At 45.3% G+C, this 288,358-nt stretch overlaps 1 protein-coding gene and 1 long non-coding RNA gene across 3 annotated transcripts; one reads left to right on the top strand and one right to left on the bottom strand.

The window, feature by feature from the left end:
* Positions 1-39,411: 39,411 nt before the first annotated feature.
* Positions 39,412-43,837, top strand: LOC128134994 (olfactory receptor 14C36-like). Its single transcript, XM_052773406.1, has 2 exons — positions 39,412-40,554; positions 41,784-43,837. Exons 1-2 carry the CDS (start codon positions 40,302-40,304, stop codon positions 42,767-42,769), a joined length of 1,239 nt encoding a protein of 412 aa, XP_052629366.1. The 5' UTR covers positions 39,412-40,301; the 3' UTR covers positions 42,770-43,837.
* Positions 43,838-78,202: 34,365 nt separating this feature from the next.
* Positions 78,203-197,942, bottom strand: LOC128134816 (uncharacterized). Of its 2 annotated transcripts, none has more exons than XR_008232836.1 (3): positions 197,816-197,942; positions 197,113-197,243; positions 78,203-78,274 (listed from the first exon to the last, which is right to left on the bottom strand). It is a non-coding gene; the product is annotated as an uncharacterized LOC128134816 (long non-coding RNA). The 2 variants fall into 2 exon arrangements; XR_008232835.1 differs by lacking the exon at positions 78,203-78,274 and adding an exon at positions 196,413-196,549.
* Between the last annotated feature and the right edge of the window lie 90,416 nt (positions 197,943-288,358).

Below are 288,358 nucleotides of genomic sequence, written 5' to 3'. Positions count from 1 at the left end.
GGGCTTGAGAAGAGGTAAAGTTGGAATCTGCAGCTCTCCTTAGATGACCTTCAGGAGCTGTGGGCTGTGGGTGGGGACTGGCTCTCTGTCTCTGGTCCAGTGACTGGTGTCATTGCTCATAGGAAGAGCTTTCACAGGCGAATCTGCCATTTCCCTTCTTCTGGGGGTTACGGGAGCTGTTTTGGAGGTGAGGGAGATGTAAATTCCTGGTGTTGAGCCAACCTGGATGGAGCAGAGGTGGACTGTGATTTGTCTGACCTCAACTGTGTATCTGTAATGCAGTTGTAATCGTCTCTGCCTGCACAACTGGCGTGAGGTGCTGTTTTATTTTGAAGGAGATAGAGTGAATAAAATCAGTGAATCTAATGGGGGACCTTTCTGACCAAATATATAAGTATTTATTTAGGATAAGATGAACAGTCCCTTGAACTCACTGGTTATACTGACTTAACTCTGTGTTGCCTAAAAATGGGACCAAGTTTGGCTCGGCCATGGGCGTCTACCTTAGAGACATCCACGTTTAGTCAGATGAATCACACCCCAGTCTCCTGTGTTCCTCATCAGGTCTCTGGCAACTCTGCTGTTAGCCCTTATTGAAGCCAAGTCCAGTCTTTCATTGATGGATTGATTGATTTTAACAGAAAGGAAAGTCAGTCTTAGACATTTGGTTGCGGAAGAAAGTTTGTGTTTGAAGATCGTGCTTGGATCTTCGAGTAGGTCTAATTAGATGCCTTTTCCTCTTTGCTTCATCCCTGATAAGGTTAGGCACTCTCTGTTTGTCCTGTTTCTGAGGACCACTGCCCAAGGTGCCTAGCATTGCACAGGGAGATGCTGCGTCTCATTTTGCACTGTGAGTTTTGTTAGTCATCAGGAATGAAGTATTTTTAGGAGATAAGCTAACTACATTGCACTCAAGTGAAAAAAGTGCTCTATAACTCCTGAGAAATAATACTGGATTATAATCAAAATATAAGTATTTTGAGCAAAAGATGCTTAAAAAGTTAGGTAAAAATTATGAGCACGGTGCAATTATTTTAGTTTGGATTTTTATATATTTTCGATTTAAAGTTTGAATGTAAACAAATCTGGTTGAATTGATGTGGAGAAGATGTTCAAATTGCCAAGTATTTCTTTCAGACAAGACTAAGCAAAGTAGCAGCTAGAGAGAGTGTTTTGGCTTTAAAGTGTTTTGTATTTGTGCACCCAAATCTCCAAGTTGCTGGGCTGCTGGACAGGGTGAGACCTGTGCCAGCCAATTAATCTTTTACCTCCAAATGCCTTTTGATAGAGATGCAGGTCTCCTGGGGATTGTGGGGACGTGCTCCTGCATGTGGGAAAGATGGCTGAGTTCCTGGTGTAAGAAGGGCACTGGGTATGGCAGATGGCAACAGCTGTGATCTTCAGTGTGAAAAATTTATTCTTGTATATTCAAGCAGGTTTTTTTCTCTCCTGTGCTAATCCAGTGTGGAGTATGAGCCAATAAAGAGAAACCGACGCTGTACACGCTGGACACACTTAAGTATTTGTTTTAAAATATGTGTGAGGTCAAGCTAGCACATGCTTTGCAATTTGTGTATTTACTGCAGCAAATTTTCTGCTCTTCCTGGCTGTCTTCCGTGGTTTTCAGCCTGCTTCACCTCCGCAGAAAGAGATACCGTGCGTATGCAAGAGGCCGTTATGCGTCTTCCCTTAGGAGATGTTCTTTTGTGCTCTGCTCTTGAATTACGATCTGAATTATTTATGCCAATGTTTCCAATAGCTTTTGGATTCCCTGGTTAAAGTATTCTGCACCTACCCCAGCTACATGTTACAATGCACAACTCCCACCAGCCATCAGTTTTTATTTCATGTCGTTTTTCATGAAGTAACACACATTGCAGCCAGCATCCTGTGTTGCTGTTGCATGGTTTTCTTTACAGTAGTTTTCCAGCTGTATTCCTCCTCCCCATGATAAAGCGTGTTGCCAAGTATTTCTTGTTAGCTTAGAACACACATGGTAAGGATGGTTGCTGGATGTCTCATCCTTTTTAAGGCTGTGAAGACATGCTCTGACAAGGCCTTTTCCCAGTCCCAGGTATTCAGGGATGCAAGCTGTGCCTATCCCCATCAGCTCTGTGAAGGATTTAAGAGAGATTGTGGGCCTGAAGGTTGAACGATGCTTCTGTGTCAGAAGCTGAATTTCAGCAAGCAAAAGCAACTTCCCCGACTCTTGAAGTTGTGTGTCCTTTTAATGCTGCAAAATGTCAATAATGATCCTTGCGTACATCTTTCTCAATTAAACGTACAGTGGATGTCTTCTCCTTCAGCTAGCCTGGAGCTTAAAACCTAGCTTAAAAATACTGGACAGGGTAATTTTTGGTGGACATGGCCTGAGCCTGCTTGGAAGGCAATTGGTCTGGTTACACAAGTCTTTATGTAAGGCCCAAAGAGAGCCTAAGGTTTTGAGTGCCCTAGAATGCTCTTTTCAAGTAGGTTAACAGGCACATAGACACCCTGTAATGGCGTCAGGACTCCCCAGGACATCTTCAGGGCAGCTATATTTTATGTAAGCCACTGTTTTCATGCAACCTCAGCTAGCGTTGTGCTGCTCTTTGCAGGATCGGGTGAGCGGTGTTGTCTTTGGCTGTGTGGGCTTAAATGTGTTTCTAACGCGCGTGTCAAATAATTGCCTGTTAAACAGACTGCCAGTGTGGCTGAAGCCAGTGCTTCCGAAGAAGGTGAAATAAGAGCTTTGAAGATAGGGTCCTGCTGTGAATAGGATCCAGTCAAGTAAGTGTTGATTATGTCCAGTCTGATCTTTGCAGATTGTGGAAAAATTGCAGAGATGTTTAACAAGAGAGACACATGCCTACCTTTTTGGTTTTTTCCCCCAAACCTTTTAGTTACCTGAAGAAACCCTTGGGTCCACCTCCACCATCATCTACTTGCTTTCGTTGTGGAAAACGTGGCCACTACATAAAGAACCGCCCGACAAATGGGGTACGATTGTGGGGGACTTGTGGTGTTACTTAGTTTTTAACTGTTTTACCTTGGCAGTTACGTAACAAATACATGAATACTCATATTAAGACTTGTTTCTGTTGGGGTGAAATGCAGAGGTTATATGGCACTGTTGCAAAGCCCTTCAAAATTCCAGGGGAAGCTGGAATTACAAATGTGCAATTTTCTTTTTTCTAGGTCGTAGACATTCAATATATCCATAGGTGTTTCTCGGTGAACTTTCATGCATGTTTTTATATCTTTCAGTATTAGTGGAAATGTTTCTGTTTTGCACTCTTTTTAATGACAGTTCACAGTTTTTATGGTTTTGTACAAAAGCAAGACATTTCTCTTTGCCCCATCTCTTGAATATTTGCGTGTTTTAATTACACTAAGTCCCTGGTTGAGGATTGATGCCATTTAACCTTAGTCACTGAAGGTATATGCGTGAGGTCCGAGTTCAACCTTCACGTGTATAGACAGTGAATGCAGGTATCTGCAGTGAGTGATTCAGAGCACCGAATTAGTGTCTCTGAACTGCGCTGTGGAGGAGGAGCAGCGGGTTTGTGTCTCTTCTCTGAGTGGATGGTGAGCTAAGGGATATGTCACCCTTAAGGAACCTGAAGTTAAGCCAAAGGATGTTGCTTGAGTTGAAAAATCCTGCTCAAGCCTTTGGAACATCCTGGCTCTATTTGTTTAGGAAAAGAAGTATTTCAGTTGAGCATCCCTTACGCTAGGTAAAAGGAGAGGGTTAAAGGCTTTTGCTGCTTAAAATAATCACTGGAAAGTCTTTTTAAGTGTGGGTCTTGAGGTACGTCTGCTTTTCTTTTCTGAAGAGGACAAAAATTCTGAGTCTGTTGCCAGAATGAAAGAGCACAGGAATTCCAAGGAGTTTCGTGCTAGAGGTACCCGATACAAAGGGTGCTATGCTGACAAACACTGGAAACTGTGCAATACCAACTATGAAAGCATAAGTATGGAATTAAGTGGACTGACCAAAAAGCGAAGGAGAGAAACCACGCCTAAATATCTGAGTGGGAATGCAACTGAGTTGGCCAGCATGTGTCACTACAGGGGAGGAAGCACTGTCATTGTATCTTAACCTTAAAATCTGTGATACTTTGTAATATTAAAGAGGGTGGTCCTACTGTTTGTGTCCCTGGAATTTGGTTCAGGTTGTGGTATGCCAAGAATCTGTGTTTCTGCAAAACATTTCAGTAGCATTTACAGTGGATTTGTTCTCTTTGCAAGCTCATTTTGCTTCTGTTTTATGTTTCAAAAGCTTCTTGCCAAGTTTAACAGATGGCTGTTGGACTGAGATTTCCTCCCCCTCTGACTTTGAGGAAACCCCATGTGTGAAACAGACTGAAGTTTTCCTGTTGCTATACACTAAGAAAATACTGCCGTGTGCTGACAGGAGTGGCTGTTTTAAAATGCCCTTGGTAGCAGTTCTGGTTTTCCATCATGGATGTCCTTCTGCAGAAGCTGTAACATAGACTTCTTGCTTTTATAAAATGTAATTGCTCGGAGACTAACGTTATCCTGAGCCTGCAATTTACATTTATCCTCTGGCAAAGGAGAGGTGGGATTCATTTCACCTGCTTTCTAGCTGTGAAAAGATTCTTTTTCTAGTCTGAGCTTATTTCTTAGTTGATGCAATGAATGGGAGAGTTCTGCAGAAGGAAGGTTGTTCCTCCCTCCCTCTTCTAGTGTTGTGGCTATCGAAAAGTAGTTTCAACTAAGCGCCTATGCTTTAGGAGGCTAATGTGGAGTGAGAAGAATTCCATCTCTTCTCTTGCTTTGATAAAATCCAAAGCTTGGAAAAGTTTTCCTCTACCCATCTTTAACTCGTTTCTTTTTTCTTCCCCACCCCTCCTCCAGGGAAGCTTATGCTAGAGGAAGGATGGAGAAGCCTCCCTTTTTACCAGAGGAGCCGTCCTCTTCCTCCTCCTCCTCTTCCTCCACCTCAGATGGTCCTGTTCCAGACGAGTTCTCGTGTCTCATCTGTAAGAATATAATGACTGATGCAGCTGTTATTCCCTGCTGTGGCAACAGTTATTGTGAGAAATGTAAGTGTTACTCCCATGTTTGTTAATTCTAAACCTCCCATCTGATTTTCTGAAAGCAGAAAGAGGAGAGAACGAAATTGCTTTGTTACCAGTTCTATTTTACACTTAAGTATACCCTGAACAGAAAAGGGCTCTTCTGGTGTGAAGGGAGAAAAAAGCCAGGAAGCTTTTTCCCCTTTTTATGTACCTAGTTAAGTCTTCTTCACAAGCAGAAGGACGAGTATGAGGAGAGTGGCTAATTGTGCAGGTGATTACAATATTAGATACTGAATGCGTTTAGTTTGTCCACAGCCCTTTGTCTCATACAAAATTATATAGCCAACTCTGGTGAACTTACAGTGGTCTGCAACAAATGGATAGTTAGGCATTTAATCCCCATTCTTCTCCACGGGAGAGTTGGTTAAAACCTTCAGAACTCAAACCTCCTAATGGTTTTTTGAACCTCTTAATGTTTTTTTTGAAACATGTTTTGTTCATTAACCTTGAGGTTGGGGACTTCCCGCTGTACTAGATAGTGGGGAAAAGACTAGTTGCAACATCAAGACACAGCCTAGGCTCCATCTTCAGATGTTCCAATGGTGAAATACAAAACGGTATGGTTATTTGCTGCATACTAGGAATTTTTTACACTATTGAACATTTATAGCTTCATGCTCTTAGTTCAAGACCATATTCAGCCATTAATCATATACATGTGTTTATGATTGGTGAGAACCCCCAAAACTTCCTTAGTTTGGCTAAATACTCTTTTGCTTATTCTAATTCTACACAGGTATTAGAACAGCATTAGTGGAATCTGAGGAACATATATGCCCAACGTGTCAGGAGACAGATATTTCGCCTGATGCTTTAATTCCCAACGAGTGCCTACGCCAGGTAACATGACGACTTTTACATAAAGTGCTTGTAAGAAAAGGCTATTTGTAAAAAGGGGAAAGGGAAGAAAATATTAATTTACATCTCCTTAAGCAAGACGTAATTGAATAAGGCTAAATTGACTTTTCCAATACACTATTTGTTGCTGTCTCAGAAGCTTACGACTCTTTAGAGACAATCTGGCAAATTCAGGTCCCGCTCTCACTTAACACGATTGCCTCGCTTTCACATTTGGCGTTAACGCTGAAGGACTTGAAATACAGGTCCTCTGAGCTACCAGTCATTAGTATCAGTGTTGAATGTGACGTGTTCATACATCTGGATGTTGGTTTCTTTTAGGATTGATGACATTTAGAGGAATACACGAGTAATTTTCCTCTGTGAAGGCTTTTGTTTGTATATCTGCTGAAGTTTCATCTTACCTTCTTGTAAATGCTTTTCTGCCTGTAGGCTGTGAACAACTTCAAAAATGGAACTGGCTACACAAAAAGGCTCCATCAGCAGATTTGGCAGCAGCAACAGCAGCAGCCGCCACCGCCTCCGCCACCACTCATGACTGTTACACCTGCCGCTGCTCTGGTGAGTGCCTCTGAACCATGTACATCTTCCTCTCTGTCAATCAGCAATTTGTTGCAAGAGAAGGTAAGCTTTTTTTCAACATATGCAGTGATTCTTATATTGTAGTAGAGCTTCTTTTCCAACTGTCTGTGTTTATTCACAAGGGCTGTCGGGTTCCTGTGCGAAGACAAGCAGCATTAGCAAGTCGTCTGGGCCGCCAAGGACAATCAATACGCACCACTGGTAAGGAAGTGTAACTTTAGAATTCCTTTCAAAAAATTATCTTCAGATAAACTGAATGGGATTTTTTGCTTTTTCCTCTCTCCACTCCAAAAGGTCATCCAGGGAGAGGCAGTACAGTTGGCTCAGCAGGTGGCAGACCAGGCTGGGAACTGTAAGTATTCTGCAGAAATTCAATGTATTACTACTTGTAAGCTGTTAAAGGAGGCCGTAGCACTTAACTTCTGCAACGGCTGATTCATAATGAAGTGAGTATGCACAGATAGTTGTGGAGGATACAAGTGGTCGTTAATTTTTCAATGGCCTGATTTGAATTGGCTTTAACAAAGGGGATCTGTGCTTGCAGTGAAATTATTTAAAATAAACCTCCAGTACCTGATTGAGAAGAGGACTCTGACAAAGGAACTCTTTTTGAGGAAACCAGAATTACCTATCAAAATTCAATACAATTAAAGGATCAGGTGGAAAGCCACCCTTTTGGTTACTGGCTGCACAGGGCTGTAGAAATTGATTTCCCAATAGGAGTCAGCCTCCAACATTCTTTTTTTTCTAACAACTTAGTTGATGCCGATTGAGCAAATTCTTGGAAAAGTCAACACTGTTGTGTTATGACCATTTTGAATGTCTTCAATTTAGTCAGCCCAAATAGCCAAGCTGCTTTCTCTCAGTTGGTGAGAGAGGAGTCTGTTTTATCTATGATTGCAGGGTCAGGTCAGCCCTTCCTTTTGGTATGTATGTGTTATAGATAGGTTGTAAGGGTGCCCTGTGTTTATAAAATCTTAAAGATAAATCAAAACAAACCCCAGGATCCATCCCACAGATTGTCTGAAATCTGCAATTGAGTAAGCAGGAGAATAACAATTTGGGGACAAGAGCAGGCCAAAGACATCATGGTGAGGCAACAACGTAGGAAGTGTACGTGGAAGAAGATGATAGAAGTCTGGGAGAAGATGAGTCACTATCTGTGCAGTACTTTGCAGATCAGAAGTGTGAAGTGTTGGCACGTGCGAGATGGGAGTCTCTTTTAAGCCTGGGCAGCCTCCATCCACAGTCGCAAAGCTGAGTACGAGGAGAGCAGACTGAGGGAAGTGTTGGGGGTGAGGATGTGGAAGGCAGGTAGGAGGGTCAAGAAATGAGTGTAGTCTCCAATGAACAGAGAGCAGGGAGAAAAAGGCTTCGGTTGAGAACAAGAAGTGCTTGCCACCATGCTCCCGCTTCATTAGCTTTCCTCTTTAAAATGAGGGGAGAGAGAGTAACAGAGTGACGCATGTGGGGGGGTTTTCCTTTGAAGCTCAAATCGAGGCCGCCCGAACAGTGAACGTACCCAAAGGACTCGGGCCCCAACACTACCAGCATCAACACCAGTCTTTGTGCCTGTGCCTCCACCTTCCGTGTATCCTCCAGCACCCCATGCGCTTCCTCTTCCACCGGGGGGACCACCAAGACCGTTTCCTCCTCAGTTTCCACCTGGTCAGCCTCCGTCTGCTGGGTACACTGTCCCCCCTCCAGGATATCCCCCATCTCCTGCAAACCTGTCATCAGCTTGGGTACCAACAGCAGTACCAACGGCTCATTCAAATACCAACCCAACGAGACAAGCACCTCCTTTATAGAGTCATAGAATCATTTCGGTTGGAAAAATTTGTCAGAGCCCCTGGTTTTAACGTAGTTGTGCATAAGGTTCTCTGTGCCTGTCTCGGCATTGTGTTGTCACCGTAAGCTTGTAACGGGCTGCGGCTGGGTGCTGCTCTGGGGCTACTGACCCAGCTTCAAGGCAGAAAAAAAAGTGGCTTTCTCTGAATGCTGTCGTCAGGAACAAGGTGCTTTAGCTTGCCAGCAGGTGTCTGCAGGCTTTTTTCCGCATGAGTTTGTGCGGTAGGAATGGAAGGTGTAGGTGGTTTTACTTCCGTGAAGGTCATGGGGCTTGGGGGTTTTCTTGGTTGGTTGGATTTGGTTGGTTTGTTCTTTGTTTTTTTTCGTTTTGTTTTGGTTTGTGCTATCAATTTTGGGGGTTCAGGAGCTGATTTCCAGTCATTCCTCCTCCCAAGTGGTGAGGGTGGAAAAGGCTGGAGTGATACATTTCTACCCGGCTGGAGGCAAGCCGACCTCATGAGTGGGAGAGACGCATTCACAGTGAAGGCTCATACAGCGCCCTGATGGCTGAAGGCAACTCCCTGAACTGTAATAGTGTAAACTTATCCGTTGTCTTCCGGAGGATGCAGGAGAAATGTCTTGCAGCTTTGTGAAGCTATAAAGGAGTGACAAAACTTGGAACAAATCAGTTGAACTTCTTGTATAAAATTGGGATCTCTCGCAAGAGAAGTATGTTGGAGATGTTCCCTATGGTGGACAAATCCTAGCAAGAGTTGGCAAAATATTAAACTGCCACAGACTTCTCATTTAAAGAGAAGGCTGGTGGATGAATAGGTAGTATGCCACGTATGCTCCTTTGTCTCATAAGATCTCTTCTTTGTATATGCCTGGCAGTCTGGTACAGTTGAGAGAGAGAGAAGGAAGTTTTTTTTGTTGTTTTTTTTTTTGAATTCCAAAAGGGGAACGAATGCTATTGGGCATAAGTCACTCTCTCAGTAAAACTTTCCAAGTGCCATTTTCCTCAACTTTTAAGGTGTGAGATCAAATTTTCAGTAATACATGCAAGCAACTGAAAAATATCTACTACTGACTAAAAGAATTTGCTCTTCATAATATCGGATATATCTTATTGATATTGTCCTTTATGTCAGTCTCTAATTATAGCCTCTGTAGGAAGAATGGAGCAATGAAAGGCAGCTAGATGGTGGCCTTCTGTACATGGAAAGATCTTGGATGCTAGCAAAGTCTAAAACCCATTCTTGTGTTGTGCAAACTTTCTGAAGTGCAAGTTGTACACTGCAAGTAATACGTAAAGCATGTAGGAAGTTGCTGCTGTAGGTGTTTTAATTTAGATGTAATGCACAGCAATTAAACATAGGCTTTCCTTCTGTATGTGTTATGAAAATGGTATCGTAAGAAGGAAGATACTCATTAGGAACGTTTTTACTTATGAAGTGGAAGTAGGCAATGCCTATAAACAAGGCAAGGCAAATTAGGTCAAGGCCTCGTTACACTTGTAAGTCAACAGCCGTTCTGACTGAGGAGATTAGTTAATAGGACTACCATCCTAATACCACCCCCTGCCCCCTCCAGCTTTTTGGAAAACGCATAGAAAAAAGTTTGAAAAATGAGCTCATAGAGAAGGGGGTGGGGGAGCCCACTAGGTGACTAAAAGCTATGTCTGTAGTTGGACAAAGCTACTCTGCGCGAGAGAAATCCATCTTCCCTCAGTGGCAGAGTAAAGGCAACAATTAGAAATGAGGAGTTGTAATAAGCTATCTTTTTAAAATCAAGTGTTGAAGCTGTCCTTTGAGCATTTCCTCATCCCATTCCAGCCAAAGTGGGTCCGATACCTTAAATAGTTCTAAGCGTCTCTTGACTAACCCAGCTAATATTTGCAGTTGTCCATTTGTGAAGTAGGAAAATGTCCGGTTTGAATAATGCCATCATTAATCCCTGTAGCCTTAGGGTCTGGATATGGACTCTTTGACAAGCATGATGAGTTGTAGAGACCTTTTCACTGTGTCTCCCCCTTTTGCTACTAGTGTTTCTGTAGAGACCCTTGATCCTTTAAGTACAGTTCTTACCTCCTTTCTCTCTCCTGGTTTCAGCTGGTAATGCAAAGTAGGGTGGTTTTTCTCCATTTTTCCCTTTCTAAAGCAAGGGTCCTATGGTGTCAAAAATAAAAATGCTCATGCTGCTTTAAATTTAATGTTGTCCTGCCATGTCAGTCAGTCCTGTGCTGCTTCTGATTGCAAGGAAGTCTAAAGAGGCAGGGCAAGCGGAGGGTTGGGGGTGAAAATGGTGCCTTGCTGTGCTTGGAGTTCCAGGGGCAGTAAGCTTGTGGGCTTCCAAACCCAGGTGCCTGGTGTCCTGCTCAGCCTAACTGGGCAGTGAGCTAGCTAAAGCAGATTTGAGCACCTTCTACAAACAGAGCTTAACTTGTGCTGCTCTGCGTGCTGACGTACATCTCTTGGATTTAGATTAAAACAGATGTATGTAGAGCTAAGCCTCTGCGCTATAAAAATGGACCACTGTGTTAAGAGCACAAGGCTCTGCTAGCAACAGTAGCTGCAGATGTGTTGATGTTTTCATTCATCCTCTTCCATAGACAAAACCAAGGTAATGCTGAATTTACTGCAACAACTCTGTTTAACAGTCCGCTTTGTCCTTCCTCTGCAGTCAAGTATAATGTCCTTTTAGAATCAGTAGAAGCACAGCAACTACATTGAACTAAAAGAAGCCCGTGTTCAATTGTCTTGTTTAATGGGATCAGGAAGCTGATGGGAGTAACCTTAAATCAAAAGTGCTGTGAAACTGAAATGTGTCCAAAACTTGTGCTGTATGTAGTGTCACCCTTAGTGGATTTCAAAGCTTTTCATTTCCTGGCGATCAGTTCTAACTGTCTAGCGCAATGCAAAGAAGCTGTCTTAAGATGGTAGCAACTTGGATCTTTTCTTATATCCACAAGTGTTTTTTAAAAAAGTAGTTGTGGCTTCTAAGTTAGGTCAAGTTATCTCAAAACCATAAGCAGGGTCTGTTTTCCCTCATTTATGCTAATGCTGGGCAAAAGAGCAGAAGCTGATTTGGAAACCTGTAAGTGGAAAGGTGTTTTGCAGTAAGGTGGTGGTGGTTGTTTTGTTGTTTTTTGTTTTTTTCTTTTGTGGAGTCTTCAGTATTTTATTTTCTCCCCCAGTACTCCTAGGCTGCAGAACCAGCCTCCAAGGCACTATGGAATTACTTCTGCAATTAGCTTGGCTCCTCCTAAGGATATAGATTCCATTCATACTCAGAAGCTGCTTGAAGCGATGAAAGCATGTGGGGTATTTGAAGACGAGGAAGAACTGAATCACAGGTATAACAAGACTGTAAAACTTGTTAATGTCCTGGGGTTTTTTTAGGGCAAACTTAACGTGAGTTTTCTTTACAGGCTGGTGGTTCTTGGTAGACTGAATAACTTGGTCAAAGAATGGATTTCAGAACTTGGTGAGAGCAAGGTAAGGTTTTTTGATAGGTTCTTATCAAAACAGCTGAAGCCTTTTTGTTTCTTCTAAAGGCTTTACTGCTAGGATTTACGCTAAAGTTCAACATTTCACTTCCTTCTTAAGTATCAAGGAGTTCTGTAGTAAGTGCCATTGAAATAATGTATAAAAGATACTTCAGATGAAGACCTTCAAGCCCTTGGGGCACTGAATAAATTTGTGAAGTGGCTCTATCAGTTGACTTGTAGCAGTTAACAAAGCTGAAACAACATATTGTGGGGGGGAGATAGATGGTAACTGGGCAGTAAACTTGCCCCAGACAGCCTGCAGCCCTCAATCTAGTTTGAAGTTATTACTCTAGAGTTGCCTTTGGTATGGCTCTTAGATGGTGTTCGTTTATGTGGGTCTGCTGCAGGGAAGACTGGTAGAAGGTCTTAATTTGTTTAAATTGATGAAACAACTGCTACATTACTCATCTTTGTTGTCGTTGTTTGTGAGTTGCAAGCCCTCCCTTCAGAAAAACAGTATCAGTCTATTAGACTAAGAACTCAGTATGGGAGGGAGAAGACATTGTTTATGGAGGCTGTTGTAGTCTTTCTAAATAACTTATATGCTAGTTAAACTTGCACGTAGGTCAACGTGTATGTTCTATTGTCCAGAAAACTCTTTGTCTTCTACCCGCAGAATTTTCCCCCTTCAGCAGTAGCAAATGTTGGTGGCAAAATATTTACGTTTGGTTCTTACAGGCTTGGAGTACACACTAAAGGTAAACTTTTGTTGTGTGGTCATAGTTGTAATGTTTGAAAGTGTCTTCCAACAGTAACAGAAGAAATGGCATCTCTTTGCAGGTGCTGACATAGATGTGGCTTGTGTTGCTCCTAGACACGTCGAAAGATCGGATTTCTTTCAGTCGTTCTTTGAAAAACTAAAACGTCAGGAGGAAATAAAAAAGCTAAGAGTAAGCAAGCTCTCTCCTTGATAGATTGTGCAACTCCTCCAATAAGAATAGTCATGTTAAAGACTCCTGTTGGTAGTGATTGTCTTACAAACCAAACTTAAAAAGGGACTTGTTTCTGAGCCCCTTGTAAAATCCTGTCTACGCAGCATGAAAGTGTTGAAGTGAAGCTTTTAGTTCCCTTCCCCAATGACTGTACACCCCATAAGAATCTCTGTGGTTCACTTCTCCCCTACCCATGGTTTGGGAATGAGTGGGCTATAGTATCAAAAAGCAAGGTTGTCCCGAGGAGCCTTGCTTTCACCTGAGCTGTAGTAAGGGGCTTGGCAAGAAGGTAACTGTATGCAGGTAGAGGAAGGGGCAGCCTGAGAGCTAAGGAAGTTGAATGTGATGTGGAAAGGCTTCTGTCAGTACCTTTGCCGTGGTGTTCCTCTGGGTGTACTTTAGGACCTCTAATTCCTTCTTCTCTGGTCCTGTTCTTCTGTGGCTACTCAGCCTGAGACTTTGTAGAAGAGATGCAGAGTCAGCTTTACATGAAGTCAATAGGAGCTGTGCTGTGAACATACAAAACTGCCTTGTAAAATGACCCTGCGGTGCATACGTTGTGTACCTTGCGTATAGAACCAAACTCCTGAGAAGTGTTTCTCTCAGCCTGGTCTTCCTTGTGCAGACATTTTGAAAGACTTCATCTGCATAGCTAATGAGGCTTTGTTTAGATGACCGAAGACAGACTCAGTGGGCTGTGGCACAGTTCTAACGAGTGGTCTACAAAATTGAAAACTGTCGCATAAGGTAGCTGATAGCATCTCAGGCATGGTAGAAAATAAAAATACAGGAGGCTAGTGCACGCTGTCAAAGGCGGACAGAATTTTCTCGATTTCTCTGGATGTTAACCAGTAGTAAGATAGCGACAGAAATCTCTTGCTTTTCTTCCTCACCACCAAGGTAAGTACCTTACAACCTCTGATACTGATGGCTCATTGTGCACTGTTTGTTCATTACAGTCCGTGATCAGCCTCTGAATCTCTTGGCTAAATAACTTGTTAAAGCTAGTATTTTACCGTCTTAGTGCTATAGTGCGTGCAGCTTATGAAGAATTCCTTTGGTTTGGAAGCAACTCAAGTCTTTATACTGAGTAGTTAGCAGTGTAACTTCTGCATTTGATCGTAGTTTAGGAGAAACATTAAAGTAGCAAACCATGTTTTCTTACACAGTTATCCTCTCCTTTCCAGGCAGTTGAAGATGCATATGTACCAGTTGTCAAGTTTGAGTTTGATGGCATCAAGGTAAGCATTTCTTTTTTTTCTTGCTTTGGAATAGGATAACTTTTCCAGGGAGCTGTGACTGTGCAATTTTGGACCACAACCTATCCCAGGAGAAGATATTGCAGTAGAACGGGAGCTTATAGGAAAATAAGGCCCTAGGGAGCCTAGCAGGCATGGGAGCATCAGGGACATCTTTTTCTAGACCTGTGCTGTAGACCAGGCTAGCCTGCTTGAATAGCATTTATCCCTAGGATCGTGCAGAGTGGGAGCAGAGGCGGTGTCCTTGCTAAGTCTTCTTAGCTCTGCCAAGCTAGGTATCTACAGAGGGATGTGTACAGTGTAGTTCACTGCACGAATCATGTGAGCAGACTAAATGTTTTGCTGCAAATCCAAAATGAAGTGGTCATGGGACAAACAATCTGGGAAATGGAAAGTAAAAGTACTCATTTGATTCCCGCCTAGGTTTGTCAGCTGCAGGAATCCTGCTATCTTGAATACATCTTATACAATGAATCAAGACCTGCATGCTGTAGTACCTAAGCAAGTTACTGCTTGGTATCACTATCACAAAGAGATTTATTCAGTGACCTTTTTGTGGCCTTTATGTGGTACAGACTTTCACAGGATAATCTTCTTGCCTCAGACTGTACTAAAAACCAGATACTTCAGGGTCAAAAGGGCTTCCTGCATAAAGAAAATGCTCTCTCCTTTGCTGAAGTATAGTTGAGGTGACTGAACTTAAGTCTTAATTCTGTGAATAATTTTAAGTTCCCTTTTCATTGAAATTCTAAGTCTAGAGTAATCTTTTTCAACTTAAAATGCCCTCTTCCTTTCCCTAGCTTAAAAAGAAAGGGGTGATGCAGTGAAGGTTTTGTAAATAAAATTCAGAACTTCGAGAAATTGCATTGAGTCTTCTGGCAAATAAATGTCTTGGGAGATGTATCTATAGTCACCTAATTCTAAATACAAATGTTAACCACTCTTTTTAGACTTGACTAACTGTCCCCCACCAGTGTGCTGTTTGCAAACTGCGCGGCATTCTAACGGTTGGCACTTTTTTCCTCTTGAGATTGATCTCGTGTTTGCAAGACTGTCTGTGCCAACTGTTGCTGATGATCTTGATCTCAGAGACAACTCGTGTCTCAGAAGCCTGGATATAAGATGTATACGGAGCTTAAATGGTAAGCATATTTGCACATCTTTAACAAGAAAATGTTACTAAAATTGGTATGGAATGCAGGTTACACACCCCAAGTTTCTGTACAGGATGCAGAAACTGATCCCCTGTATCCTTGAGATCTGAGGAGGTGGCGAGTGGGCTTAAATTTAGCTGTTTCAAGTTGTGTGTTTAGATAGACCTGTGTTTCATGTTTCTTTGATTGGGGGGGGGTGTGTTGTTCCAGTTTGCCACAGAAACTGCTTCAGCTGAATAGGTAGAGCACTTGATAGAGAAGAATGTGTGGTAGTGCATTTAAAAAAAAAAAAAACAAAAACCACAAAAAAGGCTATTTAAAATACCTGAAGCCAAAGTTGCTCACTGTTTAACACTGACTGGTTTAACTGTTCCTGGCTGTCAAAAGAAACTTAGCTTTCGGAATCCTGTAGAAGGGCCTTATTGAAAATTGTTGGCTGGAGTCTAAAGTATGAAAAAGCTGTGGAGGGCACCAGTTACCTGAGGTGATGCTGAATGTTATGTGTAACCTCTAATTTTTAAGGTAATACAAAGCAAGTAATGCAAACTTGTTTCCATAGACTTGCAGGAGAAACTGTAAGCTGTTGATCCAGTATAGCACAGAACTGACTTGTACCTGTTACTAGGAAGTTCTGTACTTCAGCTGTTTTTTCTTACAGGCTGCAGAGTTACTGATGAAATACTGCACCTAGTGCCAAATAAAGAGAACTTCCGGCTCACGCTCCGTGCAATTAAACTGTGGGCAAAGCGTGAGTAATGTGATTGTTTGTGATCTTTAAACTTTTCAGAGGCACCTCATGCTGAAAAAACAATAGCATTAGAAGTCCTTCATCTTTGGATGGCTGTTTAAATAACAGGTTTTAGTTCAAGACCTGTTTTTTAGTTTAGATTCAAGGACTGTCCGTGGGGTAGAGATTCTGTTTTTTTTTTAATGGGGATAGAGTGGGGAGATGAGGGGAGTGCCTACAAGACAAGGTGCTACATTGCTTACCAGGAACCTGACTAGAAAGGATAAAAATGCCCAGTGAAGTAGAAAAACTTGATAGGTAAGGAATAAGAAAATACTGTTTGCGCATGTGACTAGAGCAAGTGCTAGAAGAATGGCAGAACCTTCTTCTTAAGGGAAGTTGGAGCGAAGCAGTAGCTGTAGCAGTGCAGGCAAATTTCAGAGTAGCAGTATTTTGGGAAGTGGTGTGGTAACGATTCTTTTTCTCATCGCTGTAAGGACCGACAGTTTTGGCCTCGTTGCACTGCAAAAATAACTGACTTGGAGGCTGAAGTGTGCTAGGTATTCTATAGAATGTGAAGGTGGTGCTGTAAATTAGAAGGACTATACTTGGGTATGGAAAGACTACAGGCTAACGACAATGTATGCATTGTAGGACGTGGCATTTACTCCAGCGTGCTGGGATTTCTTGGTGGGGTTTCCTGCGCTGTGCTAGTAGCGAGAACGTGTCAACTCTATCCAAACGCTTTGGCTTCTACTCTGGTGAACAAGTTCTTCTTGGTTTTTTCAGGATGGTAAGAGCTATTTATGACTCTCTTGATTTGCGTAAAGCAGTAACACTTTCTGAGGTGGTTCTTTATATAAGATTTAGACCAACAGCATTCAGTCCTACCCTGAATTACATGGCAGAGTTTTAAATGGGCAGTCAGTTCCTGGCTTTTCTTGTATAGGGAGTGGCCAAAACCTGTATTGCTGAAACAACAGGAAGAGAGCAATCTCAACTTACCAGTATGGGACCCTAGGGTATGTAGACATGGAATTTGGAAGCCTTTAAACTTTCTTCTAAGCTAAGCTGCTGGTGCTGAGCACAATTGTTTTAACGTCATAGGTGAACCCATCAGACCGATCCCACGTCATGCCTATCATCACCCCAGCCTATCCGCAGCAGAACTCTACATACAACGTATCTACATCAACGCGAGCGGTAATGGTAGAGGAGTTGAAACACGGTAAAGTTCTCTCCATGCTTATTAACTGCTTAAAAGGTATAATTCTTGCAATATGAAACCACATGACGTGACTTGGTTATATTCCGTGCGGTGTTGTGCCCTTTTAGGCAGAAGAGTTCTCTGAGAAGTATACCTGTTGCAGGCAACAAGGGACCAGTTTTACAATGAACTGTTGTAGTAGACGTGTATTGTGTCAAGGGAATTCCTGCTTTTTGATCTGTCAATTACTGTTCAAAACCGTTATCTTGTAAAGTTTCTCTCACGCTCTGCTAGTCTTAAAAACAAAATGGTAGTAAGGTTTTCAACCTTAATTGTAGGTCTTGCAGTTACAAATGAGATTCTCCAAGGAAAATCAGACTGGTCAAAGCTCTTTGAACCACTGAACTTCTTCCAGAAATACAAGTATGTATGAAATCTGTTCCCTGAACTTGAAATGATTTCCGTACTGGTTAGCATAGTGAGTTTTACCTTGCAGTCTAAATGCAAGATGGCATTGATATGTTTGTTTTTTAGAAGCTGGAGGTAGTCATAGGAATTTTGGTAAGGATAAGCATAGGGAAGATGGAAAAACTGTTTGTGTTTTGCCACTGACACTGTTTTTATTAAAAAAAATCAGCTCTGATACTTAGAATGCAGCAGAACGCAATTCTGAAGGATGTAATCAGTTTTTCTTCAGTTAATGCTGTGCTGCCTGCAGGATATAATGTGTCTTGTCTGGAAGTAATTTTCTATAGGTTTAAGGCAGTTTTGGTTTCATTTGAAGGAATATCAAGTCCTGAGCTAGGATATTAATTTTTCTTTTCTTCTAGACATTATATTGTGCTGACTGCTAGTGCCTCTACTGAAGAGCATCACTTAGAGTGGTAAGTCTTGCTTTGAGTGTGGGTTCAATACATCACTGACGCTCAATTCAGTGTTGCGCTTCATTTGGTTAATACAGTTCACAAAAGCAAAGTATTCAACTGTGCAACTAGGCATGGAATACAGTACGGAGTTAAGTAGACAGTTCCTCAGCAAAACTAAAAGCTTTCTTGTGAAGGGAAGTTAACATAAGTCATCTTGCTGTTTAAGAAGTTAACCTAAAGACCCAAGTCATGATGAGAAGGAACGACGAGGGTTAGTGTGCGTATGCTCTGTGTCATGTGGAGAAGCAGATGCCAGGAGTCTAAGGAGACTACTTAGCCAAGGCTACTTCAGTTAGGAAGATGTTCCTTGTTGCAGAGACTGAAGTAAGTAGGGATTACTTGATGTCATCAGATGTGTAGTGGACACTGGAGAGCTTGATCTTTTACTGACTTATAGAGCAGTGGTCTCCAAACTTTTGTGCACTCCTGTGAGCAAAAAAAAAAAAAATAATTTCTGAACACATAGTTGCAGTCTATATCTACTTCTTTACAAGTTACGTACACATTACTGAAGTTCTAGTCTTTTCTTCCCGGACCCAGTGGATTGTCTTGTGCACCCCCTGGGGTACATCCCCGCCGACACTTTGAAGACGACTGTTGTAGAGCCTTAGAAGACTTGGTTTCATAGCTTTTTTACTGGATGTAATATTTAATTTAGGACTAGATTGCACTCAATGCTAAGTTGCTCTGGTTATGTAGTCAGGCTGTTCCAGAGCCTACTGTTCTCCAGTGAAGTGAAACAAGGCTGTTTAATTGGGGTGAAACCTGACCATCTGCACAGAGCACCTGAATGCTGATAAATAGTGTTTACTAAGTTTTAATCTAGTAGTGTGCTCAGGCATCTTGTGTTTAGTGCTGGAAATGATCATCTCTTGTTGCTATAAGAACAAGTTTAGTTCACCAACTCTTGAATGGATTTGGGAATAGATTGCACATCTCTGTTGTTCATCAACATAAGATACTTGTGAAGAACGTACAGAGTTCTGACTGCCTTCAAAGCTAGCAGTGTTTTAGGTAGAAGGGTAAAATGCCAGTACTTCATTTAAAAGAAGAGCCTTTGTGGTCATGATAGATTTCTTGGGTAAGTTTCTGATGAGACTGTTGACTAAATCATTTGTTTATTAAAGGAACTATATTTTTCAGTTTGGCTGGAAAAGGGTAAACTCTTTTCACAGATCAATCTGCAGGAAGACTAGCATCTTTACTCAGGTGTAATGGAAGAGTTGTGCTTGAGCCTTTTCTAAACTGTTGTTCTCCTTGACCTTTGGGGTAAAAAGGAGTTTTGGTGCACTTCAAAATGCAGCCAGAGGTGCTGGGAATCTGCTGCTTGTTGATATTTTCATCATAGGTTATATGTTGAAGTGTTGTGTCTGACCTGTTAAGACTACAAGTTAATCTTACTGCCTCTGTCTTTGGAACCTTTAAAGCTCCAGTGTTACTGGAAACATCTCCAACTCCAGTGTGTGTGATATAACTATCTAGTATCTGCTCAGCCGAATGAATCTTACTACTTACTGACTGGTTAGCATTTTTGTGTTAGCATTGTATTATAAAAGGGCATATAACTACTGTGCTGGATCCAGTCAAAAATGAGTAAATGTCTCTTGTTCTTATCAGGATTGGCCTTGTGGAATCTAAAATTCGTGTGCTGGTTGGCAACTTGGAGAGGAATGAATTTATATCTATTGCACATGTAACGCCACAGTGTTTCCCTGGCAGCCGAGACCTTTGTAAACAGTGAGTTTCATTACTTTTCTGAAGTAGAGTTTGGCTGATGTATTGTACCTTGTTTATGTTCCTTCACCTCAGCTTACCCGTGAGAGATGTTCAGTTACGTACCTACTGTTTTGTAGGTACGAGGTCTGACGGGCAAGGTTCTGAGCATGTAGGATCTTTTTAAAGAAGGGAGAACTTGAGGGAGGGGTTCTCGGAGAACTTGAGTATGGGCTGACTCCAATCTTTAGCTGCTGCGTACAACTAAACTGTTTTGCTTAATCCCTTCTTGAGAGTAGATACTAGCATCCAAATAACTGGCATCTGTGCATAAATGATAGATTTGTGAATCTGTCTTTTTAGGAGTGGCTATGTGTCAATGTGGTTTCTTGGAATCGCGTTTAGGAAAGTGGAAAAAGCAGAAAGGGTTAACGTTGATTTAACGTACGTTATACAGTCATTCAACGATACAGGTAAGCCTCTATTTTGCTCTAGTCTCGTAGGGTTTCATTTCTTTATTCTAGCGCAAGCTGCTTTGCAAAGTGAATTGTGCTTCCTTCTGGTATTGGCTATTAGCTATTTCTGTAGAGCGTGACATGTAGAAGATTAGCCTTAAAAACATACTATTTTGACACTTTGGCAATGTAAGTCCACCTTGAAACAAAAGTGTGTACTACAGTCCTATATACCATATCGCATATGTGAAATAACAGTTCTGCAGATCATAGTAAACACGCGCAAAGGAACTGTGATTCCTGAAGTGGACAGTCAGATGTGAAGCCAAGAGAGAGATGTCCATTTACTGGGTGTAGCTACACTTGTCAAAAGCAGTTGTCAGTTGCCGAACTTTGAAAGTGGGAATGAACTGTATCAGGCTCTAAAATAAGTTGTGAATGCCTGTTGACAGTATTGTTTCCAAAATAAGAGTTTGTGTATGATACCATCCCAGAACTTTGAAAGGCAGTGAGTGGTCACATTGTAGTGACATGCAGTCTTGCACGTCAAGCTCTGTGTTCATCTTCCGTTATTCCTTTTGATAGATGCAGAAATAAAGTAATGTCGCAAGCGTTGTTAGATAATGCTAGAATAAAGGGGTTTGGGGGTGAGCAGTCATTTGAAAGTAGAGGTCGTTTCCACAGTCTGTTTACTTCTTCCCAAGCTGACTGCTCTTGTGCCTTTCAGAAGTGCATGTGTGCTGAGAGGCTCATGCCTTGCTATCATAATGACAAACTACGGAAATCAGGTTACTCTTCTGAAGTGACAAGTGTGTTTGGCCAAAAAATTCTAAACAGTGGACTCCTTTAAACTCTTCATCAGTGCAAACAAACATTTCTCCATGGTACCAGCGTGAGCTGCGTGTTGTGTTGCTCGGACATGAGTAAATGCAGTAAAAGCGGACCTTCTTTTTAGCTCATGCTTTGGGATATGAGAAAAGCACAGAAAAAAGGCATCAAAACTCTTGTCTGAGTTTCAAGCCAGGTGGGGTGACTTCCTCAGACTTGCACTGTGACCTGAACTGACGCTTGTCTTGTACGTTACATCCAGTAGCACTGTGTTTGAATGTTGTGGCAAATGTAAATCATGTCAACAAGGTTTGTGTACTGCTGAGAGGCTAGAACTGATGTTAAATCCTGTATTTCTGTGCACAAACTTGATTAGCATAGCTGTGTGCTCTCAGTTTAGTGAAGCACAGCCTATAGTATGTTTCAGATATAGGGTTTGAACCCAGAGAGCTTGACCAGAAAAGGTATTTCTTGAGAGGTGTGGTATCCTTTGGCAAATGTGGGAGTGAGCAGTAGTTATGTGCAAGAAAGCTTTTATCATGTGCCTTGACTTTGAGAGAATGTTTTTAGAGGGCAAAGTTGATGGGCTCAAGAGTGTAAGGCTCACAGTTTGGAAGGCTTTTGATAAATGAACTTTATCTCACTTTTGCATAAAAACATTACTGAATTTACTTTGAAGCAACTGTTCCTACTGGTGTGAATGTTCATATTTGTGCTTTTATTTCACTTCTAGGTCTCCTGCAGAAAGACTTGTTGTAAGCCTTTTTGTTTTGGTTGCATGTCCTTACTTTGATTCCCACTCTGTATGTTAGTAAGCTGACTTTCCAGCTATGCTCACGACAGGCTTGTGTAAACTTGTCTAAATGTGACTTAATTCTGTAATAACTGCTGTGCTACTGTAGGGGTTTTTAGTTGCAGGAAAGGTTGTTTGTAGGCAGTTAAGAAGAACTGGTTTAAATTGTAGTGGTTCTGATCAGTCAGATGTCCTTCAAATCCAGTCTGTCTTGGACAGGTAGAGTTTTAACACCTAAATTACTGAAAAGTTATGTGATGTTACAGAACTATTAGGCAAAAACCCACAATCGCCACTGTAAATATCAAATAAAATGAGTCTGAATCTTGAGTGAGGTGTCTGTTCTCTCATCAGCTGAGCACAATTGGGTTGACTGAGAAAGTCATCTAGATCTATCTTCAACCAGCAAACTAAGGGTTAAGGAGTATGATCTCTTCCAGGTTAAAATCAGCTCAGAGGTGAGGTGCATGACTAGCAAACCACAGCTGTAACTGAGCACATAAATGCATGTTTGAACTTAAAATAGCTGTTACGTATCTGGTGTGTACTGGATGTGAAATGGGCATCTTGGGTCACATTCATCTTGAGACCACTTCTTGTTCTTTGTTTGGGCTGGGCAGAGTTCAAGGCTTGCTGTTTCTAAAGAAGCCATATGTAACTTTGACAAATACCCAATGCAAACATTCCCACTAAGCTACAACACTAAATTTCCTGTTAGTTTACAGCCAGGCTAACAACCTCAATGTGCTAAAGGAAGGTATGAAGATTGAGGCAGCTCATGTGAAGAGAAAGCACCTCCACTATTTTTTGCCTGCAGAAACCTTACAGAAAAGAAAGAAGGTATAATAAAAATTGGGCTCTCTGGCAATATTTTTTTTTTTTTTTGCTTTAATAATTACTTGAAGACTTCATTATTTTGTTGTTGTTGTTTCAGCAAAGCATGCCAGGTACTAGTCAAAATGCTGGTGGGCTTCAGCGCAAAAGGACTTCTTCAGATGGAAGCTGTTTGGACAGTTCCAGAGACAGGGACTCCAGAACACCAGATAATTCCCCTTCGTTACGTAAGATTTCTAAAGTGGACACCTCTACAGCCGAGAGAGAAAGGTTAGCACCATAACCTTAAAGCTGCGAAGAAGCTGCTTTTTAACTGACTGGCAATGTGAATGAGGTCTGGGATTTCTTGTTTGAATCTGTGTTGTTCATAAGCATGTGGAGGGCTCTAATGGCTTCAGGAACAAAGCTGTCATCTCCTTTGGGCTCGTGGGGGGAGGCAGGTTAAAGAAATCCTTGAAAAAATGAATCTAATGTACATGAAGACATGTAGGAAGAAAGGAGAAGTTGATACCGGAGGAATTATTTGGTCTTGAATGTAGATCCCCTTGGGTTAGTGTGTAACTTGAAGCCGGAATGTTTTCTATGTAGGTCATTTTGTTCTTTCTAACAAAAAGTATGGTTAATGCCAAGCAGTGCTATGTTCTAACGAAGTGCTGATCTTGATCACAGCAACCCTAGAGCTGCTGCTGCTTTGGTGCAGCAGTATGAGAACTCGGGCAGTAAAAGTGTGTGTCACTTCCTGGGAGGTCTGCTTGTTCATAAGCTACTTCAGCCCAGGAGGAATATGTAATCTTGAGAGTAATAGCCCAAGAGTACCAAATGTGTAATGCCTGCTGTGATCAGACCGTTTGGTACTGTAGGAGTAGCATTAAAAATGAAATAAAATGGGATGCCTGTATGGGTAGGGCAGATACTGCTTTTCGTGAATGTACAGAGTGCTGGATATACTAAGCTGGAAGACAGTACAAGTACATAGAGACTGACTAAAGAAAAGGCTTAAGTTTTAAATTTGCGGTCTGAAGTTCAGCAAAATGAAGATCTCCTGCTAGATTGCCTGTGAGTTTTTTGCTTGGTAGAGCTGTGACAATGAGCTAAGAAGACAGACATTTGTCTTGCGTGGGCTTTCTGGAAAGGAAATGTATAGTATTTTACAAACTAGCATTTTATAACTCTAGCGTCTGAGTCTTACAGAAATGCTGTGTACCAGAAATCTAACGGTGCTAACAAGAGCGAGAAGCTACCTCGTGTAGCTGTGCCATCAGTGTCTAAGGGACTCTCCATTCCTGTTACTGATTCAAGTATGTATTGAAGTAGCGGGTGGAATGCAGTCTTTAATTTCATGGCTGAACTCTAGAAGCGCGGTGTCTCTTACAGAAACGGAGGCTACAGTTGCAATAAGAACATTGGGACCTCCAGTTGGCAGCACCATTCCAGGACGTAACACAGTTTCTCAACCAGGAGCACGTTTTGTCCAAGGACAGCATGAATTAAGTGGGACTCGAATTACAGATCCTAAGAACACTGCACCTAAACGACCTTATTCACTGACCACTGAAGGGCCTCATTCACCTACATCAGAAGAACGCCCCAAAACACTAGCAGACGGAGAAAAGGTAAGGAAGGGGGGCTAGGCCAGGGAGGGTCTGAAGTAGAAGTAATTCTTGATGTACAGTGAATGACATAACTGAGAAGAAATGCATATATACATCCCCAATGGATTCAGGAATCTAAATTTAAGCATAATGCTAGTTTTACTAGGAGGTAGGTGTGAGAAATTGTCTTGAACGTACTGTATAGCTATGAAACAAATTTTTTTTCCCAAGATCTGGCACTAGTGACTGTTTCTGGTCTGGTGGCAGGCTCTCTAAATACTACTGTACTTGTATATTACTGCACTGACCGATTGCTCAATGAACTGGCTTATTTGGAAGCAGTTCTTAATTCAGAAAAAACCCCAAATCTCAAAAGGAAGAGGATATGAATCTTATAGATGTAGAAGTATGAGCTAATCTTGTTCTGGCAGATGATTTTTGAATGCCTCTTGATAGTTTTGCTGCTTTCGAAATCGGCAGCCTACTCAACAGGTTGTCCACTGCTGAAATGACCATGTGGAGTTGTTTGTTAAATCTTGTTTTTGTGGAAGCTTTCGATTAATGCTTGATTTGTTTTCTTGCTATACATAACTCTCCTTAAAGAGCTGTTTGTGTGGCTTGACCTCTGATTTGAGGCAGAGGCAAAGAACAACTAGAAAAAACTCAATTTTGACACTTGTAAAGAATCAGCTTGCAGAAGTGTTACCTACTATGGAATACTTCAGGTACAGATTTCAAGGTTTGGGTAGTACGACTTTTTGCGAGGCTTGAGATTCCTGTGTGGTAAGGGTAGTCTTGTCTAAATGTTGTTTTAAGAATGGCCACTAATACATTTAATGTGTTGACTGGAAGCTGTACTCAAATATGAAGGTAACTTTAGAATAGCAATTATTTTGAGTCTGTGTATTCTGTTCTTCTAGGTAACTGGCCAGGGTTCAGCATTCAAAGGCGGTGGCAATCCAGAAGATGTCAGCAGCAGATCTACAGACAATGTAATTAGGAAGGGGTTGTACTGAGTGGTCTAACTGAAAAGCTGAATGGACTCTTCTAGTGCCTAGACTACCTCACATCAATACTCTACGCGTTTATTGATGTAAACAAAAATATGCTTTTTAGTTTAACTTTTTTCAGTCTTCATTTCCCAAATATATTCTTGTAAGAGTTATCCCTATTAGTCTTTTAAAAAGTCTTGACTGTCACTAGCTGAAACAGCTTTGGAAAAGGCCACAAAACCCAAGCTGCCCTGTGACTTGGATTCAGAATGTATGTAAACAGGTTAACTAGTTACTGCAACCACGTTGTGGTTTCAAGTGTGTATGAACGTGCTTGTATTCATTTGTGGTTTCCTGGTGGACGTGCATATATTGTTCTTCTCTTACACTAATTTCCCGTTTGGCACATACACTCCTGTGCATCTGTCACAATGGTGCTCAGCTTCCTCAGCTAGCAGCTGTCCCCTGCCTAACACGGCCACGCACTACACAAGTATTGGCTCCCATGGAGGCCCATAAATAATTTAAGTATTGAAGAAAATGCAGGAGAGGATGCTACCAAGGTATGGAGATGATAGACGTGCCCCATGCCGTTGTATCTGATTTTTGTCTTGAGACTGCTCCAGCATGAGACTTGAGGGGGTTTTTTTTGTCGCTGGGTAGGAAAGCTAAACTCAGAACACACAGCCGAAGATGTACTTAAACATTGCAATAGCCAAGGCTGTTGTGACACTGCTACCCACCTGCAAGGTAGAGTCTTGAAAGGAATTGGCATGCAGAGAGTGTTTTCAGATAAACCCTGAAAGCTGTTCTACGTGGTTACATGAAAACTTGTAGTAGTCTGAAGGTCTGGTTCTGTAAACCGGTAACACTGCTTACCTGGTTAAGTGCATGAGGGTTTTTTGAGGGGTGGGGAGAGATTCTGATCCTATGAAACAAATGTTGTGCTATCTATTGTAATTTCTTTATAACTTGGTGTTTTTGTAAATGAAGTTGTATGTTTTTCCAGAGTATTTTTGTATGGACTGTAAATTACTGTCTTCCAAAGAGAAATTTAAAATCTTCAGTCTCTTTTTTTTTTTTTTTTTTTTTTTTAAATGCACGTGGGATGTGCTTAAAAACCCCAAACAACTAAACCAAATGTAAGGTTGGGGGGGGGGGGGCTATGGGGGCAGTGCCACAAAAAATATGTTCTACAAAATGATGATGTCATGGTAGAGTAAATTTGAGGAGACTAGGAACACTGCTTTCCTGCTTCTAGTATTTCCAGGTTTTGACTTAACACCCTCTGAATAGTGCAGCTTGCAAACTGCATTGACAGCTGAAGTCCCAGTTTTCTGGGCGGACAACAGATACCCCTGACTTCTTTTAAAATTAGTTGCTTGGCTTAAACCACAATTCTGAGCTCTGATCATCTTAAGCATCCACCTCAAACCCTAGTGACAAGACCGAAGGGGCATGTAGCTATCTTGCACGGACTTCATTCTCCAGCATTCCCCCTACCGCTAGTATTCCAGACTTGTGGAGAAAGCATGACCATGTCAATAATCTTACCTTTTTTCCTTATTACCTCTGGTTTCCAGCTTGCTTCAAGTGCAATTCATCTCTTAGAAAATGTGCCTTAGTGGGTTTGAGAGGTCTTATCCCTCCTTCTCCCCTCGAAAAAACCCCCAAACTTAAGAGTGCAAGGCTTAGGTTTACTCACAGGTTAAAGTTAAGAAAGAGAACCCATGTTAGTTAAGTGGCTTTTAGCAGAGCTACACCTTGAGTTTATAAAATGGTTACTTTGGTTTTGTGACCTGTGTTAAAACCATGGTCTTTCAATACTGTCAAGTGTGTGTACTAGTTACAGTAGGTATACAACTTCAGCACTTGTCTAAATAAAACTCCATCATGAATTTGAAGGAATTAAAGCTGAAGGAGGTGATAAGATAAACAGCAAAGCAACTATGAAAAGTGCTTTGTAATGGTCTACAAGCCTGTAATATTACCATGCTTTTAAACAAATTCTTCCACTTGAGTATTCCAAGACTCTTGAAGGTTGTTGTGCCCTTAACCTCTAGTCAGCACATGCATTTCTGCAACTGGTCTCAAACTAACCTAGCTAATTGATATCAAAGTATATGCCTTTACATGGATTTTTTTTTTAACTCTTGCTTTGCAGAATTATCTTCTAATTGTTCTTTTTTTTGTTGTTGTTTTTTTTCCCCCCTCACTCTTAGGGTGTTAAGAAGAAGTTTAGGAAGAAGTCAGGTTACTAGTTTGCTGGACTTGATCCAGCATAGGTCAGATGACACGCTTTATTTTAATCTACCCTGACTCAACGCTTGGCCCAGTGCAGAGTGATGTTGCTGTTCTGGAGTTTCCCTGGCTATTGCAGAGGTTGGATGCTGGCCCAGGACTATGCAGATTAGATTACTGCTGTTTTAAATAAAGTTCAGACTGCACCAATTCAACTGAAATGTTTTCCTTTGTTTATGGAGCAAGTCTTCTGTCAAAGTGATTGAAAGGCAAGTTCCTCATGCGTAAAGACTCCTCTCCCTACAATACACAGAAGGAAACAACCCAAGCTAGAGACAATATTGCCAAGCGTGGCTCCTGTCCTTTTGGGTGAATCCTTCCGGCAGGCTTTTATATGCTCTGGGAAACGTCTGCGGTTCTAACTTTGCAGCTGCTGTTGACTCTAGCAGTCCTGTCTGAATGTGGTCCAGCGTAGGTCACCAAGAGTCAGTGCTAGAAGAAGCACTTCTTAGCTGTTACCAATTGCATCATCACATCACTTCCTGGCATAGTGTCTTATCACTGATCATCTGGGGACAGCGATTTTTATTCATTTGCCAGATGGAGCTGGTGGTAGGGCAAGTTCTTTCTGGAATACCTGAAGGAGAGAAAAGCTGTGCGTGGCCTTCTTTCTCATTTGTATTTTTACTGAAAAGTAAAGCAATCGTGCTAGCTTTGCAAGATGCTCACGGTTATCCCCAAACCCCAAGTAAGTAAATGCCTAAACTAAACCAAAACCCAGTAACAAACACATTGTTTTCTCTTGCTTCTACCACAATACATCCCCCTAAGACCCTAAACCCAATACTGAATGTATTTAATTGTGATCATGCTGAACACAAGATGACCAGAGCCAGAAAATATCTTGGACTTGAAGGTGAGGGAGGCTCCTTGATACCAGACTTCCTGCAAACTTTGCTGTTTTCTGTCTGCTTTCTTAGCTGGTTGCTGTGTGTGTGGCTTGGAGGTCCGGCTGGAGGGGGTGAGGGGTGCATGATCAATCTCCTTAAAGAGGAGCAGCTCTGCACTGAAATTGTGTATGGCTAGTAACTTTGAGCAAGACGTTCCATTGCAGGAATTAACGTCTCCTGTGGTTTGACTTGTTAGGTCTAAGCAAAGAAGTGGTTCATGTGAAGTTGCCTCTGCTTCTGCTGTTGCAATGGATGTCCCTGTAGAAACTAGAGAGAGCAAGTAATAGAGGGGTTGGGGGGACCAGCCGCAGCCCCCTGCTTCCTGGCCAGCTCTGCTGTTGCTCTGCCTTTGCTCGAGTCCTGCGGGGCCAGGTTGGACTAAGCAGAGTCCAGTGGGGTGTTTTCCGAGAAGGAGGCCAGGGGTGGGCTCTTGAGCACTGCCTGCTGCCTCCTAGCATGCTGGTCAGCATGGACTCCCTCCCCTTCCCTGTGCCTGAGGGTTTCTTCAGCCACCATCTACCCCTGGGGTGCCCAGCTCCGAGCGTGGCCCGAGGGCTCGGGGCTCCAGGCTGCTGCACCTTGTGTAGTTTGGGGGGGGGGGGCTCTTGGCAAAGCGGCAGCCTGGGGGCTGATGCTTACCTTGTGGCAGAAGATGCAGCCTGTTGAGCTCTCGGCTGTCTGACCTTCAGGAAAGGGCTCGAAATCAAGAAAATCAGACTGGGACTGCTCGTCCCTGGGCAGTTCCTCTTTGCTGGGAAGACCCTGTCTGAATCGCCTGCTCTCTTCACCCAACCTTGTTTCTTACTCACACCTCATCTCTCCTCGTTTCGGCTGACCTCAGACTCTTGCCCGTCTTCCTTTCTCACCCCAATCCGTCTTTGCTTCCTCTGCATTTGAACCGGTTGGTACTTTATTCTGTGCTGGTGGAGTGAAAATGCCAGGAATCCTGAAACCAGAGGAGAGCTAACCTACCCTGTTTTGGTTTTAGTGTGTGGCAGCCTGGCAATCAGCCGCCTGCTGCGGGGACCATCCAGCTCACTCTCTGCAGTACGTGCAATGGAGAGAAAGCTGAAAAATTTGGCTACTAAGCAAGTCTGGCAAGCATGTGTAAGTTCACCCTTTTCCAAGGTTCCACACATGCCCAGATACGTGCGTGTTTCCAAAGGAAGAGCAGAAAGTCCAAGAGTGACACCAGCATAGCCTCTGTGCTAAATTTAACGTCCCTGTTTCTGAAATGTGGAGAAGTTAAGACTTTCTAAATAAAAGTTTTAAAAATTCTTTGAATCTAATTAAAGCAGCCTGTGTTCCTCATGATCATTCTTAGCAAGGACTGAGTCATTTCTGTTCTGTTTTTCCTGAAGAATCAGCTGGCAGCCCGCTATATGTAATCTTACACCAAAGAAAAGTTTCTGGCAAACTTGGAGTAACTGAACACGTGGCCTTAAAATAGGACGTGTTGACTAGCCATAACCAACCAAGTGCGTTGAGGGTAATATGACAAAAATAAAACATCGTACCTGCTTGCTACAGCATTAACTAAAGCTAGAAAATGCTGTAATTTATTTTGTCCCTGCAGTTTTAGTTCTGCTCCATTTTTCCTGTGCGCTCACTTGGCAAGAAGAGAACGTTATCATCAGTGCTGTAGCCAAGTGCATGCACACAAAGAAGAAAAGGTGAGGTTTTGTGAATCACTTGACATAGCAGTGCTTGGCTGTCTGCCTTCAGCACTGCTTTGGTGTCTTTGTTGCGATTTTTGTCGGGCTGTCTTTCCTCTCTTACTTCTTTGATATTGAATTTACATCTTATTATGCACAGCCCTTGCTACTACTTGAGCAGAAGGGTGTAAACCTGTCATTGTGAGCAATGCAACAGCGATTTCTGATTACCAAGCTAAAGAAGTAACAGCTGGTTTAAGTTACATATTTTCTGCTCTCCCAAATGAGGCAGGCATTAGACTGTCAGGAAACTGAAAGTTGGTCCTGCTTCTGGATAGTATATATGAAAGCAGAAGTCTTAAGTATTTCTGGCAAGACTTGTAACAGGTCATTACATTCACTTCTGGTTTGGTCTAGATGGTATAGCATAGGTTAATTTTCCCCACTCATTTTGAGTGTTTTTGCAGGTCTTTACCACGACTGTACCTTTTCTGCTATGTAGGATAACAGTCTGTAAAGCAACCCAGTGTAGGTTTTTTTGAATACATTTATAATTGACCAAAAAAACCCCCAAAAACAAACAAAACCAAAGCAAGTGGAAGCTTTGCCTGTAAGAGAGGTGTGTGATTGGGTTTTTGACTCTTTACTGTGTTGCTATGAATGTATTATTGCATGTCCCCAAATTTAATAAACGTATTCCTGTAATCAAAGCTTGTTCAATGCACTGAACAAGCACAATGAGGGTGTTTCCAGGGCCTAAGAATGAGCTATTGCTTAATGAGTTGCTTAAAGCCCCTCAACTAAAAGTGGATGAAACACTCAGTTGAGGGAAGTTGTCATACCCCTTCTCTCCAGCTTTATGAGTGCGAATCTTTCTCGATTTTTGGAATAAAGCTGTTGATCAGTCTCTGCTGCTTGAGCATATTGTGAGCAAAGATGGAGACCCTCTTGTAAAGGGAGCCACAGAGAATTCTGGCTCCCTTCTGTCTTACTGAGCCCGAACAGGAATTTATGAAGATCCCAAACTTCTGTTCATAAAACACTGCTGTGCACACTGCATTAGAAAGCTCTGGGTTGGAAGACAGCCAGTATCTTCATCCCTAGCTGGAGATTCCTGCTTCATCAGGTGTGGGGAGTCAACTGTCTGTATATAGCTAAGGAGCCAAACACTCTGTTAAAGGGAGCAAAAATAACACTACATTTATTGACCCCTGGTTTTTGTTCTTTCAAATTAATTACAGGGATGTTTATGAGGCCGGGTTGTTGACCACACAAATATAGGTTGTTCATAATAATACATATAGTCTGGGAGAAACTGTAATTGCCATGCTAAATATAATTTATTCTGTGGTTCTATTCAACTATATATTTAATTTTATTTTTTCTTTCTTCTTCGAGGGGCACTAGTAAACATTTGTTGGTTTGCGTTTTTTTTTCTTTCCCCCAGCATCTTCCACTGTGGTTTATTTGCTCTGTGATCCTCATTCTTTTAGTCTCCTTTCTAGCACACCAGCGCTGAGAACACAACTTTGCTCCAGCCCTCAAGAACCTTTTCGGCTGCTTCGACCTCAGCCCCCTGCACCACCTCTTTGGTTGTCAGCATGGCAAGCAGCATGAGCACTGCAAACAGCCTTGGCCTGAGCGTTACCAGTGTGTCTCTAGCAGCTGCTATCACAGGGGCAGCTCCCTTGGTGTCTTCAGGTTTGCAATATTAACTGACAGAGGACTTCTTTTTTTTGTAAAAATAGAGGAAATTGATCAATAGAAATGAATGGTGTTGTAGATGTTTTTTGTTAGTAAGAGTTGTTTCTGTACTTCAGTTTTTTTCATTAAAAGTTAGTAGGGTATTAGTTAAAAAATTGTCTGTAGGGTTGTGTGTATATATCTACACATGCACAGACAGATGTATATATTATAAGTGTGTGTGTATCTATGCACACCCCTACAGGCGTTTTTTCCCTTTAATATCCTACTGTCACGGTTTAACCCCAGCCAGCAACTAAGCACCACGCAGCTGCTCACTCCCTTTCCCCACCACCCAGTGGGATGGGGGAGAAAATCGGGAAAAGAAGTAAAACTGGTGGGTTGAGATAAGATAAGAATGGTTTAATAGAACAGAAAAGAAGGAACTAATAATCATAACACTAATAAAATGACAACAGTAATAATAAAAGGATTGGAATATCCAAATGATGCACAATGCAATTGCTCACCACCTGCTGATTGACTCCCAGTTAGTCCCCGAGTGGCGATTCCCCCCAGCCGCACTCCCCCAGTTTCTATACTAGACATGACGTCACCTGGTATGGAATACCCCGTTGGCCACATTGGGTCGGCTGCCCTGGCTGTGTCCTGGGCCAACTTCTTGTGCCCCTCCAGCCTTCTCGCTGGCTGGGCATCAGAAACTGAAAAAATCCTTGACTTCAGACTAAACATTACTTAGCAACAACTGAAAACATCAGTGTTATCAACATTCTTCTCACACCTAGCTCAAAACCATAGCACTGTACCAGCTACTAGGAAGACAATTAACTCTATTCCAGCTGAAACCATGACAGAGAAGTTCATGGAGAACTGTCTCCCGTGGGAGGGACCCCATGGAAGAGTGTGAGAAGTCCTGCCCCTGAGGAGGAAGGTGCAGCAGAGACAACGTGTGATGAACTGACACCAACGCCCATTCCCCGTCCCCCTGCGCTGCTGTAGGGGGGCAGGTGGAGAATTTGGGAGGGAAGCTGTGCCTGGGAAGAAGGGAGGGGTGGGGGAAGGTGATTCAGGATTTGTTCTTATTTCTCATTATCCTGTTCTGATTTGATTCGTAAGAAATCAAATTTCCCCAAGTCGAGTCTATTTTGCCCGTGATGGTAATTAGTTGAGTGATCTCTCCCTGTCCTTATCTTGACCCACGAGCCTTTCGTTACATTTTCTCTCCCCTGTCCAGCTGAGTTGTGGAGTGATAGAGCGGCTTCGGTGGGCACCTGCCAGGGTCAACCCACCACAGTGGGTCTAGGTGATGCAGGGTCTACTTGAAGATGCTCCTGTAATCACTACTGGGTGGGATTTAGTGCGGTTTTGGCTATCCAAAAGAGAGCATTTCATTCACTTTTGCTTCTCTCTGTGAATTGAGGGAGTTGGTGGCTTCAGCGTGTGACTTTTTTTGTGTATAAAGAGTGAATGTGGACAAGGAGAGTCCAAGCAAGGAGGTGTCTGGGTAGGTCTTGGCATCTGTGCTTGACCCAGTATTGTGTCATCCACTGTGGGAAGTGGACTTCAGTGGAGGTAACATGGACTTATACACCTGAGGCATGTATTTTGTTTTTTATTGAACTATTGCCATTTGGGTTTGCTTGCTGGCAATTAAGCATCCTCCTGTGTCTGGGTGCAGCTCCTTCTCCAAGAAAAGCAGGTGGGAATTGGTGCCAAAGGGTTAAGACATGCAGCTATGGACGTGAGTGGAGAAAGCTCTGATTTCATAGAATCGTTGAATGGTTTGGGTTGGAAGGGACCTTTCAAGGTCATCCAGTCCAACCCCCCTGCAATGAGCAGGGACATCTTCAACTTCATCAGGTTGCTCAGAGCCCCATCCAACCTGACCTTGAATGTTTCCAAGGATGGGGCATCGACCACCTCTCTGGGCAACCCGTTCTCATGTTTCATCACCCTCATCATGAAAAATTTCTTATATATCCACTCTAAATCTACCCTCTTTTAGTTTAAAACCATTCCCCCTCGTCCTATCGCAAGAGGCCCTCCTAAAAATTCTGTCCCCACACAAGGCTGCTGTAAATCCCAGGTGGCTGATGAGAGAAATGGTGGGGGGTGGGGACAGGACAAAACTTGCCCATAGAGTGGCCTCTGTAAAGGGTCTTGACTTCCCTCTATGTTCATACTCAATTAGGAGATGCTCAGGATCAATATCAATCACAGATTGCTGATATCACTGAATCTGGAAGCAGAAAAATAAGGAAAAGTGGAAAAAGAAGAAATCCTTTCCTACTGTTACTTATTAGAGAAACCTTTTTGCTTTGACTACACTCCTGAAATCTCTCTGATGAACCACGTAAGAATTGGGGACTTAAGGAAAATGATGCAGAGAGAGGTGGCTCGTGAGGGAGTTTTGCATGTTAATGAGCCCTCTGGTGCCGAGTTCCCGAACTGCAGCCCTGGACAGAAGATGGAACAAGGCTGCGGAAACCCAAAAGTCAGCAGCAAACCTCCAAGTTTCTGAGGGTGTTTGCGAGCCCCATTGAGGACCACCACTGGAGAGACCGTGGAGGGGATGAGCAGACGAGGTGACCATCCCTGTGGGCGGGTGAAGGAGAGCTCAGAAGCACTGGCTACAGGTAGAAAAATGAAGGTGGCGGTGGCTGTGAAAGCCCTTGCTTGGTGTGTTTTATCAAGCAGGACAGCCAAGCCCTGACCCCCATCCCCTAGGAATAGGGTCCTTTCATCACGGGTGTCTCAGGGCTCTTCCTGAGGGCAGTGAGATGTGAGGGTTTGCGATGCCGAGTGCGGGTCAGTGGTAGGACACCTCCCAGGCTCTACCAAGGGTGAGGAGGCAGCAAAAGGCCGGGGCTTTAAGGAACTGGTGTCTCCTCATGGGCCTCAGTGGAAGAGACAGCTGCCGTTGCTCAGAGGACATGGACCTCAGTTCTGCTGGGGGTCCCAGCCCCACCAAAGCCCTTGGCCATCCCGACCACAGGCTGCCCTACACTGTCCTATGCCTGTGCCTGTTTTCCCTGCAGATTTTAACCACCACCCCTCCTTCCGACCACACTCTGACCCCATGATGTCCCAGGCTTTACCGATGACTCTCTGTGCTCACAGAAGGAGGAAAAGAGACCAAGATCAGCTCATGGGGCATGACTGAGCACAGCCACCCTCAGCAGCGGGCATTCACCACCTACCGAGGCGTGCACACAACATGGAAATGTCTCTTTCGTCCCTGATTTGCACAAGAAGGGTCTTCCTTCCTGCCATCTTCCCAGGACAAACCTCTTAGTTCTCCTCCTCAACCCATAGACAACCACTCCTTTCCATTTCTGGGCTCAGGTATGGTTTAAGGATTTGCTAAAGCCATCCACCTTCCCTCTGTTTCTCACTGAAATCCCTTGACACTCTCTCCCAACCCTACACACGGCCAACCACTGCTGCTCAGGGCAGCTCTTAGAATCATAGAATCATTTAGGTTGGAAAAGACCTTCAAGATCATCGAGTCCAACCATCATCCATGCCCACTAAACCATGTTCTGGACTACCTTGTCTCTGATCTTTTTGAATACCTCCAGGGATGGTGACTCAACCACTTCCCTGGGCAGCCTATTCCAATGGCTGACAACCCTCTCAGTAAAGAAATTTTTCCTAATATCCAACCTAAATCTCCATTCCCCTAACTTGAGGCCAATTCCTCTTGTCCTATCTCCAGCCACCTGACAGAAGAGACCAACACCCACCTCACTACAACCCCCTTTCAGGTAGTTGTAGAGAGCGATAAGGTCTCCCCTCAGCCTCCTTTTCTCCAGACTTAACAACCCCAGTTTCCTCAGCTGCTCTTCCTAAGACTTGTGCTCCAGGCCCCTCACCAACTTGGTTGCCCTTCTCAGGACACACTCCAGCAATTCAACGTCTTTCCTGTAGTGAGGGGCCCAAAACTGAACACAGGACTCGAGGTGCAGCCTCACCAGTGCCGAATACAGGGGAACAATCACCTCCCTGCTCCTGCTGGGCACACTGTTCCTGATACAGGCCAGGATGCCGTTGGCCTTCTTGGCCACCTGGGCACACTGCTGGCTCATATTCAGCCGGCTGTCAACCAGCACCCCCAGGTCTTTCTCTGCCGGGCAGCTTTCCAGCCACTCTTCCCCAAGCCTGTAGCGCTGCTTGGGATTGCTGTGACCGAAGTGCAGGACCTGGCACTTGGCCTTGTTGAACTTCATTCAACTGGGCTCAGCCCATCGATCCAGCCTGTCCACATCTCTCTGGAGAGCCTTCCTACCCTTGAGCAGATCGACCCTGCCTCCCAACTTGGTGTCATCTGCAAAGTTGCTGAGGGTGCACTCAATCCCCTTGTCCAGATCATTGATGAAGATATTAAACAGAACTGGCCCCAAAACTGAGCCCTGGGGAACACCGCTTGAGACCCGCCGCCAACTGGATTTCACCCCATTCACCACAACCCTCTGGGCTCGTCCATCCAGCCAGTTTTTCACCCAGCGAAGAGTACACTCGTCCAAGCCATGAGCCGCCAGCTTCTCAAGGAGTATGCCATGAGAGACAGTGTCAAAGGCCTTGCTGAAGTCGAGGTAGACAACATCCACAGCCTTTCCCTCATGCACTAGGTGGGTCACCTGGTCATAGAAGGAGATCAGGTTGCTCAAGCAGGACCTGCCTTTTGTAAACCCATGCTGACTGGGCCTGATCCCCAGCTTGTCCTGGACTTGCCATGTGAGTGCTCTCAAGACAAACCGTTCCATAATCTTCCCCGGTACCGAGGTCAGGCTGACAGGCCTGTAGTTCCCCGGATCCTCCCTCCAACCCTTCTTGTCAATCGGCATCACACTGGAAGCCTCCAGTCCTCTAGGACCTCCCCTGTTGACCAGGATTGCTGATGGATGATGGAGAGTGGCTTGGCAAGCACCTCCGCCAGTTCCCTCAGTACTCATGGATGGAACTTCAGGTGGGCTTTGGCTTTCCAAGCCCATTCTCAGAAAGTTATCAGTGATGTTCTCCAGAAACCGCCTGGATTGCATGTGTCCTGCTGTGTTGTCCTTCCAGCAGACATCTGGGTGGTTCGAGTCCTCATGAGGACCAGGGCCTGTGAACACCAGGTTTCTGCCTGTTGCCTGAAGAAGGGCTCACCTGGTGCTTCCTGACCAGGTGCTCTGCAGCAGGCACCCTCTACAACATCAACAGTGCTGTCTGCCTGCTGATCCTGACCCAGAAGCTCCTCGCTGGCTCATCACCCATCCCAAGGCAGAGCTCCATGCATTCCTGCTGACCTGCCGGATAAAGGACCACCGCCCCTCCTTGCCTTCCCAGCCGGTCCTTCCCAAAGAGCTTTCATCCTGCCTGCGTCGGCTTGAGTCTTTCTCCCCTTGGCCACAGCAGCTGTCTGTGCCACTGAGGTCTACGAGGAGAGAGGTTGTTCTCATGGCACTGGGGCCTTATTGTCTCCTCGCAGCCCCTGGGAAGTCTGGGCACTGTCATAGCGTTGTCCTTCACTTGCCATTGCACATCCCACATCAAACTGCCTCCAGGAAGAGCCCTGAGCTCTGTGAGGGACAGCACCTCCCTTCCCAGAGGCGGTGGGTTTCAACTCATGACAAAATCTACATTCGGGGCTTGATTCCTTTGGCCACGTTGAGAGGCTGTTGCTGTCTGAGATGTCCTGGGGTAGCCTGGAAACAAGACACGGGAACTTCAGGAGCCCTTCTGGAGCATTAGCTAGTCACCACCAGAAAAGTACCCCTGCATACCTCATTTGAGGCAACTTCTTTCTCTCCGTTAGCTAGAGGGAAGACTAGACAACTCAATCAGTCATAGACATCTGCACTGAGCCTGATGTTGAGTGAGACCAGTCTCATCTATTGCTTCACCTAAATCAGCATCACACGTCACGTACCCTGGAGGGGATGAAAAGGAATGTGATTCGATGACGTAGGCACTCCTTTAGGAAGACGCTGTAACAGATAGGTAAGATTTGGTCATCCAGACCCAAGGTATTTCAATGACACTGGTCACTCTGCTGCCCTGTATCGGGGGAGAAAACTCGACAGCAGAAACCTCAGCGTGTGACTCTATGTGCAAAGAGTGAGGAGGGGCATGGACAGTCCTGGGCAGGGAGGGTTTTGAGGGGGACACTGGGATTTTGGCAAGACAGAAGATGATCTTTTTTAAGGGATAGGCCTTTCTGCTTCATAAAACAAAGGGTTTTCTCAGCATCAGAGCCACCTGCACAGTGCCTTTGCCTACCTGTAATCACAGCTTCCCATTATCTGCTCTAACGAGTCCCTGGGGAGGCTTCATCAGGAATGGCTCTCAGTGGGACCCATTAATGCTTTGGGTTTTTCTTCTGACTTTGACTTCTTGAGAGATTACTTCTATCTCCTCTCAGGATCTCAAGTTCATGGACTCAGAGGACCAAATACACTACACGGCTCATTAAAATTAACAAAGCCCTCAGGAGTCATGTCTCTTCCGTCATCTTCCTCAAGTCTTTGAGACTTGTACTGCTAATTAAAGAGGTTTCAGGAGTGGAGTGAAAGGGAAAGATTTCAATGACCACTTTGAAGGTGTGATAGCAGCCTTCCCCAGCTGGTCCTCGTCCAGGGTCTCCCAAGGAGGTCTCGACCAGTAAGAAAAGCAGTCCCTTGAGGTCCGACACTGTAGGGACAACCGTGCTCCTCACCTCCCCAGCCTTGCCATTTCTCTCATTGGCCACCTGGGTCTTACCTCACTTTTCCTGACATCAGACTTCTCCACTGAAGTCTGCAACTGGAGGTGACAGCTCCTTTGTGCCAACTTCCCCCTGCTTTCCTTAGAGAACTGGCTGCACACAGTTCTGATAATTATAACAAACTCCAAAAAAACCCAAAGTAAAACAGGATAAATGATAAAACACACTTCTCAACTGTATGGTAAGTCCAAGCTGCCTCCAATGAGGTTCATCTTCCTTAGGGGATAACCATACAAGACTTATTTTAGATAGACAGACAGGACACGATATATATAAACATAATTAAAGAGACAATTGGGCAGGCTACTGAAAGACACGAAAGTTTTTTCCCTCTCCAAAGCTCAGAGCAGCAACTGGATGGGTGAGAGGCATATGAATGGTCACAGAGTAAGGGGAAGGGAAACCTCGAGAACAATGGAAAGGGCATATGTCCAGTTAGTCTGCTGGAAAGGTGACTTCAGACATGGTCAATTTAGTCAGGACGGGTGGAAATACCAGACAGATCACTGAGAATAAATGTACAGTATAATACACAGAGTACTGCCAAGGCAAGTACAGGGGAAGGTCAATGTATCTTCTCCCATGATTGGTGCACATCCTGAAAATTCACATTTTTGGCATGATAGAAATCCCACTGACACTTTATGGAAAGTATTGAACATTTCAGCTGATGAAACGGTGCTCCTTTTTTAAAAATTAAAAAGGTTTCCTAGGTTTTCAGGCAGAGTTCCTCTGTCTGACCATAAGCCCCAGTGCCGCCTCTCGAGCTTTACCTGAGGTACGTGCCTGGGACTGCCAGCTGTCAGAGAGGACCTGCAGGAGACCAGAGCCCTTCAGGCGCTGCAGATGGAGCCTGAGCAGAGGGTCCCAGGGCGTCTAAACTGCCAGCAGGCATCTGTGTCCCTGTAGCTGCATCCCACCCCAGTCCATGAAATCCCCCCAAAGACGAGACTATTAGTACAAACCAAAACACAACCAGGAGGACAAGAACATCTGTGACATCCCTGCCCTGAACGGGAATTGCTTTCCTGCAGGTGCTGTGTGGTCCCTGCCAGCCCTGGCATCTCATGTAGCTCTGTGGGCCTGGATGTGACCATTCCATAGAGTACCTGCCCCAGATTCTGTAAGGCAACGTGGGGCTGAACATGAGACAGCTGCCAGTGTAATCAGTGGAGATGTAGGAAATACAGCTGATGGAGAAGAGAGAGACTGAGCTCTCCCTGTGGCCCAGGGGACAGTTGTTCAGCTGAATCACTCTGTGAGCTGCCCTGAACACAATGAGTTCAGCTGCCCTTAATTTGGGTATCAGCTGTCATTTCAGATGGCCAAAGGAACTTCCCAGCAGCCTCCAAGAGGATGCCCCCAGATGTTGGCCTGTCTCTATGAACTGCTCCATTGGCATTTGCAGCTAGGACCACCTCTGGCACCTCAGATGTCACCAGGTATTTGCATCTCCCTCCCAGCCTCCCTCTGCATTGATTAGCATGGGAGCAGAGACAAGGAGCTCACATGCCGGTGCCTATTTTGTGCACACCTGAAGCGAGGCAAGAGGAGAGGAATCCCAGCTCCTGTGGGTTTGTGGCAGTCGTCACAGGAGGGAGCGGAGTCCCCTTCCAGCACCAGGACTGCACAGCCTGAAGGAGATGCCTCGATTGACTCAGCTGTACCTGTTCCCTCAGAGGGGTAAAGGGGATCCCTCCCTGTCCCTGTCCAGGTGTCCTGTCTCATGGTGGAACAAAGGAAGGTGATTCTCATGGCCAACTCTTTTTCTGATAGAAGAAAGGACAGTGCTGGCAATAAGTGTCTCTCCCCAGCTGAGGGAGAGAACAGCAGTGATTTGTTCCATCTCTTTCCCAGCAGCTTCCCCTGGAGCCCCAGGGACCCCCGGAGGGAGCCCAGAGGGGGCAGAGAAAGTGCTGCCTTGGGCTGGTCCTCTGCTGCTGAGCTGTGCCGGGCTCCTGGGACGGAGGGAGCTCATGGTAAGTGGGCAGTGGTGCAGAGAGACAGCTCTGCCCAGGAGCGGCTCCTCGGCAAAGCGCAGCAGGGCTGAGGGCACTGCCTGCAAGGTGCCAAGAGGAGAGGAGTAAGGCAGAGAGAGGTTCAAGAGTCCGGGGTGGGAGGATGCTAAGAGCTCACTGACGGCAAAGTCTTCACAGCCCTCTACCTGGTAAGTCTCTGAGCTGCAGCACAATGATAATGAGTATCCTGGAGGGATCTCCGAAGGCTGGTTCATCTCACTGCCTGTAGGATCTGTCAGGAGGACTCTGCAGTTTCCCTAGCAGAAAGGAGAAGGATGTGCTGCAGAGCAGGGCTTCCCTGCTGCACTCTCAGTAGGACAGGGCATGGCAGCTGCCTCCTCCTGGGGATGACTGCAGGGGTGAGAAGCCAGGAGTGCAGTGAGGGGTGCCCAGGGCTGTCCTTCCGAGCAGGGTCCCTGCGCTCCTGGGGGCTGTGTGCCGGGACAGGGACTCTGCTGCCTGCCAGGGTCAGCACTCAGCCTGCCCGGGTCAGCACTCAGCCTGCCCGGGGAGCTCCTCACGGCGCTGCAAAGAGAATCTGTGGGTGGAAGCAGCAACCCCAGGCAGGGCAGGGTCCTCCTGCTGTCAGGAGGGTGCTGCGTGGGTCAGGACTGCTCAGAGCTCCAGGTCGCTCCCAGGATACCTCTGGAGTCGATTTTTCAAGAGGAAGGTCAAGACAGGGGCTAGCCGAAAAGGAAGGCACTTTCCAGTCTCTGCTGTTTCCTGCCCTGGCGGGGGTGGGGACACAGTGGGTTGGTAATCGAGTTTGTACAATGCTGGAGACTCCGAGAGCATTACCCTGAAAGAGATCAGACGGTTTGCGAGGCACCTCCCAAATTCCCTTCCCACCTTTCTGCCTACAGACAGCACCAAAATCGCCTTTGTGGTTTCTTCAGGGATGATTTGACCTGCTTGTCAGGACCTGCTAATAGGTAACTTCCCCTGGCCAGTGGCCATCTGATCAGTCCCGGTTTCTATTCCCCTATTACCCATTACTTTCTCTTCCTAATCCGACAGCAGAGTTAGCTGTTCCCAGTGGCACCCTCAGTGGTCACCAACCAGAGCTCAAGGGACCTGCCAAAGGTCTTCCTGAAAAGGAGAGAGGTAGTTTGAGGGGTTTCTAAAAAAATGCAGTAGGTGTTGCTCACAGAAGGTGACTAAATTCTCACTTTCTTTACCTCCCTGAACAGATCCCCATGCCCAGAGGGACCAAATGTCCAACAGCAGCTCCATCACCCAGTTCCTCCTCCTGGCATTCGCAGACACACGGGAGCTGCAGCTCTTGCACTTTGGGCTCTTCCTGGGCATCTACCTGGCTGCCCTCCTGGGCAACGGCCTCATCATCACCGCCATAGCCTGCGACCACCACCTCCACACCCCCATGTACTTCTTCCTTCTCAACCTCTCCCTCCTCGACCTTGGCTGCATTTCCAGCATTCTCCCCAAAGTCATGGCCAACTCTCTCTGGGACACCAGGGCCATCTCCTACTTGGGATGTGCTGCCCAGGCCTTTCTGCTTGTCTTTTTCATTTCAGCAGAGTGTTTTCTTCTCACCGTCATGGCCTATGACCGCTACATTGCCATCTGCAAACCCCTGCACTACGGGACCCTCCTGGGCAGCAGAGCTTGTGTCCACATGGCAGCAGCTGCCTGGGGCAGTGGTTGTTTCTATGCTTTGCTGCACACTGCCAATACATTCTCAATCCCTCTCTGCCAAGGCCATGCTGTAGACCAGGTCTTCTGTGAAATCCCCCAGATCCTCAAGCTCGCCTGCTCAGATGCCTACCTCAGGGAATTTCAACTTCTCGTGTTTAGTGCTTTTGTCTTTTGGGGGTGTTTTGTTTTCATCGTGCTGTCCTATGTGCAGATCTTCAGGGCGGTGCTGAGGATCCCCTCTGAGCAGGGACGGCACAAAGCCTTTTCCACCTGCCTCCCTCACCTGGCCGTGGTCTCCCTGTTTCTCAGCACTGCCACATTTGCCTACCTGAAGCCCCCTTCCATCTCATCCTCATCCCTGGATCTGGTGATAGCAGTTCTGTACTCAGTCGTGCCTCCAGCAGTGAACCCCCTCATCTACAGCATGAGGAACCAGGACCTCAAGGATGCAGTGTGGAAATGGATGACGGAATTTTTCCAGAAGCTGTTGTGTCCATCTTCTTCAGCATATGACTCGTAATGTAACTTATTACAGGCCCAGCCTTTCTTTATTAGTTTTAGTTGTTGTCGTTATTGGGTGAGGTTTTTTCTTCTCTCGCTTTTCATTCTTGTGATAATGTTGTCCACAAAGACATGTGGACACCCCACTTTTACTTCATCATCTACCTCCCTCGTGTGACCCAGCGACTGTGTGAACAAGGAGCTATACTCCTTCTTTAATTAAACAAAATGAAGGTACTTGCAGTGACTCTCTAGTTAGAGAAGAGGTTATAGCAGCATTCTCCAAGTGATAATGATCCAGAGTGTCTCCTCAGGAGGTCTGAACAGGTAGAAGAAGCAGTGCCTTGAGGTCTGACTGTGTATGGACAACCTTGCTCCTCACCTCCCCAATGCCACCATTTTTCTCATCAGCCCTCTGGGACTTACCTCACTTTTCCTTGCATCAGAACTCTCCACTGAAGTCTGCAGCTGGGTGTTACAGATCCTTCGCACCATCTTCCACCTGCTCTCCTTAGAGAACTCGCTGCCCACAGGCACAGAAGGATTCTTCCTCTTTGCAAGCAAAGAACAGTAAAGCATGGTCAAGTTTCATAAACAATAAAACACATTCCGCAAGCATATGCTAAGTACAGCCGGCTCCTAAGGAGGTTGCCTTTCTACAAGGGATAATCTTATGAGAAATATTTTAGGCAGGTAGATACAGAAAGACAGATATAAACATAATTAAAGAGTTGGCTAAGGAGACAATTAGACTGTTGAAGGACAGGTAAGCTTTTAGTGTCTGAAGCTCAAAACAGCAGCATAGGTGAGAGGTATCTAAATGACCAAAGATTAAAGGGAGGGGAAAATTGGAGAAGAGTGGAAAGAGCCTTTGCCCAGACCATCTGCTGAAAAGATGATGTTAGAAATGGTCATTCTGTCCTGGACAGGGGAAAATATATGAAAAAGATTAGAGACATTAAGCATGTGGTATAACAGGCAGAATGGTGGTAGTGAAGTTACAGGGGAAAATGGGTTTTTCTTTGGAATATCCCTTTTGAAAGGTCGTTGGATTGGCAGAGGTCACTTGTGAGAGAGGAAAAGCAAATGTCGCACCCATCTTTGAAAAAGGCCAAAAGTGCAACCCAGGGAACCCCAGACTGTACAATCTGACATTGGTGAAGAGTGTGCAATCAATCAGAGTCCTCTTGAGCGACATTTCTGGGCACCTAAAGGGGAAGAACTGTCAACATGGACTTACCAAGGGTAAATGATGGCTCGCCAAGCTGATAGCCTGCAGTTGTGCCTGAGGAGATAAAAAGTGGATGTCATGTTCCTCAGCTTCAGCAAACCTCTTAGCATGGTCTCCCTCATATTCTTCTACCCAACTTAGGACATTACGGTCTGGAAGGGTAGACAAAGGGATAGGTAAAACACCAGTTGGACGATCAGGCTGAGATGGGATGTACTGGAACGTTGTGGGGCAGCAGAGGGGATGCTCCTGGGCCCTGTGCAGTTTAACACCTTTAGCTGCGACCTGGAGGAGGCAACTCTCACCATGTTTGTCGATGGCACTGGATTGGGAAATCCATTCCTGTGCCTTGGGACGCCATTCAGGGGCAACCTGACAGGCAGAAGGACTGTCCTGTCAGGAACTTAATGAAATAGTAGAAGGACAAAGGCCAGGTCCTGTGCCTAGGATAGACTAACACCTTGCAGTGGCAGGGACTGGGGACTGCCTGGCTGGGGAGCAGCTCTGTGGAAATGGCCCTGCTGGTTCTGGGGGACAGAAGGCAAAACGTGATCCAGCACTGCGACCTGGTGGCAAAGGAAGCCAGCAGTGTCCTCGACTGTGTAGAAGAGGAGCCTCACCAAAAGAGTGAGGGAAATGATGGTCTCCCCCTGCTCATCACTCCCTACACCACCTGTACGCTACTGCGTCCATTTCTGGGCCCCCCCGTTCAAGTGGACTGAGTCTGGCTGGGATGGGGTTAACTTCCTTCGTAGCAGCCCTGTAGGGTACTATGTTTTGCATGTCTGCCTAAACCAGTATTGACAACACACCAGTGTTTTGGCTATTGCTCAGCAGTGTTTGCACAGTGTCTAGGCCTTCTCTACTTCTCACTCTGCTCCCTCCCAGTGAGTAGGCTAGGGGTGGGCAAGAAGTTCTCGGGGGGACACAGCCAGGACAGCTGACCCCGACTGACCAAAGGCATGTTCCCTAACATATGATGTCATGCTCAGCAACAAAACCAGGGGCAGGGGCAAAAGGAGGTGGATTTTTTTGTCATTCAAGGTGCCTGTTGCAGGGAGAGCGGCTGGGTGTCAGTCTGCTTGTGGGAGGTGTTGAGTGATTGTCTTTGCAGTGCTTGTTAGTTTTAAGGTGGCTTTCTACCTCTTTCCTTCACCTATTGAACTGTTTTTATCTCCGCCCACAAGCTGCACAATACCTCCATGTGCATGGGAAGGGACCTGACTGGCTAAGGAGTGCCCTGAGGAGAAGGGCCTGGGAACCATGACAATGCCATATGAGCCAGCGGGCTTCACATTTCAAAAGGAAAGTGGAGAAACTGCCAAAATGGAGCTGGGAGCCTAAAGCATGAGCTGTGAGGAGAGTCTGAGGAAACCGGGCCTCTCTAGCCTGCTAAAGGAGACATGGGGCAACCTAATAAGAGCCTAAACCTACCCGGAAAGATCACAGAGCCAAGCTGTCTTCCGCAGAGGACTATGATTATTATGGCAGAGGCAACAGCCACAAACTGCCTCTTAGGAGGTTTAGGCTGAGCCTTAGGAAAAATAAAATGTACTAAAATAAAATAAAATAAAAGTCGCGGAGGCGACTTCACATGACCCACTCCTTTGCTTAGACCTAACATGTAAAACCACAGGAGACGTTAATTCCTGCAATGGAACGTCTTGCTCAAAGTTACTAGCCATACACAATTTCAGTGCAGAGCTGCTCCTCTTTAAGGAGATTGATCATGCATCCCTCACCCCCTCCAGCCGGACCTCCAAGCCACACACACAGCAACCAGCTAAGAAAGCAGACAGAAAACAGCAAAGTTTGCAGGACGTCTGGTATCAAGGAGCCTCCCTCACCTTCAAGTCCAAGATATTTTCTGGCTCTGGTCATCTTGTGTTCAGCATGATCACAATTAAATACATTCAGTATTGGGTTTAGCGTCTTAGGGGGATGTATTGTGGTAGAAGCAAGAGAAAACAATGTGTTTGTTACTGGGTTTTGGTTTAGTTTAGGCATTTACTTACTTGGGGTTTGGGGATAACCGTGAGCATCTTGCAAAGCTAGCACGATTGCTTTACTTTTCAGTAAAAATACAAATGAGAAAGAAGGCCACGCACAGCTTTTCTCTCCTTCAGGTATTCCAGAAAGAACTTGCCCTACCACCAGCTCCATCTGGCAAATGAATAAAAATCTCTGTCCCCAGATGATCAGTGGTAAGACACTATGCCAGGAAGTGATGTGATGATGCAATTGGTAACAGCTAAGAAGTGCTTCTTCTAGCACTGACTCTTGGTGACCTACGCTGGACCACATTCAGACAGGACTGCTAGAGTCAACAGCAGCTGCAAAGTTAGAACCGCAGACGTTTCCCAGAGCATATAAAAGCCTGCCGGAAGGATTCACCCAAAAGGACAGGAGCCACGCTTGGCAATATTGTCTCTAGCTTGGGTTGTTTCCTTCTGTGTATTGTAGGGAGAGGAGTCTTTACGCATGAGGAACTTGCCTTTCAATCACTTTGACAGAAGACTTGCTCCATAAACAAAGGAAAACATTTCAGTTGAATTGGTGCAGTCTGAACTTTATTTAAAACAGCGGTAATCTAATCTGCATAGTCCTGGGGCAGCATCCAACCTCTGCAATAGCCAGGGAAACTCCAGAACAGCAACATCACTCTGCACTGGGCCAAGCGTTGAGTCAGGGTAGATTAAAATAAAGCGTGTAATCTGACTTGTGCTGGATCAAGTCCAGGAAACTAGTAACCTGACTTCTTCCTAAACTTCTTCTTAACACCCTAAGAGTGAGGGGGGAAAAAAAACAACAACAAAAAAAAGAACAATTAGAAGATAATTCTGCAAAGCAAGAGTTAAAAAAAAAATCCATGTAAAGGCATATACTTTGATATCAATTAGCTAGGTTAGTTTGAGACCAGTTGCAGAAATGCATGTGCTGACTAGAGGTTAAGGGCACAACAGCCTTCAAGAGTCTTGGAATACTCAAGTGGAAGAATTTGTTTAAAAGCATGGTAATATTACAGGCTTGTAGACCATTACAAAGCACTTTTCATAGTTGCTTTGCTGTTTATCTTATCACCTCCTTCAGCTTTAATTCCTTCAAATTCATGATGGAGTTTTATTTAGACAAGTGCTGAAGTTGTATACCTACTGTAACTAGTACACAGACTTGACAGTATTGAAAGACCATGGTTTTAACACAGGTCACAAAACCAAAGTAACCATTTTATAAACTCAAGGTGTAGCTCTGCTAAAAGCCACTTAACTAACATGGGTTCTCTTTCTTAACTTTAACCTGTGAGTAAACCTAAGCCTTGCACTCTTAAGTTTGGGGGTTTTTTCGAGGGGAGAAGGAGGGATAAGACCTCTCAAACCCACTAAGGCACATTTTCTAAGAGATGAATTGCACTTGAAGCAAGCTGGAAACCAGAGGTAATAAGGAAAAAAGGTAAGATTATTGACATGGTCATGCTTTCTCCACAAGTCTGGAATACTAGCGGTAGGGGGAATGCTGGAGAATGAAGTCCGTGCAAGATAGCTACATGCCCCTTCGGTCTTGTCACTAGGGTTTGAGGTGGATGCTTAAGATGATCAGAGCTCAGAATTGTGGTTTAAGCCAAGCAACTAATTTTAAAAGAAGTCAGGGGTATCTGTTGTCCGCCCAGAAAACTGGGACTTCAGCTGTCAATGCAGTTTGCAAGCTGCACTATTCAGAGGGTGTTAAGTCAAAACCTGGAAATACTAGAAGCAGGAAAGCAGTGTTCCTAGTCTCCTCAAATTTACTCTACCATGACATCATCATTTTGTAGAACATATTTTTTGTGGCACTGCCCCCATCGCCCCCCCGCCCCCCAACCTTACATTTGGTTTAGTTGTTTGGGGTTTTTAAGCACATCCCACGTGCATTTTAAAAAAAAAAAAAAAAAAAAAAAGAGACTGAAGATTTTAAATTTCTCTTTGGAAGACAGTAATTTACAGTCCATACAAAAATACTCTGGAAAAACATACAACTTCATTTACAAAAACACCAAGTTATAAAGAAATTACAATAGATAGCACAACATTTGTTTCATAGGATCAGAATCTCTCCCCACCCCTCAAAAAACCCTCATGCACTTAACCAGGTAAGCAGTGTTACCGGTTTACAGAACCAGACCTTCAGACTACTACAAGTTTTCATGTAACCACGTAGAACAGCTTTCAGGGTTTATCTGAAAACACTCTCTGCATGCCAATTCCTTTCAAGACTCTACCTTGCAGGTGGGTAGCAGTGTCACAACAGCCTTGGCTATTGCAATGTTTAAGTACATCTTCGGCTGTGTGTTCTGAGTTTAGCTTTCCTACCCAGCGACAAAAAAAACCCCCTCAAGTCTCATGCTGGAGCAGTCTCAAGACAAAAATCAGATACAACGGCATGGGGCACGTCTATCATCTCCATACCTTGGTAGCATCCTCTCCTGCATTTTCTTCAATACTTAAATTATTTATGGGCCTCCATGGGAGCCAATACTTGTGTAGTGCGTGGCCGTGTTAGGCAGGGGACAGCTGCTAGCTGAGGAAGCTGAGCACCATTGTGACAGATGCACAGGAGTGTATGTGCCAAACGGGAAATTAGTGTAAGAGAAGAACAATATATGCACGTCCACCAGGAAACCACAAATGAATACAAGCACGTTCATACACACTTGAAACCACAACGTGGTTGCAGTAACTAGTTAACCTGTTTACATACATTCTGAATCCAAGTCACAGGGCAGCTTGGGTTTTGTGGCCTTTTCCAAAGCTGTTTCAGCTAGTGACAGTCAAGACTTTTTAAAAGACTAATAGGGATAACTCTTACAAGAATATATTTGGGAAATGAAGACTGAAAAAAGTTAAACTAAAAAGCATATTTTTGTTTACATCAATAAACGCGTAGAGTATTGATGTGAGGTAGTCTAGGCACTAGAAGAGTCCATTCAGCTTTTCAGTTAGACCACTCAGTACAACCCCTTCCTAATTACATTGTCTGTAGATCTGCTGCTGACATCTTCTGGATTGCCACCGCCTTTGAATGCTGAACCCTGGCCAGTTACCTAGAAGAACAGAATACACAGACTCAAAATAATTGCTATTCTAAAGTTACCTTCATATTTGAGTACAGCTTCCAGTCAACACATTAAATGTATTAGTGGCCATTCTTAAAACAACATTTAGACAAGACTACCCTTACCACACAGGAATCTCAAGCCTCGCAAAAAGTCGTACTACCCAAACCTTGAAATCTGTACCTGAAGTATTCCATAGTAGGTAACACTTCTGCAAGCTGATTCTTTACAAGTGTCAAAATTGAGTTTTTTCTAGTTGTTCTTTGCCTCTGCCTCAAATCAGAGGTCAAGCCACACAAACAGCTCTTTAAGGAGAGTTATGTATAGCAAGAAAACAAATCAAGCATTAATCGAAAGCTTCCACAAAAACAAGATTTAACAAACAACTCCACATGGTCATTTCAGCAGTGGACAACCTGTTGAGTAGGCTGCCGATTTCGAAAGCAGCAAAACTATCAAGAGGCATTCAAAAATCATCTGCCAGAACAAGATTAGCTCATACTTCTACATCTATAAGATTCATATCCTCTTCCTTTTGAGATTTGGGGTTTTTTCTGAATTAAGAACTGCTTCCAGATAAGCCAGTTCATTGAGCAATCGGTCAGTGCAGTAATATACAAGTACAGTAGTATTTAGAGAGCCTGCCACCAGACCAGAAACAGTCACTAGTGCCAGATCTTGGGAAAAAAAATTTGTTTCATAGCTATACAGTACGTTCAAGACAATTTCTCACACCTACCTCCTAGTAAAACTAGCATTATGCTTAAATTTAGATTCCTGAATCCATTGGGGATGTATATATGCATTTCTTCTCAGTTATGTCATTCACTGTACATCAAGAATTACTTCTACTTCAGACCCTCCCTGGCCTAGCCCCCCTTCCTTACCTTTTCTCCGTCTGCTAGTGTTTTGGGGCGTTCTTCTGATGTAGGTGAATGAGGCCCTTCAGTGGTCAGTGAATAAGGTCGTTTAGGTGCAGTGTTCTTAGGATCTGTAATTCGAGTCCCACTTAATTCATGCTGTCCTTGGACAAAACGTGCTCCTGGTTGAGAAACTGTGTTACGTCCTGGAATGGTGCTGCCAACTGGAGGTCCCAATGTTCTTATTGCAACTGTAGCCTCCGTTTCTGTAAGAGACACCGCGCTTCTAGAGTTCAGCCATGAAATTAAAGACTGCATTCCACCCGCTACTTCAATACATACTTGAATCAGTAACAGGAATGGAGAGTCCCTTAGACACTGATGGCACAGCTACACGAGGTAGCTTCTCGCTCTTGTTAGCACCGTTAGATTTCTGGTACACAGCATTTCTGTAAGACTCAGACGCTAGAGTTATAAAATGCTAGTTTGTAAAATACTATACATTTCCTTTCCAGAAAGCCCACGCAAGACAAATGTCTGTCTTCTTAGCTCATTGTCACAGCTCTACCAAGCAAAAAACTCACAGGCAATCTAGCAGGAGATCTTCATTTTGCTGAACTTCAGACCGCAAATTTAAAACTTAAGCCTTTTCTTTAGTCAGTCTCTATGTACTTGTACTGTCTTCCAGTTTAGTATATCCAGCACTCTGTACATTCACGAAAAGCAGTATCTGCCCTACCCATACAGGCATCCCATTTTATTTCATTTTTAATGCTACTCCTACAGTACCAAACGGTCTGATCACAGCAGGCATTACACATTTGGTACTCTTGGGCTATTACTCTCAAGATTACATATTCCTCCTGGGCTGAAGTAGCTTATGAACAAGCAGACCTCCCAGGAAGTGACACACACTTTTACTGCCCGAGTTCTCATACTGCTGCACCAAGGCAGCAGCAGCTCTAGGGTTGCTGTGATCAAGATCAGCACTTCGTTAGAACATAGCACTGCTTGGCATTAACCATACTTTTTGTTAGAAAGAACAAAATGACCTACATAGAAAACACTCCGGCTTCAAGTTACACACTAACCCAAGGGGATCTACATTCAAGACCAAATAATTCCTCCGGTATCAACTTCTCCTTTCTTCCTACATGTCTTCATGTACATTAGATTCATTTTTTCAAGGATTTCTTTAACCTGCCTCCCCCCACGAGCCCAAAGGAGATGACAGCTTTGTTCCTGAAGCCATTAGAGCCCTCCACATGCTTATGAACAACACAGATTCAAACAAGAAATCCCAGACCTCATTCACGTTGCGAGTCAGTTAAAAAGCAGCTTCTTCGCAGCTTTAAGGTTATGGTGCTAACCTTTCTCTCTCGGCTGTAGAGGTGTCCACTTTAGAAATCTTACGTAACGAAGGGGAATTATCTGGTGTTCTGGACTCCGTGTCTCTGGAACTGTCCAAACAGCTTCCATCTGAAGAAGTCCTTTTGCGCTGAAGCCCACCAGCATTTTGACTAGTACCTGGCATGCTTTGCTGAAACAACAACAACAAAATAATGAAGTCTTCAAGTAATTATTAAAGCAAAAAAAAAAAAAAATATTGCCAGAGAGCCCAATTTTTATTATACCTTCTTTCTTTTCTGTAAGGTTTCTGCAGGCAAAAAATAGTGGAGGTGCTTTCTCTTCACATGAGCTGCCTCAATCTTCATACCTTCCTTTAGCACATTGAGGTTGTTAGCCTGGCTGTAAACTAACAGGAAATTTAGTGTTGTAGCTTAGTGGGAATGTTTGCATTGGGTATTTGTCAAAGTTACATATGGCTTCTTTAGAAACAGCAAGCCTTGAACTCTGCCCAGCCCAAACAAAGAACAAGAAGTGGTCTCAAGATGAATGTGACCCAAGATGCCCATTTCACATCCAGTACACACCAGATACGTAACAGCTATTTTAAGTTCAAACATGCATTTCTGTGCTCAGTTACAGCTGTGGTTTGCTAGTCATGCACCTCACCTCTGAGCTGATTTTAACCTGGAAGAGATCATACTCCTTAACCCTTAGTTTGCTGGTTGAAGATAGATCTAGATGACTTTCTCAGTCAACCCAATTGTGCTCAGCTGATGAGAGAACAGACACCTCACTCAAGATTCAGACTCATTTTATTTGATATTTACAGTGGCGATTGTGGGGTTTTGCCTAAAAGTTCTGTAACATCATACAACTTTTCAGTAATTTAGGTGTTAAAACTCTACCTGTCCAAGACAGACTGGATTTGAAGAACATCTGACTGATCAGAACCACTACAATTTAAACCAGTTCTTCTTAACTGCCTACAAACAACCTTTCCTGCAACTAAAAACCCCTACAGTAGCACAGCGGTTTTTACAGAATTAAGTCACATTTAGACAAGTTTACACAAGCCTGTCATGAGCATAGCTGGAAAGTCAGCTTACTAACATACAGAGTGGGAATCAAAGTAAGGACATGCAACCAAAACAAAAAGGCTTACAACAAGTCTTTCTGCAGGAGACCTAGAAGTGAAATAAAAGCACAAATATGAACATTCACACCAGTAGGAACAGTTGCTTCAAAGTAAATTCAGTAATGTTTTTATGCAAAAGTGAGATAAAGTTCATTTATCAAAAGCCTTCCAAACTGTGAGCCTTACACTCTTGAGCCCATCAACTTTGCCCTCTAAAAACATTCTCTCAAAGTCACGGCACATGATAAAAGCTTTCTTGCACATAACTACTGCTCACTCCCACATTTGCCAAAGGATACCACACCTCTCAAGAAATACCTTTTCTGGTCAATCTCTCTGGGTTCAAACCCTATATCTGAAACATACTATAGGCTGTGCTTCACTAAACTGAGAGCACACAGCTATGCTAATCAAGTTTGTGCACAGAAATACAGGATTTAACATCAGTTCTAGCCTCTCAGCAGTACACAAACCTTGTTGACATGATTTACATTTGCCACAACATTCAAACACAGTGCTACTGGATGTAACGTACAAGACAAGCGTCAGTTCAGGTCACAGTGCAAGTCTGAGGAAGTCACCCCACCTGGCTTGAAACTCAGACAAGAGTTTTGATGCCTTTTTTCTGTGCTTTTCTCATATCCCAAAGCATGAGCTAAAAAGAAGGTCCGCTTTTACTGCATTTACTCATGTCCGAGCAACACAACACGCAGCTCACGCTGGTACCATGGAGAAATGTTTGTTTGCACTGATGAAGAGTTTAAAGGAGTCCACTGTTTAGAATTTTTTGGCCAAACACACTTGTCACTTCAGAAGAGTAACCTGATTTCCGTAGTTTGTCATTATGATAGCAAGGCATGAGCCTCTCAGCACACATGCACTTCTGAAAGGCACAAGAGCAGTCAGCTTGGGAAGAAGTAAACAGACTGTGGAAAAGACCTCTACTTTCAAATGACTGCTCACCCCCAAACCCCTTTATTCTAGCATTATCTAACAACGCTTGCGACATTACTTTATTTCTGCATCTATCAAAAGGAATAACGGAAGATGAACACAGAGCTTGACGTGCAAGACTGCATGTCACTACAATGTGACCACTCACTGCCTTTCAAAGTTCTGGGATGGTATCATACACAAACTCTTATTTTGGAAACAATACTGTCAACAGGCATTCACAACTTATTTTAGAGCCTGATACAGTTCATTCCCACTTTCAAAGTTCGGCAACTGACAACTGCTTTTGACAAGTGTAGCTACACCCAGTAAATGGACATCTCTCTCCTGGCTTCACATCTGACTGTCCACTTCAGGAATCACAGTTCCTTTGCGCGTGTTTACTATGATCTGCAGAACTGTTATTTCACATATGCGATATGGTATATAGGACTGTAGTACACACTTTTGTTTCAAGGTGGACTTACATTGCCAAAGTGTCAAAATAGTATGTTTTTAAGGCTAATCTTCTACATGTCACGCTCTACAGAAATAGCTAATAGCCAATACCAGAAGGAAGCACAATTCACTTTGCAAAGCAGCTTGCGCTAGAATAAAGAAAATGAAACCCTACGAGACTAGAGCAAAATAGAGGCTTACCTGTATCGTTGAATGACTGTATAATGTACGTTAAATCAACGTTAACCCTTTCTGCTTTTTCCACTTTCCTAAACGTGATTCCAAGAAACCACATTGACACATAGCCACTCCTAAAAAGACAGATTCACAAATCTATCATTTATGCACAGATGCCAGTTATTTGGATGCTAGTATCTACTCTCAAGAAGGGATTAAGCAAAACAGTTTAGTTGTACGCAGCAGCTAAAGATTGGAGTCAGCCCATACTCAAGTTCTCCGAGAACCCCTCCCTCAAGTTCTCCCTTCTTTAAAAAGATCCTACATGCTCAGAACCTTGCCCGTCAGACCTCGTACCTACAAAACAGTAGGTACGTAACTGAACATCTCTCACGGGTAAGCTGAGGTGAAGGAACATAAACAAGGTACAATACATCAGCCAAACTCTACTTCAGAAAAGTAATGAAACTCACTGTTTACAAAGGTCTCGGCTGCCAGGGAAACACTGTGGCGTTACATGTGCAATAGATATAAATTCATTCCTCTCCAAGTTGCCAACCAGCACACGAATTTTAGATTCCACAAGGCCAATCCTGATAAGAACAAGAGACATTTACTCATTTTTGACTGGATCCAGCACAGTAGTTATATGCCCTTTTATAATACAATGCTAACACAAAAATGCTAACCAGTCAGTAAGTAGTAAGATTCATTCGGCTGAGCAGATACTAGATAGTTATATCACACACACTGGAGTTGGAGATGTTTCCAGTAACACTGGAGCTTTAAAGGTTCCAAAGACAGAGGCAGTAAGATTAACTTGTAGTCTTAACAGGTCAGACACAACACTTCAACATATAACCTATGATGAAAATATCAACAAGAAGCAGATTCCCAGCACCTCTGGCTGCATTTTGAAGTGCACCAAAACTCCTTTTTACCCCAAAGGTCAAGGAGAACAACAGTTTAGAAAAGGCTCAAGCACAACTCTTCCATTACACCTGAGTAAAGATGCTAGTCTTCCTGCAGATTGATCTGTGAAAAGAGTTTACCCTTTTCCAGCCAAACTGAAAAATATAGTTCCTTTAATAAACAAATGATTTAGTCAACAGTCTCATCAGAAACTTACCCAAGAAATCTATCATGACCACAAAGGCTCTTCTTTTAAATGAAGTACTGGCATTTTACCCTTCTACCTAAAACACTGCTAGCTTTGAAGGCAGTCAGAACTCTGTACGTTCTTCACAAGTATCTTATGTTGATGAACAACAGAGATGTGCAATCTATTCCCAAATCCATTCAAGAGTTGGTGAACTAAACTTGTTCTTATAGCAACAAGAGATGATCATTTCCAGCACTAAACACAAGATGCCTGAGCACACTACTAGATTAAAACTTAGTAAACACTATTTATCAGCATTCAGGTGCTCTGTGCAGATGGTCAGGTTTCACCCCAATTAAACAGCCTTGTTTCACTTCACTGGAGAACAGTAGGCTCTGGAACAGCCTGACTACATAACCAGAGCAACTTAGCATTGAGTGCAATCTAGTCCTAAATTAAATATTACATCCAGTAAAAAAGCTATGAAACCAAGTCTTCTAAGGCTCTACAACAGTCGTCTTCAAAGTGTCGGCGGGGATGTACCCCAGGGGGTGCACAAGACAATCCACTGGGTCCGGGAAGAAAAGACTAGAACTTCAGTAATGTGTACGTAACTTGTAAAGAAGTAGATATAGACTGCAACTATGTGTTCAGAAATTATTTTTTTTTTTTTTGCTCACAGGAGTGCACAAAAGTTTGGAGACCACTGCTCTATAAGTCAGTAAAAGATCAAGCTCTCCAGTGTCCACTACACATCTGATGACATCAAGTAATCCCTACTTACTTCAGTCTCTGCAACAAGGAACATCTTCCTAACTGAAGTAGCCTTGGCTAAGTAGTCTCCTTAGACTCCTGGCATCTGCTTCTCCACATGACACAGAGCATACGCACACTAACCCTCGTCGTTCCTTCTCATCATGACTTGGGTCTTTAGGTTAACTTCTTAAACAGCAAGATGACTTATGTTAACTTCCCTTCACAAGAAAGCTTTTAGTTTTGCTGAGGAACTGTCTACTTAACTCCGTACTGTATTCCATGCCTAGTTGCACAGTTGAATACTTTGCTTTTGTGAACTGTATTAACCAAATGAAGCGCAACACTGAATTGAGCGTCAGTGATGTATTGAACCCACACTCAAAGCAAGACTTACCACTCTAAGTGATGCTCTTCAGTAGAGGCACTAGCAGTCAGCACAATATAATGTCTAGAAGAAAAGAAAAATTAATATCCTAGCTCAGGACTTGATATTCCTTCAAATGAAACCAAAACTGCCTTAAACGTATAGAAAATTACTTCCAGACAAGACACATTATATCCTGCAGGCAGCACAGCATTAACTGAAGAAAAACTGATTACATCCTTCAGAATTGCGTTCTGCTGCATTCTAAGTATCAGAGCTGATTTTTTTTAATAAAAACAGTGTCAGTGGCAAAACACAAACAGTTTTTCCATCTTCCCTATGCTTATCCTTACCAAAATTCCTATGACTACCTCCAGCTTCTAAAAAACAAACATACCAATGCCATCTTGCATTTAGACTGCAAGGTAAAACTCACTATGCTAACCAGTACGGAAATCATTTCAAGTTCAGGTAACAGATTTCATACATACTTGTATTTCTGGAAGAAGTTCAGTGGTTCAAAGAGCTTTGACCAGTCTGATTTTCCTTGGAGAATCTCATTTGTAACTGCAAGACCTACAATTAAGGTTGAAAACCTTACTACCATTTTGTTTTTAAGACTAGCAGAGCGTGAGAGAAACTTTACAAGATAAAGGTTTTGAACAGTAATTGACAGATCAAAAAGCAGGAATTCCCTTGACACAATACACGTCTACTACAACAGTTCATTGTAAAACTGGTCCCTTGTTGCCTGCAACAGGTATACTTCCCAGAGAACTCTTCTGCTTAAAAGGGCACAACACCGCACGGAATATAACCAAGTCACGTCATGTGGTTTCATATTGCAAGAATTATACCTTTTAAGCAGTTAATAAGCATGGAAAGAACTTTACCGTGTTTCAACTCCTCTACCATTACCGCTCGCGTTGATGTAGATACGTTGTATGTAGAGTTCTGCTGCGGATAGGCTGGGGTGATGATAGGCATTACGTGGGATCGGTCTGATGGGTTCACCTATGACGTTCAAACAATTGTGCTCAGCACTAGCAGCTTAGCTTAGAAGAAAGTTTAAAGGCTTCCAAATTCCATGTCTACATACCCTAGGGTCCCATACTGGTAAGTTGAGATTGCTCTCTTCCTGTTGTTTCAGCAATACAGGTTTTGGCCACTCCCTATACAAGAAAAGCCAGGAACTGACTGCCCATTTAAAACTCTGCCATGTAATTCAGGGTAGGACTGAATGCTGTTGGTCTAAATCTTATATAAAGAACCACCTCAGAAAGTGTTACTGCTTTACGCAAATCAAGAGAGTCATAAATAGCTCTTACCATCCTGAAAAAACCAAGAAGAACTTGTTCACCAGAGTAGAAGCCAAAGCGTTTGGATAGAGTTGACACGTTCTCGCTACTAGCACAGCGCAGGAAACCCCACCAAGAAACCCCAGCACGCTGGAGTAAATGCCACGTCCTACAATGCATACATTGTCGTTAGCCTGTAGTCTTTCCATACCCAAGTATAGTCCTTCTAATTTACAGCACCACCTTCACATTCTATAGAATACCTAGCACACTTCAGCCTCCAAGTCAGTTATTTTTGCAGTGCAACGAGGCCAAAACTGTTGGTCCTTACAGCGATGAGAAAAAGAATCGTTACCGCACCACTTCCCAAAATACTGCTACTCTGAAATTTGCCTGCACTGCTACAGCTACTGCTTCGCTCCAACTTCGCTTAAGAAGAAGGTTCTGCCATTCTTCTAGCACTTGCTCTAGTCACATGCGCAAACGGTATTTTCTTATTCCTTACCTATCAAGCTTTTCTACTTCACTGGGCATTTTTATCCTTTCTAGTCAGGTTCCTGGTAAGCAACGCAGCACCTTGTCTTGTAGGCACTCCCCTCATCTCCCCACTCTACCCCCATTAAAAAAAACACAGAATCTCTACCCCACGGACAGTCCTTGAATCTAAACTAAAAAACAGGTCTTGAACTAAAACCTGTTATTTAAACAGCCATCCAAAGATGAAGGACTTCTAATGCTATTGTTTTTTCAGCATGAGGTGCCTCTGAAAAGTTTAAAGATCACAAACAATCACATTACTCACGCTTTGCCCACAGTTTAATTGCACGGAGCGTGAGCCGGAAGTTCTCTTTATTTGGCACTAGGTGCAGTATTTCATCAGTAACTCTGCAGCCTGTAAGAAAAAACAGCTGAAGTACAGAACTTCCTAGTAACAGGTACAAGTCAGTTCTGTGCTATACTGGATCAACAGCTTACAGTTTCTCCTGCAAGTCTATGGAAACAAGTTTGCATTACTTGCTTTGTATTACCTTAAAAATTAGAGGTTACACATAACATTCAGCATCACCTCAGGTAACTGGTGCCCTCCACAGCTTTTTCATACTTTAGACTCCAGCCAACAATTTTCAATAAGGCCCTTCTACAGGATTCCGAAAGCTAAGTTTCTTTTGACAGCCAGGAACAGTTAAACCAGTCAGTGTTAAACAGTGAGCAACTTTGGCTTCAGGTATTTTAAATAGCCTTTTTTGTGGTTTTTGTTTTTTTTTTTTTTAAATGCACTACCACACATTCTTCTCTATCAAGTGCTCTACCTATTCAGCTGAAGCAGTTTCTGTGGCAAACTGGAACAACACACCCCCCCCCAATCAAAGAAACATGAAACACAGGTCTATCTAAACACACAACTTGAAACAGCTAAATTTAAGCCCACTCGCCACCTCCTCAGATCTCAAGGATACAGGGGATCAGTTTCTGCATCCTGTACAGAAACTTGGGGTGTGTAACCTGCATTCCATACCAATTTTAGTAACATTTTCTTGTTAAAGATGTGCAAATATGCTTACCATTTAAGCTCCGTATACATCTTATATCCAGGCTTCTGAGACACGAGTTGTCTCTGAGATCAAGATCATCAGCAACAGTTGGCACAGACAGTCTTGCAAACACGAGATCAATCTCAAGAGGAAAAAAGTGCCAACCGTTAGAATGCCGCGCAGTTTGCAAACAGCACACTGGTGGGGGACAGTTAGTCAAGTCTAAAAAGAGTGGTTAACATTTGTATTTAGAATTAGGTGACTATAGATACATCTCCCAAGACATTTATTTGCCAGAAGACTCAATGCAATTTCTCGAAGTTCTGAATTTTATTTACAAAACCTTCACTGCATCACCCCTTTCTTTTTAAGCTAGGGAAAGGAAGAGGGCATTTTAAGTTGAAAAAGATTACTCTAGACTTAGAATTTCAATGAAAAGGGAACTTAAAATTATTCACAGAATTAAGACTTAAGTTCAGTCACCTCAACTATACTTCAGCAAAGGAGAGAGCATTTTCTTTATGCAGGAAGCCCTTTTGACCCTGAAGTATCTGGTTTTTAGTACAGTCTGAGGCAAGAAGATTATCCTGTGAAAGTCTGTACCACATAAAGGCCACAAAAAGGTCACTGAATAAATCTCTTTGTGATAGTGATACCAAGCAGTAACTTGCTTAGGTACTACAGCATGCAGGTCTTGATTCATTGTATAAGATGTATTCAAGATAGCAGGATTCCTGCAGCTGACAAACCTAGGCGGGAATCAAATGAGTACTTTTACTTTCCATTTCCCAGATTGTTTGTCCCATGACCACTTCATTTTGGATTTGCAGCAAAACATTTAGTCTGCTCACATGATTCGTGCAGTGAACTACACTGTACACATCCCTCTGTAGATACCTAGCTTGGCAGAGCTAAGAAGACTTAGCAAGGACACCGCCTCTGCTCCCACTCTGCACGATCCTAGGGATAAATGCTATTCAAGCAGGCTAGCCTGGTCTACAGCACAGGTCTAGAAAAAGATGTCCCTGATGCTCCCATGCCTGCTAGGCTCCCTAGGGCCTTATTTTCCTATAAGCTCCCGTTCTACTGCAATATCTTCTCCTGGGATAGGTTGTGGTCCAAAATTGCACAGTCACAGCTCCCTGGAAAAGTTATCCTATTCCAAAGCAACAAAAAATTTACTCACGTAAAGAAAAAAAAAAAAAAAAAAAAAAAAGAAATGCTTACCTTGATGCCATCAAACTCAAACTTGACAACTGGTACATATGCATCTTCAACTGCCTGGAAAGGAGAGGATAACTGTGTAAGAAAACATGGTTTGCTACTTTGATCGTAGTTTAGGAGAAACATTAAATGCAGAAGTTACACTGCTAACTACTCAGTATAAAGACTTGAGTTGCTTCCAAAACAAAAGAATTGTTCATAAGCTGCACGCAGTATAGCACTAAGACAGTATAATACTAGCTTTAACAAGTTATTTAGCCAAGAGATTCAGAGGCTGATCACGGACTGTAATGAACAAACAGTGCACAATGAGCCATCAGTATCAGAGGTTGTAAGGTACCTACCTTGGTGGTGAGGAAGAAAAGCAAGAGATTTCTGTAGCTATCTTACTACTGGTTAACATCCAGAGAAATCGAGAAAATTCTGTCCACGTTTGACAGCGCGCACTAGCCTCCTGTATTTTTATTTTCTACCATGCCTGAGATGCTATCAGCTACCTTATGCGACAGTTTTCAATTTTGTAGACCACTCGTTAGAACTGTGCCACAGCCCACTGAGTCTGTCTTCGGTCATCTAAACAAAGCCTCATTAGCTATGCATATGAAGTCTTTCAAAATGTCTGCACAAGGAAGACCAGGCTGAGAGAAACACTTCTCAGGAGTTTGGTTCTATACACAAGGTACACAACATATGCACCGCAGGGTCATTTTACAAGGCAGTTTTGTATGTTCACAGCACAGCTCCTATTGACTTCATGTAAAGCTGACTCTGCATCTCTTCTACAAAGTCTCAGGCTGAGTAGCCACAGAAGAACAGGACCAGAGAAGAAGGAATTAGAGGTCCTAAAGTACACCCAGAGGAACACCACGGCAAAGGTACTGACAGAAGCCTTTCCACATCACATTCAACTTCCTTAGCTCTCAGGCTGCCCCTTCCTCTACCTGCATGCAGTTACCTTCTTGCCAAGCCCCTTACTACAGCTCAGATGAAAGCAAGGCTCCTCGGGACAACCTTGCTTTTTGATACTATAGCCCACTCATTCCCAAACCATGGGTAGGGGAGAAGTGAACCACAGAGATTCTTATGGGGTGTACAGTCATTGGGGAAGGGAACTAAAAGCTTCACTTCAACACTTTCATGCTGCGTAGACAGGATTTTACAAGGGGCTCAGAAACAAGTCCCTTTTTAAGTTTGGTTTGTAAGACAATCACTACCAACAGGAGTCTTTAACATCAATATTCTTATTGGAGGAGTTGCACAATCTATCAAGGAGAGAGCTTGCTTACTCTTAGCTTTTTTATTTCCTCCTGACGTTTTAGTTTTTCAAAGAACGACTGAAAGAAATCCGATCTTTCGACGTGTCTAGGAGCAACACAAGCCACATCTATGTCAGCACCTGCAAAGAGATGCCATTTCTTCTGTTACTGTTGGAAGACACTTTCAAACATTACAACTATGACCACACAACAAAAGTTTACCTTTAGTGTGTACTCCAAGCCTGTAAGAACCAAACGTAAATATTTTGCCACCAACATTTGCTACTGCTGAAGGGGGAAAATTCTGCGGGTAGAAGACAAAGAGTTTTCTGGACAATAGAACATACACGTTGACCTACGTGCAAGTTTAACTAGCATATAAGTTATTTAGAAAGACTACAACAGCCTCCATAAACAATGTCTTCTCCCTCCCATACTGAGTTCTTAGTCTAATAGACTGATACTGTTTTTCTGAAGGGAGGGCTTGCAACTCACAAACAACAACGATGACAACAAAGATGAGTAATGTAGCAGTTGTTTCATCAATTTAAACAAATTAAGACCTTCTACCAGTCTTCCCTGCAGCAGACCCACATAAACGAACACCATCTAAGAGCCATACCAAAGGCAACTCTAGAGTAATAACTTCAAACTAGATTGAGGGCTGCAGGCTGTCTGGGGCAAGTTTACTGCCCAGTTACCATCTGTCTCCCCCCCACAATATGTTGTTTCAGCTTTGTTAACTGCTACAAGTCAACTGATAGAGCCACTTCACAAATTTATTCAGTGCCCCAAGGGCTTGAAGGTCTTCATCTGAAGTATCTTTTATACATTATTTCAATGGCACTTACTACAGAACTCCTTGATACTTAAGAAGGAAGTGAAATGTTGAACTTTAGCATAAATCCTAGCAGTAAAGCCTTTAGAAGAAACAAAAAGGCTTCAGCTGTTTTGATAAGAACCTATCAAAAAACCTTACCTTGCTCTCACCAAGTTCTGAAATCCATTCTTTGACCAAGTTATTCAGTCTACCAAGAACGACCAGCCTGTAAAGAAAACTCACGTTAAGTTTGCCCTAAAAAAACCCCAGGACATTAACAAGTTTTAGTCTTGTTATACCTGTGATTCAGTTCTTCCTCGTCTTCAAATACCCCACATGCTTTCATCGCTTCAAGCAGCTTCTGAGTATGAATGGAATCTATATCCTTAGGAGGAGCCAAGCTAATTGCAGAAGTAATTCCATAGTGCCTTGGAGGCTGGTTCTGCAGCCTAGGAGTACTGGGGGAGAAGATAAAACACTGAAGACCACAAAAGAAAAAAACAAAAAACAACAAAACAACAACCACCACCTTACTGCAAAACACCCTTCCACTTACAGGTTTCCAAATCAGCTTCTGCTCTTTTGCCAGCATTAGCATAAATGAGGGAAAACAGACCCTGCTTATGGTTTTGAGATAACTTGACCTAACTTAGAAGCCACAACTACTTTTTTAAAAAACACTTGTGGATATAAGAAAAGATCCAAGTTGCTACCATCTTAAGACAGCTTCTTTGCATTGCGCTAGACAGTTAGAACTGATCACCAGGAAATGAAAAGCTTTGAAATCCAATAAGGGTGACACTACATACAGCACAAGTTTTGGACACATTTCAGTTTCACAGCACTTTTGATTTAAGGTTATTCCCATCAGCTTCCTGATCCCATTAAACAAGACAATTTAACACGGGCTTCTTTTAGTTCAATGTAGTTGCTGTGCTTCTACTGATTCTAAAAGGACATTATACTTGACTGCAGAGGAAGGACAAAGCGGACTGTTAAACAGAGTTGTTGCAGTAAATTCAGCATTACCTTGGTTTTGCCTATGGAAGAGGATGAATGAAAACATCAACACATCTGCAGCTACTGTTGCTAGCAGAGCCTTGTGCTCTTAACACAGTGGTCCATTTTTATAGCGCAGAGGCTTAGCTCTACATACATCTGTTTTAATCTAAATCCAAGAGATGTACGTCAGCACGCAGAGCAGCACAAGTTAAGCTCTGTTTGTAGAAGGTGCTCAAATCTGCTTTAGCTAGCTCACTGCCCAGTTAGGCTGAGCAGGACACCAGGCACCTGGGTTTGGAAGCCCACAAGCTTACTGCCCCTGGAACTCCAAGCACAGCAAGGCACCATTTTCACCCCCAACCCTCCGCTTGCCCTGCCTCTTCAGACTTCCTTGCAATCAGAAGCAGCACAGGACTGACTGACATGGCAGGACAACATTAAATTTAAAGCAGCATGAGCATTTTTATTTTTGACACCATAGGACCCTTGCTTTAGAAAGGGAAAAATGGAGAGAAAAACCACCCTACTTTGCATTACCAGCTGAAACCAGGAGAGAGAAAGGAGGTAAGAACTGTACTTAAAGGATCAAGGGTCTCTACAGAAACACTAGTAGCAAAAGAGGGAGACACAGTGAAAAGGTCTCTACAACTCATCATGCTTGTCAAAGAGTCCATATCCAGACCCTAAGGCTACAGGGATTAATGATGGCATTATTCAAACCGGACATTTTCCTACTTCTCAAATGGACAACTGCAAATATTAGCTGGGTTAGTCAAGAAACGCTTAGAACTATTTAAGGTATCGGACCCACTTTGGCTGGAATGGGATGAGGAAATGCTCAAAGGACAGCTTCAACACTTGATTTTAAAAAGATAGCTTATTACAACTCCTCATTTCTAATTGTTGCCTTTACTCTGCCACTGAGGGAAGATGGATTTCTCTCGCGCAGAGTAGCTTTGTCCAACTACAGACATGGCTTTTAGTCACCTAGTGGCCTCCCCCACCCCCCTTCTCTATGAGCTCATTTTTCAAACTTTTTTCTATGCGTTTTCCAAAAAGCTGGAGGGGGCAGGGGGTGGTATTAGGATGGTAGTCCTATTAACTAGTCTCCTCAGTCAGAACGGCTGTTGACTTACAAGTGTAACTAGGCCTTGACCTAATTTGCCTTGCCTTGTTTATAGGCATTGCCTACTTCCACTTCATTAGTAAAAACATTCCTAATGAGTATCTTCCTTCTTACGATACCATTTTCATAACACATACAGGAGGAAAGCCTATGTTTAATTGCTGTGCATTACATCTAAATTAAAACACCTACAGCAGCAACTTCCTACATGCTTTACGTATTACTTGCAGTGTACAACTTGCACTTCAGAAAGTTTGCACAACACAAGAATGGGTTTTAGACTTTGCTAGCATCCAAGATCTTTCCATGTACAAAAGGCCACCATCTAGCTGCCTTTCATTGCTCCATTCTTCCTACAGAGGCTATAATTAGAGACTGACATAAAGGACAATATCAATGAGATATATCTGATATTATGAAGAGCAAATTCTTTTAGTCAGTAGGAGATATTTTTCAGTTGCTTGCATGTATTACTGAAAATTTAATCTCACACCTTAAAAGTTGAGGAAAATGGCACTTGGAAAGTTTTACTGAGAGAGTGACTTATGCCTAATAGAATTCGTTCCCCTTTTAGAATTCAAAAAAAAAAAAAAAAAAAAAAAAATCTTCCTTCTCTTTCTCTCAACTGTACCAGACTGCCAGGCATATACAAAGAAGAGATCTTATGAGACAAAGGAGCATACGTGGCATACTACCTATTCATCCACCAGCCTTCTCTTTAAATGAGAAGTCTGTGGCAGTTTAATATTTTGCCAACTCTTGCTAGGATTTGTCCACCATAGGGAACACCTCCAACGTACTTCTCTTGCGAGAGATCCCAATTTTATACAAGAAGTTCAACTGATTTGTTCCAAGTTTTGTCACTCCTTTATAGCTTCACAAAGCTGCAAGACATTTCTCCTGCATCCTCCGGAAGACAACGGATAAGTTTACACTATTACAGTTCAGGGAGTTGCCTTCAGCCATCAGGGCGGTGTATGAGCCTTCACTGTGAATGCGTCTCTCCCACTCATGAGGTCGGCTTGCCTCCAGCCGGGTAGAAATGTATCACTCCAGCCTTTTCCACCCTCACCACTTGGGAGGAGGAATGACTGGAAATCAGCTCCTGAACCCCCAAAATTGATAGCACAAACCAAACCAAACCAAAACAAAAAAACCAGAATAACAAACCAACCAAATCCAACCAAGAAAACCCCCAAGCCCCATGACCTTCACGGAAGTAAAACCACCTACACCTTCCATTCCTACCGCACAAACTCATGCGGAAAAAAGCCTGCAGACACCTGCTGGCAAGCTAAAGCACCTTGTTCCTGACGACAGCATTCAGAGAAAGCCACTTTTTTTTCTGCCTTGAAGCTGGGTCAGTAGCCCCAGAGCAGCACCCAGCCGCAGCCCGTTACAAGCTTACGGTGACAACACAATGCCGAGACAGGCACAGAGAACCTTACGCACAACTACGTTAAAACCAGGGGCTCTGACAAATTTTTCCAACCTAAATGATTCTATGACTCTATAAAGGAGGTGCTTGTCTCGTTGGGTTGGTATTTGAATGAGCCGTTGGTACTGCTGTTGGTACCCAAGCTGATGACAGGTTTGCAGGAGATGGGGGATATCCTGGAGGGGGGACAGTGTACCCAGCAGACGGAGGCTGACCAGGTGGAAACTGAGGAGGAAACGGTCTTGGTGGTCCCCCCGGTGGAAGAGGAAGCGCATGGGGTGCTGGAGGATACACGGAAGGTGGAGGCACAGGCACAAAGACTGGTGTTGATGCTGGTAGTGTTGGGGCCCGAGTCCTTTGGGTACGTTCACTGTTCGGGCGGCCTCGATTTGAGCTTCAAAGGAAACCCCCCCACATGCGTCACTGTTTGTTACTCTCTCTCCCCTCATTTTAAAGAGGAAAGCCAATGAAGCGGGAGCATGATGGCAAGCACTTCTTGTTCTCAACCGAAGCCTTTTTCTCCCTGCTCTCTGTTCATTGGAGATTACACTCATTTCTTGACCCTCCTACCTGCCTTCCACATCCTCACCCCCAACACTTCCCTCAGTCTGCTCTCCTCGTACTCAGCTTTGCGACTGTGGATGGAGGCTGCCCAGGCTTAAAAGAGACTCCCATCTCGCACGTGCCAACACTTCACACTTCTGATCTGCAAAGTACTGCACAGATAGTAACTCATCTTCCCCCAGACTTCTATCATCTTCTTCCACGTACACTTCCTACGTTGTTGCCTCACCATGATGTCTTTGGCCTGCTCTTGTCCCCAAATTGTTATTCTCCTGCTTACTCAATTGCAGATTTCAGACAATCTGTGGGATGGATCCTGGGGTTTGTTTTGATTTATCTTTAAGATTTTATAAACACAGGGCACCCTTACAACCTATCTATAACACATAAATACCAAAAGGAAGGACTGACCTGACCCTGCAATCATAGATAAAACAGACTCCTCTCTCACCAACTGAGAGAAAGCAGCTTGGCTATTTGGGCTGACTAAACTGAAGACATTCAAAATGGTCATAACAGAACAGTGTTGACTTTTCCAAGAATTTGCTCCATCAGCATCAACTAAGTTGTTAGAAAAAAAAGAATATTGATTTCTCCTATTGGGAAATCAATTTCTACAGGCCTGTTCAGCCAGTAACCAAAAGGGTGGCTTTCCACCTGATCCTTTAATTGTATTTAATTTTGATAGGTAATTCTGGTTTCCTCAAAAAGAGTTCCTTTGTCAGAGTCTTCTTCTCAATCAGGTACTGGAGGTTTATTTTAAATAATTTCACTGCAAGCACAGATGCCCTTTGTTAAAGCCAATTCAAATCAGGCCATTGAAAAATTAACGACCACTTGTATCCTCCACAACTATCTGTGCATGCTTACTTCATTATGAATGAGCCGTTGCAGAAGTTAAGTGCTACGGCCTCCTTTAACAGCTTACAAGTAGTAATACATTGAATTTCTGCAGAATACTTACAGTTCCCAGCCTGGTCTGCCACCTGCTGAGCCAACTGTACTGCCTCTCCCTGGATGACCTTTTGGAGTGGAGAGAGGAAAAAGCAAAAAATCCCATTCAGTTTATCTGAAGATAATTTTTTGAAAGGAATTCTAAAGTTACACTTCCTTACCAGTGGTGCGTATTGATTGTCCTTGGCGGCCCAGACGACTTGCTAATGCTGCTTGTCTTCGCACAGGAACCCGACAGCCCTTGTGAATAAACGCAGACAGTTGGAAAAGAAGCTCTGCTACAATATAAGAATCACTGCATATGTTGAAAAAAAGCTTACCTTCTCTTCCAACAAACTGCTGATTGACAGAGAGGAAGATGTAGATGGTTCAGAGGCACTCACCAGAGCAGTGGCAGGTGTAACAGTCATGAGTGGTGGCGGAGGCGGTGGCGGCTGCTGCTGTTGCTGCCAAATCTGCTGATGGAGCCTTTTTGTGTAGCCAGTTCCATTTTTGAAGTTGTTCACAGCCTACAGGCAGAAAAGCATTTACAAGAAGGTAAGATGAAACTTCAGCAGATATACAAAAGCCTTCACAGAGGAAAATTACTCGTGTATTCCTCTAAATGTCATCAATCCTAAAAGAAACCAACATCCAGATGTATGAACACGTCACATTCAACACTGATACTAATGACTGGTAGCTCAGAGGACCTGTATTTCAAGTCCTTCAGCGTTAACGCCAAATGTGAAAGCGAGGCAATCGTGTTAAGTAAGAGCGGGACCTGAATTTGCCAGATTGTCTCTAAAGAGTCGTAAGCTTCTGAGACAGCAACAAATAGTGTATTGGAAAAGTCAATTTAGCCTTATTCAATTACGCCTTGCTTAAGGAGATGTAAATTAATATTTTCTTCCCTTTCCCCTTTTTACAAATAGCCTTTTCTTACAAGCACTTTATGTAAAAATCGTCATGTTACCTGGCGTAGGCACTCGTTGGGAATTAAAGCATCAGGCGAAATATCTGTCTCCTGACATGTTGGGCATATGTGTTCCTCAGATTCCACTAATGCTGTTCTAATACCTGTGTAGAATTAGAATAAGCAAAAGAGTATTTAGCCAAACTAAGGAAGTTTTGGGGGTTCTCACCAATCATAAACACATGTATATGATTAATGGCTGAATATGGTCTTGAACTGAGAGCATGAAGCTATAAATGTTCAATAGTGTAAAAAATTTCTAGTATGCAGCAAATAACCATACCGTTTTGTATTTCACCATTGGAACATCTGAAGATGGAGCGCAGGCTGTGTCTTGATGTTGCAACTAGTCTTTTCCCCACTATCTAGTACAGCGAGAAGTCCCCAACCTCAAGGTTAATGAACGAAACATGTTTCAAAAAAACCATTAAGAGGTTCAAAAAACCATTAGGAGGTTTGAGTTCTGAAGGTTTTAACCAACTCTCCCGTGGAGAAGAATGGGGATTAAATGCCTAACTATCCATTTGTTGCAGACCACTGTAAGTTCACCAGAGTTGGCTATATAATTTTGTATGAGACAAAGGGCTGTGGACAAACTAAACGCATTCAGTATCTAATACTGTAATCACCTGCACAATTAGCCACTCTCCTCATACTCGTCCTTCTGCTTGTAAAGAAGACTTAATTAGGTACATAAAAAGGGGAAAAAGCTTCCTGGCTTTTTTCTCCCTTCACACCAGAAGAGCCCTTTTCTGTTCAGGGTATACTTAAGTATAAAATAGAACTGGTAACAAAGCAATTTCGTTCTCTCCTCTTTCTGCTTTCAGAAAATCAGATGGGAGGTTTAGAATTAACAAACATGGGAGTAACACTTACATTTCTCACAATAACTGTTGCCACAGCAGGGAGTAACAGCTGCATCAGTCATTATATTCTTACAGATGAGACACGAGAACTCGTCTGGAACAGGACCATCTGAGGTGGAGGAAGAGGAGGAGGAGGAAGAGGACGGCTCCTCTGGTAAAAAGGGAGGCTTCTCCATCCTTCCTCTAGCATAAGCTTCCCTGGAGGAGGGGTGGGGAAGGAAAAAGAAACGAGTTAAAGATGGGTAGAGGAAAACTTTTCCAAGCTTTGGATTTTATCAAAGCAAGAGAAGAGATGGAATTCTTCTCACTCCACATTAGCCTCCTAAAGCATAGGCGCTTACTTTAAACTACTTTTCGATAGCCACAACGCTAGAAGAGGGAGGGAGGAACAACCTTCCTTCTGCAGAACTCTCCCATTCATTGCATCAACTAAGAAGTAAGCTCAGACTAGAAAAAGAATCTTTTCACAGCTAGAAAGCAGGTGAAATGAATCCCACCTCTCCTTTGCCAGAGGATAAAAGTAAATTGCAGGCTCAGGATAACGTTAGTCTCCGAGCAATTACATTTTATAAAAGCAAGAAGTCTATGTTACAGCTTCTACAGAAGGACATCCATGACAGAAAACCAGAAGCGCTACCAAGGGCATTTTAAAACAGCCACTCCTGTCAGCACATGGCAGTATTTTCTTAGTGTATAGCAACAGGAAAACTTCAGTCTGTTTCACACATGGGGTTTCCTCAAAGTCAGAGGGGGAGGAAATCTCAGTCCAACAGCCATCTGTTAAACTTGGCAAGAAGCTTTTGAAACATAAAACAGAAGCAAAATGAGCTTGCAAAGAGAACAAATCCACCGTAAACGCTACTGAAATGTTTTGCAGAAACACAGATTCTTGGCATACCACAACCTGAACCAAATTCCAGGGACACAAACAGTAGGACCACCCTCTTTTAATATTACAAAGTATCACAGATTTTAAGGTTAAGATACAATGACAGTGCTTCCTCCCCTGTAATGACAGATGCTGGCCAACTTGTGGGAGATTTCATGGAAAATGGGGGACATTTCTTTGAGCCTGATTATTTAGAGTTAGCATAAGTAGGACGCAGGTAGCATGAGTGGGCTGGAGTACGTGACAGCTGCAGTATGAACGGAGTTTGAACCACCAGAAAAACAACGCACATGAGGAACTTGGACAGTGGAGCAATTAATAAACAAGATAACAGAACTGCAGAGGCAAGAAGGAGTTGCAAGAGCTTTAATGCAATTAAGTAAGCTGTCATTTCGGCTTAGAGCATTTAGCTGCAGGATGGGGACTTAGGAGTTGGTTTGTATCTTTGTTAAAAATCGGGGTTTCTTTTATTCTTGTGTATTTTATTAGGTATAATGTTGTTTTTATTGTGTTTAATTAATTGTGTTCATAGATCTTGTAGGTCACCTTGGCCAACACAACAGGTCAAGATTCTCGGTGCATTGCAACCGCATCACAAAACCCATGAACCAGTAGACAGGACGGCTATGACTCGTGCAGCGCGCCTGGCCAGCGAGCCCATGCGTCATAGGCTCCCCATGTTGCAACCGAGGCGGATTTTGGCACCCGCTGGCCACGTGTGCTGAAATCCGTTCCTCTGCAGATGTATAAACACCGGGATTTTCCGAAGAGCATCGGGCTGGTGTACGGCAAGGCCATTGTTGCCTCCATGGGGACGCCCATGTAAATCTGGCACCTACCGATTGCTGGGATGAGTTTGCGGTGCAAGACGGCATGCAATGTTGCAGAATCGAGCTGCTATTGATTTTCTATTGCTAGCACATGGTCGTGGTTGTGAAGATTTAGATGGAATGTGTTGTATGAATTTATCTGATCACTCTGAATCGATCCATAAAGCTATACAAATAATGAAGGACCAAGTTCAAAAACTGCAGGTTAGTGATGGTTTGGGATGGTTAGACAGGCTGTTTACCCACTGGGGAATTATGGGATGGATAAGAGATCTGTTAAAAATGTTGGGAATTGTTTTGTTAGTAGTGGTAGTCTTGTTATTAATTATCCCTTGTATACTCAGTTGTTTAGGAAGGATGGTACAGAATGCAATGGCTAAAGTCTGGATTGTTCAAAAACAAAAAGAGGGATTTGTGGGATACTTGGAAAGTAATGGGCACATAGTGAACAATCCAGACTCGATAGAATTGATCAATTTGTGAGCCAAGGATGTTTTGTAGGCAGCAGGCTTCAAGGACGCTTTGCTTGTGGACACATATTTAGCTAACGGTAGTAAGAGCATTCCAGACACCTTTGGAAGGCCTTGAACAGAATAAACAAGACGACAAAAAAAGAAAGATACCAATTAGAAGAACACAGGTGCGCATTCCACGATAAAGGGAACTTGGCACAAAGAACCTCAATTCCACAGCTTATCTTGACCAATTAGACTGAGACAAGTTTCGCATGTTTTAGTTAATATAACCAATTATGCCTTATGTTTATGCGCGTGTACAGTGTTGATATAACCAATCATTAGGTGTAACTAGGCGCGTGGACAGCTCACGCTAACCAATCTCTAATTTGCTTATGCGTGAACAGTAACTAGAATGAACATATAAACCGAGCTATCTTGGCAATAAAGTGGCATCTGCTTGATCATATTGATGGTGTGCAGTGTCCGTGACGTCCGCGTCAACAGCCAACTCAGTTGCATTGCCACTCAGATATTTAGGCGTGGTTTCTCTCCTTCGCTTTTTGGTCAGTCCACTTAATTCCATACTTGTGCTTTCATAGCTGGTGTTGCAGAGTTTCCAGTGTTTCTCAGCATAGCACCCTTTGTATCGGGTACCTCTAGCACGAAACTCCTTGAAATTCCATTGCTCTTTTTCATTCTGGGAACAGACTCAAAATTTGTGTCCTCTTCAGAAAAGAAATGCAGATGTACCTCAAGACCCACACTTAAAATGACTTTCCAGTGATTATTTTAAGCAGCAAAAGCCTTTAACCCTCTCCTCTTACCTAGCGTAAGGGATGCTCAACTGAAATACTTCTTTTCCTAAACAAATAGAGCCACGATGTTCCAAAGGCTTGAGCAGGGTTTTTCAACTCAAGCGACATCCTTTGGCTTAACTTCAGGTTCCTTAAGCTCACCATATCCCTTAGCTCACCATCCACTCAGAGAAGAGACACAAACCCGCTGCTCCTCCTCCACAGCGCAGTTCAGAGACACTAATTCGGTGCTCTGAATCACTCACTGCAGATACCTGCATTCACTGTCTATACACGTGAAGGTTGAACTCGGACCTCACGCATATACCTTCAGTGACTAAGGTTAAATGGCATCAATCCTCAACCAGGGACTTCGTGTAATTAAAACACGCAAATATTCAAGAGATGGGGCAAAGAGAAATGTCTTGCTTTTGTACAAAATTATAAAAACTGTGAACTGTCATTAAAAAGAGTGCAAAACAGAAACATTTCCACTAATACTGAAAGATATAAAAACATGCATGAAAGTTCACCGAGAAACACCTATGGATATATTGAATGTCTATGACCTAGAAAAAAGAAAATTGCACATTTGTAATTCCAGCTTCCCCTGGAATTTTGAAGGGCTTTGCAACATTGCCATATAACCTCTGCATTTCACCCCAACAGAAACAAGTCTTAATATGAGTATTCATGTATTTGTTACGTAACTGCCAAGGTAAAATAGTTAAAAACTAAGTAACATCACAAGTCCCCCACAATCGTACCCCATTTGTCGGGCGGTTCTTTATGTAGTGGCCACGTTTTCCGCAACGAAAGCAAGTAGATGATGGTGGAGGTGGACCCAAGGGTTTCTTCAGGTAACTAAAAGGTTTGGGGGAAAAAACCAAAAAGGTAGGCATGTGTCTCTCTTGTTAAAACAAACATCTCTGCAATTTTTCCACAATCTGCAAAGATCAGACTGGACATAATCAACACTTACTTGACTGGATCGTATTCACAGCAGGAACCTATCTTCAAAGCTCTTATTTCACCTTCTTCGGAAGCACTGGCTTCAGCCACACTGGCAGTCTGTTTAACAGGCAATTATTTGACACGCGCGTTAGAAACACATTTAAGCCCACACAGCCAAAGACAACACCGCTCACCCGATCCTGCAAAGAGCAGCACAACGCTAGCTGAGGTTGCATGAAAACAGTGGCTTACATAAAATATAGCTGCCCTGAAGATGTCCTGGGGAGTCCTGACGCCATTACAGGGTGTCTATGTGCCTGTTAACCTACTTGAAAAGAGCATTCTAGGGCACTCAAAACCTTAGGCTCTCTTTGGGCCTTACATAAAGACTTGTGTAACCAGACCAATTTCCTTCCAAGCAGGCTCAGGCCATGTCCACCAAAAATTACCCTGTCCAGTATTTTTAAGCTGGGTTTTAAGCTCCAGGCTAGCTGAAGGAGAAGACAGCCACTGCACATTCAATTGAGAAAGATGTACGCAAGGGTCATTATTTACATTTTGCAGCATTAAAAGGACACACAACTTCAAGAGTCGGGGAAGTTGCTTTTGCTTGCTGAAATTCAGCTTCTGACACAGAAGCATCGTTCAACCTTCAGGCCCACAATCTCTCTTAAATCCTTCACAGAGCTGATGGGGATAGGCACAGCTTGCATCCCTGAATACCTGGGACTGGGAAAAGGCCTTGTCAGAGCATGTCTTCACAGCCTTAAAAAGGATGAGACATCCAGCAACCATCCTTACCATGTGTGTTCTAAGATAACAAGAAATACTTGGCAACACTCTTTATCATGGGGAGGAGGAATACAGCTGGAAAACTACTGTAAAGAAAACCATGCAACAGCAACACAGGATGCTGGCTGCAATGTGTGTTACTTCGTGAAAAATGACATGAAATAAAAACTGATGGCTGGTGGGAGTTGTGCATTGTAACATGTAGCTGGGGTAGGTGCAGAATACTTTAACCAGGGAATCCAAAAGCTATTGGAAACGTTGGCATAAATAATTCAGATCGTAATTCAAGAGCAGAGCACAAAAGAACATCTCCTAAGGGAAGACGCATAACGGCCTCTTGCATACGCACGGTATCTCTTTCTGCGGAGGTGAAGCAGGCTGAAAACCACGGAAGACAGCCAGGAAGAGCAGAAAATTTGCTGCAGTAAATACACAAATTGCAAAGCATGTGCTAGCTTGACCTCACACATATTTTAAAACAAATACTTAAGTGTGTCCAGCGTGTACAGCGTCGGTTTCTCTTTATTGGCTCATACTCCACACTGGATTAGCACAGGAGAGAAAAAAACCTGCTTGAATATACAAGAATAAATTTTTCACACTGAAGATCACAGCTGTTGCCATCTTCCATACCTGCCTCAACTCTGACCTCTAAACCCCAGTGCCCTTCTTACACCAGAAACTCAGCCATCTTTCCCACATGCAGGAGCACGTCCCCACAATCCCCAGGAGACCTGCATCTCTATCAAAAGGCATTTGGAGCTAAAAGATGAATTGGCTGGCACAGGTCTCACCCTGTCCAGCAGCCCAGCAACTTGGAGATTTGGGTTCACAAATACAAAACACTTTAAAGCCAAAACACTCTCTCTAGCTGCTACTTTGCTTAGTCTTGTTTGAAAGAAATACTTGGCAATTTGAACATCTTCTCCACATCAATTCAACCAGATTTGTTTACATTCAAACTTTAAATCGAAAATATGTAAAAATCCAAACTAAAAAAATTGCACCGTGCTCATAATTTTTACCTAACTTTTTAAGCATCTTTTGCTCAAAATATAAGTATTTTGATTATAATCCAGTATTATTTCTCGGGAGTTATAGAGCACTTTTTTCACTTGAGTGCAATGTAGTTAGCTTATCTCCTAAAAGTACTTCATTCCTGATGACTAACAAAACTCACAGTGCAAAATGAAATGCAGCATCTCCCTGTGCAATGCTAGGCGCCTTGGGCAGTGGTCCTCAGAAACAGGACAAACAGAGAGTGCCTAAGCTTATCAGGGATGAAGCAAAGAGGAAAAGGCATCTAATTAGACCTACTCGAAGATCCAAGCACGATCTTCAAACACAAACTTTCTTCCGCAACCAAATATCTAAGACTGACTTTCCTTTCTGTTAAAATCAATCAATCCATCAATGAGAGACTGGACTTGGCTTCAATAAGGGCTAACAGCAGAGTTGCCAGAGACCTGATGAGGAACACAGGAGACTGGGGTGTGATTCATCTGACTAAATGTGGATGTCTCTAACGTAGACACCCATGGCCGAGCCAAACTTGGTCCCGTTTTTAGGCAACAGAGAGTTAAGTCAGTATAACCAGTGAGTTCAAGGGACTGCTCATCTTATCCTAAATAAATACTTATATATTTGGTCAGAAAGGCCCCCCATTAGATTCACTGATTTTATTCAATCTATCTCCTTCAAAATAAAACAGGACCTCATGCCAGTTGTGCAGGCAGAGACGATTACAACTGCATTACAGATACACAGTTGAGGTCAGACAAATCACAGTCCACCTCTGCTCCATCCAGGTTGGCTCAACACCGGGAATTTACATCTCACTCACCTCCAAAACAGCTCCCGTAACCCCCAGAAGAAGGGAAATGGCAGATTCGCCTGTGAAAGCTCTTCCTATGAGCAATGACACTAGTCACTGGACCAGAGACAGAGAGCCAGTCCCCACCCACAGCCCACAGCTCCTGAAGGTCATCCAAGGAGAGCTGCAGATTCCAACTTTACCTCTTCTCAAGCCCAAATGCCGAGGGATTTACGCCAGAGAGAGGAGCTCCGACGGGATCTACTGGCTGCGCTGGGTCCGTTGACCCAACTGGGAGGGACCATTCAAAAACTGCCACAGGGACCCCAACATTCCGAAGCATGCGGGGGGGGCTGGGCTATGCAAATGACGGAGCCCCCAACAGCTGCTTCCACCCACTGCCACCCACCAGACCTCACAGCACCGACTGCTACAACACACCAAACCTTCGCGGGGTGATGCCCCTCCACGCTCAACTCGAGGACGCAAGCTTTGAGGGTGGCATGGGCTTGAACCCGGACATGGCATCCTCGCTGCTGGAGGGCGAGACGGGCATGTTCACCTCCCTCTGAAAGAGGGAAAAATAACATCAGAAACTCTCAACCGGACACAACAAGAGCTTGAACTCATTGAAACCCAACACAGAACATGTCTCTATGAACTTCTCATCCTACTTTTTAACAACCAAAACACTTTAGTAGTACGCTTAAGTAGTACGCTTTAGACAACCATGATTAATTGCAAGAATTCACACGAGATCATCTGAATGCCACTGTGAAGGCTGTTTAATGTTTAAGCAAGCTGGCAAGACATTTTGTCAGCCAGGAGTCCATCAGCACCAATTTTTGTAACACAGAACGGCCATTTTTAATCCTAAAACCATTTACTCTCAGCAGGGAAGGGAATTCACTGTATACTAGCACTCAGCTGTTCACACACACTTCCCCACTTCTTTTAAAAAAAAACCCAACAAGTTGCACTAAGCAGGATTTCAGATGGAAGGCAAATGTAGGTAATCCTTCCAGAAATAGAGGCAGCTCAAAGCAATTGTCCTCCTGTCCCACAGGGAGCATCCCAAGAGAAGACTGAGCTCCCCAACAGGTCTTGCATGACTGCAATCCCTCCCCAGCAAGCCCAAAGAGAAATATGATGCTCTTGAAAAATCCCAGCCCTCAACACTTGAATGGTTTCCGAGCAAAAATCTGGACGAGAACAGGAGCCCCATTTGAGGCTCAGCAAAGCACAGCCTGGGAAAACCAAAGCCAGCAGATGAACTCGGAGCTTTTACAGAAGGCCTCTGCACAGCAGAAGCATCCTCACTTCCAACACCCTGGATTTTTCCCCTCCATCTACAGCACTGCTTCCAGTCTCCCCGTGCTCTCCTCTCGCCCAGGCACCTTTCCCACCCATTCCATGTCTTCCCAATGCCTCTGTCTTTCTCTGTGTTTGTGGGGCACATGTTACCTCGGAAACATCGTCCCAGATGAGTCACCTGCATCTCCTTCTCTTCTTCCTCTGCTGTCACGTGACTGCTCCAGCTGCCTGAGGCACTTTTGGACCTCCAAAGCCCTTTCAGCCTGCCTCCCTTCTGCTGTTAAATCCTGTTCCTGCAAGAGAAGGGACAACCACTTGCTCTCCCCTCTGTGGCATCTTACCTGCATCTTCCTGAGCTGGTGGGACAGCTGGTGGCAACTGTCGCCATCAGCCCCGGCTGCACTGCAAGTCTTCTCCTGGCACAGGCGCAGCTCTGGGTGTGCTTGGTGCGTACGATGCTTCCTGAAGGAGAACAGCAACAATCAAAGTGACTCCTGGGCACTGTCCTGCTGGGAGAGACCATTTGAAGGCAAGTTTGCTGCAGGTCCTGAGGCCGGCTGGTCCAGGGCTGCTCCCTGTCCCCGGCCACAGGTCCCACGTCTGGCTCCTTCCAACAGGATTTTGGAAAGCCCGTTCCCAGCTGTGAGCTGCCCAAGGGCAAGGGGCACAAACAGCCCCCTCCCCCGAGGGCCCCAGCCCCCAACTGGCCCCTGTCCCCAAACTACTAAAACTCCCAAACAGGCTCTCCCTGCAACTACCTGCCCTTTTAAGAAAACAAACTGTATGCTCCCAGAGTCAGTAGCCTGACTAAGACTCTCAGAGGGTGATTTGGGATTCAATTCCAGAACAAAACAATATCCATTACAGAATCTCAGCCACCACCTCCAGCATCATCACCACTGACCCACAAAAGCTGCCTTGTAAAAAATCTCACAGCTGATTAAAATTACCCTCTCCTCCCCAAATCTTTGTCCCTCTCATACCCTCAGACTACTGCAGTAATAATCACATCATGATTCTGTAATTACCACCAATCTAAAACCCCTCCAACACATTATCCCCTGATGTGACTGACAGTACTGTTCAAAAGGGAGAACCATCACTAACCACGCACCCACCTGTTAGTCCTTCTGCCTCTGTGACTGAGCACATCTACATGGCTATCTCTGCCTGACAGGAGATGACCGGCCTGAAAAAAAGAAAAAAAAAAAAACCTTACATTTTCTTGGCTCTAGAGTAAGCAAGGAATTTATGATAGTGATACAAACAAGTTTAAGAGAAAGCAGGATAGCGGAAGAAGCAGAAAATATGATATGTCTCACCCACCTCTAATTTCAGAGGAAGTTCCAGGGGTGGGTTTTTGTCTTTGTCTGTGGGGTTTTCTCACCACTGCACAGCCCAAGTGAAAAAACACACACCCGTGTTTTATGTAGAACTGTAAACTACAAGAGTAACACTAGCCAGTCTATGTAATTGCACTTCTTTCCAGGACACATCGGTCACTCTTTTTACATTTCAGTGGAGAGCTTTGCATTAAAAGTCCCTAAATTCTCATACGAAAATAGCAAAACATCACCTGTAAATCTTTGAAAGGAACAATACATTGAAGGAAAACTGTTCATATAAACTGTAAATGACACTTTTTTTCCCTAGCTGACCAGGCCCGTCAACTTTTGGCAGGAACACGAGCACCCACACCCATCCGTAATCCAAAGATCTCCCTGAAAGGAGTCTGAAACTGCTTCTTCAACATTTACGCTGATGAAACTTATACCTTACGGTCGAGGCCGAGAACATAACTTACAGTACAGCACGGAACCAACAGAATGAACATTGAACAAAGGCAAACAAAACAAAGCCATAAAAAATGGGGATGCTTTGGTGCTCCAAAAGCCCCTCCTTGTGCAAAATTAGAAGCAAGAGAGAGCCTAACCCTAACAAGTATTTTACTATTCTCTATAGAAATAGCCACAAGAAAATACAGCAGTTTTCCTAACAAAGCTGCCAGCTAAATTAGATGCCCTCATTTAAGGGCAACCACTTCTGGCAGCTCTTGGAGGGGTGGGACCAGAATAAATCCGGGCAGGTTCATGGATTAATTTTACTTCTCCATTCTTCAAAACTGTTCCCCATCTGCAGGAATGACCATGACACCACTTCAGGCAGCAAGGCAAGAAATACTTCAGTCCAACATACAGTTTTAAACCACTCCCTCGCCCACTCTCCCCAGCTCTTCTAAGAAGCCCAAATTCACCATCTGACCTAGGGCAGAGACACACACAAGAGCCACCAGCACAACCAAGTCAGACGCGCTTGGAATTCGGGCATCCTCTTTTCATGGCACTTGCTATCCGTCCAACAGCAGCAACCCTCCAACCAAAATTTCTAACCATGTACACAGCTTTTCAACAAACAAATGTGGCGAGAGGATGTTTCTAACGTGAATGGAGGAACTCCTGTTATTTGACATAGTCACCTTTTTATTCAACAGAAAACACTAGGGTATTAAAGGAGAATCAACCATGTCCTAGCTGTGAAACAGGAAAAAAACCCCAAACACCTGATATCCCATCCAATTAGTTTCTTACTTCAACAAATACAGTACAAAGGAGAGTATGAAAATAGAACTCAACCCGTACAGCCTCAGGACGTTGCTCAACTAACAGGCACTGAGACAATCAGACACATAGTGCAAATGAGTTAAGCTGTGCTGAGTGCACTTCCAGGAACACCAATCTGATATTTCAAAGCATCTTAAGGAGAAGACGCTGAGAATTCCGTCCCTTAGAAAAAGAAAAAACACACACTTGCCCTGTGCAGTTACTTCTCCTTTTTAACTTTAGCAAATACATGTATAAAGGAAACTACAGTATTTCAAAATTAGCCAGGAAGTAAACTGTTAGGGAATGGCACTAAACAAACAGCAGGCACTGTGGACAAAGCAGGAAAATCAAACGGGGGGAATCAATTGGGCTAATTTAGCTGGCATGATTGAAGCAAGAGCCCCCTGACACACAAAGGTCTTTATATACCACAAAAACTTGAGGGCAGCAGCTGCTCTATCATGAAGAGGCAGCCCAGAGCTCATCCTATGCAACCAGAAACATCCTGTTCTCTTCTGAATCTCTCTCCTCATTCTAGGTCGGGTCAGAAAAGGGGACCCTGAGGTCTGACAGCCCCCAGATGCAATCACCCTCACGTCTGCCCTTTCCCCAAAATGGAGCCCCTTCCAGTTTATCACAACTCCTACCGTACCTGCTTCACTGGCAAAGGCACCTGCTGGCCAAATCACTGGACTGAGGCAAGCTGGGCAACGTTGCCGCGTGCCGCGATGGCTGAAGGCAGAAGCGAAGCCGTGGTGGATACCACGCTAGGCAGAGAGCCAGCGGAAGGCAGTGAGCAAAAAGGCTCTGCCTTCGGTGCTGGAACTGAGGAAGTAGCTGCAGCAAGTTAAAAAGTGGCATTCAAAGACAAATCCCAGCACACCTGACACTCCAGCCTGCATTCAGGAACACAGTAGCATTCTCCCCTTGGTTTACAAGAACCACACCGTTAAGGACCGGTAGTATAGGTTCTTCAGCATTTGGAACAAGAATTCCACATGCAACATGTGCCAACAGAAATGCCTTGGCATAGACAGCAGCAGCTCCCGAGGGCCCATTTGCACCAAGGGTTAAGCAACCCAGGACAGCAACAATTAAATTACTTACTGGGTAGGCAGGCAGAAGTCCTCCAGGTCCCACCAGATACTGGTTAGACAACAAGGGCAGCACACCTCAGGGCATGTTTGGAGGAGCTTGGCCTGGACAATCAAAACACAGACACATTAACAAGCCATTAGAAAAGAAAAGCCTTCAGCATCCACACAAGATAGCTCACACCACTTCAAACTGCCTCCTAAGGGGCTGAAGTACCTCAGATTAAGAGTCTGGGAAGAAGTTTAGGGGACCACGCACCCTGCAAGCCCTCACACTTGGCCCTGCTGTAAACTTCCATTACACATACTGCATCCACACCAGAAAAGGAAAACAGCACACAAATCTGCAAACTGGGGGGGGTGGGGGTGGTGGTTTTTTTGTTTTGTTTTGTTTTTATGATAAGAGTGAGCTTTTATACGTTTGAAGCAAATAAATACACACTGAAAATTAAGAGTCTCACTCATGGCTTTAAAATTACAACGCAACCATTCGCTCACAGCACAGACTCCCAGCATGATACCACAGAGCAGACAACATGCTTTCTTCCATTCCCAGAGGAAAATGCAAGAACAGACTATATTAACAGTGGTACGAAGACTGGATTTGCTTTGAGATGAAGCCAAACAGAGTAAGACGCGGTACAAAAAAGAAGTAGAAGCAAAATGCACACTTTTCAAAGTTCAGTAATAGTTGGCTAATGTACAATTTAGTTGATCATAAAAGCACTCATGTTGGCTACCATTACATTTCACACTTGCTTTCGCGTTCGGTTTCTTGGTTGCTCAAGGAACACTGTCATAGAACACTTCTGTAAGCTAGGGTCAAGGAAGCTGCAGTGAAAAAAACAAGAACTCAGCTAAAAAGTAACTTCACCACAAAAACAGACCTTTAAGAGAAAAGCAACAACCTGACCCAGAGAAAAAAAACTGAAGGAGATGGGATGCCTTAGCTGAACCAAGCTGAGATGAGAAAGGCTGAAGCCAAGTATTACGCAAAGAACAATGCACACTGTGGTCAATTGTTTTACATCTTTCTAAGCTGCTGGTACTTCTTCAGCAGCTGTACACAGACAGCAGCTCTCACCTATAAAAGCTTACCTCCTACACTAGCACAGATACGTCTGGGTTTGATCTGCAATTACACTTAAGGAAGGACAACTTCCTTTATGGATTCTGCTCATCAAGTAGCCCTCCTTCTCTATGCAACCGTTCACCTCAGCTAACCCAGAACTGGCAGAAAGTTCAGAGCACTTCCCACCCTCCAAAATGAGGGGAGTGGGGAGTTCCCTCAAGTTCTACCTTTTAGCACATTTCATCTGACACAAAAGCTTTTAAGGGTTTTACAAACACTGCTGCTCTTTCTTCAAGCCTTTGAAGGAGATGAAGAAGAGTGAACAGCCTTAACTGCTAGGCAATCTTTGAAATATAACGCCTACAAACAGAAAAGCACCTTTGATGCTTTTCTGCATCAAGCAGCAGCTTCTGCACCTTCTGCAGAAGCAGGTGCTCTGCTTTCCAAAGGTGAAAATACCCATCTAGGGACACAGCTCACAGCTCCTATTAAATAAAAGAGTAAGAGACTTAGTTTCTGTAGTAGAGGTGTCCTTACAAACTCACACTCTCTACTAGGCAGGCTGCATACTCTGCATTGAACTCACCCATAATCCTCTACGAGCTTATCAAGATCAATTTTCATTTTATACTGACCTTGAGAGAACGCAATACAGCACAAAGGTGCCAGCTACTCAAAGAACTAATCTAAGAGTAAATAACCAAAAATAACTTGCACAAGGATCAACTTTTACATTAAATTCAAAATCCAATTCCAGGATTAGCTTTTTGGTTTTTCAAAAAACAAAACCAAAAAATCTTACTGAACTAACAATTCAGATAGTCGATTTTTACATGAGACTGTTACCATTCTCTGTCACCTGCACTCTGACACCTCCTTGTACAGAATACTACACCCTGTCAGCACAGAAAGACAGTCAACTACTAAATGAATGCAACACCATATTAGTACTGCTGCCTTTATCTAAGTAAGGAATACTTTAGAAAGTTACACTGATTATCCAACTAGTTACTAAAAAGTCAATGACTCACCGTTTCTATTACAGCCTTCTGCATAAACTGCCATCGTATATTGGCAGATACATATACACACACACTCACATTTACATACACCCACAACCGTACTGATAGCTTGACAAAACAAACTGAGCTTTCATTAATTAGTCTTGCAACAGGATTTCAGGAAACCAATATTGCTCGGCTGTATTCCAAAGTTATTCACTGATAACCAACACCCCTCTTGAAATTAGTCTTCTTGGGTGGAATCCTGCCCTGTAACTCTTTGTGTTTGGAGAGCCTCTCGTGGCAACACCTACTGGAAAGACAGTAATATTCTGTCTCACACTAGAAAAATCAAACCTAGACCAGGGCCCTACAAACAAAACAAAGGGAAGCACCGCACTAAGACCAAGAAGGGTTTCAATAGCCAAGGGAGTTCCAAGTGGTTTCAAAACAACCCCTATTTTAAACATATATACATATACGTATGTATAGATACACATATACGCACACAAGCACGGACTAGGTAGTAGGGTATTTTTTAAAGAACAGAAATTGTAGGGGTGCGTATACACATACACACACATACGGACAGGAAAGGAAAACATGCTTGTAGGGGTGTGGGTATTCACACCCACGTCTATGTGTGGGTGTATGTGTATGTATATACACAGTCCTCTACAGACAATTTTTTTCTTTAACTAGTATCCCACTACCTTTTCATGAAAAAACCTGAAGTACAGAGACAGCTCTTACCAACAAGAAACACCTCCAACACCGCTCATTTGTATCTATCAATGTACTCTAGTCTTAGAAAAACAACAGCTGCTTCAAGAATTCCATAGCAATGACTCCCAGACACACGAAGTCCAAAACCAGAAGGCGGCTCACCCCACACACGCTTCGTTTCTCAGTCTCTCCCTCAGCAACTGCTGCCGCCTGCCCCCGTCTCCTCTGTCCACACGCCCCAGGATGGGAAGCCGCAAGTGCTCTTCAGGTACCCAAGCCTAAAGAGGTTTAGGATCTCTACTGCATTTGGGGAAACACAAGCCTGAGAAAGATTTGCTCCGTACCTAATCACCACTGAAACACTGAATCAAAAGGAAGACACACCAGCTCTGCCAAGCAAAGAAACTGAGGAAGTTTCTCCGCGCACAGAAGCACAGCTGGAGACACAACTCCTGCGGGCACGCGGTCAGGAGGATTGAACCTCATCCATTTGGGTCCCTTCGAGAATACCAAGCACCCAGACTCTTCTGGAGGATGCAGCATTTTACAGAGGGGACCCTCGGAAAGAATCGCAGAGGAGCACACTTATTCCCTGGGAAAGCGCTCTGACACTTACCTGCTTCCCAGATAGCGTAGGACAATTAAAATACAGCAACTCATTAGTAAGCAGGGGCTAATTTCTGGCCCATCATGATTCTAACAACAGCCAACAAATCCCTCCACTAGTTTTGTTCAGACTGTATTTATGGCAGTTCTTTGCTCTACATTTTGGGGAAAAGCAGATCACACAGCTTGCATCTTCGATGTGGAAGGCCGGCTTTCAAAAGAATACTACAAGACCAAAAGAGCACAGCATAGTACAGCTTATATGTAAAGTAAATATTACATCACAAGCCACATTGCACGCTTCTGTCAGAGAAAATGGGCTTTATGTAGGCGCATGGGAAGTGGGACTTTTGCTCAAAAAAAAAAAAAAAAAAAGAAAATCCTGATTTAAAAAATTCATATACTAAAACAGTCACACGACGTCCTTTTTGATTCGTCTCTAAATTCACATGTAGATTTTATTCCTCCGCTGCCATCTGAAATCATACTGCTTGAGGCGCTCTTCATGGAAAACCAAGAAAGCTCAACTCAGAAGGCAAAGACCCTTCTTAATGGAACTGAGCATCTGTGACTGACGCGCGGAACAAACTTTACAACTCGGAGAGTGAGTTATAAAGCAGGCATGTTTATTTCAGTGCTGGGTACATGGGGGGTCGCTCCACCTATCGTGCACACTGTAAAGCTCGTTAGTGAAGTTTAAATACGTGTGTGATATAAATATTCATCATATTTCCCAGAAACCTTATACATATTCATTACATTTCCAGGAAATAATTAACATATGCAAATGCCCTTCGCAGTCGCAGTTGTTGCCTTGGGTGGTCGTCGGGTGTTCTTCGGGGGTCTTATCATCCTCTTCCTCGCTTAACCGTTCTTTACCTTTTTCAATATCTTGATATTAAACTTCTGTTTTTCCTTTGTTCTTCTTGGATCTTTCATGCCAAATAATCTTTGACCTCCAAAAGTGCTGGTCTCATGCCAACAAACCACCCCTTATCTTCTTACTTGCATTCTTAGTTTCTCTCGTCCTTGAGTCCATATCTCTGTTCTCCTGTGTTCTCACAAATCTATCTACACAGCCTTTAATTACTTCGAGTTGCAGGATGTCTTATCTCGTTAAAGAAAACCATATATTCTGCTTATACCTACTTATTGCTTACGAACTACAAAATATAATTGACATCTGGAATATATATCAACTACCATATATCATGACTACAATACACCTTCTCCCTCTTTTAAACATCACAGCATAGTAAACACAGTTTTTAAATTCCAAGCAGAGAGATTCCAACTTTGAAGGCTACAACACGTTCTCCTTTTAGCACAAAATAACCCATTTCTTTCACTTACCCTCGTGTTTCTCCCTTTTCATGCTGCAGCACAGACAGCCAGTACCCACAGCTGCACAAAGACTCCCACCGCTCACACCAGTGTGCAAAGCACTGAGGAGCCTTGGCTCACTCTTGGCAGTACAGGAGCAATCCATCTCAAGTGCACTACACATTTGGCATTGCGGGGTATCACAGAGCGAGACTTAGTTATTACTTTTCCTCCTAATAACAACAACAAAAGAAAAAAGAAACCCTCCTCGCTTCCACAGCTCTTCTTTCCAGGCTAGAGAATTACGGCAGCAACTACCTAGTCTAGCAGTTTACTCACGTGCTTAGAGTCTGACCGCCAACACAATCTAACAAGAAGAACTATGAAGACAAGCAGAGCTGTATTTAAAAAAAGTGGGGTTTCTCTTTCCTCTCCTGCGGGTGTATGGCCCAGAGCAGGCTCAACTTCTGATCCTGAAAACTGCTCCTCGGTGCTTGTATGCTCACTCTGGGAAACAAAGACAGCTATTCCAATTCTTTTGCAGGTACAATCTTTGTTTACTTTCTACTTTGAATGAAAAGAAAACAGACACTTAGCATTAAATGCAGCATGATGCTCCTTACCTTGCACTCCTCTTTCTCTAATAGATCTGTATCTTAGAACATTCTGAGTGTATTCTTTCACAAACCAGGCACTGAACATGAACCCCTACCAGTATCCCCTCACTTTCAGTAACTTTGCATACATCATCCCAGTGGTCCTCCCAAAATGTACCAGGCTGCATGGCTGCATAAAATGAACCGGCACCATTTAAAACCGTCTTTGGCCTGGAGCACACGGCACACATCTCGGTTGTTTGCTGTATTCTTGCTATGAGGCAGCAAAATTAACAAAGCCAGGCTACACAGAGGGGGGGTAGTGGGAAAAGGTCTGGATCCTGCACAGTTTGGGGGGGAGGGGGAAGGATGGGAACCTATTTGATTCTCAAAATGCAACAGCGATGTTTTCCAAATACCTTGCTGACCAGACCAAAACAAGATTGTTGAACATTAACAGCAATAAAAAGAGCACATTTCAGCATTTTAAATGTGTTGCTGTGCAAGGTGGAGAATGGACAGATCAGAGGAACATGCCACACGTTCCACCTGCAGATGGTTGCCTAACAACTGACAGGGGAGCACGGCACTGGCTGCTGTGGGAGTCCTTGCATCGGCAAGGACACAGGCCTGATCCTAACCAGGAGACTACTGTATTTTGAGGAGTCAGTGGTCCACAGAACAGTTAACGGGAGAAGGCACGGGCCTGGCACTGTGCAATGCTGCAAATAGAGCTTGGTCTTCAAGCCTGTGTTGTGCCGCATATACCCCTTGTTCACAGGATCACCTCAGCCAGCTCATCGTAACAAAGGAGCCTGCAGACAGCTCCTGCTACTGGCAATTACATGTCCTTGTCTCTATCACAAAGTGAAGCAAGAGGTTCTCAAGTGAACATCCTTTTCTTTGACAGCAGAAATGATGAATGGTATTATTTTGCTCTCAGAAAATCCTGGGAGAGCTCAAAAGATCAAGTTGTCTGTGGAACCTCTCCACAGGAGGGAACTGCACCACGTGCCGTGCCCTGCTCCAAGGTCCCTCTGACCACACCGCTTGCGGTTCCCAGCATCTGAAGGACATAAGATTATCTAAACCATCCTCTTCTTCCTTCGGGTGTTAGCTTCAATAAATGGAATTCTAATCAACACGTTACGCAGTCCGAGGACCTTTCTTGCAGGGATCACAAAGAAAACTACGTCCAGTGCACTACCGTTTCAAACCCCAAAGAAGGGTTCCCAGTGTACTGTTTAGGGCTTAGAGTTTATTAGCTAAGGATTTAGACCTTTCCATTTAACAGGAAGTCATCAAGCCTCAGCCCCAAAGTGCTAAACTGTAAACCCTGGAACCCAAATGGTCACTGGGGATTTGAAGTTTATGGATGAGGTTAGATTTGAAATCCCAGGCCCGGATCAGTAAATGAGGAAACTGCAAACCCTGACTGGGAAATAACGAGCCCCACAAAATCAAGTAATAAACCATACCTCCTGACTGGAGAAACCCTCAAGAACAAACTCCAAACTATAAACTGTAACTGAAAAATCCTGAACCTTCAGTTTGCAACACAGCTGAAAGCACACTGAGTAGAATCCATCTATGGATCCACAGCTATATCACTAACGCACTACTGAGGCACGGTCAACACCCACCGCAAGGTCCTGCGCTCCCTTTCCCACCAGATCTGTCTGCATTCCTCATCCTTAACTGCACACGGGTCTTATTCTCACCCTGAGCCCACCCTGGGGCCTACCCAGTGCTCCGCTCCCTGACCTTGACCCACCTCCAGCACACACCCCTGCATACATCTTGGTGGTCCGATTTTGGCCAGCGCTCGAGCTTACCGACTTCCTGGCACCCTCTCTCCCTCAAAGTCATTCATCCCTACGCTGGTCCCCTGCCCTGCTAAGCAAGGTCTGACTTTTTGCTTCTGCTCAGAAGAAATGACTGACCAGTGCTACGTGGCCAACTCATCTGTGAGGAACACACACATGCAAGGCACATCCCAAGACACCCTGCTGTACAAAAAGGACTGCTGAAATGTTGCACCTCACTAAGAGCCTCACTGAAACTTTTCTAATGCGACAATGGTTTTATAGAGATACTATGCATAACACCTTCAACAAAAGGTTTACTGCCTCACCTTTCTCTCCACTCCTATAGCAGCATTAGGGGGCTCAGTAGAGGTTATTTTTGTACACACACTGGAAGTTGCTCCTGGCCCTCACTGTCCCTTTGCAGCCTACTCACAGGCTCAGCAGCACTGGGGATGGGCGCTTGCTTGGTGAACTGAACATCTCGTTATTCTCATTCTCTGCACAGCCTATTTCCAAAATTGGAAACATCCAGCTAGTTCTCCCACAAGGAAGGTTCCAGACAAGAGAAGGCAAGAGGGGCTTAGGAGGAAGAGGTACCACAAGACAAAGGTCACCTTTGTCTCGGCAAGAGGAGGAGGCAACACGAGGAGGAGGAGGAGGCAACACGAGGAGGAGGAGGAGGAGGCAACACGAGGAGGAGGAGGAGGAGGCAACACGAGGAGGAGGAGGAGGAGGCAACACGAGGAGGAGGAGGAGGAGGCAACACGAGGAGGAGGAGGAGGAGGCAACACGAGGAGGAGGAGGAGGAGGCAACACGAGGAGGAGGAGGAGGAGGCAACACGAGGAGGAGGAGGAGGAGGCAACACGAGGAGGAGGAGGAGGAGGCAACACGAGGAGGAGGAGGAGGAGGCAACACGAGGAGGAGGAGGAGGAGGCAACACGAGGAGGAGGAGGAGGAGGCAACACGAGGAGGAGGAGGAGGAGGCAACACGAGGAGGAGGAGGAGGAGGCAACACGAGGAGGAGGAGGAGGAGGCAACACGAGGAGGAGGAGGAGGAGGCAACACGAGGAGGAGGAGGAGGAGGCAACACGAGGAGGAGGAGGAGGAGGCAACACGAGGACACAGCAGGACACAGGAGGTAAAGCAGGAGGAGGCAAAAGGAGGTAGCAGGAAAAGGAGGAGGAGGAGGCAACAAGAGGCAACAGAAAGCGAAAAAGGAGGAGACCACAGGATGCCACATGAGGTAACAGGAGGCAAGCGGAGGACGAGGCAATAGACCGCCACAGGAGAAGGAAAAAAAGGAGGCAAGAGCAGGACGTAGCAGGACACACGAGACAAAAGAAGGAGGATGCAACGGGAGGCAAGAAAAAGAGAGAAAGGAGGAGACAATAGGATGCAACAGGTGGCAACACTAACAAAGAGAGAAGGAGGCAACAAGATGCTCTAGGTGGCAACAGGAGAAGGAGGAAGCAACAGCGGGAGGAGAAATAGCGGAGGCAAGAGGAGGACACAGCAGCACGCAGGAGGTATAGGAGGAGGAGGAGGCAACAAGAATCAACAGGAGAAGGAGGAGGAGGCAACAGGATGCCACAGGAAGCAACAGGAGGCAATAGGAGTAAGAAAAAGATGAGGCACCAGGGAACATGGGAGGACACCAGAGGTAAACTAGGAGGAGGCAAAAAGGAGGAGGCAACAGTATGCCATAAGATGCATGCAGAGGAAGCAGGATAAAACAGGTAATGGAGGAGGACGAGGAGGATGTAGGAATCGGTGGAGGCAACAGGAGAAATAGGAAGCAACGTGATGAGGGAGGAGGCCAAAAGGAGGCAAAAGGAAAAGGTGTCTTTGTCCTTCCCGGGCCTCCTCTTGCCTTTCCTTGCCTCCTCCTCCACTTGCTTCAGGCTTCTGCTCTTGCCTCCTGCTGCCTCCTCTTTCCTCCTCCTTTAGCCTCCTTTTGCCTCATGTCCTGGTTTCAGCCCAGCCGGGAGCAAAGCACCACGCAGCCGCGCACTCACTCCTCCCTCCCCGTGGCCACGCTGGGATGAGGAGAAAATACAAAGAAAGGCTCGTGGGTCGAGACAAGGACTTATGCCCACTTATGGTCACGGGCAAAAGACAGGCTCAACTTGGGGAAGAAACAAGATCAATTTGCTTTACTACCGATCCAATCGAAACAAGGCTAAGGACAAGCAAAACCACCCCTCAGAACACCTTCCCCCCAGCCCCCCCTCCTTCCCGCCTCAACTCCACTCCCGGCTCTCTCGACCTCCTCCCCCCGGCGGCGCAGGGCAACAGGCGAGGGGGGTTGGGGTCAGCTCACCACACCTTGTCTCTGCCGCTCCGTCCTCCTCGGGGGGGGAGGACTCCTCACTCGTCCCCTGCTCCACCGTGGGGTCCCTCCCACGGGAGACAGTCCTTCACCAACTGCTCCCGCGGGAGTCCTTTCTGCGGGCTGCAGTTCCTCACGAACTTCCCTGGCGCGGGGCCTTTCCGCGGGCCGCTCTTCAGTCACACACTGCTCCAGCGCGGGCTTTCCCCCGGAGTCACGGCCATTTGGGGGGGCCTCCGCTCCCCCGCTCACCTCCATGGGCTGCAGGGGGACAGCCTGCCGCCTCACCACCTCCTCAGGCGCCCCTCCTCCCCCTCCTTCTTCTTCTTCTTCCTCACCCACCTCGGTATCTGCAGAGCTCTTCCTCGCCCATTCCCATCCCCCTCCTCACTGCAGCTTCCCCGCCTTCAGCATGTTCTGCCAGAGGCGCTACCGCCGTCGCTGATTGGCTCGGCCTTCGAAGGGGCGGGTCCAACTTGGAGCCCGGCAACCTTCGAGCAGCTTCTCTCAGGAGCCACCCCTGCGGCCCGAGAAAAACCGCCCCACACAAACCCGGCACAATTACCCGTAGGCTTTTTTTAGGGCCCGCAGTTTCACCTGGGGGGTTTAAGCCCTCAGTTTTAGGGCAGAAAGCCTCGTTTTCCCTTCCCAAAGTCTCAGTTTGGGCTTCCAAAGCCTCATTTGGATGGTCCACAGGCTCCGTTGCAGTTGGCAGTGTCTCCTTTTTGGAGCCCAAAGCCACCTTGTCAAGCTCCAAAGCCTCATTTTTAGGATCCGGCCAGTTGCTTTGAGGGTCCACGCTGCATCCTGAGTTTGCAAACCCTCATTTTCATGCTCCAAACCCCTCTTTCAGGGCCCAAAGCCTCATTTTCAGCATCTGAATCTGTGATTCTAGGGTTGAAAGCCTCCTTTTGGGGGTCCAAGCCCTCGCTTTTTGGGCCCGGGGACTCACTTTGAGGGTTTTAATCGCTCTTTTAGGGTAACATGCCTCACTTTTAGGTTTCAAACCTTCATTTTTAGGACTGAAAGCCACTTTTTAGAGTCCACAGCTTGGTTTATAGGGCCCAAGTACACATTTTTCTGTCCCGAAGCCTCGTTTTGACTGTCCAAAGACTCCTTTTAGCGTCCCAACCCTGATTTTTGTGAACAAATCCTCATTTTGATGGTCCAAAGCTTTATTTATAAACTCCAGAGCCTCATTTCAGGGTCCACAACCTTGTTTCTAAACTCAACTTTTGAGGCTCCGAACCTCATTTTTAGGGCCCAATGCCTCATGTTCAGGGTCCAAAGAATCGTTTCCACAATCCAGCCCTTCATTTTTAGGGTCCTGAAGCCTCATTGCAAGGGCCCAAATACCCGTTTTTAAGGTCCAAACCTTCCTTTTACAGCACAAACCCCACCGTTAGAGCCCCAAGCCTCATTCTTTACCTTCCAAAGCCTCCTTTTCAGGGACCATAGGCTCATTTTTAGGATCCACTCTGCAACTAGGGGAGCCCAAGGCCTCATTTTGAGGGTCCAAATTCTCAGTTGGAGGGCCCAAAGCCTCATTTGAGAGGCCAAGCTCCTTGTTTAGGGTGCAAGGCATCACTTGTTTAACATACAACCCCTCATTTGGAGCCTCCAAAGACCCATTTCTAGGATGCAAAGCCTTCGTTTTTGGTATTGAAGCATCCCTTGAGGGCACAAAACCTAATGCAGGGTTCAAAGCCTCAGTTTCATTTCCAAAGCCCCATTTTTAGGACCCAAACCCTCCATTGGAGGGTCCAAAGTCTCCTTCTCAGGGTCCAAAGGCCTCTTTTACAGCTGAGGACCTCCCCTGGAATGACCCAAGCCCTCTCCTTGGGACCAAAGCCTCATTTCTTGGGGCCCTATCGAGACCAACAGGTTCCCCTCCTTTGCAGAGCCCAAAGGGGCACGTGTAGCATCTCCCCCATCATTTTTAGTGCCCAAAGCCTCATTTGGAGGGCCAAAGTCCTCATTGTTCTGGTCCAAACCTTTTGGCCTTTTATGACCCATAGCCTTTTCTGAGGGCCCACAGTTTCATTTGGAGGGTTTAACCCTCAGCTTTAAGGCAGAAAGCCACTCTTTTAGGGTCCAAAGTTACATTTATAGGGCAGAAAGCCTCGCTTTCCCTTCCCAAAGTCTTAGTTTGGGCTTCCAGAGCCCCATTGGAGGCTCCAAACCCTCATTCTGAGGGTCCATAGGCTCCGTTGCAGTTGGCAAAGTCTCCTTTTTAGAGCCCAAAGCCACTGTTTTAGTTGCCGAACTCGCATTTTCAATCTCCAAAGCCTCATTTTTAGGATCCGGCCAGTCGTTTTGAGGGCCCGAGCCGCATCCTCAGTTTCCAAACCCTCATTTTTATGCTCCGAACCCCTCTTTTAGGGCCCAAAGCCTCATTTTTAGAGTCCAGAGCTTTGATTCTAGCATTGAAAGCCTCCTTTTTATGGTCCAAAGCCTCATTTTGAAGGCCACTCCCTTGTTGGGACACAGAAAGGACCACCAACGGCCCTGGGTGGGAACTGCCGCACTTTCTCCGCTGCGACAATCTAGGGAAAACGACGCATCGCCAGGGACTCGCCCTGGGGAGAAAACGGACCAACACAGATACTGTGGATCAAACGGTTTCTCCGTTTATTAACTGCGCAACACTCGGTTATATATGTTTCTAATATCTACTCACACATAAGCCATTTGTTGATTGGTTAACATGTGCCGTTCACGCGCTTAAACAGTAGTCTAATTGGATAAAGTCTTCTGATCACGCGAATAGTTCCTCCACCTGCATGCTGTCTTGCACCCTGTCTTCGGTCACGTTGCCCTCCTGTTATCAGTCATGTACGCCCGACCCTGTTCTACTTTTTGTGCTTACTTCAACAAACTTATAACAAAGAACAGTAGTGTCTTGTTCTAGCAAACAGAGAATAACAGTTGTGCCTTACGCAGTTTCCCTCGTTCTCCCACAAGTTCTCCCACAATTTCTCCCACAGGAACCCAAAGGCCCATCAGGAGGTCGTGAGGGGACGAGAGAATAAACACACAGAACAAGGCGCAGCCTTCAACAGCGCCCACCTATGGGACTCACGTAAGGCATGAGTACAGCTTTACAGAGCTGGACCAGCCCCTCCAATAGCCCAGCCACAAAGCTTTCTAAACAAGGCAAAAACGTTGACTACTTTCTTGTCCCTACTTAAGATTCCCTGTAGAACTGGGTCTTGGCCTCACCGAGGCTGTAGGAGGGAGGAAGACGAGGGAAAACTTTGCAGGGAAAACGCCCAGACACAGTATGGCCTGGCGTCAATAAATGTAGGCACAAGCAAGCCCTCAGGAGCAAACTCTTTATTGTCTGCCTGGGGGAGCTGCCCGGGGGCTCTGTGGCCCTGGAGCCGCACAACCTCCTCAGGACACCCTCCACAAGGCTCCCAGCTACCGCCCTCTTTAATGACTCGGGCTGCACGGGCTCCTCCAGGACAAGCTTTAAACGCACTGGTCTGCGCCGTGCTCCTGCCTGGGTAGGGGGCTTGGAACCCGCTGGAAGCATGGGCTCTCTTGGAAACTGGGGGCCCGTGGAGGGAAGGGTGTCTGCGGTGCTCCCTGGCCGGAGTATACACAGAGTTTCCCATGCAGGCACTGAAGACCTTGCTGTGGCTCCGGAGGTGGAATCCCTGGACTCCTGAAGGCCTTCTGTTGGCCGGCGAGCACCTTGCTCAGCGCCTCGGCGGAGAGATGGGAGGAGAGTACGTGAGCTCTCCTCTTTGAGTTGTCCCGCTTCCTCTGAAGGCCTGACTATTGCAGGGAGGCTGAGAGGTGGCAAGACTTCCCTTGGTTGAAGCTTCTCTGATTTTTGCTTGGGCTTCCTTTCTTCCTCTAACTTCTTCCTCACCGTTTCCAGAATTTCAAGGACAATGGTTTTGGCATACCCGATCAATTCAGCATGCAGCTGCTGAACTCTGGAGATGGCCTTTTGGATGCTCTCCTTGGCAATCTCACGACTCACTCGTGAGACAGCAGCAGCGTTTTGCAGCGGTTGCAACACGGGCACCTTTGCTCTCTTGCCTGCTTCTGGGATCTGCCGTTCCGATGCTCTGGCTGGTCCTTGTCCTTCTGTCACGCCTTGAATCTTCAGGATCTCAGAAAACTGACAGCGGAAGTCCTGTTCAAACTGAGAAGCTACAAAGGATGACAAGGTGGAGCTAACACTTTCAACAGCCTCTTTGGTCCTTTTGTCAATAGAAGACTGTGAAGATGCTCCGTCGAAAGCTGCTAGTTCCGCCTCCCTCCATCTCTCTTCTCCGGATTTGCCTGCTCGGCTGGTTCTTCCCGCAACAAGCTCTGACACCTTCTCCCTGCCTGCTGGCCCAGGCTCGGCTGCATCAGACGTGCTGGGTACCAAGTGCTCCCCAAAGCTCTCCAACACGCACGCCACAATCTCTTGAGCCACCAGTCTGATCTTGTCCTGGCGATCCGCAGAAGTGTCCAAAGGCTCTGGCCTTCTGGCACTGGCAAACAACCTTCCGCTGACCTCATGGGGAGCCCTCCTTAAGACGCGGACGGACTGATCCAGCGCCTTCACCTGCTCCAGCACCTCCTGGACCACGGTCTCAGCCACCTCTTTAAGCTCCTGGTCTTCTGCCAGCGTAGCCCGCAGCTGTTAGGCGCTTCTTCTCCGGCACACGTTGGAGGCTAAAGGGAGGAGCAGTTAATGAGTGAATGGGTTCCTTCACCTCCCTTTGCTTTCCTCTTCCTCCTCACAGGACCCCTGCCCAGACGAGTCCCTAGCAGTCAGGCTTGAAAAACTCTGGTTTCTCTGTAGGCCACCTGGCACATGGAGGTTTCTGGTCTCCTGCGGCCAGGAGCCAAGTGTTATGGGCACCTCTCAGAATCAAGCAGGTGCCATTTTGCTTAGAGCAAAGGGCACTGTAGCCCCCCCGGACCTCAGCACGGTGAACCAATAGCGGAGGGAAAGCTGTCAAAGGTACTGGACCAGGCTCTTCTGCCACGGGTCCCAGCTGCTCTTGGGGCACTGCTGCCCTCTATCAGGGTGCCCTGTTTGCCCCTTTTCAGGGCCAAATGCCAGGAACGGCTGTTCTGAGAGCAGAAAAGAAAACGATCCTTCTTCTTGAGGCACCTGGCTGTTGTCTGCCAGCCCAAGGAAATGTCCTTGGGACAGGAGGCAGCCTGAAGGTCCACCGCGGGCTGCCGGCCTAGTGAAAAGTGGGGAAGAAATTGCGAGTCAAGCACAGAGCCAGGCAGCAGCCGGAAATTGTCATTTGCTCTTTTGCAGCTTGACAGCCTGACTGCCACGGCAGAAGGAGCTTAACCCTTCACCCCGGCATAGATACCACCCCACACTATCCAGAAATGCTTCCCAAGAGGCTGTTGCAAGGGATGGAGCCGGGCAACGTTTAACGGGACCCCCACTAATGAGAACTGGGCAACAGCAGGCTCTCTGCTAAGCTAATCTCTTCTGTCAGGTGGCTGGAGATAGGATGAGAGGAAATGGCCTCAAGTAGGGGGAAGGGAGATTTAGGTTGGATATTAGGAAAACTTTCTTTACTGAGAGGGTTGTCAGCCATTGGAATAGGCTGCCCAGGGAAGTGGTTGAGTCACCATCCCTGGAGGTATTCAAAAAGATCGGAGACAAGGTAGTCCAGAACATGGTTTAGTGGGCATGGATGATGGTTGGACTCGATGATCTTGAAGGTCTTTTCCAACCGAAATGATTCTATGATTCTAAGAGCTGCCCTGAGCAGCAGTGGTTGGCCGTGTGTAGGGTTGGGAGAGAGTGTCAAGGGATTTCAGTGAGAAACAGAGGGAAGGTGGATGGCTTTAGCAAATCCTTAAACCATACCTGAGCCCAGAAATGGAAAGGAGTGGTTGTCTATGGGTTGAGGAGGAGGAGGAGGTTTGTCCTGGGAACATGGCAGGAAGGAAGACCCTTCTTGTGCAAATCAGGGACGAAAGAGACATTTCCATGTTGTGTGCACGCCTCGGTAGGTGGTGAATGCCCGCTGCTGAGGGTGGCTGTGCTCAGTCATGCCCCATGAGCTGATCTTGCTCTCTTTTCCTCCTTCTGTGAGCACAGAGAGTCATCAGTAAAGCCTGGGAATTCATGGGGTCAGAGTGTGGTCGGAAGGAGGGGTGGTGGTTAAAATCTTCAGGGAAAACAAGCACAGGCATAGGACAGTGTACAGCAGCCTGTGGTCGGGATGGCCAAGGGCTTTGGTGGGGCTGGGACCCCCAGCAGAACTGAGGTCCATGTCCTCTGAGCAACGGCAGCTGTCTCTTCCACTGAGGCCCAGGAGGAGACACCAGTTCCTTAAAGCCCCGGCCTTTTGCTGCCTCCTCACCCTTGGTAGAGCCTGGGAGGTGTCCTACCACTGACCCGCACTCGGCATCGCAAACCCTCACATCTCACTGCCCTCAGGAAGAGCCCTGAGACACCCGTGATGAAAGGACCCTATTCCTAGGGGATGGGGGTCAGGGCTTGGCTGTCCTGCTTGATGAAACACACCAAGAGCTTTCACAGCCACTGCCACCTTCATTTTTCTACCTGTAGCCAGTGCTTCTGAGCTCTCCTTCACCCGCCCACAGGGATGGTCACCTCGTCTGCTCATCCCCTCCACGGTCTCTCCAGTGGTGGTCCTCAATGGGGCTCGCAAACACCCTCAGAAACTTGGAGGTTTGCTGCTGACTTTTGGGTTTCCGCAGCCTTGTTCCATCTTCTGTCAAGGGCTGCAGTTCGGGAACTCGGCACCAGAGGGCTCATTAACATGCAAAACTCCCTCACGAGCCACCTCTCTCTGCATCATTTTCCTTAATTCCCCAATTCTTACGTGGTTCATCAGAGAGATTTCAGGAGTGTAGTCAAAGCAAAAAGGTTTCTCTAATAAGTAACAGTAGGAAAGGATTTCTTCTTTTTCCACTTTTCCTTATTTTTCTGCTTCCAGATTCAGTGATATCAGCAATCTGTGAGTGATATTGATCCTGAGCATCTCCTAATTGAGTATGAACATAGAGGGAAGTCAAGACCCTTTACAGAGGCCACTCTATGGGCAAGGTTTGGCCTGTCCCCACCCCCCACCATTTCTCTCATCAGCCACCTGGGATTTACAGCAGCCTTGTGTGGGGACAGAATTTTTAGGAGGGCCTCTTGCGATAGGACGAGGGGGAATGGTTTTAAACTAAAAGAGGGTAGATTTAGAGTGGATATATAAGAAATTTTTCATGACGAGGGTGATGAAACACCAGAACGGGTTGCCCAGAGAGGTGGTCGATGCCCCATCCTTGGAAACATTCAAGGTCAGGTTGGACGGGGCTCTGAGCAACCTGATGAAGTTGAAGATGTCCCTGCTCATTGCAAGGGGGGTTGGACTCGATAACCTTGAAAGGTCCCTTCCAACCCAAACCATTCAACGATTCTATGAAATCAGAGCTTTCTCCACTCACATCCGTAGCTGCATGTCTTAACCCCTTGGCACCCATTCCCACCTGCTTTTCTTGGAGAAGGAGCTGCACCCAGACACAGGAGGATGCTTCTTAATTGCCAGCAAGCAAAACCAAATGGCAATAGTTCAATAGAAAACAAAATACATGCCTCAGGTGTATATTAAGTCCATGTTACCTCCACTGAAGTCCACTTCCCACAGTGGATGACACAATACTGGGTCAAGCACAGATGCCAAGACCCACCCAGACACCTCCTTGCTTGGACTCTCCTTGTCCACATTCACTCTTTATACACAAAAAAAGTCACACGCTGAAGCCACGAACTCCCTCAATTCACAGAGAGAAGCAAAAGTGAATCAAATGCGCTCTTTTGGATAGCCAAAACTGCACTAAATCCCACCCAATAGTGATTACAGGAGCATCTTCAAGTAGACTCTGCATCACCTAGACCCACTGTGGTGGGTTGACCGTGGCAGGTGCCCACCAAAGCCGCTCTATCACTCCACAACTCAGCTGGACAGGGGAGAGAAAATGTAACGAAAGGCTCGTGGGTCAAGATAAGGACAGGGAGAGATCACTCAACTAATTACCATCACGGGCAAAACAGAGTTGACTTGGGGAAATTTGATTTCTTACGAATCAAATCAGAACAGGATAATGAGAAATAAGAACAAATCCTGAATCACCTTTCCCCCACCCCTCCCTTCTTCCCGGGCACAGCTTCCCTCCCAAATTCTCTACCTGCCCCCCTACAGCAGCGCAGGGGGACGGGGAATGGGCGTTGGTGTCAGTTCATCACACGTTGTCTCTGCTGCTCCTTCCTCCTCAGGGGCAGGACTTCTCACACTCTTCCGTGGGGTCCCTCCCACGGGAGACAGTTCTCCATGAACTTCTCTGTCATGGTTTCAGCTGGAATAGAGTTAATTGTCTTCCTAGTAGCTGGTACAGTGCTATGGTTTGGAGCTAGGTGTGAGAAGAATGTTGATAACACTGATGTTTTCAGTTGTTGCTAAGTAATGTTTAGTCTCAAGTCAAGGATTTTTCAGTTTCTGATGCCCAGCCAGCGAGAAGGCTGGAGGGGCACAAGAAGTTGGCACAGGACACAGCCAGGGCAGCTGATCCAAAGTGGCTAACGGGGTATTCCATACCAGGTGACGTCATGTCTAGTATAGAAACTGGGGGAGTGCGGCTGGGGGGAATCGCCACTCAGGGACTAACTGGGAGTCAATCAGCAGGTGGTGAGCAATTGCATTGTGCATCATTTGGATATTCCAATCTTTTTATTATTACTGTTGTCATTTTATTAGTGTTATGATTATTAGTTCCTTCTTTTCTGTTCTATTAAACCATTCTTATCTTATCTCAACCCACCAGTTTCACTTCTTTTCCCGATTTTCTCCCCCATCCCACTGGGTGGTGGGGAAAGGGAGTGAGCAGCTGCGTGGTGCTTAGTTGCTGGCTGGGGTTAAACCACGACAGTAGGATATTAAAGGGAAAAAACGCCTGTAGGGGTGTGCGCATATACACACACAGTTAGAATATATACACCTGTCTGTGCATGTGTAGATATATACACACAACCCTACAGACAATTTTTTAACTAATACCCTACTACCTTTTAATGAAAAAAACTGAAGTACAGAAACAACTCTTACTAACAAGAAACATCTACAACACCATTCATTTCTATTGATCAATTTCCTCTATTTTTACAAAAAAAAGAAGTCCTCTGTCAGTTAATATTGCAAACCTGAAGACACCAAGGGAGCTGCCCCTGTGGTAGCAGCTGCTAGAGACACACTGGTAACGCTCAGGCCAAGGCTGTTTGCAGCGCTCATGCTGCTTGCCATGCTGACAACCAAAGAGGTGGTGCAGGGGGCTGAGGTCGAAGCAGCCGAAAAGGTTCTTGAGGGCTGGAGCAAAGTTGTGTTCTCAGCGCTGGTGTGCTAGAAAGGAGACTAAAAGAATGAGGATCACAGAGCAAATAAACCACAGTGGAAGATGCTGGGGGAAAGAAAAAAAAAACCAAACCAACAAATATTTGCTAGTGCCCCTCGAAGAAGAAAGGAAAAATAAAATTAAATACATAGTTGAATACAACCACAGAATAAATTATATTTAGCATGGCAATTACAGTTTCTCCCAGACTATATGTATCATTATGAACAACCTATATTTGTGTGGTCAACAACCCGGCCTCATAAACATCCGTGTAATTAATTTGAAAGAACAAAAACCAGGGTTAAATAAATGTAGTGTTATTTTTGCTCCCTTTAACAGAGTGTTTGGCTCCTTAGCTATATACAGACAGTTGACTCCCCACACCTGATGAAGCAGGAATCTCCAGCTAGGGATGAAGACACTGGCTGTCTTCCAACCCAGAGCTTTCTAATGCAGTGTGCACAGCAGTGTTTTATGAACAGAAGTTTGGGATCTTCATAAATTCCTGTTCGGGCTCAGTAAGACGGAGGGGAGACAGAATTCTCTGTGGCTCCCTTTACAAGAGGGTCTCCATCTTTGCTCACAATACGCTCAAGCAGCAGAGACTGATCAACAGCTTTATTCCAGAAATCGAGAAAGATTCGCACTCCTAAAGCTGGAGAGAAGGGGTATGACAACTTCCCTCAACTGAGTGTTTCATCCACTTTTAGTTGAGGGGCTTTAAGCAACTCATTAAGCAATAGCTCATTCTTAGGCCCTGGAAGCACCCTCATTGTGCTTGTTCAGTGCATTGAACAAGCTTTGATTACAGGAATACGTTTATTAAATTTGGGAACACGCAATAATACATTCATAGCAACACAGTAGAGTTAAGAGTCAAAAACCCAATCACACACCTTTCTTACAGGCAAAGCTTCCACTTCGTTTGGGTTTTTTTGGTTTTGTTTTGTTTTGGTTTTTTTGGTAAGTTATAAATGTATTGAACAAAACCTACACTGGGTTGCTTTACAGACTGTTATCCTACATAGCAGAAAAGGTACAGTCGTGGTAAAGACCTGCAAAAACACTCAAAATGAGTGGGGAAAATTAACCTATGCTATACCATCTAGACAAAACCAGAAGTGAATGTAATGACCCGTTACAAGTCTTGCCAGAAATACTTAAGACTTCTGCTTTCATATATACTATCCAGAAGCAGGACCAACTTTCAGTTTCCTGACAGTCTAATGCCTGCCTCATTTGGGAGAGCAGAAAATATGTAACTTAAACCAGCTGTTACTTCTTTAGCTTGGTAATCAGAAATCGCTGTTGCATTGCTCACAACAACAGGTTTACGCCCTTCTGCTCAAGTAGTAGCAAAGGCTGTACATAATAAGATGTAAATTCAATATCAAAGAAGTAAGAGAGGAAAGACAGCCCGACAAAAATCGCAACAAAGACACCAAAGCAGTGCTGAAGGCAGACAGCCAAGCACTGCTATGTCAAGTGATTCACAAAACCTCACCTTTTCTTCTTTGTGTGCATGCACTTGGCTACAGCGTTGATGATAACGTTCTCTTCTTGCCAATTGAGCGCACTGGAAAAATGGAGCAGAACTAAAACTGCAGGGACAAAATAAATTACAGCATTTTCTAGCTTTAGTTAATGCTGTAGCAAGCAGGTACGATGTTTTATTTTCGTCATATTACCCTCAACGCACTTGGTTGGTTATGGCTAGTCAACACGTCCTATTTTAAGGCCACATGTTCAGTCACTCCAAGTTTGCCAGAAACTTTTCTTTCGTGTAAGATTACACATAGCAGGCCTCCAGGTGATTTTCAGGAAAAACAGAACAGAAATGACTCAGTCCTTGCTAAGAATGATCATGAGGAACACAGGCTGCTTTAATTAGATTCAAAGAATTTTTAAAACTTTTATTTAGAAAGTCTTAACTTCTCCACATTTCAGAAACAGGGACGTTAAATTTAGCACAGAGGCTATGCTGGTGTCACTCTTGGACTTTCTGCTCTTCCTTTGGAAACACGCACGTATCTGGGCATGTGTGGAACCTTGGAAAAGGGTGAACTTACACATGCTTGCCAGACTTGCTTAGTAGCCAAATTTTTCAGCTTTCTCTCCATTGCACATACTGCAGAGAGTGAGCTGGATGGTCCCCGCAGCAGGCGGCTGATTGCCAGGCTGCAACACACTAAAACCAAAACAGGGTAGGTTAGCTCTCCTCTGGTTTCAGGATTCCTGGCATTTTCACTCCACCAGCACAGAATAAAGTACCACCCGGTTCAAATGCAGAGGAAGCAAAGACGGATTGCGGTGAGAAAGGAAGACAAACAAGAGTCTGAGGTCAGCCGAAACGAGGAGAGATGAGGTGTGAGTAAGAAACAAGGTTGGGTGAAGAGAGCAGGTGATTCAGACAGGGTCTTCCCAGCAAAGAGGAACTGCCCAGGGACGAGCAGTCCCAGCCTGATTTTCTTGATTTCGAGCCCTTTCCTGAAGGTCAGACAGCCGAGAGCTCAACAGGCTGCATCTTCTGCCACAAGGTAAGCATCAGCCCCCAGGATGCCGTTTTGCCAAGAGCCCCCCCCCCAGAAACTACACAAGGTCCAGCAGCCTGGAGCCCCGAGCCCTCGGGCCACGCTCGGAGCTGGGCACCCCAGGGGTAGATGGTGGCTGAAGAAACCCTCAGGCACAGGGAAGGGGAGGGAGTCCATGCTGACCAGCATGCTAGGAGGCAGCAGGCAGTGCTCAACAGCCCACCCCTCGCCTCCTTCTCGGAAAACACCCCACTGGACTCTGCTTAGTCCAACCTGGCCCCGCAGGACTCGAGCAAAGGCAGAGCAACAGCAGAGCTGGCCAAGAAGCAGGGGGCTGCGGCTGGTCCCCCCAACCCCTCTATTACTTGGTCTCTCTAGTTTCTACAGGGACATCCATTGCAACAGCAGAAGCGGAGGCGACTTCACATGAACCACTTCTTTGCTTAGACCTAACAAGTCAAACCACAGGAGACGCTAATTCCTGCAATGGAACGTCTTGCTCAAAGTTACTAGCCATACACAATTTCAGTGCAGAGCTGCTCCTCTTTAAGGAGATTGATCATGCATCCCTCACCCCCTCCAGCCGGACCTCCAAGCCACACACCCAGCAACCAGCTAAGAAAGCAGACAGAAAACAGCAAAGTTTGCAGGAAGTCTGGTACCAAGGAGCCTCCCTCACCTTCAAGTCCAAGATATTTTCTGGCTCTGGTCATCTTGTGTTCAGCATGATCACAATTAAATACATTCAGTATTGGGTTTAGGGTCTTAGGGGGATGTATTGTGGTAGAAGCAAGAGAAAACAATGTGTTTGTTACTGGGTTTTGGTTTACTTTAGGCATTTACTTACTTGGGGTTTGTGGATAACCATGAGCATCTTGCAAAGCTAGCACGATTGCTTTACTTTTCAGTAAAAATACAAATGAGAAAGAAGGCCACGCACAGCTTTTCTCTCCTTCAGGTATTCCAGAAAGAACTTGCCCTACCCACCAGCTCCATCTGGCAAATGAATAAAAATCTCTGTCCCCAGATGATCAGTGATAAGACACTATGCCAGGAAGTGATGTGATGATGCAATTGGTAACAGCTAAGAAGTGCTTCTTCTAGCACTGACTCTTGGTGACCTACGCTGGACCACATTCAGACAGGACTGCTAGAGTCAACAGCAGCTGCAAAGTTAGAACCGCATACGTTTCCCAGAGCATATAAAAGCCTGCTGGAAGGATTCACCCAAAAGGACAGGAACCACGCTTGGCAATATTGTCTCTAGCTTGGGTTGTTTCCTTCTGTGTATTGTAGGGAGGAGTCTATGCATGAGGAACTTGCCTTTCAATCACTTTGACAGAAGACTTGCTCCATAAACAAAGGAAAACATTTCAGTTGAATTGGTGCAGTCTGAACTTTATTTAAAACAGCGGTAATCTAATCTGCATAGTCCTGGGGCAGCATCCAACCTCTGCAATAGCCAGGGAAACTCCAGAACAGCAACATCACTCTGCACTGGGCCAAGCGTTGAGTCAGGGTAGATTAAAATAAAGCGTGTCATCTGACCTATGCTGGATCAAGTCCAGCAAACTAGTAACCTGACTTCTTCCTAAACTTCTTCTTAACACCCTAAGAGTGAGGGGGGAAAAAAAACAACAACAAAAAAAAGCACAATTAGAAGATAATTCTGCAAAGCAAGAGTTAAAAAAAAAAATCCGTGTAAAGGCATATACTTTGATATCAATTAGCTAGGTTAGTTTGAGACCAGTTGCAGAAATGCATGTGCTGACTAGAGGTTAAGGGCACAACAGCCTTCAAGAGTCTTGGAATACTCAAGTGGAAGAATTTGTTTAAAAGCATGGTAATATTACAGGCTTGTAGACCATTACAAAGCACTTTTCATAGTTGCTTTGCTGTTTATCTTATCACCTACTTCAGCTTTAATTCCTTCAAATTCATGATGGAGTTTTATTTACACAAGTGCTGAAGTTGTATACCTACTGTAACTAGTACACACACTTGACAGTATTGAAAGACCATGGTTTTAACACAGGTCACAAAACCAAGGTAACCATTTTATAAACTCAAGGGGTAGCTCTGCTAAAAGCCACTTAACTAACATGGGTTCTCTTTCTTAACTTTAACCTGTGAGTAAACCTAAGCCTTGCCCTCTTAAGTTTGGGGTTTTTTCCGAGGGGAGAAGGAGGAATAAGACCTCTCAAACCCACTAAGGCACATTTTCTAAGAGATGAATTGCACTTGAAGCAAGCTGGAAACCAGAGGTAATAAGGAAAAAAGGTAAGATTATTGACATGGTCATGCTTTCTCCACAAGTTTGGAATACTAGCGGTAAGGGGAATGCTGGAGAATGAAGTCCGTGCAAGATAGCTACATGCCCCTTTGGTCTTGTCACTAGGGTTTGAGGTGGATGCTTAAGATGATCAGAGCTCAGAATTGTGGTTTAAGCCAAGCAACTAATTTTAAAAGAAGTCAGGGGTATCTGTTGTCCGCCCAGCAAACTGGGACTTCAGCTGTCAACGCAGTTTGCAAGCTGCACTATTCAGAGGGTGTTAATTCAAAACCTGGAAATACTAGAAGCAGGAAAGCAGCGTTCCTAGTCTCCTCAAATTTACTCTACCATGACATCATCATTTTGTAGAACATATTTTTTGTGGCACTGCCCCCATCGCCCCCCCCCTCCACAACCTTATACTTGGTTTAGTTGTTTGGGGTTTTTAAGCACATCCCAGGTGCATTTTAAAAGAAAAAAAAAAAAAAAAAAGAGACTGAAGATTTTAAATTTCTCTTTGGAAGACAGTAATTTACAGTCCATACAAAAATACTCTGGAAAAACATACAACTTCATTTACAAAAACACCAAGTTATAAAGAAATTACAATAGAGAGATAGCACAACATTTGTTTCATAGGATCAGAATCTCTCCCCACCCCTCAAAAAACCCTCATGCACTTAACCGGGTAAGCAGTGTTACCGGTTTACAGAACCAGACCTTCAGACTACTACAAGTTTTCATGTAACCACGTAGAACAGCTTTCAGGGTTTATCTGAAAACACTCTCTGCATGCCAATTCCTTTCAAGACTCTACCTTGCAGGTGGGTAGCAGTGTCACAACAGCCTTGGCTATTGCAATGTTTAAGTACATCTTCGGCTGTGTGTTCCGAGTTTAGCTTTCCTACCCAGCAACAACAAAAAAACCCTCAAGTCTCATGCTGGAGCAGTCTCAAGACAAAAATCAGATACAACGGCATGGGGCACGCCTATCATCTCCATACCTTGGTAGCATCCTCTGCTGCATTTTCTTCAATACTTAAATTATTTATGGGCCTCCATGGGAGCCAATACTTGTGTAGTGCGTGGCCGTGTTAGGCAGGGGACAGCTGCTAGCTGAGGAAGCTGAGCACCATTGTGACAGATGCACAGGAGTGTATGTGCCAAACGGGAAATTAGTGTAAGAGAAGAACAATATATGCACGTCCACCAGGAAACCACAAATGAATACAAGCACGTTCATACACACTTGAAACCACAACGTGGTTGCAGTAACTAGTTAACCTGTTTACATACATTCTGAATCCAAGTCACAGGGCAGCTTGGGTTTTGTGGCCTTTTCCAAAGCTGTTTCAGCTAGTGACAGTCAAGACTTTTAAAAAGACTAATAGGGATAACTCTTACAAGAATATATTTGGGAAATGAAGACTGAAAAAAGTTAAACTAAAAAGCATATTTTTGTTTACATCAATAAACGCGTAGAGTATTGATGTGAGGTAGTCTAGGCACTAGAAGAGTCCATTCAGCTTTTCAGTCAGACCACTGAGTAAAACCCCTTCCTAATTACATTGTCTGTAGATCTGCTGCTGACATCTTCTGGATTGCCACCGCCTTTGAATGCTGAACCCTGGCCAGTTAACTAGAAGAACAGAATACACAGACTCAAAATAATTGCTATTCTAAAGTTACCTTCATATTTGAGTACAGCTTCCAGTCAACACATTAAATGTATTAGTGGCCATTCTTAAAACAACATTTAGACAAGACTACCCTTACCACACAGGAATCTCAAGCCTCGCAAAAAGTCGTACTACCCAAACCTTGAAATCTGTACCTGAAGTATTCCATAGTAGGTAACACTTCTGCAAGCTGATTCTTTACAAGTGTCAAAATTGAGTTTTTTCTAGTTGTTCTTTGCCTCTGCCTCAAATCAGAGGTCAAGCCACACAAACAGCTCTTTAAGGAGAGTTATGTATAGCAAGAAAACAAATCAAGCATTAATCGAAAACTTCCACAAAACCAAGATTTTACAAGCAACTCCACACGGTTATTTCAGCAGTGGACAACCTGTTGAGTAGGCTGCCGATTTCGAAAGCAGCAAAACTATCAAGAGGCATTCAAAAATCATCTGCCAGAACAAGATTAGCTCATACTTCTACATCTATAAGATTCATATCCTCTTCCTTTCGAGATTTGGGTTTTTTTCTGAATTAAGAACTGCTTCCAAATAAGCCAGTTCATTGAGCAATCGGTCAGTGCAGTAATATACAAGTACAGTAGTATTTAGAGAGCCTGCCACCAGACCAGAAACAGTCACTAGTGCCAGATCTTGGGAAAAAAAATTTGTTTCATAGCTATACAGTACGTTCAAGAAAATTTCTCACACCTACATCCTAGTAAAACGAGCATTATGCTTAAATTTAGATTCCTGAATCCATTGGGGATGTATATATGCATTTCTTCTCAGTTATGTCATTCACTGTACATCAAGAATTAATTCTACTTCAGACCCTCCCTGGCCTAGCCCCCCTTCCTTACCTTTTCTCCGTCTGCTAGTGTTTTGGGGCGTTCTTCTGATGTAGGTGAATGAGGTCCTTCAGTGGTCAGTGAATAAGGTCGTTTAGGTGCAGCGTTCTTAGGATCTGTAATTCGAGTCCCACTTAATTCATGCTGTCCTTGGACAAAACGTGCTCCTGGTTGAGAAACTGTGTTACGTCCTGGAATGGTGCTGCCAACTGGAGGTCCCAATGTTCTTATTGCAACTGTAGCCTCCGTTTCTGTAAGAGACACCGCGCTTCTAGAGTTCAGCCATGAAATTAAAGACTGCATTCCACCCACTACTTCAATACATACTTGAATCAGTAACAGGAATGGAGAGTCCCTTAGACACTGATGGCACAGCTACACGAGGTAGCTTCTCGCTCTTGTTAGCACTGTTAGATTTCTGGTACACAGCATTTCTGTAAGAGTCAGGTGCTAGAGTTATAAAATGCTAGTTTGTAAAATACTATACATTTCCTTTCCAGAAAGCCCACGCAAGACGAATGTCTATCTTCTTAGCTCATTGTCACAGCGCTACTAAACAACAAACTCACAGGCAATCTAGCAGGAGATCTTCATTTTGCTGAACTTCAGACCGCAAATTTAAACTTAAGCCTTTTCTTTAGTCAGTCTCTATGTACTTGTACTGTCTTCCAGCTTAGTATGTCCAGCACTCTCTACTGCTTTTCATGAATGTATCTGCTCTACCCATACGGGCATCCCATTTTATTTCATTTTTAATGCTACTCCTGCAGTACCAAACGGTCTGAACACAGCAGGCGTTACACATTTGGTACTCTTGGGCTATTACTCTCAAGATTACATATTCCTCCTGGGCTGAAGTAGCTTATGAACAAGCAGACCTCCCAGGAAGTGACACACACTTTTACTGCCCGAGTTCTCATACTGCTGCACCAAGGCAGCAGCAGCTCTAGTGTTGCTGTGATCAAGATCAGCACTTCATTAGAACATAACACTGCTTGGCATTAACCATACTTTTTGTTAGAAAGAACAAAATGACCTACATAGAAAACACTCCGGCTTCAAGTTACACGCTAACCCAAGGGGATCTACATTCAAGACCAAATAATTCCTCCGGTATCAACTTCTCCTTTCTTCCTACATGTCTTCATGTACATTAGATTCATTTTTTCAAGGATTTCTTTAACCTGCCTCCCCCCATGTGCCCAAAGGAGATGACAGCTTTGTTCCTGAAGCCATTAGAGCCCTCCACATGCTTATGAACAACACAGATTCAAACAAGAAATCCCAGACCTCATTCACATTGCGAGTCAGTTAAAAAGCAGCTTCTTCGCAGCTTTAAGGTTATGTTGCTAACCTTTCTCTCTCGGCTGTAGAGGTGTCCACTTTAGAAATCTTATGTAACGAAGAGGAATTATCTGGTGTTCTGGACTCCGTGTCTCTGGAACTGTCCAAACAGCTTCCATCTGAGGAAGTCCTTTTGCGCTGAAGCCCACCAGCATTTTGACTAGTACCTGGCATGCTTTGCTGAAACAACAACAAAATAATGAAGTCTTCAAGTAATTATTAAAGCAAAAAAAAAAAACCCCAAATATTGCCAGAAGAGCCCAATTTTTATTATACCTTCTTTCTTTTCTGTAAGGTTTCTGCAGGCAAAAAATAGTGGAGGTGCTTTCTCTTCACATGAGCTGCCTCAATCTTCATACCTTCCTTTAGCACATTGAGGTTGTTAGCCTGGCTGTAAACTAACAGGAAATTTAGTGTTGTAGCTTAGTGGGAATGTTTGCATTGGGTATTTGTCAAAGTTACATATGGTTTCTTTAGAAACAGCAAGCCTTGAACTCTGCCCAGCCCAAACAAAGAACAAGAAGTGGTCTCAAGATGAATGTGACCCAAGATGCCCATTTCACATCCAGTACACACCAGATACGTAACAGCTATTTTAAGTTCAAACATGCATTTATGTGCTCAGTTACAGCTGTGGTTTGCTAGTCATGCACCTCACCTCTGAGCTGATTTTAACCTGAAAGAGATCATACTCCTTAACCCTTAGTTTTCTGGTTGAAGATAGCTCTAGATGACTTTCTCAGTCAACCCAATTGTGCTCAGCTGATGAGAGAACAGACACCTCACTCAAGATTCAGACTCATTTTTTTTATTTGATATTTACAGTGGTGATTGTGGGGTTTTGCCTAACAGTTCTGTAACATCATATAACTTTTCAGTAATTTAGGTGTTAAAACTCTATCTGTCCAAGACAGACTGGATTTGAGGGACATCTGACTTATCAGAACCACTACAATTTAAACCAGTTTTTCTTAACTGCCTGCAAACAACCTTTCCTGCAACTAAAAACCCCTACAGTAGCACAGCAGTTTTTACAGAATTAAGTCACATTTAGACAAGTTTACACAAGCCTGTCGTGAGCATAGCTGGAAAGTCAGCTTACTAACATACAGAGTGGGAATCAAAGTAAGGACATGCAACCAAAACAAAAAGGCTTACAACAAGTCTTTCTGCAGGAGACCTAGAAGTGAAATAAAAGCACAAATATGAACATTCACACCAGTAGGAACAGTTGCTTCAAAGTAAATTCAATAATGTTTTTATGCAAAAGTCAGAAAAAGTTCATTTATCAAAAGCCTTCCAAACTGTGAGCCTTACACTCTTGGAGCCCATCAACTTTGCCCTCTAAAAACATTCTCTCAAAGTCAAGGCACATGATAAAAGCTTTCTTGCACATAACTACTGCTCACTCCCACATTTGCCAAAGGATACCACACCTCTCAAGAAATACCTTTTCTGGTCAAGCTCTCTGGGTTCAAACCCTATATCTGAAACATACTATAGGCTGTGCTTCACTAAACTGAGAGCACACAGCTATGCTAATCAAGTTTGTGCACAGAAATACAGGATTTAACATCAGTTCTAGCCTCTCAGCAGTACACAAACCTTGTTGACAGGATTTACATTTGCCACAACATTCAAACACAGTGCTACTGGATGTAACATACAAGACAAGCATCAGTTCAGGTAACAGTGCAAGGCTGAGGAAGTCACCCCACCTGGCTTGAAACTCAGACAGAGTTTTGATGCCTTTTTTCTGTGCTTTTCTCATATCCCAAAGCATGAGCTAAAAAGAAGGTCCGCTTTTACTGCATTTACTCATGTTGTCCGAGCAACACAACACACAGCTCACGCTGGTACCATGGAGAAATGTTTGTTTGCACTGATGAAGAGTTTAAAGGAGTGCACTGTTTAGAACTTTTTGGCCAAACACACTTGTCACTTCAGAAGAGTAACCTGATTTCCTTAGTCCGTCATTATGATAGCAAGGCATGAGCCTCACAGCACACATGCACTTCTGAAAGGCACAAGAGCAGTCAGCTTGGGAAGAAGTAAACAGACTGCGGAAAAGACCTCTACTTTCAAATGACTGCTCACCCCCAAACCCCTTTATTCTAGCATTATCTAACAACGCTTGCGATATTACTTTATTTCTGCATCTATCAAAAGGAATAACGGAAGATGAACATGAACATGGAGCTTGACGTGCAAGACTGCATGTCACTACAATGTGACCACTCACTGCCTTTCAAAGTTCTGGGATGGTATCATACACAAACTCTTATTTTGGAAACAATACTGTCAACAGGCATTCACAACTTATTTTAGAGCCTGATACAGTTCATTCCCACTTTCAAAGTTCAGCAACTGACAACTGCTTTTGACAAGTGTAGCTACACCCAGTAAATGGACATCTCTCTCCTGGCTTCACATCTGACTGTCCACTTAAGGAATCACAGTTCCTTTGTGACTGTTTACTATGATCTGCAGAACTGTTATTTCACATATGTGATATGGTATATAGGACTGTAGTACACACTTTTGTTTCAAGGTGGACTTATATTGCCACAGTGTCAAAATAGTATGTTTTTAAGGCTAATCTTCTACGTGTCACGCTCTACAGAAATAGCTAATAGCCAATACCAGAAGGAAGCACAATTCACTTTGCGAAGCAGCTTGCGCTAGAATAAAAAAATGAAACCCTACGAGACTAGAGCAAAATAGAGGCTTACCTGTATCGTTGAATGACTGTATAACGTATGTTAAATCAACGTTAACCCTTTCTGCATTTTCCACTTTCCTAAACGCGATTCCAAGAAACCACATTGACACATAGCCACTCCTAAAAAGACAGATTCACAAATCTATCATTTATGCACAGATGCCAGTTATTTGGATGCTAGTATCTACTCTCAAGAAGGGATTAAGCAAAACAGTTTAGTTGTACGCAGCAGCTAAACATTGGAGTCAGCCCATACTCAAGTTCTCCGAGAACTCCTCCCTCAAGTTCTCCCTTCTTTAAAAAGATCCTACATGCTCAGAACCTTGCCCGTCAGACCTCGTACCTACAAAACAGTAGGTACGTAACTGAACATCTCTCACGGGTAAGCTGAGGTGAAGGAATATAAACAAGGTACAATACATCGGCCAAACTCGACTTCAGAAAAGTAATGAAACTCACTGTTTACAAAGGTCTCGGCTGCCAGGGAAACACTGTGGCGTTACATGTGCAATGGATATAAATTCATTCCTCTCCAAGTTGCCAACCAGCACACGAATTTTAGATTCCACAAGGCCAATCCTGATAAGAACAAGAGACATTTACTCATTTTTGACTGGATCCAGCACAGTAGTTATATGCCTTTTTATAATACAATGCTAACACAAAAATGCTAACCAGTCAGTAAGTAGTAAGATTCATTCAGCTGAGCAGATACTAGATATTTATATCACACACACTGGAGTTGGAGATGTTTCCAGGGACACTGGAGCTTTAAAGGTTCCAAAGACAGAGGCAGTTAAGTTTAACTTGTAGTCTTAACAGGTCAGACACAACACTTCAACATATAACCTATGATGAAAATATCAACAAGAAGCAGATTCCTAGCACCTCTGGCTGCATTTTGAAGTGCACCAAAACCCCTTTTTACCCCAAAGATCAAGGAGAAACAGTTTCGAAAAGGCTCAAGCACAACTCTTCCATTACACCTGAGTAAAGATGCTAGTCTTCCTGCAGATTGATCTGTGAAAAGAGTTTACCCTTTTCCAGCCAAACTGAAAAATATAGTTCCTTTAATAAACAAATGATCTAGTCAACACAGCCTCATCAGACACTTACCCAAGAAATGTATCATGACCACAAAGGCTCTTCTTTTAAATGAAGTACTGGCATTTTACCCTTCTACCTAAAACACTGCTAGCTTTGAAGGCAGTCAGAACTCTGTACGTTCTTCACAACTATCTTATGTTGAGGAACAACAGAGATGTGCCATCTATTCCCAAATCCATTCAAGAGCTGGCGAACTAAACTTGTTCTTATAGCAAACGGAAGCAAGTTTGTCTTCTGCTTTTCATTTTCCCAGATGCAAAACTAAGCCCCATTTGCTGCCATTTCTGTCACTGCAAAAACGACAGCTTTTACTGCAGCCACAACTTTCCTCATCTTTATTGTGAGACACAATAAGCTTTCTTCACTTAAAACATTTCACATTAAAAACTATTTGGCTCTAAGCCCTCTGCCCATAACTCCTTGTTGTATACCTAACTGCGACTGCCATCAAGCTGTAGCTGACACGATTTTTAAGTGAACAAATTTAAAAGTTCAGGTAAGAGGTATCACCTACTAGAGCTATTTTTAAACAGGAAATAAGATGTCTTTCAGAGGTCGCACAAGAATTAAATCATTTGCCTTAAAGCGCAAGCCAAACTTTGAAGTATAACCAAGGTGCCCGCAGAACAGGGGTCTGGTACACACAGCTATTTTGCTTGCTTACTTGAGCAAGGCAGGCAAAGCACTCATTTCTTCAGAATAAGAACACCACACACATTACAGTACCTTAATTCCTCACCGTTTCCCCTTATTTCAAGACTCACAGTTAGTCAGCCCAGTCACACAGGTTCAACAAGTTATTATTGGCACGTCTCCCTTGAGGCAGCGACAAATATCATGTCAGAAGCAGTCATTTTCTCTAACCACAATTGAAGTGGTTCTCACATTACATTTCACTAAGTAGATCAGCACTCCTGCAATTTACCTATCTACTACCAAGCGTGCTGAGATGATCATTTCCAGCACTAAACACAAGATGCCTGAGCACACTACTAGATTAAAACTTAGCAAACACTATTTATCAGCATTCAGGTGCTCTGTGCAGATGGTCAGGTTTCACCCCGATTAAACAGCCTTGTTTCACTTCACTGGAGAACAGTAGGCTCTGGAACAGGCTGACTACATAACCAGAGCAACTTAGCATTGAGTGCAATCTAGTCCTAAATTAAATATTACATCCAGTAAAAAAGCTATGAAACCAAGTCTTCTAAGGCTCTACAACAGTCGTCTTCAAAGTGTCGGCGGGGATGTACCCCAGGGGGTGCACAAGACAATCCACTGGGTCCGGGAAGAAAAGACTAGAACTTCAGTAATGTGTACGTAACTTGTAAAGAAGTAGATATAGACTGCAACTATGTGTTCAAAAATTATTTTTTTTTTTTTTGCTCACAGGAGTGCACAAAAGTTTGGAGACCACTGCTCTATAAGTCACTAAAAGATCAAGCTCTCCAGTGTCCACTACACATCTGATGACATCAAGTAATCCCTACTTACTTCAGTCTCTGCAACAAGGAACATCTTCCTAACGGAAGTAGCCTTGGCTAAGTAGTCTCCTTAGACTCCTGGCATCTGCTTCTCCACATGACACAGAGCATACGCACACTAACCCTCGTCGTTCCTTCTCATCATGACTTGGGTCTTTAGGTTAACTTCTTAAACAGCAAGATGACTTATGTTAACTTCCCTTCACAAGAAAGCTTTTAGTTTTGCTGAGGAACTGTCTACTTAACTCCGTACTGTATTCCATGCCTAGTTGCACAGTTGAATACTTTGCTTTTGTGAACTGTATTAACCAAATGAAGCGCAACACTGAATTGAGCGTCAGTGATGTATTGAACCCACACTCAAAGCAAGACTTACCACTCTAAGTGATGCTCTTCAGTAGAGGCACTAGCAGTCAGCACAATATAATGTCTAGAAGAAAAGAAAAATTAATATCCTAGCTCAGGACTTGATATTCCTTCAAATGAAACCAAAACTGCCTTAAACGTATAGAAAATTACTTCCAGACAAGACACATTATATCCTGCAGGCAGCACAGCATTAACTGAAGAAAAACTGATTACATCCTTTGGAATTGCGTTCTGCTGCATTCTAAGTATCAGAGCTGATTTTTTTTAATAAAAACAGTGTCAGTGGCAAAACACAAACAGTTTTTCGATCTTCCCTATGCTTATCCTTACCAAAATTCCTATGACTACCTCCAGCTTCTGAAAAACAAACATATCAATGCCATCTTGCATTTAGACTGCAAGCTAAAACTCACTATGCTAACCAGTACGGAAATCATTTCAAGTTCAGGGAACAGATTTCATACATACTTGTATTTCTGAAAGAAGTTCAGTGGTTCAAAGAGCTTTGACCAGTCTGATTTTCCTTGGAGAATCTCATTTGTAACTGCAAGACCTACAATTAAGGTTGAAAACCTTACTACCATTTTGTTTTTAAGACTAGCAGAGGGTGAGAGAAACTTTACAAGATAAAGGTTTTGAACAGTAATTGACAGATCAAAAAGCAGGAATTCCCTTGACACAATACACATCTACTACAACAGTTCATTGTAAAACTGGTCCCTTGTTGCCTGCAACAGGTATACTTCTCAGAGAACTCTTCTGCCTAAAAGGGCACAACACCGCACGGAATATAACCAAGTCACGTCATGTGGTTTCATATTGCAAGAATTACACCTTTTAAGCAGTTAATAAGCATGGAAAGAACTTTACCGTGTCTGAACTCCTCTACCATTACCGCTCGCGTTGATGTAGATACGTTGTATGTAGAGTTCTGCTGCGGATAGGCTGGGGTGATGATAGGCATTACGTGGTATCGGTCTGATGGGTTCACCTATGACGTTAAAACAATTGTGCTCAGCACCAGCAGCTTAGCTTAGAAGAAAGTTTAAAGGCTTCCAAATTCCATGTCTACATACCCTAGGGTCCCATACTGGTAAGTTAAGATTGCTCTCTTCCTGTTGTTTCAGCAATACAGGTTTTGGCCACTCCCTATACAAGAAAAGCCAGGAACTGACTGCCCATTTAAAACTCTGCCATGTAATTCAGGGTAGGACTGAATGCTGTTGGTCTAAATCTTATATAAAGAACCACCTCAGAAAGTGTTACTGCTTTACGCAAATCAAGAGAGTCATAAATAGCTCTTACCATCCTGAAAAAACCAAGAAGAACTTGTTCACCAGAGTAGAAGCCAAAGCGTTTGGATAGAGTTGACACGTTCTCGCTACTAGCACAGCGCAGGAAACCCCACCAAGAAACCCCAGCACGCTGGAGTAAATGCCACGTCCTACAATGCATACACTGTCGTTAGCCTGTAGTCTTTCCATACCCAAGGATAGTCCTTCAAATTTACAGCACCACCTTCACATTCTATAGAATACCTAGCACACTCCAGCCTCCAAGTCAGTTATTTTTGCAGTGCAACGAGGCCAAAACTGTTGGTCCTTACAGCGATGAGAAAAAGAATCGTTACCACACCACTTCCCAAAATACTGCTACTCTGAAATTTGCCTGCACTGCTACAGCTACTGCTTCGCTCCAACTTCCCTTAAGAAGAAGGTTCTGCCATTCTTCTAGCACTTGCTCTAGTCACATGCGCAAATGGTATTTTCTTATTCCTTACCTATCAAGCTTTTCTACTTCACTGGGCATTTTTATCCTTTCTAGTCAGGTTCCTGGTAAGCAATGCAGCACCTTGTCTTGTAGGCACTCCCCTCATCTCCCCACTCTACCCCCATTAAAAAAAACACAGAATCTCTACCCCATGGACAGTCCTTGAATCTAAACTAAAAAACAGGTCTTGAACTAAAACCTGTTATTTAAACAGCCATCCAATGCTGAAGGACTTCTAATGCTATTGTTTTTTCAGCATGAGGTGCCTCTGAAAAGTTTAAAGATCACAAACAATCACATTACTCACGTTTTGCCCACAGTTTAATCGCACGGAGCGTGAGCCGGAAGTTCTCTTTATTTGGCACTAGGTGCAGTATTTCATCAGTAACTCTGCAGCCTGTAAGAAAAAACAGCTGAAGTACAGAACTTCCTAGTAACAGGTACAAGTCAGTTCTGTGCTATACTGGATCAACAGCTTACAGTTTCTCCTGCAAGTCTATGAAAACAAGTTTGCATTACTTGCTTTGTATTACCTTAAAAATTAGAGCTTACACATAACATTCAGCATCACCTCAGGTAACTGGTGCCCTCCACAGCTTTTTCATACTTTAGACTCCAGCCAACAATTTTCAATAAGGCCCTTCTACAGGATTCCGAAAGCTAGGTTTCTTTCGACAGCCAGGAACAATTAAACCAGGCAGTGTTAAACAGTGAGCAACTTTGGCTTCAGGTATTTTAAATAGCCTTTGTTTGTTTGTTTGTTTTTTTAAATGAACTACCACACATTCTTCTCTATCAAGTGCTCTACCTATTCAGCTGAAGCAGTTTCTGTGGCAAACTGGAACAACACACACCCCCCAATCAAAGAAACATGAAACACAGGTCTATCTAAACACACAACTTGAAACAGCTAAATTTAAGCCCACTCGCCACCTCCTCAGATCTCAAGGATACAGGGGATCAGTTTCTGCATCCTGTACAGAAACTTGGGGTGTGTAACCTGCATTCCATACCAATTTTAGTAACATTTTCTTGTTAAAGATGTGCAAATATGCTTACCATTTAAGCTCCGTATACATCTTATATCCAGGCTTCTGAGACACGAGTTGTCTCTGAGATCAAGATCATCAGCAACAGTTGGCACAGACAGTCTTGCAAACACGAGATCAATCTCAAGAGGAAAAAAGTGCCAACCGTTAGAATGCCGCGCAGTTTGCAAACAGCACACTGGTGGGGGACAGTTAGTCAAGTCTAAAAAGAGTGGTTAACATTTGTATTTAGAATTAGGTGACTATAGATACATCTCCCAAGACATTTATTTGCCAGAAGACTCAATGCAATTTCTCGAAGTTCTGAATTTTATTTACAAAACCTTCACTGCATCACCCCTTTCTTTTTAAGCTAGGGAAAGGAAGAGGGCATTTTAAGTTGAAAAAGATTACTCTAGACTTAGAATTTCAATGAAAAGGGAACTTAAAATTATTCACAGAATTAAGACTTAAGTTCAGTCACCTCAACTATACTTCAGCAAAGGAGAGAGCATTTTCTTTACGCAGGAAGCCCTTTTGACCCTGAAGTATCTGCTTTTTAGTACAGTCTGAGGCAAGAAGATTATCCTGTGAAAGTCTGTACCACATAAAGGCCACAAAAAGGTCACTGAATAAATCTCTTTGTGATAGTGATACCAAGCAGTAACTTGCTTAGGTACTACAGCATGCAGGTCTTGATTCATTGTATAAGATGTATTCAAGATAGCAGGATTCCTGCAGCTGACAAACCTAGGCGGGAATCAAATGAGTACTTTTACTTTCCATTTCCCAGATTGTTTGTCCCATGACCACTTCATTTTGGATTTGCAGCAAAACATTTAGTCTGCTCACATGATTCGTGCAGTGAACTACACTGTACACATCCCTCTGTAGATACCTAGCTTGGCAGAGCTAAGAAGACTTAGCAAGGACACCGCCTCTGCTCCCACTCTGCACGATCCTAGGGATAAATGCTATTCAAGCAGGCTACCCTGGTCTACAGCACAGGTCTAGAAAAAGATGTCCCTGATGCTCCCATGCCTGCTAGGCTCCCTAGGGCCTTATTTTCCTATAAGCTCCCGTTCTACTGCAATATCTTCTCCTGGGATAGGTTGTGGTCCAAAATTGCACAGTCACAGCTCCCTGGAAAAGTTATCCTATTCCAAAGCAACAAAAAATTTACTCACGTAAAGAAAAAAAAAAAAAAAAAAAAAAGAAATGCTTACCTTGATGCCATCAAACTCAAACTTGACAACTGGTACATATGCATCTTCAACTGCCTGGAAAGGAGAGGATAACTGTGTAAGAAAACATGGTTTGCTACTTTGATCGTAGTTTAGGAGAAACATTAAATGCAGAAGTTACACTGCTAACTACTCAGTATAAAGACTTGAGTTGCTTCCAAAACAAAAGAATTGTTCATAAGCTGCACGCAGTATAGCACTAAGACAGTATAATACTAGCTTTAACAAGTTATTTAGCCAAGAGATTCAGAGGCTGATCACGGACTGTAATGAACAAACAGTGCACAGTGAGCCATCAGTATCAGAGGTTGTAAGGTACCTACCTTGGTGGTGAGGAAGAAAAGCAAGAGATTTCTGTAGCTATCTTACTACTGGTTAACATCCAGAGAAATCGAGAAAATTCTGTCCACGTTTGACAGCGCGCACTAGCCTCCTGTATTTTTATTTTCTACCATGCCTGAGATGCTATCAGCTACCTTATGCGACAGTTTTCAATTTTGTAGACCACTCGTTAGAACTGTGCCACAGCCCACTGAGTCTGTCTTCGGTCATCTAAACAAAGCCTCATTAGCTATGCAGATGAAGTCTTTCAAAATGTCTGCACAAGGAAGACCAGGCTGAGAGAAACACTTCTCAGGAGTTTGGTTCTATACACAAGGTACACAACATATGCACCGCAGGGTCATTTTACAAGGCAGTTTTGTATGTTCACAGCACAGCTCCTATTGACTTCATGTAAAGCTGACTCTGCATCTCTTCTACAAAGTCTCAGCTGAGTAGCCACAGAAGAACAGGACCAGAGAAGAATGAATTAGAGGTCCTAAAGTACACCCAGAGGAACACCACGGCAAAGGTACTGACAGAAGCCTTTCCACATCACATTCAACTTCCTTAGCTCTCAGGCTGCCCCTTCCTCTACCTGCATGCAGTTACCTTCTTGCCAAGCCCCTTACTACAGCTCAGATGAAAGCAAGGCTCCTCGGGACAACCTTGCTTTTTGATACTATAGCCCACTCATTCCCAAACCATGGGCAGGGGAGAAGTGAACCACAGAGATTCTTATGGGGTGTACAGTCATTGGGGAAGGGAACCAAAAGCTTCACTTCAACACTTTCATGCTGCGTAGACAGTATTTTACAAGGGGCTCAGAAACATGTCCCTTTTTAAGTTTAGTTTGTAAGACAATCACTACCAATAGGAGTCTTTAACATCAATATTCTTATTGGAGGAGTTGCACAATCTATCAAGGAGAGAGCTTGCTTACTCTTAGCTTTTTTATTTCCTCCTGACGTTTTAGTTTTTCAAAGAACGACTGAAAGAAATCCGATCTTTCGACGTGTCTAGGAGCAACACAAGCCACATCTATGTCAGCACCTGCAAAGAGATGCCATTTCTTCTGTTACTGTTGGAAGACACTTTCAAACATTACAACTATGACCACACAACAAAAGTTTACCTTTAGTGTGTACTCCAAGCCTGTAAGAACCAAACGTAAATATTTTGCCACCAACATTTGCTACTGCTGAAGGGGGAAAATTCTGCAGGTAGAAGAGAAAGAGTTTTCTGGACAATAGAACATACACGTTGACCTACGTGCAAGTTTAACTAGCATATAAGTTACTTACAAAGACTACAACAGCCTCCATAAACAATGTCTTCTCCCTCCCATACTGAGTTCTTAGTCTAATAATAGACTGATACTGTTTTTCTGAAGGGAGGGATTGCAACTCACAAACAACAACGATGACAACAAAGATGAGTAATGTAGCAGTTGTTTCATCAATTTAAACAAATTAAGACCTTCTACCAGTCTTCCCTGCAGCAGACCCACATAAACGAACACCATCTAAGAGCCATACCAAAGGCAACTCTAGAGTAATAACTTCAAACTAGATTGAGGGCTGCAGGCTGTCTGGGGCAAGTTTACTGCCCAGTTACCATCTGTCTCCCCCCCACAATATGTTGTTTCAGCTTTGTTAACTGCTACAAGTCAACTGATAGAGCCACTTCACAAATTTATTCAGTGCCCCAAGGGCTTGAAGGTCTTCATCTGAAGTATCTTTTATACATTATTTCAATGGCACTTACTACAGAACTCCTTGATACTTAAGAAGGAAGTGAAATGTTGAACTTTAGCAGAAATCCTAGCAGTAAAGCCTTTAGAAGAAACAAAAAGGCTTCAGCTGTTTTGATAAGAACCTATCAAAAAACCTTACCTTGCTCTCACCAAGTTCTGAAATCCATTCTTTGACCAAGTTATTCAGTCTACCAAGAACCACCAGCCTGTAAAGAAAACTCACGTTAAGTTTGCCCTAAAAAAACCCCAGGACATTAACAAGTTTTAGTCTTGTTATACCTGTGATTCAGTTCTTCCTCGTCTTCAAATACCCCACATGCTTTCATCGCTTCAAGCAGCTTCTGAGTATGAATGGAATCTATATCCTTAGGAGGAGCCAAGCTAATTGCAGAAGTAATTCCATAGTGCCTTGGAGGCTGGTTCTGCAGCCTAGGAGTACTGGGGGAGAAAATAAAATACTGAAGACTCCACAAAAGAAAAAAACAAAAAACAACAAAACAACAACCACCACCTTACTGCAAAACACCCTTCCACTTACAGGTTTCCAAATCAGCTTCTGCTCTTTTGCCAGCATTAGCATAAATGAGGGAAAACAGACCCTGCTTATGGTTTTGAGATAACTTGACCTAACTTAGAAGCCACAACTACTTTTTTAAAAAACACTTGTGGATATAAGAAAAGATCCAAGTTGCTACCATCTTAAGACAGCTTCTTTGCATTGCGCTAGACAGTTAGAACTGATCACCAGGAAATGAAAAGCTTTGAAATCCAATAAGGGTGACACTACATACAGCACAAGTTTTGGACACATTTCAGTTTCACAGCACTTTTGATTTAAGGTTATTCCCATCAGCTTCCTGATCCCATTAAACAAGACAATTTAACACGGGCTTCTTTTAGTTCAATGTAGTTGCTGTGCTTCTACTGATTCTAAAAGGACATTATAGTTGATTGCAGAGGAAGGACAAAGTGGTCTGTTAAACAGAGTTGTTGCAGTAAATTCAGCATTACCTTGGTTTTGCCTATGGAAGAGGATGAATGAAAACATCAACACATCTGCAGCTACTGTTGCTAGCAGAGCCTTGTGCTCTTAACACAGTGGTCCATTTTTATAGCGCAGAGGCTTAGCTCTACATACATCTGTTTTAATCTAAATCCAAGAGATGTACGTCAGCACGCAGAGCAGCACAAGTTAAGCTCTGACTGACATAAAGGACAATATCAATAAGATATATCCGATATTATGAAAAGCAAATTCTTTTAGTCAGTAGTAGATATTTTTCAGTTGCTTGCATGTATTACTGAAAATTTGATCTCACACCTTAAAAGTTGAGGAAAATGGCACTTGGAAAGTTTTACTGAGAGAGTGACTTATGCCCAATAGAATTCGTTCCCCTTTTAGAATTCAAAAAAAAAAAAAAAAAATCTTCCTTCTCTCTCTCTCAACTGTACCAGACTGCCAGGCATATTCAAAGAAGAGATCTTATGAGACAAAGGAGCATACGTGGCATACTACCTATTCATCCACCAGCCTTCTCTTTAAATGAGAAGTCTGTGGCAGTTTAATATTTTGCCACCTCTTGCTAGGATTTGTCCACCATAGGGAACACCTCCAACGTACTTCTCTTGCGAGAGATGCCAATTTTATACAAGAAGTTCAGCTGATTTGTTCCAAGTTTTGTCACTCCTTTATAGCTTCACAAAGCTGCAAGACATTTCTCCTGCATGCTCCGGAAGACAACCGATAAGTTTACACTATTACAGTTCAGGGAGTTGCCTTCAGCCATCAGGGCGGTGTATGAGCCTTCACTGTGAATGCGTCTCTCCCACTCATGAGGTCGGCTTGCCTCCAGCCGGGTAGAAATGTATCACTCCAGCCTTTTCCACCCTCACCACTTGGGAGGAGGAATGACTGGAAATCAGCTCCTGAACCCCCAAAATTGATAGCACAAACCAAACCAAAACAAAAAACCCCAAACAACAAACCAACCAAATCCAACCAACCAAGAAAACCCCCAAACCCCATGACCTTCACGGAAGTAAAACCACCTACACCTTCCATTCCTACCGCACACACTCATGCTAAAAAGCGCCTGCAGACACCTGCTGGCAAGCTAAAGCACCTTGTTCCTGACAACAGCATTCAGAGAAAGCCACTTTGTTTTCTGCCTTGAAGCTGGGTCAGTAGCCCCAGAGCAGCACCCAGCCGCAGCCCGTTACAAGCTTACGGTGACAACACAATGCCGAGACAGGCACAGAGAACCTTATGCACAACTACGTTAAAACCAGGGGCTCTGACAAATTTTTCCAACCGAAATGATTCTATGACTCTATAAAGGAGGTGCTTGTCTCGTTGGGTTGGTATTTGAATGAGCCGTTGGTACTGCTGTTGGTACCCAAGCTGATGACAGGTTTGCAGGAGATGGGGGATATCCTGGAGGGGGGACAGTGTACCAGCAGACGGAGGCTGACCAGGTGGAAACTGAGGAGGAAACGGTCTTGGTGGTCCCCCCGGTGGAAGAGGAAGCGCATGGGGTGCTGGAGGATACACGGAAGGTGGAGGCACAGGCACAAAGACTGGTGTTGATGCTGGTAGTGTTGGGGCCCGAGTCCTTTGGGTACGTTCACTGTTCGGGCGGCCTCGATTTGAGCTTCAAAGGAAACCCCCCCCACATGCGTCACTGTTTGTTACTCTCTCTCCCCCGTTTTAAAGAGGAAAGCCAATGAAGCGGGAGCATGGTGGCAAGCACTTCTTGTTCTCAACCGAAGCCTTTTTCTCCCTGCTCTCTGTTCATTTGAGACTACACTCATTTCTTGACCCTCCTACCTGCCTTCCACATCCTCACCCCCAACACTTCCCTCAGTCTGCTCTCCTCGTACTCAGCTTTGCGACTGTGGATGGAGGCTGCCCAGGCTTAAAAGAGACTCCCATCTCGCACGTGCCAACACTTCACACTTCTGATCTGCAAAGTACTGCACAGATAGTAACTTATCTTCTCCCAAACTTCTATCATCTTCTTCCACGTACGCTTCCTACGTTGTTGCCTCACCATGATGTCTTTGGCCTGCTCTTGTCCCCGAATTGTTATTCTCCTGCTTACTCAGTTGCAGATATCAGACTATCCGTGAGATGGATCCTGGGGTTTGTTTTGATTTATCTTTAAGATTTTATAAACACAGGGCACCCTTACAACCTATCTATAACACATAAATACCAAAAGGAAGGACTGACCTGACCCTGCAATCATAGATAAAACAGACTCCTCTCTCACCAACTGAGAGAAAGCAGCTTGGCTATTTGGGCTGACTAAATTGAAGACATTCAAAATGGTCATAACAGAACAGTGTTGACTTTTCCAAGAATTTGCTCCATCAGCATCAACTAAGTTGTTAGAAAAAAAAGAATGTTGGAGGCTGACTCCTATTGGGAAATCAATTTCTACAGCCCTGTGCAGCCAGTAACCAAAAGGGTGGCTTTCCACCTGATCCTTTAATTGTATTTAATTTTGATAGGTAATTCTGGTTTCCTCAAAAAGAGTTCCTTTGTCAGAGTCCTCTTCTCAATCAGGTACTGGAGGTTTATTTTAAATAATTTCACTGCAAGCACAGATCCCCTTTGTTAAAGCCAATTCAAATCAGGCCATTGAAAAATTAACGACCACTTGTATCCTCCACAACTATCTGTGCATACTGACTTCATTATGAATCAGCCGTTGCAGAAGTTAAGTGCTACGGCCTCGTTTAACAGCTTACAAGTAGTAATACGTTGAATTTCTGCAGAATACTTACAGTTCCCAGCCTGGTCTGCCACCTGCTGAGCCAACTGTACTGCCTCTCCCTGGATGACCTTTTGGAGTGGAGAGAGGAAAAAGCAAAAAATCCCATTCAGTTTATCTGAAGATAAGTTTTTGAAAGGAATTCTAAAGTTACACTTCCTTACCAGTGGTGGGTATTGATTGTCCTTGGCGGCCCAGACGACTTGCTAATGCTGCTTGTCTTCGCACAGGAACCCGACAGCCCTTGTGAATAAACGCAGACAGTTGGAAAAGAAGCTCTGCTACAGTATAAGAGTCACTGCATATGTTGAAAAAAAGCTTACCTTCTCTTCCAACAAACTGCTGATTGACAGAGAGGAAGATGTACATGGTTCAGAGGCACTCACCAGAGCAGCGGCAGGTGTAACAGTCATGAGTGGTGGTGGAGGCAGTGGCGGCTGCTGCTGTTGCTGCCAAACCTGCTGATGGAGCCTTTTTGTGTAGCCAGTTCCATTTTTGAAGTTGTTCACAGCCTACAGGCAGAAAAGCATTTACAAGAAGGTAAGATGAAACTTCAGCAGATATACAAAAGCCTTCACAGAGGAAAATTACTCGTGTATTCCTCTAAATGTCATCAATCCTAAAAGAAACCAACATACAGATGTATGAACACGTCACATTCAACACTGATACTAATGACTGGTAGCTCAGAGGACCTGTATTTCAAGTCCTTCAGCGTTAACGCCAAATGTGAAAGCGAGGCAATCGTGTTAAGTAAGAGCGGGACCTGAATTTGCCAGATTGTCTCTAAAGAGTCGTAAGCTTCTGAGACAGCAACAAATAGTGTATTGGAAAAGTCAATTTAGCCTTATTCAATTACGCCTTGCTTAAGGAAATGCCAATTAATATTTTCTTCCCTTTCCGCTTTTTACAAATAGCCTTTTCTTACAAGCACTTTATGTTAAAGTCGTCATGTTACCTGGCGTAGGCACTCGTTGGGAATTAAAGCATCAGGCGAAATATCTGTCTCCTGACACGTTGGGCATATATGTTCCTCAGATTCCACTAATGCTGTTCTAATACCTGTGTAGAATTAGAATAAGCAAAATACTATTTAGCCAAACTAAGGAAGTTTTGGGGGTTCTCACCAATCATAAACACATGTATATGATTAATGGCTGAATATGGTCTTGAACTGAGAGCATGAAGCTATAAATGTTCAATAGTGTAAAAAATTTCTAGTATGCAGCAAATAACCATACCGTTTTGTATTTCACCATTGGAACATCTGAAGATGGAGCCTAGGCTGTGTCTTGATGTTGCAACTAGTCTTTTTCCCACTATCTAGTACAGCGAGAAGTCCCCAACCTCAAGGTTAATGAACGAAACGTGTTTCAAAAAAACCATTAAGAGGTTCAAAAAAACATTAGGAGGTTTGAGTTCTGAAGGTTTTAACCAACTCTCCCATGGAGAAGAATGTGGATTAAATGCCTAACTATCCGTTTGTTGCAGACCACTGTAAGTCACCAGAGTTGGCTATATAATTTTGTATGAGACAAAGGGCTGTGGACAAACTAAACGCATTCAGTATCTAATATTGTAATCACCTGCACAATTAGCCACTCTCCTCATACTCGTCCTTCCGCTTGTGAAGAAGACTTAACTAGGTACATAAAAAGGGGAAAAAGCTTCCTGGCTTTTTTCTCCCTTCACACCAGAAGAGCCCTTTTCTGTTCAGGGTATACTTAAGTATAAAATAGAACTGGTAACAAAGTAATTTCGTTCTCTCCTCTTTCTGCTTTCAGAAAATCAGATGGGAGGTTTAGAATTAACAAACATGGGAGTAACACTTACATTTCTCACAATAACTGTTGCCACAGCAGGGAATAACAGCTGCATCAGTCATTATATTCTTACAGATGAGACACGAGAACTCGTCTGGAACAGGACCATCTGAGGTGGAGGAAGAGGAGGAGGAGGAAGAGGACGGCTCCTCTGGTAAAAAGGGAGGCTTCTCCATCCTTCCTCTAGCATAAGCTTCCCTGGAGGAGGGGTGGGGAAGGAAAAAGAAACGAGTTAAAGATGGGTAGAGGAAAACTTTTCCAAGCTTTGGATTTTATCAAAGCAAGAGAAGAGATGGAATTCTTCTCACTCCACATTAGCCTCCTAAAGCATAGGCGCTTACTTTAAACTACTTTTCGATAGCCACAACACTAGAAGAGGGAGGGAGGAACAACCTTCCTTCTGCAGAACTCTCCCATTCATTGCATCAACTAAGAAATAAGCTCAGACTAGAAAAAGAATCTTTTCACAGCTAGAAAGCAGGTGAAATGAATCCCACCTCTCCTTTGCCAGAGGATAAATGTAAATTGCAGGCTCAGGATAACGTTAGTCTCCGAGCAATTACATTTTATAAAAGCAAGAAGTCTATGTTACAGCTTCTACAAAAGGACATCCATGATGGAAAACCAGAAGTGCTACCAAGGGCATTTTAAAACAGCCACTCCTGTCAGCACACGGCAGTATTTTCTTAGTGTACAGCAACAGGAAAACTTCAGTCTGTTTCACACATGGGGTTTCCTCAAAGTCAGAGGGGGAGGAAATCTCAGTCCAACAGCCATCTGTTAAACTTGGCAAGAAGCTTTTGAAACATAAAACAGAAGCAAAATGAGCTTGCAAAGAGAACAAATCCACTGTAAACGCTACTGAAATGTTTTGCAGAAACATACATTCTTGGCATACCACAACCTGAACCAAATTCCAGGGACACAAACAGTAGGACCACCCTCTTTTAATATTACAAAGTATCACAGATTTTAAGGTTAAGATACAATGACAGTGCTTCCTCCCCTCTAATGACACATGCTGGCCAACTCAGTTGCATTGCCACTCAGATATTTAGGCGTGGTTTCTCTCCTTCGCTTTTTGGTCAGTCCACTTAATTCCATACTTATGCTTTCATAGTTGGTATTGCAGAGTTTCCAGTGTTTGTCAGCATAGCACCCTTTGCATCGGGTACCTCTAGCACGACACTCCTTGGAATTCCTGTGCTCTTTTTCATTCTGGCAACAGACTCAAAATTTGTGTCCTCTTCAGAAAAGAAAAGCAGACGTACCTCAAGACCCACACTTAAAATGACTTTCCAGTGATTATTTTAAGCAGCAAAAGCCTTTAACCCTCTCCTTTTACCTAGCGTAAGGGATGCTCAACTGAAATACTTCTTTTCCTAAACAAATAGAGCCAGGATGTTCCAAAGGCTTGAGCAGGGTTTTTCAACTCAAGCGACATCCTTTGGCTTAACTTCAGGTTCCTTAAGGGTGACATATCCCTTAGCTCACCATCCACTCAGAGAAGAGACACAAACCCGCTGCTCCTCCTCCACAGCGCAGTTCAGAGACACTAATTCAGTGCTCTGAATCACTCACTGCAGATACCTACATTCACTGCCTATACACGTGAAGGTTGAACTCGGACCTCATGCATATACCTTCAGTGACTAAGGTTAAATGGCATCAATCCTCAACCAGGGACTTAGTGTAATTAAAACACGCAAATATTCAAGAGATGGGGCAAAGAGAAATGTCTTGCTTTTGTACAAAATTATAAAAACTGTGAACTGTCATTAAAAAGAGTGGAAAACAGAAACATTTCCACTAATACTGAAAGATATAAAAACATGCATGAAAGTTCACCGAGAAACACCTATGGATATATTGAATGTCTACCACCTAGAAAAAAGGAAATTGCACATTTGTAATTCCAGCTTCCCCTGGAATTTTGAAGGGCTTTGCAACATTGCCATATAACCTCTGCATTTCACCCCAACAGAAACAAGTCTTAATATGAGTATTCATGTATTTGTTACGTAACTGCCAAGGTAAAATAGTTAAAAACTAAGTAACATCACAAGTCCCCCACAATCGTACCCCATTTGTCGGGCGGTTCTTTATGTAGTGGCCACGTTTTCCGCAACGAAAGCAAGTAGATGACGGTGGAGGTGGACCCAAGGGTTTCTTCAGGTAACTAAAAGGTTTGGGGGAAAAAAACAAAAAGGTAGGCATGTCTCTCTTGTTAAAACAAACATCTCTGCAATTTTTCCACAATCTGCAAAGATCAGACTGGACATAATCAACACTTACTTGACTGGATCCTATTCACAGCAGGACCCTATCTTCAAAGCTCTTATTTCACCTTCTTCAGAAGCACTGGCTTCAGCCACACTGGCAGTCTGTTTAACAGGCAATTATTTGACACGCGCGTTAGAAACACATTTAAGCCCACACAGCCAAAGACAACACCGCTCACCCGATCCTGCAAAGAGCAGCACAACGCTAGCTGAGGTTGCATGAAAACAGTGGCTTACATAAAACATAGCTGCCCTGAAGATGTCCTGGGGAGTCCTGACGCCATTACAGGGTGTCTATGTGCCTGTTAACCTACTTGGAAAGAGCATTCTAGGGCACTCAAAACCTTGGGCTCTCTTTGGGTCTTACATAAAGACTTGTGTAACCAGACCAATTTCCTTCCAAGCAGGCTCAGGCCATGTCCACCAAAAATTACCCTATCCAGTATTTTTAAGCTGGGTTTTAAGCTCCAAACTAGCTGAAGGAGAAGACAGCCACTGTACATTGAATTGAGAAAGATGTACGCAAGGATCATTAGTTACATTTTGCAGCATTAAAAGGACACACAACTTCAAGAGTCGGGGAAGTTGCTTTTGCTTGCTGAAATTCAGCTTCTGACACAGAAGCATCGTTCAACCTTCAGGCCCACAATCTCTCTTAAATCCTTCACAGAGCTGATGGGGATAGGCACAGCTTGCATCCCTGAATACCTGGGACTGGGAAAAGGCCTTGTCAGAGCATGTCTTCACAGCCTTAAAAAGGATGAGACATCCAGCAACCATCCTTACCATGTGTGTTCTAAGATAACAAGAAATACTTGGCAACACTCTTTATCATGGGGAGGAGGAATACAGCTGGAAAACTACTGTAAAGAAAACCATGCAACAGCAACACAGGATTCTGGCTGCAATGTGTGTTACTTCATGAAAAATGACATGAAATAAAAACTGATGGCTGGTGGGAGTTGTGCATTGTAACAGGTAGCTGGGGTAGGTGCAGAATACTTGAACCAGGGAATCCAAAAGCTATTGGAAACGTTGGCATAAATAATTCAGATCGTAATTCAAGAGCAGAACACAAAAAAACATCTCCTAAGGGAAGACGCATAACGGCCTCTTGCATACGCACGGTATCTCTTTCTGCGGAGGTGAAGCAGGCTGAAAACCACAGAAGACAGCCAGGAAGAGCAGAAAATTTGCTGCAGTAAATACACAAATTGCAAAGCATGTGCTACCTTGACCTCACACATATTTTAAAACAAATACTTAAGTGTGTCCAGCGTGTACAGCGTCGGTTTCTCTTTATTGGCTCATACTCCACACTGGATTAGCACAGGAGAGAAAAAAACCTGCTTGAATATACAAGAATAAATTTTTCACACTGAAGATCACAGCTGTTGCCATCTGCCATACCTGCCTCAACTCTGACCTCTAAACCCCAGTGCCCTTCTTACACCAGGAACTCAGCCATCTTTTCCAGATGCAGGAGCACGTCCCCACAATCCCCAGGAAACCTGCTTCTCTATCAAAAGCCATTTGGAGCTAAAAGATGAATTGGCTGGCACAGGTCTCACCCTGTCCAGCAGCCCAGCAACTTGGAGATTTGGGTTCACAAATACAAAACACTTTAAAGCCAAAACACTCTCTCTAGCTGCTACTTTGCTTAGTCTTGTTTGAAAGAAATACTTGGCAATTTGAACATCTTTTCCACATCAATTCAACCAGATTCGTTTACATTCAAACTTTAAATCGAAAATATGTAAAAATCCAAACTAAAAAAATTGCACCGTGCTCATAATTTTTACCTAACTTTTTAAGCATCTTTTGCTCAAAGTACTTATATTTTGATTACAATCCAGTATTATTTCTCGGGAGTTACAGAGCACTTTTTTCACTTGAGTGCAATGTAGTTAGCTTATCTCCTAAAAGTACTTCATTCCTGATGACTAACAAAACTCACAGTGCAAAATGAGACGCAGCATCTCCCTCTGCAATGCTAGGCGCCTTGGGTAGTGGTCCTCAGAAACAGGACAAACAGAGAGCGCCTAAGCTTATCAGGGATGAAGCAAAGAGGAAAAGGCATCTAATTAGACCTACTCGAAGATCCAAGCACGATCTTCAAACACAAACTTTCTTCTGCAACCAAATGTCTAAGACTGACTTTCCTTTCTGTTAAAATCAATCAATCAATCAATGAGAGACTGGACTTGGCTTCAATAAGGGCTAACAGCAGAGTTGCCAGAGACCTGATGAGGAACACAGGAGACTGGGGTGTGATTCATCCGACTAAACGTGGATGTCTCTAAGGTAGACACCCATGGCCGAGCCAAACTTGGTCCCGTTTTTAGGCAACACAGAGTTAAGTCAGTATAACCAGTGAGTTCAAGGGACTGTTCATCTTATCCTAAATAAATACTTATATATTTGGTCAGAAAGACCCCCCATTACATTCACTGATTTTATTCACTATATCTCCTTTAAAATAAAACAGGACCTCACGCCAGTTGTGCAGGCAGAGACGATTACAACTGCATTACAGATACACAGTTGAGGTCAGACAAATCACAGTCCACCTCTGCTCCATCCAGGTTGGCTCAAGACCGGGAATTTACATCTCCCTCACCTCCAAAACAGCTCCTGTAACCCCCAGAAGAAGGGAAATGGCAGATTCGCCTGTGAAAGCTCTTCCTATGAGCAATGACACCAGTCACTGGACCAGAGACAGAGAGCCAGTCCCCACCCACAGCCCACAGCTCCTGAACGTCATCTAAGGAGAGCTGCAGATTCCAACTTTACCTCTTCTCAAGCCCAAATGCCGAGGGATTTACGCCACACAGAGGAGCTCCGACGGGATCTACTGGCTGCGCTGGGTCCGTTGACCCAACTGGGAGGGACCATTCAAAAACTGCCACAGGGACCCCAACATTCCGAAGCATGCGGGGGGGGCTGGGCTATGCAAATGACGGAGCCCCCAACAGCTGCTTCCACCCACTGCCACCCACCAGACCTCACAGCACCGACTGCTACAACACACCAAACCTTCGCGGGGTGATGCCCCTCCACGCTCAACTCGACGACGCAAGCTTTGAGGGTGGCATGGGCTTGAACCCGGACATGGCATCCTCGCTGCTGGAGGGCGAGACGGGCATGTTCACCTCCCTCTGAAAGAGGGAAAAATAACCTCAGAAACTCTCAACCGGACACAACAAGAGCTTGAACTCATTGAAACCCAACACAGAACACGTCTCTATGAACTTCTCATCCTACTTTTTAACAACCAAAACACTTTAGTAGTATGCTTAAGTAGTATGCTTTAGACAACCATGATTAATTGCAAGAATTCACACGAGATCATCTGAACGCCACTGTGAAGGCTGTTTAATGTTTAAGCAAGCTGGGAAGAGATTTTGTCAGCCAGGAGTCCATCACCACCAATTTTTGTAACACAAAACGGCTATTTTTAATCCTAAAACCATTTACTCTCAGCAGGGAAGGGAATTCACTGTATACTAGCACTCAGCTGTTCACACACACCTCCCCCCATTTTTTTTAAAAAAACCCAACAAGTTGCACTAAGCAGGATTTCAGATGGAAGGCAAATGTAGGTAATCCTTCCAGAAATAGAGGCAGCTCAAAGCAATTGTCCTCCTGTCCCACAGGGAGCATCCCAAGAGAAGACTGAGCTCCCCAACAGGTCTTGCATGACTGCAATCCCTCCCCAGCAAGCCCAAAGAGAAATATGATGCTCTTGAAAAATCCCAGCCCTCAGCACTTGAATGGTTTCAGAGCAAAAATCTGGACGAGAACAGGAGCCCCATTTGAGGCTCAGCAAAGCACAGCCTGGGAAAACCAAAGCCAGCAGATGAACTCGGAGCTTTTACAGAAGGCCTCTGCACAGCAGAAGCATCCTCACTTCCAACACGCTGGATTTTTCCCCTCCATCTCCAGCACTGCCTCCCATCTCCCCGTGCTCTCCTCTCGCCCAGGCACCTTTCCCACCCATTCCATGACTTCCCAATGCCTCTGTCTTTCTCTGTGTTTGTGGGGCACATGTTACCTCGGAAACATCGTCCCAGATGGGTCACCTGCATCTCCTTCTCTTCTTCCTCTGCTGTCACGTGACTGCTCCAGCTGCCTGAGGCACTTTTGGACCTCCAAAGCCCTTTCAGCCTGCCTCCCTTCTGCTGTTAAATCCTGTTCCTGCAAGAGAAGGGACAACCACTTGCTCTCCCCTCTGTGGCATCTTACCTGCATCTTCCTGAGCTGGTGGGACAGCTGGTGGCAACTGTCGCCATCAGCCCCGGCTGCACTGCAAGTCTTCTCCTGGCACGGGCGCAGCTCTGGGTGTGCTTGGTGCGTACCATGCTTCCTGAAGGAGAACAGCAACAATCAAAGTGACTCCTGGGCACTGTCCTGCTGGGAGAGCCGATTTGAAGGCAAGTTTGCTGCAGGTCCTGAGGCCGGCTGGTCCAGGGCTGCTCCCTGGCCCCCACCTCGGCCACAGGTCCCACGTCTGGCTCCTTCCAACAGGATTTTGGAAAGCCCGTTCCCAGCTGTGAGCGCCAGCCCAAGGGCACAGGGCACAAACAGCCCCCTCCCCCGAGGGCCCCAGCCCCCAACTGGCCTCTGTCCCCAAACTACTAAAACTTCCACACAGGCTCTCCCTGCAACTACCTGCCCTTTTGAGAAAACAAACTGTATGCTCCCAGAGTCAGTAGCCTGACTGAGACTCTCAGAGGGTGATTTGGGATTCAATTCCAGAACAAAACAATATCCATTACAGAATCTCAGCCACCACCTCCAGCATCATCATCACTGACCCACAAAAGCTGCCTTGTAAAAAAATCTCACAGCTGATTAAAATTACCCTCTTCTCCTCAAACCTTTGTTCTTCTCATACCCTCAGACTACTGCAGTAATAATCACATCATGATTCTGTAATTACCACCAATCTGAATCCCCTCCAACACATTATTCCCTGAAGTGACTGACAGTACTGTTCAAAAGGGAAAACCATCACTAACCATGCACCCACCTGTTAGTCCTTCTGCCTCTGTGACTGAGCACATCTTCATGGCTGTGTCTGCCTGACAGGAGATGACCGGCCTGTAAAAAAGAAAAAAAAAAAAACCTTACATTTTCTTGGCTCTAGAGTAAGCAAGGAATTTATGATAGTGATACAAACAAGTTTAAGAGAAAGCAGGATAGCGGAAGAAGCAGAAAATATGATACGTCTCACCCACCTCTAATTTCAGAGGAAGTTCCAGGGGTGGGGTTTTGTCTTTGTCTGTGGGGTTTTCTCACCACTGCACAGCCCAAGTGAAAAAACACACACCTGTGTTTTATGTAGAACTGTAAACTACAAGAGTAACACTAGCCAGTCTATGTAATTGCACTTCTTTCCAGGACACATCGGTCACTCTTTTTACATTTCAGTGGAGAGCTTTGCGTTAAAAGTCCCTAAATTCTCATACGAAAATAGCAAAACATCACCTGTAAATCTTTAAAAGGAACAATACATTGAAGGAAAACTGTTCATATAAACTGTAAATGACACTTTTTTTCCCTAGCTGACCAGGCCTGTCAACTTTTGGCAGGAACACGAGCACCCACACCCATCCGTAATCCAAAGATCTCCCTGAAAGGAGACCGAAACTGCTTCTGCAACATTTACACTGATGAAAGTTATAACTTATGGTTGAGTCCGAGAACATAAATTACAGTACAGCACGGAACCAACAGAATGAACATTGAACAAAGGCAAACAAAACAAAGCCGTAAGAAATGGGGATGCTTTGGTGCTCAAAAAGCCCCTCCTTGTGCAAAATTAGAAGCAAGAGAGAGCCTAACCCTAACAAGAATTTTACTATTCTCTATAGAAATAGCCACAAGAAAATACAGCAGTTTTCATAACAAAGCTGCCAGCTAAATTAGATGCCCTCATTTAAGGGCAACCACTTCTGGCAGCTCTTGGAGGGGTGGGACCAGAATAAATCCGGGCAGGTTCATGGATTAATTTTACTTCTCCATTCTTCAAAACTGTTCCCCATCTGCAGGAATGACCATGACACCACTTCAGGCAGCAAGGCAAGAAATACTTCAGTCCAACACACAGTTTTAAACCACTCCCTCGCCCACTCTCCCCAGCTCTTCTAAGAAGCCCAAATTCACCATCTGACCTAGGGCAGAGACACACACAAGAGCCACCAGCACAACCAAGTCAGACGCGCTTGGAATTCGGGCATCCTCTTTTCATGGCACTTGCTATCTGCCCAACAGCAGCAACCCTCCAACCAAAATTCCTAACCATGTACACAGCTTTTCAACAAACAAATGTGGGGAGAGGATGTTTCTAACGTGAATGGAGGAACTCCTGTTATTTGACATAGTCACCTTTTTATTCAACAGAAAACACTAGGGTATTGTGATGGGTTAACCCTGGCTGGATGCCAGGTGCCCACCAGAGCTGTTCCATCACTCCCCCTCCTTCTCAGCTGGACAGGGGAGAGAAAATATAACAAAGAGCTTGTGGGTCGAGATAAGGACAAGCGAGATCACTCACCAATTACCGTCACGGGCAAAACAGACTCAGTTTGGGGAAAAATTAACTTGATTTATTACAAATCAACCGGAGTAGGGTAATGAGAAATAAAACCAAATCTCAGAACACCTTCCCTCCACCCCTCCCTTCTTCCCGGGCACAACTTCACTCCCGGATTCTCTACCACCCCCCCAGCGGCACAGGGGGACGGGGATGGGGTTTACGGTCAGTTCATCACACGTTATTTTCTGCCGCTTCATCCTCCTCAGGGGGAGGACTCATCACACTCTTCCCCTGCTCCAGCCTGGGGTCCCACCCACGGGAGACAGTCCTCCACGAACTTCTCCAACGTGGGTCCTTCCCACGGGCTGCAGTTCTTCACGAACTGCTCCAGCATGGGTCCTTTCCACGGTGTGCAGTCCTTCAGGCACAGACTGCTCCAGCGTGGGCCCCCCACGGGGTCACAAGTCCTGCCAAAAAACCTGCTCCGTGGGCTCCTCTCTCCACAGATCCGCAGGTCCTGCCAGGAGCCTGCTCCAGCGCGGGGTTCCCACGGGGTCACAGCCTCCTTCGGGAACCCACCTGCTCCGGCGTGGGGTCCTCCCTGGGCTGCAGGTGGATATCTGCTCCACCGTGGACCTCCATGGACTGCAGGGGGACAGCCTGCCTCACCATGGTCTTCACCACGGGCTGCAGGGGAATCTCTGCTCCGGTGCCTGGAGCATCTCCTCCCCCTCCTTCTTCACTGACCTTGGTGTCCAAAGGGTTGTTTCTCTTACATGTTCTCACTCCTCTCTCCGGCTGCCGAAATACCGCCGTCCCAACTTTTTTCCTTCTTAAAAATGTTATCACAGAGGCGTTACCACTATCGCTGATTGGCTCGGCCTTGGCCGGCGGCGGGTCTGTCTTAGAGCCGGCTGGTATGGGCTCTCTCGAACACAGGGGAAGCTTCCAGCAGCTTCTTACAGAAGCCACCCCTGTAACCCCACCCGCTACCAAAACCTTGTCACACAAAACCAATACAGGTATTAAAGGAGAATCAACCATGTCCTAGCTGTGAAACAGGAAAAAAACCCCAAACACCTGATATCCCATCCAATTAGTTTCTTACTTCAACAAATGCAGTACAAAGGAGAGTATGAAAATAGAACTCAACCCGTACAGCCTCAGGATGTTGCTCAACTAACAGGCACTGAGACAATCAGACACATAGTGCAAATGAGTTAAGCTGTGCTGAGTGCACTTCCAGGAACACCAATCTGATATTTCAAAGCATCTTAAGGAGAAGACGCTGAGAATTCGGTCCCTTAGAAAAAGAAAAAACACACACTTGCCCTGTGCAGTTACTTCTCCTTTTTAACTTTAGCAAATACATGTATAAAGGAAACTACAGTATTTCAAAATTAGCCAGGAAGTAAACTGTTAGGGAATGGCACTAAACAAACAGCAGGCACTGTGGACAAAGCAGGAAAAACAAACGGGGGGAATCAATTGGGCTAATTTAGCTGGCATGATTGAAGCAAGAGCCCCCTGACACACAAAGGTCTTTATATACCACAAAAACTTGAGGGCAGCAGCTGCTCTATCATGAAGAGGCAGCCCAGAGCTCATCCTATGCAACCAGAAACATCCTGTTCTCTTCTGAATCTCTCTCCTCATTCTAGGTCGGGTCAGAAAAGGGGACCCTGAGGTCTGACAGCCCCCAGGCGAAATCACCCTCACGTCTGCCCTTTCCCCAAAATGGAACCCCTTCCAGTTTATCACAACTCCTACCGTACCTGCTTCACTGGCAAAGGCACCTGCTGGCCAAATCATTGGACTGAGGCAAGCTGGGCAACGTTGCCGCATGCCGCGATGGCTGAAGGCAGAAGCGAAGCCGTGGTGCATACCACGCTAGGCAGAGAGCCAGCGGAAGGCAGTGAGCAAAAAGGCTCTGCCTTCGGTGCTGGAACTGAGGAAGTAGCTGCAGCAAGTTAAAAAGTGGCATTCAAAGACAAATCCCAGCACACCTGACACTCCAGCCTGCATTCAGGAACACAGTAGCATTCTCCCCTTGGTTTACAAGAACCACACCGTTAAGGACCAGTAGCATAGGTTCTTCAGCATTTGGAACAAGAATTCCACATGCAACATGTGCCAACAGAAATGCCTTGGCATAGACAGCAGCAGCTCCCGAGGGACCATTTGCACCAAGGGTTAAGCAACCCAGGACAGCAACAATTAAATTACTTACTGGGTAGGCAGGCAGAAGTCTTCCAGGTCCCACCAGATACTGGTTAGACAACAAGGGCGGCACACCTCGGGGCATGTTTGGAGGAGCTTGGCCTGGACAATCAAAACACAGACACATTAACAAGCCATTAGAAAAAAAAAAAGCCTTCAGCATCCACACAAGATAGCTCACACCACTTCAAACTGCCTCCTAAGGGGCTGAAGTACCTCAGATTAAGAGTCTGGGAAGAAGTTTAGGCGACCACACACCCTGCAAGCCCTCACACTTGGCCCTTCTGTAAAGTTCCATTACACATACTGCATCCACACCAGAAAAGGAAAACAGCACACAAATCTGCAAACTGGGGGGGGGTGTGGTGGTGGGGGGGGGGGTAGGGTGGGGTGGTTTTTTTGTTTCATGTTGTTTTTATGATAAGAGTGAGCTTTTATATGTTTGAAGCAAATAAATACACACTGAAAATTAAGAGTCTCACTCATGGCTTTAAAATTACAACGCAACCATTCGCTCACAGCACAGACTCCCAGCATGATACCACAGAGCAGACAACATGCTTTCTTCCATTCCCAGAGGAAAATGCAAGAACAGACTATATTAACAGTGGTACGAAGACTGGATTTGCTTTGAGATGAAGCCAAACAGAGTAAGACGCGGTACAGAAAAGAAGTAGAAGCAAAATGCACACTTTTCAAAGTTCAGAAATATTTGGATAATGTACAATTTAGTTGATCATAAAAGCACTCATGTTGGCTACCATTACATTTCAGACTTGCTTTCGCGTTCGGTTTCTTGGTTGCTCAAGGAACACTGTCATAGAACACTTCTGTAAGCTAGGGTCAAGGAAGCTGCAGTGAAAAAAACAAGAACTCAGCTAAAAAGTAACTTCACCACAAAAACAGACCTTTAAGAGAAAAGCAACAACCTGACCCAGAGAAAAAAAACTGAAGGAGATGGGATGCCTTAGCTGAACCAAGCTGAGATGAGAAAGGCTGAAGCCAAGTATTACGCAAAGAACAATGCACACTGTGGTCAATTGTTTTACATCTTTCTAAGCTGCTGGTACTTCTTCAGCAGCTGTACACAGACAGCAGCTCTCACCTATAAAAGCTTACCTCCTACACTAGCACAGATACGTCTGGGTTTGATCTGCAATTACACTTAAGGAAGGACAACTTCCTTTATGGATTCTGCTCATCAAGTAGCCCTCCTTCTCTATGCAACCGTTCACCTCAGCTAACCCAGAACTGGCAGAAAGTTCAGAGCACTTCCCACCCTCCAAAATGAGGGGAGTGGGGAGTTCCCTCAAGTTCTACCTTTTAGCACATTTCATCTGACACAAAAGCTTTTAAGTGTTTTACAAACACTGCTGCTCTTTCTTCAAGCCTTTGAAGGAGATGAAGAAGAGTGAACAGCCTTAACTGCTAGGCAATCTTTGAAATATAACGCCTACAAACAGAAAAGCACCTTTGATGCTTTTCTGCATCAAGCAGCAGCTTCTGCACCTTCTGCAGAAGCAGGTGCTCTGCTTTCCAAAGGTGAAAATACCCATCTAGGGACACAGCTCACAGCTCCTATTAAATAAAAGAGTAAGGGACTTAGTTTCTGTAGTAGAGGTGTCCTTACAAACTCACACTCTCTACTAGGCAGGCTGCATACTCTGCATTGAACTCATCCATAATCCTCTACGAGCTTATCAAGATCAATTTTCATTTTATACTGATCTTGATAGAACGCAATACAGCACAAAGGTGCCAGCTACTCAAAGAACTAATCTAAGAGTAAATAACCAAAAATAACTTTCACAAGGATCAACTTTTACATTAAATTCAAAATCCAATTCCAGGATTAGCTTTTTGGTTTTTCAAAAAACAAAACCAAAAAATCTTACTGAACTAACAATTCAGATATTCGATTTTTACATGAGACTGTTACCATTCTCTGTCACCTGCACTCTGACACCTCCTTGTACAGAATACTACACCCTGTCAGCACAGAAAGACAGTCAACTACTAAATGAATGCAACAGCATATTAGTACTGCTGCCTTTATCTAAGTAAGGAATACTTTAGAAAGTTACACTGATTATCCAACTAGTTACTAAAAAGTCAATGACTCACCTTTTCTATTACAGCCTTCTGCATAAACTGCCATCGTATATTGGCAGATACATATACACACACACTCACATTTACATACACCCACAACCGTACTGATAGCTTGACAAAACAAACTGAGCTTTCATTAATTAGTCTTGCAACAGGATTTCAGGAAACCAATATTGCTCGGCTGTATTCCAAAGTTATTCACTGATAACCAACACCCCTCTTGAAATTAGTCTTCTTGGGTGGAATCCTGCCCTGTAACTCTTTGTGTTTGGAGAGCCTCTCGTGGCAACACCTACTGGAAAGACAGTAATATTCTGTCTCACACTAGAAAAATCAAACCTAGACCAGGGCCCTACAAACAAAACAAAGGGAAGCACCGCACTAAGACCAAGAAGGGTTTCAATAGCCAAGGGAGTTCCAAGTGGTTTCAAAACAACCCCTATTTTAAACATATATACATATACGTATGTATAGATACACATATACGCACACAAGCACGGACTAGGTAGTAGGGTATTTTTTAAAGAACAGAAATTGTAGGGGTGCGTATACACATACACACACATACGGACAGGAAAGGAAAACATGCTTGTAGGGGTGTGGGTATTCACACCCACATCTATGTGTGGGTGTATGTGTATGTATATACACAGTCCTCTACAGACAATTTTTTTCTTTAACTAGTATCCCACTACCTTTTCATGAAAAAACCTGAAGTACAGAGACAGCTCTTACCAACAAGAAACACCTCCAACACCGCTCATTTGTATCTATCAATGTACTCTAGTCTTAGAAAAACAACAGCTGCTTCAAGAATTCCATAGCAATGACTCCCAGACACACGAAGTCCAAAACCAGAAGGCGGCTCACCCCACACACGCTTCGTTTCTCAGTCTCTCCCTCAGCAACTGCTGCCGCCTGCCCCCGTCTCCTCTGTCCACACGCCCCAGGATGGGAAGCCGCAAGTGCTCTTCAGGTACCCAAGCCTAAAGAGGTTTAGGATCTCTACTGCATTTGGGGAAACACAAGCCTGAGAAAGATTTGCTCCGTACCTAATCACCACTGAAACACTGAATCAAAAGGAAGACACACCAGCTCTGCCAAGCAAAGAAACTGAGGAAGTTTCTCTGCGCACAGAAGCACAGCTGGAGACACAACTCCTGCGGGCACGCGGTCAGGAGGATTGAACCTCATCCATTTGGGTCCCTTCGAGAATACCAAGCACCCAGACTCTTCTGGAGGATGCAGCATTTTACAGAGGGGACCCTCGGAAAGAATCGCAGAGGAGCACACTTATTCCCTGGGAAAGCGCTCTGACACTTACCTGCTTCCCAGATAGCGTAGGACAATTAAAATACAGCAACTCATTAGTAAGCAGGGGCTAATTTCTGGCCCATCATGATTCTAACAACAGCCAACAAATCCCTCCACTAGTTTTGTTCAGACTGTATTTATGGCAGTTCTTTGCTCTACATTTTGGGGAAAAGCAGATCACACAGCTTGCATCTTCGATGTGGAAGGCCGGCTTTCAAAAGAATACTACAAGACCAAAAGAGCACAGCATAGTACAGCTTATATGTAAAGTAAATATTACATCACAAGCCACATTGCACGCTTCTGTCAGAGAAAATGGGCTTTATGTAGGCGCATGGGAAGTGGGACTTTTGCTCAAAAAAAAAAAAAAAAATCCTGATTTAAAAAATTCATATACTAAAACAGTCACACGACGTCCTTTTTGATTCGTCTCTAAATCCACATGTAGTTGTTATTCCTCCACTGCCATCTGAAATCATACTGCTTGAGGCGCTCTTCATGGAAAACCAAGAAAGCTCAACTCAGAAGGCAAAGACCCTTCTTAATGGAACTGAGCATCTGTGACTGACGCGCGGAACAAACTTTACAACTCGGAGAGTGAGTTATAAAGCAGGCATGTTTATTTCAGTGCTGGGTACACGGGGGATCGCTCCACCTATCGTGCGCACTGTAAAGCTCGTTAGTGAAGTTTAAATACGTGATATAAATATTCATCATATTTCCCGGAAACCTTATACATATTCATTACATTTCCAGGAAATAATTAACATATGCAAATGCCCTTCGCACACTCGCAGTTGTTGCCTTGGGTGGTCGTCGGGTGTTCTTCGGGGGTCTTATCATCCTCTTCCTCGCTTAACCGTTCTTTACCTTTTTCAATATCTTGATATTAAACTTCTGTTTTTCCTTTGTTCTTCTTGGATCTTTCATGCCAAATAATCTTTGACCTCCAAAAGTGCTGGTCTCATGCCAACAAACCACCCTTTATCTTCTTACTTGCATTCTTAGTTTCTCTCGTCCTTGAGTCCGTATGTCTGTTCTCCTGTGTTCTCACAAATCTATCTACACAGCCTTTAATTACTTTGAGTTGCAGGATGTCTTATCTCGTTAAAGAAAACCATATATTCTGCTTATACCTACTTATTGCTTACGAACTACAAAATATAATTGACATCTGGAATATGTATCAACTACCATATATCATGACTACAATACACCTTCTCCCTCTTTTAAACATCACAGCATAGTAAACACAGTTTTTAAATTCCAAGCAGAGAGATTCCAACTTTGAAGGCTACAACACGTTCTCCTTTTAGCACAAAATAACCCTTTTCTTTCACTTACCCTCGTGTTTCTTCTTTTTCATGCTGCAGCACAGAAAGCCAGTACCCACAGCTGCACAAAGACTCCCACCGCTCACACCAGTGTGCAAAGCACTGAGGAGCCTTGGCTCACTCTTGGCAGTACAGGAGCAATCCATCTCAAGTGCACTACACATTTGGCATTGCGGGGTATCACAGAGCGAGACTTAGTTATTACTTTTCCTCCTAATAACAACAACAAAAGAAAAAAGAAACCCTCCTCGCTTCCACAGCTCTTCTTTCCAGGCTAGAGAATTACGGCAGCAACTACCTAGTCTAGCAGTTTACTCACGTGCTTAGAGTCTGACCGCCAACACAATCTAACAAGAACAACTATTAAGACAAGCAGAGCTGTATTTAAAAAAAGTGGGGTTTCTCTTTCCTCTCCTGCGGGTGTATCGCCCAGAGCAGGCTCAACTTCTGATCCTGCAAACTGCTCCCCGGTGCTTGTATGCTCACTCTGGGAAACAAAGACAGCTATTCCAATTCTTTTGCAGGTACAATCTTTGTTTACTATCTACTTTGAATGAAAAGAAAACAGACATTTAGCATTAAATGCAGCATGATGCTCCTTACCTTGCACTCCTCTTTCTCTAATAGATCTGTATCTTAGAACATTCTGAGTGTATTCTTTCACAAACCAGGCACTGAACATAAACCTCTACCAGTATCCCCTCACTTTCAGTAACTTTGCATACATCATCCCAGTGGTCCTCCCAAAATGTACCAGGCTGCATGGCTGCATAAAATGAACTGGCACCATTTAAAACCGTCCTTGGCCTGGAGCACACAGCACACATCTCGGTTGTTTGCTGTATTCTTGCTATGAGGCAGCAAAATGAACAAAGCCAGGCTACACAGAGGGGGGTAGTGGGAAAAGGTCTGGATCCTGCACAGTTTGGGGGGGAGGGGGAAGTATGGGAACCTATTTGATTCTCAAAATGCAACAGCGATGTTTTCCAAATACCTTGCTGACCAGACCAAAATGAGATTGTTGAACATTAACAGCAATAAAAAGAGCACTTTTCAGCATTTTAAATGTGTTGCTGTGCAAGGTGGAGAATGGACAGATCAGAGGAACATGCCACACGTTCCAGCTGCAGATGGTTGCCTAACAACTGACAGGCGAGCACAGCACTGGCTGCTGTGGGAGTCCTTGCATCGGCAAGGACACGGGCCTGATCCTAACCAGGAGACTACGGTATTTTGAGGAGTCAGTGGTCCATAGAACAGTTAACGGGAGAAGGCACGGGCCTGGCACTGTGCAATGCTGCAAATAGAGCTTGGTCTTCAAGCCTGTGTTGTGCCGCATATACCCCTTGTTCACAGGATCACCTCAGGCAGCTCATCGTAACAAAGGAGCCTGCAGACAGCTCCTGCTACTGGCAATTACATGTCCTTGTCTCTATCACAAAGTGAAGCAACAGGTTCTCAAGTGAACATCCTTTTCTTTGACAGCAGAAATGATGAATGGTATTATTTTGCTCTCAGAAAATCCTGGGAGAGCTCAAAAGATCAAGTTGTCTGTGGAACCTCTCCACAGGAGGGAACTGCACCACGTGCCGTGCCCTGCTCCAAGGTCCCTCTGACCACACCACTTGCGGTTCCCAGCATCTGAAGGACATAAGATTATCTAAACCATCCTCTTCTTCCTTCGGGTGTTAGCTTCAATAAATGGAATTCTAATCAACACGTTACGCAGTCCAAGGACCTTTCTTGCAGGGATCACAAAGAAAACTACGTTCAGTGCACTACCGTTTCAAACCCCAAAGAAGGGTTCCCAGTGTACTGTTTAGGGCTTAGAGTTTATTAGCTAAGGATTTAGACCTTTCCATTTAACAGGAAGTCATCAAGCCTCAGCCCCAAAGTGCTAAACTGTAAACCCTGGAACCCAAATGGTCACTGGGGATTTGAAGTTTATGGATGAGGTTAGATTTGAAATCCCAGGCCCGGATCAGTAAATGAGGAAACTGCAAACCCTGACTGGGAAATAACGAGCCCCACAAAATCAAGTAATAAACCATACCTCCTGACTGGAGAAACCCTCAAGAACAAACTCCAAACTATAAACTGTAACTGAAAAATCCTGAACCTTCAGTTTGCAACACTGCTGAAAGCACACTGAGTAGAATCCATCTATGGATCTGAAGCTATATCACTAACGCACTACTGAGGCACGGTCAACACCCACCGCAAGGTCCTGCGCTCCCTTTCCCACCAGATCTGTCTGCATTCCTCATCCTTAACTGCACACGGGTCTTATTCTCACCCTGAGCCCACCCTGGGGCCTACCCAGTGCTCCGCTCCCTGACCTTGACCCACCTCCAGCACACACCCCTGCATACATCTTGGTGGTCCGATTTTGGCCAGCGCTCGAGCTTACCGACTTCCTGGCACCCTCTCTCCCTCAAAGTCATTCATCCCTACGCTGGTCCCCTGCCCTGCTAAGCAAGGTCTGACTTTTTGCTTCTGCTCAGAAGAAATGACTGACCAGTGCTACGTGGCCAACTCATCTGTGAGGAACACACACATGCAAGGCACATCCCAAGACACCCTGCTGTACAAAAAGGACTGCTGAAATGTTGCACCTCACTAAGAGCCTCACTGAAACTTTTCTAATGCGACAATGGTTTTATAGAGATACTATGCATAACACCTTCAACAAAAGGTTTACTGCCTCACCTTTCTCTCCACTCCTACAGCAGCATTAGGGGGCTCAGTAGAGGTTATTTTTGTACACACACTGGAAGTTGCTCCTGGCCCTCACTGTCCCTTTGCAGCCTACTCACAGGCTCAGCAGCACTGGGGATGGGCGCTTGCTTGGTGAACTGAACATCTCGTTATTCTCATTCTCTGCACAGCCTATTTCCAAAATTGGAAACATCCAGCTAGTTCTCCCACAAGGAAGGTTCCAGACAAGAGAAGGCAAGAGGGGCTTAGGAGGAAGAGGTACCACAAGACAAAGGTCACCTTTGTCTCGGCAAGAGGAGGAGGCAACACGAGGAGGAGGAGGCAACACGAGGAGGAGGAGGCAACACGAGGAGGAGGAGGCAACACGAGGAGGAGGAGGCAACACGAGGAGGAGGAGGCAACACGAGGAGGAGGAGGCAACACGAGGAGGAGGAGGCAACACGAGGAGGAGGAGGCAACACGAGGAGGAGGAGGCAACACGAGGAGGAGGAGGCAACACGAGGAGGAGGAGGCAACACGAGGAGGAGGAGGCAACACGAGGAGGAGGAGGCAACACGAGGAGGAGGAGGCAACACGAGGAGGAGGAGGCAACACGAGGAGGAGGAGGCAACACGAGGAGGAGGAGGCAACACGAGGAGGAGGAGGCAACACGAGGAGGAGGAGGCAACACGAGGAGGAGGAGGCAACACGAGGAGGAGGAGGCAACACGAGGAGGAGGAGGCAACACGAGGAGGAGGAGGCAACACGAGGAGGAGGAGGCAACACGAGGAGGAGGAGGCAACACGAGGAGGAGGAGGCAACACGAGGAGGAGGAGGCAACACGAGGAGGAGGAGGCAACACGAGGAGGAGGAGGCAACACGAGGAGGAGGAGGCAACACGAGGAGGAGGAGGCAACACGAGGAGGAGGAGGCAACACGAGGAGGAGGAGGCAACACGAGGAGGAGGAGGCAACACGAGGAGGAGGAGGCAACACGAGGAGGAGGAGGCAACACGAGGAGGAGGAGGCAACACGAGGAGGAGGAGGCAACACGAGGAGGAGGAGGCAACACGAGGAGGAGGAGGCAACACGAGGAGGAGGAGGCAACACGAGGAGGAGGAGGCAACACGAGGAGGAGGAGGCAACACGAGGAGGAGGAGGCAACACGAGGAGGAGGAGGCAACACGAGGACACAGCAGGACACAGGAGGTAAAGCAGGAGGAGGCAAAAGGAGGTAGCAGGAAAAGGAGGAGGAGGAGGCCACAAGAGGCAACAGAAAGCGAAAAAGGAGGAGACCACAGGATGCCACATGAGGTAACAGGAGGCAAGCGGAGGACGAGGCAATAGACCACCACAGGAGAAGGAAAAAAAGGAGGCAAGAGGAGGATGTAGCAGGACACACGAGACAAAAGAAGGAGGATGCAACGGGAGGCAAGAAAAAGAGAGAAAGGAGGAGACAATAGGATGCAACAGGTGGCAACACTAACAAAGACAGAAGGAGGCAACAAGATGCTCTAGGTGGCAACAGGAGAAGGAGGAGGCAACAGGAAGCAACAGCGGGAGGAGAAATAGCAGAGGCAAGAGGAGGACACAGCAGCACGCGGGAGGTAAAGGAGGAGTAGGAGGCAACAAGAATCAATAGAAGGAGGAGGAGGCAACAGGATGCCACAGGAAGCAACAGGAGGCAATAGGAGTAAGAAAAAGATGAGGCACCAGGGAACATGGGAGGACACCAGAGGTAAACTAGGAGGAGGCAACAGTATGCCATAAGATGCATGCAGAGGAAGCAGGATAAAACAGGTAATGGAGGAGGACGAGGAGGATGTAGGAATCGGTGGAGGCAACAGGAGAAATAGGAAGCAACATGATGAGGGAGGAGGCCAAAAGGAGGCAAAAGGAAAAGGTGTCTTTCTCCTTCCCGGGCCTCCTCTTGCCTTTCCTTGCCTCCTCCTCCACTTGCTTCAGGCTTCTGCTCTTGCCTCCTGCTGCCTCCTCTTTCCTCCTCCTTCTCCTCTTCCTCCTCCTTTAGCCTCCTTTTGCCTCATGTCCTGGTTTCAGCCCAGCCGGGAGCAAAGCACCACGCAGCCGCGCACTCGCTCCTCCCTCCCCGTGGCCACGCTGGGATGAGGAGAAAATACAAAGAAAGGCTCGTGGGTCGAGACAAGCACTGCCCCACTTATGGTCACGGGCAAAAGACAGGCTCAACTTGGGGAAGAAACAAGATCAATTTGATTTACTACCGATCCAATCGAAACAAGGCTAAGGAGAAGCAAAACCACCCCTCAGAACACCTTCCCCCCAGCCCCCCCTCCTTCCCGCCTCAACTCCACTCCCGGCTCTCTCGACCTCCTCCCCCCGGCGGCGCAGGGCAACAGGCGAGGGGGGTTGGGGTCAGCTCACCACACCTTGTCTCTGCCGCTCCGTCCTCCTCGGGGGGGGAGGACTCCTCACTCGTCCCCTGCTCCACCGTGGGGTCCCTCCCACGGGAGACAGTCCTTCACCAACTGCTCCCGCGGGAGTCCTTTCTGCGGGCTGCAGTTCCTCACGAACTTCCCTGGCGCGGGGCCTTTCCGCGGGCCGCTCTTCAGTCACACACTGCTCCAGCGCGGGCTTTCCCCCGGAGTCACGGCCATTTGGGGGGGCCTCCGCTCCCCCGCTCACCTCCATGGGCTGCAGGGGGACAGCCTGCCGCCTCACCACCTCCTCAGGCGCCCCTCCTCCCCCTCCTTCTTCTTCTTCTTCCTCACCCACCTCGGTATCTGCAGAGCTCTTCCTCGCCCATTCCCATCCCCCTCCTCACTGCAGCTTCCCCGCCTTCAGCATGTTCTGCCAGAGGCGCTACCGCCGTCGCTGATTGGCTCGGCCTTCGAAGGGGCGGGTCCAACTTGGAGCCCGGCAACCTTCGAGCAGCTTCTCTCAGGAGCCACCCCTGCGGCCCGAGAAAAACCGCCCCACACAAACCCGGCACAATTACCCGTAGGCTTTTTTTAGGGCCCGCAGTTTCACCTGGGGGGTTTAAGCCCTCAGTTTTAGGGCAGAAAGCCTCGTTTTCCCTTCCCAAAGTCTCAGTTTGGGCTTCCAAAGCCTCATTTGGATGGTCCACAGGCTCCGTTGCAGTTGGCAAAGTCTCCTTTTTGGAGCCCAAAGCCACCTTGTCAAGCTCCAAAGCCTCATTTTTAGGATCCGGCCAGTTGCTTTGAGGGTCCACGCTGCATCCTGAGTTTGCAAACCCTCATTTTCATGCTCCAAACCCCTCTTTCAGGGCCCAAAGCCTCATTTTCAGCATCTGAATCTGTGATTCTAGGGTTGAAAGCCTCCTTTTGGGGGTCCAAGCCCTCGCTTTTTGGGCCCGGGGACCCATTTTGGGGGTTTTAATCGCTCTTTTAGGGTAACATGCCTCACTTTTAGGTTTCAAACCTTCATTTTTAGGACTGAAAGCCACTTTTTAGAGTCCACAGCTTGGTTTATAGGGCCCAAGTACACATTTTTCTGTCCCGAAGCCTCGTTTTGACTGTCCAAAGACTCCTTTTAGCGTCCCAACCCTTATTTTTGTGAACAAATCCTCATTTTGATGGTCCAAAGCTTTATTTATAAACTCCAGAGCCTCATTTCAGGGTCCACAACCTTGTTTCTAAACTCAACTTTTGAGGCTCCGAACCTCATTTTTAGGGCCCAATGCCTCATGTTCAGGGTCCAAAGAATCGTTTCCACAATCCAGCCCTTCATTTTTAGGGTCCTGAAGCCTCATTGCAAGGGCCCAAATACCCGTTTTTAAGGTCCAAACCTTCCTTTTACAGCACAAACCCCACCGTTAGAGCCCCAAGCCTCATTCTTTACCTTCCAAAGCCTCCTTTTCAGGGAACAAAGCCTCCTTTTCAGGGACCATAGGCTCATTTTTAGGATCCACTCTGCAACTAGGAGAGCCTCATTTTGAGGGTCCAAATACTCAGTTGGAGGGCCTAAAGCCTCATTTGAGAGGCCAAGCTCCTCGTTTAGGGTGCAAGGCATCACTTGTTTAATATAGAACCCCTCATTTGGAGCCTCCAAAGTCCCATTTCTAGGGTGCAGAGCCTTCGGTTTTGGTACTGAAGCATCCCTTGAGGGCACAAAACCTCATTGCAGGGTTCAAAGCCTCAGTTTCATTTCCAAAGCCCCATTTTTAGGACCCAAACCCTCCACTGGAGGGTCCAAAGTCTCCTTCTCAGGGTCCAAAGGCCTCTTTGACAGCTGAGGACCTCCCCTGGAATGACCCAAGCCCTCTCCTTGGGACCAAAGCCTCATTTCTTGGGGCCCTATCGAGACCAACAGGTTCCCCTCCTTTGCAGAGCCCAAAGGGGCACATGTAGCATCTCCCCCATCATTTTTAGTGCCCAAAGCCTCATTTGGAGGGCCAAAGTCCTCATTGTTCTGGTCCAAACCTTTTGGCCTTTTATGACCCATAGCCTTTTTTAGGCCCCACAGTTTCATTTGGAGGGTTTAAACCCTCAGCTTTAAGGCAGAAAGCCACTCTTTTAGGGTCCAAAGTTACATTTATAGGGCAGAAAGCCTCACTTTCCCTTCCCAAAGTCTTAGTTTGGGCTTCCAGAGCCCCATTTGAGGCTCCAAACCCTCATTCTGAGGGTCCACAGGCTCCGTTGCAGTTGGCAAAGTCTCCTTTTTAGAGCCCAAAGCCGCTTTTTTAGTTGCCGAACTCGCATTTTCAATCTCCAAAGCCTCATTTTTAGGATCCGGCCAGTCGTTTTGAGCGTCCGAGCTGCATCCTCAGTTTCCAAACCCTCATTTTTATGCTCCAAACCTCTCTTTTAGGGCCCAAAGCCTCATTTTTAGAGTCCAGAGCTTTGATTCTAGCATTGAAAGCCTCCTTTTTATGGTCCAAAGCCTCATTTTGAAGGCCAGTCCCTTGTTGGGACACAGAAAGGACCACCAACGTCTCTGGGTGGGAACCCAAAGGCCCATCAGGAGGTCGTGAGGGGACGAGAGAATAAACGCACAGAACAAGGTGCAGCCTTCAACAGCGCCCACCTATGGGACTCACGTAAGGCATGAGTACAGCTTTACAGAGCTGGACCAGCCCCTCCAATAGCCCAGCCACAAAGCTTTCTAAATAAGGCAAAAACGTTGACTACTTTTCTCGTCCCTACTTAAGATTCCCTGTAGAACTGGGTCTTGGCCTGACCGAGGCTGTAGGAGGGAGGAAGACGAGGGAAAACTTTGCAGGGAAAACGCCCAGACACAGTATGGCCTGGCGTCAATAAATGTAGGCACAAGCAAGCCCTCAGGAGCAAACTCTTTATTGTCTGCCTGGGGGAGCTGCCCGGGGGCTCTGTGGCCCTGGAGCTGCACACCTCCTCAGGACACCCTCCACGAGGCTCCCAGCTACCGCCCTCTTTAATGACTCGGGCTGCACGGGCTCCTCCAGGACAAGCTTTAAACGCACTGGTCTGCGCCGTGCTCCTGCCTGGGTAGGGGGCTTGGAACCCGCTGGAGGCATGGGCTCTCTTGGAAACTGGGGGCCCGTGGAGGGAAGGGTGTCTGCGGTGCTCCCTGGCCGGAGTATACACAGAGTTTCCCATGCGGGCACCGAAGACCTTGCTGTGGCTCCGGAGGTGGAATCCCTGGACTCCTGAAGGCCTTCTGTTGGCCGGCGAGCACCTTGCTCAGCGCCTCGGCGGAGAGATGGGAGGAGAGTACGTGAACTCTCCTCTTTGAGTTGTCCCGCTTCCTCTGAAGGCCTGACTATTGCAGGGAGGCTGAGAGGTGGCAAGACTTCCCTTGGCTGAAGCTTCTCTGATTTTTGCTTGGGCTTCCTTTCTTCCTCTAACTTCTTCCTCACCGTTTCCAGAATTTCAAGGACAATGATTTTGGCATACCCGATCAATTCAGCATGCAGCTGCTGAACTCTGGAGATGGCCTTTTGGATGCTCTCCTTGGCAATCTCACGACTCACTCGTGAGACATCAGCAGCGTTTTGCAGCGGTTGCAACACGGGCACCTTTGCTCTCTTGCCTGCTTCTGGGATCTGCCGTTCCGATGCTCTGGCTGGTCCTTGTCCTTCTGTCACGCCTTGAATCTTCAGGATCTCAGAAAACTGACAGCGGAAGTCCTGTTCAAACTGAGAAGCTACAAAGGATGACAAGGTGGAGCTAACACTTTCAACAGCCTCTTTGGTCCTTTTGTCAATAGAAGACTGTGAAGATGCTCTGTTGGAAGCTGCTAGTTCCGCCTCCCTCCATCTCTCTTCTCCGGATTTGCCTGCTTGGCTGGTTCTTCCCGCAACAAGCCCTGACACCTTCTGCCTGCCTGCTGGCCCAGGCTCGGCTGCATCAGACGTGCTGGGTACCAAGTGCTCCCCAAAGCTCTCCAACACGCTCGCCACAATCTCTTGAGCCACCAGTCTGATCTTGTCCTGGCGATCCGCAGAAGTGTCCAAAGGCTCTGGCCTTCTGGCACTGGCAAACAACCTTCCGCTGACCTCATGGGGAGCCCTCCTTAAGACGCGGACGGACTGATCCAGTGCCTTCACACGCTCCAGCACCTCCTGGACCATGGTCTCAGCCACCTCTTTAAGCTCCTGGTCTTCTGCCAGCGTAGCCCGCAGCTGTTAGGCGCTTCTTCTCCGGCACACGTTGGAGGCTAAAAGGAGGAGCAGTTAATGAGTGAATGGGTTCCTTCACCTCCCTTTGCTTTCCTCTTCCTCCTCACAGGACCCCTGCCCAGATGAGTCCCTAGCAGTCAGGCTTGAAAAACTCTGGTTTCTCTGTAGGCCACCTGGCACACAGAGGTTTCTGGTCTCCTGCGGCCAGGAGCCAAGTGTTATGGGCACCTCTCAGAATCAAGCAGGTGCCATTTTGCTTAGAGCAAAGGGCACTGTAGCCCCCCTGGACCTCAGCACGGTGAACCAATAGCGGAGGGAAAGCTGTCAAAGGTACTGGACCAGGCTCTTCTGCCACGGGTCCCAGCTGCTCTTGGGGCACTGCTGCCCTCTATCAGGGTGCCCTGTTTGCCCCTTTTCAGGGCCAAATGCCAGGAACGGCTGTTCTGAGAGCAGAAAAGAAAACGATCCTTCTTCTTGAGGCACCTGGCTGTTTTCTGCCAGCCCAAGGAAATGTCCTTGGGACAGGAGGCAGCCTGAAGGTCCACCGCGGGCTGCCGGCCTAGTGAAAAGTGGGGAAGAAATTGCGAGTCAAGCACAGAGCCAGGCAATAGCTGGAAATTGTCATTTGCTCTTTTGCAGCTTGACAGCCTGACTGCCACGGCAGAAGGAGCTTAACCCTTCACCCCAGCATATATACCACCCCACACTATCCAGAAATGCTTCCCAAGAGGCTGTTGCAAGGGATGGAGCCGGGCAACGTTTAACGGGACCCCCACTAACGAGAACTGGGCAACAGCAGGCTCTCTGCTAAGGTAATCTCTTCTGTCAGGTGGCTGGAGATACGATGAGAGGAAATGGCCTCAAGTAGGGGGAAGGGAGATTTAGGTTGGATATTAGGAAAAATTTCTTTACTGAGAGGGTTGTCAGCCATTGGAATAGGCTGCCCAGGGAAGTGGTTGAGTCACCATCCCTGGAGGTATTCAAAAAGCGCGGAGACAAGGTAGTCCAGGACATGGTTTAGTGGGCATGGATGATGGTTGGACTCGATGATCTTGAAGGTCTTTTCCAACCTAAATGATTCTATGATTCTAAGAGCTGCCCTGAGCAGCAGTGGTTGGCCGTGTGTAGGGTTGGGAGAGAGTGTCAAGGGATTTCAGTGAGAAACAGAGGGAAGGTGGATGGCTTTAGCAAATCCTTAAACCATACCTGAGCCCAGAAATGGAAAGGAGTGGTTGTCTATGGGTTGAGGAGGAGAACTAAGAGGTTTGTCCTGGGAAGGTGGCAGGAAGGAAGACCCTTCTTGTGCAAATCAGGGACGAAAGAGACATTTCCATGTTGTGTGCACGCCTCGGTAGGTGGTGAATGCCCGCTGCTGAGCGTGGCTGTGCTCAGTCATGCCCCATGAGCTGATCTTGGTCTCTTTTCCTCCTTCTGTGAGCAGAGAGAGTCATCAGTAAAGCCTGGGACATCATGGGGTCAGAGTGTGGTCGGAAGGAGGGGTGGTGGTTAAAATTTTCAGGGAAAACAGGCACAGGCATAGGACAGTGTAGGGCAGCCTGTGGTCGGGATGGCCAAGGGCTTTGGTGGGGCTGGGACCCCCAGCAGAACTGAGGTCCATGTCCTCTGAGCAACGGCAGCTGTCTCTTCCACTGAGGCCCAGGAGGAGACACCAGTTCCTTAAAGCCCCGGCCTTTTGCTGCCTCCTCACCCTTGGTAGAGCCTGGGAGGTGTCCTACCACTGACCCGCACTCGGCATCGCAAACCCTCACATCTCACTGCCCTCAGGAAGAGCCCTGAGACACCCGTGATGAAAGGACCCTATTCCTAGGGGATGGGGGTCAGGGCTTGGCTGTCCTGCTTGATAAAACACACCAAGCAAGGGCTTTCACAGCCACCGCCACCTTCATTTTTCTACCTGTAGCCAGTGCTTCTGAGCTCTCCTTCACCCGCCCACAGGGATGGTCACCTCGTCTGCTCATCCCCTCCACGGTCTCTCCAGTGGTGGTCCTCAATGGGGCTCGCAAACACCCTCAGAAACTTGGAGGTTTGCTGCTGACTTTTGGGTTTCCGCAGCCTTGTTCCATCTTCTGTCAAGGGCTGCAGTTCGGGAACTCGGCACCAGAGGGCTCATTAACATGCAAAACTCCCTCACGAGCCACCTCTCTCTGCATCATTTTCCTTAATTCCCCAATTCTTACGTGGTTCCTCAGAGAGATTTCAGGAGCGTAGTCAAAGCAAAAAGGTTTCTCTAATAAGTAACAGTAGGAAAGGATTTCTTCTTTTTCCACTTTTCCTTATTTTTCTGCTTCCAGATTCAGTGATATCAGCAATCTGTGAGTGATATTGATCCTGAGCATCTCCTAATTGAGTATGAACATAGAGGGAAGTCAAGACCCTTTACAGAGGCCACTCTATGGGCAAGTTTTGGCCTGTCCCCACCCCCCACCATTTCTCTCATCAGCCACCTGGGATTTACAGCAGCCTTGTGTGGGGACAGAATTTTTAGGAGGGCCTCTTGCGATAGGACGAGGGGGAATGGTTTTAAACTAAAAGAGGGTAGATTTAGAGTGGATATATAAGAAATTTTTCATGATGAGGGTGATGAAACATGAGAACGGGTTGCCCAGAGAGGTGGTCGATGCCCCATCCTTGGAAACATTCAAGGTCAGGTTGGATGGGGCTCTGAGCAACCTGATGTAGTTGAAGATGTCCCTGCTCATTGCAGGGGGGTTGGACTCGATGACCTTGAAAGGTCCCTTCCAACCCAAACGTTTCAACGATTCTATGAAATCAGAGCTTTCTCCACTCACGTCCATAGCTGCATGTCTTAACCCCTTGGCACCAATTCCCACCTGCTTTTCTTGGAGAAGGAGCTGCACCCAGACACAGGAGGATGCTTAATTGCCAGCAAGCAAAACCAAATGGCAATAGTTCAATAAAAAACAAAATACATGCCTCAGGTGTATATTAAGACCACGTTACCTCCACTGAAGTCCACTTCCCACAGTGGATGACACAATACTGCGTCAAGCACAGATGCCAAGACCCACCCAGACACCTCCTTGCTTGGACTCTCCTTGTCCACATTCACTCTTTATACACAAAAAAAGTCACACGCTGAAGCCACGAACTCCCTCAATTCACAGAGAGAAGCAAAAGTGAATCAAATGCGCTCTTTTGGATAGCCAAAACCGCACTAAATCCCACCCAATAGTGATTACAGGAGCATCTTCAAGTAGACTCTGCATCACCTAGACCCACTGTGGTGGGTTGACCCTGGCAGGTGCCCACCGAAGCCGCTCTATCACTCCACAACTCAGCTGGACAGGGGAGAGAAAATGTAACGAAAGGCTCGTGGGTCAAGATAAGGACAGGGAGAGATCACTCAACTAATTACCATCACGGGCAAAATAGACTCGACTTGGGGAAATTTGATTTCTTACGAATCAAATCAGAACAGGATAATGAGAAATAAGAACAAATCCTGAATCACCTTCCCCCCACCCCTCCCTTCTTCCCGGGCACAGCTTCCCTCCCAAATTCTCCACCTGCCCCCCTACAGCAGCGCAGGGGGACGGGGAATGGGCGTTGGTGTCAGTTCATCACACGTTGTCTCTGCTGCTCCTTCCTCCTCAGGGGCAGGACTTCTCACACTCTTCCGTGGGGTCCCTCCCACGGGAGACAGTTCTCCATGAACTTCTCTGTCATGGTTTCAGCTGGAATAGAGTTAATTGTCTTCCTAGTAGCTGGTACAGTGCTATGGTTTTGAGCTAGGTGTGAGAAGAATGTTGATAACACTGATGTTGTCAGTTGTTGCTAAGTAATGTTTAGTCTCAAGTCAAGGATTTTTTCAGTTTCTGATGCCCAGCCAGCGAGAAGGCTGGAGGGGCACAAGAAGTTGGCACAGGACACAGCCAGGGCAGCTGACCCAATGTGGCCAACACGGTATTCCATACCAGGTGACGTCATGTCTAGTATAGAAACTGGGGGAGTGCGGCTGGGGGGAATTGCCACTCGGGGACTAACTGGGAGTCAATCAGCAGGTGGTGAGCAATTGCATTGTGCATCATTTGGATATTCCAATCTTTTTATTATTACTGTTGTCATTTTATTAGTGTTATGATTATTAGTTCCTTCTTTTCTGTTCTATTAAACCATTCTTATCTTATCTCAACCCACCAGTTTTACTTCTTTTCCCGATTTTCTCCCCCATCCCACTGGGTGGTGGGGAAAGGGAGTGAGCAGCTGCGTGGTGCTTAGTTGCTGGCTGGGGTTAAACCACGACAGTAGGATATTAAAGGGAAAAAATGCCTGTAGGGGTGTGCATAGATACACACACACTTATAATATATACATCTGTCTGTGCATGTGTAGATATATACACACAACCCTACAGACAATTTTTTAACTAATACCCTACTACCTTTTAATGAAAAAAACTGAAGTACAGAAACAACTCTTACTAACAAGAAACATCTACAACACCATTCATTTCTATTGATCAATTTCCTCTATTTTTACAAAAAAAAGAAGTCCTCTGTCAGTTAATATTGCAAACCTGAAGACACCAAGGGAGCTGCCCTGGTGGTAGCAGCTGCTAGAGACACACTGGTAACGCTCAGGCCAAGGCTGTTTGCAGTGCTCATGCTGCTTGCCATGCTGACAACCAAAGAGGTGGTGCAGGGGGCTGAGGTCGAAGCAGCCGAAAAGGTTCTTGAGGGCTGGAGAAAAGTTGTGTTCTCAGCGCTGCTGTGCTAGAAAGGAGACTAAAAGAATGAGGATCACAGAGCAAATAAACCACAGTGGAAGATGCTGGGGGAAAGAAAAAAAAACGCAAACCAACAAATATTTACTAGTGCCCCTCGAAGAAGAAAGAAAAAATAAAATTAAATATATAGCTGAATGGAACCACAGAATAAATTATATTTAGCATGGCAATTACAGTTTCTCCCAGACTATATGTATTATTATGAACAACCTATATTTGTGTGGTCAACAACCCTGCCTCATAAACATCCGTGTAATTAATTTGAAAGAACAAAAACCAGGGGTAAATAAATGTAGTGTTATTTTTGCTCCCTTTAACAGAGTGTTTGGCTCCTTAGCTATATACAGACAGTTGACTCACCACACCTGATGAAGCAGGAATCTCCAGCTAGGGATGAAGACACTGGCTGTCTTCCAACCCAGAGCTTTCTAATGCAGTGTGCACAGCAGTGTTTTATGAACAGAAGTTTGGGATCTTCATAAATTCCTGTTTGGGCTCAGTAAGACGGAGGGGAGCCAGAATTCTCTGTGGCTCCCTTTACAAGAGGGTCTCCATCTTTGCTCACAATACGCTCAAGCAGCAGAGACTGATCAACAGCTTTATTCCAAAAATCGAGAAAGATTCGCACTCCTAAAGCTGGAGAGAAGGGGTATGACAACTTCCCTCAACTGAGTGTTTCATCCACTTTTATTTGAGGGGCTTTAAGCAACTCATTAAGCAATAGCTCATTCTTAGGCCCTGGAAACACCCTCATTGTGCTTGCTCAGTGCATTGAACAAGCTTTGATTACAGGAATACGTTTATTAAATTTGGGGACATGCAATAATACATTCATAGCAACACAGTAAAGAGTCAAAAACCCAATCACACACCTCTCTTACAGGCAAAGCTTCCACTTGCTTTGGTTTTGTTTGTTTTTGGGGGGTTTTTTGGTCAATTATAAATGAATTCAACAAAACCTACACTGGGTTGCTTTACAGACTGTTATCCTACATAGCAGAAAAGGTACAGTCGTGGTAAAGACCTGCAAAAACACTCAAAATGAGTGGGGAAAATTAACCTATGCTATACCATCTAGACCAAACCAGAAGTGAATGTAATGACCTGTTACAAGTCTTGCCAGAAATACTTAAGACTTCTGCTTTCATATATACTATCCAGAAGCAGGACCAACTTTCAGTTTCCTGACAGTCTAATGCCTGCCTCATTTGGGAGAGCAGAAAATATGTAACTTAAACGAGCTGTTACTTCTTTAGCTTGGTAATCAGAAATCGCTGTTGCATTGCTCATGACAGGTTTACACCCTTCTGCTCAAGTAGTAGCAAGGGCTGTACATAATAAGATGTAAATTCAGTATCAAAGAAGTAAGAGAGGAAAGACAGCCCGACAAAAATCGCAACAAAGACACCAAAGCAGTGCTGAAGGCAGACAGCCAAGCACTGCTATGTCAAGCGATTCACAAAACCTCAACTTTTCTTCTTTGTGTGCATGCACTTGGCTACAGCGTTGATGATAACGTTCTCTTCTTGCCAAGTGAGCGCACAGGAAAAATGGAGCAGAACTAAAACTGCAGGGACAAAATAAATTACAGCATTTTCTAGCTTTAGTTAACGCTGGTAGCAAGCAGGTACGATGTTTTATTTTTGTCATATTACCCTCAACGCACTTGGTTGGTTATGGCTAGTCAACACGTCCTATTTTAAGGCCACATGTTCAGTTACTCCAAGTTTGCCAGAAACTTTTCTTTGGTGTAAGATTACATATAGCGGGCTGCCAGCTGATTCTTCAGGAAAAACAGAACAGAAATGACTCAGTCCTTGCTAAGAATGATCATGAGGAACACAGGCTGCTTTAATTAGATTCAAAGAATTTTTAAAACTTTTATTTAGAAAGTCTTAACTTCTCCACATTTCAGAAACAGGGATGTTAAATTTAGCACAGAGGCTATGCTGGTGTCACTCTTGGACTTTCTGCTCTTCCTTTGGAAACACGCACGTATCTGGGCATGTGTGGAACCTTGGAAAAGGGTGAACTTACACATGCTTGCCAGACTTGCTTAGTAGCCAAATTTTTCAGCTTTCTCTCCATTGCACGTACTGCAGAGAGTGAGCTGGATGGTCCCCGCAGCAGGCGGCTGATTGCCAGGCTGCCACACACTAAAACCAAGACAGGGTAGGTTAGCTCTCCTCTGGTTTCAGGATTCCTGGCATTTTCACTCCACCAGCACAGAATAAAGTACCACCCGGTTCAAATGCAGAGGAAGCAAAGACGGATTGGGGTGAGAAAGGAAGACGGGCAAGAGTCTGAGGTCAGCCGAAACGAGGAGAGATGAGGTGTGAGTAAGAAACAAGGTTGGGTGAAGAGAGCAGGTGATTCAGACAGGGTCTTCCCAGCAAAGAGGAACTGCCCAGGGACGAGCAGTCCCAGTCTGATTTTCTTGATTTCGAGCCCTTTCCTGAAGGTCAGACAGCCGAGAGCTCAACAGGCTGCATCTTCTGCCACAAGGTAAGCATCAGCCCCCAGGCTGCCGCTTTGCCAAGAGCCCCCCCCCCCCAAACTACACAAGGTGCAGCAGCCTGGAGCCCCGAGCCCTCGGGCCATGCTCGGAGCTGGGCACCCCAGGGGTAGATGGTGGCTGAAGAAACCCTCAGGCACAGGGAAGGGGAGGGAGTCCATGCTGACCAGCATGCTAGGAGGCAGCAGGCAGTGCTCAAGAGCCCACCCCTGGCCTCCTTCTCGGAAAACACCCCACTGGACTCTGCTTAGTCCAACCTGGCCCCGCAGGACTCGAGGAAAGGCAGAGCAACAGCAGAGCTGGCCAGGAAGCAGGGGGCTGCGGCTGGTCCCCCCAACCCCTCTATTACTTGCTCTCTCTAGTTTCTACAGGGACATCCATTGCAACAGCAGAAGCAGAGGCAACTTCACATGAACCACTTCTTTGCTTAGACCTAACAAGTCAAACCACAGGAGACGTTAATTCCTGCAATGGAACGTCTTGCTCAAAGTTACTAGCCATACACAATTTCAGTGCAGAGCTGCTCCTCTTTAAGGAGATTGATCATGCACCCCTCACCCCCTCCAGCCGGACCTCCAAGCCACACACCCAGCAACCAGCTAAGAAAGCAGACAGAAAACAGCAAAGTTTGCAGGAAGTCTGGTATCAAGGAGCCTCCCTCACCTTCAAGTCCAAGATATTTTCTGGCTCTGGTCATCTTGTGTTCAGCATGATCACAATTAAATACATTCAGTATTGGGTTTAGCGTCTTAGGGGGATGTATTGTGGTAGAAGCAAGAGAAAACAATGTGTTTGTTACTGGGTTTTGGTTTAGTTTAGGCATTTACTTACTTGGGGTTTGGGGATAACCGTGAGCATCTTGCAAAGCTAGCACGATTGCTTTACTTTTCAGTAAAAATACAAATGAGAAAGAAGGCCACGCACAGCTTTTCTCTCCTTCAGGTATTCCAGAAAGAACTTGCCCTACCACCAGCTCCATCTGGCAAATGAATAAAAATCGCTGTCCCCAGATGATCAGTGATAAGACACTATGCCAGGAAGTGATGTGATGATGCAATTGGTAACAGCTAAGAAGTGCTTCTTCTAGCACTGACTCTTGGTGACCTACGCTGGACCACATTCAGACAGGACTGCTAGAGTCAACAGCAGCTGCAAAGTTAGAACCGCATACGTTTCCCAGAGCATATAAAAGCCTGCCGGAAGGATTCACCCAAAAGGACAGGAACCACGCTTGGCAATATTGTCTCTAGCTTGGGTTGTTTCCTTCTGTGTATTGTAGGGAGAGGAGTCTTTACGCATGAGGAACTTGCCTTTCAATCACTTTGACAGAAGACTTGCTCCATAAACAAAGGAAAACATTTCAGTTGAATTGGTGCAGTCTGAACTTTATTTAAAACAGCAGTAATCTAATCTGCATAGTCCTGGGGCAGCATCCAACCTCTGCAATAGCCAGGGAAACTCCAGAACAGCAACATCACTCTGCACTGGGCCAAGCGTTGAGTCAGGGTAGATTAAAATGAAGCGCGTCATCTGACCTATGCTGGATCAAGTCCAGGAAACTAGTAACCTGACTTCTTCCTAAACTTCTTCTTAACACCCTAAGAGTGAGGGGGGAAAAAAAACAACAACAAAAAAAAGCACAATTAGAAGATAATTCTGCAAAGCAAGAGTTAAAAAAAAAATCCATGTAAAGGCATATACTTTGATATCAATTAGCTAGGTTAGTTTGAGACCAGTTGCAGAAATGCATCTGCTGACTAGAGGTTAAGGGCACAACAGCCTTCAAGAGTCTTGGAATACTCAAGTGGAAGAATTTGTTTAAAAGCATGGTAATATTACAGGCTTGTAGACCATTACAAAGCACTTTTCATAGTTGCTTTGCTGTTTATCTTATCACCTACTTCAGCTTTAATTCCTTCAAATTCATGATGGAGTTTTATTTAGACAAGTGCTGAAGTTGTATACCTACTGTAACTAGTACACGCACTTGACAGTATTGAAAGACCATGGTTTTAACACAGGTCACAAAACCAAGGTAACCATTTTATAAACTCAAGGGGTAGCTCTGCTAAAAGCCACTTAACTAACATGGGTTCTCTTTCTTAACTTTAACCTGTGAGTAAACCTAAGCCTTGCACTCTTAAGTTTGGGGGCTTTTTCGAGGGGAGAAGGAGGGATAAGACCTCTCAAACCCACTAAGGCACATTTTCTAAGAGATGAATTGCACTTGAAGCAAGCTGGAAACCAGAGGTAATAAGGAAAAAAGGTAAGATTATTGACATGGTCATGCTTTCTCCACAAGTCTGGAATACTAGCGGTAGGGGGAATGCTGGAGAATGAAGTCCGTGCAAGATAGCTACATGCCCCTTCGGTCTTGTCACTAGGGTTTGAGGTGGATGCTTAAGATGATCAGAGCTCAGAATTGTGGTTTAAGCCAAGCAACTAATTTTAAAAGAAGTCAGGGGTATCTGTTGTCCGCCCAGCAAACTGGGACTTCAGCTGTCAATGCAGTTTGCAAGCTGCACTATTCAGAGGGTGTTAAGTCAAAACCTGGAAATACTAGAAGCAGGAAAGCAGCGTTCCTAGTCTCCTCAAATTTACTCTACCATGACATCATCATTTTGTAGAACATATTTTTTGTGGCACTGCCCCCATCGCCCCCCCCCTCCACAACCTTACATTTGGTTTAGTTGTTTGGGGTTTTTAAGCACATCCCAGGTGCATTTTAAAAGAAAAAAAAAAAAAAAAAAAGAGACTGAAGATTTTAAATTTCTCTTTGGAAGACAGTAATTTACAGTCCATACAAAAATACTCTGGAAAAACATACAACTTCATTTACAAAAACACCAAGTTATAAAGAAATTACAATAGATAGCACAACATTTGTTTCATAGGATCAGAATCTCTCCCCACCCCCCAAAAAACCCTCATGCACTTAACCAGGTAAGCAGTGTTACCGGTTTACAGAACCAGACCTTCAGACTACTACAAGTTTTCATGTAACCACGTAGAACAGCTTTCAGGGTTTATCTGAAAACACTCTCTGCATGCCAATTCCTTTCAAGACTCTACCTTGCAGGTGGGTAGCAGTGTCACAACAGCCTTGGCTATTGCAATGTTTAAGTACATCTTCGGCTGTGTGTTCCGAGTTTAGCTTTCCTACCCAGCAACAACAAAAAAACCCTCAAGTCTCATGCTGGAGCAGTCTCAAGACAAAAATCAGATACAACGGCATGGGGCACGCCTATCATCTCCATACCTTGGTAGCATCCTCTGCTGCATTTTCTTCAATACTTAAATTATTTATGGGCCTCCATGGGAGCCAATACTTGTGTAGTGCGTGGCCGTGTTAGGCAGGGGACAGCTGCTAGCTGAGGAAGCTGAGCACCATTGTGACAGATGCACAGGAGTGTATGTGCCAAACGGGAAATTAGTGTAAGAGAAGAACAATATATGCACGTCCACCAGGAAACCACAAATGAATACAAGCACGTTCATACACACTTGAAACCACAACGTGGTTGCAGTAACTAGTTAACCTGTTTACATACATTCTGAATCCAAGTCACAGGGCAGCTTGGGTTTTGTGGCCTTTTCCAAAGCTGTTTCAGCTAGTGACAGTCAAGACTTTTAAAAAGACTAATAGGGATAACTCTTACAAGAATATATTTGGGAAATGAAGACTGAAAAAAGTTAAACTAAAAAGCATATTTTTGTTTACATCAATAAACACGTAGAGTATTGATGTGAGGTAGTCTAGGCACTAGAAGAGTCCATTCAGCTTTTCAGTCAGACCACTCAGTACAACCCCTTCCTAATTACATTGTCTGTAGATCTGCTGCTGACATCTTCTGGATTGCCACCGCCTTTGAATGCTGAACCCTGGCCAGTTAACTAGAAGAACAGAATACACAGACTCAAAATAATTGCTATTCTAAAGTTACCTTCATATTTGAGTACAGCTTCCAGTCAACACATTAAATGTATTAGTGGCCATTCTTAAAACAACATTTAGACAAGACTACCCTTACCACACAGGAATCTCAAGCCTCGCAAAAAGTCGTACTACCCAAACCTTGAAATCTGTACCTGAAGTATTCCATAGTAGGTAACACTTCTGCAAGCTGATTCTTTACAAGTGTCAAAATTGAGTTTTTTCTAGTTGTTCTTTGCCTCTGCCTCAAATCAGAGGTCAAGCCACACAAACAGCTCTTTAAGGAGAGTTATGTATAGCAAGAAAACAAATCAAGCATTAATCAAAAGCTTCCACAAAAACAAGATTTAACAAGCAACTCCACATGGTCATTTCAGCAGTGGACAACCTGTTGAGTAGGCTGCTGATTTCGAAAGCAGCAAAACTATCAAGAGGCATTCAAAAATCATCTGCCAGAACAAGATTAGCTCATACTTCTACATCTATAAGATTCATATCCTCTTCCTTTTGAGATTTGGGGTTTTTTCTGAATTAAGAACTGCTTCCAGATAAGCCAGTTCATTGAGCAATCGGTCAGTGCAGTAATATACAAGTACAGTAGTATTTAGAGAGCCTGCCACCAGACCAGAAACAGTCACTAGTGCCAGATCTTGGGAAAAAAAATTTGTTTCATAGCTATACAGTACGTTCAAGACAATTTCTCACACCTACCCCCTAGTAAAATTAGCATTATGCTTAAATTTAGATTCCTGAATCCATTGGGGATGTATATATGCATTTCTTCTCAGTTATGTCATTCACTGTACATCAAGAATTAATTCTACTTCAGACCCTCCCTGGCCTAGCCCCCCTTCCTTACCTTTTCTCCGTCTGCTAGTGTTTTGGGGCGTTCTTCTGATGTAGGTGAATGAGGCCCTTCAGTGGTCAGTGAATAAGGTCGTTTAGGTGCAGTGTTCTTAGGATCTGTAATTCGACTCCCACTTAATTCATGCTGTCCTTGGACAAAACGTGCTCCTGGTTGAGAAACTGTGTTACGTCCTGGAATGGTGCTGCCAACTGGAGGTCCCAATGTTCTTACTGCAACTGTAGCCTCCGTTTCTGTAAGAGACACCGCGCTTCTAGAGTTCAGCCATGAAATTAAAGACTGCATTCCACCCGCTACTTCAATACATACTTGAATCAGTAACAGGAATGGAGAGTCCCTTAGACACTGATGGCACAGCTACACGAGGTAGCTTCTCGCTCTTGTTAGCACCGTTAGATTTCTGGTACACAGCATTTCTGTAAGACTCAGACGCTAGAGTTATAAAATGCTAGTTTGTAAAATACTATACATTTCCTTTCCAGAAAGCCCACGCAAGACAAATGTCTGTCTTCTTAGCTCATTGTCACAGCTCTACCAAGCAAAAAACTCACAGGCAATCTAGCAGGAGATCTTCATTTTGCTGAACTTCAGACCGCAAATTTAAAACTTAAGCCTTTTCTTTAGTCAGTCTCTATGTACTTGTACTGTCTTCCAGCTTAGTATATCCAGCACTCTGTACATTCATGAAAAGCAGTATCTGCTCTACCCATACAGGCATCCCATTTTGTTTCATTTTTAATGCTACTCCTACAGTACCAAACGGTCTGATCACAGCAGGCATTACACATTTGGTACTCTTGGGCTATTACTCTCAAGATTACATATTCCTCCTGGGCTGAAGTAGCTTATGAACAAGCAGACCTCCCAGGAAGTGACACACACTTTTACTGCCCGAGTTCTCATACTGCTGCACCAAAGCAGCAGCAGCTCTAGGGTTGCTGTGATCAAGATCAGCACTTCATTAGAACATAGCACTGCTTGGCATTAACCATACTTTTTGTTAGAAAGAACAAAATGACCTACATCATAGAAAACACTCCGGCTTCAAGTTACACGCTAACCCAAGGGGATCTACATTCAAGACCAAATAATTCCTCCGGTATCAACTTCTCCTTTCTTCCTACATGTCTTCATGTACATTAGATTCATTTTTTCAAGGATTTCTTTAACCTGCCTCCCCCCACGAGCCCAAAGGAGATGACAGCTTTGTTCCTGAAGCCATTAGAGCCCTCCACATGCTTATGAACAACACAGATTCAAACAAGAAATCCCAGACCTCATTCACATTGCGAGTCAGTTAAAAAGCAGCTTCTTCGCAGCTTTAAGGTTATGGTGCTAACCTTTCTCTCTCGGCTGTAGAGGTGTCCACTTTAGAAATCTTACGTAACGAAGGGGAATTATCTGGTGTTCTGGAGTCCCTGTCTCTGGAACTGTCCAAACAGCTTCCATCTGAAGAAGTCCTTTTGCGCTGAAGCCCACCAGCATTTTGACTAGTACCTGGCATGCTTTGCTGAAACAACAACAACAAAATAATGAAGTCTTCAAGTAATTATTAAAGCAAAAAAAACCCCCCAAATATTGCCAGAGAGCCCAATTTTTATTATACCTTCTTTCTTTTCTGTAAGGTTTCTGCAGGCAAAAAATAGTGGAGGTGCTTTCTCTTCACATGAGCTGCCTCAATCTTCATACCTTCCTTTAGCACATTGAGGTTGTTAGCCTGGCTGTAAACTAACAGGAAATTTAGTGTTGTAGCTTAGTGGGAATGTTTGCATTGGGTATTTGTCAAAGTTACATATGGCTTCTTTAGAAACAGCAAGCCTTGAACTCTGCCCAGCCCAAACAAAGAACAAGAAGTGGTCTCAAGATGAATGTGACCCAAGATGCCCATTTCACATCCAGTACAGAACAGATACGTAACAGCTATTTTAAGTTCAAACATGCATTTATGTGCTCAGTTACAGCTGTGGTTTGCTAGTCATGCACCTCACCTCTGAGCTGATTTTAACCTGGAAGAGATCATACTCCTTAACCCTTAGTTTGCTGGTTGAAGATAGATCTAGATGACTTTCTCAGTCAACCCAATTGTGCTCAGCTGATGAGAGAACAGACACCTCACTCAAGATTCAGACTCATTTTATTTGATATTTACAGTGGCGATTGTGGGTTTTTGCCTAATAGTTCTGTAACATCACATAACTTTTCAGTAATTTAGGTGTTAAAACTGTACCTGTCCAAGACAGACTGGATTTGAAGGACATCTGACTGATCAGAACCACTACAATTTAAACTAGTTCTTCTTAACTGCCTGCAAACAACCTTTCCTGCAACTAAAAACCCCTACAGTAGCACAGCAGTTATTACAGAATTAAGTCACATTTAGACAAGTTTACACAAGCCTGTCGTGAGCATAGCTGGAAAGTCAGCTTACTAACATACAGAGTGGGAATCAAAGTAAGGACATGCAACCAAAACAAAAAGGCTTACAACAAGTCTTTCTGCAGGAGACCTAGAAGTGAAATAAAAGCACAAATATGAACATTCACACCAGTAGGAACAGTTGCTTCAAAGTAAATTCAATAATGTTTTTATGCAAAAGTCAGAAAAAGTTCATTTATCAAAAGCCTTCCAAACTGTGAGCCTTACACTCTTGAGCCCATCAACTTTGCCCTCTAAAAACATTCTCTCAAAGTCAAGGCACATGATAAAAGCTTTCTTGCACATAACTACTGCTCACTCCCACATTTGCCAAAGGATACCACACCTCTCAAGAAATACCTTTTCTGGTCAAGCTCTCTGGGTTCAAACCCTATATCTGAAACATACTATAGGCTGTGCTTCACTAAACTGAGAGCACACAGCTATGCTAATCAAGTTTGTGCACAGAAATACAGGATTTAACATTAGTTCTAGCCTCTCAGCAGTACACAAACCTTGTTGACATGATTTACATTTGCCACAACATTCAAACACAGTGCTACTGGATGTAACGTACAAGACAAGCGTCAGTTCAGGTCACAGTGCAAGTCTGAGGAAGTCACCCCACCTGGCTTGAAACTCAGACAAGAGTTTTGATGCCTTTTTTCTGTGCTTTTCTCATATCCCAAAGCATGAGCTAAAAAGAAGGTCCGCTTTTACTGCATTTACTCATGTCCGAGCAACACAACACACAGCTCACGCTGGTACCATGGAGAAATGTTTGTTTGCACTGATGAAGAGTTTAAAGGAGTCCACTGTTTAGAATTTTTTGGCCAAACACACTTGTCACTTCAGAAGAGTAACCTGATTTCCTTAGTTTGTCATTATGATAGCAAGGCATGAGCCTCTCAGCACACATGCACTTCTGAAAGGCACAAGAGCAGTCAGCTTGGGAAGAAGTAAACAGACTGTGGAAAAGACCTCTACTTTCAAATGACTGCTCACCCCCAAACCCCTTTATTCTAGCATTATCTAACAACGCTTGTGACATTACTTTATTTCTGCATCTATCAAAAGGAATAAAGTAAGATGAACACAGAGCTTGACGTGCAAGACTGCATGTCACTACAATGTGACCACTCACTGCCTTTCAAAGTTCTGGGATGGTATCATACACAAACTCTTATTTTGGAAACAATACTGTCAACAGGCATTCACAACTTATTTTAGAGCCTGATACAGTTCATTCCCACTTTCAAAGTTCGGCAACTGACAACTGCTTTTGACAAGTGTAGCTACACCCAGTAAATGGACATCTCTCTCCTGGCTTCACATCTGACTGTCCACTTCAGGAATCACAGTTCCTTTGCGCGTGTTTACTATGATCTGCAGAACTGTCATTTCACATATGCGATATGGTATATAGGACTGTAGTACACACTTTTGTTTCAAGGTGGACTTACATTGCCAAAGCGTCAAAATAGTATGTTTTTAAGGCTAATCTTCTACGTGTCACGCTCTACAGAAATAGCTAATAGCCAATACCAGAAGGAAGCACAATTCACTTTGCAAAGCAGCTTGCGCTAGAATAAAGAAATGAAACCCTACGAGACTAGAGCAAAATAGAGGCTTACCTGTATCGTTGAATGACTGTATAATGTACGTTAAATCAACGTTAACCCTTTCTGCTTTTTCCACTTTCCTAAACGCGATTCCAAGAAACCACATTGACACATAGCCACTCCTAAAAAGACAGATTCACAAATCTATCATTTATGCACAGATGCCAGTTATTTGGATGCTAGTATCTACTCTCAAGAAGGGATTAAGCAAAACAGTTTAGTTGTACGCAGCACCTAAAGATTGGAGTCAGCCCATACTCAAGTTCTCCGAGAACCCCTCCCTCAAGTTCTCCCTTCTTTAAAAAGATCCTACATGCTCAGAACCTTGCCTGTCAGACCTCGTACCTACAAAACAGTAGGTACGTAACTGAACATCTCTCACGGGTAAGCTGAGGTGAAGGAACATAAACAAGGTACAATACATCAGCCAAACTCTACTTCAGAAAAGTAATGAAACTCACTGTTTACAAAGGTCTCGGCTGCCAGGGAAAGACTGTGGCATTACATGTGCAATAGATATAAATTCATTCCTCTCCAAGTGGCCAACCAGCACACGAATTTTAGATTCCACAAGGCCAATCCTGATAAGAACAAGAGACATTTACTCATTTTTGACTGGATCCAGCACAGTAGTTATATGCCTTTTTATAATACAATGCTAACACAAAAATGCTAACCAGTCAGTAAGTAGTAAGATTCATTCAGCTGAGCAGATACTAGATAGTTATATCACACACACTGGAGTTGGAGATGTTTCCAGGGACACTGGTGCTTTAAAGGTTCCAAAGACAGAGGCAGTTAAGTTTAACTTGTAGTCTTAACAGGTCAGACACAACACTTCAACATATAAACTATGATGAAAATATCAACAAGCAGCAGATTCCCAGCACCTCTGGCTGCATTTTGAAGTGCACCAAAACTCCTTTTTACCCCAAAGGTCAAGGAGAACAACAGTTTAGAAAAGGCTCAAGCACAACTCTTCCATTACACCTGAGTAAAGATGCTAGTCTTCCTGCAGATTGATCTGTGAAAAGAGTTTACCCTTTTCCAGCCAAACTGAAAAATATAGTTCCTTTAATAAACAAATGATTTAGTCAACAGTCTCATCAGAAACTTACCCAAGAAATCTATCATGACCACAAAGGCTCTTCTTTTAAATGAAGTACTGGCATTTTACCCTTCTACCTAAAACACTGCTAGCTTTGAAGGCAGTCAGAACTCTGTACGTTCTTCACAAGTATCTTATGTTGATGAACAACAGAGATGTGCCATCTATTCCCAAATCCATTCAAGAGTTGGTGAACTAAACTTGTTCTTATAGCAACAAGAGATGATCATTTCCAGCACTAAACACAAGATGCCTGAGCATACTACTAGATTAAAACTTAGTAAACACTATTTATCAGCATTCAGGTGCTCTGTGCAGATGGTCAGGTTTCACCCCAATTAAACAGCCTTGTTTCACTTCACTGGAGAACAGTAGGCTCTGGAACAGGCTGACTACATAACCAGAGCAACTTAGCATTGAGTGCAATCTAGTCCTAAATTAAATATTACATCCAGTAAAAAAGCTATGAAACCAAGTCTTCTAAGGCTCTACAACAGTCGTCTTCAAAGTGTCGGCGGGGATGTACCCCAGGGGGTGCACAAGACAATCCACTGGGTCCGGGAAGAAAAGATTAGAACTTCAGTAATGTGTACGTAAATTGTAAAGAAGTAGATATAGACTGCAACTATGTGTTCAAAAATTATTTTTTTTTTTTTGCTCACAGGAGTGCACAAAAGTTTGGAGACCACTGCTCTATAAGTCACTAAAAGATCAAGCTCTCCAGTGTCCACTACACATCTGATGACATCAAGTAATCCCCACTTACTTCAGTCTCTGCAACAAGGAACATCTTCCTAACGGAAGTAGCCTTGGCTAAGTAGTCTCCTTAGACTCCTGGCATCTGCTTCTCCACATGACACAGAGCATGCGCACACTAACCCTCGTCGTTCCTTCTCATCATGACTTGGGTCTTTAGGTTAACTTCTTAAACAGCAAGATGACTTATGTTAACTTCCCTTCACAAGAAAGCTTTTAGTTTTGCTGAGGAACTGTCTACTTAACTCCGTACTGTATTCCATGCCTAGTTGCACAGTTGAATACTTTGCTTTTGTGAACTGTATTAACCAAATGAAGCGCAACACTGAATTGAGCGTCAATGATGTATTGAACCCACACTCAAAGCAAGACTTACCACTCTAAGTGATGCTCTTCAGTAGAGGCACTAGCAGTCAGCACAATATAATGTCTAGAAGAAAAGAAAAATTAATATCCTAGCTCAGGACTTGATATTCCTTCAAATGAAACCAAAACTGCCTTAAACGTATAGAAAATTACTTCCAGACAAGACACATTATATCCTGCAGGCAGCACAGCATTAACTGAAGAAAAACTGATTACATCCTTCAGAATTGCGTTCTGCTGCATTCTAAGTATCAGAGCTGATTTTTTTAAATAAAAACAGTGTCAGTGGCAAAACACAAACAGTTTTTCGATCTTCCCTATACTTATCCTTACCAAAATTCCTATGACTACCTCCAGCTTCTAAAAAACAAACATATCAATGCCATCTTGCATTTAGACTGCAAGGTAAAACTCACTATGCTAAGCAGTACGGAAATCATTTCAAGTTCAGGTAACAGATTTCATACATACTTGTATTTCTGAAAGAAGTTCAGTGGTTCAAAGAGCTTTGACCAGTCTGATTTTCCTTGGAGAATCTCATTTGTAACTGCAAGACCTACAATTAAGGTTGAAAACCTTACTACCATTTTGTTTTTAAGACTAGCAGAGGGTGAGAGAAACTTTACAAGATAACGGTTTTGAACAGTAATTGACAGATCAAAAAGCAGGAATTCCCTTGACACAATACACGTCTACTACAACAGTTCATTGTAAAACTGGTCCCTTGTTGCCTGCAACAGGTATACTTCTCAGAGAACTCTTCTGCCTAAAAGGGCACAACACCGCACGGAATATAACCAAGTCACGTCATGTGGTTTCATATTGCAAGAATTATACCTTTTAAGCAGTTAATAAGCATGGAAAGAACTTTACCGTGTCTGAACTCCTCTACCATTACCGCTCGCGTTGATGTAGATACGTTGTATGTAGAGTTCTGCTGCGGATAGGCTGGGGTGATGATAGGCATTACGTGGGATCGGTCTGATGGGTTCACCTATGATGTTCAAACAATTGTGCTCAGCACCAGCAGCTTAGCTTAGAAGAAAGTTTAAAGGCTTCCAAATTCCATGTCTACATACCCTAGGGTCCCATACTGGTAAGTTGAGATTGCTCTCTTCCTGTTGTTTCAGCAATACAGGTTTTGGCCACTCCCTATACAAGAAAAGCCAGGAACTGACTGCCCATTTAAAACTCTGCCATGTAATTCAGGGTAGGACTGAATGCTGTTGGTCTAAATCTTATATAAAGAACCACCTCAGAAAGTGTTACTGCTTTACGCAAATCAAGAGAGTCATAAATAGCTCTTACCATCCTGAAAAAACCAAGAAGAACTTGTTCACCAGAGTAGAAGCCAAAGCGTTTGGATAGAGTTGACACGTTCTCGCTACTAGCACAGCGCAGGAAACCCCACCAAGAAACCCCAGCACGCTGGAGTAAATGCCACGTCCTACAATGCATACATTGTCGTTAGCCTGTAGTCTTTCCATACCCAAGTATAGTCCTTCAAATTTACAGCACCACCTTCACATTCTATAGAATACCTAGCACACTTCAGCCTCCAAGTCAGTTATTTCTGCAGTGCAACGAGGCCAAAACTGTTGGTCCTTACAGCGATGAGAAAAAGAATCGTTACCACACCACTTCCCAAAATACTGCTACTCTGAAATTTGCCTGCACTGCTACAGCTACTGCTTCGCTCCAACTTCCCTTAAGAAGAAGGTTCTGCCATTCTTCTAGCACTTGCTCTAGTCACATGCGCAAACGGTATTTTCTTATTCCTTACCTATCAAGCTTTTCTACTTCACTAGGCATTTTTATCCTTTCTAGTCAGGTTCCTGGTAAGCAATGTAGCACCTTGTCTTGTAGGCACTCCCCTCATCTCCCCACTCTACCCCCATTAAAAAAAACACAGAATCTCTACCCCACGGACAGTCCTTGAATCTAAACTAAAAAACAGGTCTTGAACTAAAACCTGTTATTTAAACAGCCATCCAAAGATGAAGGACTTCTAATGCTATTGTTTTTTCAGCATGAGGTGCCTCTGAAAAGTTTAAAGATCACAAACAATCACATTACTCACGCTTTGCCCACAGTTTAATTGCATGGAGCGTGAGCCGGAAGTTCTCTTTATTTGGCACTAGGTGCAGTATTTCATCAGTAACTCTGCAGCCTGTAAGAAAAAACAGCTGAAGTACAGAACTTCCTAGTAACAGGTACAAGTCAGTTCTGTGCTATACTGGATCAACAGCTTACAGTTTCTCCTGCAAGTCTATGGAAACAAGTTTGCATTACTTGCTTTGTATTACCTTAAAAATTACAGGTTACACATAACATTCAGCATCACCTCAGGTAACTGGTGCCCTCCACTGCTTTTTCATACTTTAGACTCCAGCCAACAATTTTCAATAAGGCCCTTCTACAGGATTCCGAAAGCTAGGTTTCTTTCGACAGCCAGGAACAATTAAACCAGGCAGTGTTAAACAGTGAGCAACTTCGGCTTCAAGTATTTTAAATAGCCTTTGTTTGTTTGGTTGGTTTTTTAAATGAACTACCACACATTCTTCTCTATCAAGTGCTCTACCTACTCAGCTGAAGCAGTTTCTGTGGCAAACTGGAACAACACACCCCCCCCAATCAAAGAAACACGAAACCCAGGTCTATCTAAACACACAACTTGAAACAGCTAAATTTAAGCCCACTCGCCACCTCCTCAGATCTCAAGGATACAGGGGATCAGTTTCTGCATCCTGTACAGAAACTTGGGGTGTGTAACCTGCATTCCATACCAATTTTAGTAACATTTTCTTGTTAAAGATGTGCAAATATGCTTACCATTTAAGCTCCGTATACATCTTATATCCAGGCTTCTGAGACACGAGTTGTCTCTGAGATCAAGATTATCAGCAACAGTTGGCACAGACAGTCTTGCAAACACGAGATCAATCTCAAGAGGAAAAAAGTGCCAACCGTTAGAATGCCGCGCAGTTTGCAAACAGCACACTGGTGGGGGACAGTTAGTCAAGTCTAAAAAGAGTGGTTAACATTTGTATTTAGAATTAGGTGACTATAGATACATCTCCCAAGACATTTATTTGCCAGAAGACTCAATGCAATTTCTAGAAGTTCTGAATTTTATTTACAAAACCTTCACTGCATCACCCCTTTCTTTTTAAGCTAGGGAAAGGAAGAGGGCATTTTAAGTTGAAAAAGATTACTCTAGACTTAGAATTTCAATTAAAAGGGAACTTAAAATTATTCACAGAATTAAGACTTAAGTTCAGTCACCTCAACTATACTTCAGCAAAGGAGAGAGCATTTTCTTTATGCAGTAAGCCCTTTTGACCCTGAAGTATCTGCTTTTTAGTACAGTCTGAGGCAAGAAGATTATCCTGTGAAAGTCTGCACCAGATAAAGGCCACAAAAAGGTCACTGAATAAATCTCTTTGTGATAGTGATACCAAGCAGTAACTTCCTTAGGTACTACAGCATGCAGGTCTTGATTCATTGTATAAGATGTATTCAAGATAGCTGGATACCTGCAGCTGACAAACCTAGGCGGGAATCAAATGAGTACTTTTACTTTCCATTTTCCAGATTGTTTGTCCCATGACCACTTCATTTTGGATTTGCAGCAAAACATTTAGTCTGCTCACATGATTCGTACAGTGAACTACACTGTACACATCCCTCTGTAGATACCTAGCTTGGCAGAGCTAAGAAGACTTAGCAAGGACACCGCCTCTGCTCCCACTCTGCACGATCCTAGGGATAAATGCTATTCAAGCAGGCTACCCTGGTCTACAGCACAGGTCTAGAAAAAGATGTCCCTGATGCTCCCATGCCTGCTAGGCTCCCTAAGGCCTTATTTTCCTATAAGCTCCCGTTCTACTGCAATATCTTCTCCTGGGATAGGTTGTGGTCCAAAATAGCACAGTCACAGCTCCCTGGAAAAGTTATCCTATTCCAAAGCAAGAAAAAATTTACTCATGTAAAGAGAAAAAAAAAAAAAAAAAAAAAAAAAAAGAAATGCTTACCTTGATGCCATCAAACTCAAACTTGACAACTGGTACATATGCATCTTCAACTGCCTGGAAAGGAGAGGATAACTGTGTAAGAAAACATGGTTTGCTACTTTAATGTTTCTCCTAAACTACGATCAAATGCAGAAGTTACACTGCTAACTACTCAGTATAAAGTCTTGAGTTGCTTCCAAACCAAAGGAATTGTTCATAAGCTGCACGCAGTATAGCACTAAGACGGTATAATACTAGCTTTAACAAGTTATTTAGCCAAGAGATTCAGAGGCTGATCACGGACTGTAATGAACAAACAGTGCACAATGAGGCATCAGTATCAGAGGTTGTAAGGTACTTACCTTGGTGGTGAGGAAGAAAAGCAAGAGATTTCTGTAGCTATCTTACTACTGGTTAACTTCCAGAGAAATCGAGAAAATTCTGTCCGCCTTTGACAGCGTGCACTAGCCTCCTGTATTTTTATTTTCTACCATGCCTGAGATGCTATCAGCTACCTTATGCGACAGTTTTCAATTTTGTAGACCACTCGTTAGAACTGTGCCACAGCCCACTGAGTCTGTCTTCGGTCATCTAAACAAAGCCTCATTAGCTATGCAGATGAAGTCTTTCAAAATGTCTGCACAAGGAAGACCAGGCTGAGAGAAACACTTCTCGGGAGTTTGGTTCTATACGCAAGGTACACAACATATGCACCGCAGGGTCATTTTACAAGGCAGTTTTGTATGTTCACAGCACAGCTCCTATTGACTTCATGTAAAGCTGACTCTGCATCTCTTCTACAAAGTCTCAGGCTGAGGAGCCACAGAAGAACAGGACCAGAGAAGAAGGAATTAGAGGTCCTAAAGTACACCCAGAGGAACACCACGGCAAAGGTACTGACAGAAGCCTTTCCACATCACATTCAACTTCCTTAGCTCTCAGGCTGCCCCTTCCTCTACCTGCATGCAGTTACCTTCTTGCCAAGCCCCTTACTACAGCTCAGGTGAAAGCAAGGCTCCTCGGGACAACCTTGCTTTTTGATACTATAGCCCACTCATTCCCAAACCATGGGTAGGGGAGAAGTGGACCACAGAGATTCTTATGGGGTGTACAGTCATTGGGGAAGGGAACCAAAAGCTTCACTTCAACACTTTCATGCTGCGTAGACAGTATTTTACAAGGGGCTCAGAAACAAGTCCCTTTTTAAGTTTGGGTTGTAAGACAATCACTACCAATAGGAGTCTTTAACATGACTATTCTTATTGGAGGAGTTGCACAATCTATCAAGGAGAGAGCTTGCTTACTCTTAGCTTTTTTATTTCCTCCTGACGTTTTAGTTTTTCAAAGAACGACTGAAAGAAATCCGATCTTTCAACGTGTCTAGGAGCAACACAAGCCACATCTACGTCAGCACCTGCAAAGAGATGCCATTTCTTCTGTTACTGTTGGAAGACACTTTCAAACATTACAACTATGACCAGACAACAAAAGTTTACCTTTAGTGTGTACTCCAAGCCTGTAAGAACCAAACGTAAATATTTTGCCACCAACATTTGCTACTGCTGAAGGGGGAAAATTCTGCGGGTAGAAGAGAAAGAGTTTTCTGGACAATAGAACATACACGTTGACCTACGTGCAAGTTTAACTAGCATATAAGTTACTTACAAAGACTACAACAGCCTCCATAAACAATGTCTTCTCCCTCCCATACTGAGTTCTTAGTCTAATAGACTGACACTGTTTTTCTGAAGGGAGGGATTGCAACTCACAAACAACGACAACAAAGATGAGTAATGTGGCAGTCGTTTCATCAATTTAAACAAATTAAGACCTTTTACCAGTCTTCCCTGCAGCAGACCCACACAAATTAACACCATCTAAGAGACATACCAAAGGCAAGTCTAGAGTAATAACTTCAAACTAGATTGAGTGCTGCAGGCTGTCTGGGGCAAGTTTACTGCCCAGTTACCATCTATCTCCCCCCCACAATATGTTGTTTCAGCTTTGTTAACTGCTACAAGTCAACTGATAGAGCAACTTCACAAATTTATTCAGTGCCCCAAGGGCTTGAAGGTCTTCATCTGAAGTATCTTTTATACATTATTTCAATGGCACTTACTACAGAACTCCTTGATACTTAAGAAGGAAGTGAAATGTTGAACTTTAGCATAAATCCTAGTAGCAAAGCCTTTAGAAGAAACAAAAAGGCTTCAGCTGTTTTGATAAGAACCTATCAAAAAACCTTACCTTGCTCTCACCAAGTTCTGAAATCCATTCTTTGACCAAGTTATTCAGTCTACCAAGAACGACCAGCCTGTAAAGAAAACTCACGTTAAGTTTGCCCTAAAAAAACCCCAGGACATTAACAAGTTTTACAGTCTTGTTATACCTGCGATTCAGTTCTTCCTCGTCTTCAAATACCCCACATGCTTTCATCGCTTCAAGCAGCTTCTGAGTATGAATGGAATCTATATCCTTAGGAGGAGCCAAGCTAATTGCAGAAGTAATTCCATAGTGCCTTGGAGGCTGGTTCTGCAGCCTAGGAGTACTGGGGGAGAAAATAAAACACTGAAGACTCCACAAAAGAAAAAAACAAAAAACAACAAAACAACCACCACCACCTTACTGCAAAACACCCTTCCACTTACAGGTTTCCAAATCAGCTTCTGCTCTTTTGCCCAGCATTAACATAAATGAGGGAAAACAGACCCTGCTTATGGTTTTGAGATAACTTGACCTAACTTAGAAGCCACAACTACTTTTTTAAAGAACACTTGTGGATATAAGAAAAGATCCAAGTTGCTACCATCTTAAGACAGCTTCTTTGCATTGCGCTGGACAGTTAGAACTGATCGCCAGGAAATGAAAAGCTTTGAAATCCACTAAGGGTGACACCACATACAGCACAAGTTTTGGACACATTTCAGTTTCGCAGCACTTTTGATTTAAGGTTATTCCCATCAGCTTCCTGATCCCATTAAACAAGACAATTGAACACGGGCTTCTTTTAGTTCAATGTAGTTGCTGTGCTTCTACTGATTCTAAAAGGACATTATACTTGACTGCAGAGGAAGGACAAAGTGGTCTGTTAAACAGAGTTGTTGCAGTAATTTCAGCATTACCTTGGTTTTGTCTATGGAAGAGGATGAATGAAAACATCAACACATCTGCAGCTACTGTTGCTAGCAGAGCCTTGTGCTCTTAACACAGTGGTCCATTTTTATAGCGCAGAGGCTTAGCTCTACATACATCTGTTTTAATCTAAATCCAAGAGATGTACGTCAGCACGCAGAGCAGCACAAGTTAAGCTCTGTTTGTACAAGGTGCTCAAATCTGCTTTAGCTAGCTCACTGCCCAGTTAGGCTGAGCAGGACACCAGGCACCTGGGTTTGGAAGCCCACAAGCTTACTGCCCCTGGAACTCCAAGCACAGCAAGGCACCATTTTCACCCCCAACCCTCCGCTTGCCCTGCCTCTTTAGACTTCCTTGCAATCAGAAGCAGCACAGGACTGACATGGCAGGACAACATTAAATTTAAAGCAGCATGAGCATTTTTATTTTTGACACCATAGGACCCTTGCTTTAGAAAGGGAAAAATAGAGAAAAACCACCCTACTTTGCATTACCAGCTGAAACCAGGAGAGAGAAAGGAGGTAAGAACTGTACTTAAAGGATCAAGGGTCTCTACAGAAACACTAGTAGCAAAAGGGGGAGACACAGTGAAAAGGTCTCTACAACTCATCATGCTTGTCAAAGAGTCCATATCCAGACCCTAAGGCTACAGGGATTAATGATGGCATTATTCAAAGCGGACATTTTCCTACTTCACAAATGGACAACTTCAAATATTAGCTGGGTTAGTCAAGAGACGCTTAGAACTATTTAAGGTATCTGACCCACTTTGGCTGGAATGGGATGAGGAAATGCTCAAAGGACAGCTTCAACACTTGATTTTAAAAAGATAGCTTATTACAACTCCTCATTTCTAATTGTCGCCTTTACTCTGCCACTGAGGGAAGATGAATTTCTCTCGCGCAGAGTAGCATTGTCCAACTACAGAGATAGCTTTTAGTCACCTAGTGGGCTCCCCCACCCCCTTCTCTATGAGCTCATTTTTCAAACTTTTTTCTATGCGTTTTCCAAAAAGCTGGAGGGGGCAGGGGGTGGTATTAGGATGGTAGTCCTATTAACTAATCTCCTCAGTCAGAACGGCTGTTGACTTACAAGTGTAACGAGGCCTTGACCTAATTTGCCTTGCCTTGTTTATAGGCATTGCCTACTTCCACTTCATTAGTAAAAACGTTCCTAATGAGTATCTTCCTTCTTACGATACCATTTTCATAACACATACAGAAGGAAAGCCTATGTTTAATTGCTGTGCATTACATCTAAATTAAAACACCTACAGCAGCAACTTCCTACATGCTTTACGTATTACTTGCAGTGTACAACTTGCACTTCAGAATGTTTGCACAACACAAGAATGGGTTTTAGACTTTGCTAGCATCCAAGATCTTTCCATGTACAGAAGGCCACCATCTAGCTGCTTTCATTGCTCCATTCCTCCTACAGAGGCTATAATTAGAGACTGACATAAAGGACAATATCAATAAGATATATCCGATATTATGAAGAGCAAATTCTTTTAGTCAGTAGTAGATATTTTTCAGTTGCTTGCATGTATTACTGAAAATTTGATCTCACACCTTAAAAGTTGAGGAAAATGGCACTTGGAAAGTTTTACTGAGAGAGTGACTTATGCCCAATAGAATTCGTTCCCCTTTTGGAATTCAAAAAAAAAAAAAAAAAAATCTTCCTTCTCTTTCTCTCAACTGTACCAGACTGCCAGGCATATACAAAGAAGAGATCTTATGAGACAAAGGAGCATACATGGCATACTACCTATTCATCCACCAGCCTTCTCTTTAAATGAGAAGTCTGTGGCAGTTTAATATTTTGCCAACTCTTGCTAGGATTTGTCCACCATAGGGAACACCTCCAACATACTTCTCTTGCGAGAGATGCCAATTTTATACAAGAAGTTCAGCTGATTTGTTCCAAGTTTTGTCACTCCTTTATAGCTTCACAAAGCTGCAAGCCATTTCTCCTGCATCCTCCGGAAGACAACGGATAAGTTTACACTATTACAGTTCAGGGAGTTGCCTTCAGCCATCAGGGCGGTGTATGAGCCTTCACTGTGAATGCGTCTCTCCCACTCATGAGGTCGGCTTGCCTCCAGCCGGGTAGAAATGTATCACTCCAGCCTTTTCCACCCTCACCACTTGGGAGGAGGAATGACTGGAAATCAGCTCCTGAACCCCCAAAATTGATAGCACAAAACAAAACAAAACAAAACAAACCAAACAACAAACCAACCAAATCCAACCAACCAAGAAAACCCCCAAACCCCATGACCTTCACAGAAGTAAAACCACCTACACCTTCCATTCCTACTGCACAAACTCATGCTAAAAAGAGCCTGCAGACACCTGCTGGCAAGCTAAAGCACCTTGTTCCTGACGACAGCATTCAGAGAAAGCCACTTTTTTTTCTGCCTTGAAGCTGGGTCAGTAGCCCCAGAGCAGCACCCAGCCGCAGCCCGTTACAAGCTTACGGTGACAACACAATGCCGAGACAGGCACAGAGAACCTTACGCACAACTACGTTAAAACCAGGGGCTCTGACAAATTTTTCCAACCTAAATGATTCTATGACTCTATAAAGGAGGTGCTTGTCTCGTTGGGTTGGTATTTGAATGAGCCGTTGGTACTGCTGTTGGTACCCAAGCTGATGACAGGTTTGCAGGAGATGGGGGATATCCTGGAGGGGGGACAGTGTACCCAGCAGACGGAGGCTGACCAGGTGGAAACTGAGGAGGAAACGGTCTTGATGGTCCCCCCGGTGGAAGAGGAAGCGCATGGGGTGCTGGAGGATACACGGAAGGTGGAGGCACAGGCACAAAGACTGGTGTTGATGCTGGTAGTGTTGGGGCCCAAGTCCTTTGGGTACATTCACTGTTCGGGCGGCCTCAATTTGAGCTTCAAAGGAAACCCCCCCCACATGCGTCACTGTTTGTTACTCTCTCTCCCCTCATTTTAAAGAGGAAAGCCAATGAAGCGGGAGCATGATGGCAAGCACTTCTTGTTCTCAACCGAAGCCTTTTTCTCCCTGCTCTCTGTTCATTTGAGACTACACTCATTTCTTGACCCTCCTACCTGCCTTCCACATCCTCACCCCCAACACTTCCCTCAGTCTGCTCTCCTCGTACTCAGCTTTGCGACTGTGGATGGAGGCTGCCCAGGCTTAAAAGAGACTCCCATCTCGCACGTGCCAACACTTCACACTTCTGATCTGCAAAGTACTGCACAGATAGTAACTCATCTTCTCCCAAACTTCTATCATCTTCTTCCACGTACGCTTCCTACGTTGTTGCCTCACCATGATGTCTTTGGCCTGCTCTTGTCCCCAAATTGTTATTCTCCTGCTTACTCAATTGGAGATTTCAGACAATCCGTGGGATGGATCCTGGGGTTTGTTTTGATTTATCTTTAAGATTTTATAAACACAGGGCACCCTTACAACCTATCTATAACACATAAATACCAAAAGGAAGGACTGACCTGACCCTGCAATCATAGATAAAACAGACTCCTCTCTCACCAACTGAGAGAAAGCAGCTTGGCTATTTGGGCTGACTAAATTGAAGACATTCAAAATGGTCATAACACAACAGTGTTGACTTTTCCAAGAATTTGCTCCATCAACATCAACTAAGTTGTTAGAAAAAAAAGAATGTTGGAGGCTGACTCCTATTGGGAAATCAATTTCTACAGGCCTGTGCAGCCAGTAACCAAAAGGGTGGCTTTCCACCTGATCCTTTAATTGTATTTAATTTTGATAGGTAATTCTGGTTTCCTCAAAAAGAGTTCCTTTGTCAGAGTCTTCTTCTCAATCAGGTACTGGAGGTTTATTCTAAATAATTTCACTGCAAGCACAGATCCCCTTTGTTAAAGCCAATTCAAATTACGCCATTAAAAAATTAACGACCACTTGTATCCTCCACAACTATCTGTGCATACTCACTTCATTATGAATCAGCCGTTGCAGAAGTTAAGTGCTACGGCCTCCTTTAACAGCTTACAAGTAGTAATACGTTGAATTTCTGCAGAATACTTACAGTTCCCAGCCTCGTCTGCCACCTGCTGAGCCAACTGTACTGCCTCTCCCTGGATGACCTTTTGGAGTGGAGAGAGGAAAAAGCAAAAAATCCCATTCAGTTTATCTGAAGATAATTTTTTGAAAGGAATTCTAAAGTTACACTTCCTTACCAGCGGTGCGTATTGATCGTCCTTGGCGGCCCAGACGACTTGTTAATGCTGCTTGTCTTCGCACAGGAACCCGACAGCCCTTGTGAATAAACACAGACAGGTGGAAAAGAAGCTCTGCTACAATATAAGAATCACTGCATATGTTGAAAAAATCTTACCTTCTCTTGCAACAAACTGCTGATTGACAGAGAGGAAGATGTACATGGTTCAGAGGCACTCACCAGAGCAGCGGGAGGTGTAACAGTCATGAGTGGTGGTGGAGGCGGTGGCGGCTGCTGCTGTTGCTGCTGCCAAATCTGCTGATGGAGCCTTTTTGTGTAGCCAGTTCCATTTTTGAAGTTGTTCACAGCCTACAGGCAGAAAAGCATTTACAAGAAGGTAAGATGAAACTTCAGCAGATATACAAACAAAAGCCTTCACAGAGGAAAATTACTCGTGTATTCCTGTAAATGCCATCAATCCTAAAAGAAACCAACATACAGATGTATGAACACGTCACATTCAACACTGATACTAATGACTGGTAGCTCAGAGGACCTGTATTTCAAGTCCTTCAGCGTTAACGCCAAATGTGAAAGCGAGGCAATCGTGTTAAGTAAGAGCGGGACCTGAATTTGCCAGATTGTCTCTAAAGAGTCGTAAGCTTCTGAGACAGCAACAAATAGTGTATTGGAAAAGTCAATTTAGCCTTATTCAATTACGCCTTGCTTAAGGAGATGTAAATTAATATTTTCTTCCCTTTCCCCTTTTTACAGATAGCCTTTTCTTACAAGCACTTTATGTAAAAGTCGTCATGTTACCTGGCGTAGGCACTCGTTGGGAATTAAAGCATCAGGCGAAATATCTGTCTCCTGACACGTTGGGCATATATGTTCCTCAGATTCCACTAATGCTGTTCTAATACCTGTGTAGAATTAGAATAAGCAAAAGAGTATTTAGCCAAACTAAGGAAGTTTTGGGGGTTCTCACCAATCATAAACACATGTATATGATTAATGGCTGAATATGGTCTTGAACTAAGAGCATGAAGCTATAAATGTTCAATAGTGTAAAAAATTTCTAGTATGCAGCAAATAACCATACCGTTTTGTATTTCACCATTGGAACATCTGAAGATGTAGCACAGGCTGTGTCTTGATGTTGCAACTAGTCTTTTTCCCACTATCTAGTACAGCGAGAAGTCCCCAACCTCAAGGTTAATGAACGAAACGTGTTTCAAAAAAACCATTAAGAGGTTCAAAAAACCATTAGGAGGTTTGAGTTCTGAAGGTTTTAACCAACTCTCCCGTGGAGAAGAATGTGGATTAAATGCCTAACTACCTGTTTGTTGCAGACCACTGTAAGTCACCAGAGTTGGCTATATAATTCTGTATGAGACAAAGGGCTGTGGACAAACTAAACGCATTCAGTATCTAATACTGTAATCACCTGCACAATTAGCCACTCTCCTCATACTTGTCCTTCCGCTTGTAAAGAAGACTTAACTAGGTACATAAAAAGGGGAAAAAGCTTCCTGGCTTTTTTCTCCCTTCACACCAGAAGAGCCCTTTTCTGTTCAGGGTATACTTAAGTATAAAATAGAACTGGTAACAAAGCAATTTCGTTCTCTCCTCTTTCTGCTTTCAGAAAATCAGATGGGATGTTCAGAATTAACAAACATGGGAGTAACACTTACATTTCTCACAATAACTGTTGCCACAGCAGGGAGTAACAGCTGCATCAGTCATTATATTCTTACAGATGAGACACGAGAACTCGTCTGGAACAGGACCATCTGAGGTGGAGGAAGAGGAGGAGGAGGAAGAGGACGGCTCCTCTGGTAAAAAGGGAGGCTTCTCCATCCTTCCTCTAGCATAAGCTTCCCTGGAGGAGGGGTGGGGAAGGAAAAAGAAACGAGTTAAAGATGGGTAGAGGAAAACTTTTCCAAGCTTTGGATTTTATCAAAGCAAGAGAAGAGATGGAATTCTTCTCACTCCACATTAGCCTCCTAAAGCATAGGCACTTAGTTTAAACTACTTTTCGATAGCCACAACACTAGAAGAGGGAGGGAGGAACAACCTTCCTTCTGCAGAACTCTCCCATTCATTGCATCAACTAAGAAATAAGCTCAGACTAGAAAAAGAATCTTTTCACAGCTAGAAAGCAGGTGAAATGAATCCCACCTCTCCTTTGCCAGAGGATAAATGTAAATTGCAGGCTCAGGATAACGTTAGTCTCCGAGCAATTACATTTTATAAAAGCAAGAAGTCTACGTTACAGCTTCTACAGAAGGACATCCATGACGGAAAACCAGAAGTGCTACCAAGGGCATTTTAAAACAGCCACTCCTGTCAGCACACGGCAGTATTTTCTTAGTGTATAGCAACAGGAAAACTTCAGTCTGTTTCACACATGGGGTTTCCTCAAAGTCAGAGGGGGAGGAAATCTCAGTCCAACAGCCATCTGTTAAACTTGGCAAGAAGCTTTTGAAACATAAAACAGAAGCAAAATGAGCTTGCAAAGAGAACAAATCCACCGTAAACGCTACTGAAATGTTTTGCAGAAACACACATTCTTGGCATACCACAACCTGAACCAAATTCCAGGGACACAAACAGTAGGACCACCCTCTTTTAATATTACAAAGTATCACAGATTTTAAGGTTAAGATACAATGACAGTGCTTCCTCCCCTGTAATGACAGATGCTGGCCAACTTGTGGGAGATTTCATGGAAAATGGGGGACATTTCTTTGAGCCTGATTATTTAGAGTTAGCATAAGTAGGACGCAGGTAGCATGAGTGGGCTGGAGTACGTGACAGCTGCAGTATGAACGGAGTTTGAACCACCAGAAAAACAACGGACATGAGGAACTTGGACAGTGGAGCAATTAATAAACAAGATAACAGAACTGCAGAGGCAAGAAGGAGTTGCAAGAGCTTTAATGCAATTAAGTAAGCTGTCATTTCGGCTTAGAGCATTTAGCTGCAGGATGGGGACTTAGGAGTTGGTTTGTATCTTTGTTAAAAATCGGGGTTTCTTTTATTCTTCTGTATTTTATTAGGTATAATGTTGTTTTTATTGTGTTTAATTAATTGTGTTCATAGATCTTGTAGGTCACCTTGGCCAACATAACAGGTCAAGATTCTCGGTGCATTGCAACCGCATCACAAAACCCATGAACCAGTAGACAGGACGGCTATGACTCGTGCAGCGCGCCTGGCCAGCGAGCCCATGTGTCATAGGCTCCCCATGTTGCAACCGAGGCGGATTTTGGCACCCGCTGGCCACGTGTGCTGAAATCCGTTCCTCTGCAGATGTACAAACACCGGGATTTTCCGAAGAGCATCGGGCTGGTGTACGGCAAGGCCATTGTTGCCTCCATGGGGACGCCCATGTAAATCTGGCACCTACCGATTGCTGGGATGAGTTTGCGGTGCAAGACGGCATGCAATGTTGCAGAATAGAGCTGCTATTGATTTTCTATTGCTAGCACATGGTCGTGGTTGTGAAGATTTAGATGGAATGTGTTGTATGAATTTATCTGATCACTCTGAATCGATCCATAAAGCTATACAAATAATGAAGGACCAAGTTCAAAAACTGCAGGTTAGTGATGGTTTGGGATGGTTAGACAGGCTGTTTACCCACTGGGGAATTATGGGATGGATAAGAGATCTGTTAAAAATGTTGGGAATTGTTTTGTTAGTAGTGGTAGTCTTGTTATTAATTATCCCTTGTATACTCAGTTGTTTAGGAAGGATGGTACAGAATGCAATGGCTAAAGTCTGGATTGTTCAAAAACAAAAAGAGGGATTTGTGGGATACTTGGAAAGTAATGGGCACATAGTGAACAATCCAGACTCGATAGAATTGATCAATTTGTGAGCCAAGGATGTTTTGTAGGCAGCAGGCTTCAAGGACGCTTTGCTTGTGGACACATATTTAGCTAACGGTAGTAAGAGCATTCCAGACACCTTTGGAAGGCCTTGAACAGAATAAACAAGACGACAAAAAAAGAAAGATACCAATTAGAAGAACACAGGTGCGCATTCCACGATAAAGGGAACTTGGCACAAAGAACCTCAATTCCGCAGCTTATCTTGACCAATTAGACTGAGACAAGTTTCGCATGTTTTAGTTAATATAACCAATTATGCCTTATGTTTATGCGCGTGTACAGTGTTGATATAACCAATCATTAGGTGTAACTAGGCGCGTGGACAGCTCACGCTAGCCAATCTCTAATTTGCTTATGCGTGAACAGTAACTAGAATGAACATATAAACCGAGCTATCTTGGCAATAAAGTGGCATCTGCTTGATCATATTGATTGTGTGCAGTGTCCGTGACGTCCGCGTCAACAGCCAACTCAGTTGCATTGCCACTCAGATATTTAGGCGTGGTTTCTCTCCTTCGCTTTTTGGTCAGTCCACTTAATTCCATACTTGTGCTTTCATAGTTGGTGTTGCAGAGTTTCCAGTGTTTGTCAGCATAGCACCCTTTGTATCGGGTACCTCTAGCACGAAACTCCTTGAAATTCCTGTGCTCTTTTTCATTCTGGGAACAGACTCAAAATTTGTGTCCTCTTCAGAAAAGAAATGCAGATGTACCTCAAGACCCACACTTAAAATGACTTTCCAGTGATTATTTTAAGCAGCAAAAGCCTTTAACCCTCTCCTTTTACCTAGCGTAAGGGATGCTCAACTGAAATACTTCTTTTCCTAAACAAAAATAGCCAGGATGTTCCAAAGGCTTGAGCAGGGTTTTTCAACTCAAGTGACATCCTTTGGCTTAACTTCAGGTTCCTTAAGCTCACCATATCCCTTAGCTCACCATCCACTCAGAGAAGAGACACAAACCCGCTGCTCCTCCTCCACAGCGCAGTTCAGAGACACTAATTCGGTGCTCTGAATCACTCACTGCAGATAGATACCTGCATTCACTGTCTATACACGTGAAGGTTGAACTCGGACCTCACGCATATACCTTCAGTGACTAAGGTTAAGTGGCATCAATCCTCAACCAGGGTCTTAGTGTAATTAAAACACGCAAATATTCAAGAGATGGGGCAAAGAGAAATGTCTTGCTTTTGTACAAAATAATAAAAACTGTGAACTGTCATTAAAAAGAGTGGAAAACAGAAACATTTCCACTAATACTGAAAGATATAAAAACATGCATGAAAGTTCACCGAGAAACACCTATGGATATATTGAATGTCTACGACCTAGAAAAAAGAAAATTGCACATTTGTAATTCCAGCTTCCCCTGGAATTTTGAAGGGCTTTGCAACATTGCCATATAACCTCTGCATTTCACCCCAACAGAAACAAGTCTTAATATGAGTATTCATGTATTTGTTACGTAACTGCCAAGGTAAAATAGTTAAAAACTAAGTAACATCACAAGTCCCCCACAATCGTACCCCATTTGTTGGGTGGTTCTTTATGTAGTGGCCACGTTTTCCGCAACGAAAGCAAGTAGATGATGGTGGAGGTGGACCCAAGGGTTTCTTCAGGTAACTAAAAGGTTTGGGGGAAAAAACCAAAAAGGTAGGCATGTGTCTCTCTTGTTAAAACAAACATCTCTGCAATTTTTCCACAATCTGCAAAGATCAGACTGGACATAATCAACACTTACTTGACTGGATCCTATTCACAGCAGGACCCTATCTTCAAAGCTCTTATTTCACCTTCTTCGGAAGCACTGGCTTCAGCCACACTGGCAGTCTGTTTAACAGGCAATTATTTGACACGCGCGTTAGAAACACATTTAAGCCCACACAGCCAAAGACAACACCGCTCACCCGATCCTGCAAAGAGCAGCACAACGCTAGCTGAGGTTGCATGAAAACAGTGGCTTACATAAAATATAGCTGCCCTGAAGATGTCCTGGGGAGTCCTGACGCCATTACAGGGTGTCTATGTGCCTGTTAACCTACTTGGAAAGAGCATTCTAGGGCACTCAAAACCTTAGGCTCTCTTTGGGTCTTACATAAAGACTTGTGTAACCAGACCAATTTTCTTCCAAGCAGGCTCAGGCCATGTCCACCAAAAATTACCCTGTCCAGTATTTTTAAGCTGGTTTTTAAGCTCCAGGCTAGCTGAAGGAGAAGACAGCCACTGTACGTTTAATTGAGAAAGATGTACGCAAGGATCATTAGTTACATTTTGCAGCATTAAAAGGACACACAACTTCAAGAGTCGGGGAAGTTGCTTTTGCTTGCTGAAATTCAGCTTCTGACACAGAAGCATCGTTCAACCTTCAGGCCCACAATCTCTCTTAAATCCTTCACAGAGCTGATGGGGATAGGCACAGCTTGCATCCCTGAATACCTGGGACTGGGAAAAGGCCTTGTCAGAGCATGTCTTCACAGCCTTAAAAAGGATGAGACATCCAGCAACCATCCTTCCCATGTGTATTCTAAGATAACAAGAAATACTTGGCAACACTCTTTATCATGGGGAGGAGGAATACAGCTGGAAAACTACTGTAAAGAAAACCATGCAACAGCAACACAGGATTCTGGCTGCAATGTGTGTTACTTCATGAAAAATGACATGAAATAAAAACTGATGGCTGGTGGGAGTTGTGCATTGTAACATGTAGCTGGGGTAGGTGCAGAATACTTGAACCAGGGAATCCAAAAGCTATTGGAAACGTTGGCATAAATAATTCAGATCGTAATTCAAGAGCAGAGCACAAAAAAACATCTCCTAAGGGAAGACGCATAACGGCCTCTTGCATACGCACGGTATCTCTTTCTGCGGAGGTGAAGCAGGCTGAAAACCACAGAAGACAGCCAGGAAGAGCAGAAAATTTGCTGCAGTAAATACACAAATTGCAAAGCATGTGCTACCTTGACCTCACACATATTTTAAAACAAATACTTAAGTGTGTCCAGCGTGTACAGCGTCGGTTTCTCTTTATTGGCTCATACTCCACACTGGATTAGCACAGGAGAGAAAAAAACCTGCTTGAATATACAAGAATAAATTTTTCACACTGAAGATCACAGCTGTTGCCATCTGCCATACCTGCCTCAAATCTGACCTCTAAACCCCAGTGCCCTTCTTACACCAGGAACTCAGCCATCTTTTCCAGATGCAGGAGCACGTCCCCACAATCCCCAGGAGACCTGCTTCTCTATCAAAAGGCATTTGGAGCTAAAAGATGAATTGGCTGGCACAGGTCTCACCCTGTCCAGCAGCCCAGCAACTTGGAGATTTGGGTTCACAAATACAAAACACTTTAAAGCCAAAACACTCTCTCTAGCTGCTACTTTGCTTAGTCTTGTTTGAAAGAAATACTTGGCAATTTGAACATCTTCTCCACATCAATTCAACCAGATTTGTTTACATTCAAACTTTAAATCGAAAATATGTAAAAATCCAAACTAAAAAAATTGCACCGTGCTCATAATTTTTACCTAACTTTTTAAGCATCTTTTGCTCAAAATACTTATATTTTGATTACAATCCAGTATTATTTCTCGGGAGTTACAGAGCACTTTTTTCACTTGAGTGCAATGTAGTTAGCTTATCTCCTAAAAGTACTTCATTCCTGATGACTAACAAAACTCACAGTGCAAAATGAGATGCAGCATCTCCCTGTGCAATGCTAGGCGCCTTGGGCAGTGGTCCTCAGAAACAGGACAAACAGAGAGTGCCTAAGCTTATCAGGGATGAAGCAAAGAGGAAAAGGCATCTAATTAGACCTACTCGAAGATCCAAGCACGATCTTCAAACACAAACTTTCTTCTGCAACCAAATGTCTAAGACTGACTTTCCTTTCTGTTAAAATCAATCAATCCATCAATGAGAGACTGGATTGGCTTCAATAAGGGCTAACAGCAGAGTTGCCAGAGACCTGATGAGGAACACAGGAGACTGGGGTGTGATTCATCTGACTAAACGTGGATGTCTCTAAGGTTGACGCCCATGGCTGAGCCAAACTTGGTCCCATTTTTAGGCAACACAGAGTTAAGTCAGTATAACCAGTGAGTTCAAGGGACTGTTCATCTTATCCAAAATAAATACTTATATATTTGGTCAGAAAGACCACCCATTAGATTCACTGATTTTATTCACTATATCTCCTTCAAAATAAAACAGGACCTCATGCCAGTTGTGCAGGCAGAGACGATTACAACTGCATTACAGATACACAGTTGAGGTCAGACAAATCACAGTCCACCTCTGCTCCATCCAGGTTGGCTCAAGACCGGGAACTTACATCTCCCTCACCTCCAAAACAGCTCCCATAACCCCCAGAAGAAGGGAAATGGCAGATTCGCCTGTGAAAGCTCTTCCTATGAGCAATGACACCAGTCACTGGACCAGAGACAGAGAGCCAGTCCCCACCCACAGCCCACAGCTCCTGAAGGTCATCCAAGGAGAGCTGCAGATTCCAGCTTTACCTCTTCTCAAGCCCAAATGCCGAGGGATTTATGCCAGAGAGAGGAGCTCCGACGGGATCTACTGGCTGCGCTGGGTCCGTTGACCCAACTGGGAGGGACCATTCAAAAACTGCCACAGGGACCCCAACATTCCGAAGCATGCGGGGGGGGCTGGGCTATGCAAATGACGGAGCCCCCAACAGCTGCTTCCACCCACTGCCACCCACCAGACCTCACAGCACCGACTGCTACAACACACCAAACCTTCGCGGGCTGATGCCCCTCCACGCTCAACTCGAGGACGCAAGCTTTGAGGGTGGCATGGGCTTGAACCCGGACATGGCATCCTCGCTGCTGGAGGGCGAGACGGGCATGTTCACCTCCCTCTGAAAGAGGGAAAAATAACCTCAGAAACTCTCAACCGGACACAACAAGAGCTTGAACTCATTGAAACCAGACACAGAACATGTCTCTATGAACTTCTCATCCTACTTTTTAACAACCAAAACTCTTTAGTAGTATGCTTAAGTAGTATGCTTTAGACAACCATGATTAATTGCAAGAATTCACACGAGATCATCTGAACGCCACTGTGAAGGCTGTTTAATGTTTAAGCAAGCTGGGAAGAGATTTTGTCAGCCAGGAGTCCATCACCACCAATTTTTGTAACACAAAACGGCTATTTTTAATCCTAAAACCATTTACTCTCAGCAGGGAAGGGAATTCACTGTATACTAGCACTCAGCTGTTCACACACACCTCCCCCCATTTTTTTTAAAAAACCCCAACAAGTTGCACTAAGCAGGATTTCAGGTGGAAGGCAAATGTAGGTAATCCTTCCAGAAATAGAGGCAGCTCAAAGCAATTGTCCTCCTGTCCCACAGGGAGCATCCCAAGAGAAGACTGAGCTCCCCAACAGGTCTTGCATGACTGCAATCCCTCCCCAGCAAGCCCAAAGAGAAATATGATGCTCTTGAAAAATCCCAGCCCTCAGCACTTGAATGGTTTCAGAGCAAAAATCTGGACGAGAACAGGAGCCCCATTTGAGGCTCAGCAAAGCACAGCCTGGGAAAACCAAAGCCAGCAGATGAACTCAGAGCTTTTACAGAAGGCCTCTGCACAGCAGAAGCATCCTCACTTCCAACACCCTGGATTTTTCCCCTCCATCTCCAGCACTGCCTCCCATCTCCCCGTGCTCTCCTCTCGCCCAGGCACCTTTCCCACCCATTCCATGACTTCCCAATGCCTCTGTCTTTCTCTGTGTTTGTGGGGCACATGTTACCTCGGAAACATGGTCCCAGATGGGTCACCTGCATCTCCTTCTCTTCTTCCTCTGCTGTCACGTGACTGCTCCAGCTGCCTGAGGCACTTCTGGACCTCCAAAGCCCTTTCAGCCTGCCTCCCTTCTGCTGTTAAATCCTGTTCCTGCAAGAGAAGGGACAACCACTTGCTCTCCCCTCTGTGGCATCTTACCTGCATCTTCCTGAGCTGGTGGGACAGCTGGTGGCAACTGTCGCCATCAGCCCCGGCTGCACTGCAAGTCTTCTCCTGGCACGGGCGCAGCTCTGGATGTGCTTGGTGCGTACCACGCTTCCTGAAGGAGAACAGCAACAATCAAAGTGACTCCTGGGCACTGTCCTGCTGGGAGAGACCATTTGAAGGCAAGTTTGCTGCAGGTCCTGAGGCCGGCTGGTCCAGGCGTGCTCCCTGTCCCCCACCTCGGCCACAGGTCCCACGTCTGGCTCCTTCCAACAGGATTTTGGAAAGCCCGTTCCCAGCTGTGAGCGCCAGCCCAAGGGCAAGGGGCACAAACAGCCCCCTCCCCCGAGGGCCCCAGCCTCCAACTGGCCCCTGTCCCCAAACTACTAAAACTTCCAAACAGGCTCTCCCTGCAACTACCTGCCCTTTTAAGAAAACAAACTGTACGCTCCCAGAGTCAGTAGCCTGACTAAGACTCTCAGAGGGTGATTTGGGATTCAGTTCCAGAACAAAACAATATCCATTACAGAATCTCAGCCACCACCTCCAGCATCATCACCACTGACCCACAAAAGCTGCCTTGTAAAAAATATCACAGCTGATTAAAATTACCCTCTCCTCCCCAAATCTTTGTCCCTCTCATACCCTCAGACTACTGCAGTAATAATCACATCATTATTCTGTAATTACCACCAATCTGAAACCCCTCCAACACATTATTCCCTGATGTGACTGACAGTACTGTTCAAAAGGGAGAACCATCACTAACCACGCACCCACCCGTTAGTCCTTCTGCCTCTGTGACTGAGCACATCTTCATGGCTATGTCTGCCTGACAGGAGATGACCGGCCTGAAAAAAAGAAAAAAAAAAACCTTACATTTTCCTGGCTCTAGAGTAAGCAAGGAATTTATGATAGTGATACAAACAAGTTTAAGAGAAAGCAGGATAGCGGAAGAAGCAGAAAATATGATATGTGTCCTGGTTTCAGCTGGGATAGAGTTAACTGTCTTCCTAGTAGCTGGTACAGTGCTATGTTTTGAGTTCAGTATGTGAAGAATGTTGATAACACTGATGTTTTCAGTTGTTGCTCAGTAGTGTTTAGACTAATGTCAAGGATTTTTCAGCTTCTCATGCCCAGCCAGTGAGAAAGCTGGAGGGGCACAAGAAGTTGGCACAGGACACAGCCAGGGCACCTGACCCAAACTGGCCAACGGTGTATTCCATACCATGTGACGTCCCATCCAGTTTAGGAACGGGGAAGTGGGGGGGGGCAGGGATTCACCGCTCGGGGACTGGCTGGGTGTCGGTCGGCGGGTGGTGAGCAATTGCACTGCGCATCATTTGTACATTCCAATCCTTTCATTATTGCTGTTGTCATTTTATTAGTGTTATCATTATCATTATTAGTTTCTTCTTTTCTGTTCTATTAAACCGTTCTTATCTCAACCCACGGGTTTTGCTTCTTTTCCCGATTTTCTCCCCCATCCCACTGAGTGGGGGGGAGTGAGTGAGCGGCTGCGTGGTGTTTAGTTGCTGGCTGGGGTTAAACCACGACAATATGTCTCACCCACCTCTAATTTCAGAGGAAGTTCCAGGGGTGGGTTTTTGTCTCTGTCTGTGGGGTTTTCTTACCATGGCACAGCCCAAGTGAAAAAACACACCTGTGTTTTATGTAGAACTGTAAACTACAAGACTAAAACTAGCCAGTCTATGTAACTGCACTTCTTTCCAGGACACATCGGTCACTTTTTTTACATCTCAGTGGAGAGCTTTATGTTTAAAAATCCCTAAATTCCGATAGGAAAATAGTAAAACGTCACCTGTAACTCTTTGAAAGGAACAATACATTGAAGGAAAACTGTTCATATAAACTGTAAATGACACATTGCTGCTGCCAAAGGCTATAACGCTTTTGAGCGTCTTTGCCGTCTTCATCTTCTTTGTCTTCACTTTTTTCTGGTGACATTATAACTACTGTCCCTCAACATAACATTGAACTGCTCAAGCACTCTTGCCAATTCTATGAAATCTAAACTGCCTTACTGTCCTAGTTCTGCTGGGGTAGTTACATTTCTTCACGGTAGTTTGTACGGGGCTATGCTTTGGATTTGTGCTGAAAATAGTGTTGACAACAATTGTCAAGAAGATTCATTACAAAAAATCCCCAAATCCAGAACATCCATTTTACCGCAAGCTGTTTAAAATATGGTGTATAATACTTGAATATGCATTAATAATCATTTTTAATATTGAAATAAAATCATTCAAAATCCTCGTTTTGCTTTGAGACAGTTCAGGGAACCTACTCAGGACCCCACTGGAGTGAACTGATCTTGTACACTGCACTTTGCAGGAAGAGGGCCTCAACTTTTTCTACCGCAATGCATTCTCAGCTCTTAATGACTTTTTCAGTGCAACATGAAGGGCAGAGAAGACACAGAAAAACACCCACCCATTGAAGGATAACCTGAGAACATGCAGGCACATCTTGCCTCCTGATGCACAATGGGAGGAAAGAGTAAAGAATTTAGTTTGACAAGAGAATGGCAGCTCTTAACAAAACACAAGCCAGATCCATGTAGTACTAATAGAGAGAGAGGCAGCCAACATTTCACTTCAGGAAAAAAAAAAAAAAAAATCTCTTCACAGGCAAAAAAACCAAACTGCAAGAGATACAAACTTAGGATTCATTCTGCCAAACTCGCTGGCCAAATGTCCAAAGTAAGAGGACAGCCGACCAATCAGCTCTCAGGGAGATTACAGATCTCATTCCCTGTCTTAACACCATCTGCTAGTTTCAGTCAGAATCATCAGAACCTGCAGGAGCACAAACACAGAGACCCTTCTTATGTAGAGCCTTAACCTGGAGATCATTAGGGTCAAGTTACTACCTTTTTTACAATGCAGGTCAGCATTTTATCTACCATATTACATTCTAGTTTGTGTAAGAAGCACGCGCCGTGGTACTTTTCCATTTCCCCCCACCCCAGAACAGGCATTTCACTTCAACACAAATGTGTAATAATTTCAACATGTAGGCAAACATCAAAGGCATTCATCTATTTTACGTGTAATGGCTTTACCTGGGAAGAATACAGCTTCACCTAAGGGCAGGTTAGAAGAGAAGATACTGACTAGCTCTCACACTCCCAATTTCAAGGCATTCTGACCAAAAGGTTTGGACTCAAACCTTCCACTCAGCACAGAAATCTATACAAAGGGTTGCCCGTAAGCCTGCTCAAAGTGAGTATGTGAAAACACGGCAAAACCATTCTCAAGCATGCATTTAGCTTAAATGCTAATAACCTCTTGGACTAGCAAGGAAAGGTCTACCTTGCTGCATGTTGCACCTGGAGCATGGAGCTTTGGACCCTGAGAAGAGGCTTTCTGCCCTAAAACTGAGGGTTTAAACCCCCCAAGTGAAACTGTGGGGCCTAAAAAAAGGCTATGGGTAATGAAAGACCAAAAGGTTTGGACCAGAACAATGAGGATTTTGGCCCTCCAAATGAGGCTTTGGGCACTAAAACTGATGGGGGAGACGCTACACATGACCTTTTGGGCTCTGTAAAGGAGGGGAACCTATTGGTCCCGATAGGGCCCCAAGAAACGAGGTTTCAGTCCCAAAGATAGGGCTTGGGTCACTCCAGGGGAGGCCCTCAGCTGTAAAAGAGGCCTTTGGACCCTCAGAAGGAGACTTTGGACCCTCCAATGGAGGGTTTGGGCCCAAAGAATGGGGCTTTGGAAATGAAATTGAGGCTTTGAACCCTGCATTAGGTTTTGTGCCCTCAAGAGATGCTTCGGTACCAAAAACGAAGGCTTTGCACCCTAGAAATGGGTCTTTGGAGGCTCCAAATGAGGGGTTGTACATTAAACAAGTGACGCTTTATACCCTAAACAAGCAGCTTGGCCTCTCAAATGAGTCTTTAGGCCCTCCAACTGAGTATTTGGACCCTCAAAATGAGGCCTTGGGCTCTCCTGGTTGCAGACTGGATCCTAAAAATGAGCCTTTGTTCCCTGAAAAAGCGGCTTTGGACAGTCAAAATGAGGCTTGGGGACTTAAAAGTGTGTACTTGGGCTTTATAAATGAAGTTGTGAACTCTAAAAAGTGGCGTTCAGTCCTAAAAATGAAGGTTTGAAACCTCAAAATGAGGCATACTAGCCTAAAAGAGTGATTAAAACCCTCAAAATGAGTCCCTGGGCCCAAAGAGCAAGGGTTTGGACCCTAAAAAGGAGGCTTTCAACCCTAGAATCAAAGTTTTGGATGCTAAAAATGAGGCTTTGGGCCCTAAAAGAAGGATTTGGAGCATAAAAATTAGGGTTTGGACCCTCAAGATGCGGCTTGGACCCTAAAATGACTGGCTGGATCCTAAAAGTGATGCTGTGCTCTAAAAATGAGAGAGCTGCTCCTGTGCCTGCAGCACCCCTGGTCCTGGCCCTGGCCCTGGCCCTGCTCCCTCCCTTGCCCTAGCTGCCCCCAGCCCATCTCTCACCTGTTTCTCCTCAGGCTGCTCAGCCTCTGCCCCCTCTGGCAGAGGAATTGGGGCACAAATGACATCGCGAGCACCCGCACAAGCCAGGTTCCCGGGCCTGCCCTATCAGCAGTGACATAAACACCACAAAATCCTAAAAATGAAACTGTGGCTCCTAAAAAAAGGCTATGGGTAATGAAAGACAGGTTTGGACCCTCCAAATGAGGATTTCAGCCCTCAAAAGCAGGCCTTGTTCCTGCAAAGGATGGCAGAGATGCTATAAACATGCTTTGGACTCTGACAATGCGGGGAACCTATTGGCTCCTCTATGGCCCCCAGAAATCATAGAATCATAGAATCATTTCGGTTGGAAAAGACCTTCAAGATCATCACGTCCAACCATTAACCATGCCCCCTAAACCATGCCCTGGAGTACCCTGTCCACTTGCTTTTTGAATACTTCCAGGGATGGTGACTCAACCACTTCCCTGGGCAGCCTATTCCAATGTTTGACAACCCTCTCAGTAAAAAAATTTTTCCTAATATCTAACCTAAATCTCCCTTGCCTCAACTTGAGGCCATTTCCTCTCGTCCTATCTCCAGCCACTTGACAGAAGAGACCAACACCCACCTCACTACAACCCCCTTTCAGGTAGTTGTAGAGAGCGATAAGGTCTCCCCTCAGCCTCCTCTTTTCTAGACTGAACAACCCCAGATCCCTCAGCCGCTCCTCATAAGACTTGTGCTCCAGGCCCCTCACCAACTTGGTTGCTCTCCTCTGGACACGCTCTAGCAGCTCAATGTCTTTCCTGTAGTGAGGGGCCCAAAACTGAACACAGGACTCGAGGTGCGGCCTCACCAGTGCCGAGTACAGGGGAACAATCACCTCCCTGCTCCTGCTGGCCACACTGTTCCTGATACAGGCCAGGATGCCGTTGGCCTTCTTGGCCACCTGGGCACACTGCTGGCTCATATTCAGCCAGCTATCAACCAGCACCCCCAGGTCTTTCTCTGCCAGGCAGCTTTCCAGCCACTCTTCCCCAAGCCTGTAGCGCTGCATGGGGTTGCCGTGACCGAAGTGCAGGACCCGGCACTTGGCCTTGTTAAACTTCATACGATTGGCCTCAGCCTTGGTGCCAAATATAGGGCTTTGGGCACTACAGTTGAGGCTTAGAGCTGTGAAAGGGGGGTTTGGACTCTCGGAAGGAGGGTCAGGGCCTTAAGAATGGGGCTTTGGGCCCTAAAAATAGTGCTTTAGAAATGAAAATGAGGCTTTGAACCCTGAAATTAGGTTTTGGGCCCTCAGTTGGATGCTTTGGTACCAAAAACTAAGGCTTTGCACCCTAAAAAGGGGTCTTCAGATGCTCAAAAGGAGGCTTCGGGCCCTCAAAATTGCAGACCGAGTACTAAAAATGAGCCTGTGGTCCATGAAAAGGAGGATTTGGTCCCCAAAAAGCAGGCTTGGGAAGCTCAAAAATGAGGGTTTGGGCCTGAAAAGAAGCCTTTGGGCCTGAAAATGTGCCTTTGGACCCTATAAAGAAGGATTTCGACTCTCAAAATGAGGCTTTGCACCTTCATAATCAGACTTGAAGAAATTGTTACTCAAAGGATTTGGTCCACATCACGACCATCACTCTTCTTGGCAACAGAGGGGAAAGCTCTGGATGACAAAGGATATCAGGATGCGCCCCAGAAAAAAAAGACCAGCGCAAGAAGATCCCTGTCACCTACCTGCAAAGGAATAATTCTAGCTCTATGAAATGGGTACCCAAAATGAAAACACATGGAACAGCAGCCATCATCAAAACTCTTTCAGTGGTAGTTTTAACTGCAGCAGATCTGCAGGCAGACAAACTTATTGTCACAGGGCCCCAAAAGGAGTAATAATTAGCAAACAGAAACTCTACCCATAGCCCATATCTATCTAGCCTTTAAAGGTAAAGCAGCTCTGAAGGTCTAGACCAGCCTATACGTACATCCTGTGCCTACCTGCTCCATGATCTGTCTGGAAACTCAAATCACAATTACCTTTGAAAAAGAATGCAACCTGGGGGGAAGGGGAGTGAAAGGAAGACACTGGTGGAAAAAAGGAAAAGCGTACACGTGCAATTGCAAATGGAAGGAGCCAAGTTATCCCAAAGACCAGCTCAGCCCAACTCGCTCTTGCCGGCAAAAAGCTGTGCAGCTTGGAGGAAAAAAAGCAGACTTTGGTGCTGGGATGCACACCAACGTCTGAGCTCAGATCTGAAAGAGCAGGAAAACCTTGACAGGGCTCCTTGCCGCTGCCCTCCTACCTGTGTGCATGCTGCGACCGCCTCGTTGCCCTGAGGTCCTCCCAGACTAACAGGGAGGTGGCATCTGTCCAGTCCACGTGCCGTGACGAAGAAACAGTTTTGACCACGAAGCGGGTAGAAGGTAACTGCATCTGCAGAAGCAAAGGGGCAGCCACGCCTCGGCTTCGGAGATGCCCAAAGCTGCCCCGGGAGCCCTCGGTGCCCCAGCATTTGCTCGGCCCTGAAGCCCCGCAGGGCCTTGCCAGCACTGGGGAGCCCCAGGCACAGAAGGGAAGGACAGTGGTCAGCCCCTGTGGGGAGAGGGACGGGGCTCTGTCCTTCCTTCTGGCCGCAGGAGGATGCCCTGGGCCACGCCAGGACAGGCTGTCTCTCCTCCTCAGCCCCGGGGGAAGGTGAGGCCTGAGGAAGGCCCTGGGTGCTGGGCTCAGCACGGGCGGTGCGACCGGGGCCAGAGCCCTGTCTCCTGCCGGGTGCCGGCCTGGCCGAGGCCAGCGGCTCCCGTCACGCAGCTCCTCCCGCCCAGGGCTGTGGCTGGAGCCCAGGCAGACCCGCCTTTTGGGAAAGACTTGCCGATCCAGAGCCAACGCAGAGCAGCTCCCCTCCCGTCCCGTCCCGTCCCGTCCCGTCCTCTCCCCTTCCCTCCCTCCCTGAGGGGGCCCAGACCCCACGAGCAGACCGAGGGAGGGCAGACCTGCGCACACACCTTGCGCTGCTGAGAGAACAGCTCCAGGTGGAATGGCCCCTCTTGCAGGCCGTCTCTCCGCAGGCCCAGTGTCCCGGCTGGCTGAGGAGCAGCTGCCCTGGCGGGGGGCAGCTGGCGCAGGGCAGCTCTGTGAGGAGAGGCCCGGGCTGCCCCTGCCCGCCCGGCAACAGCTGCGCCATTGGCCACGGCTGAACCAATCAGCGGAGCCGGTGTTGGCCTGTCAGTCACTGCCGACCTGGGGCGGGGCCGGAGGGGGCAGAGGCCGAGTGGCCTGAGGAGAAATGGGGGAGAGATGGGGTGGGGCAGCCGGGGCGAGGGGGGGACCAGGGCCAAGGCCGGGACCGGGTTTGCAATTGCAGGTGCAGGTTGTCTCCCGGCGTGGACGGGCCTGGGGGAGACCTGGAGACCTCATCACCCATGGGAGACCTGGAGACCTCATCACCCGTGGGCCCTGCCGTGGCCCAGCTCACCAGCCCTGGGCCCGAGCGCTCGGCCCCAGGAACAACCCCACAACCAGGGTCAGAGCAGCTCCTGCTGCTGCCCCGAGGGTCGCCAGCCCTGAGCCAGAGTGCAGGTAGCTGAGCTGGGATGAGGTGGAAGAGACTGGAAAGCGATTCGTGGAGAGGAGGCGATGGCAGAAGGTGCAGCGTACGTGGCGCCGGGGGTTAACTGGCACCCTCTGTTTCGTGTCTGGGTCGGTACTGTACTTGCACGTGTGTTGTCCCACGAGCGGGGGTCGGTACCCGGCGTGCGATATGCGCACAGAGCCGAGAAATCTGTTTATTTGAAGTCTGCGCAGAGATGGGTGCTGGGGGGTGACTCCACAAAGCTGGCAGGCCACACCAAAGAAAAACAATGTATTTATTCTGTTACATGCTTCGTAAAATCCCGCCTAAATTTACATTCATCGCTTAGTAGTCACCATCTCATCTACTGTTGGCCAGTTATATTTCAATTAGCCTCGCTTGCTGTGTAAATTAGAGTGCATGCTCCTTGCAGGTGTGGGGGGCAGGTTCTTCCAGCCTTGAATGGAGTCGGTGGTCGTGATCTCCCCCTGCTGCCTTTGCTTTTCCCCTAGTTCATGCTGCTTTGGCAATCTTCGGGTGCCTTCTGGAGCAGGATGTTTCCTTTTTATCAGTCTTTAGTTCCTTCTTCGAGGGTACGGTCCTCAGCAAAGCATGCATAGTTTATACACAGTAATCAGGCTTGCATAGTGAAGCTATGGAGTAATGGTCCTCCTTAAAGGACAACGTCTCATGTTTAACCCTAAACTGAGCAGTATCACCATGGCTAGGCCATAACTCACACGCATGACTACACATGGACTAAGCCCCAGATGAGAGCAGAAATTGTTGTTGCTAAGCCTGGGTGACAGAGGGCTGCTCCCGCTCTCTCCTCCCTGGTGTGAGCTGAGCGCATGAATGCCCTGCCTGCTCCTGCCTTGGTGCTTTGGGAACTGGGGTGAAAAGGAAAGACAGACTCGTGTAGTTACGGGACCTCTTGAGGTGTCCTGGGTTTGCTTTGCTAATTGCTCACGTGACGTTTCCTCGACTGTTCACTAGATATATGCATAGAGAGGCAAATCAGGCCATGAACTGGCTTTCCAGTTGAAGGTTTCCTCTTACAATAAAACGTGCTTCCATTTTCTCATGGGTAACAGCCTGAAAGATAGAAGCTGAAGCAGCACGTGCCTCTTGTGCAAATAGGTAACAACAGATGGTTGTATTCGGTTGATCCTTAGTTGCTTCCTGCGTAGGAAAACTGTACGTTAATTTAATCTTTGTGTATAGGCAGGGCCTTGCTGATGTTACTGGGTAGGCAGCAAGTATGTGGATGTCCGGTCTTCTGCATGTTTGTGACTGATCTTTGTTGCTTCTTTTGATGAGGAAAGTCTTGCTGTGTACTCCCAAGGAATGAGAGAAATGCAAAGAACTGATGAAGAAAGAGCTGCCGATCCAGATGGGAGTGTTAGGTTTTAAATTTTCTCGACTGTGTTCTAGCCAAAAGCCTTGTCTTAAACAATTGAAATGAGCTGGACCACTGGGTGTTTGTCATCCCTGCGCAATTCTGTATCGCTGCAGACTTTACCAGCCATGGTGATGGACTGGGGACCTGTCCTGTAGTGAGGTCAAAGAGGGTATTCAGGAAAAAAAGGGTACTTTTCCAAAACGCTTACAAGACAGAAGGCAACAGCTGCTGTAGACAGGTGGGAATACACAGGAATGGGCAGTCTCACTCAGAATGAGGAACAGTGATCTGGGTACAGCTGTAGCGTGACAGTTTTCATGGCCTTGAGCAGCACAGCAGGAATTTTGAGGCAGCGGGGTGGCCTGGGCAGGGGTGTGTGAACAGCTCTTCCCGAGCGTGGAGATGGGCAGGGCAGGGGACAGTGCTGTTCGTGTTGGTGCGCAGCAGGGGACAGTCGGCGGAGGCTGCTCTCGGGACATGTAATTAAGAGCTGTCGTCTTGGTACTCAGTGGAAAATAACACATTCCCAAAATAATGAGACATGACTTGTGGTGCGCATGCATTCATGATTTCCAGGTAGTCAGGGAACGATAAGAGCAATACCCAATTAGCAGTCAACAGAAAAGGCAAGGCTTCCTCTTCATAATGGTGTTTCTTTATAATAATATAATTTTATTTCTAATAAAAAACTGTCACCATTCTAATAATAATTATCCACCTTTACAGTAATACTTACTCACCATTCATCAACCTTCTCCATTTCTTTTTTCAGTCTTTACTTCCACCAAACTGGATATAAAATGTGAATGCTGAAAAGTGCAGAAAATCCTGGACAGCCTTCAGCTTGTCCCAAGGCTCTCTTTCTCTGCAAGCCCAATAAAACAATGTCTAATTAGACTAGCGCATGCTAGGGCAGCAGGAGAGGATTAGTTTGGCCCATCGCTTCTTCATAGGAACATGGGGGGATTTTGTTTGTTTTTCATACACGGGGACTGGAGGGGCTGGAGAATGCAAATACTGGTGTCCTTGATTTTATGTGGATTGATGAGTTGTACGTTGTGGTCGCTCTTCCAAATCCAGGTCAAAGACGTACCAACGAGAGGCTGAATTTTGACATGCAGCATTGCCTTGAAAGGCACCTTGCGAACGCCAGCCGATGCAAACGCTGCAGAAACAGGAGGACCCCTCCGAGAAAACTGCAGCTGGGGCATTTGCTCAGCATTTCATGGTTGATCTTGTTGACTCTGTCTGCAGCAATCTTTGCGAGAGTGGCTATTCCTCTGACCCACTTTAGAGAGGTTTATGAGGGTTTTTTTTCCTCTGTTTGTATGTGAACATGGCAATGTAACGGGCCCAATAACTGTGAAATACAACTGAAAGTCTTGTTTCTTGATGTTACGTACTAAAAGCACACTGAATTTATTTATTCCTTTGCGTTTGTGGCTGGGCAGAGGGTTTCTGTTTTCAAACAATGCCAGTTTGAAAGCTAACGTTTCTGGTCTTCTGTAGTGGGTTTTGGGTTTGGTTATGGTTGTTGTTTTTTTTTCCCTGAGAAGAGCTGCTTTCATATGCCTGCGAGTTAAGTGGCTGGTTAGCACAAATAGACCATGTAGGGGGAATCTGTATTGTAATAAATGTATTTGGGCTGGCCAGACAAAGAGGTCACAGTTCTGAGAGTCTTTCTGCATCCTTCTCAAGGATTACAAGAGCAAGGCAGAAATGAGTAGACATGAGAAACTCAGGGTTACTGTTGCTTAACTCCAAAAAGCGATGCCTGATGTTGAGAGGGCTCTGGCCCAGCTCCAAAAGGTGAGGAAAGTCAGAAAATAGTCAAGAGTTAGAACTAGAAGCTAACTTCTCCTGAGAGATGCCCTTTGGTTCTTGCAAAGGGAATCTCTCTTGTAACAAGGACGGACATCCCTAATGATTGTAACAAAAGGAAAATGACTCCCAAGTTCCCGCCCTTCCTTCTTAGTACCGGAACACATTTTCTTGCTTTCTTCTGGTCAAATTACTGAAGCTGTTGAGACAGACTTCCTTCTGTGGCTGATGGCAGGAGGAGATGGTGGAGAAGATGGAGATGAGGATTCCGGGGGGCACAGAGCTTGGATGCAAGTTACAAAATCTTGGAATATAAAAAGTTTGGCATAATGGTATGTGTGCAACGCTAACTGCAACAGTATCTTCATCTGCAGTGGTACCTGCCTCTGCAGTGGTATCTGCATCTGCAGTGGCATTTGCCTCTGCCATGGTATCTTAATCTGTAACGGTATCTGCATCTGAACTGGTAGTTGCAGCGGTATCTGCATTTGCAGTGGCATCTGCGTCGGTCTGCAGGTTACAAGTTACAAAATCCTGGAAGAGAAGCTGTTCTGCGTAATATTCTTGGCTTCTTTTTATTAATTAATTTTCTTTTTTTATTCTGCCTTGCCAGGACAAAAAAACCATGGACAGGGTCTTTGTGGATTCAGACAGGAGGTGTGATTTTGACTAGAACTTCAGCTTCCCCAAGGTTTTTTCCTTTTTCCTTTTCACTTTTACAGTCCGATACACCCGAATGCTCTGGCTGCTCCGTTGCCTAGAGCCTGGGGCAGCAGGACATGCTGACCAGTAACACTGGCTTGCCCCTGCTTTTACTGTTTTATATATTGCCAGGCTCACACCCGTCCCCCCGCTGCTGAGGAAGCGGTGTCTCTGCAGAAAGCAAGTGCCGAGTGTGTTCTCCAGGGGGGTCTGGAGATGCAGAGGCTGCGGTTGTTGGTGGCTCCTTATCCCCTTCTGCAAGAGGGTCAGGAAGACACTAGTCAGGTCCGTGTTAAAACCGTTTGAGTGTCAGAGGCAATGAATGGATTTTTTTGGTCCCTCTCCAATAAGTGCAGTGTGGGCTGTGAGTGAGCGTGTTGCAGTGATCAGGAGGGTATTTTCTTCCTGACAGAGGTGACAGTGCCTCCTTTCCATGCAGGACTCAACCCGCGAATCCCCAGCAGCAGGTTTCTGTAGCAGCGCTGTGCCCACTTTCCCCCAGCTCTGAGCTCCTCAGCCCCTTGGGGAAGCAGGAGGAGAGCAGGGACTGTGAGAACCAGAGGCAGAGGACAGAGGCAAGCAAGAGGGTGGTGCGGTGGCAGGTGACATTGCTGGGGTGTGGTGAGGTCACTGGTGTGGGAGGAAGCTGATCGGTCAGAAGCAGCAGGCGGCACTGAGGTGCTCCCTGCACCGACGCAGAACGTCCCGCGCCGCCCGTCACCTCCCGGGAGGCACTGGGAGGGTGTCACAGAGGGTGACAGGGGAGACTGAGGAGGGGACAGAGAGGTGTCTGGGCTGAAGGGGAGCCTGAGGCAAGGGGAGGAGAGGGGCTTCCTGCATCCTTCGTTTGTCCTCTGTGTTTCTCAAGATGCAAATCAGGAAGGAGATGTTGAGAGCGGTGGGCCAGAAATGTAATTCAGTGCAATTCCCCAAGTTGAGGCTGCTTTGCCCATGACAGGGAAATGGTCTACCAAATCCAGTGCAGCAGCAGCAGCAGCCGCCCGCGGGCGGCCCAGCTGCAGCCCTGCCATCGGAAGGCCAAAGCTGGGAAAAAGAGGTACAAGGAGGAAGAAGGGGCAGCAGGTCAGCACCGAGTCGAGGCCCCCTGCTCAAAGCAGGGTCAGCGAGAGCGGGTGGCCCTCATGCGTGTCCAGAGGGGCCTGCAGGTGGGCCCTGGGGCGGCTGGGCAGCGGCGTGGCAAGACAATGATGCAACAATGCGGTGGTGCGGCAACGTGATGATGCAGCAATGCAATGATGCAACAATGTGCAACTGCTCTATATAGCCGCTTGCTGGAAGACCAGCTGTGGTGGCCACAGCTGGGTGCCTCTGGAGCGAGAGGTGCCAGCGCAGGGTCGCAGCTCCAGGAGAGCTCTTGGAAGGAGCCATGGAGCACCGTCTCGCTGCTGGCGTCCGAAACGTGGACGCACTGCTGAGCGCAGTGGGGAAGCGGGGAAAGGTGAGCGATGGGCTGATGGAGAGGGCTCAGCCCGGGAGCCTGGGACATGGCCGGGGAGCTGGGAGGGATCCCAAGGTGGTTGGGCTGGGGAGAGTTTGCAGGGAGTCCTGCCTCTGTGCCCAGCCTGGCTTACGGCTAAGCAGGTGGGAGGGCTTGCTGGGAAAGGCCGCGGACGTGGGTTGAGGGAGGGTCGGGAGTTGTGGGGACGGGGGCGAGGAAGCAGAGAGCAGCTTTTGACTGGGCCGCTCTTGGCGCTCCCCTTGGCTGGAGTCTTCCGAGAGCCTTTCTCGCAACTGCCGTGCAGGAGGCTTATGGAGATAGTGCCTGAGTGCCCATGAGTGTCTCCCTCTTTCTAGCTCGGGAACAAGAGACAGCCACTGGCAGAAGGAGGTACTGGGCTGCTGGACCTCCCACTTGGGGTCAAGATCCCTGTGCACGCGGGCTCCAAGCCTGTCTTCTGCAGGACAAAGCTGGGGGAAAAGGTAAAGGAAGTCGAAAGGGGTAGAAAAGCTCTCCTCTTTTACGGGGTCCCCGTCATTCAGAGAAGTCCTTGTGGCCGCCTGTCCTACAGTGGGTGCCGCAGCCCTTCAATCCGGCAGCGCTGGGAAGCTCCTGGCTCCCTGGTGCAGAGACAGAGAGGAGGACTTGTCAGTTTTCTGGACTGGTTTCTGGCACCGTGCAAGCGTGCGACTGGGGCCCTGCCTGCAGCAGGCAGCAGTGTGTCCGGGGGCCGGGCCAACGTGCCCTTCCAGCTCATCCAGCAATGTTGAGCCAGGCCGCGGGGCACTCCTGAGGGAGAGTGCAACCTTCTGCTTGCCTTGTTGGTGTATTTGGAAAAGCTCGGGCTTCTCTGCTTGGGGAATGCAGACGGTGTCCTCCTCCTACTGCAGCTTGCGGTGCATTTTTCCCAAGGCAGAGTTAGTTGACACAGCCCTTGGGCCTGCCGAACCCTGGGGAGACTGTTTTCAGAGCATCAGCCATTTGCTGCGTTTGAACCGCCAGGCTTGAACTTTTCGCTCTGAAGGTTCATTTCTCTTGTGGCAAGGTCTGCAGTTCTTCCTGCTGGCCTAAGATGCCTACTTTGCTGGTGGGCTTTGTCTTCTCTCCCCCAGCCCAGCCCAGCCCAGCCTGACCCCGCAGTCCGGCTGTGGTGTCCTCTGTGGCTTCAGAAGGATGGAGAAGAGCGTTGGTCTTCAAAGGACCTTTACCTTTTCACAAGTACCGCTTGGCACCCCTTTGCTGCTCTCTCCTTCCTCCTTCATAGTCTGCAAAATCTCTCTCACAGCTTCACCAGCCCTCTGGTTATTTCAATCTGGGAGATCCATACTGCCGCCTGCTGAGCACCGACTACAACAGCCTGCATGACCCGCATCTGCGGGCCTACCACAAACGCAAGGACAACCTGCAGAGGCTGAAGAGAGAGGGTTACGTCACCAGTGACGGCAAAGTAGGTTTGGACATCGGGCTGATAAAAACAGTCCTCATCAAGCGGGGTTCCCAGAGCGCTTGCTGCAGCCGCCTGTTGCTGGCGGAGGGCACAGGGCTGTGGGGCTGGTTTCCCTGGGAGCAGGAGTAGCGCCAGCGTCCCTCTGGCAATTCCCGCTCCTGCTCTTCTCCGGCTGCCCTGCGCTGCCTGAGCGTCGAGGAGGCAGCCAGTGCGAGGCCTGGTGCTGAGGCGAGGAGCACCGCTCGGCCCTGGCTGGGGGGGAGTCAGGGGCCCCGCCACTGGGGAGAGGAGCGGAGGGGAGGGTGTGCAGAGGAGCAGCTCCCCTCCCGCTGGGTTTGGGCTGTTTTGGGGAAGGCGGCCTACGGAGCTGGCTTGAGAGTTCTCGGGGGATTTCTCCCCTCGTCTCGCCATAGGTGGTTTGCACTCTGAAGGAGTTCAATGAGTACAGGCAGTATCTGACCACGCTCAAGCTGGAGGCAGAGAAAACGTTCATGCGAGAGGAGGTAGGCAAAGCGGAGGGTTCGTGGACACCGGTCAGCGGCACGGTGCCGAGGGCCAGGGCTTTACTTGCAGCATGTCGGGGAGGGGAGGCGGTCAGTGCAGAAGAGGTGAGGGCTGTGCTGCTGGGCTGGGTCTTGTGGCAGGGAAAGGAGTACCGGGCTGCGAGCTGAGCTAGCGCAGGGTGCAGGGGTTGGGCATGGGCAGGAAAGTCACGTGCAAGCACGCGGAGTCCCGAGGGAAGCATTTCTTTTCCGCCCTCGTCGCGTGGCTGAAGCAGATGGCTGTCCTGGGTCCGCGGGGTGCCTCAGCATGCAGGGGCGTGAGCGCTTGTCCAGGCAACAGCAAGCCACAACCTGATGTCACCTTTCAGAAAAAGCTTCAGCAAGACCTGGCCCAATCAGAGGATGCCTCCAAACTGCCGGGAGGGACTGACGTTTCTCGCCTGCAAGAGTGGCTGCCACAGGAGCAAAGACAGAGTTTGCCAGGTGGAGGGAGGAAGAGGAGGCAGAGGTAAGAAAAGGCCAAGTAACGCTTGCTCTTCAAGGGGGCCCGTGGTCCCTGAGAGAAGTGCTGGAGCCTCCTGGTGCAGTAAACAAACAAAGGCCAGTGGTGGCAGGAGCCGGTGCGGGCTGCAGTCACGTTGGCGCAGTGTGTGTTTGGAGCCTTGGACAGGCAGCTGGAAGCTGCTGCGGGGACTACTGGAGCAAAGCAGCCGGGAGCAGGATGATGGGAGTGGCCGAGCAGAAAATGGCCTGGGCAAGACGGACAGAGCGGCTCCTTCTCAGCTGCCTTCCTTTCTCTTGACAGGCATCTGACTGTGACCAAGAAGCCGATGGAAAGACTGGAGGCTCTTGAAAAAGAGCAACGCCTCCTCCAGCAGGCCAAGTGCCACCAGCAGCAGCAGCTGGGAAAGAGGAGACAGCCAGGCATGCAGAGCAGCTCCCAAAAGTCTGCTCTCAAAGGAAGGCCGGTGAGTAGGAGCCGGGTGGATGCTGGGGGCTGCCTCTGCTGTGCGGCAGCACGTTGGTACCTGGGACTTGAGAGAGGACGCTGCCACACACACACAGCCACTCAGGGCTTGCGAACGGTGCTTGGTCGCTGAGGAGGTGGTACCTGGCCGGTGTGCGACGTGTCCTTGTTTGAGGTTGCTGTCAGAGACCAAGAAGCGGTTGCTTGCCTTCCTGTGTCTCTGAGACACGAGGCACTAGCCCTTTCTGACACAGAAGTGTGCCTGGGCACTCAGTGGCCACTTCTGTGCACGGACTCGCACATTTAGCACGAACCTGCTGCACTAAGTGGCCGCACGGTCCATGGTGCTGGTTTCGCGCCTGGTTGAAAAACTCTTGGTTTCATCCAAAGACTTCTGCTTCCAAAGATGCAGCGTCCCTGAACCTGACAGTGCCGGTGCTTGGCCATTCGTGGGTTGGTTTTCTCTTCCAGGAGGTCATTGATTAGCTTAGCGGAGAGCCTGCTGTTGCCCAGTTCTCGTTAGCGGGGGTCCCGTTAAACGTTGCCCGGCTCCATCCCTTGCAACAGCCTCTTGGGAAGCATTTCTGGATAGTGTGGGGTGGTATCTATGCCGGGGTGAAGGGTTAAGCTCCTTCTGCCGTGGCAGTCAGGCTGTCAAGCTGCAAAAGAGCAAATGACAATTTCCGGCTGCTGCCTGGCTCTGTGCTTGACTCGCAATTTCTTCCCCACTTTGCACGAGGCCGGCAGCCCGCGGTGGACCTTCAGGCTGCCTCCTGTCCCAAGGACATTTCCTTGGGCTGGCAGACAACAGCCAGGTGCCTCAAGAAGAAGGATCGTTTTCTTTTCTGCTCTCAGAACAGCCGTTCCTGGCATTTGGCCCTGAAAAGGGGCAAACAGGGCACCCTGATAGAGGGCAGCAGTGCCCCAAGAGCAGCTGGGACCCGTGGCAGAAGAGCCTGGTCCAGTACCTTTGACAGCTTTCCCTCCGCTATTGGTTTACCGTGCTGAGGTCCAGGGGGGCTACAGTGCCCTTTGCTCTAAGCAAGATGGCTCCTGCTTGATTCTGAGAGGTGCCCATAACACTTGGCTCCTGGCCGCAGGAGACCAGAAACCTCCGTGTGCCAGGTGGCCTACAGAGAAACCAGAGTTTTTCAAGCCTGACTGCTAGGGACTCGTCTGGGCAGGGGTCCTGTGAGGAGGAAGAGGAAAGCAAAGGGAGGTGAAGGAACCCATTCACTCATTAACTGCTTCTCCTTTTAGCCTCCAACGTGTGCCGGAGAAGAAGCGCCTAACAGCATACAGCCTACGGTGCTGCAGGCTACGCTGGCAGAAGACCAGGAGCTTAAAGAGGTGGCTGAGACCGTGGTCCAGGAGGTGCTGGAGCGTGTGAAGGCACTGGATCAGTCCGTCCGCGTCTTAAGGAGGGCTCCCCATGAGGTCAGCGGAAGGTTGTTCGCCAGTGCCAGAAGGCCAGAGCTTTTGGACACTTCTGCGGATCGCCGGGACAAGATCAGACTGGTGGCTCAAGAGATTGTGGCGAGCGTGTTGGAGAGCTTTGGGGAGCACTTGGTACCCAGCACGTCTGATGCAGCCGAGCCTGGGCCAGCAGGCAGGGAGAAGGTGTCAGAGCTTGTTGCGGGAAGAACCAGCCGAGCAGGCAAATCCGGAGAAGAGAGATGGAGGGAGGCAGAACTAGCAGCTTCTGACAGAGCATCTTCACAGTCTTCTATTGACAAAAGGACCAAAGAGGCTGTTGAAAGTGTTAGCTCCACCTTGTCATCCTTTGTAGCTTCTCAGTTTGAACAGGACTTCCGCTGTCAGTTTTCTGAGATCCTGAAGATTCAAGGCGTGACAGAAGGACAAGGACCAGCCAGAGCATCGGAACGGCAGATCCCAGAAGCAGGCAAGAGAGCAAAGGTGCCCGTGTTGCAACCGCTGCAAAACACTGCTGATGTCTCACGAGTGAGTCGTGAGATTGCCAAGGAGAGCATCCAAAAGGCCATCTCCAGAGTTCAGCAGCTGCATGCTGAATTGATCAGGTATGCCAAAACCATTGTTCTTGAAATTCTGGAAACGGTGAGGAAGAAGTTAGAGGAAGAAAGGAAGCCCAAGCAAAAATCAGAGAAGCTTCAACCAAGGGAAGTCTTGCCACCTCTCAGCCTCCCTGCAATAGTCAGGCCTTCAGAGGAAGCGGGACAACTCAAAGAGGAGAGTTCACGTACTCTCCTCCCATCTCTCCGCCGAGGCGCTGAGCAAGGTGCTCGCCGGCCAACAGAAGGCCTTCAGGAGTCCAGGGATTCCACCTCCAGAGCCACAGCAAGGTCTTCGGTGCCCGCACGGGAAACTCTGCGTATACTCCGGCCAGGGAGCACCGCAGACACCCTTCCCTCCACGGGCCCCCAGTTTCCAAGAGAGCCCATGCCTCCAGCGGGTTCCAAGCCCCCTACCCAGGCAGGAGCACGGCGCAGACCAGTGCGTTTAAAGCTTGTCCTGGAGGAGCCCGTGCAGCCCGAGTCATTAAAGAGGGCGGTAGCTGGGAGCCTCGTGGAGGGTGTCCTGAGGAGGTGTGCGGCTCCAGGGCCACAGAGCCCCCGGGCAGCTCCCCCAGGCAGACAATAAAGAGTTTGCTCCTGAGGGCTTGCTTGTGCCTACATTTATTGACACCAGGCCATACTGTGTCTGGGCGTTTTCCCTGCAAAGTTTTCCCTCGTCTTCCTCCCTCCTACAGCCTCGGTCAGGCCAAGACCCAGTTCTACAGGGAATCTTAAGTAGGGACGAGAAAAGTAGTCAACGTTTTTGCCTTGTTTAGAAAGCTTTGTGGCTGGGCTATTGGAGGGGCTGGTCCAGCTCTGTAAAGCTGTACTCATGGCTTACGTGAGTCCCATAGGTGGGCGCTGTTGAAGGCTGCGCCTTGTTCTGTGCGTTTATTCTCTCGTCCCCTCACGATCTCCTGATGGGCCTTTGGGTTCCCACCCAGGGCCGTTGGTGGTCCTTTCTGTGTCCCAACAAGGGACTGGCCTTCAAAATGAGGCTTTGGACCATAAAAAGGAGGCTTTCAATGCTAGAATCAAAGCTCTGGACTCTAAAAATGAGGCTTTGGGCCCTAAAAGAGAGGTTTGGAGCATAAAAATGAGGGTTTGGAAACTGAGGACGCGGCTTGGACGCTCAAAACGACTGGCCGGATCCTAAAAATGAGGCTTTGGAGATGGAAAATGCGAGTTCGGCAACTAAAAAAGTGGCTTTGGGCTCTAAAAAGGAGACTTTGCCAACTGCAACGGAGCCTGTGGACCCTCAGAATGAGGGTTTGGAGCCTCAAATGGGGCTCTGGAAGCCCAAACTAAGACTTTGGGAAGGGAAAGTGAGGCTTTCTGCCCTATAAATGTAACTTTGGACCCTAAAAGAGTGGCTTTCTGCCTTAAAGCTGAGGGTTTAAACCCTCCAAATGAAACTGTGGGGCCTAAAAAAGGCTATGGGTCATAAAAGGCCAAAAGGTTTGGACCAGAACAATGAGGACTTTGGCCCTCCAAATGAGGCTTTGGGCACTAAAAATGATGGGGGAGATGCTACACGTGCCCCTTTGGGCTCTGCAAAGGAGGGGAACCTGTTGGTCTCGATAGGGCCCCAAGAAATGAGGCTTTGGTCCCAAGGAGAGGGCTTGGGTCATTCCAGGGGATGTCCTCAGCTGTAAAAGAGGCCTTTGGACCCTGAGAAGGAGACTTTGGACCCTCCAGTGGAGGGTTTGGGTCCTAAAAATGGGGCTTTGGAAATGAAACTGAGGCTTTGAACCCTGCAATGAGGTTTTGTGCCCTCAAGGGATGCTTCAGTACCAAAAACGAAGGCTTTGCACCCTAGAAATGGGTCTTTGGAGGCTCCAAATGAGGGGCTGTACATTAAACAAGTGACGCTTTATACCCTAAACGAGGAGCTTGGCCTCTCAAATGAGGCTTTGGGCCCTCCAACTGAGAATTTGGACCCTCAAAATGAGGCCTTGGGCTCTCCTAGTTGCAGAGTGGATCCTAAAAATGAGCCTATGGTCCCTGAAAAGGAGGCTTTGTTCCCTGAAAAGGAGGCTTTGGAAGGGAAAGAATGAGGCTTGGGGCTCTAACGGTGGGGTTTGTGCTGTAAAAGGAAGGTTTGGACCTTAAAAATGGGTATTTGGGCCCTTGCAATGAGGCTTCAGGACCCTAAAAATGAAGGGCTGGATTGTGGAAATGATTCTTTGGACCCTGAACATGAGGCATTGGGCCCTAAAAATGAGGTTCGGAGCCTCAAAAGTTGAGTTTAGAAACAAGGTTGTGGACCCTGAAATGAGGCTCTGGAGTTTATAAATAAAGCTTTGGACCATCAAAATGAGGATTTGTTCACAAAAATCAGGGTTGGGACGCTAAAAGGAGTCTTTGGACAGTCAAAACGAGGCTTCGGGACAGAAAAATGTGTACTTGGGCCCTATAAACGAAGCTGTGGACTCTAAAAAGTGGCTTTCGGTCCTAAAAATGAAGGTTTGAAACCTAAAAGTGAGGCATGTTACCCTAAAAGAGCGATTAAAACCCTCAAAATGAGTCCCCGGGCCCAAAAAGCAAGGGCTTGGACCCCCAAAAGGAGGCTTTCAACCCTAGAATCACAGATTCAGATGCTGAAAATGAGGCTTTGGGCCCTGAAAGAGGGGTTTGGAGCATGAAAATGAGGGTTTGCAAACTCAGGATGCAGCGTGGACCCTCAAAGCAACTGGCCGGATCCTAAAAATGAGGCTTTGGAGCTTGACAAGGTGGCTTTGGGCTCCAAAAAGGAGACACTGCCAACTGCAACGGAGCCTGTGCACCATCCAAATGAGGCTTTGGAAGCCCAAACTGAGACTTTGGGAAGGGAAAACGAGGCTTTGGGCCCTACAGAGAAGAGGCTTTCTGCCCTAAAACTGAGGGCTTAAACCCCCCAGGTGAAACTGCGGGCCCTAAAAAAAGGCTACGGGTAATTGTGCCGGGTTTGTGTGGGGCGGTTTTTCTCGGGCCGCAGGGGTGGCTCCTGAGAGAAGCTGCTCGAAGGTTGCCGGGCTCCAAGTTGGACCCGCCCCTTCGAAGGCCGAGCCAATCAGCGACGGCGGTAGCGCCTCTGGCAGAACATGCTGAAGGGGGGGAAGCTGCAGTGAGGAGGGGGATGGGAATGGGCGAGGAAGAGCTCTGCAGATACCGAGGTGGGTGAGGAAGAAGAAGAAGAAGGAGGGGGAGGAGGGGCGCCTGAGGAGGTGGTGAGGCGGCAGGCTGTCCCCCTGCAGCCCATGGAGGTGAGCGGGGGAGCGGAGGCCCCCCCAAATGGCCGTGACTCCGTGGGAAAGCCCGCGCTGGAGCAGTGTGTGACTGAAGAGCGGCCCGCGGAAAGGCCCCGCGCCAGGGAAGTTCGTGAGGAACTGCAGCCCGCAGAAAGGACTCCCGCGGGAGCAGTTGGTGAAGGACTGTCTCCCGTGGGAGGGACCCCACGGTGGAGCAGGGGACGAGTGAGGAGTCCTCCCCCCCCGAGGAGGACGGAGCGGCAGAGACAAGGTGTGGTGAGCTGACCCCAACCCCCCTCGCCTGTTGCCCTGCGCCGCCGGGGGGAGGAGGTCGAGAGAGCCGGGAGTGGAGTTGAGGCGGGAAGGAGGGGGGGCTGGGGGGAAGGTGTTCTGAGGGGTGGTTTTGCTTCTCCTTAGCCTTGTTTCGATTGGATCGGTAGTAAAGCAAATTGATCTTGTTTCTTCCCCAAGTTGAGCCTGTCTTTTGCCCGTGACCATAAGTGGGGCAGTGCTTGTCTCGACCCACGAGCCTTTCTTTGTATTTTCTCCTCATCCCAGCGTGGCCACGGGGAGGGAGGAGTGAGCGCGCGGCTGCGTGGTGCTTTGCTCCCGGCTGGGCTGAAACCAGGACATGAGGCAAAAGGAGGCTGAAGGAGGAGGAAGAGGAGAAGGAGGAGGGGGAGGAAAGAGGAGGCAGCAGGAGGCAAGAGCAGAAGCCTGAAGCAAGTGGAGGAGGAGGCAAGGAAAGGCAAGAGGAGGCCCGGGAAGGACAAAGACACCTTTTCCTTTTGCCTCCTTTTGGCCTCCTCCCTCATCATGTTGCTTCCTATTTCTCCTGTTGCCTCCACCGATTCCTACATCCTCCTCGTCCTCCTCCATTACCTGTTTTATCCTGCTTCCTCTGCATGCATCTTATGGCATACTGTTGCCTCCTCCTAGTTTACCTCTGGTGTCCTCCCATGTTCCCTGGTGCCTCATCTTTTTCTTACTCCTATTGCCTCCTGTTGCTTCCTGTGGCATCCTGTTGCCTCCTCCTCCTTCTCCTGTTGATTGTTGTTGCCTCCTCCTCCTCCTTTACCTCCTGCGTGCTGCTGTGTCCTCCTCTTGCCTCCGCTATTTCTCCTCCCGCTGTTGCTTCCTGTTGCCTCCTCCTTCTCCTGTTGCCACCTAGAGCATCTTGTTGCCTACTTCTCTCTTTGTTAGTGTTGCCACCTGTTGCATCCTATTGTCTCCTCCTTTCTCTCTTTTTCTTGCCTCCCGTTGCATCCTCCTTCTTTTGTCTCGTGTGTCCTGCTACGTCCTCCTCTTGCCTCCTTTTTTTTCCTTCTCCCGTGGTGGTCTATTGCCTTGTCCTCCGCTTGCCTCCTGTTACCTCATGTGGCATCCTGTGGTCTCCTCCTTTTTCGCTTTCTGTTGCCTCTTGTTGCCTCCTCCTCCTCCTTTTCCTGCTACCTCCTTTTGCCTCCTCCTGCTTTACCTCCTGTGTCCTGCTGTGTCCTCGTGTTGCCTCCTCCTCCTCGTGTTGCCTCCTCCTCTTGCCGAGACAAAGGTGACCTTTGTCTTGTGGTACCTCTTCCTCCTAAGCCCCTCTTGCCTTCTCTTGTCTGGAACCTTCCTTGTGGGAGAACTAGCTGGATGTTTCCAATTTTGGAAATAGGCTGTGCAGAGAATGAGAATAACGAGATGTTCAGTTCACCAAGCAAGCGCCCATCCCCAGTGCTGCTGAGCCTGTGAGTAGGCTGCAAAGGGACAGTGAGGGCCAGGAGCAACTTCCAGTGTGTGTACAAAAATAACCTCTACTGAGCCCCCTAATGCTGCTGTAGGAGTGGAGAGAAAGGTGAGGCAGTAAACCTTTTGTTGAAGGTGTTATGCATAGTATCTCTATAAAACCATTGTCGCATTAGAAAAGTTTCAGTGAGGCTCTTAGTGAGGTGCAACATTTCAGCAGTCCTTTTTGTACAGCAGGGTGTCTTGGGATGTGCCTTGCATGTGTGTGTTCCTCACAGATGAGTTGGCCACGTAGCACTGGTCAGTCATTTCTTCTGAGCAGAAGCAAAAAGTCAGACCTTGCTTAGCAGGGCAGGGGACCAGCGTAGGGATGAATGACTTTGAGGGAGAGAGGGTGCCAGGAAGTCGGTAAGCTCGAGCGCTGGCCAAAATCGGACCACCAAGATGTATGCAGGGGTGTGTGCTGGAGGTGGGTCAAGGTCAGGGAGCGGAGCACTGGGTAGGCCCCAGGGTGGGCTCAGGGTGAGAATAAGACCCGTGTGCAGTTAAGGATGAGGAACGCAGACAGATCTGGTGGGAAAGGGAGCGCAGGACCTTGCGGTGGGTGTTGACCGTGCCTCAGTAGTGTGTTAGTGATATAGCTGTGGATCCATAGATGGATTCTACTCAGTGTGCTTTCAGCTGTGTTGCAAACTGAAGGTTCAGGATTTTTCAGTTACAGTTTATAGTTTGGAGTTTGTTCTTGAGGGTTTCTCCAGTCAGGAGGTATGGTTTATTACTTGATTTTGTGGGGCTCGTTATTTCCCAGTCAGGGTTTGCAGTTTCCTCATTTACTGATCCGGGCCTGGGATTTCAAATCTAACCTCATCCATAAACTTCAAATCCCCAGTGACCATTTGGGTTCCAGGGTTTACAGTTTAGCACTTTGGGGCTGAGGCTTGATGACTTCCTGTTAAATGGAAAGGTCTAAATCCTTAGCTAATAAACTCTAAGCCCTAAACAGTACACTGGGAACCCTTCTTTGGGGTTTGAAACGGTAGTGCACTGGACGTAGTTTTCTTTGTGATCCCTGCAAGAAAGGTCCTCGGACTGCGTAACGTGTTGATTAGAATTCCATTTATTGAAGCTAACACCCGAAGGGAGAAGAGGATGGTTTAGATAATCTTATGTCCTTCAGATGCTGGGAACCGCAAGTGGTGTGGTCAGAGGGACCTTGGAGCAGGGCACGGCACGTGGTGCAGTTCCCTCCTGTGGAGAGGTTCCACAGACAACTTGATCTTTTGAGCTCTCCCAGGATTTTCTGAGAGCAAAATAATACCATTCATCATTTCTGCTGTCAAAGAAAAGGATGTTCACTTGAGAACCTGTTGCTTCACTTTGTGATAGAGACAAGGACATGTAATTGCCAGTAGCAGGAGCTGTCTGCAGGCTCCTTTGTTACGATGAGCTGGCTGAGGTGATCCTGTGAACAAGGGGTATATGCGGCACAACACAGGCTTGAAGACCAAGCTCTATTTGCAGCATTGCACAGTGCCAGGCCCGTGCCTTCTCCCGTTAACTGTTCTATGGACCACTGACTCCTCAAAATACAGTAGTCTCCTGGTTAGGATCAGGCCCGTGTCCTTGCCGATGCAAGGACTCCCACAGCAGCCAGTGCTGTGCTCGCCTGTCAGTTGTTAGGCAACCATCTGCAGCTGGAACGTGTGGCATGTTCCTCTGATCTGTCTATTCTCCACCTTGCACAGCAACACATTTAAAATGCTGAAATGTGCTCTTTTTATTGCTGTTAATGTTCAACAATCTCGTTTTGGTCTGGTCAGCAAGGTATTTGGAAAACATCGCTGTTGCATTTTGAGAATCAAATAGGTTCCCATCCTTCCCCCTCCCCCCCAAACTGTGCAGGATCCAGACCTTTTCCCACTACCCCCCTCTGTGTAGCCTGGCTTTGTTCATTTTGCTGCCTCATAGCAAGAATACAGCAAACAACCGAGATGTGTGCCGTGTGCTCCAGGCCAAAGACGGTTTTAAATGGTGCCGGTTCATTTTATGCAGCCATGCAGCCTGGTACATTTTGGGAGGACCACTGGGATGATGTATGCAAAGTTACTGAAAGTGAGGGGATACTGGTAGGGGTTCATGTTCAGTGCCTGGTTTGGGAAAGAATACATTCAGAATGTTCTAAGATACAGATCTATTAGAGAAAGAGGAGTGCAAGGTAAGGAGCATCATGCTGCATTTAATGCTAAATGTCTGTTTTCTTTTCATTCAAAGTAGAAAGTAAACAAAGATTGTACCTGCAAAAGAATTGGAATAGCTGTCTTTGTTTCCCAGAGTGAGCATACAAGCACCGAGGAGCAGTTTTCAGGATCAGAAGTTGAGCCTGCTCTGGGCGATACACCTGCAGGAGAGGAAAGAGAAACCCCACTTTTTTTAAATACAGCTCTGCTTGTCTTAATAGTTGTTCTTGTTAGATTGTGTTGGCGGTCAGACTCTAAGCACGTGAGTAAACTGCTAGACTAGGTAGTTGCTGCCGTAATTCTCTAGCCTGGAAAGAAGAGCTGTGGAAGCGAGGAGGGTTTCTTTTTTCTTTTGTTGTTGTTATTAGGAGGAAAAGTAATAACTAAGTCTCGCTCTGTGATACCCCGCAATGCCAAATGTGTAGTGCACTTGAGATGGATTGCTCCTGTACTGCCAAGAGTGAGCCAAGGCTCCTCAGTGCTTTGCACACTGGTGTGAGCGGTGGGAGTCTTTGTGCAGCTGTGGGTACTGGCTGTCTGTGCTGCAGCATGAAAAAGAAGAAACACGAGGGTAAGTGAAAGAAATGGGTTATTTTGTGCTAAAAGGAGAACGTGTTGTAGCCTTCAAAGTTGGAATCTCTCTGCTTGGAATTTAAAAACTGTGTTTACTATGCTGTGATGTTTAAAAGAGGGAGAAGGTGTATTGTAGTCATGATATATGGTAGTTGATATATATTCCAGATGTCAATTATATTTTGTAGTTCGTAAGCAATAAGTAGGTATAAGCAGAATATATGGTTTTCTTTAACGAGATAAGACATCCTGCAACTCGAAGTAATTAAAGGCTGTGTAGATAGATTTGTGAGAACACAGGAGAACAGACATATGGACTCAAGGACGAGAGAAACTAAGAATGCAAGTAAGAAGATAAGGGGTGGTTTGTTGGCATGAGACCAGCACTTTTGGAGGTCAAAGATTATTTGGCATGAAAGATCCAAGAAGAACAAAGGAAAAACAGAAGTTTAATATCAAGATATTGAAAAAGGTAAAGAACGGTTAAGCGAGGAAGAGGATGATAAGACCCCCGAAGAACACCCGACGACCACCCAAGGCAACAACTGCAAGTGTGCGATGGGCATTTGCATATGTTAATTATTTCCCGGAAATGTAATGAATATGTATAAGGTTTCTGGGAAATATGATGAATATTTATATCACACACGTATTTAAACTTCACTAACGAGCTTTACGGTGTGCACGATAGGTGGAGCGACCCCCTGTGTACCCAGCACTGAAATAAACATGCCTGCTTTATAACTCACTCTCCGAGTTGTAAAGTTTGTTCCGCGTGTCAGTCACAGATGCTCAGTTCCATTAAGAAGGGTCTTTGCCTTCTGAGTTGAGCTTTCTTGGTTTTCCATGAAGAGCGCCTCAAGCAGTATGATTTCAGATGGCAGCGGAGGAATAAAATCTACATGTGAATTTAGAGACGAATCAAAAAGGACGTCGTGTGACTGTTTTAGTATATGAATTTTTTAAATCAGGATTCTTTTTTTTTTTTTTGAGCAAAAGTCCCACTTCCCATGCGCCTACATAAAGCCCATTTTCTCTGACAGAAGCGTGCAATGTGGCTTGTGATGTAATATTTACTTTACATATAAGCTGTACTATGCTGTGCTCTTTTGGTCTTGTAATATTCTTTTGAAAGCCGGCCTTCCACATCGAAGATGCAAGCTGTGTGATCTGCTTTTCCCCAAAATGTAGAGCAAAGAACTGCCATAAATACAGTCTGAACAAAACTAGTGGAGGGATTTGTTGGCTGTTGTTAGAATCATGATGGGCCAGAAATTAGCCCCTGCTTACTAATGAGTTGCTGTATTTTAATTGTCCTACGCTATCTGGGAAGCAGGTAAGTGTCAGAGCGCTTTCCCAGGGAAAAAGTGTGCCCCTCTGCGATTCTTTCCGAGGGTCCCCTCTGTAAAATGCTGCATCCTCCAGAAGAGTCTGGGTGCTTGGTATTCTCAAAGGGACCCAAATGGATGAGGTTCAATCCTCCTGACCGCGTGCCCGCAGGAGTTGTGTCTCCAGCTGTGCTTCTGTGCGCAGAGAAACTTCCTCAGTTTCTTTGCTTGGCAGACCTGGTGTGTCTTCCTTTTGATTCAGTGTTTCAGTGGTGATTAGGTACGGAGCAAATCTTTCTCAGGCTTGTGTTTCCCCAAATGCAGTAGAGATCCTAAACCTCTTTAGGCTTGGGTACCTGAAGAGCACTTGCGGCTTCCCATCCTGGGGCGTGTGGACAGAGGAGACGGGGGCAGGCGGCAGCAGTTGCTGAGGGAGAGACTGAGAAACGAAGCGTGTGTGGGGTGAGCCGCCTTCTGGTTTTGGACTTCGTGTGTCTGGGAGTCATTGCTATGGAATTCTTGAAGCAGCTGTTGTTTTTCTAAGACTAGAGTACATTGATAGATACAAATGAGCGGTGTTGGAGGTGTTTCTTGTTGGTAAGAGCTGTCTCTGTACTTCAGGTTTTTTCATGAAAAGGTAGTGGGATACTAGTTAAAGAAAAAAAATTGTCTGTAGAGGAGTGTGTATATACATACACATACACCCACACATAGATGTGGGTGTGAATACCCACACCCCTACAAGCATGTTTTCCTTTCCTGTCCGTATGTGTGTGTATGTGTATACGCACCCCTACAATTTCTGTTCTTTAAAAAATACCCTACTACCTAGTCCGTGCTTGTGTGCGTATATGTGTATCTATACATACGTATATGTATATATGTTTAAAATAGGGGTTGTTTTGAAACCACGTGGAACTCCCTTGGCTATTGAAACCCTTCTTGGTCTTAGTGCGGTGCTTCCCTTTGTTTTGTTTGTAGGGCCCTGGTCTAGGTTTGATTTTTCTAGTGTGAGACAGAATATTACTGTCTTTCCAGTAGGTGTTGCCACGAGAGGCTCTCCAAACACAAAGAGTTACAGGGCAGGATTCCACCCAAGAAGACTAATTTCAAGAGGGGTGTTGGTTATCAGTGAATAACTTTGGAATACAGCCGAGCAATATTGGTTTCCTGAAATCCTGTTGAAAGACTAATTAATGAAAGCTCAGTTTGTTTTGTCAAGCTATCAGTACGGTTGTGGGTGTATGTAAATGTGAGTGTGTGTATATGTATCTGCCAATATACGATGGCAGTTTATGCAGAAGGCTGTAATAGAACAGGTGATTTATTGAGTTTTTAGTAACTAGTTGGATAATCAGTGTAACTTTCTAAAGTATTCCTTAGTTAGATAAAGGCAGCAGTACTAATATGCTGTTGCATTCATTTAGTAGTTGACTGTCTTTCTGTGCTGACAGGGTGTAGTATTCTGTACAAGGAGGTGTCAGAGTGCAGGTGACAGAAAATGGTAACAGTCTCATGTAAAAATCGAATATCTGAATTGTTAGTTCAGTAAGATTTTTTGGTTTTGTTTTTTGAAAAACCAAAAAGCTAATCCTGGAATTGGATTTTGAATTTAATGTAAAAGTTGATCCTTGTGCAAGTTATTTTTGGTTATTTACTCTTAGATTAGTTCTTTGAGTAGCTGGCACCTTTGTGCTGTATTGCGTTCTCTCAAGGTCAGTATAAAATGAAAATTGATCTTGATAAGCTCGTAGAGGATTATGGGTGAGTTCAATGCAGAGTATGCAGCCTGCCTAGTAGAGAGTGTGAGTTTGTAAGGACACCTCTACTACAGAAACTAAGTCTCTTACTCTTTTATTTAATAGGAGCTGTGAGCTGTGTCCCTAGATGGGTATTTTCACCTTTGGAAAGCAGAGCACCTGCTTCTGCAGAAGGTGCAGAAGCTGCTGCTTGATGCAGAAAAGCATCAAAGGTGCTTTTCTGTTTGTAGGCGTTATATTTCAAAGATTGCCTAGCAGTTAAGGCTGTTCACTCTTCTTCATCTCCTTCAAATGCTTGAAGAAAGAGCAGCAGTGTTTGTAAAACCCTTAAAAGCTTTTGTGTCAGATGAAATGTGCTAAAAGGTAGAACTTGAGGGAACTCCCCACTGCCCTCATTTTGGAGGGTGGGAAGTGCTCTGAACTTTCTGCCAGTTCTGGGTTAGCTGAGGTGAACCGTTGCATAGAGAAGGAGGGCTACTTGATGAGCAGAATCCATAAAGGAAGTTGTCCTTCCTTAAGTGTAATTACAGATCAAACCCAGACGTATCTGTGCTAGTGTATGAGGTAAGCTTTTATAGGTGAGAGCTGCTGTCTGTGTACAGCTGCTGAAGAAGTACCAGCAGCTTAGAAAGATGTAAAACAATTGACCACAATGTGCATTGTTCTTTGCGTAATACTTGGCTTCAGCCTTTCTCATCTCAGCTTGGTTCAGCTAAGGCATCCCATCTCCTTCAGTTTTTTTTCTCTGGGTCAGGTTGTTGCTTTTCTCTTAAAGGTCTGTTTTTGTGGTGAAGTTACTTTTTAGCTGAGTTCTTGGTTTTTTCACTGCAGCTTCCTTGACCCTAGCTTACAGAAGTGTTCTATGACAGTGTTCCTTGAGCAACCAAGAAACCGAACGCGAAAGCAAGTGTGAAATGTAATGGTAGCCAACATGAGTGCTTTTATGATCAACTAAATTGTACATTATCCAAATATTTCTGAACTTTGAAAAGTGTGCATTTTGCTTCTACTTCTTTTTTGTACCGCATCTTCATACCACTGTTAATATAGTCTGTTCTTGCATTTTCCTCTGGGAATGGAAGAAAGCATGTTGTCTGCTCTGTGGTATCATGCTGGGAGTCTGTGCTGTGAGCGAATGGTTGCGTTGTAATTTTAAAGCCATGAGTGAGACTCTTAATTTTCAGTGTGTATTTATTTGCTTCAAACATATAAAAGCTCACTCTTATCATAAAAACAACATGAAACAAAAAAACCACCACCCCCCCCCCCCCCCCCCAGTTTGCAGATTTGTGTGCTGTTTTCCTTTTCTGGTGTGGATGCAGTATGTGTAATGGAAGTTTACAGCAGGGCCAAGTGTGAGGGCTTGCAGGGTGCATGGTCCCCTAAACTTCTTCCCAGACTCTTAATCTGAGGTACTTCAGCCCCTTAGGAGGCAGTTTGAAGTGGTGTGAGCTATCTTGTGTGGATGCTGAAGGCTTTTCTTTTCTAATGGCTTGTTAATGTGTCTGTGTTTTGATTGTCCAGGCCAAGCTCCTCCAAACATGCCCTGAGGTGTGCCGCCCTTGTTGTCTAACCAGTATCTGGTGGGACCTGGAGGACTTCTGCCTGCCTACCCAGTAAGTAATTTAATTGTTGCTGTCCTGGGTTGCTTAACCCTTGGTGCAAATGGGCCCTCGGGAGCTGCTGCTGTCTATGCCAAGGCATTTCTGTTGGCACATGTTGCATGTGGAATTCTTGTTCCAAATGCTGAAGAACCTATACTACCGGTCCTTAACGGTGTGGTTCTTGTAAACCAAGGGGAGAATGCTACTGTGTTCCTGAATGCAGGCTGGAGTGTCAGGTGTGCTGGGATTTGTCTTTGAATGCCACTTTTTAACTTGCTGCAGCTACTTCTTCAGTTCCAGCACCGAAGGCAGAGCCTTTTTGCTCACTGCCTTCCGCTGGCTCTCTGCCTAGCGTGGTATCCACCACGGCTTCGCTTCTGCCTTCAGCCATCGCGGCACGCGGCAACGTTGCCCAGCTTGCCTCAGTCCAGTGATTTGGCCAGCAGGTGCCTTTGCCAGTGAAGCAGGTACGGTAGGAGTTGTGATAAACTGGAAGGGGCTCCATTTTGGGGAAAGGGCAGACGTGAGGGTGATTGCGCCTGGGGGCTGTCAGACCTCAGGGTCCCCTTTTCTGACCCGACCTAGAATGAGGAGAGAGATTCAGAAGAGAACAGGATGTTTCTGGTTGCATAGGATGAGCTCTGGGCTGCCTCTTCATGATAGAGCAGCTGCTGCCCTCAAGTTTTTGTGGTATATAAAGACCTTTGTGTGTCAGGGGGCTCTTGCTTCAATCATGCCAGCTAAATTAGCCCAATTGATTCCCCCCGTTTGTTTTTCCTGCTTTGTCCACAGTGCCTGCTGTTTGTTTAGTGCCATTCCCTAACAGTTTACTTCCTGGCTAATTTTGAAATACTGTAGTTTCCTTTATACATGTATTTGCTAAAGTTAAAAAGGAGAAGTAACTGCACAGGGCAAGTGTGTGTTTTTTCTTTTTCTAAGGGACCGAATTCTCAGCGTCTTCTCCTTAAGATGCTTTGAAATATCAGATTGGTGTTCCTGGAAGTGCACTCAGCACAGCTTACCTCATTTGCCCTATGTGTCTGATTGTCTCAGTGCCTGTTAGTTGAGCAACGTCCTGAGGCTGTACGGGTTGAGTTCTATTTTCATACTCTCCTTTGTACTGTATTTGTTGAAGTAAGAAACTAATTGGATGGGATATCAGGTGTTTGGGGTTTTTTTCCTGTTTCACAGCTAGGACATGGTTGATTCTCCTTTAATACCCTAGTGTTTTCTGTTGAATAAAAAGGTGACTATGTCAAATAACAGGAGTTCCTCCATTCACGTTAGAAACATCCTCTCCCCACATTTGTTTGTTGAAAAGCTGTGTACATGGTTAGGAATTTTGGTTGGAGGGTTGCTGCTGTTGGACAGATAGCAAGTGCCATGAAAAGAGGATGCCTGAATTCCAAGCGCGTCTGACTTGGTTGTGCTGGTGGCTCTTGTGTGTGTCTCTGCCCTAGGTCGGATGGTGAATTTGGGCTTCTTAGAAGAGCTGGGGAGAGTGGGCGAGGGAGTGGTTTAAAACTGTGTGTTGGACTGAAGTATTTCTTGCCTTGCTGCCTGAAGTGGTGTCATGGTCATTCCTGCAGATGGGGAACAGTTTTGAAGAATGGAGAAGTAAAATTAATCTATGAAAGTGCCCAGATTTATTCTGGTCCCACCCCTCCAAGAGCTGCCAGAAGTGGTTGCCCTTAAATGAGGGCATCTAATTTAGCTGGCAGCTTTGTTATGAAAACTGCTGTATTTTCTTGTGGCTATTTCTATAGAAAATAGTAAAATACTTGTTAGGGTTAGGCTCTCTCTTGCTTCTAATTTTGCACAAGGAGGGGCTTTCTGAGCACCAAAGCATCCCCATTTTTTATGGCTTTGTTTTGTTTGCCTTTGTTCAATGTTCATTCTGTTGGTTCCGTGCTGTACTGTAAGTTATGTTCTCGGCCTCGACCGTAAGGTATAAGTTTCATCAGCGTAAATGTTGAAGAAGCAGTTTCAGTCTCCTTTCAGGGAGATCTTTGGATTACGGATAGGTGTGCGTGCTCGTGTTCCTGCCAAAAGTTGACAGGCCTGGTCAGCTAGGGAAAAAAAGTGTCATTTATAGTTCATATGAACAGTTTTCCTTCAATGTATTGTTCCTTTCAAAGATTTACAGGTGATGTTTTGCTATTTTCGTATGAGAATTTAGGGACTTTTAACGCAAAGCTCTCCACTGAAATGTAAAAAGAGTGACCGATGTGTCCTGGAAAGAAGTGCAATTACATAGACTGGCTAGTGTTACTCTTGTAGTTTACAGTTCTACATAAAACACAGGTGTGTGTTTTTTCACTTGGGCTGTGCAGTGGTGAGAAAACCCCACAGACAAAGACAAAAACCCACCCCTGGAACTTCCTCTGAAATTAGAGGTGGGTGAGACGTATCATATTTTCTGCTTCTTCCGCTATCCTGCTTTCTCTTAAACTTGTTTGTATCACTATCATAAATTCCTTGCTTACTCTAGAGCCAAGAAAATGTAAGATTTTTTTTTTTTTTCTTTTTTTCAGGCCGGTCATCTCCTGTCAGGCAGAGATAGCCATGTAGATGTGCTCAGTCACAGAGGCAGAAGGACTAACAGGTGGGTGCGTGGTTAGTGATGGTTCTCCCTTTTGAACAGTACTGTCAGTCACATCAGGGAATAATGTGTTGGAGGGGATTCAGATTGGTGGTAATTACAGAATCATGATGTGATTATTACTGCAGTAGTCTGAGGGTATGAGAGGGACAAAGATTTGGGGAGGAGAGGGTAATTTTAATCAGCTGTGATATTTTTTACAAGGCAGCTTTTGTGGGTCAGTGATGATGATGCTGGAGGTGGTGGCTGAGATTCTGTAATGGATATTGTTTTGTTCTGGAATTGAATCCCAAATCACCCTCTGAGAGTCTTAGTCAGGCTACTGACTCTGGGAGCATACAGTTTGTTTTCTTAAAAGGGCAGGTAGTTGCAGGGAGAGCCTGTTTGGAAGTTTTAGTAGTTTGGGGCCAGGGGCCAGTTGGGGGCTGGGGCCCTCGGGGGAGGGGGCTGTTTGTGCCCCTTGCCCTTGGGGTGGCGCTCACAGCTGGGAACGGGCTTTCCAAAATCCTGTTGGAAGGAGCCAGACGTGGGACCTGTGGCCGGGGCCAGGGAGCACGCCTGGACCAGCCGGCCTCAGGACCTGCAGCAAACTTGCCTTCAAATGGTCTCTCCCAGCAGGACAGTGCCCAGGAGTCACTTTGATTGTTGCTATTCTCCTTCAGGAAGCGTGGTACGCACCAAGCACACCCAGAGCTGCGCCCGTGCCAGGAGGAGACTAGCAGTGCAGCCGGGGCTGATGGCGACAGTTCCCACCAGCTGTCCCACCAGCTCAGGAAGATGCAGGTAAGATGCCACAGAGGGGAGAGCAAGTGGTTGTCCCTTCTCTTGCAGGAACAGGATTTAACAGCAGAAGGGAGGCAGGCTGAAAGGGCTTTGGAGGTCCAGAAGTGCCTCAGGCAGCTGGAGCAGTCACATGACAGCAGAGGAAGAAGAGAAGGAGATGCAGGTGACCTATCTGGGACCATGTTTCCGAGGTAACATGTGCCCCACAAACACAGAGAAAGACAGAGGCATTGGGAAGTCATGGAATGGGTGGGAAAGGTGCCTGGGCGAGAGGAGAGCACGGGGAGATGGGAGGCAGTGCTGGAGATGGAGGGGAAAAATCCAGGGTGTTGGAAGTGAGGATGCTTCTGCTGTGCAGAGGCCTTCTGTAAAAGCTCTGAGTTCATCTGCTGGCTTTGGTTTTCCCAGGCTGTGCTTTGCTGAGCCTCAAATGGGGCTCCTGTTCTCGTCCAGATTTTTGCTCTGAAACCATTCAAGTGCTGAGGGCTGGGATTTTTCAAGAGCATCATATTTCTCTTTGGGCTTGCTGGGGAGGGATTGCAGTCATGCAAGACCTGTTGGGGAGCTCAGTCTTCTCTTGAGATGCTCCCTGTGGGACAGGAGGACAATTGCTTTGAGCTGCCTCTATTTCTGGAAGGATTACCTACATTTGCCTTCCATCTGAAATCCTGCTTAGTGCAACTTGTTGGGGTTTTTTAAAGAAAACGGGGGGAGGTGTGTGTGAACAGCTGAGTGCTAGTATACAGTGAATTCCCTTCCCTGCTGAGAGTAAATGGTTTTAGGATTAAAAATAGCCGTTTTGTGTTACAAAAATTGGTGGTGATGGACTCCTGGCTGACAAAATCTCTTCCCAGCTTGCTTAAACATTAAACAGCCTTCACAGTGGCATTCAGATGATCTCGTGTGAATTCTTGCAATTAATCATGGTTGTCTAAAGCGTACTACTTAAGCGTACTACTAAAGTGTTTTGGTTGTTAAAAAGTAGGATGAGAAGTTCATAGAGACATGTTCTGTGTCTGGTTTCAATGAGTTCAAGCTCTTGTTGTGTCCAGTTGAGAGTTTCTGATGTTATTTTTCCCTCTTTCAGAGGGAGGTGAACATGCCCGTCTCGCCCTCCAGCAGCGAGGATGCCATGTCCGGGTTCAAGCCCATGCCACCCTCAAAGCTTGCGTCCTCGAGTTGAGCGTGGAGGGGCATCACCCCGCGAAGGTTTGGTGTGTTGTAGCAGTCGGTGCTGTGAGGTCTGGTGGGTGGCAGTGGGTGGAAGCAGCTGTTGGGGGCTCCGTCATTTGCATAGCCCAGCCCCCCCCGCATGCTTCGGAATGTCGGGGTCCCTGTGGCAGTTTTTGAATGGTCCCTCCCAGTTGGGTCAACGGACCCAGCGCAGCCAGTAGATCCCGTCGGAGCTCCTCTGTGTGGCGTAAATCCCTCGGCATTTGGGCTTGAGAAGAGGTAAAGTTGGAATCTGCAGCTCTCCTTAGATGACGTTCAGGAGCTGTGGGCTGTGGGTGGGGACTGGCTCTCTGTCTCTGGTCCAGTGACTGGTGTCATTGCTCATAGGAAGAGCTTTCACAGGCGAATCTGCCATTTCCCTTCTTCTGGGGGGTTACGGGAGCTGTTTTGGAGGTGAGGGAGATGTCAATTCCCGGTGTTGAGCCAACCTGGATGGAGCAGAGGTGGACTGTGATTTGTCTGACCTCAACTGTGTATCTGTAATGCAGTTGTAATCATCTCTGACTGCACAACTGGCGTGAGGTCCTGTTTTATTTTGAAGGAGATATAGTGAATAAAATCAGTGAATCTAATGGGTGGTCTTTCTGACCAAATATATAAGTATTTATTTTGGATAAGATGAACAGTCCCTTGAACTCACTGGTTATACTGACTTAACTCTGTGTTGCCTAAAAACGGGACCAAGTTTGGCTCGGCCATGGGTGTCTACGTTAGAGACATCCACATTTAGTCAGATGAATCACACCCCAGTCTCCTGTGTTCCTCATCAGGTCTCTGGCAACTCTGCTGTTAGCCCTTATTGAAGCCAAGTCCAGTCTCTCATTGATGGATTGATTGATTTTAACAGAAAGGAAAGTCAGTCTTAGACATTTGGTTGCGGAAGAAAGTTTGTGTTTGAAGATCGTGCTTGGATCTTCGAGTAGGTCTAATTAGATGCCTTTTCCTCTTTGCTTCATCCCTGATAAGCTTAGGCACTCTCTGTTTGTCCTGTTTCTGAGGACCACTGCCCAAGGCGCCTAGCATTGCACAGGGAGATGCTGCATTTCATTTTGCACTGTGAGTTTTGTTAGTCATCAGGAATGAAGTACTTTTAGGAGATAAGCTAACTACATTGCACTCAAGTGAAAAAAGTGCTCTATAACTCCTGAGAAATAATACTGGATTATAATCAAAATACTTATATTTTGAGCAAAAGATGCTTAAAAAGTTAGGTAAAAATTATGAGCACGGTGCAATTTTTTTAGTTTGGATTCTTATATATTTTCGATTTAAAGTTTGAATGTAAACAAATCTGGTTGAATTGATGTGGAGAAGATGTTCAAATTGCCAAGTATTTCTTTCAAACAAGACTAAGCAAAGTAGCAGCTAGAGAGAGTGTTTTGGCTTTAAAGTGTTTTGTATTTGTGAACCCAAATCTCCAAGCTGCTGGGCTGCTGGACAGGGTGAGACCTGTGCCAGCCAATTCATCTTTTAGCTCCAAATGGCTTTTGATAGAGAAGCAGGTCTCCTGGGGATTGTGGGGACGTGCTCCTGCATCTGGAAAAGATGGCTGAGTTCCTGGTGTAAGAAGGGCACTGGGGTTTAGAGGTCAGAGTTGAGGCAGGTATGGAAGATGGCAACAGCTGTGTTCTTCAGTGTGAAAAATTTATTCTTGTATATTCAAGCAGGTTTTTTTCTCTCCTGTGCTAATCCAGTGTGGAGTATGAGCCAATAAAGAGAAACCGACGCTGTACACGCTGGACACACTTAAGTATTTGTTTTAAAATATGTGTGAGGTCAAGGTAGCACATGCTTTGCAATTTGTGTATTTACTGCAGCAAATTTTCTGCTCTTCCTGGCTGTCTTCTGTGGTTTTCAGCCTGCTTCACCTCCGCAGAAAGAAATACCGTGTGTATGCAAGAGGCCGTTATGCGTCTTCCCTTAGGAGATGTTTTTTTGTGCTCTGCTCTTGAATTACGATCTGAATTATTTATGCCAACGTTTCCAATAGCTTTTGGATTCCCTGGTTCAAGTATTCTGCACCTACCCCAGCTACATGTTACAATGCACAACTCCCACCAGCCATCAGTTTTTATTTCATGTCATTTTTCACGAAGTAACACACATTGCAGCCAGAATCCTGTGTTGCTGTTGCATGGTTTTCTTTACAGTAGTTTTCCAGCTGTATTCCTCCTCCCCATGATAAAGAGTGTTGCCAAGTATTTCTTGTTATCTTAGAACACACATGGTAAGGATGGTTGCTGGATGTCTCATCCTTTTTAAGGCTGTGAAGACATGCTCTGACAAGGCCTTTTCCCAGTCCCAGGTATTCAGGGATGCAAGCTGTGCCTATCCCCATCAGCTCTGTGAAGGATTTAAGAGAGATTGTGGGCCTGAAGGTTGAACGATGCTTCTGTGTCAGAAGCTGAATTTCAGCAAGCAAAAGCAACTTCCCCGACTCTTGAAGTTGTGTGTCCTTTTAATGCTGCAAAATGTAAATAATGATCCTTGCGTACATCTTTCTCAATTCAATGTACAGTGGATGTCTTCTCCTTCAGCTAGCCTGGAGCTTAAAACCCAGCTTAAAAATACTGGACAGGGTAATTTTTGGTGGACATGGCCTGAGCCTGCTTGGAAGGAAATTGGTCTGGTTACACAAGTCTTTATGTAAGGCCCAAAGAGAGCCTAAGTTTTTGAGTGCCCTAGAATGCTCTTTTCAAGTAGGTTAACAGGCACACAGACACCCTGTAATGGCGTCAGGACTCCCCAGGACATCTTCAGGGCAGCTATATTTTATGTAAGCCACTGTTTTCATGCAACCTCAGCTAGCGTTGTGCTGCTCTTTGCAGGATCGGGTGAGCGGTGTTGTCTTTGGCTGTGTGGGCTTAAATGTGTTTCTAACGCGCGTGTCAAATAATTGCCTGTTAAACAGACTGCCAGTGTGGCTGAAGCCAGTGCTTCCGAAGAAGGTGAAATAAGAGCTTTGAAGATAGGGTCCTGCTGTGAATAGGATCCAGTCAAGTAAGTGTTGATTATGTCCAGTCTGATCTTTGCAGATTGTGGAAAAATTGCAGAGATGTTTGTTTTAACAAGAGAGACACATGCCTACCTTTTTGGTTTTTTCCCCCAAACCTTTTAGTTACCTGAAGAAACCCTTGGGTCCACCTCTACCATCATCTGCTTGCTTTCGTTGCGGAAAACGTGGCCACTACATAAAGAACCGCCCGACAAATGGGGTACGATTGTGGGGGACTTGTGGTGTTACTTAGTTTTTAACTATTTTACCTTGGCAGTTACGTAACAAATACATGAATACTCATATTAAGACTTGTTTCTGTTGGGGTGAAATGCAGAGGTTATATGGCAATGTTGCAAAGCCCTTCAAAATTCCAGGGGAAGCTGGAATTACAAATGTGCAATTTTCTTTTTTCTAGGTCGTAGACATTCAATATATCCATAGGTGTTTCTCGGTGAACTTTCATGCATGTTTTTATATCTTTCAGTATTAGTGGAAATGTTTCTGTTTTCCACTCTTTTTAATGACAGTTCACAGTTTTTATTATTTTGTACAAAAGCAAGACATTTCTCTTTGCCCCATCTCTTGAATATTTGCGTGTTTTAATTACACTAAGTCCCTGGTTGAGGATTGATGCCATTTAACCTTAGTCACTGAAGGTATATGCGTGAGGTCCGAGTTCAACCTTCACGTGTATAGACAGTGAATGCAGGTATCTGCAGTGAGTGATTCAGAGCACCGAATTAGTGTCTCTGAACTGCGCTGTGGAGGAGGAGCAGCGGGTTTGTGTCTCTTCTCTGAGTGGATGGTGAGCTAAGGGATATGTCACCCTTAAGGAACCTGAAGTTAAGCCAAAGGATGTCGCTTGAGTTGAAAAACCCTGCTCAAGCCTTTGGAACATCGTGGCTCTATTTGTTTAGGAAAAGAAGTATTTCAGTTGAGCATCCCTTACGCTAGGTAAAAGGAGAGGGTTAAAGGCTTTTGCTGCTTAAAATAATCACTGGAAAGTCATTTTAAGTGTGGGTCTTGAGGTACGTCTGCATTTCTTTTCTGAAGAGGACACAAATTTTGAGTCTGTTGCCAGAATGAAAGAGCACAGGAATTCCAAGGAGTTTCATGCTAGAGGTACCTGATACAAAGGGTGCTATGCTGACGAACACTGAAACTCTGCAATACCAACTATGAAAGCATAAGTATGGAATTAAGTGGACTGACCAAAAAGCGAAGGAGAGAAACCATGCCTAAATATCTGAGTGGCAATGCAACTGAGTTGGCCAGCATGTGTCATTAGAGGGGCGGAAGCACTGTCATTGTATCTTAACCTTAAAATCTGTGATACTTTGTAATATTAAAAGAGGGTGGTCCTACTGTTTGTGTCCCTGGAATTTGGTTCAGGTTGTGGTATGCCAAGAATCTGTGTTTCTGCAAAACATTTCAGTAGCGTTTACAGTGGATTTGTTCTCTTTGCAAGCTCATTTTGCTTCTGTTTTATGTTTCAAAAGCTTCTTGCCAAGTTTAACAGATGGCTGTTGGACTGAGATTTCCTCCCCCTCTGACTTTGAGGAAACCCCATGTGTGAAACAGACTGAAGTTTTCCTGTTGCTATACACTAAGAAAATACTGCCGTGTGCTGACAGGAGTGGCTGTTTTAAAATGCCCTTGGTAGCACTTCTGGTTTTCCGTCATGGATGTCCTTCTGTAGAAGCTGTAACATAGACTTCTTGCTTTTATAAAATGTAATTGCTCGGAGACTAACGTTACCCTGAGCCTGCAATTTACATTTATGCTCTGGCAAAGGAGAGGTGGGATTCATTTCACCTGCTTTCTAGCTGTGAAAAGATTCTTTTTCTAGTCTGAGCTTATTTCTTAGTTGATGCAATGAATGGGAGAGTTCTGCAGAAGGAAGGTTGTTCCTCCCTCCCTCTTCTAGTTTTGTGGCTATCGAAAAGTAGTTTAAAGTAAGCGCCTATGCTTTAGGAGGCTAATGTGGAGTGAGAAGAATTCCATCTCTTCTCTTGCTTTGATAAAATCCAAAGCTTGGAAAAGTTTTCCTCTACCCATCTTTAACTCGTTTCTTTTTCCTTCCCCACCCCTCCTCCAGGGAAGCTTATGCTAGAGGAAGGATGGAGAAGCCTCCCTTTTTACCAGACGAGCCATCCTCTTCCTCCTCCTCCTCTTCCTCCACCTCAGATGGTCCTGTTCCAGACGAGTTCTCGTGTCTCATCTGTAAGAATATAATGACTGATGCAGCTGTTATTCCCTGCTGTGGCAACAGTTATTGTGAGAAATGTAAGTGTTACTCCCATGTTTGTTAATTCTAAACCTCCCATCTGATTTTCTGAAAGCAGAAAGAGGAGAGAACGAAATTGCTTTGTTACCAGTTCTATTTTATACTTAAGTATACCCTGAACAGAAAAGGGCTCTTCTGGTGTGAAGGGAGAAAAAAGCCAGGAAGCTTTTTCCCCTTTTTATGTACCTAGTTAAGTCTTCTTCACAAGCGGAAGGACGAGTATGAGGAGAGTGGCTAATTGTGCAGGTGATTACAATATTAGATACTGAATGCGTTTAGTTTGTCCACAGCCCTTTGTCTCATACAAAATTATATAGCCAACTCTGGTGACTTACAGTGGTCTGCAACAAATGGATAGTTAGGCATTTAATCCCCATTCTTCTCCACGGGAGAGTTGGTTAAAACCTTCAGAACTCAAACCTCCTAATGGCTTTTTGAACCTCTTAATGGTTTTTTTGAAACACGTTTCGTTCGTTAACCTTGAGGTTGGGGACTTCTCGCTGTACTAGATAGTGGGGAAAAGACTAGTTGCAACATCAAGACACAGCCTAGGCTCCATCTTCAGATGTTCCAATGGTGAAATACAAAACGGTATGGTTATTTGCTGCATACTAGAAATTTTTTACACTATTGAACATTTATAGCTTCATGCTCTCAGTTCAAGACCATATTCAGCCATTAATCATATACATGTGTTTATGATTGGTGAGAACCCCCAAAACTTCCTTAGTTTGGCTAAATACTCTTTTGCTTATTCTAATTCTACACAGGTATTAGAACAGCATTAGTGGAATCTGAGGAACATATATGCCCAACGTGTCAGGAGACAGATATTTCGCCTGATGCTTTAATTCCCAACGAGTGCCTACGCCAGGTAACATGACGACTTTTACATAAAGTGCTTGTAAGAAAAGGCTATCTGTAAAAAGGGGAAAGGGAAGAAAATATTAATTTACATCTCCTTAAGCAAGGCGTAATTGAATAAGGCTAAATTGACTTTTCCAATACACTATTTGTTGCTGTCTCAGAAGCTTACGACTCTTTAGAGACAATCTGGCAAATTCAGGTCCCGCTCTTACTTAACACGATTGCCTCGCTTTCACATTTGGCGTTAACGCTGAAGGACTTGAAATACAGGTCCTCTGAGCTACCAGTCATTAGTATCAGTGTTGAATGTGACGTGTTCATACATCTGTATGTTGGTTTCTTTTAGGATTGATGGCATTTACAGGAATACACGAGTAATTTTCCTCTGTGAAGGCTTTTGTTTGTATATCTGCTGAAGTTTCATCTTACCTTCTTGTAAATGCTTTTCTGCCTGTAGGCTGTGAACAACTTCAAAAATGGAACTGGCTACACAAAAAGGCTCCATCAGCAGATTTGGCAGCAGCAACAGCAGCAGCCGCCACCGCCTCCACCACCACTCATGACTGTTACACCTGCCGCTGCTCTGGTGAGTGCCTCTGAACCATGTACATCTTCCTCTCTGTCAATCAGCAGTTTGTTGCAAGAGAAGGTAAGATTTTTTCAACATATGCAGTGATTCTTATATTGTAGCAGAGCTTCTTTTCCACCTGTCTGTGTTTATTCACAAGGGCTGTCGGGTTCCTGTGCGAAGACAAGCAGCATTAACAAGTCGTCTGGGCCGCCAAGGACGATCAATACGCACCGCTGGTAAGGAAGTGTAACTTTAGAATTCCTTTCAAAAAATTATCTTCAGATAAACTGAATGGGATTTTTTGCTTTTTCCTCTCTCCACTCCAAAAGGTCATCCAGGGAGAGGCAGTACAGTTGGCTCAGCAGGTGGCAGACCAGGCTGGGAACTGTAAGTATTCTGCAGAAATTCAACGTATTACTACTTGTAAGCTGTTAAAGGAGGCCGTAGCACTTAACTTCTGCAACGGCTGATTCATAATGAAGTGAGTATGCACAGATAGTTGTGGAGGATACAAGTGGTCGTTAATTTTTTAATGGCCTAATTTGAATTGGCTTTAACAAAGGGGATCTGTGCTTGCAGTGAAATTATTTAGAATAAACCTCCAGTACCTGATTGAGAAGAAGACTCTGACAAAGGAACTCTTTTTGAGGAAACCAGAATTACCTATCAAAATTAAATACAATTAAAGGATCAGGTGGAAAGCCACCCTTTTGGTTACTGGCTGCACAGGCCTGTAGAAATTGATTTCCCAATAGGAGTCAGCCTCCAACATTCTTTTTTTTCTAACAACTTAGTTGATGTTTGTCGTGGTTTAACCCCAGCCAGCAACTAAACACCACGCAGCCGCTCACTCACTCCCCCCCCACCCAGTGGGATGGGGGAGAAAATCGGGAGAAGAAGCAAAACCCGTGGGTTGAGATAAGAACGGTTTAATAGAACAGAAAAGAAGAAACTAATAATGATAATGATAACACTAATAAAATGACAACAGCAATAATGAAAGGATTGGAATGTACAAATGATACGCAGTGCAATTGCTCACCACCCGCCGACCGACACCCAGCCAGTCCCCCGAGCGGCGAATCCCTGCCCCCCACTTCCCCGTTTCTGTACTGGATGGGACGTCACATGGTATGGAATACACCGTTGGCCAGTTTGGGTCAGGTGCCCTGGCTGTGTCCTGTGCCAACTTCTTGTGCCCCTCCAGCTTTCTCACTGGCTGGGCATGAGAAGCTGAAAAATCCTTGACATTAGTCTAAACACTACTGAGCAACAACTGAAAACATCAGTGTTATCAACATTCTTCGCTCTGAACTCAAAACATAGCACTGTACCAGCTACTAGGAAGACAGTTAACTCTATCCCAGCTGAAACCAGGACAATGTTGATGGAGCAAATTCTTGGAAAAGTCAACACTGTTGTGTTATGACCATTTTGAATGTCTTCAATTTAGTCAGCCCAAATAGCCAAGCTGCTTTCTCTCAGTTGGTGAGAGAGGAGTCTGTTTTATCTATGATTGCAGGGTCAGGTCAGTCCTTCCTTTTGGTATTTATGTGTTATAGATAGGTTGTAAGGGTGCCCTGTGTTTATAAAATCTTAAAGATAAATCAAAACAAACCCCAGGATCCATCCCACGGATTGTCTGAAATCTGCAATTGAGTAAGCAGGAGAATAACAATTCGGGGACAAGAGCAGGCCAAAGACATCATGGTGAGGCAACAACGCAGGAAGCGTACGTGGAAGAAGATGATAGAAGTCTGGGAGAAGATGAGTTACTATCTGTGCAGTACTTTGCAGATCAGAAGTGTGAAGTGTTGGCACGTGCGAGATGGGAGTCTCTTTTAAGCCTGGGCAGCCTCCATCCACAGTCGCAAAGCTGAGTATGAGGAGATCAGACTGAGGGAAGTGTTGGGGGTGAGGATGTGGAAGGCAGGTAGGAGGGTCAAGAAATGAGTGTAGTCTCAAATGAACAGAGAGCAGGGAGAAAAAGGCTTCAGCTGAGAACAAGAAGTGCTTGCCACCATGCTCCCGCTTCATTGGCTTTCCTCTTTAAAATGAGGGGAGAGAGAGTAACAAACAGTGACGCATGTGGGGGGTATTTCTTTAGAAGCTCAAATCGAGGCCGCCTGAACAGTGAACGTACCCAAAGGACTCGGGCCCCAACACTACCAGCATCAACACCAGTCTTTGTGCCTGTGCCTCCACCTTCCGTGTATCCTCCAGCACCCCATGCGCTTCCTCTTCCACCGGGGGGACCACCAAGACCGTTTCCTCCTCAGTTTCCACCTGGTCAGCCTCCGTCTGCTGGGTACACTGTCCCCCCTCCAGGATATCCCCCATCTCCTGCAAACCTGTCATCAGCTTGGGTACCAACAGCAGTACCAACGGCTCATTCAAATACCAACCCAACGAGACAAGCACCTCCTTTATAGAGTCATAGAATCATTTCGGTTGGAAAAATTTGTCAGAGCCCCTGGTTTTAACGTAGTTGTGCGTAAGGTTCTCTGTGCCCGTCTCGGCATTGTGCTGTCACCGTAAGCTTGTAACGGGCTGCGGCTGGGTGCTGCTCTGGGGCTACTGACCCAGCTTCAAGGCAGAAAACAAAGTGGCTTTCTCTGAATGCTGTTGTCAGGAACAAGGTGCTTTAGCTTGCCAGCAGGTGTCTGCAGGCTTTTTTCAGCATGAGTGTGTGCGGTAGGAATGGAAGGTGTAGGTGGTTTTACTTCCGTGAAGGTCATGGGGTTTGGGGGTTTTCTTGGTTGGATTTGGTTGGTTTGTTGTTCTGGTTTTTTTGTTTTGTTTTGGTTTGGTTTGTGCTATCAATTTTGGGGGTTCAGGAGCTGATTTCCAGTCATTCCTCCTCCCAAGTGGTGAGGGTGGAAAAGGCTGGAGTGATACATTTCTACCAGGCTGGAGGCAAGCCGACCTCATGAGTGGGAGAGACGCATTCACAGTGAAGGCTCGTACACCGCCCTGATGGCTGAAGGCAACTCCCTGAACTGTAATAGTGTAAACTTATCCGTTGTCTTCCGGAGGATGCAGGAGAAATGTCTTGCAGCTTTGTGAAGCTATAAAGGAGTGACAGAACTTGGAACAAATCAGCTGAACTTCTTGTATAAAATTGGCATCTCTCGCAAGAGAAGTACGTTGGAGGTGTTCCCTATGGTGGAAAAATCCTAGCAAGAGTTGGCAAAATATTAAACTGCCACAGACTTCTCATTTAAAGAGAAGGCTGGTGGATGAATAGGTAGTATGCCACGTATGCTACTTTGTCTCATAAGATCTCTTCTTTGAATATGCCTGGCAGTCTGGTACAGTTGAGAGAAAGAGAAGGAAGATTTTTTTTTTTTTTTTTTGAATTCTAAAAGGGGAATGAATTCTATTAGGCATAAGTCACTCTCTCAGTAAAACTTTCCAAGTGCCATTTTTCTCAACTTTTAAGGTGTGAGATTAAATTTTCAGTAATACATGCAAGCAACTGAAAAATATCTCCTACTGACTAAAAGAATTTGCTCTTCATAATATCAGATATATCTCATTGATATTGTCCTTTATGTCAGTCTCTAATTATAGCCTCTGTAGGAAGAATGGAGCAATGAAAGGCAGCTAGATGGTGGCCTTTTGTACATGGAAAGATCTTGGATGCTAGCAAAGTCTAAAACCCATTCTTGTGTTGTGCAAACTTTCTGAAGTGCAAGTTGTACACTGCAAGTAATACGTAAAGCATGTAGGAAGTTGCTGCTGTAGGTGTTTTAATTTAGATGTAATGCACAGCAATTAAACATAGGCTTTCCTTCTGTATGTGTTATGAAAATGGTATCGTAAGAAGGAAGATACTCATTAGGAACGTTTTTACTAATGAAGTGGAAGTAGGCAATGCCTATAAACAAGGCAAGGCAAATTAGGTCAAGGCCTAGTTACACTTGTAAGTCAACAGCCGTTCTGACTGAGGAGACTAGTTAATAGGACTACCATCCTAATACCACCCCCTGCCCCCTCCAGCTTTTTGGAAAACGCATAGAAAAAAGTTTGAAAAATGAGCTCATAGAGAAGGGGGGTGGGGGAGCCCACTAGGTGACTAAAAGCCATGTCTGTAGTTGGACAAAGCTACTCTGCGCGAGAGAAATCCATCTTCCCTCAGTGGCAGAGTAAAGGCAACAATTAGAAATAAGGAGTTGTAATAAGCTATCTTTTTAAAATCAAGTGTTGAAGCTGTCCTTTGAGCATTTCCTCATCCCATTCCAGCCAAAGTGGGTCCGATACCTTAAATAGTTCTAAGCGTCTCTTGACTAACCCAGCTAATATTTGAAGTTGTCCATTTGTGCAGTAGGAAAATGTCCGGTTTGAATAATGCCATCATTAATCCCTGTAGCCTTAGGGTCTGGATATGGACTCTTTGACAAGCATGATGAGTTGTAGAGACCTTTTCACTGTGTCTCCCCCTTTTGCTACTAGTGTTTCTGTAGAGACCCTTGATCCTTTAAGTACAATTCTTACCTCCTTTCTCTCTCCTGGTTTCAGCTGGTAATGCAAAGTAGGGTGGTTTTTTTCTCCATTTTTCCCTTTCTAAAGCAAGGGTCCTATGGTGTCAAAAATAAAAATGCTCATGCTGCTTTAAATTTAATGTTGTCCTGCCATGTCAGTCAGTCCTGTGCTGCTTCTGATTGCAAGGAAGTCTGAAGAGGCAGGGCAAGCGGAGGGTTGGGGGTGAAAATGGTGCCTTGCTGTGCTTGGAGTTCTAGGGGCAGTAAGCTTGTGGTCTTCCAAACCCAGGTGCCTGGTGTCCTGCTCAGCCTAACTGGGCAGTGAGCTAGCTAAAGCAGATTTGAGCACCTTCTACAAACAGAGCTTAACTTGTGCTGCTCTGCGTGCTGACGTACATCTCTTGGATTTAGATTAAAACAGATGTATGTAGAGCTAAGCCTCTGCGCTATAAAAATGGATCACTGTGTTAAGAGCACAAGGCTCTGCTAGCAACAGTAGCTGCAGATGTGTTGATGTTTTCATTCATCCTCTTCCATAGACAAAACCAAGGTAATGCTGAATTTACTGCAACAACTCTGTTTAACAGACCACTTTGTCCTTCCTCTGCAGTCAAGTATAATGTCCTTTTAGAATCAGTAGAAGCACAGCAACTACATTGAACTAAAAGAAGCCCGTGTTCAATTGTCTTGTTTAATGGGATCAGGAAGCTGATGGGAATAACCTTAAATCAAAAGTGCTGTGAAACTGAAATGTGTCCAAAACTTGTGCTGTATGTAGTGTCACCCTTATTGGATTTCAAAGCTTTTCATTTCCTGGCGATCAGTTCTAACTGTCTAGCGCAATGCAAAGAAGCTGTCTTAAGATGGTAGCAACTTGGATCTTTTCTTATATCCACAAGTGTTTTTTAAAAAAGTAGTTGTGGCTTCTAAGTTAGGTCAAGTTATCTCAAAACCATAAGCAGGGTCTGTTTTCCCTCATTTATGCTAATGCTGGGCAAAAGAGCAGAAGCTGATTTGGAAACCTGTAAGTGGAAGGGTGTTTTGCAGTAAGGTGGTGGTTGTTGTTTTGTTGTTTTTTGTTTTTTTCTTTTGTGGAGTCTTCAGTGTTTTATCTTCTCCCCCAGTACTCCTAGGCTGCAGAACCAGCCTCCAAGGCACTATGGAATTACTTCTGCAATTAGCTTGGCTCCTCCTAAGGATATAGATTCCATTCATACTCAGAAGCTGCTTGAAGCGATGAAAGCATGTGGGGTATTTGAAGACGAGGAAGAACTGAATCACCGGTATAACAAGACTGTAAAACTTGTTAATGTCCTGGGGTTTTTTTAGGGCAAACTTAACGTGAGTTTTCTTTACAGGCTGGTGGTTCTTGGTAGACTGAATAACTTGGTCAAAGAATGGATTTCAGAACTTGGTGAGAGCAAGGTAAGGTTTTTTGATAGGTTCTTATCAAAACAGCTGAAGCCTTTTTGTTTCTTCTAAAGGCTTTACTGCTAGGATTTATGCTAAAGTTCAACATTTCACTTCCTTCTTAAGTATCAAGGAGTTCTGTAGTAAGTGCCATTGAAATAATGTATAAAAGATACTTCAGATGAAGACCTTCAAGCCCTTGGGGCACTGAATAAATTTGTGAAGTGGCTCTATCAGTTGACTTGTAGCAGTTAACAAAGCTGAAACAACATATTGTGGGGGGGAGACAGATGGTAACTGGGCAGTAAACTTGCCCCAGACAGCCTGCAGCCCTCAATCTAGTTTGAAGTTATTACTCTAGAGTTGCCTTTGGTATGGCTCTTAGATGGTGTTAATTTGTGTGGGTCTGCTGCAGGGAAGACTGGTAAAAGGTCTTAATTTGTTTAAATTGATGAAACAACTGCTACATTACTCATCTTTGTTGTCATCGTTGTTGTTTTTGAGTTGCAATCCCTCCCTTCAGAAAAACAGTATCAGTCTATTAGACTAAGAACTTAGTATGGGAGGGAGAAGACATTGTTTATGGAGGCTGTTGTAGTCTTTCTAAGTAACTTATATGCTAGTTAAACTTGCACGTAGGTCAACGTGTATGTTATATTGTGCAGAAAACTCTTTCTCTTCTACCCGCAGAATTTTCCCCCTTCAGCAGTAGCAAATGTTGGTGGCAAAATATTTACGTTTGGTTCTTACAGGCTTGGAGTACACACTAAAGGTAAACTTTTCTTGTGTGGTCATAGTTGTAATGTTTGAAAGTGTCTTCCAACAGTAACAGAAGAAATGGCATCTCTTTGCAGGTGCTGACATAGATGTGGCTTGTGTTGCTCCTAGACACGTCGAAAGATCGGATTTCTTTCAGTCGTTCTTTGAAAAACTAAAACGTCAGGAGGAAATAAAAAAGCTAAGAGTAAGCAAGCTCTCTCCTTGATAGATTGTGCAACTCCTCCAATAAGAATAGTCATGTTAAAGACTCCTATTGGTAGTGATTGTCTTACAAACCAAACTTAAAAAGGGACTTGTTTCTGAGCCCCTTGTAAAATACTGTCTACGCAGCATGAAAGTGTTGAAGTGAAGCTTTTGGTTCCCTTCCCCAATGACTGTACACCCCATAAGAATCTCTGTGGTTCACTTCTCCCCTGCCCATGGTTTGGGAATGAGTGGGCTATAGTATCAAAAAGCAAGGTTGTCCCGAGGAGCCTTGCTTTCACCTGAGCTGTAGTAAGGGGCTTGGCAAGAAGGTAACTGCATGCAGGTAGAGGAAGGGGCAGCCTGAGAGCTAAGGAAGTTGAATGTGATGTGGAAAGGCTTCTGTCAGTACCTTTGCCGTGGTGTTCCTCTGGGTGTACTTTAGGACCTCTAATTCCTTCTTCTCTGGTCCTGTTCTTCTGTGGCTATGCAGCCTGAGACTTTGTAGAACAGATGCAGAGTCAGCTTTACATGAAGTCAAAGGAGCTGTGCTGTGAACATACAAAACTGCCTTGTAAAATGACCCTGCGGTGCATATGTTGTGTACCTTGCGTATAGAACCAAACTCCCGAGAAGTGTTTCTCTCAGCCTGGTCTTCCTTGTGCAGACATTTTGAAAGACTTCATATGCATAGCTAATGAGGCTTTGTTTAGATGACCGAAGACAGACTCAGTGGGCTGTGGCACAGTTCTAACGAGTGGTCTACAAAATTGAAAACTGTTGCATAAGGTAGCTGATAGCATCTCAGGCATGGTAGAAGATAAAAATACAGGAGGCTAGTGCACGCTGTCAAAGGCGGACAGAATTTTCTCGATTTCTCTGGATGTTAACCAGTAGTAAGGTAGCTACAGAAATCTCTTGCTTTTCTTCCTCACCACCAAGGTAAGTACCTTACAACCTCTGATACTGATAGCTCATTGTGCACTGTTTGTTCATTACAGTCCGTGATCAGCCTCTGAATCTCTTGGCTAAATAACTTGTTAAAGCTAGTATTATACTGTCTTAGTGCTATACTGCGTGCAGCTTATGAACAATTCTTTTGTTTTGGAAGCAACTCAAGTCTTTATACTGAGCAGTTAGCAGTGTAACTTCTGCATTTGATCGTAGTTTAGGAGAAACATTAAAGTAGCAAACCATGTTTTCTTACCCAGTTATCCTCTGCTTTCCAGGCAGTTGAAGATGCATATGTGCCAGTTGTCAAGTTTGAGTTTGATGGCATCAAGGTAAGCATTTCTTTTTTTTCTTGCTTTGGAATAGGATAACTTTTCCAGGGAGCTGTGACTGAGCAATTTTGGACCACAACCTATCCCAGGAGAAGATATTGCAGTAGAACGGGAGCTTATAGGAAAATAAGGCCCTAGGGAGCCTAGCAGGCATGGGAGCATCAGGGACATCTTTTTCTCGACCTGTGCTGTAGACCAGGGTAGCCTGCTTGAATAGCATTTATCCCTAGGATCGTGCAGAGTGGGAGCAGAGGCGGTGTCCTTGCTAAGTCTTCTTAGCTCTGCCAAGCTAGGTATCTACAGAGGGATGTGTACAGTGTAGTTCACTGTATGAATCATGTGAGCAGACTAAATGTTTTGCTGCAAATCCAAAATGAAGTGGTCATGGGACAAACAATCTGGAAAGTAAAAGTACTCCTTTGATTCCCGCCTAGGTTTGTCAGCTGCAGGTATCCTGCTATCTTGAATACATCTTATACAATGAATCAAGACCTGCATGCTGTAGTACCTAAGCAAGTTACTGCTTGGTATCACTATCACAAAGAGATTTATTCAGTGACCTTTTTGTGGCCTTTATCTGGTACAGACTTTCACAGGATAATCTTCTTGCCTCAGACTGTCCTAAAAAGCAGATACTTCAGGGTCAAAAGGGCTTCCTGCATAAAGAAAATGCTCTCTCCTTTGCTGAAGTATAGTTGAGGTGACTGAAGTTAAGTCTTAATTCTGTGAATAATTTTAAGTTCCCTTTTCATTGAAATTCTAAGTCTAGAGTAATCTTTTTCAACTTAAAATGCCCTCTTCCTTTCCCTAGCTTAAAAAGAAAGGGGTGATGCAGTGAAGGTTTTGTAAATAAAATTCAGAACTTCTAGAAATTGCATTGAGTCTTCTGGCAAATAAATGTCTTGGGAGATGTATCTATAGTCACCTAATTCTAAATACAAATGTTAACCACTCTTTTTAGACTTGACTAACTGTCCCCCACCAGTGTGCTGTTTGCAAACTGCGCGGCATTCTAACGGTTGGCACTTTTTTCCTCTTGAGATTGATCTCGTGTTTGCAAGACTGTCTGTGCCAACTGTTGCTGATAATCTTGATCTCAGAGACAACTCGTGTCTCAGAAGCCTGGATATAAGATGTATACGGAGCTTAAATGGTAAGCATATTTGCACATCTTTAACAAGAAAATGTTACTGAAATTGGTATGGAATGCACGTTACACACCCCAAGTTTCTGTACAGGATGCAGAAACTGATCCCCTGTATCCTTGAGATCTGAGGAGGTGGCGAGTGGGCTTAAATTTAGCTGTTTCAAGTTGTGTGTTTAGATAGACCTGTGTTTCATGTTTCTTTGATTGGGGGGGGAGTGTTGTTCCAGTTTGCCACAGAAACTGCTTCAGCTGAATAGGTAGAGCACTTGATAGAGAAGAATGTGTGGTAGTTCATTTAAAAAAACCAAACAAACAGAAAAAGGCTATTTAAAATACCTGAAGCCGAAGTTGCTCACTGTTTAACACTGCCTGGTTTAATTGTTCCTGGCTGTCGAAAGAAACCTAGCTTTCAGAATCCTGTAGAAGGGCCTTATTGAAAACTGTTGGCTGGAGTCTAAAGTATGAAAAAGCTGTGGAGGGCACCAGTTACCTGAGGTGATGCTGAATGTTATGTGTAAGCTCTAATTTTTAAGGTAATACAAAGCAAGTAATGCAAACTTGTTTTCATAGACTTGCAGGAGAAACTGTAAGCTGTTGATCCAGTATAGCACAGAACTGACTTGTACCTGTTACTAGGAAGTTCTGTACTTCAGCTGTTTTTTCTTACAGGCTGCAGAGTTACTGATGAAATACTGCACCTAGTGCCAAATAAAGAGAACTTCCGGCTCACGCTCCGTGCAATTAAACTGTGGGCAAAACGTGAGTAATGTGATTGTTTGTGATCTTTAAACTTTTCAGAGGCACCTCATGCTGAAAAAACAATAGCATTAGAAGTCCTTCATCTTTGGATGGCTGTTTAAATAACAGGTTTTAGTTCAGAACCTGTTTTTTAGTTTAGATTCAAGGACTGTCCGTGGGGTAGAGATTCTGTGTTTTTTTTAATGGGGGTAGAGTGGGGAGATGAGGGGAGTGCCTACAAGACAAGGTGCTACCTTGCTTACCAGGAACCTGACTAGAAAGGATAAAAATGCCCAGTGAAGTAGAAAAACTTGATAGGTAAGGAATAAGAAAATACCGTTTGCGCATGTGACTAGAGCAAGTGCTAGAAGAATGGCAGAACCTTCTTCTTAAGGGAAGTTGGAGCGAAGCAGTAGCTGTAGCAGTGCAGGCAAATTTCAGAGTAGCAGTATTTTGGGAAGTGGTGTGGTAACGATTCTTTTTCTCATCGCTGTAAGGACCAACAGTTTTGGCCTCGTTGCACTGCAGAAATAACTGACTTGGAGGCTGAAGTGTGCTAGGTATTCTATAGAATGTGAAGGTGGTGCTGTAAATTAGAAGGACTATACCTGGGTATGGAAAGACTACAGGCTAACGACAATGTATGCATTGTAGGACGTGGCATTTACTCCAGCGTGCTGGGGTTTCTTGGTGGGGTTTCCTGCGCTGTGCTAGTAGCGAGAACGTGTCAACTCTATCCAAACGCTTTGGCTTCTACTCTGGTGAACAAGTTCTTCTTGGTTTTTTCAGGATGGTAAGAGCTATTTATGACTCTTGATTTGTGTAAAGCAGTAACAGTTTCTGAGGTGGTTCTTTATATAAGATTTAGACCAACAGCATTCAGTCCTACCCTGAATTACATGGCAGAGTTTTAAATGGGCAGTCAGTTCCTGGCTTTTCTTGTATAGGGAGTGGCCAAAACCTGTATTGCTGAAACAACAGGAAGAGAGCAATCTCAACTTACCAGTATGGGACCCTAGGGTATGTAGACATGGAATCTGGAAGCCTTTAAACTTTCTTCTAAGCTAAGCTGCTGGTGCTGAGCACAATTGTTTGAACATCATAGGTGAACCCATCAGACCGATCCCACGTAATGCCTATCATCGCCCCAGCCTATCCGCAGCAGAACTCTACATACAACGTATCTACATCAATGCGAGCGGTAATGGTAGAGGAGTTCAGACACGGTAAAGTTCTTTCCATGCTTATTAACTGCTTAAAAGGTGTAATTCTTGCAGTATCAAACCACATGACGTGACTTGGTTATATTCTGTGCGGTGTTGTGCCCTTTTAGGCAGAAGAGTTCTCTGGGAAGTATACCTGTTGCAGGCAACAAGGGACCAGTTTTACAATGAACTGTTGTAGTAGACGTGTATTGTGTCAAGGGAATTCCTGCTTTTTGATCTGTCAATTACTGTTCAAAACCTTTATCTTGTAAAGTTTCTCTCACGCTCTGCTAGTCTTAAGAACAAAATGGTAGTAAGGTTTTCAACCTTAATTGTAGGTCTTGCAGTTACAAATGAGATTCTCCAAGGAAAATCAGACTGGTCAAAGCTCTTTGAACCACTGAACTTCTTTCAGAAATACAAGTATGTATGAAATCTGTTCCCTGAACTTGAAATGATTTCCGTACTGGTTAGCATAGTGAGTTTTAGCTTGCAGTCTAAATACAAGATGGCATTGATATGTTTGTTTTTCAGAAGCTGGAGGTAGTCATAGGAATTTTGGTAAGGATAAGTATAGGGAAGATCGAAAAACTGTTTGTGTTTTGCCACTGACGCTGTTTTTATTAAAAAAAATCAGCTCTGATACTTAGAATGCAGCAGAACGCAATTCTGAAGGATGTAATCAGTTTTTCTTCAGTTAATGCTGTGCTGCCTGCAGGATATAATGTGTCTTGTCTGGAAGTAATTTTCTATACGTTTAAGGCAGTTTTGGTTTCATTTGAAGGAATATCAAGTCCTGAGCTAGGCTATTAATTTTTCTTTTCTTCTAGACATTATATTGTGCTGACTGCTAGTGCCTCTACTGAAGAGCATCACTTAGAGTGGTAAGTCTTGCTTTGAGTGTGGGTTCAATACATCATTGACGCTCAATTCAGTGTTGCGCTTCATTTGGTTAATACAGTTCACAAAAGCAAAGTATTCAACTGTGCAACTAGGCATGGAATACAGTACGGAGTTAAGTAGACAGTTCCTCAGCAAAACTAAAAGCTTTCTTGTGAAGGGAAGTTAACATAAGTTATCTTGCTGTTTAAGAAGTTAACCTAAAGACCCAAGTCATGATGAGAAGGAACGACGAGGGTTAGTGTGCGCATGCTCTGTGTCATGTGGAGAAGCAGATGCCAGGAGTCTAAGGAGACTACTTAGCCAAGGCTACTTCCGTTAGGAAGATGTTCCTTGTTGCAGAGACTGAAGTAAGTGGGGATTACTTGATGTCATCAGATGTGTAGTGGACACGGGAGAGCTTGATCTTTTAGTGACTTATAGAGCAGTGGTCTCCAAACTTTTGTGCACTCCTGTGAGCAAAAAAAAAAAAAAAAAAAATTTTTGAACACATAGTTGCAGTCTATATCTACTTCTTTACAAGTTACGTACACATTACTGAAGTTCTAATCTTTTCTTCCCGGACCCAGTGGATTGTCTTGTGCACCCCCGGGGTACATCGCCGCCGACACTTTGAAGACGACTGTTGTAGAGCCTTAGAAGACTTGGTTTCATAGCTTTTTTACTGGACGTAATATTTAATTTAGGACTAGACTGCACTCAATGCTAAGTTGCTCTGGTTATGTAGTCAGCCTGTTCCAGAGCCTACTGTTCTCCAGTGAAGTGAAACAAGGCTGTTTAATCGGGGTGAAACCTGACCATCTGCACAGAGCACCTGAATGCTGATAAATAGTGTTTACTAAGTTTTAATCTAGTAGTGTGCTCAGGCATCTTGTGTTTAGTGCTGGAAATGATCATCTCAGCACGCTTGGTAGTGGATAGGTAAATTGCAGGAGTGCTGATCTACTTAGTGAAATGTAATGTGAGAACCACTTCAATTGTGGTTAGAGAAAATGACTGCTTCTGACATGATATTTGTCACTGCCTCAAGGGAGACATGCCAATAATAACTTGTTGAACCTGTGTGAATGGGCTGACTAACTGTGAGTCTTGAAATAAGGGGAAACGGTGAGGAATTAAGGAACTGTAATGTGTGTGGTGTTCTTATTCTGAAGAAATGAGTGCTTTGCCTGCCTTGCTCAAGTAAGCAAGCAAAATAGCTGTGTGTACCAGACCCCTGTTCTGCGGGCACCTTGGTTATACTTCAAAGTTTGGCTTGCGCTTTAAGGCAAATGATTTAATTCTTGTGCGACCTCTGAAAGACATCTTATTTCCTGTTTAAAAATAGCTCTAGTAGGTAATACCTCTTACCTGAACTTTTAAATTTGTTCACTTAAAAATCGTGTCAGCTACAGCTTGATGGCAGTCGCAGTTAGGTATACAACAAGGAGTTATGGGCAGAGGGCTTAGAGCCAAACAGTTTTTAATGTGAAATGTTTTAAGTGAAGAAAGCTTATTGTATCTCACAATAAAGATGAGGAAAGTTGTGGCTGCAGTAAAAGCTGTCGTTTTTGCAGTGACAGAAATGGCAGCAAACGGGGCTTAGTTTTGCATCAGGGAAAATGAAAAGCAGAAGACAAACTTGCTTCCGTTTGCTGTAAGAACAAGTTTAGTTCACCAACTCTTGAATGGATTTGGGAATAGATGGCACATCTCTGTTGTTCCTCAACATAAGATAGTTGTGAAGAACGTACAGAGTTCTGACTGCCTTCAAAGCTAGCAGTGTTTTAGGTAGAAGGGTAAAATGCCAGTACTTCATTTAAAAGAAGAGCCTTTGTGGTCATGATACATTTCTTGGGTAAGTTTCTGATGAGACTGTGTTGACTAGATCATTTGTTTATTAAAGGAACTATATTTTTCAGTTTGGCTGGAAAAGGGTAAACTCTTTTCACAGATCAATCTGCAGGAAGACTAGCATCTTTACTCAGGTGTAATGGAAGAGTTGTGCTTGAGCCTTTTCTAAACTGTTGTTCTCCTTGACCTTTGGGGTAAAAAGGAGTTTTGCTGCACTTCAAAATGCAGCCAGAGGTGCTGGGAATCTGCTGCTTGTTGATATTTTCATCATAGGTTATATGTTGAAGTGTTGTGTCTGACCTGTTAAGACTACAAGTTAAACTTACTGCCTCTGTCTTTGGAACCTTTAAAGCTCCAGTGTCCCTGGAAACATCTCCAACTCCAGTGTGTGTGATATAAATATCTAGTATCTGCTCAGCTGAATGAATCTTACTACTTACTGACTGGTTAGCATTTTTGTATTAGCGTTGTCTTATAAAAAGGCATGTGCTGGATCCAGTCAAAAATGAGTAAATGTCTCTTGTTCTTATCAGGATTGGCCTTGTGGAATCTAAAATTCGTGTGCTGGTTGGCAACTTGGAGAGGAATGAATTTATATCTATTGCACATGTAATGCCACAGTCTTTCCCTGGCAGCCGAGACCTTTGTAAACAGTGAGTTTCATTACTTTTCTGAAGTCGAGTTTGGCCGATGTATTGTACCTTGTTTATATTCCTTCACCTCAGCTTACCCGTGAGAGATGTTCAGTTACGTACCTACTGTTTTGTAGGTACGAGGTCTGACGGGCAAGGTTCTGAGCATGTAGGATCTTTTTAAAGAAGGGAGAACTTGAGGGAGGGGTTCTCGGAGAACTTGAGTATGGGCTGACTCCAATCTTTAGGTGCTGCGTACAACTAAACTGTTTTGCTTAATCCCTTCTTGAGAGTAGATACTAGCATCCAAATAACTGGCATCTGTGCATAAATGATAGATTTGTGAATCTGTCTTTTTAGGAGTGGCTATGTGTCAATGTGGTTTCTTGGAATCGCGTTTAGGAAAGTGGAAAATGCAGGAGGTGTTAACGTTGATTTAACGTACGTTATACAGTCATTCAACGATACAGGTAAGCCTCTATTTTGCTCTAGTCTCGTACTGTTTCATTTTTTTATTCTAGTGCAAGCTGCTTCGCAAAGTGAATTGTGCTTCCTTCTGGTATTGGCTATTAGCTATTTCTGTAGAGCGTGACACGTAGAAGATTAGCCTTAAAAACATACTATTTTGACACTTTGGCAATGTAAGTCCACCTTGAAACAAAAGTGTGTACTACAGTCCTATATACCATATCGCATATTTGAAATAACAGTTCTGCAGATCATAGTAAACACGCGCAAAGGAACTGTGATTCCTGAAGTGGACAGTCAGATGTGAAGCCAGGAGAGAGATGTCCATTTACTGGGTGTAGCTACACTTGTCAAAAGCAGTTGTCAGTTGCCGAACTTTGAAAGTGGGAATGAACTGTATCAGGCTCTAAAATAAGTTGTGAATGCCTGTTGACAGTATTGTTTCCAAAATAAGAGTTTGTGTATGATACCATCCCAGAACTTTGAAAGGCAGTGAGTGGTCACATTGTAGTGACATGCAGTCTTGCACGTCAAGCTCTGTGTTCATCTTACTTTATTCCTTTTGATAGATGCAGAAATAAAGTAATGTCGCAAGTGTTGTTAGATAATGCTAGAATAAAGGGGTTTGGGGGTGAGCAGTCATTTGAAAGTAGAGGTCTTTTCCACAGTCTGTTTACTTCTTCCCAAGCTGACTGCTCTTGTGCCTTTCAGAAGTGCATGTGTGCTGAGAGGCTCATGCCTTGCTATCATAATGACAAACTAAGGAAATCAGGTTACTCTTCTGAAGTGACAAGTGTGTTTGGCCAAAAAGTTCTAAACAGTGGACTCCTTTAAACTCTTCATCAGTGCAAACAAACATTTCTCCATGGTACCAGCGTGAGCTGTGTGTTGTGTTGCTCGGACAACATGAGTAAATGCAGTAAAAGCGGACCTTCTTTTTAGCTCATGCTTTGGGATATGAGAAAAGCACAGAAAAAAGGCATCAAAACTCTTGTCTGAGTTTCAAGCCAGGTGGGGTGACTTCCTCAGACTTGCACTGTTACCTGAACTGATGCTTGTCTTGTACGTTACATCCAGTAGCACTGTGTTTGAATGTTGTGGCAAATGTAAATCTTGTCAACAAGGTTTGTGTACTGCTGAGAGGCTAGAACTGATGTTAAATCCTGTATTTCTGTGCACAAACTTGATTAGCATAGCTGTGTGCTCTCAGTTTAGTGAAGCACAGCCTATAGTATGTTTCAGATATAGGGTTTGAACCCAGAGAGCTTGACCAGAAAAGGTATTTCTTGAGAGGTGTGGTATCCTTTGGCAAATGTGGGAGTGAGCAGTAGTTATGTGCAAGAAAGCTTTTATCATGTGCCGTGACTTTGAGAGAATGTTTTTAGAGGGCAAAGTTGATGGGCTCAAGAGTGTAAGGCTCACAGTTTGGAAGGCTTTTGATAAATGAACTTTATCTCACTTTTGCATAAAAACATTACTGAATTTACTTTGAAGCAACTGTTCCTACTGGTGTGAATGTTCATATTTGTGCTTTTATTTCACTTCTAGGTCTCCTGCAGAAAGACTTGTTGTAAGCCTTTTTGTTTTGGTTGCATGTCCTTACTTTGATTCCCACTCTGTATGTTAGTAAGCTGACTTTCCAGCTATGCTCACGACAGGCTTGTGTAAACTTGTCTAAATGTGACTTAATTCTGTAAAAACTGCTGTGCTACTGTAGGGGTTTTTAGTTGCAGGAAAGGTTGTTTGTAGGCAGTTAAGAAGAACTAGTTTAAATTGTAGTGGTTCTGATCAGTCAGATGTCCTTCAAATCCAGTCTGTCTTGGACAGGTAGAGTTTTAACACCTAAATTACTGAAAAGTTATATGATGTTACAGAACTGTTAGGCAAAAACCCACAATCGCCACTGTAAATATCAAATAAAATGAGTCTGAATCTTGAGTGAGGTGTCTGTTCTCTCATCAGCTGAGCACAATTGGGTTGACTGAGAAAGTCATCTAGATCTATCTTCAACCAGAAAACTAAGGGTTAAGGAGTATGATCTCTTCCAGGTTAAAATCAGCTCAGAGGTGAGGTGCATGACTAGCAAACCACAGCTGTAACTGAGCACAGAAATGCATGTTTGAACTTAAAGTAGCTGTTACCTATCTGGTGTGTACTGGATGTGAAATGGGCATCTTGGGTCACATTCATCTTGAGACCACTTCTTGTTCTTTGTTTGGGCTGGGCAGAGTTCAAGGCTTGCTGTTTCTAAAGAAGCCATATGTAACTTTGACAAATACCCAATGCAAACATTCCCACTAAGCTACAACACTAAATTTCCTGTTAGTTTACAGCCAGGCTAACAACCTCAATGTGCTAAAGGAAGGTATGAAGATTGAGGCAGCTCATGTGAAGAGAAAGCACCTCCACTATTTTTTGCCTGCAGAAACCTTACAGAAAAGAAAGAAGGTATAATAAAAATTGGGCTCTTCTGGCAATATTTGGGGGGGTTTTTTTGCTTTAATAATTACTTGAAGACTTCATTATTTTGTTGTTGTTCTTTCAGCAAAGCATGCCAGGTACTAGTCAAAATGCTGGTGGGCTTCAGCGCAAAAGGACTTCTTCAGATGGAAGCTGTTTGGACAGTTCCAGAGACACGGAGTCCAGAACACCAGATAATTCCCCTTCGTTACGTAAGATTTCTAAAGTGGACACCTCTACAGCCGAGAGAGAAAGGTTAGCACCATAACCTTAAAGCTGCGAAGAAGCTGCTTTTTAACTGACTCGCAATGTGAATGAGGTGTGGGATTTCTTGTTTGAATCTGTGATGTTCATAAGCATGTGGAGGGCTCTAATGGCTTCAGGAACAAAGCTGTCATCTCCTTTGGGCTCGTGGGGGGAGGCAGGTTAAAGAAATCCTTGAAAAAATGAATCTAATGTACATGAAGACATGTAGGAAGAAAGGAGAAGTTGATACCGGAGGAATTATTTGGTCTTGAATGTAGATCCCCTTGGGTTAGTGTGTAACTTGAAGCCGGAGGGTTTTCTATGTAGGTCATTTTGTTCTTTCTAACAAAAAGTATGGTTAATGCCAAGCAGTGTTATGTTCTAACGAAGTGCTGATCTTGATCACAGCAACCCTAGAGCTGCTGCTGCTTTGGTGCAGCAGTATGAGAACTCGGGCAGTAAAAGTGTGTGTCACTTCCTGGGAGGTCTGCTTGTTCATAAGCTACTTCAGCCCAGGAGGAATATGTAATCTTGAGAGTAATAGCCCAAGAGTACCAAATGTGTAATGCCTGCTGTGATCAGACCGTTTGGTACTGTAGGAGTAGCATTAAAAATGAAACAAAATGGGATGCCTGTATGGGTAGAGCAGATACTGCTTTTCATGAATGTACAGAGTGCTGGATATACTAAGCTGGAAGACAGTACAAGTACATAGAGACTGACTAAAGAAAAGGCTTAAGTTTTAAATTTGCGGTCTGAAGTTCAGCAAAATGAAGATCTCCTGCTAGATTGCCTGTGAGTTTTTTGCTTGGTAGAGCTGTGACAATGAGCTAAGAAGACAGACATTTGTCTTGCGTGGGCTTTCTGGAAAGGAAATGTATAGTATTTTACAAACTAGCATTTTATAACTCTAGCGTCTGAGTCTTACAGAAATGCTGTGTACCAGAAATCTAACGGTGCTAACAAGAGTGAGAAGATACCTCGTGTAGCTGTGCCATCAGTGTCTAAGGGACTCTCCATTCCTGTTACTGATTCAAGTATGTATTGAAGTAGCGGGTGGAATGCAGTCTTTAATTTCATGGCTGAACTCTAGAAGCGCGGTGTCTCTTACAGAAACGGAGGCTACAGTTGCAATAAGAACATTGGGACCTCCAGTTGGCAGCACCATTCCAGGACGTAACACAGTTTCTCAACCAGGAGCACGTTTTGTCCAAGGACAGCATGAATTAAGTGGGACTCGAATTACAGATCCTAAGAACACTGCACCTAAACGACCTTATTCACTGACCACTGAAGGGCCTCATTCACCTACATCAGAAGAACGCCCCAAAACACTAGCAGACGGAGAAAAGGTAAGGAAGGGGGGCTAGGCCAGGGAGGGTCTGAAGTAGAATTAATTCTTGATGTACAGTGAATGACATAACTGAGAAGAAATGCATATATACATCCCCAATGCATTCAGGAATCTAAATTTAAGCATAATGCTAGTTTTACTAGGAGGTAGGTGTGAGAAATTGTCTTGAACGTACTGTACAGCTATGAAACAAATTTTTTTTCCCAAGATCTGGCACTAGTGACTGTTTCTGGTCTGGTGGCAGGCTCTCTAAATACTACTGTACTTGTATATTACTGCACTGACCGATTGCTCAATGAACTGGCTTATCTGGAAGCAGTTCTTAATTCAGAAAAAACCCCAAATCTCAAAAGGAAGAGGATATGAATCTTATAGATGTAGAAGTATGAGCTAATCTTGTTCTGGCAGATGATTTTTGAATGCCTCTTGGTAGTTTTGCTGCTTTCGAAATCAGCAGCCTACTCAACAGGTTGTCCACTGCTGAAATGACCGTGTGGAGTTGCTTGTTAAATCTTGTTTTTGTGGAAGCTTTTGATTAATGCTTGATTTGTTTTCTTGCTATACATAACTCTCCTTAAAGAGCTGTTTGTGTGGCTTGACCTCTGATTTGAGGCAGAGGCAAAGAACAACTAGAAAAAACTCAATTTTGACACTTGTAAAGAATCAGCTTGCAGAAGTGTTACCTACTATGGAATACTTCAGGTACAGATTTCAAGGTTTGGGTAGTACGACTTTTTGCGAGGCTTGAGATTCCTGTGTGGTAAGGGTAGTCTTGTCTAAATGTTGTTTTAAGAATGGCCACTAATACATTTAATGTGTTGACTGGAAGCTGTACTCAAATATGAAGGTAACTTTAGAATAGCAATTATTTTGAGTCTGTGTATTCTGTTCTTCTAGGTAACTGGCCAGGGTTCAGCATTCAAAGGCGGTGGCAATCCAGAAGATGTCAGCAGCAGATCTACAGACAATGTAATTAGGAAGGGGTTGTACTGAGTGGTCTAACTGAAAAGCTGAATGGACTCTTCTAGTGCCTAGACTACCTCACATCAATACTCTACGCGTTTATTGATGTAAACAAAAATATGCTTTTTAGTTTAACTTTTTTCAGTCTTCATTTCCCAAATATATTCTTGTAAGAGTTATCCCTATTAGTCTTTTTAAAAGTCTTGACTGTCACTAGCTGAAACAGCTTTGGAAAAGGCCACAAAACCCAAGCTGCCCTGTGACTTGGATTCAGAATGTATGTAAACAGGTTAACTAGTTACTGCAACCACGTTGTGGTTTCAAGTGTGTATGAACGTGCTTGTATTCATTTGTGGTTTCCTGGTGCATGTGCATATATTGTTCTTCTCTTACACTAATTTCCCGTTTGGCACATACACTCCTGTGCATCTGTCACAATGGTGCTCAGCTTCCTCAGCTAGCAGCTGTCCCCTGCCTAACACGGCCACGCACTACACAAGTATTGGCTCCCATGGAGGCCCATAAATAATTTAAGTATTGAAGAAAATGCAGCAGAGGGTGCTACCAAGGTATGGAGATGATAGGCGTGCCCCATGCCGTTGTATCTGATTTTTGTCTTGAGACTGCTCCAGCATGAGACTTGAGGGTTTTTTTGTTGTTGCTGGGTAGGAAAGCTAAACTCAGAACACACAGCCGAAGATGTACTTAAACATTGCAATAGCCAAGGCTGTTGTGACACTGCTACCCACCTGCAAGGTAGAGTCTTGAAAGGAATTGGCATGCAGAGAGTGTTTTCAGATAAACCCTGAAAGCTGTTCTACGTGGTTACATGAAAACTTGTAGTAGTCTGAAGGTCTGGTTCTGTAAACCGGTAACACTGCTTACCTGGTTAAGTGCATGAGGGTTTTTTGAGGGGTGGGGAGAGATTCTGATCCTATGAAACAAATGTTGTGCTATCTATTGTAATTTCTTTATAACTTGGTGTTTTTGTAAATGAAGTTGTATGTTTTTCCAGAGTATTTTTGTATGGACTGTAAATTACTGTCTTCCAAAGAGAAATTTAAAATCTTCAGTCTCTCTTTTTTTTTTTTTTTTTTTTTAAATGCACGTGGGATGTGCTTAAAAACCCCAAACAACTAAACCAAATGTAAGGTTGTGGAGGGGGGGGGGCGATGGGGGCAGTGCCACAAAAAATATGTTCTACAAAATGATGATGTCATGGTAGAGTAAATTTGAGGAGACTAGGAACACTGCTTTCCTGCTTCTAGTATTTCCAGGTTTTGACTTAACACCCTCTGAATAGTGCAGCTTGCAAACTGCATTGACAGCTGAAGTCCCAGTTTGCTGGGCGGACAACAGATACCCCTGACTTCTTTTAAAATTAGTTGCTTGGCTTAAACCACAATTCTGAGCTCTGATCATCTTAAGCATCCACCTCAAACCCTAGTGACAAGACCAAAGGGGCATGTAGCTATCTTGCACGGACTTCATTCTCCAGCATTCCCCCTACCGCTAGTATTCCAGACTTGTGGAGAAAGCATGACCATGTCAATAATCTTACCTTTTTTCCTTATTACCTCTGGTTTCCAGCTTGCTTCAAGTGCAATTCATCTCTTAGAAAATGTGCTTTAGTGGGTTTGAGAGGTCTTATTCCTCCTTCTCCCCTCGAAAAAAACCCCAAACTTAAGAGTGCAAGGCTTAGGTTTACTCACAGGTTAAAGTTAAGAAAGAGAACCCATGTTAGTTAAGTGGCTTTTAGCAGAGCTACACCTTGAGTTTATAAAATGGTTACCTTGGTTTTGTGACCTGTGTTGAAACCATGGTCTTTCAATACTGTCAAGTGTGTGTACTAGTTACAGTAGGTATACAACTTCAGCACTTGTGTAAATAAAACTCCATCATGAATTTGAAGGAATTAAAGCTGAAGTAGGTGATAAGATAAACAGCAAAGCAACTATGAAAAGTGCTTTGTAATGGTCTACAAGCCTGTAATATTACCATGCTTTTAAACAAATTCTTCCACTTGAGTATTCCAAGACTCTTGAAGGCTGTTGTGCCCTTAACCTCTAGTCAGCACATGCATTTCTGCAACTGGTCTCAAACTAACCTAGCTAATTGATATCAAAGTATATGCCTTTACATGGATTTTTTTTTTAACTCTTGCTTTGCAGAATTATCTTCTAATTGTGCTTTTTTTTGTTGTTGTTTTTTTTCCCCCCTCACTCTTAGGGTGTTAAGAAGAAGTTTAGGAAGAAGTCAGGTTACTAGTTTGCTGGACTTGATCCAGCATAGGTCAGATGACACGCTTTATTTTAATCTACCCTGACTCAACGCTTGGCCCAGTGCAGAGTGATGTTGCTGTTCTGGAGTTTCCCTGGCTATTGCAGAGGTTGGATGCTGCCCCAGGACTATGCAGATTAGATTACCGCTGTTTTAAATAAAGTTCAGACTGCACCAATTCAACTGAAATGTTTTCCTTTGTTTATGGAGCAAGTCTTCTGTCAAAGTGATTGAAAGGCAAGTTCCTCATGCGTAAAGACTCCTCTCCCTACAATACACAGAAGGAAACAACCCAAGCTAGAGACAATATTGCCAAGCGTGGTTCCTGTCCTTTTGGGTGAATCCTTCCGGCAGGCTTTTATATGCTCTGGGAAACGTCTGCGGTTCTAACTTTGCAGCTGCTGTTGACTCTAGCAGTCCTGTCTGAATGTGGTCCAGCGTAGGTCACCAAGAGTCAGTGCTAGAAGAAGCACTTCTTAGGTGTTACCAATTGCATCATCACATCACTTCCTGGCATAGTGTCTTATCACTGATCATCTGGGGACAGCGATTTTTATTCATTTGCCAGATGGAGCTGGTGGTAGGGCAAGTTCTTTCTGGAATACCTGAAGGAGAGAAAAGCTGTGCGTGGCCTTCTTTCTCATTTGTATTTTTACTGAAAAGTAAAGCAATCGTGCTAGCTTTGCAAGATGCTCACGGTTATCCCCAAACCCCAAGTAAGTAAATGCCTAAACTAAACCAAAACCCAGTAACAAACACATTGTTTTCTCTTGCTTCTACCACAATACATCCCCCTAAGACCCTAAACCCAATAGTGAATGTATTTAATTGTGATCATGCTGAACACAAGATGACCAGAGCCAGAAAATATCTTGGACTTGAAGGTGAGGGAGGCTCCTTGATACCAGACTTCCTGCAAACTTTGCTGTTTTCTGTCTGCTTTCTTAGCTGGTTGCTGGGTGTGTGGCTTGGAGGTCCGGCTGGAGGGGGTGAGGGGTGCATGATCAATCTCCTTAAAGAGGAGCAGCTCTGCACTGAAATTGTGTATGGCTAGTAACTTTGAGCAAGACGTTCCATTGCAGGAATTAACGTCTCCTGTGGTTTGACTTGTTAGGTCTAAGCAAAGAAGTGGTTCATGTGAAGTTGCCTCTGCTTCTGCTGTTGCAATGGATGTCCCTGTAGAAACTAGAGAGAGCAAGTAATAGAGGTGTTATAAATTGAGACCACAATGGATCATAATCCAATAAAAATTTATTAATTGTAGCAAGTAGAATATGAGCAAAGACAGCGCTGGGCGGCAGGGGAGTCTATGTTCCGCCAACTGCCGCGCCTCTCATTTGAAACACCCTCTTTTTATCAGTCCTTCAGTTCCGCATTCGTGGAGCAATCTGCGCATGTCTCGGTTGTTGTTAGGGGGTCTTTTTCTGCCTCCTGATGGTCGTTGAGGCTGAAGGCTGAAGTCTTCCTCGGTTACCTTTAGATAACCTTTTCCATATATGGTTTTCAACTTGCTGTGTGGTAATTCTTAGAACTGTTTTACAGGCTCTATTAACAAACACTTCCACGCAAAGCAATAACTATTTCCCGTCTTGCGCAATCCTTATCTTCCGCGAAATAGTTCTACCCGTCTTGCGGTTTCTTTAAGCAATCCTTATCTTTCGCAAAATAGTTCTACCTTATGCGGTATCTGACTAGGCTTATATAAGCAATTATCTTTATATTGGCTTAGCATAAATCTTAATAAACAATACTCTAGTCTCTAGTTTCTCACAGAGGGGTTGGGGGGACCAGCCGCAGCCCCCTGCTTCCTGGCCAGCTCTGCTGTTGCTCTGCCTTTCCTCGAGTCCTGCGGGGCCAGGTTGGACTAAGCAGAGTCCAGTGAGGTGTTTTCCGAGAAGGAGGCGAGGGGTGGGCTGTTGAGCACTGCCTGCTGCCTCCTAGCATGCTGGTCAGCATGGACTCCCTCCCCTTCCCTGTGCCTGAGGGTTTCTTCAGCCACCATCTACCCCTGGGGTGCCCAGCTCTGAGCGTGGCCCGAGGGCTCGGGGCTCCAGGCTGCTGCACCTTGTGTAGTTTCGGGGGGGGGGGGGCTCTTGGCAAAATGGCAGCCTGGGGGCTGATGCTTACCTTGTGGCAGAAGATGCAGCCTGTTGAGCTCTCGGCTGTCTGACCTTCAGGAAAGGGCTCGAAATCAAGAAAATCAGGCTGGGACTGCTCGTCCCTGGGCAGTTCCTCTTTGCTGGGAAGACCCTGTCTGAATCACCTGCTCTCTTCACCCAACCTTGTTTCTTACTCACACCTCATCTCTCCTCGTTTCGGCTGACCTCAGACTCTTGCCCGTCTTCCTTTCTCACCCCAATCCGTCTTTGCTTCCTCTGCATTTGAACCGGGTGGTACTTTATTCTGTGCTGGTGGAGTGAAAATGCCAGGAATCCTGAAACCAGAGGAGAGCTAACCTACCCTGTTTTGGTTTTAGTGTGTGGCAGCCTGGCAATCAGCCGCCTGCTGCGGGGACCATCCAGCTCACTCTCTGCAGTACGTGCAATGGAGAGAAAGCTGAAAAATTTGGCTACTAAGCAAGTCTGGCAAGCATGTGTAAGTTCACCCTTTTCCAAGGTTCCACACATGCCCAGATACGTGCGTGTTTCCAAAGGAAGAGCAGAAAGTCCAAGAGTGACACCAGCATAGCCTCTGTGCTAAATTTAACATCCCTGTTTCTGAAATGTGGAGAAGTTAAGACTTTCTAAATAAAAGTTTTAAAAATTCTTTGAATCTAATTAAAGCAGCCTGTGTTCCTCATGATCATTCTTAGCAAGGACTGAGTCATTTCTGTTCTGTTTTTCCTGAAGAATCAGCTGGCAGCCCGCTATATGTAATCTTACACCAAAGAAAAGTTTCTGGCAAACTTGGAGTAACTGAACATGTGGCCTTAAAATAGGACGTGTTGACTAGCCATAACCAACCAAGTGCGTTGAGGGTAATATGACAAAAATAAAACATCGTACCTGCTTGCTACAGCATTAACTAAAGCTAGAAAATGCTGTAATTTATTTTGTCCCTGCAGTTTTAGTTCTGCTCCATTTTTCCTGTGCGCTCACTTGGCAAGAAGAGAACGTTATCATCAACGCTGTAGCCAAGTGCATGCACACAAAGAAGAAAAGGTGAGGTTTTGTGAATCACTTGACATAGCAGTGCTTGGCTGTCTGCCTTCAGCACTGCTTTGGTGTCTTTGTTGCGATTTTTGTCGGGCTGTCTTTCCTCTCTTACTTCTTTGATACTGAATTTACATCTTATTATGTACAGCCCTTGCTACTACTTGAGCAGAAGGGTGTAAACCTGTCATGAGCAATGCAACAGCGATTTCTGATTACCAAGCTAAAGAAGTAACAGCTCGTTTAAGTTACATATTTTCTGCTCTCCCAAATGAGGCAGGCATTAGACTGTCAGGAAACTGAAAGTTGGTCCTGCTTCTGGATAGTATATATGAAAGCAGAAGTCTTAAGTATTTCTGGCAAGACTTGTAACAGGTCATTACATTCACTTCTGGTTTGGTCTAGATGGTATAGCATAGGTTAATTTTCCCCACTCATTTTGAGTGTTTTTGCAGGTCTTTACCACGACTGTACCTTTTCTGCTATGTAGGATAACAGTCTGTAAAGCAACCCAGTGTAGGTTTTGTTGAATACATTTATAATTGACCAAAAAAAACCCCCCAAAAAAACAAAACCAAAGCAAGTGGAAGCTTTGCCTGTAAGAGAGGTGTGTGATTGGGTTTTTGACTCTTTACTGTGTTGCTATGAATGTATTATTGCATGTCCCCAAATTGAATAAATGTATTCCTGTAATCAAAGCTTGTTCAATGCACTGAGCAAGCACAATGAGGGTGTTTCCAGGGCCTAAGAATGAGCTATTGCTTAATGAGTTGCTTAAAGCCCCTCAACTAAAAGTGGATGAAACACTCAGTTGAGGGAAGTTGTCATACCCCTTCTCTCCAGCTTTAGGAGTGCGAATCTTTCTCGATTTTTGGAATAAAGCTGTTGATCAGTCTCTGCTGCTTGAGCGTATTGTGAGCAAAGATGGAGACCCTCTTGTAAAGGGAGCCACAGAGAATTCTGGCTCCCCTCCGTCTTACTGAGCCCAAACAGGAATTTATGAAGATCCCAAACTTCTGTTCATAAAACACTGCTGTGCACACTGCATTAGAAAGCTCTGGGTTGGAAGACAGCCAGTGTCTTCATCCCTAGCTGGAGATTCCTGCTTCATCAGGTGTGGGGAGTCAACTGTCTGTATATAGCTAAGGAGCCAAACACTCTGTTAAAGGGAGCAAAAATAACACTACATTTATTTACCCCTGGTTTTTGTTCTTTCAAATTAATTACAGGGATGTTTATGAGGCAGGGTTGTTGACCACACAAATATAGGTTGTTCATAATAATACATATAGTCTGGGAGAAACTGTAATTGCCATGCTAAATATAATTTATTCTGTGTTTCCATTCAGCTATATATTTAATTTTATTTTTTCTTTCTTCTTCGAGGGGCACTAGTAAACATTTGTTGGTTTGCGTTTTTTTTTCTTTCCCCCAGCATCTTCCACTGTGGTTTATTTGCTCTGTGATCCTCATTCTTTTAGTCTCCTTTCTAGCACAGCAGCGCTGAGAACACAACTTTTCTCCAGCCCTCAAGAACCTTTTCGGCTGCTTCGACCTCAGCCCCCTGCACCACCTCTTTGGTTGTCAGCACGGCAAGCAGCATGAGCACTGCAAACAGCCTTGGCCTGAGCGTTACCAGTGTGTCTCTAGCAGCTGCTACCACAGGGGCAGCTCCCTTGGTGTCTTCAGGTTTGCAATATTAACTGACAGAGGACTTCTTTTTTTTGTAAAAATAGAGGAAATTGATCAATAGAAATGAATGGTGTTGTAGATGTTTTTTGTTAGTAAGAGTTCTTTCTGTACTTCAGTTTTTTTCATTAAAAGGTAGTAGGGTATTAGTTAAAAAATTGTCTGTAGGGTTGTGTGTATATATCTACACATGCACAGACAGATGTATATATTATAAGTGTGTGTGTATCTATGCACATCCCTACAGGCATTTTTTCCCTTTAATATCCTACCGTCGTGGTTTAACCCCAGCCAGCAACTAAGCACCACGCAGCTGCTCACTCCCTTTCCCCACCACCCAGTGGGATGGGGGAGAAAATCGGGAAAAGAAGTAAAACTGGTGGGTTGAGATAAGATAAGAATGGTTTAATAGAACAGAAAAGAAGGAACTAATAATCATAACACTAATAAAATGACAACAGTAATAATAAAAGGATTGGAATATCCAAATGATGCACAATGCAATTGCTCACCACCTGCTGATTGACTCCCAGTTAGTCCCCGAGTGGCAATTCCCCCCAGCCGCACTCCCCCAGTTTCTATACTAGACATGACGTCACCTGGTATGGAATACCCCGTTGGCCACATTGGGTCAGCTGCCCTGGCTGTGTCCTGTGCCAACTTCTTGTGCCCCTCCAGCCTTCTCGCTGCCTGGGCATCAGAAACTGAAAAAATCCTTGACTTGAGACTAAACATTACTTAGCAACAACTGACAACATCAGTGTTATCAACATTCTTCTCACACCTAGCTCAAAACCATAGCACTGTACCAGCTACTAGGAAGACAATTAACTCTATTCCAGCTGAAACCATGACAGAGAAGTTCATGGAGAACTGTCTCCCGTGGGAGGGACCCCACGGAATAGTGTGAGAAGTCCTGCCCCTGAGGAGGAAGGAGCAGCAGAGACAACGTGTGATGAACTGACACCAACGCCCATTCCCCGTCCCCCTGCGCTGCTGTAGGGCGGCAGGTAGAGAATTTGGGAGGGAAGCTGTGCCCGGGAAGAAGGGAGGGGTGGGGGGAAGGTGATTCAGGATTTGTTCTTATTTCTCATTATCCTGTTCTGATTTGATTCGTAAGAAATCAAATTTCCCCAAGTCGAGTCTATTTTGCCCGTGATGGTAATTAGTTGAGTGATCTCTCCCTGTCCTTATCTTGACCCACGAGCCTTTCGTTACATTTTCTCTCCCCTGTCCAGCTGAGTTGTGGAGTGATAGAGCGGCTTCGGTGGGCACCTGCCAGGGTCAACCCACCACAGTGGGTCTAGGTGATGCAGAGTCTACTTGAAGATGCTCCTGTAATCACTATTGGGTGGGATTTAGTGCGGTTTTGGCTATCCAAAAGAGCGCATTTGATTCACTTTTGCTTCTCTCTGTGAATTGAGGGAGTTCGTGGCTTCAGCGTGTGACTTTTTTTGTGTATAAAGAGTGAATGTGGACAAGGAGAGTCCAAGCAAGGAGGTGTCTGGGTGGGTCTTGGCATCTGTGCTTGACGCAGTATTGTGTCATCCACTGTGGGAAGTGGACTTCAGTGGAGGTAACGTGGTCTTAATATACACCTGAGGCATGTATTTTGTTTTTTATTGAACTATTGCCATTTGGTTTTGCTTGCTGGCAATTAAGCATCCTCCTGTGTCTGGGTGCAGCTCCTTCTCCAAGAAAAGCAGGTGGGAATTGGTGCCAAGGGGTTAAGACATGCAGCTATGGACGTGAGTGGAGAAAGCTCTGATTTCATAGAATCGTTGAAACGTTTGGGTTGGAAGGGACCTTTCAAGGTCATCGAGTCCAACCCCCCTGCAATGAGCAGGGACATCTTCAACTACATCAGGTTGCTCAGAGCCCCATCCAACCTGACCTTGAATGTTTCCAAGGATGGGGCATCGGCCACCTCTCTGGGCAACCCGTTCTCATGTTTCATCACCCTCATCATGAAAAATTTCTTATATATCCACTCTAAATCTACCCTCTTTTAGTTTAAAACCATTCCCCCTCGTCCTATCGCAAGAGGCCCTCCTAAAAATTCTGTCCCCACACAAGGCTGCTGTAAATCCCAGGTGGCTGATGAGAGAAATGGTGGGGGGTGGGGACAGGACAAAACTTGCCCATAGAGTGGCCTCTGTAAAGGGTCTTGACTTCCCTCTATGTTCATACTCAATTAGGAGATGCTCAGGATCAATATCACTCACAGATTGCTGATATCACTGAATCTGGAAGCAGAAAAATAAGGAAAAGTGGAAAAAGAAGAAATCCTTTCCTACTGTTACTTATTAGAGAAACCTTTTTGCTTTGACTACGCTCCTGAAATCTCTCTGAGGAACCACGTAAGAATTGGGGAATTAAGGAAAATGATGCAGAGAGAGGTGGCTCGTGAGGGAGTTTTGCATGTTAATGAGCCCTCTGGTGCCGAGTTCCCGAACTGCAGCCCTTGACAGAAGATGGAACAAGGCTGCGGAAACCCAAAAGTCAGCAGCAAACCTCCAAGTTTCTGAGGGTGTTTGCGAGCCCCATTGAGGACCACCACTGGAGAGACCGTGGAGGGGATGAGCAGACGAGGTGACCATCCCTGTGGGCGGGTGAAGGAGAGCTCAGAAGCACTGGCTACAGGTAGAAAAATGAAGGTGGCGGTGGCTGTGAAAGCCCTTGCTTGGTGTGTTTTATCAAGCAGGACAGCCAAGCCCTGACCCCCATCCCCTAGGAATAGGGTCCTTTCATCACGGGTGTCTCAGGGCTCTTCCTGAGGGCAGTGAGATGTGAGGGTTTGCGATGCCGAGTGCGGGTCAGTGGTAGGACACCTCCCAGGCTCTACCAAGGGTGAGGAGGCAGCAAAAGGCCGGGGCTTTAAGGAACTGGTGTCTCCTCATGGGCCTCAGTGGAAGAGACAGCTGCCGTTGCTCAGAGGACATGGACCTCAGTTCTGCTGGGGGTCCCAGCCCCACCAAAGCCCTTGGCCATCCCGACCACAGGCTGCCCTACACTGTCCTATGCCTGTGCCTGTTTTCCCTGAAAATTTTAACCACCACCCCTCCTTCCGACCACACTCTGACCCCATGATGTCCCAGGCTTTACTGATGACTCTCTCTGCTCACAGAAGGAGGAAAAGAGACCAAGATCAGCTCATGGGGCATGACTGAGCACAGCCACGCTCAGCAGCGGGCATTCACCACCTACCGAGGCGTGCACACAACATGGAAATGTCTCTTTCGTCCCTGATTTGCACAAGAAGGGTCTTCCTTCCTGCCACCTTCCCAGGACAAACCTCTTAGTTCTCCTCCTCAACCCATAGACAACCACTCCTTTCCATTTCTGGGCTCAGGTATGGTTTAAGGATTTGCTAAAGCCATCCACCTTCCCTCTGTTTCTCACTGAAATCCCTTGACACTCTCTCCCAACCCTACACACGGCCAACCACTGCTGCTCAGGGCAGCTCTTAGAATCATAGAATCATTTAGGTTGGAAAAGACCTTCAAGATCATCGAGTCCAACCATCATCCATGCCCACTAAACCATGTCCTGGACTACCTTGTCTCCGCGCTTTTTGAATACCTCCAGGGATGGTGACTCAACCACTTCCCTGGGCAGCCTATTCCAATGGCTGACAACCCTCTCAGTAAAGAAATTTTTCCTAATATCCAACCTAAATCTCCCTTCCCCTAACTTGAGGCCATTTCCTCTCATCCTATCTCCAGCCACCTGACAGAAGAGATTACCTTAGCAGAGAGCCTGCTGTTGCCCAGTTCTCGTTAGTGGGGGTCCCGTTAAACGTTGCCCGGCTCCATCCCTTGCAACAGCCTCTTGGGAAGCATTTCTGGATAGTGTGGGGTGGTATATATGCTGGGGTGAAGGGTTAAGCTCCTTCTGCCGTGGCAGTCAGGCTGTCAAGCTGCAAAAGAGCAAATGACAATTTCCAGCTATTGCCTGGCTCTGTGCTTGACTCGCAATTTCTTCCCCACTTTTCACTAGGCCGGCAGCCCGCGGTGGACCTTCAGGCTGCCTCCTGTCCCAAGGACATTTCCTTGGGCTGGCAGAAAACAGCCAGGTGCCTCAAGAAGAAGGATCGTTTTCTTTTCTGCTCTCAGAACAGCCGTTCCTGGCATTTGGCCCTGAAAAGGGGCAAACAGGGCACCCTGATAGAGGGCAGCAGTGCCCCAAGAGCAGCTGGGACCCGTGGCAGAAGAGCCTGGTCCAGTACCTTCGACAGCTTTCCCTCCGCTATTGGTTCACCGTGCTGAGGTCCAGGGGGGCTACAGTGCCCTTTGCTCTAAGCAAAATGGCTCCTGCTTGATTCTGAGAGGTGCCCATAACACTTGGCTCCTGGCCGCAGGAGACCAGAAACCTCTGTGTGCCAGGTGGCCTACAGAGAAACCAGAGTTTTTCAAGCCTGACTGCTAGGGACTCATCTGGGCAGGGGTCCTGTGAGGAGGAAGAGGAAAGCAAAGGGAGGTGAAGGAACCCATTCACTCATTAACTGCTCCTCCCTTTAGCCTCCAACGTGTGCCGGAGAAGAAGCGCCTAACAACTGCGGCCTACGCTGGCAGAAGACCAGGAGCTTAAAGAGGTGGCTGAGACCGTGGTCCAGGAGGTGCTGGAGCGTGTGAAGGCGCTGGATCAGTCCGTCCGCGTCTTAAGGAGGGCTCCCCATGAGGTCAGCAGAAGGTTGTTTGCCAGTGCCAGAAGGCCAGAGCCTTTGGACACTTCTGCGGATCGCCAGGACAAGATCAGACTGGTGGCTCAAGAGATTGTGGCGTGCGTGTTGGAGAGCTTTGGGGAGCACTTGGTACCCAGCACGTCTGATGCAGCCGAGCCTGGGCCAGCAGGCAGGGAGAAGGTGTCAGAGCTTGTTGCGGGAAGAACCAGCTGAGCAGGCAAATCCGGAGAAGAGAGATGGAGGGAGGCGGAACTAGCAGCTTCCGACGGAGCATCTTCACAGTCTTCTATTGACAAAAGGACCAAAGAGGCTGTTGAAAGTGTTAGCTCCACCTTGTCATCCTTTGTAGCTTCTCAGTTTGAACAGGACTTCCGCTGTCAGTTTTCTGAGATCCTGAAGATTCAAGGCGTGACAGAAGGACAAGGACCAGCCAGAGCATCGGAACGGCAGATCCCAGAAGCAGGCAAGAGAGCAAAGGTGCCCGTGTTGCAACCGCTGCAAAACGCTGCTGCTGTCTCACGAGTGAGTCGTGAGATTGCCAAGGAGAGCATCCAAAAGGCCATCTCCAGAGTTCAGCAGCTGCATGCTGAATTGATCAGGTATGCCAAAACCATTGTCCTTGAAATTCTGGAAACGGTGAGGAAGAAGTTAGAGGAAGAAAGGAAGCCCAAGCAAAAATCAGAGAAGCTTCAACCAAGGGAAGTCTTGCCACCTCTCAGCCTCCCTGCAATAGTCAGGCCTTCAGAGGAAGCGGGACAACTCAAAGAGGAGAGCTCACGTACTCTCCTCCCATCTCTCCGCCGAGGCGCTGAGCAAGGTGCTCGCCGGCCAACAGAAGGCCTTCAGGAGTCCAGGGATTCCACCTCCGGAGCCACAGCAAGGTCTTCGGTGCCTGCATGGGAAACTCTGTGTATACTCCGGCCAGGGAGCACCGCAGACACCCTTCCCTCCACGGGCCCCCAGTTTCCAAGAGAGCCCATGCTTCCAGCGGGTTCCAAGCCCCCTACCCAGGCAGGAGCACGGCGCAGACCAGTGCGTTTAAAGCTTGTCCTGGAGGAGCCCGTGCAGCCCGAGTCATTAAAGAGGGCGGTAGCTGGGAGCCTTGTGGAGGGTGTCCTGAGGAGGTGTGCGGCTCCAGGGCCACAGAGCCCCCGGGCAGCTCCCCCAGGCAGACAATAAAGAGTTTGCTCCTGAGGGCTTGCTTGTGCCTACATTTATTGACGCCAGGCCATACTGTGTCTGGGCGTTTTCCCTGCAAAGTTTTCCCTCGTCTTCCTCCCTCCTACAGCCTCGGTGAGGCCAAGACCCAGTTCTACAGGGAATCTTAAGTAGGGACGAGAAAAGTAGTCAATGTTTTTGCCTTGTTTAGAAAGCTTTGTGGCTGGGCTATTGGAGGGGCTGGTCCAGCTCTGTAAAGCTGTACTCATGCCTTACGTGAGTCCCATAGGTGGGCGCTGTTGAAGGCTGCGCCTTGTTCTGTGTGTTTATTCTCTCGTCCCCTCACAACCTCCTGATGGGCCTTTGGGTTCCTGTGGGAGAAATTGTGGGAGAACTTGTGGGAGAACGAGGGAAACTGCATAAGGCACAACTGTTATTCTCTGTTTGCTAGAACAAGACACTACTCTTCTTTGTTATAAGTTTGTTGAAGTAAGCACAAAAAGTAGAACAGGGTCGGGCGTACGTGACTGATAACAGGAGGGCAACGTGACCGAAGACAGGGTGCAAGACAGCATGCAGGTGGAGGAACTATTCGCGTGATCAGAAGACTTTATCCAATTAGACTACTGTTTAAGCGCGTGAACGGCACATGTTAACCAATCAACAAATGGCTTATGTGTGAGTAGATATTAGAAACATATATAACCGAGTGTTGCGCAGTTAATAAACGGAGAAACCGTTTGATCCACAGTATCTGTGTTGGTCCGTTTTCTCCCCAGGGCGAGTCCCTGGCGATGCGTCGTTTTCCCTAGATTGTCGCAGCGGAGAAAGTGCGGCAGTTCCCACCCAGGGCTGTTGGTGGTCCTTTCTGTGTCCCAACAAGGGAGTGGCCTTCAAAATGAGGCTTTGGACCATAAAAAGGAGGCTTTCAATGCTAGAATCAAAGCTCTGGACTCTAAAAATGAGGCTTTGGGCCCTAAAAGAGGGGTTCGGAGCATAAAAATGAGGGTTTGGAAACTGAGGATGCGGCTTGGGCCCTCAAAACAACTGGCCGGATCCTAAAAATGAGGCTTTGGAGATTGAAAATGCGAGTTCAGCAACTAAAAAAGTGGCTTTGGGCTCTAAAAAGGAGACTTTGCCAACTGCAACGGAGCCTATGGACCCTCAGAATGAGGGTTTGGAGCCTCCAATGGGGCTCTGGAAGCCCAAACTAAGACTTTGGGAAGGGAAAGCGAGGCTTTCTGCCCTATAAATGTAACTTTGGACCCTAAAAGAGTGGCTTTCTGCCTTAAAGCTGAGGGTTAAACCCTCCAAATGAAACTGTGGGCCCTCAAAAAAGGCTATGGGTCATAAAAGGCCAAAAGGTTTGGACCAGAACAATGAGGACTTTGGCCCTCCAAATGAGGCTTTGGGCACTAAAAATGATGGGGGAGATGCTACACATGCCCCTTTGGGCTCTGCAAAGGAGGGGACCCTGTTGGTCTCGATAGGGCCCCAAGAAATGAGGCTCTGGTCCCAAAGAGAGGGCTTGGGTCACTCCAGGGGAGGCCCTCAGCTGTAAAAGAGGCCTTTGGACCCTGAGAAGGAGACTTTGGACCCTCCAATGGAGGGTTTGGGTCCTAAAAATGGGGCTTTGGAAATGAAACTGAGGCTTTGAAACCTGCAATGAGGTTTTGTGCCCTCAAGGGATGCTTCGGTACCAAAAACGAAGGCTTTGCGCCCTAGAAATGGGTCTTTGGAGGCTCCAAATGAGGGGTTCTACATTAAACAAGTGATGCCTTGCACCCTAAACGAGGAGCTTGGCCTCTCAAATGAGGCTTTGGGCCCTCCAACTGAGAATTTGGACCCTCAAAATGAGGCTCTCCTAGTTGCAGAGTGGATCCTAAAAATGAGCCTATGGTCCCTGAAAAGGAGGCTTTTTTCCCTGAAAAGGAGGCTTTGGAAGGTAAAGAATGAGGCTTGGGGCTCTAACGGTGGGGTTTGTGCTGTAAAAGGAAGGTTTGGACCTTAAAAACGGGTATTTGGGCCCTTGCAATGAGGCTTCAGGACCCTAAAAATGAAGGGCTGGATTGTGGAAATGATTCTTTGGACCCTGAACATGAGGCATTGGGCCCTAAAAATGAGGTTCGGAGCCTCAAAAGTTGAGTTTAGAAACAAGGTTGTGGACCCTGAAATGAGGCTCTGGAGTTTATAAATAAAGCTTTGGACCATCAAAATGAGGATTTGTTCACAAAAATAAGGGTTGGGACTCTAAAAGGAGTCTTTGGACAGTCAAAACGAGGCTTCGGGACAGAAAAATGTGTACTTGGGCCCTATAAACGAAGCTGTGGACTCTAAAAAGTGGCTTTCAGTCCTAAAAATGAAGGTTTGAAACCTAAAAGTGAGGCATGTTACCCTAAAAGAGCGATTAAAACCCCCAAAATGATTCCCCGGGCCCAAAAAGCGAGGGCTTGGACCCCCAAAAGGAGGCTTTCAACCCTAGAATCACAGATTCAGATGCTGAAAATGAGGCTTTGGGCCCTGAAAGAGGGGTTTGGAGCATGAAAATGAGGGTTTGCAAACTCAGGATGCAGCGTGGACCCTCAAAGCAACTGGCCGGATCCTAAAAATGAGGCTTTGGAGCTTGACAAGGTGGCTTTGGGCTCCAAAAAGGAGACACTGCCAACTGCAACGGAGCCTGTGGACCATCCAAATGAGGCTTTGGAAGCCCAAACTGAGACTTTGGGAAGGGAAAACGAGGCTTTCTGCCCTAAAACTGAGGGCTTAAACCCCCCAGGTGAAACTGCGGGCCCTAAAAAAAGCCTACGGGTAATTGTGCCGGGTTTGTGTGGGGCGGTTTTTCTCGGGCCGCAGGGGTGGCTCCTGAGAGAAGCTGCTCGAAGGTTGCCGGGCTCCAAGTTGGACCCGCCCCTTCGAAGGCCGAGCCAATCAGCGACGGCGGTAGCGCCTCTGGCAGAACATGCTGAAGGGGGGGAAGCTGCAGTGAGGAGGGGGATGGGAATGGGCGAGGAAGAGCTCTGCAGATACCGAGGTGGGTGAGGAAGAAGAAGAAGGAGGAGGGGGAGGAGGGGCGCCTGAGGAGGTGGTGAGGCGGCAGGCTGTCCCCCTGCAGCCCATGGAGGTGAGCGGGGGAGCGGAGGCCCCCCCAAATGGCCGTGACTCCGTGGGAAAGCCCGCGCTGGAGCAGTGTGTGACTGAAGAGCGGCCCGCGGAAAGGCCCCGCGCCAGGGAAGTTCGTGAGGAACTGCAGCCCGCAGAAAGGACTCCCGCGGGAGCAGTTGGTGAAGGACTGTCTCCCGTGGGAGGGACCCCACGGTGGAGCAGGGGACGAGTGAGGAGTCCTCCCCCCCCGAGGAGGACGGAGCGGCAGAGACAAGGTGTGGTGAGCTGACCCCAACCCCCCTCGCCTGTTGCCCTGCGCCGCCGGGGGGAGGAGGTCGAGAGAGCCGGGAGTGGAGTTGAGGCGGGAAGGAGGGGGGGCTGGGGGGAAGGTGTTCTGAGGGGTGGTTTTACTTGTCCTTAGCCTTGTTTCGATTGGATCGGTAGTAAATCAAATTGATCTTGTTTCTTCCCCAAGTTGAGCCTGTCTTTTGCCCGTGACCATAAGTGGGGCAGTGCTTGTCTCGACCCACGAGCCTTTCTTTGTATTTTCTCCTCATCCCAGCGTGGCCACGGGGAGGGAGGAGTGAGTGCGCGGCTGCGTGGTGCTTTGCTCCCGGCTGGGCTGAAACCAGGACATGAGGCAAAAGGAGGCTGAAGGAGGAGGAAGAGGAGAAGGAGGAGGGGGAGGAAAGAGGAGGCAGCAGGAGGCAAGAGCAGAAACCTGAAGCAAGTGGAGGAGGAGGCAAGGAAAGGCAAGAGGAGGCCCGGGAAGGACAAAGACACCTTTTCCTTTTGCCTCCTTTTGGCCTCCTCCCTCATCATGTTGCTTCCTATTTCTCCTGTTGCCTCCACCGATTCCTACATCCTCCTCGTCCTCCTCCATTACCTGTTTTATCCTGCTTCCTCTGCATGCATCTTATGGCATACTGTTGCCTCCTCCTAGTTTACCTCTGGTGTCCTCCCATGTTCCCTGGTGCCTCATCTTTTTCTTACTCCTATTGCCTCCTGTTGCTTCCTGTTGATTCTTGTTGCCTCCTCCTCCTCCTTTACCTCCTGCGTGCTGCTGTGACTTCCTCTTGCCTCCGCTATTTCTCCTCCCGCTGTTGCTTCCTGTTGCCTCCTCCTTCTCCTGTTGCCACCTAGAGCATCTTGTTGCCTCCTTCTCTCTTTGTTAGTGTTGCCACCTGTTGCATCCTATTGTCTCCTCCTTTCTCTCTTTTTCTTGCCTCCCGTTGCATCCTCCTTCTTTTGTTTCGTGTGTCGTGCTACGTCCTGCTCTTGCCTCCTTTTTTTTCCTTCTCCTGTGGCGGTCTATTGCCTCGTCCTCCGCCTGCCTCCTGTTACCTCATCTGGCATCCTGTGGTCTCCTCCTTTTTCGCTTTCTGTTGCCTCTTGTTGCCTCCTCCTCCTCCTTTTCCTGCTACCTCCTTTTGCCTCCTCCTGCTTTACCTCCTGTGTCCTGCTGTGTCCTCGTGTTGCCTCCTCCTCCTCGTGTTGCCTCCTCCTCCTCGTGTTGCCTCCTCCTCCTCGTGTTGCCTCCTCCTCCTCGTGTTGCCTCCTCCTCCTCGTGTTGCCTCCTCCTCCTCGTGTTGCCTCCTCCTCCTCGTGTTGCCTCCTCCTCCTCGTGTTGCCTCCTCCTCCTCGTGTTGCCTCCTCCTCCTCGTGTTGCCTCCTCCTCCTCGTGTTGCCTCCTCCTCCTCGTGTTGCCTCCTCCTCCTCGTGTTGCCTCCTCCTCCTCGTGTTGCCTCCTCCTCCTCGTGTTGCCTCCTCCTCCTCGTGTTGCCTCCTCCTCCTCGTGTTGCCTCCTCCTCCTCGTGTTGCCTCCTCCTCCTCGTGTTGCCTCCTCCTCCTCGTGTTGCCTCCTCCTCCTCGTGTTGCCTCCTCCTCCTCGTGTTGCCTCCTCCTCCTCGTGTTGCCTCCTCCTCCTCGTGTTGCCTCCTCCTCCTCGTGTTGCCTCCTCCTCCTCGTGTTGCCTCCTCCTCCTCGTGTTGCCTCCTCCTCCTCGTGTTGCCTCCTCCTCCTCGTGTTGCCTCCTCCTCCTCGTGTTGCCTCCTCCTCCTCGTGTTGCCTCCTCCTCCTCGTGTTGCCTCCTCCTCCTCGTGTTGCCTCCTCCTCCTCGTGTTGCCTCCTCCTCCTCGTGTTGCCTCCTCCTCCTCGTGTTGCCTCCTCCTCCTCGTGTTGCCTCCTCCTCCTCGTGTTGCCTCCTCCTCCTCGTGTTGCCTCCTCCTCCTCGTGTTGCCTCCTCCTCCTCGTGTTGCCTCCTCCTCCTCGTGTTGCCTCCTCCTCCTCGTGTTGCCTCCTCCTCCTCGTGTTGCCTCCTCCTCCTCGTGTTGCCTCCTCCTCCTCGTGTTGCCTCCTCCTCCTCGTGTTGCCTCCTCCTCCTCGTGTTGCCTCCTCCTCCTCGTGTTGCCTCCTCCTCCTCGTGTTGCCTCCTCCTCCTCGTGTTGCCTCCTCCTCCTCGTGTTGCCTCCTCCTCCTCGTGTTGCCTCCTCCTCCTCGTGTTGCCTCCTCCTCCTCGTGTTGCCTCCTCCTCCTCGTGTTGCCTCCTCCTCCTCGTGTTGCCTCCTCCTCCTCGTGTTGCCTCCTCCTCCTCGTGTTGCCTCCTCCTCCTCGTGTTGCCTCCTCCTCCTCGTGTTGCCTCCTCCTCCTCGTGTTGCCTCCTCCTCCTCGTGTTGCCTCCTCCTCCTCGTGTTGCCTCCTCCTCCTCGTGTTGCCTCCTCCTCCTCGTGTTGCCTCCTCCTCCTCGTGTTGCCTCCTCCTCCTCGTGTTGCCTCCTCCTCCTCGTGTTGCCTCCTCCTCCTCGTGTTGCCTCCTCCTCCTCGTGTTGCCTCCTCCTCCTCGTGTTGCCTCCTCCTCCTCGTGTTGCCTCCTCCTCCTCGTGTTGCCTCCTCCTCCTCGTGTTGCCTCCTCCTCTTGCCGAGACAAAGGTGACCTTTGTCTTGTGGTACGTCTTCCTCCTAAGCCCCTCTTGCCTTCTCTTGTCTGGAACCTTCCTTGTGGGAGAACTAGCTGGATGTTTCCAATTTTGGAAATAGGCTGTGCAGAGAATGAGAATAACGAGATGTTCAGTTCACCAAGCAAGCGCCGATCCCCAGTGCTGCTGAGCCTGTGAGTAGGCTGCAAAGGGACAGTGAGGGCCAGGAGCAACTTCCAGTGTGTGTACAAAAATAACCTCTACTGAGCCCCCTAATGCTGCTATAGGAGTGGAGAGAAAGGTGAGGCAGTAAACCTTTTGTTGAAGGTGTTATGCATAGTATCTCTATAAAACCATTGTCGCATTAGAAAAGTTTCAGTGAGGCTCTTAGTGAGGTGCAACATTTCAGCAGTCCTTTTTGTACAGCAGGGTGTCTTGGGATGTGCCTTGCATGTGTGTGTTCCTCACAGATGAGTTGGCCACGTAGCACTGGTCAGTCGTTTCTTCTGAGCAGAAGCAAAAAGTCAGACCTTGCTTAGCAGGGCAGGGGACCAGCGTAGGGATGAATGACTTTGAGGGAGAGAGGGTGCCAGGAAGTCGGTAAGCTCGAGCGCTGGCCAAAATCGGACCACCAAGATGTATGCAGGGGTGTGTGCTGGAGGTGGGTCAAGGTCAGGGAGCGGAGCACTGGGTAGGCCCCAGGGTGGGCTCAGGGTGAGAATAAGACCCGTGTGCAGTTAAGGATGAGGAACGCAGACAGATCTGGTGGGAAAGGGAGCGCAGGACCTTGCGGTGGGTGTTGACCGTGCCTCAGTAGTGCGTTAGTGATATAGCTTCAGATCCATAGATGGATTCTACTCAGTGTGCTTTCAGCAGTGTTGCAAACTGAAGGTTCAGGATTTTTCAGTTACAGTTTATAGTTTGGAGTTTGTTCTTGAGGGTTTCTCCAGTCAGGAGCCATGGTTTATTACTTGATTTTGTGGGGCTCGTTATTTCCCAGTCAGGGTTTGCAGTTTCCTCATTTACTGATCCGGGCCTGGGATTTCAAATCTAACCTCATCCATAAACTTCAAATCCCCAGTGACCATTTGGGTTCCAGGGTTTACAGTTTAGCACTTTGGGGCTGAGGCTTGATGACTTCCTGTTAAATGGAAAGGTCTAAATCCTTAGCTAATAAACTCTAAGCCCTAAACAGTACACTGGGAACCCTTCTTTGGGGTTTGAAACGGTAGTGCACTGGACGTAGTTTTCTTTGTGATCCCTGCAAGAAAGGTCCTCGGACTGCGTAACGTGTTGATTAGAATTCCATTTATTGAAGCTAACACCCGAAGGAAGAAGAGGATGGTTTAGATAATCTTATGTCCTTCAGATGCTGGGAACCGCAAGTGGTGTGGTCAGAGGGACCTTGGAGCAGGGCACGGCACGTGGTGCAGTTCCCTCCTGTGGAGAGGTTCCACAGACAACTTGATCTTTTGAGCTCTCCCAGGATTTTCTGAGAGCAAAATAATACCATTCATCATTTCTGCTGTCAAAGAAAAGGATGTTCACTTGAGAACCTGTTGCTTCACTTTGTGATAGAGACAAGGACATGTAATTGCCAGTAGCAGGAGCTGTCTGCAGGCTCCTTTGTTACGATGAGCTGGCTGAGGTGATCCTGTGAACAAGGGGTATATGCGGCACAACACAGGCTTGAAGACCAAGCTCTATTTGCAGCATTGCACAGCGCCAGGCCCGTGCCTTCTCCCGTTAACTGTTCTATGGACCACTGACTCCTCAAAATACAGTAGTCTCCTGGTTAGGATCAGGCCCGTGTCCTTGCCGATGCAAGGACTCCCACAGCAGCCAGTGCTGTGCTCCCCTGTCAGTTGTTAGGCAACCATCTGCAGCTGGAACGTGTGGCATGTTCCTCTGATCTGTCCATTCTCCACCTTGCACAGCAACACATTTAAAATGCTGAAATGTGCTCTTTTTATTGCTGTTAATGTTCAACAATCTCGTTTTGGTCTGGTCAGCAAGGTATTTGGAAAACATCGCTGTTGCATTTTGAGAATCAAATAGGTTCCCATCCTTCCCCCTTCCCCCCAAATGCTGGATCCAGACCTTTTCCCACTACCCCCCTCTGTGTAGCCTGGCTTTGTTCATTTTGCTGCCTCATAGCAAGAATACAGCAAACAACCGAGATGTGTGCCGTGTGCTCCAGGCCAAAGACGGTTTTAAATGGTGCCGGTTCATTTTATGCAGCCATGCAGCCTGGTACATTTTGGGAGGACCACTGGGATGATGTATGCAAAGTTACTGAAAGTGAGGGGATACTGGTAGGGGTTCATGTTCAGTGCCTGGTTTGGGAAAGAATACACTCAGAATGTTCTAAGATACAGATCTATTAGAGAAAGAGGAGTGCAAGGTAAGGAGCATCATGCTGCATTTAATGCTAAATGTCTGTTTTCTTTTCATTCAAAGTAGAAAGTAAACAAAGATTGTACCTGCAAAAGAATTGGAATAGCTGTCTTTGTTTCCCAGAGTGAGCATACAAGCACCGAGGAGCAGTTTTCAGGATCAGAAGTTGAGCCTGCTCTGGGCCATACACCCGCAGGAGAGGAAAGAGAAACCCCACTTTTTTTAAATACAGCTCTGCTTGTCTTCATAGTTCTTCTTGTTAGATTGTGTTGGCGGTCAGACTCTAAGCACGTGAGTAAACTGCTAGACTAGGTAGTTGCTGCCGTAATTCTCTAGCCTGGAAAGAAGAGCTGTGGAAGCGAGGAGGGTTTCTTTTTTCTTTTGTTGTTGTTATTAGGAGGAAAAGTAATAACTAAGTCTCGCTCTGTGATACCCCGCAATGCCAAATGTGTAGTGCACTTGAGATGGATTGCTCCTGTACTGCCAAGAGTGAGCCAAGGCTCCTCAGTGCTTTGCACACTGGTGTGAGCGGTGGGAGTCTTTGTGCAGCTGTGGGTACTGGCTGTCTGTGCTGCAGCATGAAAAAGAAGAAACACGAGGGTAAGTGAAAGAAATGGGTTATTTTGTGCTAAAAGGAGAACGTGTTGTAGCCTTCAAAGTTGGAATCTCTCTGCTTGGAATTTAAAAACTGTGTTTACTATGCTGTGATGTTTAAAAGAGGGAGAAGGTGTATTGTAGTCATGATATATGGTAGTTGATATATATTCCAGATGTCAATTATATTTTGTAGTTCGTAAGCAATAAGTAGGTATAAGCAGAATATATGGTTTTCTTTAACGAGATAAGACATCCTGCAACTCGAAGTAATTAAAGGCTGTGTAGATAGATTTGTGAGAACACAGGAGAACAGACATACGGACTCAAGGACGAGAGAAACTAAGAATGCAAGTAAGAAGATAAGGGGTGGTTTGTTGGCATGAGACCAGCACTTTTGGAGGTCAAAGATTATTTGGCATGAAAGATCCAAGAAGAACAAAGGAAAAACAGAAGTTTAATATCAAGATATTGAAAAAGGTAAAGAACGGTTAAGCGAGGAAGAGGATGATAAGACCCCCGAAGAACACCCGACGACCACCCAAGGCAACAACTGCGAGTGTGCGACGGGCATTTGCATATGTTAATTATTTCCTGGAAATGTAATGAATATGTATAAGGTTTCTGGGAAATATGATGAATATTTATATCACACACGTATTTAAACTTCACTAACGAGCTTTACGGTGTGCACGATAGGTGGAGCGACCCCCTGTGTACCCAGCACTGAAATAAACATGCCTGCTTTATAACTCACTCTCCGAGTTGTAAAGTTTGTTCCGCGTGTCAGTCACAGATGCTCAGTTCCATTAAGAAGGGTCTTTGCCTTCTGAGTTGAGCTTTCTTGGTTTTCCATGAAGAGCGCCTCAAGCAGTATGATTTCAGATGGCAGCAGAGGAATAAAATCTACATGTGGATTTAGAGACGAATCAAAAAGGACGTCGTGTGACTGTTTTAGTATATGAACTTTTTAAATCAGGATTTTTTTTTTTTTTTTTGAGCAAAAGGCCCACTTCCCATGCGCCTACATAAAGCCCATTTTCTCTGACAGAAGCGTGCAATGTGGCTTGTGATGTAATATTTACTTTACATATAAGCTGTACTATGCTGTGCTCTTTTGGTCTTGTAGTATTCTTTTGAAAGCTGGCCTTCCACATCGAAGATGCAAGCTGTGTAATCTGCTTTCCCCCAAAATGTAGAGCAAAGAACTGCCATAAATACAGTCTGAACAAAACTAGTGGAGGGATTTGTTGGCTGTTGTTAGAATCATGATGGGCCAGAAATTAGCCCCTGCTTACTAATGAGTTGCTGTATTTTGATTGTCCTACGCTATCTGGGAAGCAGGTAAGTGTCAGAGCGCTTTCTCAGGGAAAAAGTGTGCCCCTCTGCGATTCTTTCCGAGGGTCCCCTCTGTAAAATGCTGCATCCTTCAGAAGAGTCTGGGTGCTTGGTATTCTCGAAGGGACCCAAATGGATGAGGTTCAATCCTCCTGACCGCGTGCCCGCAGGAGTTGTGTCTCCAGCTGTGCTTCTGTGCACAGAGAAACTTCCTCAGTTTCTTTGCTTGGCAGACCTGGTGTGTCTTCCTTTTGATTCAGTGTTTCAGTGGTGATTAGGTACAGAGCAAATCTTTCTCAGGCTTGTGTTTCCCCAAATGCAGTAGAGATCCTAAACCTCTTTAGGCTTGGGTACCTGAAGAGCACTTGCGGCTTCCCATCCTGGGGCGTGTGGGCAGAGGAGACGGGGGCAGGCGGCAGCAGTTGCTGAGGGAGAGACTGAGAAACGAAGCGTGTGTGGGGTGAGCCGCCTTCTGGTTTTGGACTTCGTGTGTCTGGGAGTCATTGCTACGGAATTCTTGAAGCAGCTGTTGTTTTTGTAAGACTAGAGTACATGGATAGATACAAATGAGCGGTGTTGGAGGTGTTTCTTGTTGGTAAGAGCTGTCTCTGTACTTCAGGTTTTTTCATGAAAAGGTAGTGGGATACTAGTTAAAGAAAAAAATTGTCTGTAGAGGAGTGTGTATATACATACACATACACCCACACATAGACGTGGGTGTGAATACACACACCCCTACAAGCATGTTTTCCTTTCCTGTCCGTATGTGTGTGTATGTGTATACGTACCCCTACAATTTCTGTTCTTTAAAAAATATCCTACTACGTAGTCTGTGCTTGTGTGCGTATATGTGTATCTATACATACGTATATGTATATATGTTTAAAATAGGGGTTGTTTTGAAACCACGTGGAACTCCCTTGGCTATTGAAACCCTTCTTGGTCTTAGTGCGGTGCTTCCCTTTGTTTTGTTTGTAGGGCCCTGGTCTAGGTTTGATTTTTCTAGTGTGAGACAGAATATTACTGTCTTTCCAGCAGGTGTTGCCACGAGAGGCTCTCCAAACACAAAGAGTTACAGGGCAGGATTCCACCCAAGAAGACTAATTTCAAGAGGGGTGTTGGTTATCAGTGAATAACTTTGGAATACAGCCGAGCAATATTGGTTTCCTGAAATCCTGTTGAAAGACTAATTAATGAAAGCTCAGTTTGTTTTGTCAAGCTATCAGTACGGTTGTGGGTGTATGTAAATGTGAGTGTGTGTATATGTATCTGCCAATATACGATGGCAGTTTATGCAGAAGGCTGTAATAGAACAGGTGATTTATTGAGTTTTTAGTAACTAGTTGGATAATCAGTGTAACTTTCTAAAGTATTCCTTAGTTAGATAAAGGCAGCAGTACTAATATGCTGTTGCATTCATTTAGTAGTTGACTGTCTTTCTGTGCTGACAGGGTGTAGTATTCTGTACAAGGAGGTGTCAGAGTGCAGGTGACAGAAAATGGTAACAGTCTCATGTAAAAATCGAATATCTGAATTGTTAGTTCAGTAAGATTTTTTGGTTTTGTTTTTTGAAAAACCAAAAAGCTAATCCTGGAATTGGATTTTGAATTTAATGTAAAAGTTGATCCTTGTGCAAGTTATTTTTGGTTATTTACTCTTAGATTAGTTCTTTGAGTAGCTGGCACCTTTGTGCTGTATTGCGTTCTCTCAAGGTCAGTATAAAATGAAAATTGATCTTGATAAGCTCGTAGAGGATTATGGATGAGTTCAATGCAGAGTATGCAGCCTGCCTAGTAGAGAGTGTGAGTTTGTAAGGACACCTCTACTACAGAAACTAAGTCTCTTACTCTTTTATTTAATAGGAGCTGTGAGCTGTGTCCCTAGATGGGTATTTTCACCTTTGGAAAGCAGAGCACCTGCTTCTGCAGAAGGTGCAGAAGCTGCTGCTTGATGCAGAAAAGCATCAAAGGTGCTTTTCTGTTTGTAGGCGTTATATTTCAAAGATTGCCTAGCAGTTAAGGCTGTTCACTCTTCTTCATCTCCTTCAAAGGCTTGAAGAAAGAGCAGCAGTGTTTGTAAAACACTTAAAAGCTTTTGTGTCAGATGAAATGTGCTAAAAGGTAGAACTTGAGGGAACTCCCCACTCCCCTCATTTTGGAGGGTGGGAAGTGCTCTGAACTTTCTGCCAGTTCTGGGTTAGCTGAGGTGAACGGTTGCATAGAGAAGGAGGGCTACTTGATGAGCAGAATCCATAAAGGAAGTTGTCCTTCCTTAAGTGTAATTGCAGATCAAACCCAGACGTATCTGTGCTAGTGTAGGAGGTAAGCTTTTATAGGTGAGAGCTGCTGTCTGTGTACAGCTGCTGAAGAAGTACCAGCAGCTTAGAAAGATGTAAAACAATTGACCACAGTGTGCATTGTTCTTTGCGTAATACTTGGCTTCAGCCTTTCTCATCTCAGCTTGGTTCAGCTAAGGCATCCCATCTCCTTCAGTTTTTTTTCTCTGGGTCAGGTTGTTGCTTTTCTCTTAAAGGTCTGTTTTTGTGGTGAAGTTACTTTTTAGCTGAGTTCTTGTTTTTTTCACTGCAGCTTCCTTGACCCTAGCTTACAGAAGTGTTCTATGACAGTGTTCCTTGAGCAACCAAGAAACCGAACGCGAAAGCAAGTGTGAAATGTAATGGTAGCCAACATGAGTGCTTTTATGATCAACTAAATTGTACATTATCCAACTATTACTGAACTTTGAAAAGTGTGCATTTTGCTTCTACTTCTTTTTTGTACCGCATCTTCATACCACTGTTAATATAGTCTGTTCTTGCATTTTCCTCTGGGAATGGAAGAAAGCATGTTGTCTGCTCTGTGGTATCATGCTGGGAGTCTGTGCTGTGAGCGAATGGTTGCGTTGTAATTTTAAAGCCGTGAGTGAGACTCTTAATTTTCAGTGTGTATTTATTTGCTTCAAACATATGCTCACTCTTATCATAAAAACAACATGAAACAAAAAAACCGCCCCACCCTACCCCCACCCCCCCCCACCCCCCCCCCCAGTTTGCAGATTTGTGTGCTGTTTTCCTTTTCTGGTGTGGATGCAGTATGTGTAATGGAAGTTTACAGCAGGGCCAAGTGTGAGGGCTTGCAGGGTGCATGGTCCCCTAAACTTCTTCCCAGACTCTTAATCTGAGGTACTTCAGCCCCTTAGGAGGCAGTTTGAAGTGGTGTGAGCTATCTTGTGTGGATGCTGAAGGCTTTTCTTTTCTAATGGCTTGTTAATGTGTCTGTGTTTTGATTGTCCAGGCCAAGCTCCTCCAAACATGCCCCGAGGTGTACCGCCCTTGTTGTCTAACCAGTATCTGGTGGGAGCTGGAGGACTTCTGCCTGCCTACCCAGTAAGTAATTTAATTGTTGCTGTCCTGGGTTGCTTAACCCTTGGTGCAAATGGGCCCTCGGGAGCTGCTGCTGTCTATGCCAAGGCATTTCTGTTGGCACATGTTGCATGTGGAATTCTTGTTCCAAATGCTGAAGAACCTATACTACCGGTCCTTAACGGTGTGGTTCTTGTAAACCAAGGGGAGAATGCTACTGTGTTCCTGAATGCAGGCTGGAGTGTCAGGTGTGCTGGGATTTGTCTTTGAATGCCACTTTTTAACTTGCTGCAGCTACTTCTTCAGTTCCAGCACCGAAGGCAGAGCCTTTTTGCTCACTGCCTTCCGCTGGCTCTCTGCCTAGCGTGGTATCCACCACGGCTTCGCTTCTGCCTTCAGCCATCGCGGCACGCGGCAACGTTGCCCAGCTTGCCTCAGTCCAGTGATTTGGCCAGCAGGTGCCTTTGCCAGTGAAGCAGGTACGGTAGGAGTTGTGATAAACTGGAAGGGGTTCCATTTTGGGGAAAGGGCAGACGTGAGGGTGATTGCATCTGGGGGCTGTCAGACCTCAGGGTCCCCTTTTCTGACCCGACCTAGAATGAGGAGAGAGATTCAGAAGAGAACAGGATGTTTCTGGTTGCATAGGATGAGCTCTGGGCTGCCTCTTCATGATAGAGCATCTGCTACCCTCAAGTTTTTGTGGTATATAAAGACCTTTGTGTGTCAGGGGGCTCTTGCTTCAATCATGCCAGCTAAATTAGCCCAATTGATTCCCCCCGTTTGATTTTCCTGCTTTGTCCACAGTGCCTGCTGTTTGTTTAGTGCCATTCCCTAACAGTTTACTTCCTGGCTAATTTTGAAATACTGTAGTTTCCTTTATACATGTATTTGCTAAAGTTAAAAAGGAGAAGTAACTGCACAGGGCAAGTGTGTGTTTTTTCTTTTTCTAAGGGACCGAATTCTCAGCGTCTTCTTAAGATGCTTTGAAATATCAGATTGGTGTTCCTGGAAGTGCACTCAGCACAGCTTAACTCATTTGCCCTATGTGTCTGATTGTCTCAGTGCCTGTTAGTTGAGCAACGTCCTGAGGCTGTACGGGTTGAGTTCTATTTTCATACTCTCCTTTGTACTGTATTTGTTGAAGTAAGAAACTAATTGGATGGGATATCAGGTGTTTGGGTTTTTTTTCCTGTTTCACAGCTAGGACATGGTTGATTCTCCTTTAATACCCTAGTATTTTCTGTTGAATAAAAAGGTGACTATGTCAAATAACAGGAGTTCCTCCATTCACGTTAGAAACATCCTCTCCCCACATTTGTTTGTTGAAAAGCTGTGTACATGGTTAGAAATTTTGGTTGGAGGGTTGCTGCTGTTGGGCGGATAGCAAGTGCCATGAAAAGAGGATGCCCGAATTCCAAGCACGTCTGACTTGGTTGTGCTGGTGGCTCTTGTGTGTGTCTCTGCCCTAGGTCAGATGGTGAATTTGGGCTTCTTAGAAGAGCTGGGGAGAGTGGGCGAGGGAGTGGTTTAAAACTGTATGTTGGACTGAAGTATTTCTTGCCTTGCTGCCTGAAGTGGTGTCATGGTCATTCCTGCAGATGGGGAACAGTTTTGAAGAATGGAGAAGTAAAATTAATCTATGAAAGTGCCCGGATTTATTTTGGTCTCACCCCTCCAAGAGCTGCCAGAAGTGGTTGCCCTTAAATGAGGGCATCTAATTTAGCTGGCAGCTTTGTTATGAAAACTGCTGTATTTTCTTGTGGCTATTTCTATAGAGAATAGTAAAATACTTGTTAGGGTTAGGCTCTCTCTTGCTTCTAATTTTGCACAAGGAGGGGCTTTTTGAGCACCAAAGCATCCCCATTTCTTACGGCTTTGTTTTGTTTGCCTTTGTTCAATGTTCATTCTGTTGGTTCCGTGCTGTACTGTAATTTATGTTCTCGGCCTCGACTGTAAGGTATAACTTTCATCAGCGTAAATGTTGAAGAAGCGGTTTCAGTCTCCTTTCAGGGAGATCTTTGGATTACGGATGGGTGTGGGTGCTCGTGTTCCTGCCAAAAGTTGACAGGCCTGGTCAGCTAGGGAAAAAAAATGTCATTTACAGTTTATATGAACATTTTTCCTTCAATGTATTGTTCCTTTCAAAGATTTACAGGTGATGTTTTGCTATTTTCGTATGAGAATTTAGGGACTTTTAACGCAAAGCTCTCCACTGAAATGTAAAAAGAGTGACTGATGTGTCCTGGAAAGAAGTGCAGTTACATAGACTGGTTAGTGTTACTCTTGTAGTTTACAGTTCTACATAAAACACGGGTGTGTGTTTTTTCACTTGGGCTGTGCAGTGGTGAGAAAACCCCACAGACAAAGACAAAAACCCACCCCTGGAACTTCCTCTGAAATTAGAGGTGGGTGAGACGTATCATATTTTCTGCTTCTTCCGCTATCCTGCTTTCTCTTAAACTTGTTTGTATCACTATCATAAATTCCTTGCTTACTCTAGAGCCAAGAAAATGTAAGGTTTTTTATTTTTTTTTCTTTTTTTCAGGCCCGTAATCTCCTGTCAGGCAGAGATAGCCATGTAGATGTGCTCAGTCACAGAGGCAGAAGGACTAACAGGTGGGTGTGTGGATAGTGATGGTTCTCCCTTTTGAACAGTACTGTCAGTCACATCAGGGAATAATGTGTTGGAGGGGTTTCAGATTGGTGGTAATTACAGAATCATGATATGATTATTACTGCAGTAGTCTGAGGGTATGAGAAGAACAAAGATTTGGGGAGGAGAGGGTAATTTTAATCAGCTGTGAGATTTTTTACAAGGCAGCTTTTGTGGGTCAGTGATGATGATGCTGGAGGTGGTGGCTGAGATTCTGTAATGGATATTGTTTTGTTCTGGAACTGAATCCCAAATCACCCTCTGAGAGTCTTAGTCAGGCTACTGACTGGGAGCATACAGTTTGTTTTCTTAAAAGGGCAGGTAGTTGCAGGGAGAGCCTGTTTGGAAGTTTTAGTAGTTTGGGGACAGGGGCCAGTTGGGGGCTGGGGCCCTCGGGGGAGGGGGCTGTTTGTGCCCCGTGCCCTTGGGCTGGCGCTCACAGCTGGGAACAGGCTTTCCAAAATCCTGTTGGAAGGAGCCAGACGTGGGACCTGTGGCCGAGCTGGGGGACAGGGAGCAGCCCTGGACCAGCCGGCCTCAGGACCTGCAGCAAACTTGCCTTCAGATCGTCTCTGCCAGCAGGACAGTGCCCAGGAGTCACTTTGGTTGTTGCTGTTCTCCTTCAGGAAGCACGGTACGCACCAAGCACGCCCAGAGCTGCGCCCGTGCCAGGAGAAGACTTGCAGTGCAGCCGGGGCTGATGGCGACAGTTGCCACCAGCTGTCCCACCAGCTCAGGAAGATGCAGGTAAGATGCCACAGAGGGGAGAGCAAGTGGTTGTCCCTTCTCTTGCAGGAACAGGATTTAACAGCAGAAGGGAGGCAGGCTGAAAGGGCTTTGGAGGTCCAAAAGTGCCTCAGGCAGCTGGAGCAGTCACGTGACAGCAGAGGAAGAAGAGAAGGAGATGCAGGTGACCTGTCTGGGACCATGTTTCCGAGGTAACATGTGCCCCACAAACACAGAGAAAGACAGAGGCATTGGGAAGTCATGGAATGGGTGGGAAAGGTGCCTGGGTGAGAGGAGAGCACGGGGAGATGGGAGGCAGTGCTGGAGATGGAGGGGAAAAATCCAGGGTGTTGGAAGTGAGGATGCTTCTGCTGTGCAGAGGCCTTCTGTAAAAGCTCCGAGTTCATCTGCTGGCTTTGGTTTTCCCAGGCTGTGCTTTGCTGAGCCTCAAATGGGGCTCCTGTTCTCGTCCAGATTTTTGCTCTGAAACCATTCAAGTGCTGAGGGCTGGGATTTTTCAAGAGCATCATATTTCTCTTTGGGCTTGCTGGGGAGGGATTGCAGTCATGCAAGACCTGTTGGGGAGCTCAGTCTTCTCTTGGGATGCTCCCTGTGGGACAGGAGGACAATTGCTTTGAGCTGCCTCTATTTCTGGAAGGATTACCTACATTTGCCTTCCATCTGAAATCCTGCTTAGTGCAACTTGTTGGGTTTTTTTAAAAAAAACAGGGGGAGGTGTGTGTGAACAGCTGAGTGCTAGTATACAGTGAATTCCCTTCCCTGCTGAGAGTAAATGGTTTTAGGATTAAAAATAGCCGTTTTGTGTTACAAAAATTGGTGCTGATGGACTCCTGGCTGACAAAATCTCTTCCCAGCTTGCTTAAACATTAAACAGCCTTCACAGTGGCGTTCAGATGATCTCGTGTGAATTCTTGCAATTAATCATGGTTGTCTAAAGCATACTACTTAAGCATACTACTAAAGTGTTTTGGTTGTTAAAAAGTAGGATGAGAAGTTCATAGAGACGTGTTCTGTGTTGGGTTTCAATGAGTTCAAGCTCTTGTTGTGTCCGGTTGAGAGTTTCTGAGGTTATTTTTCCCTCTTTCAGAGGGAGGTGAACATGCCCGTCTCGCCCTCCAGCAGCGAGGATGCCATGTCCGGGTTCGAGCCCATGCCACCCTCAAAGCTTGCGTCCTCGAGTTGAGCGTGGAGGGGCATCAGCCCGCGAAGGTTTGGTGTGTTGTAGCAGTCGGTGCTGTGAGGTCTGGTGGGTGGCAGTGGGTGGAAGCAGCTGTTGGGGGCTTCGTCATTTGCATAGCCCAGCCCCCCCTGCATGCTTCGGAATGTTGGGGTCCCTGTGGCAGTTTTTGAATGGTCCCTCCCAGTTGGGTCAACGGACCCAGCGCAGCCAGTAGATCCCGTCGGAGCTCCTCTCTCTGGCGTAAATCCCGTGGCATTTGGGCTTGAGAAGAGGTAAAGTTGGAATCTGCAGCTCTCCTTAGATGACCTTCAGGAGCCGTGGGCTGTGGGTGGGGACTGGCTCTCTGTCTCTGGTCCAGTGACTGGTGTCATTGCTCATAGGAAGAGCTTTCACAGGCGAATCTGCCATTTCCCTTCTTCTGGGGGTTATGGGAGCTGTTTTGGAGGTGAGGGAGATGTAAATTCCCGGTGTTGAGCCAACCTGGATGGAGCAGAGGTGGACTGTGATTTGTCTGACCTCAACTGTGTATCTGTAATGCAGTTGTAATCATCTCTGCCTGCACAACTGGCGTGAGGTCCTGTTTTATTTTGAAGGAGATATAGTGAATAAAATCAGTGAATGTAATGGGGGGTCTTTCTGACCAAATATATAAGTATTTATTTAGGATAAGATGAACAGTCCCTTGAACTCACTGGTTATACTGACTTAACTCTGTGTTGCCTAAAAATGGGACCAAGTTTGGCTCGGCCATGGGTGTCTACATTAGAGACATCCACATTTAGTCAGATGAATCACACCCCAGTCTCCTGTGTTCCTCATCAGGTCTCTGGCAACTCTGCTGTTAGCCCTTATTGAAGCCAAGTCCAGTCTCTCATTGATGGATTGATTGATTTTAACAGAAAGGAAAGTCAGTCTTAGACATTTGGTTGCGGAAGAAAGTTTGTGTTTGAAGATTGTGCTTGGATCTTCGAGTAGGTCTAATTAGATGCCTTTTCCTCTTTGCTTCATCCCTGATAAGCTTAGGCACTCTCTGTTTGTCCTGTTTCTGAGAACCACTGCCCAAGGTGCCTAGCATTGCACAGGGAGATGCTGCATCTCATTTTGCACTGTGAGTTTTGTTAGTCATCAGGAATGAAGTACTTTTAGGAGATAAGCTAACTACATTGCACTCAAGTGAAAAAAGTGCTCTGTAACTCCCGAGAAATAATACTGGATTGTAATCAAAATATAAGTATTTTGAGCAAAAGATGCTTAAAAAGTTAGGTAAAAATTATGAGCACGGTGCAATTTTTTTAGTTTGGATTTTTATATATTTTCGATTTAAAGTTTGAATGTAAACAAATCTGGTTGAATTGATGTGGAAAAGATGTTCAAATTGCCAAGTATTTCTTTCAAACAAGACTAAGCAAAGTAGCAGCTAGAGAGAGTGTTTTGGCTTTAAAGTGTTTTGTATTTGTGAACCCAAATCTCCAAGTTGCTGGGCTGCTGGACAGGGTGAGACCTGTGCCAGCCAATTCATCTTTTAGCTCCAAATGCCTTTTGATAGAGAAGCAGGTCTCCTGGGGATTGTGGGGACGTGCTCCTGCATCTGGAAAAGATGGCTGAGTTCCTGGTGTAAGAAGGGCACTGGGGTTTAGAGGTCAGAGTTGAGGCAGGTATGGAAGATGGCAACAGCTGTGTTCTTCAGTGTGAAAAATTTATTCTTGTATATTCAAGCAGGTTTTTTTCTCTCCTGTGGTAATCCAGTGTGGAGTATGAGCCAATAAAGAGAAACCGACGCTGTACACGCTGGACACACTTAAGTATTTGTTTTAAAATATGTGTGAGGTCAAGCTAGCACATGCTTTGCAATTTGTGTATTTACTGCAGCAAATTTTCTGCTCTTCCTGGCTGTCTTCTGTGGTTTTCAGCCTGCTTCACCTCCGCAGAAAGAGATACCGTGCGTATGTAAGAGGCCGTTATGCATCTTCCCTTAGGAGATGTTTTTTTGTGCTCTGCTCTTGAATTACGATCTGAATTATTTATGCCAACGTTTCCAATAGCTTTTGGATTCCCTGGTTCAAGTATTCTGCACCTACCCCAGCTACATGTTACAATGCACAACTCCCACCAGCCATCAGTTTTTATTTCATGTCATTTTTCACGAAGTAACACACATTGCAGCCAGAATCCTGTGTTGCTGTTGCATGGTTTTCTTTACAGTAGTTTTCCAGCTGAATTCCTCCTCCCCATGATAAAGAGTGTTGCCAAGTATTTCTTGTTATCTTAGAATACACATGGTAAGGATGGTTGCTGGATGTCTCATCCTTTTTAAGGCTGTGAAGACATGCTCTGACAAGGCCTTTTCCCAGTCCCAGGTATTCAGGGATGCAAGCTGTGCCTATCCCCATCAGCTCTGTGAAGGATTTAGGAGAGATTGTGGGCCTGAAGGTTGAATGATGCTTCTGTGTCAGAAGCTGAATTTCAGCAAGCAAAAGCAACTTCCCCGACTCTTGAAGTTGTGTGTGCTTTTAATGCTGCAAAATGTAACTAATGATCCTTGCGTACATCTTTCTCAATTGAAAGTGCAGTGGATGTCTTCTCCTTCAGCTAGCCTGGAGCTTAAAACCCAGCTTAAAAATACTGGATAGGGTAATTTTTGGTGGACATGGCCTGAGCCTGCTTGGAAGAAAATTGGTCTGGTTACACAAGTCTTTATGTAAGGCCCAAAGAGAGCCTAAGGTTTTGAGTGCCCTAGAATGCTCTTTCCAAGTAGGTTAACAGGCACATAGACACCCTGTAATGGCGTCAGGACTCCCCAGGACATCTTCAGGGCAGCTATATTTTATCTAAGCCACTGTTTTCATGCAACCTCAGCTAGCGTTGTGCTGCTCTTTGCAGGATCGGGTGAGCGGTGTTGTCTTTGGCTGTGTGGGCTTAAATGTGTTTCTAACGCGCGTGTCAAATAATTGCCTGTTAAACAGACTGCCAGTGTGGCTGAAGCCAGTGCTTCCGAAGAAGGTGAAATAAGAGCTTTGAAGATAGGGTCCTGCTGTGAATAGGATCCAGTCAAGTAAGTGTTGATTATGTCTAGTCTGATCTTTGCAGATTGTGGAAAAATTGCAGAGATGTTTGTTTTAACAAGAGAGACACATGCCTACCTTTTTGTTTTTTTCCCCCAAACCTTTTAGTTACCTGAAGAAACCCTTGGGTCCACCTCCGCCATCATCTGCTTGCTTTCGTTGCGGAAAACGTGGCCACTACATAAAGAACCGCCCGACAAATGGGGTACGATTGTGGGGGACTTTTGTTGTTACTTAGTTTTTAACTGTTTTACCTTGGCAGTTACGTAACAGATACATGAATACTCATATTAAGACTTGTTTCTGTTGGGGTGAAATGCAGAGGTTATATGGCAATGTTGCAAAGCCCTTCAAAATTCCAGGGGAAGCTGGAATTACAAATGTGCAATTTTCTTTTTTCTAGGTCGTAGACATTCAATATATCCATAGGTGTTTCTCGGTGAACTTTCATGCATGTTTTTATATCTTTCAGTATTAGTGGAAATGTTTCTGTTTTGCACTCTTTTTAATGACAGTTCACAGTTTTTATTATTCTGTACAAAAGCAAGACATTTCTCTTTGCCCCATCTCTTGAATATTTGCGTGTTTTAATTACACTAAGTCCCTGGTTGAGGATTGATGCCACTTAACCTTAGTCACTGAAGGTATATGCATGAGGTCCGCGTTCAACCTTCACGTGTATAGGCAGTGACTGTAGGTATCTGCAGTGAGTGATTCAGAGCACCGAATTAGTGTCTCTGAACTGCGCTGTGGAGGAGGAGCAATGGGTTTGTGTCTCTTCTCTGAGTGGATGGTGAGCTAAGGGATATGTCACCCTTAAGGAACCTGAAGTTAAGCCAAAGGATGTCGCTTGAGTTGAAAAACCCTGCTCAAGCCTTTGGAACATCGTGGCTCTATTTGTTTAGGAAAAGAAGTATTTCAGTTGAGCATCCCTTACGCTAGGTAAAAGGAGAGGGTTAAAGGCTTTTGCTGCTTAAAATAATCGCTGGAAAGTCATTTTAAGTGTGGGTCTTGAGGTACATCTGCATTTCTTTTCTGAAGAGGACACAAATTTTGAGTCTGTTGCCAGAATGAAAAAGAGCACAGGAATTCCAAGGAGTTTCGTGCTAGAGGTGCCCGATACAAAGGTTGCTATGCTGACAAACACTGGAAACTCTGCAACACCAACTATGAAAGCACAAGTATGGAATTAAGTGGACTGACCAAAAAGCGAAGGAGAGAAACCACGCCTAAATATCTGAGTGGCAATGCAGCTGAGTTGGCTGTTGACGCAGACGTCACGGACACTGCACACAATCAATATGATCAAGCAGATGCCACTTTATTGCCAAGATAGCTCGGTTTATATGTTCATTCTAGTTACTGTTCACGCATAAGCAAATTAGAGATTGGTTAGCGTGAGCTGTCCACGCGCCTAGTTACACCTAATGATTGGTTATATCAAC

Source organism: Harpia harpyja, chromosome 21 (assembly GCF_026419915.1).
Source record: "Harpia harpyja isolate bHarHar1 chromosome 21, bHarHar1 primary haplotype, whole genome shotgun sequence".
In the NCBI taxonomy this organism is placed as follows: domain Eukaryota; kingdom Metazoa; phylum Chordata; class Aves; order Accipitriformes; family Accipitridae; genus Harpia; species Harpia harpyja.
The sequence above is the reverse complement of the archived record's forward strand: the minus strand, read 5'-3'. Positions and strand labels throughout refer to the sequence as shown.

Coding starts and splice junctions, on each gene's coding strand:
- LOC128134994 (XM_052773406.1), top strand. CDS start 40,302: ATGGTGGAACAAAGGAAGGTGATTCTCATGGCCAACTCTTTTTCTGAT. Junction 40,555..41,783: donor TGGGACGGAGGGAGCTCATG/GTAAGTGGGCAG, acceptor CTCCCTGAACAG/ATCCCCATGCCCAGAGGGAC.